This window comes from Pelobates fuscus, chromosome 5 (genome assembly GCF_036172605.1).
Source record: "Pelobates fuscus isolate aPelFus1 chromosome 5, aPelFus1.pri, whole genome shotgun sequence".
In the NCBI taxonomy this organism is placed as follows: Eukaryota; Metazoa; Chordata; class Amphibia; order Anura; family Pelobatidae; genus Pelobates; species Pelobates fuscus.
In genome coordinates this window covers 292652554-292940911 of record NC_086321.1, presented here as the reverse complement: position 1 = coordinate 292940911, position 288358 = coordinate 292652554, and the positions used below count along the sequence as shown (strand labels likewise).

The 288358-nt window shown below is 44.6% G+C and overlaps 1 protein-coding gene across 2 annotated transcripts; it reads right to left on the bottom strand.

The window, feature by feature from the left end:
• Nucleotides 1-123432: 123432 nt before the first annotated feature.
• On the bottom strand, nt 123433-282904 carry LOC134611511 (colorectal mutant cancer protein-like). 2 transcript variants are annotated; one of them, XM_063455447.1, is made up of 13 exons: nt 282844-282904; nt 218579-218757; nt 217669-217824; nt 216355-216477; nt 211092-211219; nt 209568-209708; nt 208536-208636; nt 189563-189695; nt 131577-131844; nt 130358-130534; nt 126737-126828; nt 125659-125781; nt 123433-123880 (listed from the first exon to the last, which is right to left on the bottom strand). In XM_063455447.1, exons 1-13 carry the CDS (start codon nt 282896-282898, stop codon nt 123700-123702), a joined length of 1857 nt encoding a protein of 618 aa, XP_063311517.1. In that variant the 5' UTR covers nt 282899-282904; the 3' UTR covers nt 123433-123699. The 2 variants fall into 2 exon arrangements, with proteins under 2 accessions (XP_063311517.1, XP_063311516.1); XM_063455446.1 differs by lacking the exon at nt 282844-282904 and adding an exon at nt 248113-248223.
• Nucleotides 282905-288358: the final 5454 nt, after the last annotated feature.

Below are 288358 nucleotides of genomic sequence, written 5' to 3'. Positions count from 1 at the left end.
TGGGGAAATGAATCACCCCGACCAGGACGCTATCCTGATAACTCTACTCGGAGGGTATGTGACACTCGAGAGACCCCCCCCTCCACTCTTGCTAGTACGGAACATATGTGCCATAGTTGTATGGTGGGAGGGAGGTACCTTGTACCTAGAGTACGATTTACATTTTGTTGAACGCTACCTGTTAGACCCGCATGCCTACATATTTATATAAAAACCTCACACCACTCCGTATTTAATCATACATAATGTCTAAATGATATGCTTGTATTCATGTATGCCGATGTGATGATAAGTTCAAATGTTGCATACTCGCGAGTGGAGTGAGGCAAAAATAAAGAATTGGAAAAAAAATAATAATATTGCCTGCATTCGCCCTTTTCTATCTCAAGATACAACTAAGGCACTTGTTCATGCACTCATCATTTCCTAACTTGACTATAGGATCCAATTCAAACTGCTAACAGTAACCTTACTAACTCCACTCTTCACTACATTTCCTCTTTACTCAACAAATATACCCCTTGTCATTCCCTTCGCTGTGCTAATAGCTTTCTCCTGACATCTGCTTGTTCCAATGTTGCCAACTCTCATCTGCAAGATGTTTCAAGGACTGCCCCATTCCTTTGGAATTTGCTATCCTGTGCCATCAGACTATCCCCTAACTTCCAGTCCTTTTAGAAGTCACTGAAAACACAACTCTTTAGAAAAGCCTTACACCGTTCTGGGTTATCCCCTCATCAGTTTTCCTCAAATCCATACTATGCAGTGTTAATTTTGGCGGCAGATTTCAATTCAGTTTTAGTCATAGTCGTTTAACTAAAAAGCCATTTTAGTTTTTGTAGAATTGTTTTAGTTTTAGTCTAGTTTTAAGTCGACTAGATATCCAGCAAATTTTAGTCGACTAAATCTCCAGTAGACCTTAGTCGACAAGACTAAAATCGAATGGGTTTAATTAAAGCCCTTATCTGTCTCCTTTGCCCCTTCCCCAGCCCCTCTGTGCCTCTTTGTGTCCTCCCAGCCCTTCTAGGTGTCTCTCTCCCAAGCCCTGGTCTGTGTCTTTTGCCCCGTCCACAGCCCCTCTGTGCAGTGTTAATTTTGGCGGTAAATTTATATTTCGTTTTAGTCATCCATTTTAGTTTTAGTCTTAATTTAGTCATCCAAATTGCTTTAGCTTTAGTTTAGTTTTAGTCAACTAAATCTAGACAATTTTAATTTACTAAAATGTTAGTCGACAAAATGAACACTGCTCCATACCCCAGTTCACTTTCTCTCCTGCCACTGTTAGATTTCTTCTACACACCATTTTACTAGCTTATTTTAACACAGGCATCGTATCCATCAATCTCTGCATAATGTGCTGTTATTCCTCTTGTGTGTCTTTACCACTCCTCATAGATTGTCAGCTTGCTTGAGCAGGGCCTTCTTCGCCTCTTGTCTCTATTATTTTCCGTATGTAAATTACGCATCAAATATCCCTATTTTATAATTGTAAAACGTTGCAGAAAATGTTAACGCTATGTAAATGATATTTATAATAATAATCGAACTGAAGATAAATAGTAACATAATGAATAAAAAGTGGCATGTTACATATCATCATCAGTTACTGCTGATGGTATATGCTAAAAAAATGATTTTGCCCTATTAGCTAGAAAGCATAGCAGTGTGTTCAATGTTTGCTAGGACATCTATTTTACTGAATTAATGCTGATGCATTCAATGTAAAGCAAAGAAGGTATATAGATTTGATAAGCCAATGTTGTATCTCTCCTCTATCGTTCAGTTACAGGGTGCTGGGTGCAAATTAACATTCTGCCTGTTTCATGTGTCACTGTGGGGGACAAACTCTATATCCAAGTGTTTATTTATTAAACTGTGGGTACAAGTATTTGCATGTCAGAATGGCACATACTGCTCTGGACAGCTGGACACGAAGTACAGGACGATCTTTTGGTGAATATTAAGGTCAGAAGATTAGTAGGTCATAAAAATGTTGGATTTTATCCAACATTGCCTGAGAAACCAGAGCAGGGGACTCCACATGTCAGATGTTACATAGTTACATAGTGTAACAGTGGAAAACAGAAAACACATAAATAATGAACCCCTTTTGTTGTCATGCAGTCACAACATACATTTCTTTACAGGTTTCTTTGTCAGCAAAGGGGTTAAGACAAAGATGATAACTTTAAGTGTGTTCAGAACCTCCCAAAACATGCACAAAAACCTCCCTCCCCTCTTCCTCCACCACTTTAACCTCTGCCCTCTCTCATTCACCCCCCTCTATTCCCTCCCTTCTCTGGTATTAACCTGTGACCTCCCTCTCTGTCTGGAAGGCGGGACAGTGAGCAGAAAATGGGGACTTTAGGATTCTGGAAAGATTTGGGTGGCAGTAACATCTGCCATCCTATTACCAGCCTGGGAAAGCTTTTACCCTGAATTAACCCCCAGATGGGAACTTTATTTCTTCACTTCCAAACAATCTAGAACTTAATGAGTTACCTGCCTGTCTAAAGTACACATAACCCAGATATCATTCCTATCTTTTCATCTTAGCCCTCCCTCTACATCCTCACCTTTCACTTTCTCACCCCACCTGCCCTCATTCACATAAACACCATTTTAATTAGCTTAGTCTTCTAACCTCCACATCTTGCCAACATTCTGGTGAGATATAAAAATGCAGTCAGCAGGAGACTGCAGCCTTTAAAACAGGAGGGTGTGCTAAAAAATAAACATCACTTCTTCAGCCTTTATGCTACTAGAGAAAACTTGATTTTAACTACAGAAAAGACGTAGGACCCGCCAATACAAAATGCAGTTTAATCAAAAGGCCTTTATGCAACACTCGTGTTAGAAGTTGTTTTAAGGTATTCCATGCTGCATACCTGCTAGCTCCAAATTCAAGGGACATAGATGCCTCGTTTCCACTGAGCGGATCGGTTCGGGTTGGTACAGTTTGGAAGGTTTAGAATGGACCAGCTTATTCTGGTGAGCGTTTCCACTGCAAGTCAGACCTTCAGGGCCATGCAGGGTTTAGAAAAAATGCTCTTCCTGTCCACCAATCAATGGATTGTATAGTAGCTCTGCCCTAACCGAACCGTTCCATTTTCTATGGCCCTACATCTGAAGCAGGACCCTGAATGGATTGGTACGGTTCGCTTGTATGGACCACATTCATAATGGAAACACCCAAAATAGCGAACCGTACCGAACTGAACCGAACCGATCCGCTCAGTGGAAACGAGGCATTACTGGACTACAAACTAAACCAGAGAATTTCATATTTTGTTCAATATTTCGCGAAATAACAGTCAATCATGAGCAAAGACTTGAATGTGAGATTTTTTTTTTTATCAATTCTGGTTACAACATATCTCCCAGAATTTGTGACTGTCCCACTCCATGAAAGATGTTTCTAAGGTAGACTATCTTGTACCAAAACAACTTTAGCTTAATTAAGCAGTTTTAGAGTATAAATCATGATACTGCAGTGTCACTTTAAATTCTCTGCTACTTAGGGCTTTTTTTTTTTGCAGCCGTAGCCACACCTTCGTGAAGCAAAAAGTAGAAGACAGGTAGTGCCAAATAAGCCAATAATTCAAGTAAAAGTTATATGCTAAAAATAAACAGAAATGGTATAAATACAAGTAAAATGTCATCAATAAAATATAGCTTAAATAACACACACTAAATTTTTTAGTGAAGATGTTTTTTTTTTCAAAGCGTGTTGTGACAGAGCTCCTGTACTCTGACCGCGTACCTCCACCCAGTCTGCTTCTTAGCCTTTTTCTGGGACACTGGAGAGCTTCAAACCCAGTCGCTGAGGATTGACTGGGGTCTCTCTGGAGCTTTTCCACCCTACCAGGCTGCAGCTCTCCTTCCAGGCAGGTATCATCCTCTCTGCCTATTGTTCTGTAGCCCTTCTTCCAGGCAGGTATAAATCCCTCTGCCTATTTCTTTTCAGATTTCCTTCCAGGAAGGTTGCAGTTTAATGCCTGCAATGTGATTTGATTGCTCTTGTCTTTATAAAGACACTTACGGCTCTCAGTTCTAGCTCTCTTTGATTTGTCCCAGGGCTAGATGGATCATGCAGCCAGCCAACAGGTACAACAACTCTGTGACTGGGATCCCTAAAAATCCACACAGGTCACACGGTTCCAAATGAAACTAACATGCAAATCTTTAATTTTACTTGGGACTAGCTCATATGATCCTTACATAAACCTTATGGTGACACACTCAAATAAATACATAAAACCAAATCATAAAGAAACATACAGGCACTCGTAATAACACATTAATAAAGGGGCTGGGAAGACAATAACTAACATGAAATATCTCTCCTGCCTGCAGAAACTATAATATGCAAATCTAACTGAATATGCAAATTAACAAGCTATTCAGGTAGTGCATATTGCTGTTGCTACTAAGAGGTGGTGCTGTACAAACTCCACAGCCAAATCCACCTAGTTGGTAGCAAGCACCAGCAGGACAGGAGAGCACAAAAAAACATCTAACAATAAAACAACAATGCACACCCTGCATCTATAATAGGCACAGGGTAACTTAGACATGGGTCCTTCATAAAACGTCTGTATGAAATTCCAGGTGATGGTGACTACCATAAGGTAGACTTCTTATAGTAGCTCGGATTAATAAGTATACATGAAATAAAAAAAATAAAAAAAGAAGGCAAAAGACAGTCCAATAGTGCAGTGAGTATGGGACATATACAACACTAAAAGTATCAAACTCAAATGGAATAGAGCTACGACCAGCTCTATAACTACTCTATATGTTCAGCTTTGGTGGTATGATCCCCACCTAGGATTAAATTTTGCATTTTTATATTATTTGTATGGTCTTCATGTCCACCATCCTGTAAGTGAGGACGAACAGCATGCAGTGGTATAGAACCCCACTTCTGGATGTACAGTAATATCAGCTGTTGTCCTTACTTACAGGATGGTGGATATGAACAGAGGCGGCTCTCTAATTAGGCGATTTAGGCGGCCGCCTAAGGCCTCGCGCTTATGGGGGCCTCGCGGCCGCCTAAATCGCCTTAGGGCAGTGTGACAGGTCGGGTCCTCGGTCAGAGACCGAGGACCCGACACAGGAGGGTGCCCGGCGGCTTGCCCTTTATGCCGCCGGGTGCGAGGCCCCTCCTATGCCTGCCCGGGAGAGCCAGACTGTCTGCAGCTCCGCCGAGCGCAGAGCTGCAGACTGAGTGGCTCTCGCGATCTCAGCCAATCAGAGCGTTGCCGCGGGTTACCACGGCAACGCTCTGACTGGCTGAGATCGCGAGACTAAACTTACCACGTGGTCTGCAGCTCTGCACCCGGCGGAGCTGCAGACCGTAAAGGGAGCCCACCGGACCACCAGGGAAACAGCCTGGCCGCCCACTGGACCACCAGGGATCCTAAGGTATGCCTCCGCTCCCCACCCTGCCCTCCTACCACCCTCTGTCCCAGCCCCCACACCACCACTGCCCCAGCCACCCCACCACCATTGCCCCAGCCACCCCACCACCATTGCCCCAGCCACCCCACCACCATTGCCCCAGCCACCCCACCACCACTGCCCCAGCCACCCCACCACCATTGCCCCAGCCACCCTCTGCCCCAGCAAGCCCACCACCACTGCCACCCCACCACCACTGCCCCAGCCACCCACTGCCCCAGCAAGCCCACCACCACTGCCACCCCACCACCACTGCCCCAGCCACCCACTGCCCCAGCCACCCCACTACCACTGCCCCAGCCACCCCACCACCAATGACCCAGCCACCCCATCACCACTGCCCCAGCCACCCCACCACCACTGCCCCAGCCACCCTCTGCCCCAGCCACCCCACCAGCAATGACCCAGCCACCCCACCACCACTGCCCCAGCCACCCCACCACCATTGCCCCAGCCACCCTCTGCCCCAGCAAGCCCACCACCACTGCCACCCCACCACCACTGCCCCAGCCACCCACTGCCCCAGCCACCCCACCACCACTGCCCCAGCCACCCTCTGCCCCAGCCACCCCACCACCAATGACCCAGCCACCCCATCACCACTGCCCCAGCCACCCCACCACCACTGCCCCAGCCACCCTCTGCCCCAGCCACCCCACCACCAATGACCCAGCCACCCCATCACCACTACCCCAGCCACCCCACCACCACTGCCCCAGCCAGCCCACCACCGCCACCCCACCACCACTGTCCCAGCCACCCTCTGCCCCAGCCACCCCACCACCACTGCCCCAGCCACCCCGCCACCCTCTGCCCCAGCCACCCCGCCACCCTCTGCCCCAGCCACCTCACCACCCTCTGCCCCAGCCACCCTCAGCCACCCTACCACCACTGCCCCAGCCACCCCACCACTACCCTGTCACTGTCCTCCTACCACCCCCTGCCCTGTCATAGTCCCACCTACCGCCCCAGCCACCCTCTGCCCTCTTACCACCCCAGCCCCAGCCACCCTCTGCCCCAGCCACCCCAGCCACCCACTGCCCCAGCCACCCCAGCCACCCACTGCCCCAGCCACCCCACCACCACTGCCCCAGCCACCCTACCACCACTGCCCCAGCCACCCTCTGCCCTCCTACTACCCTGTCACTGTCCTCCTAGCACCCCCTGCCCTGTCATAGCCCCCCCTACCATCCCAGCCACCCTCTGTCCTCCTACCAACCCCTGGCCCAGCCACCCTCTGCCCTCTTACCACCCCCTGCCCCAGCCACCCTACCACCCTCTGCCCTCCTACCATCCTATGCCCCCTACCATCCCCTGCCCTGTCACAGCCACCCTACCACCTTCTGCTCCCTACCACCCCGTACCCTGTCACTGCCCTCCTGCAACCCCCTGTCACAGCCACCCTACCACCCCGTACCCTGTCACTGCCGTCCTACCACCCTGTGCTTTGTCATAACCCCCCTGCCCCAGGGGAACCCCACCACCACTGCCCCAGCCACCCCACCACCACTGCCCCAGCCACCCCACCACCATTGCCCCAGCCACCCTCTGCCCCAGCAAGCCCACCACCACTGCCACCCCACCACCACTGCCCCAGCCACCCACTGCCCCAGCAAGCCCACCACCACTGCCACCCCACCACCACTGCCACCCCACCACCACTGCCCCAGCCACCCCACTACCACTGCCCCAGCCACCCCACCACCAATGACCCAGCCACCCCATCACCACTGCCCCAGCCACCCCACCACCACTGCCCCAGCCACCCTCTGCCCCAGCCACCCCACCAGCAATGACCCAGCCACCCCACCACCACTGCCCCAGCCACCCCACCACCATTGCCCCAGCCACCCTCTGCCCCAGCAAGCCCACCACCACTGCCACCCCACCACCACTGCCCCAGCCACCCACTGCCCCAGCCACCCCACCACCACTGCCCCAGCCACCCTCTGCCCCAGCCACCCCACCACCAATGACCCAGCCACCCCATCACCACTGCCCCAGCCACCCCACCACCACTGCCCCAGCCACCCTCTGCCCCAGCCACCCCACCACCAATGACCCAGCCACCCCATCACCACTACCCCAGCCACCCCACCACCACTGCCCCAGCCAGCCCACCACCGCCACCCCACCACCACTGTCCCAGCCACCCTCTGCCCCAGCCACCCCACCACCACTGCCCCAGCCACCCCGCCACCCTCTGCCCCAGCCACCCCACCACCCTCTGCCCCAGCCACCCTCAGCCACCCTACCACCACTGCCCCAGCCACCCCACCACTACCCTGTCACTGTCCTCCTACCACCCCCTGCTCTGTCATAGTCCCACCTACCGCCCCAGCCACCCTCTGCCCTCTTACCACCCCAGCCCCAGCCACCCTCTGCCCCAACCACCCCAGCCACCCACTGCCCCAGCCACCCCAGCCACCCACTGCCCCAGCCACCCCAGCCACCCACTGCCCCAGCCACCCCACCACCACTGCCCCAGCCACCCCACCACCACTGCCCCAGCCACCCTACCACCACTGCCCCAGCCACCCTCTGCCCTCCTACTACCCTGTCACTGTCCTCCTAGCACCCCCTGCCCTGTCATAGCCCCCCCTACCATCCCAGCCACCCTCTGTCCTCCTACCAACCCCTGGCCCAGCCACCCTCTGCCCTCTTACCACCCCCTGCCCCAGCCACCCTACCACCCTCTGCCCTCCTACCATCCTATGCCCCCTACCATCCCCTGCCCTGTCACAGCCACCCTTCCACCTTCTGCTCCCTACCACCCCGTACCCTGTCACTGCCCTCCTGCAACCCCCTGTCACAGCCACCCTACCACCCCGTACCCTGTCACTGCCGTCCTACCACCCCGTGCTTTGTCATAACCCCCCTGCCCCAGGGGAACCCTACCACCCTCTGCCCCAGCCACCCTCTGCCCTCCTACTGTCCTCCTACCACCTCACTACCTTGTCACAGCCCCCCTACCACCACCTGCCCCACCACCCCCTGCTCCAGCCCCCCCACTACCCCTTGTCCTGTCAAAGTCTCCTACCCTCTCACAGCTCCTCTACCCTGTCACCCCACACCCACCCAATCACAGCCTTCCCACACACACGCACTGTCACAACTTTCCACCGCACACCTTGTCATTCCCCAACCGGACCCTATCATTACCACACACACTGACATCCCCTTCACACTATCACCATTCCCAAACAGTTCAGACCCCACACACTGCCGCCCCCTACACCCAGCCAAACTTACATAACCCCTCCTAATCCTGTCACTCTCACCCACTGCAACCATACAATACTCCTTGCGTGCCACACCGACCCTATTGCATTAAACCCCCCCATCAACCGTGTCAGACTCACCTTCTCTTGCACTGTCACACTCACCCCCCGACCCTGTCACTCATCCTCTATCAGTCTGTCCCACTCACCCCCTTCACCCTGCCACACTCACCCTATTACATAAACCCTTACAATCCTGTACTCCAACTGTGCAACACTCACCCCAAACCCTGTCACACATAGGTAGACAATGCCAGATACACTCATATATACATATTCCGGCACTTATGTATACACGACTGCAAGGCTATGTAACCATACCCCTCAGTCATGTATAAACGATTGGCATAATTGCTAATTAAATTTGTTTATTGCAAATTAAGTTAGTTTGCATATTATGCCATAACTACAGTCAGAGAGATCATAATGCGGCGGCACAGGGAGCCGCTACACTGCAAGCCTCTGAACGATGAATACAGAGACTAGCTCTCTGTATCCAGCGCTGCAAGCTCGTCCTTAAATACAACAACAGCTCCTTATACACACAATGCAACCCCTATTTTTAACTTTAGGTGTTAGTGGGGGCCTCAAGTTTGAGTTTCGCCTAAGGCCTCACAAAGTCTAGAGCCGCCACTGGATATGAAGACCATACAAATAAAAGAAAAGTGCAAAATTATTCCTAGGTGGGGATCATACCACCAAAGCTGAAAATATAGAGTGGTTGGAACTGCCCTGGAAAGTGTGAGTAAGGCTATTTCATTACCACCTTTCACTTACTTAAATCGAGAACACCATTTAGCGTTTTTCTTTTATTTGTGGGGTCTTCATTTCCACTACCCGGAAAGTGAGGACGACTGCTGATATTCCTGTATATCCAGAAGTAGTTATCTATACTGCTATAGGGACGCACATATCTAACACAAGAAATGGATGTACAAAGGAAAATAATGCATATTTTTTTTTATCTGTTCAAAATGCATAGAAACAACATTGTGATACATCTGTATTCATGTCTATGTCCATTATGTGAACATGGTCCCCTGAATGTATACAATCAGCAAAACATTTTACAGCCTATAGCTCTTTCTATGAACCTGTAACTCAAAAACTTAAATTCAGATCACCATTCTACATTACAGAATAGTCCAATATGTAATGACAGAAGTGTTCAGTTAAAGTCACTGTCACAATAATATGTTGTTTGATTATGCTACTATAAAGCTAAATTATTTAAATGAACACAAAGGGTGCTGTAGTGGTTATGGTGACAGGAGTTTGACTTCTTACTTGGCCCAGTAATCACCAGATAAGCTGGACCTGCACTTCAGGGCTTAGCTCAAAAGAGCTAGTGGAAACTCCCAGTAGAAGCCTCTGGCTCTCACATTTGGACGAGGCATGGAGCAACACTCAGCGAAGCACAGGTAAGGTGTGAAACCTTTGGCAAATCGCTTGATTACTTACATAGGAGGGGTGCCAGGCACTCCTGGCTTTGTAATCATGGAAGTGGGCTGTGATGGTTGTAAAGGTGGGGGTTTGGAGTGTTCCTTTAAGTACAATTACCCACACCTGTTCTATGAATATACCTTGGTTTGAATATGCCCTGATATTCCGCAGTCATAAACTGACCCTGCATTACTTGTAGCCTTCACCTAACATTGTTATGGCAGTCTTCAGGCAAGAAATCAAGCTTTATTAGAAACACAGTGCTGTCAACTATAACACTTTGCAGCTTGAAGACTAGAGAGAAACCTGGTATTGCGTGAGACCACTGTTGTTATCTGAATGTTTTCTGTTAAATAGAAACAGAACATATGCTTGAGTCAGTAACAAGCAGAAAGAGTAATACACATTGGATGGAAACTCTGCTGCCTGAACGTGTCCTGGTAATTTTCAGAAAGTGAATTTAAATTTTTTGTCCAGAATAGCCAAATTGGAAAAATTCTATAGGTCAGCTATGCTTCTATTTTGGTCTAAAGTCTGATATTGATATTGAATTCTCACTTTAGTGAATAACTCTGAAAGTGACATGTTGGGTTAACGGAAAACCCAACATAGTACAAGCATCACGCAATATGTGTTTGTATCACAATATGTTCAAGAATAAGTATTTTGCTGTCTATATCATGATATGATCCCAAAATCTCATGTTAATGCTATGATACAAAATGTCCTCTGGCAATGCACTTGGCAACATAAAGATTGTGGGGTGAACTCCCAGCTGCTTGGATCTCACATCAGCTGGCGCAGCTTCCTCCAGATAAATCTGTGCTGTTGAATAGGCAGTACAAAGAGTCCACGCTAGCTGTCACATGTTACCCAGTGCAGCCAGCTGAGACTCATACCATTCCTGTGACAGGTCTGTGACCTTGGTCAGCTGCTCATTGACCCTAGGGGTTTAACACTTGACCTCAGTGGAGCTACCCCAGCAGACATTGTTTAGAGTGAGGTGAATTAAAGAGAGTATGCATGTCATTAGTCTCAAATCAAAATTTAAAACAGGGAGCAATTTGATGACAGTGGGTTCTATTCTCTGAATCTGCACCAGTGGAGAACTGACAAGGGAATTGCAATCTTTTCTAACACTGTTAATTTACTATCTCGGTCTATATTGGCATAAACATGCAATTTCCTTGCCTTTTCTTTATAATCTTCAAGTTAGCGTTCTCCAACATTTCATGTAGCTATTATCAGTGTTTATACAATGAAAGACAATGATAATATAACCCTACCAGGGATTCAGCAACCTAAAAACATAAATAGGAAAAACCCAACAGCCTAATTTTATCTGTAGTATTTAAAAAATAGTTAGTATACTATTTTCAAGAGTATGATGGTGTCATCTGGATCCTCTGCAGTGCACCGTATGAAATTAGGTGTAAATTCTCAATAGGTGAGCGACGGCTGTATAATTAACCTTTTCAAGGTAATACATGATAGTTAATCATCAGTAGTAGAATATACCAAACCTAATAATAACAGGATAGGCTCAGTGAGCACTTTCTTCTCTATCTCCACACCATAGGAAGCAGGATCTAGTGTTTTTGCAGCATTGATATACAGACTTATAGGTTTGTTCACAACCTTGTCCATAAATAAATGCTGTAAGCTGTTGCTATTAACAATATCCTGTAGTTTTATAGCGACTATCAATCACCACCAGGTTTTCAATCCTGTTGCTAACTTTTTCTGTAGCCTGTATCATTAATAACAGCTGCCACTGCACACAAATTAGCTTGCTGGTGAAGCACAGACAACACACACTTGAGCATGTGTTCTCCCTGTGTGGCAGTGATGGCAGGCAGTAGTGGCTGCGACAGGTTTGAAACAAGACTTTTTCTTTCAATAGGATGTATTTATGCATTTTTTTCATTGGGGTATATCTAAACCCTGCTTGCAAAACCTGCAGATCTCTTGTCTGCTGCCTTTGCAAGCCCTCCCCTTCTAACTCCACCCAGACTTTCTGCAGCTGTCCAATCACAGACTTCCCATTGCAGCGCAATAAGGAGTCTTTATAAGGCAGGTGCTCTGGACAATTGCTGTCTCTTATGTTTAGCATCACTGAGGTTCACAAACCAGGATATAACTTGACCAGTTGTCTGATTGACGACCAGGGTGGTTTAACAAGGTTGATTTATAAAAGTGCCAAATTCTGTTTAAAACTGCACATTTTGTAAAATGACAAAAAAAGATTATACGCACTTCATACATAGAGCATGTCAGCTAGCTAAAGCCTTTAGGAGTCCGTCGTTTTTCTTTAAGCTCTATACACTAGGCTAATGGCTGGTATTGTTACATAGTTACATAGTTACATAGCTGAAAAGAGACTTGCGTCCATCAAGTTCAGCCTTCCTCACATTTGTTGCTGTTGATCCAAAAGAAGGCAAAAAACACAGTTTGAAGCACAATTTTGCAACAAGCTAGGAAAAAAAATTCCTTCTTGACCCCAGAATGGCAGTTAGATTTATCCCTGGATCAAGCAGCTATTACCCTACGGTAAAAGATTATATCCTTGAATATTCTGTTTTTGCAAGTATGCATCTAGTAGCTGTTTGAACATCTGCATGGACTCTCATGAAACCACTTCTTCAGGCAGAGAATTCCACATCCTTATTGTTCTTACAATACAAAAACCTTTCCTTTGCCTTAGACGAAATCTTATTTCTTCCAGTCTAAACGCATGACCTCGTGTCCTATGTAAAGTCTGGTTTGTGAATAGATTTCCACACAATGGTTTGTATTGGCCGCGAATATATTTGTATAATGTTATCATATCCCCTCTCAGGGAATATGTTTAAATTTGTTAACCTTTCTTCATAGCTGATATGTTCCATTCCTTTTATTAATTTTGTAGCCCGCCTCTGCACTTTTTCTACTGCCATAATATTCTTCTTTAGAACAGGTGTCCAAAATTGCACAGCATATTAAATATGTGGTCTTACCAGTGATTTATAAAGAGGCAAAATTATATTCTTGTCCCGAGAATGAATGCCCTTTTTCATGCATGACAATACCTTACTGGCCTTGGCCACTGCTGATTGACATTGCACATTGTTGCATAGTTTGTTGTCTATAACAATTCCCAAGTCCTTTTCGTGTGTTGTTATCCCTAATTCGCTTCCATTAAGGGTATACGTTGCTTGTGTATTCTTTACGCCGAAGTGCATAATTTTGAGTTTTTCAACATTAAATTTCATCTGCCATTTGAGTGCCCAGTCCCCCAGTCTATCTAAATCCCTCTGCAGCAAAGTAATATCTTGCTCACATTGTATTACTTTACAGAGTTTTGTGTCATCTGCAAACACTGAAACATGACTTTCAATGTTGTCTTCAAGATCGTTTATAAAAATGTTAAATAGAAGGGGTCCCAGAACAGATCCCTGAGGGACACCACTTGCCACCTCTGTCCAGCTTGAAAATTTACCATTAATGACAACTTTTTGTACTCTGTTTTTAAGCCAATTTTCTACCCAAGAACAAGCATTTTCATCTAGATCGATTTCCTTGAGTTTGAACACTAATCTATTGTGTGGAACTGTATCAAATGCCTTGGCAAAATCCAAATAGATCACATCCACTGCAACACCCTGATCTATACTTCTACTTACTTCTTCGTAGAACGCAATCAGGTTAGTTTGACATGACCTGTGCTTCATAAAACCGTGCTGATTTTTGCTGATAACCATGTTCTTCTCAAGGAATTCTTGAATATTATCCCTTAATAACCTTTCAAATATTTTCCCAGCCACAGAAGTTAAGCTCACAGGTCTATAATTTCCAGGCAAGGATTTTGAACCCTTTTTGAATATAGGAACCACATCTGCCTTCCTCCAATCCTCCGGAACACTTCCTGAAAGAAAAGAATCTTAGTTCCTTAAGTACTCGTGGATGGATTCCGTCAGGCCCTGGAGCTTTGTTTATATTAACTTTCTTTAGTTGCTGCAGCACCTTGTCTTGAGCTAACCAATTACAATTATTCTGCAAGTTTTTAGTAGCAATCATTTGCACATGGGTTCTTCCTTAATATATACGGAGGAGAAATAGTTATTTAAAATTCCTGCCTTTTCCTGGTCTTCATTAACTAACACCCCTGTTTCAGTTTTTAGTGTACCTACACTTTAATTTTTGTTTTGTTTTTTAGAATTGATGTACTTAAAAAATGCTTTGGGGTTGGTTTTGCTCTCTTTAGCTATCATTTTTTCATTTTGAAGTTTAGCAAATCTAATTGCCTTTTTGCACGAATTATTTGCTTCCTTATATCTTTTAAAAGATGCATCTGCTTTGTCCGATTTAAATGCTTTAAATGCACTTTTCTTATTTTTAATCTCTTGTTTTACTTCTCTACTAAGCCCCATTGGTTTTAATTTGTTTCTTTTATATTTATTTCCCAATGGTACATACTGAGAAATGTACCTTTCTAATATTTTTTGGAAGATGATCCATTTATCCTCAGTGTTCTTTTCACTAAAGAGTTTATGCCAGTCAATATATTGTAAAGCTGCCCTTAACTTATTGAAATTGGCCTTTTTAAAATTATATGTTTTAGTATACCCCATGTGCTTTTGTTTTTTTGAGTTTATTTCAAAGGACACTATATTGTGATCACTATTTCCCAAGTGCTCACCTACTTGAATGTTGGTCAAAAGATTAACGTTGTTTGTTAAAACCAGGTCCAGACAAGCGTCCATTCTATTTGGTGCTTGTACAAGTTGTGACATGAAGGTGTCATTTAACAAGTTTAAAAACCTAGTTCCCTTTGCTGAGCTACTAGTCCCTCTGTCCCAATTTATGTCCTTGTAATTAAAATCTCCAATAATTAAAGTGTTACCCAGATTTGCAGCTTTCTCAATTTGCTCAAACAGTTGTTGTTCCTCGTCAATATTAATATTAGGTGGTTTATAACATATGCCAACCAATAGTTGGTTTCCCTTCCTTTCCCCCAAGCACATATTTACCCATAAAGCTTCCACATTTTCCTCATCGCATTCCACTTGCTTAAGATTTGGCTTTTAATCATGGTTGACATACAAACATACTCCACCACCCTTCTTGTTTTTCCTATCCTTCCTAAATAATATGTACCCATTTAAGTTAACTGCCCAGTCATGTGTCTCATCCCACCATGTTTCAGTTATGCCTATTATGTCATATTGTTTAGTGTATGCTACTGCCTCTAGTTCCCCCATTTTGTTATTTAGGCTCCTTGCATTAGTAAGCATACATTTAATATTATGAGTCACTTGTACTTTTTGTAAATTATCAACATTACATAGCTTCTCTGTTCTGAGCTTGCCCCTCCCCCCCGTCTCCACCCCCCTTATACTGTGCTAAAGCCCATCTCCTTTCTGTCCTATCTCCATTTTGTAGAATGCTATGACTCTCCCCCCTTACTACTAGTTTAAAATCTCCTCCAACCTTCTAGCCATCCTATTCCCCGATTTAAATATGGTTGGAACCAGACGCTAAGCTTTGGTTAGTGGCTCCCATAGAAAATAATAGATGCCTTTAGTGGCAAATTAGCAGCCAGTTACAACAACAAATATGGAACAGCACATTCCCTAGGGGTCAGGGCCAGATTAAGAGTCCAGTGGGCCTGTTCCTGACTATTATGATGGGCCTAATTACAAAATCGTATCTACCAAAAACACTAAAACAGTCCTACCTCCCAAGCGTCCTGTATCAGTTGGAGATGGTGCTGGATGTAGCCAGCTATTCAAAAATACATACCCTATGCTAATCGCATGCTTTCATCTATCAAGTAAATCAATACTCCCTAACAGCAGTGTCCAGTAAAGCAGGAAGTCTATGGATGGGGTAAAAGGGTGGGCCACTGATGCAAATCACATAACCAGAACTGCCGAAAGGGGCGAACATACCCAAAAAGGGGGCATGTTTGTGTCCCCATTGTGGCAAACCTAGCCACTACAGAGGGTTAAAGACAGTATTTGTATGCTTTTTATTCACTCTAAAGGCTGCAGCATTCGTATGCTTATTTCAGGAAACATATTAGATTAATATGATTCGTGAAACAAATGAACTGCCGAACGGGAGACCACACAAGGGAGGTGTGTGTCTACAATTAGCGAACCGGCAACATTGTAACAACAGAACAGTAATGGGTTTTATGGGTGGCCGCCGTTCGTGTAACCGAACACGTGGTGGCGGCCATCTTTGTTCATGAAAGCCCAGCGGTGTTTGGTCCTCGAGTGCCTGGAACTACAATCGGCTCCTCGCCTGTACGAGCACTGCTGGACTTCCAGGTCTTTCGTATAAAATATGTATTCGTTCAAATAGGGCGACGTTCAACAGTTTTATAGCTGTCGAACCCGCCTATTCTAACAGTTCACTTTCTATGGTATAATTGCAATGTGTGTTCGTATGAACCCTTCATTCGAATGGCTTTCCCATTCTAGTGAACAGATCTGAGCAATATTTCGCCAGATTGTGCGCTCACTTCCCAGTCATTCAATAAAGGGCCATTCGCCTAATTCCGAGTAAAAATGTACAAGTTATGGATTTTTGTGTGAAATGGTACATTTTGCTGTACGGAGAGATAATGTAATTAACAGTATATTCTTACGTCATTATCTCTCCAGTACAGCAATGCATGATGGGAAATATGCCTTGCAGGGTAAGTTTTCCACAGAGTCCACCCAAGGAAAACCCCTGCAATGCAAGTATGGAAACCCCTTGCATGGGGACTTGTATAAATATGGTGACTTTAGAATAAAAGCTCAGTTGACTCCCAAACTATGTGTCGTCTAATTCTTGGGAAAAGGGGATTATTACTACGCTACCTGTGTTTTACATGCTGACTCCTGACTACCAGCGGAGATACCGTGGATTAACCTACTACTCCGCTACGACCACGTCTCCCAGTCCCCTAGTGTCTGCGTCCCCATGTCTCCCAGTGTCCCCATGCCACTAGGACACTAGGGGAAATTGAGAGACATTGGGACACTGGGATACATGGGGACACTAAGATACTAGGGAACACTGGGAGACCTGGGGATACGTACTTGAGGTGTCCCCATGTCTCTTAGTGTCCTAATGTCTCAATGTTTCCCCTAGTATCTCAGTGTCCTCAGGTCTCCCAAGTGCCCCCTAGTGTCTCAGTGTCACCAAGTTTCCCTATGTCTCTCCCGGTTTCCCTAGTGTCTGTGTCCCCAGGTCTCCCAGTGCCCCCTAGTGTCTCAGTGTTCCCAAGTATCCCTATGTCTCCCAGCAGTATCCCCGAGTGTCTCAGTGTCCCCATGTCTCACTGTGTCCCCATGTGTCTCAGTGTCCCCTAGTGTCTCCAAGTGTCCCCTAGTGCCCATGTCCCCATGTCTCCCTGCAGCCTTTCCCCCCATCCCACACTTACCTGAGTTGTTCACTGTCTCTGCAGGCTCAGAGCTGCTGTCTGGACTCTCTGTGCAGAGCTGCTCCCCGCGGATCAGTGAGCAGAGCAGGGAGGGAGATGCTGTAACTTCTTATCCCTGCCTCTCTCCACACACACAGCAACCCCTACTGGCCGACGTTGGTATTGCAGAATAATCTCTGTTTATACTGAGACTGACATTTGTATTATCGGTATTACTGCAATGCCGGCACCGGCTAGGCAGCCTCAAAAAGATGAGAAATACTTCTGAGAAATACTTGGCAACCCTAAGAAATACCTGAGAAATACCTGGCAAACATAAAAGTAGGGTGTAAAAAAAAATAAAAATCAATGGGCCTATTCCATGGGTTTGGGCCTGGAGCTGCAGCTCCATCAGCCCCTATGTTAGAGTCAGGTATGATCCAAACATCCATCTAGTAGTAGGATCAATAAATACTTAAAGCAACATGTCAACTGGTAATTGGTCTTTGTCAAGTTTGACAAAGATCAGTTACCGGTTGAAAGTTGCTCTGTATCTGTTGTGCACTTTAATTAAGGGACACTGTGTAATTGAGGACAGTAACTCTCTGTCACCACTTGTGAAATTATACAGTCAGGAAACAATCACTAATAGAAAAAAAAATCCTAATAGTTATAGTATTTGGAGTTTTAGGAGACCGCGCTATCAGTATAATATAGTTATATAGTTTGAGCTAGCTGTATTCTATGTATGTAGGCAAACTTATTATGTCCTTGTCATTTAAACAGAAAGAAAATGACACAATATAAAACGTATAAAAAATCCTCCAGAACGGATTAATTGGTTTTCAATGCATTCCGATGGGAAACCGCGTATCGGTTTACAAATTTTTCGCAAAAGGAAACGTCTCGGAGAACGCATTAAAGGGAAACTCCAGTGCAAGGAAAACAATCAGTTTTCCTGGCACTGCAGGTCCCCTCTCCCTCCCACCTCCCAATCCCCGGTTGCTGAAGGGGTGAAAACCCCTTCAGTCACTTACCAGAAGCAGTGACATGTCCCATGTCGCTGCTTCTTCCTCCGCCGCTCCTCCTCTGCATTACGTCGGCCGGTGGGCGAGACTGATCCTGCCCCGGCTGGTGGGCGAGACTGATCCTGCCCACTAGCCAGGGCGACCCTATGGGGAATTGAGCAATGTTGGAGGTCCTCACACAGCGTGAAGATGTCCAGCAACGCTCTAGCACAGGTTTTCTGTGCTTTGATGCAGGAAGTGCCCTCTAGTGGCTGTCTAGTAGACAGGCACTAGAGGTGGAGTTAACCCTGCAAGGTAATTATTGCATTATTGCAAGGTAATTATTGCTTTATAAAAAACTGCAATAATTACACTTGCAAGGTTAAGGGTAGTGGGAGTGGGCACCCAGACCACTCCAATGGGCAGAAGTGGTCTGGGTGCCTGGAGTGTCCCTGTAAAATTCGTAAACCGAGGTCCCACTGTATAAATATGTATACAGTGGGACCTCGGTTTACAAACGCCTCCGTTAACATAATTTTCGGTTTACAAATGAAAATCCATTAAAAATAATGCCTCGGTTTACAATTTTTTTCGCAATACAAAGCAAGTTTCCCCAGGATGCATTGCACCTGGGAGGTTTATAGCGCCGCCCCCTGCATGCTGGAGCCTGTGGGTAGCATGTGGCGTCGAGTGTGGAGGTGTTGGAGCCAGGGCCGGATTAACATAGGGGCTGATGGAGCTGCAGCTCCAGGCCCAGGCCCATGGAATAGGCCCATTGATTTTTAAAAAAAAACAAAAAAAATAAATTTTTTTTTACATTTTTTTTTTACACACTATGCTTAGGGTTGCCAGGTATTTCTCAGGTATTTGAGGCTGCCTAGCCGGTATTGCAGTAATACCGGCAATACAAATGTCTGTCTCAGTATAAACAGAGATTATTCTGCAGTACCAGCGCCGGCCAGTAGGGGTCGCTGTTTGTGTGAATAGAGGCAGTGATAAGAAGTTACGGCATCTCCCTCCCTGCCTCTCTCTACTCACTGATCCGCGGGGGAGCAGCTCTTCACAGAGAGTCCAGACAGCAGCTCCAAGACATGGGGATGCTGAGACATTGGGACACTGGGGAACATGGAGACCCTGAGACACTAGGGACACAGTGGCCCCATGTCTCGCAGTGGCCACTAGTCTGTGTCCCCATGTCTCCCAGCCACTGTCCCTAGTGTCTCAGTGGCCCCATGTCTCCCAGTGTTACCATGTGTCCCCATGTCTCTAAGTGTCCCCTAGTGTCCTAGTGACATTGGGAGACATGGGGACACAGACTCTAAGGGACACTGGAAGACATGGGGATACAAACATTAGGGGACACTGGGTGACATGGGGACACTGAGACACTAGGGGACAAGGAGAGACATGGAAACACTGGGGGACACAGAGAGACATGGGGACACTGGGCGACTTTGAGACCTAGGAGACATGGGGCACTCCCAGTGTCTCCACATCTCCCAGCCAGTGTCCCTAGTATCTCAGTATCCCCATGTGTCCCTGGTGTCTCTCAGTGTCTGTAGTGTGCCAGTGTCCCTAGTGTTTCCTAGTCTCCCAAAGTCCCCTAGTCCCCCAATGTCCCCATGTCTCCTAGTGTCTCAGTGTCCCCTAGTATAAAAGAAAAAATCTCAGGCACTCACTGTAATAGATTTAGGCAGGTTTATTGGACACCGCAACGTTTCGACCTTTACCCAGGTCTTTATCAAGTCTCCAATGTCCCCTAGGTATCAGTGTCCCCTATGTATCAGAGTGTCTCAGTGCCCCATGTCTCTCAGTGCCCGTAGTGTCTCAGTGTCCCCTAGTATAAAATAAAAAATCTCAGGCACTCACTGTGATAGCTTTAGGCAGGTTTATTGGACACTGCCACATTTTGACCTGTACCCAGGTCTTTATCAAGTCTCCAGTGCCCCCTACATATATCACAGTGTCTCAGTGCCCCATGTCTCCCAGTGTCCCCTCGTGTCTATCACCCTGTGTCCCCATGTCTCCCAGTGTCCCCAAGAGTCTCAGTGTCCCCAGGTCTCCCAGTGTTCCCTAGTATCTGTGTCCCCATGTCTCCCAATGTCTCTCAATGTCCCCTAATGTCCTAGTGACATTGGGACACTGGGAGACATGGGGACACAGACACTAAGGGACTGGGAGACATGGGGACATAGACATGCACCCTTTTTGTGTATGTTCGCCCTTTCGGACGTTCTGGTTATGTGATTTGTGTCAGTGGGCCACCCTTTTACCGCATCCATAGACTTCCTGCTTTACTGGACACTGCTGTTAGGGGGTATGGGTTTACTTGAAAGATGAAAGCGTGAGATTAGCAAAGGGTTTGTGTTTTCTCATAGTTGCATCCTATGAGTTTCCCTCCAGCACCATCTCCATCAGATACATGACGCTTAGGAGGTAGGACTGTTTTAGTGTTTTTGGTCAATAAGATTTTGTAATTAGGCCCATCATAATTATCAGCACCAGGCCCACTGGGCTCTTAATCCGGCCCTGGTTGGAGCGGATTTTGCATCGAGTTTTGGAGCAATTCTGGAATTTGTTTGCAGTTGTTTTGGGACTTTTTGGTGCATTTCTCAAGCTGCTGGCCCAGCAGTAATGGGAGAAAGCGCAGGACTTCTCTTTTTGTATGTGTATCACACAGCCTGGTTACAATGCTGCCGCCCATCCCATGTGTTCCCTATTAAGGGTTAATAAGTATAGGGGTGTATATACAAAATACCCCTTTCTGTCTCATTAGAGATATCTTTGCCAGAAGCTCAAGGAAGCAGGCTGAAGGGTCAGTGTTAGGACCCGCTTAGGGGGGTCTGCCTTGACGTTGGCAGGCGGGCATTCCCTCCAATGGCCATTGGAGCAACTAAATGACCTCCATTTGTCTAAATATACATAGGGATTAAGGAGAGAGCGCAGGTAACATTTTCTTTCCTATGTGAATGATTAGCCTATATTACGGTCTTTCGGCTATTTCCAGCCTGTTCGTATCCCACTTAGGTTTAGCAGGCTTTCAGGAGCATGCGCACATATTCACTTGTTCGGCTTAAACGTACGAACACCAAGTTGTTGTATTTCTCAAACTATTATTTCATACAGTTTTCGTTAATCTCGAAATGTTTGGTTATATATGACAGTTAGCCCACCACAAGGGTCATTCGTATATATATATAACCGAACACCCTATTTTAGTAGTAGGTTTCACACAATTTCATACAAATTGTTTTACATCACTGTTTCAGTTAAAGGAACACTATACTCACCAAAGCAACTTTAGCTTAATGAAGCAATTTTGGTGTATAGATCATCCCTCTGAAGTTTGACTGCTCTGCCGTTTAAGAGTTAAAACACTTTTGTTTCTGTCCATGCAGTCTTAGTTACACCTCCCCAGTGTGTGATTCACACAGTCTGCATGAAAAAATGGTTTCATTTTTAACTACATGTTACTTACTTTAGCTTAATGAAGCTGTTTTGGTGTTTAGATCATCCCTCTGAAGTTTGACTGCTCAATTCTCTGCCGTTTAAGAGTTAAATCACTTTTGTTTCTGTCCATGCAGTGTTAGTTACACCTCTACTGTGTGAGATTCACACAGTCTGCATGAAAAAAAATGGTTTCCCTTTCAACTACATGTTACTTACTTTAAAAGTTTTTATCTCCTGCTATCTAAATTGAACTTTATTCACATGCAGGAGTCTCCTGCAGGGTATAACAAGCTATTAACAAAGCAGGGGATAAGAGATTTTAAATTAAACTACATTTGCAATAAAGGAAGTATACACATTAGCTGACTCTTTACAGGAAGTGTTTAGGAAGGCTGTGTAAGTCACATCCAGGGAGGTGTGACTAGGGTGCATAACCACAGTGCATTAACTCCTAAAATGCATTAACTCCTAAAATGGCAAAAAATTGAGCAGTGAAACTACAGGGACATGATCTATACAGCAAAACTGCTTCATTAAGCTAAAGTTGTTTTGGTGACTATGGTGTCCCTTTAAATACTGTATGTTTTAAATGTCGGCCTCTAGTGGTCAGTTTTGATATTACACAGGAGTTTAATTGAAGTCAGGTAATTACGGCATGTTTAATGTCAACCTTTAGTGGTCAATTTTGATATTGCATGGGCTATATATGAAGTTTGATATTTTAAAGTGATTAGTTCAGGTCAAACAAGCACTTGCTTGTTAATTATTTTCTCACGCCTTATCAGTATATTCTGACGATACGCATGTTTCTCTTTGTAGGGTACTCAATTGTGTTATTCAGGTTACTTGCCAGTTCTTATTGTTTAAACAATATGGAGGTTATCTACCTTCTAACTTAAGTTACATTAAGGCTATTGATCTTTCGGGCATGACTCTAAAGTTTTGCTCACCAGAAGCAATTAAGTGAGTTTATACGTGTTTATATTATATTCATATCATAGCGATCGTATGCAGTATTACAGGTATTTTTTTTTTTTGTAAATTTTTCTTTTATTGAGGCACTTGTGAGGGGTACAGAATAGAAAAAAGGGGGAAATGCATAGGTAATCATGAAAAGTGGATTAGTACAGCAAAAACAGTGTGTATTACATTTCCAGAGTGATATTGCCTCATTTTTATATTTTTATGAATCGGTAAACGGGGACACAATTTAAACAGGTTGACAGTAAATGTTATAAGGCAGGTGTGACCCTATCAACATGAGCGTTTATACAGGAACGTATTTTCGTTAGCCAACAGTTAAAACACTTTAAGAAGGCCTTCAGAGAGGTCCTACATCTAGAGACCGGTGGATAAGCTTAAATTCGGTCAAGTCTAGCTACGAGAGATGTACGCATATTAAAAACATCTAAATATAATCTGGAACATACGCCGTATAGCTGCATACCATAGGCTGGTCACATTTAAGAGTGAAGTTCCGCTGGGTAACCCACGGAAAGGCTGAAGGCCTGTAGCGGTAAAGCATTAGGAACACAGGAATATACAGATGTGATACAAAGAAAATAGCAGGCATACATCATGTATTAACAAAACATAGGCGTATCACCGGCCCTGCAGTTAAAGCTTATGGGAATGGCTAATAGGCATAAAATACCACTGGTTGAGTCCAATTTGGGGTGCTCTGGCGACCCGAATTCTTTTAGTTGTCCGGCCGCTATACGATATGGGATCAGCCTACGCCCGTTTGGGTGAGTCCTGGCAGCCTCGATGAATGTATTGGGGTGCTTCCCCGCTGGATGTTGTCTCCGATTGGTCTTGTGAGATTCTTCTCGCCGAGCCTCTCCGTAAGTAGTGTGCCAGTCGGACCGTCCTGCCAGAGCAGAGTGCGAGCTGTGCATGGGCCAAGGAGGCATGAGGATAGGTCGGTTTGGCCTGCGGGGTATTGCAGGTAAGTTCGTCGCGTGGTGAGATGCTGGGCGGCCGTCGCGGTCGCTTTGTGAGTTCTATGTGTAGGGCTGCCCTTGAGTTGTGGTCGCTGGGTCCCGAGTGGAAGGTAATGTCGAGGCAGACTTTCCCCTCCCAGGTGTGTGTGTGCGCCTCGCGGCCCGGCACGTCTCCCGCCTCGCCGCCATGTCAGGGCTCGGCTGGGTGTCTTTTCTGTGATCCTGTGCTTTGTAGCTGGGGTCGGCTTGTGCCGCGAGTGGACACCCGCCTGGTTCTGGGCAGGTTTATGCTGTGTACGTGCCAGTGGGCGCCAGGGTTGACCCTGAGCACGCCATGTTGAGTGTGCGGTAGCCATTTTGCATTCTCTTCGTGGCCGCTTTAATGGACGGAGTCCGTGGGTAATATCAGCGTGCTGTTGCATGCGCTTTTCCAGTTTCTGCCAAAAAGCTGTGAATATTGCATCCAGCCTTATTGTGTAGTCATCCTGCTCTTTATAACGCTCTGCAGGTTTAGCTGTGTCTGCCCCGTGTTGACCGGGAGCTCTCTCAGCATTGGTCCCAGGAGTACATAAAGTCCGGTGGGTTACAGGCTGTGTTATGGGGGTGATCGTCCCCAGCGAGGACCGGGATGACCCCCACCGGTCCAGAGGGGGGGGTAGCAGAGCTGTGTCAGGCGATTGAGCATGCCCTCTGCCGGGAGATCGGCCGCCTCCTCCAGGTTTCAGGCTCCGCTCTGGTTTAGGCCGCATGGCCGGTTCAGGTAATTTTAGCACGTTTCGGGCCGGGACAGGTATCATTCTGTTCCTCTGTGTTTCCTTAGTCGCTTTCCGGTCACCGTGGGTCAGTATCATCAGTCGTTTGTCTAGGATTAGCGTTTAATAGCCCACCGGTGCTGGAGCTCCTGAAAGACTCGACCGGCCATCTTGGCTGTCAGGCTCCGCCCCCGTATTACAGGTATTATATCTCTTTCAGATCCACAGAGCACTCTGCATTAGAGCTCCATCACTGCTGTTATTCACAATTCACTGTGCGTTTGGTTAGTGCTTACAGTTATTCCGGCCCACATATGGCCCTTATTAGTTTGTCTAGTCCTTAATGTTTATTTTCTACACGTAATCTTACGGAATGTTTATAAATTCTTTGTTTCGGTTAATACTGAGTGTTAAATATCTATATTGGTCGGTATTGATATTGCACATGTTGATATTTTAAGTTAGTCTTATGTTTTGTTGAAGATATTAGTTAATTTAGGTGCTGGCGATACACTGGTTCGCTTAAATAAATGCTATTTGGTTTTCACTAAACTAAGCTTCTAAATGCTCTCCTGGTGCATTCCTATACTCATGTCACTAAGGCTTGATTCCTTAACCTATATCCAACATCAACACTGTATAAGCTGCACCAATGCTACTACCAGGGCTGCCATCAGAAATGTTGGGGCCCCTGACAAAGCACAAGGTCTAGCCCCCCCCCAGGCCCCCCCCCCCGCCCCCTCCCTCCCGGGCCCGCCCACGCCCTACCTAGTCCGCTGACAATGATGCGGGACTGAATGTGGTGTGTATAGTGGAAGTGAATTAGAATGTGTGTAATGGAGGTAGTGTTTGTGTGTATTAGATACTGTTTGTGCAGTGAATGCAGAGTGTGTGTTTGTGTAGCGGATGCAGTGTGTATAGTGAACGCAAAGTGTGTTTGAGTAGTGGATGTAGTGTGTGTACAGTGATGTAGTGTGTGTTTGTGTAGTGGATGTAGTGTTTGTATGTACTAGATGAAATGTGTTTAGTGGATGCAGTGTGTGTATTAGACGCAGTGTCTGTGTATAGTGAATGCAGAGTGTTTCAATTTGTGGTGGATGTAGTGTGTGTACTGTGAATACAGGATGTTTGTGTAGTGGATGCTGTGTGTACAGTTAATGCAGAGTGTGTGTCAGTATAGTGAATCCAGAGTGTGTGCATAGTTTAGTGAATGCAGAGTGTGTGTTAGTGTGTAGTGAATGCAGAGTGTGTCAGTGTAATGCATTTAGTGTGTGTGTGTTAGTGCAGTGAATGCAGAGTGTGTGTAAATGTGTAGTGAATGCAGAGTGTGTGTTAATGTGTAGCGAATGCAGAGAGTGTGTTAGTGTGTAGCGGATGCAGAGTGTGTGTTAGTGTGTAGCGGATGCAGTGTGTTAATGTGTAGTGAATGCAGAGGGTGTGTTTGTGTAGCGGATGCAGTGTGTATAGTGAACGCAAAGTGTGTTTGAGTAGTGGATGTAGTGTGTGTACAGTGATGTAGTGTGTGTACAGTGATGTAGTGTGTGTTTGTATGTACTAGATGAAATGTGTTTAGTGGATGCAGTGTCTGTAGTGGATGCAGTGTGTGTATTAGACGCAGTGTCTGTGTATAGTGAATGCAGAGTGTTTCAATTTGTGGTGGATGTAGTGTGTGTACTGTGAATACAGGATGTTTGTGTAGTGGATGCTGTGTGTACAGTTAATGCAGAGTGTGTGTCAGTATAGTGAATCCAGAGTGTGTGCATAGTTTAGTGAATGCAGAGTGTGTGTTAGTGTGTAATGAATGCAGTGTGTGTTAGTGTGTAGTGAATGCAGAGTGTGTCAGTGTAATGAATGTAGTGTGTGTGTGTTAGTGCAGTGAATGCAGAGTGTGTGTAAATGTGTAGTGAATGCAGAGTGTGTGTTAATGTGTAGTGAATGCAGAGTGTGTGTTAGTGTGTAGCGGATGCAGAGTGTGTGTTAGTGTGTAGCGGATGCAGTGTGTGTGTAAGTGTAGTGAATGCAGAGTGTTAATGTGTAGTGAATGCAGAGAGTGTTTGAGTAGTGGATGTAGTGTGTGTACAGTGATGTAGTGTGTGTTTGTGTAGTGGATGTAGTGTTTGTATGTACTAGATGAAATGTGTTTAGTGGATTCAGTGTGTGTATTAGACGCAGTGTCTGTGTATAGTGAATGCAGAGTGTTTTAATTTGTGGTGGATGTAGTGTGTGTACTGTGAATACAAGATGTTTGTGTAGTGGATGCTGTGTGTACAGTTGATGCAGAGTATATGTTAGTGTAGTGAATGCAGAGTGTGTGCATAGTTTAGTGAATGCAGAGTGTGTGTTAGTGTGTAATAAATGCAGAGTGTGTGTTAGGGTGTAGTGAATGCAGAGTGTGTCAGTGTAATGCATGTAGTGTGTGTGTAAATTTGTAGTGAATGCAGAGAGTGTGTTAATGTGTAGTGAATGCAGAGGGTGTGTTAGTGTAGTGAATGCAGAAAGTGTGTTAGTGTAGTGAATGCAGAGAGTGTGTTAGTGTAGTGAATGCAGAGAGTGTGTTAATGTGTAGTGAATGCAGAGAGTGTGTTAGTGTGTAGCGGATGCAGAGTGTGTGTTAGTGTAGTGAATGCAGAGTGCTAATGTGTAGTGAATGCAGAGAGTGTGTTAGTGTGTAGCGGATGCAGAGTGTGTGCTAGTGTAGTGAATGCAGAGTGTGTTAATATGTAGCGAATGCAGAGTGTGTGTCAGTATAGTGGATGCAGTGAGTGGGTTAGTGTGTAGTGTATGCAGAGTGCATGTTGTATTAGTGAATACAGTGTGTGTATTGTATTAGTGTATTAGTGTATACACTGTGTGTGTTAGTGTATGCAGTGTGTGTGTGTGTTGTGTTAGTGTATGCAGTATGTATGTTGTGTTAGTGTATGCAGTGTGTGTTGTATTAGTGTATGCAGAGTGTGTGTTGTATTAGTGTATGCAGAGTGTGTGTTGTGTTAGTGTATGCAGTGTGTGTTGTGTTAGTGTATGCAGTGTGTGTTGTGTTAGTGTATGCAGAGTGTGTGTTGTGTTAGTGTATGCAGAGTGTGTGTTGTGTCAGTGTATGCAGTGTGTGTGTTGTCAGTGTATGCAGTGTGTGTGTTGTGTCAGTGTATGCAGTGTGTGTGTTGTGTCAGTGTATGCAGTGTGTGTTGTGTCAGTGTATGTAGTGTGTGTGTTGTGTCAGTGTATGTAGTGTGTGTGTGTGTTGTGTCAGTGTATGTAGTGTGTGTGTGTTGTGTCAGTGTATGTAGTGTGTGTGTGTTGTGTCAGTGTATGCAGTGTGTGTGTTGTGTTAGTGTATGTAGTGTGTGTTGTGTCAGTGTATGTAGTGTGTGTTGTGTCAGTGTGTGCAGTGTGTGTGTTGTGTCAGTGTATGTAGTGTGTGTTTTGTCAGTGTATGTAGTGTGTGTTGTGCTAGTGTATGTAGTGTGAGTGTGTGTTGTGTTAGTGTATGTAGTGTGTGTGTGTTGTGTTAGTGTATATAGTGTGTGTGTGTTGTGTTAGTGTATGTAGTGTGTGTGTGTGTGTGTGTTGTGTTAGTGTATATAGTGTGTGTGTGTGTGTTGTGTCAGTGTGTGTGTTGTGTCAGTGTGTGTGTTGTGTCAGTGTATATAGTGTGTGTGTTGTGTCAGTGTATGTAGTGTGTGTGTTGTGTTAGTGTATGTAGTGTGTGTGTGTTGTGTTAGTGTATATAGTGTGTGTTTGTGTGTGTTGTGTCAGTGTATGCAGTGTATGTAGTGTGTGTGTGTTGTGTCAGTGTATGCAGTGTGTGTGTTGTGTCAGTGTATGTAGTGTGTGTGTGTGTTGTGTCCGTGTATGTGTGTAAATTTGCAATCTGGGGTGAGGGGGAGGAGGGGCATTTTAACATAATTAAAAAAAAAATACATTTATTTAAATTGTTTCTCCCCCCTCCCTGCTTACCTGTGTCTAGGGAGGGGGGAGTTTCCATCCCTGGTGGTCCGGTGGCATGATGGGGCCCCCCGGCTTCCCTGTTACCGCAGAGGGGGCCCAGGCAGCACACAGCTTCTCCTCTTCTCTCTCCTTCAATAACTCTCGCGAGACCCGTGGAGCGTTGCCATGGCAAACGGGTCTCGCGAGAGTTATTAGTAGAAACGAGAAGAGAAGAGTCTGTGTGCTGCCTGGGCCCCCTCTGCGGTAACAGGGAGCCGGGGGCCCGCGGCTGCACACATAGATAGCGATATTCGCTATCTATGTGTGCAGGGAGGGAAAGTGGGGCCCAGGACTGCCAGAGCAGTCCGGGCCCCCCAGGGCCGCCGGGCCCGTGACAACCGTCATGGTTGTCACCCCCTGATGGCGGCCCTGGCTACTACTATTCAAATTCTAACATATGACTTCAATTTCATGTATCTGTTTCTATATTCAAGTGAGACCAGGTCTTTGACACTTAACTGGGGATTAGATGTTATCACTAGTTTTGTATAGTAAGTTACATTAGTTAATGCCTTGGTGTATAATTATTTAACTAAGTTTAAGATCCTTATCCTAATTCACCTGTTGTGGTGGCTTCACTGCTTGCCTCAATTCTACTCAAGTGTATAGTATACTCTCTTGACTATATCACCACGTTTATGTCCCTTAACAGCACTACTGTTTTATCTTAAGTCTGTTGTTCTACTCTCGAGGATGTCCCGGGCAAGGCCACGCACATACTTCTCACATAATTCATTATATATTTAGGTTCATTATTAGGACTGCTGCTTTCACTTGTATCTGTTTTTTCTTCCATAAGGGTCGTAGCTTAGAGCAGTGCTCCCCAACCTTTTTATCGCCGCGGACCGGTAACCGTTTGATCATTTTTCCATGGCCCGCTTGTTTTGATTTAATAATTTTAATTTAGTGAAGAAGCTTGTCAGATATGAACACACATGATGTACACAGACACATCACAAAACGCAGTCACAGATATACACACATTAACACAGTTAGATACATTCAAAGACAAAAAAAAACCAGTCACATATATTAAAAAAACACACAGACACATACATAGTCAGAAAATCACAAACACAGTCACATAAAGACATAGACTCAAAATTGTTGGTTCAGGGTCCCACACATACACAGATTGAATGTATATAGCATGTTCATGTGAGAGGTAATAAAAATGGGGTACAGATGAGGGTATGTGACAGACAGGATAGGTAGGTAGTGTTACACCAGCAGACTAATGCTGATGTAACACCACCTATACTCAGCAGCTTCTTTCCCAGTCACAGACTGGGGGAGTTTCTGTGGCTGGGAACTCAAGGCTGTATTTAAGTCTCCTACGTTGTCCCAAGCTGCCTCTGCTTCCATGCAGTGCCCCTTCTCTCTGGTGCCCGATCACAAGTCTCCTCTGTCCCTGGTCTCCAGTGCCGGCCTCTGGTGGGCTGGAGGTGAATAGCAGGGAGTGCTGATCATAACTTCTCCCTCAAGGTTCTGGCGCTGTGTGGAGTCAGAACGCAGGCTGGGAATCTCAGAGGCTGCCTCTGACTCACTAAGTGAGCGCCAGAACCGCGAGGGAAAAGTTATGATGATCTAGCTGCAGCTCCTGCTAGGTGCACTGGACCATCAGGGAGTCATTTTTCATGTAATAGGATGGATTCAGCTTGCGAGCTGTGTCGGCTGCCAGGGCGCCCCTTGTGTTATGGCACCCTGTGCGACCGCACAGCTCGCACACCCAGTGGCGGATCCAGAAGCTAATCTCGGGAGGGGCACTGGCAGATTATTTTAAGAAACAATCCAGGCACAATAACCACTACAGCTCTCTGTAGTGGTTTTGGTGCCAGGAGTTGCTGTGGCGCCCTCGCAGAGTAAGTCGTCAAACCGTTTAAGAAAAACATTTGATAACTTACCCAGGTCTGCCGGGATAGGGGTTGTAGTGTGTATGTGTGTGAGGGGTGCAGTGTGTGTGAGGGTCGCAGTATGTGTATGGAGGGGTAGTGCGTTTGTGAGAGGGATGCAGTGTATGTATGGGGTAGCAATTTGTATATTGGGAGCAATGTGTTTGTGTGTGAGTGGCGCAGTGTGTTTTTGTGTGAGGGGTGCCATGTGTGTGTATGGGGGGCTGTGTGTGTATGGGGGGCTGTGTGTGTATTGGGGCTGTGTGTAAGGGGGGGATGTGTGTGTAAGAGGGGCTGTGTATGTAAGAGGGGGGCTGGGTGTGTAAGAGGGGCTGTGTATGTAAAGGGGGGCTGTGTATGTAAGGGGGGGCTGTGTGTGTAAGAGGGGGGCTGTGTGTGTAAGGGGTGGCTGTGTGTGTAAGGAGGGGGCTGTTTGTGTAAGGGGGGGCTGTGTGTGTAAGGGGGGGCTGTGTGTGTAAGGGGGGCTATGTATGTAAGGGGGGCTGTGTGTGTAAGGGGGCTGTGTGTGTAAGGGGGGCTGTGTGTGTAAGGGGGGGCTGTGTGTGTAAGGGGTGGCTGTGTGTGTAAGGAGGGGGCTGTTTGTGTAAGGGGGGCTGTGTGTGTAAGGGGGGGCTGTGTGTGTAAGGGGGGCTATGTATGTAAGGGGGGCTGTGTGTGTAAGGGGGCTGTGTGTGTAAGGGGGCTGTGTGTGTAAGAGGGGGGCTGAGTGTGTAAGGGGGGGCTGTGTGTGTAAGGGGGGTCTGTGTGTGTAAGGGGTGGCTGTGTGTGTAAGGGGGGCTGTGTGTGTAAGGGGGGGCTGTGTGTGTAAGGGGGGCTGTGTGTGTAAGGGGGGGCTGTGTATGTAAGGGGGGCTGTGTGTGTAAGGGGGGGCTGTGTGTGTAAGGGGGGGCTGTGTGTGTAAGAGGGGAGCTGTGTGTGTGAGGGGTGGCTGTGTGTGTGAGGGGTGGCTGTGTGTGTAAGGGGGCTGTGTGTGTAGGGGGGGCTGTGTGTGTGAGGGGTGGCTGCGTGTGTGTGTAAGGGGGGTTGTGTGTGTGTAAGGGGGGGCTGTATATTTGTGTGTGGTGCAGTGTGTAGGGGGTTAAAGTTTGTGTGAGGGGATAGGGGGGCAGATTAAAGATAATTTTTTTTATTATTATTATTAAATAACTATATAAATATAGCTAATGTCCCCCCTCCCTTCTTACCTGTGCTGAGGGAGGGGGAGACATTGCTTTCTCTTCCAGTCCCTGGTGGTTCTAGTGGGGGACATCCCTCCGGTCCGTGATGGCAATCAGCAGGGCTGGTGCTTGGATAGCACCAGCCCTGCATGGGCCGGCAGGGGAGAGCCTCGGGCAGCACTATTTTCACGGGGGGGTGGGCAATTGCCCCATTGCCCCCCCCCCCTGGATCCGCCAATGCGCACACCCCAAAGGCCGGCCCTGGGCGGCCCGGTACCGTTTGATCCACGGACCGGTACCAGTCCGCGGCCCAGGGGTTGGGGAACACTGGGTTAGAGGATATTGGTATCAAGGGCATTACTGATAACATGGTTATTACAGGTTACAGAGTACTCAGCATTTTAGGGCAACATTACTCATCATACCACTTATGCTACATTCATTAGGTAGGTATTATAGATTATTCGGTTGGATCCACAAGCTGGCCTTACATCTCACTCAAGTAAGTTACATCATCATATCTTTAGGTGCTAGGTATCTACGATTTACTGCACAACCTCCTACTTTTGGCTGAACGTTACATCGCTACATATCCTGTTATGCACAACAGAATATCTTCTTTTACATAACATACCACATTTCCTACTATATCATGTTAACCCTGTATGTCTGCGCCAATCCACCTTCTGTGTCATACCGCATTTCTGACTACTCGTTCTCAGATATGTCAAATTACACATACTCATTCAAAACCTTACCCTGCCTCCCTTAGTTAATTTCCTTACTGGCTGGCAGGGCACATGGAGCCCGATAGCTTATACTTTCTCAGGCTTCTATAACTTACATTGGTGGTCCCGCGAGGCCAACATCCATCCTCATACTTGGAGTTATTACACCCATTGGCCCAACTCATAGTTAGTCGCCTCGTATGGTGGCATAGAGAGGGCCTCACCTGTCACGCCCATTCTATCTTTAAAAAGTTACAGAGAGGCTGACACCCCGCCACAAGTTTGGTGTCCACGTAATTCCCCCTCGCCAGCGCATGGCATCTAGTAGGGCCTCACCTGTTACCAACTTGTTTAATGGTTTCGCCACTTGGTAATAGCTAGTATAGCAGTATGTCATAAGGGTACACACAACTACTTCATGCTGTTTAACACATCTCTGCGACAGGAAGGTGGAGGGTCCTGTCCTTGCCCTACACTCCTACTAGGTCTGATATGTCACACAAGGGACATGGCTAGTCCTACTTCTATTAGATCTTGGTCTATACCTTGCATCACAGCAGGACATTTGAATGGCACATAAGGTACCAGCACAGCTATATAAACCAATTATTAAACCACATACATACATATTTTTCACATATATAGGTACCACTAACCAGGCTTTTAGTGGGGAAACGACGGCTTAGTATTAGAACGGTGTCTAGTATTTGAATCCTACGCTGTTGTATAATTATATTGAGCAGATTGAATTACATCGGATGTAACTATGTGGAGCCTGTAGAATTAAATGTGTGTAAGTTACGTGGCTGGTACTATTATGCCTCGTTTCCACTGAGCGGATCGGTTCGGTTCAGTTCGGTACGGTTCGCTATTTTGGGTGTTTCCATTATGAAAGTGGTCCATACAAGCGAACCGTACCAATCCATTCAGGGTCCTGCTTCAGATGTAGGGCCATAGAAAATGGAACGGTTCGGTTAGGGCGGATCTACTATACAATCCATTGATTGGTGGACAGGTAGAGCATTTTTTCTAAACCCCGCATGGCCCTGAAGGTCTGACTTGCAGTGGAAACGCTCACCAGAATGGGCTGGTCCATTCCAAACCTTCCAAACTGTACCGACCCGAACCGATCCACTCAGTGGAAATGAGGCATTAGGTATTGGTAAGTTCCTTCTGTCCAATTATACTGGATTAGAACATCAGGTGATGAACTATATCAGGTACACACAGTAGTTTTGGTTATCAGTAACCGGTATAGGTTAATATTTGCAAATACCTGTCAGGTAGAGTCCGTTAGCTGGTTAGATACAGTAGGAATATAATTGAATTGCAGGTATTCAACATTACATTTCATTCACGTTCATATCAATTCAAGACGTCACTCCGTTCTCCTTTACGTATTGTACATACATTCAAAATCTGACTTTTACAAAGGGCTGTCTCCTTACACTGGCCCTCGCAGGGTCCTCCATATGCATTCGAGCAAACAATTTCAAATGGCACACTGACCGCAGTCCACTCTTTCAAATACTTGGGTATGATGTTAGACCCCAATCTATCTTTTGGCCTGCACATAGAAAAACTTGCATCTAAACTTTATCCAAAACTAGGTGCCCTGTACAGAAACAAATCCTGCCTAAGCCCTACAGTAAAGGAAAAGATTGTACAGCAAATGCTGATGCCAATCATTGATTATGAGGATGTAGTATATGCATCTGCATCGCAATCCCACATTAATAAACTAAACACATTGTATAACTCGTTCTGCCGATTTGTGCTACAATGTAATTACAGGACCCACCATTGTGACATGCTAAAAGAACTAAACTGGCTGTCGCTGGAATCCAGACGCACCCTTCATCTTTCCAGCCTTGTGTTTAAGAGCTTTTCTGGAAAACTCCCACCCTACCTGAACGCAATGCTTTCCCCAGCTGTTCCCACTTCCTATAACCTCCGATCCAGTACCAACATTTGACTTAGTCTACCTCAATACAAAAAGAAAGCAGCCCGATCCTCCTTCTCCTACAGAGCACCGCAATTGTGGAACGACCTCCCGCACAAAACCCTCTACATACCTCAAAACAGAATGCACCTGTCATGGTTGATTACATATTTCCTACCTGTTCTATGTTAAATTTTGTATATATTGTATATTAATATTGTTTTTGTATTTTATTGTACACTAACTGTAACAATGCAATGATTTGTGGACCCAGGAAAACAAGAGAAATCTCAATGTATCTTTCCTGGTAAAATATTTTATAAATAAATAAATAAATAATATGTTACATAACTCAATATTCAGTGCATATTTCTGTACGTTCAAGATATCCAACAGGATATTGACTATCTGTCTACATTACAAGTAATGTGTATGGTATAGGGCTATTCCAAGCTAGGGAAATAAGAAATATATGGCATAGTGCAATACTGTATATACTATAATTGGACATATGGGCAAGTGACATTGCTCACTCACACTTTAACATCCCAAGAAGTGCCTTCAGAAATATACTTGGTGTATCTTCTTTGCTTCAAATACTTGGTAAATGTGAATCTCAAAGTGCAAAAAAATAGATTGGATGACTGTATGAGTAAAGAGTAAAAAAAAAAGCATGTATTACTTACATCAAAGTAAATAAAAGCAGGTAAATCAGTCCAACGCGTTTCTTCCCTTTTAGGGACTTCCTCAGGGACAATCTTTAACAAAGATGATGAATAAAAATACATACAAACCTAGTTACAAACATCCCCTAATATATACCACCCCCAATCAGTCCCAATGATGGTTCTGCAGATGATTCCATTTCTCTTCAGCTGTTTTCAATTCAAATTTGAGTTACTTCCGGGTTTCGTGTGTCCTGTGCGGTTACGTGACGTGCGTGATGACGTCATGCGTTCCAGCTATGCGTTCCACCTTCGTTTCGGCTGTCACTCATAATGACAGGCTGAGATATTGAAAAAAGTCCAAAAAAGAATAGAAATACAAATGGGGGGAGTGTACAAAAGGGAATGGCGAAGAGGTTAAAGAGATATTGCTAATTTAAAGGTTTTTTGAATAATGTTTATTTATAAAAGACAAAGCAGGTTAAAGAGATATTACTGGTTTAACCCCTTAAGGACCGGACTGTTTTTGTGATGTTGTACATTTGCGACCAGGCATCTTTTTGACACTTTTGTGGTGTTTGTGTTTAGCTGTAGTTTTCCGCTCTCTCATTTACTGTTCCCATACAAATTATGACAAATCTTTTACTCATCCACAAAAGCGAATGAAAAAAACTGCTAAATAGATTCAAAATGTTGTCCTGAGTTTAAAAATACCCAGTGTTTACGTGCTTTTTGCTATTTTTTTGCATGTTATAGGGCTATAAGTACAAGTAGGATATTGCGGTTTCAAAACATACATTTTTAAAATGTATCAATAGTGACATTGTAACACAATACCACCCCACATGTACATATTTTTTTAAAGTAGACAACCCAATGTATTCAATATGGGGTATGTCCAGACTTTTTTAGTAGCCACTTAGTCGCAAACACTGGCCAAAGTTAGCGTTCATATTTGTTTGTGTGTGAAAAAAGTAAAAAACGAAATTGAACGCTAATTTTGGCCAGTGTTTGTGACTAAGTGGCTACTAAAAAAGACTGGACATACACCATTTGCAATACATTGGGTTGTCTTCTTTTGCAAATGGTATGCCATCATGGGGGTAATTCTCATTCCTCGACTACCATAAGCTCTCAAAGGCAACGTAACCAACCTGGCCATTTTCAATGTAAAAATATTTGACCCATATATTTGACCCTGTAACTTTCAAAAACGCTATAAACTCTGTACATGGGGGGTACTGTTATACTCAGGAGACTTTGCTGAACACAAATATTAGTGTTTCAAAACTGGAAAATGTATCACAACAATTATATCATCAGTAAAAGTGCTGTTTGTGTGTGAAAAATGTAAAAAAATGTCACTTTTTTCAATCACTAATATTTGTGTTCAGCGAAGTCTCCCGAGTAAAACAGTACCCCCCATGTACAGGTTTTAGGGTGTCGTAGAACGTTACAGGGTAAAATACAGTGCTAACAAATTAAATTCTCTGGACTTTCGACCTGGGTTGGCAGGCAGGTCCCTTAAATTGCAATCAATAAAATTACTTAATTATGTAAAAATATTACATAAATACACATGTAGAATTTAAATATATATATGCATATTTATATATTTGAAGTCTACGTGTATATTTATATAATTATTTATGTAAGTTTGTATATGGACATATGTATATTTCGTATTCTTTTTATTTATTTATATATACATAGATATATATATACAATTTCATTCTAAGTGTATTTTGATATAAATATATATATATTAATATCAAAATACAGTTAGAATAAAATTTCATATAGAAAAATATATTTTTTTAAATTTTTATTATTATTTTTACATTTTTTAATTTAATTTAAATTACTTATTATTTGTATTTTATAATAATATATATATACAATATATATAGTTATTATATATATTATATATATACACGTGTGTAATTTAATTATAAGTGTATTTTTATATTAATATATGTACATATTAATATAAAAATACACTTAGTATGACATTATATATATGATATATAGACGTATATTATATAGATATATAATATACGTCTATATATCATATATATATATATATATATATATACGCATATATAATTATAATTTTTATTGATTAACTTTTTATTTCTTTTAGGATTTTACACATGCAGGGAGACTGCCTGTCAGCACAGACAGTCCCCCTGGAGGCAGACACATGGACACCCTGTTGGGCGATCACATGGCCACAGGGGTCCTAATCCGCCATGGGGAGACTGTCTGGGCTGCAGGCAGTCACCCCACACCGGGACCAACGCCGATCGCCGCCGGGGGAACGACGGTGATCGGGTAAGTACATTGGACCGTTAGGACGGTTCAGGACCGTCAGCGGTCGGCAAGGCAAAAATGCCGATGACGGTCCTGAACCGTCCTCGGTCCTTAAGGGGTTAAAGATTTTTTGAATAAACTTTATTTATAAAAGACAAAACAAACACACAAGTAACCTGTGTTTCTTACATTGATATATTTATATGTCAGTGTGCATGAATGCCTAACTCCATACTGCATAAGGCAGCATGCACACTGCATAATGTAATATGCACAAGCCAAGATATTCCAAATAATGCCATAAATGCATTAAAAAATAATTCTGCAAAAAATAAATATATATAAAAAATAGGAATAATAAAAGATGTGTAATAATAAAACATGGTAGTTTTTCTACCTTCAACAGAAAATCTGTAATTTTAAAATTAAGGCATATCTAATGCCACTAGAAGACTAAGTATTTATAATTTTGAGAGGAAACGTTCCTCTATATTCGATGGTAGGAAAAAATAGAATAGATTCTTGGCTTGTTCAATACCAAAAAACATATAGAGGGATATATGACAATATACACCACCCATAGAGAGCAAAAGAAATAGAAAAGAGAGCAGAGGAAAAAAGAATTACTCTAAGAAGCACCACAGATCTATATCTGCATTTAGTCCTCCTGGTTGAAGGGTTTTTAATATATTGATCCAATACGTTTCTCGCTGTGCCAATCTTTTAATGAGATTGCCACCCCTCCAATGATTATTAAATGTTTCTAAACCTATATAGTGGAAATGTTTCCAACTAAAATTAGGTAGGGAATTTAACATCAAGACCAACATAAACTGTGATAGTAAAAATATAATATACTTGCTACACTGCCCCTGTGGCAAGCAATACGTGGGACGCACGTGTAGAAAACTTAAAGAACGAATCCTGGAACATAAAAATAATATTGGAAAAAAATATGATAAACACTCAGTTCCCATGCATTGTAACTCATTCCTAATTTAGTATTTGAAGCAAAGAAGACACACCAAGTATATTTCTGAAGGCACTTCTTGGGATGTTAAAGCGGCACTGTCATGCCGAACTTACCTTTCCTCAATCTCTTCCTCTTCTCCCCCTCTCTCGGGATCTGTTATTCTTTTCTTCCTGTCTTCTTTAGTTTTCTTTAAAATCATAAGACAAAGTAGGGACTCTGTCTTATGGAGGATTCCTCCGCTTGACCAGCTCTGACCAGCGGAGGAGCAAAGTGTGCTTCATTTCCGCTGGTCAGACCAATTTTCCCATGATCCCTAGCTTTCCTCCCTGTTCCCACAATGCTTCCTGTCAGTATTGCCGAACGTCCTGTCACTTAGACAAAACGCCGGCAAAACTGCCGAATTGCATCCTAACAGAATGAGCACTGTTTCTCCATTGGTGTTAGGATGCAATTCGGCACTTTGTTCGGATCGGAATTTCATTCGAATGAATGAAACTCCGATCCCATTCATTGCTGTGGCTGCATCTTGCAGCCGCTTAGTAGATAACTCCCTAATTCCCACGGTATCAGGGAGCTATCTACTAAAAGGCTGAAAGACCTAAATTGGTCTTTCAGCCAAATTTACTAACACCAAGTAAAAAATGACTTGGTATTAGTAAATAATATGCCCCTACTCGCTATACAGCGAGTAGGGGCATGTCTAGTAAGCAGTGAGCAGCCTGTGGCAATAAAAAAATATTGCCCCCCACCCCTAAATGACGGGTGGGGGCCGTAAAGTAAAATAAGGGAGGGAGACCTATTGTCCTCCCCCCGGCCCCCACCCCTGGGCGGCGGGTGGGGGCCATAATGGTAATAAAGGGGGGGGGACCTACTGTCCTCCCCCCCGGCCCCCACCCCTGGGCGGTGGGTGGGGGCCATAATGGTAATAAAGGGGGGGGGGACCTACTGTCCTCCCCCACGGCCCCCACCCCTGGGCGGCGGGTGGGGGCCATAACAGTAGTAGGGGGGGGGACCTACTGTCCTCCCCCCCGGCCCCCACCCCTGGCCGGCGGGTGGGGGCCATAATGGTAATAAGAGGGGGGGGGACCTACTGTCCTCCCCCCCGGCCCCCACCCCTGGCCGGCGGGTGGGGGCCATAATAGTAATAAAGGGGGGGGGACCTACTGTCCTCCCCCCCGGCCCCCACCCCTGGGCGGCGGGTGGGGGCCATAATGGTAATAAGAGGGGGGGACCTACTGTCCTCCCCCCCCGGCCCCCACCCCTGGGCGGCGGGTGGGGGCCATAATAGTAGTAGGGGGGGGGGACCTACTGTCCTCCCCCCCGGCCCCCACCCCTGGGCGGCGGGTGGGGGCCATAATGGTAATAAGAGGGGGGGGACCTACTGTCCTCCCCCCCCCGGCCCCCACCCCTGGGCGGGGGCCATAATAGTAGTAGGGGGGGGACCTACTGTCCTCCCCCCCCGGCCCCCACCCCTGGGCGGCGGGTGGGGGCCATCATAGTAATAAGAGGGGGGGGGGACCTACTGTCCTCCCCCCCCGGCCCCCACCCCTGGGCGGCGGGTGGGGGCCATCATAGTAATAAGGGGGGGGGAGACCTACTGCCCCCCCCGGCCCCCACCCCTGGGCGGCGGGTGGGGGCACTAAGTAAATAACCCCCCCCCATCAAGGTGACTAGGGGTGCCCAAGCCCCTAGTCACCCACCCCCAACCCAAATAAAAAATGCCCCTACCTACCCCCCTCACCCTAAAAAATAGTGAGGGGGGAATAAAATTGCTAACCTGTAAAGTAAAATTAAACTTACCATTCGACGTCTTCTTTTTTCTAAAATCTTCATTTTTCAGCCCCAAAAAAGGCCAAATAAAAAACCATCATAGCCGTCGAACTAAAAATAAAATAAAAAACCTGAGCGCAAAAAAAAAAAACGTGACGAAAAAGAAAAAACCCGAGCGCACAAAAAAATAATCCATCTTCACCCATGGAGGGCTCAGCGCAGACTGAGCTCCGCAGGGCGGGGCAAGGCTTATAAAGCCTTGCCCCGCCCTGCAATTAGCCTAAGAACACTCTGATTGGTGGGTTTAAGCCAATCAGAGTGCTCTTTGTCATTTTACAAGCGTGGGAAAGTTCTTTGGAATTTTCCCACGCTTGTAAAATGACACAGAGCACTGTGATTGGATGGCTTGAAATCCATCCAATCACAGTGCTCTGTGTCATTTTACAAGCGTGGGGAAAGTTCTTTGGAATTTTCCCACGCTTGTAAAATGACACAGAGCACTGTGATTGGATGGCTTGAAATCCATCCAATCACAGTGCTCTGTGTCATTTTACAAGCGTGGGAAAATTCCAAAGAACTTTCCCACGCTTGTAAAATGACACAGAGCACTGTGATTGGATGGATTTCAAGCCATCCAATCACAGTGCTCTGTGTCATTTTACAAGCGTGGGAAAGTTCCAAAGAACTTTCCCACGCTTGTAAAATGACACAGAGCACTGTGATTGGATGGATTTCAAGCCATCCAATCACAGTGCTCTGTGTCATTTTACAAGCGTGGGAAAATTCCAAAGAACTTTCCCACGCTTGTAAAATGACACAGAGCACTGTGATTGGATGGATTTCAAGCCATCCAATCACAGTGCTCTGTGTCATTTTACAAGCGTGGGAAAATTCCAAAGAACTTTCCCACGCTTGTAAAATGACAAAGAGCACTCTGATTGGCTTAAACCCACCAATCAGAGTGTTCTTAGGCTAATTGCAGGGCGGGGCAAGGCTTTATAAGCCTTGCCCCGCCCTGCGGAGCTCAGTCTGCGCGGAGCCCTCCATGGGTGAAGATGGATTATTTTTTTGTGCGCTCGGGTTTTTTCTTTTTCGTCACGTTTTTTTTTTTTGCGCTCGGGTTTTTTATTTTATTTTTAGTTCGACGGCTATGATGGTTTTTTATTTGGCCTTTTTTGGGGCTGAAAAATGAAGATTTTAGAAAAAAGAAGACGTCGAATGGTAAGTTTAATTTTACTTTACAGGTTAGCAATTTTATTCCCCCCTCACTATTTTTTAGGGTGAGGGGGGTAGGTAGGGGCATTTTTTATTTGGGTGGGGGGTGGGTGACTAGGGGCTTGGGCACCCCTAGTCACCTTGATGGGGGGGGGGGGAATTTACTTAGTGCCCCCACCCGCCGCCCAGGGGTGGGGGCAGGGGTGGGGACAGTAGGTCCCCCCCATTATCGTTATGGCCCCCACCCGCCGCCCAGGGGTGGGGGATGGGGGGGGGAGGACAGTAGATCCCCCTTATTACTATTATGGCCCCCACCCGCCGCCCAGGGGTGGGGGCCGGGGGGGAGGGCAGTAGGTCCCCCCCCCTTTTTTCCATTAGGGCCCCCACCCGCCGCCCAGGGGTGGGGGCCGGGGGCTGGAGGACAGTAGGTCCACCCCCCCTTATTACTATTATGGCCCCCACCCGCCACCCAGGGGTGGGGGCCGGGGGGGCAGGACAGTAGGTCCCCCCCCTATTACTATTATGGCCCCCACCCGCCGCCCAGGGGTGGGGGCCGGGGGGTGGAGGACAGTAGGTCCCCCCCTTATTACTATTATGGCCCCCACCCGCCGCCCAGGGGTGGGGGCCGGGGGGGGGACAGTAGGTCCCCCCCCCTATTACTATTATGGCCCCCACCCGCCGCCCAGGGGTGGGGGCCGGGGGGTGGAGGACAGTAGGTCCCCCCCCCTTATTACTATTATGGCCCCCACCCGCCGCCCAGGGGTGGGGGCCAGGGGGGGGACAGTAGGTCCCCCCCCCTATTACTATTATGGCCCCCACCCGCCGCCCAGGGGTGGGGGCCGGGGGGTGGAGGACAGTAGGTCCCCCCCCCCTATTACTATTATGGACCCCACCCGCCGTCCAGGGGTGGGGGCCGGCGGGGAGGACAGTAGGTCCCCCGTCCCCCCCTTATTACCCTTTTTTTTTTTTTTTTTTACAGTGAGCAGCCACAGGCTGCTCTCTGTTTAGTGGACATGCCCCTACTCGCGGTATAGCGAGTAGGGGCATTGGGGAGATTTTAATCTCCCTTGTGCTATTATGGGGGTCATATTGACCCCCATAGAGTGAGGAGGGGACCTGGGGGGCTTATGAAGTGGTGGGGAGCACTGCTCCCTGCCGCTTCTGTCTTTACATATTGCAAGGAGGGAGCTGCACGCCGGTAGCTCCCTCCTTGTAATAAACCGAACAAACAAACGAACACTGATACACAGTGTTGGTTTGTTCGTCTGATTTTTTCTATTCATTCATTCGTCTGTCTGATGAATGAATGAATAGGTGAAATTCCCGTTCGCATGTCCAGATGTTTCACTGGGCATGTGCGGGAATCTCACAGTCTGTGTAGTGTGGGCAGATGACGTGTCCCACAGGGACTTCACCTACCCACACAAAGATGGCGGCGCCCTGAATATAGATCGGGGCAGAAAATAAAGAATAAAAAATAGGTAATGTGGGGGGCATAGGGGCATTTGGGGATGACTAGGGGGTCGATTGGATGTAGTTGAGGCGGGAGTGGGGGTTAAAAAAAAAAACGGAATTCTGCATGACAGTGCCGCTTTAAAGTGTGAGTGAGCATTTGTCACTTGCCCATATATCCAATCATAGTATATACAGTATTGCACTATGCCATATATTTCTTATTTCCCTAGCTTGGAATAGCCCTATACCATACACATGTTGAATTGAAGATAGGAGGAAATCTTCGGGCATATCCTATATTGCTAAGGGAAGTTATTTCACTTTTTATCACAATCACTTTTCAAATTGAGATTTATACAGCACTGTATGCGGACACTATCCATGAGTGTGTGAGAAATTCTATATATCTTTTACAATACAAGTAAATTAGGATCCAGATTACATGCATTCCACGCAGATAGATGGGACATATCTTATTATGATAATATTTAGGTTGAACCACTTCCCTCCTCGTACATAGAAGCGGCTATATTCATTCATTTTCTAGTCTACTAGTACAATTCAGCTTCTCATCTAAACATAGCATCACAACATGCCTCCTTTAGCTTAAGGTATTAGGCCCTTACTAAGACTTAGCGTTTTCTATACTGTCATTCACCTTAGCTCCCCTTAATAACAGGTGTCGCTCATAGATAACCACAATATACATCATACGTATCTTCATATGTAAATATATATGTAGGTAGATATTGGTTAGGAGTGTGTTTGTACACAAATATATGTATATACCGTATTTTTCGCTCCATAAGACGCACTTTTTTTCCCCTCAAAAGTGAGGGGAAATGTCTGTGCGTCTTATGGAGCGAATATGAAGCTTTACTTACCTGTCTTGCAGCGTTGGCCGGCAGCACAGGGCGCACCGCGGTAGTGGAACTTGAATTTCATGTTCCGGTTTCTGGCGGGACTGAAAGGAAGTGTGCACAAGCTGAGTGCGCACTTCCTTTCAGTCCCGCCGGAAACCGGAACATGAAATTCAAGTTCCACTACCGCGGTGCGCCCTGTGCTGCCGGCCAACGCTGCAAGACAGGTAAGTAATTATGGGACAAGGGGAGGGGGACAGTATGGGAGAGAAGAATATGGGGAGGGGGATGAAGTCTATGGGGAGGGGAGGGGGGGGATGAAGTCTATGGGGAGGGGGATGGGGAGGGGGAGGGGAGGGGGATGGGGAGGGCGAGGGGTGGGGAGGGGGGATGAAGTCTATGGGGAGGGGGAGGGGGGATGAAGTCTATGGGGAGGGGGGGATGAAGTCTATGGGGAGGGGGGATGAAGTCTATGGGGAGGGGGGGATGAAGTCTATGGGGAGGGGGGGATGAAGTCTATGGGGAGGGGGGATGAAGTCTATGGGGAAGGGGGGAGATGAAGTCTATGGGGAGGGGGGGAGATGAAGTCTATGGGGAGGGGGTGGATGAAGACTATGGGGAGGGGGTGGATGAAGACTATGGGGAGGGGGGAGATGAAGTCTATGTGGCAGGGGTGGATGAAGACTATGGGGAGGGGGTGGATGAAGACTATGGGGAGGGGGTGATGAAGTCTATGGGGAGGGGGTGGATGAAGACTATGGGGAGGGGGTGGATGAAGACTATGGGGAGGGGGGAGATGAAGTCTATGGGGAGGGGGTGGATGAAGACTATGGGGATGGGGGGATGAAGACTATGGGGATGGGGGGATGAAGACTATGGGGAGGGGGTGGATGAAGTCTATGGGGAGGGGGTGAGTGAAGACTATGGGAGGGGGGGACACTATGGGACAGGGGAGAAAAAAATATTCTGTACAAACTGTCCCATAGTAAGAAACACTATGGGACAGTTTGTTCAGAATATTTTTTTTCTGGGTTTCTTCCTCTAAAAACTAGGTGCGTCTTATGGTGAGGTGCGTCTTATGGAGCGAAAAATACGGTACATGTGCTCGCGTGTATTCACTCACGCTCTGGCGGCTCATTATTTGGAACTATTGTACTCACTGTTATGTTAGTATATGCGATTCATACTGTTTTGGGACAACCTCCGATCTTTTTATTATTTTTTGTAGGGCTATAAGAGAGCTCTATCTTTTGAGGGGTGCTGCCTACCTATTCAATACTCTTTTTCTTTGGTGTGGTTAAATAGCGCTGATCCATTTGTCTGTATTTTCTGATTCTATAATTCGGCCCATCATCATTGTCAGCACCAGGCCCAATGGGCTCTTTTAATCTGGCTCTGTGTAGGACAACAGCAATATATAAACTAGAGATAAACAAGAGATAAATAACTCAATATTCATACAATTACTATTCTGCTCTGTTATTATGTTTTCATATTAGTTACAGTATTATACTTTTATACTATTGTGTGTAATTAGTTGGTTGGTTGGTTAATACTACAATTGTGTTTGTTTTGGTCATTTGCTCTGAAACTGTTTTTTCAGTTGTGCTATTTTCACTCTCATTATCTTTGCTTGACTTATTTCCATTATTTCAATTATAGGTCAATCAAATAGTTCTCTTGATACCTATTTATCTGCTGGCAGTTTTTTTAGATGACACAAGGTCAACCTTTGAGAGCTGAGGAGAGGAGATTCTAAAATCACTGCCTTCCGCAGTCATATTATCATATAGAACTGTTTTGTTATTTTTATTCAAGAAACACTGTAGTGTTAGGAATACATATCTTCCTAACGCTATGGCCCTTGATGCCCATTATCAGTTACTCCACCCCCTCACACATTTAAAATAAAATAAACAACAAAAAAAACAAATTTACCTTTTGTGCTGAACCCCCCTTGGCGATACCTCGGCTTCCTCCTCAGGTTTCAAGCATTGGATTGGGTGAGATCATCAAGATTGATAATCTCAGCCATGGAGGAGGGGCCAGCACGCCAAGGGAAAAAAGGTAAGTAAAATAACCTTTTCACTCCACAGAGAAGGTAGCCGGGAACCTACATAGCTACTCCAGCACTATATTGTCAGCATTACATGTTTGTATTCTTGACACTACAGTGTTCCTTGAAGTAGGATCACCCTAGTTGCTTGCGAAAACATAGGTAAGATTTTCTATTTTACATTACTCTTCTCTATCTCTGGTTAAAGGCTGCACTCAGAAATGTTGAAGCCCCTTACACAGCTCAAGACCTGGGGCTCCCGCCCACAAAGAGAAGTAAAGATGATGCAGTCGATGTCAAAAAGCAAGAACAGACATGCAGCTTGGCATTTAGGAGTCAGGATCTAAGTGGATCTAAGTTAAAGGGTTACTCCAACCTGTTATCACAAATTTTGTTTTAACCATATGATGCTCTATTGGACATTTCTACCTAGCTACCTGTCCCCTCTCCCCCCACTTCTTAAATGATGGGAAAATAACGCTTTTTACTTACCTGAAATCAAGCACTGGGCAGTGGCGTCTCTAGGATTCATTTTTAGGGGGGGCACATGGTGGGCCAGGGACAAAAGAAGGGGGGCACATTCAACCCCGCCCTCGCCGCAGTTTGACCCCGCCGCTGCCGCATGTTAAGCCCCACCCCCGACACAATGTGTTGTTTTTTTTTTTTTAAATCCCTGGTGGAGGATTCATTATTTTCCACCAGGGATTATTAAAAAACAAACACATTTCCTTTGATACAGTGCCATAGTTGCCAACATTTGAAAAAAAATTCCAAGGACATTTTGCAGCACAGCTATCAATTACTGTCTGTGTATAATATCCCTGGACAGTCAGTGCTCTCTGTATAATACAGGGTTGTGTGTATAATAAATTGGGACAGTCAGTGCTCCCTGTATAGTGCTGATCTATGTATAATACAGGTCTGTTTGTGTATAATATCCCAAGACAGAGAGCAGCACTATACAGGAACACAGACTATCCCGGGATATTATACACACACAGATCTGTATTATACAGAGAACAGCACTATAGTATTATACAGATAGCTGAGCATATAGCCCATGTCCCAATCTCTAGACTACCAGTACCTGTCAACAGCAGCTCCCAGACGCGTGTAACAGGGCTAAAGTGTACGGCAGCTCACACAGATGATTCAGCGGTAAAGCGCACTCGCTGGCAGAGTCAAACTGAGAATCCAAAGCAGCCCTGGAAAAACGTGTATGCCATTTCTACAAGTCAATATGTATATATTGTACAGTAAGCACACAAGCTCACTGACATGCGCAAATAGGCTTACTGACAGACAAAACTCTCTGACACACACACAAGCTTACTACAGACAAACTCACTTGTATAAACACAAGGCTCACTACAAAGAAGTTCAGGGACACACACAAGCTCACTAAAGACAAGCTTACAGACACACACATGCTCACTAAATAGAAGCTCACTGACACACAAAAGCAGTACCATCTTAACAGCGTTAAGGGCCCCTGGGCAAAGCAGTGCACTGGGGCCCTTCCTACACAACAAATCACAGGAATAAAAATTGTATTTATTGATAGACTGCTGAGTACATACACACAGTTCACTGAATACGAACACCGAGAGACTGCTGAACACATACACACACACACACACGCACAGATTTCTGAATGCACACAGACTCCTGAATGCACACAGGTGTTGCTGAATGCACACAGGCTGATTTATACACGTACACACAGACTGCTGAGTCCATAAACACACACACCGACACACACACAGACTGCTGAGTCCATATACACACACAGACTGCTGAGTCCATATACACACACAGACTGCTGAGTCCATATACACACACAGACTGCTGAGTCCATACACACACACAGGCTGCTGAGTCCATACACACACACACACACACACACACACAGACTGCTGAGTCCATACACAAACGCAGACTGCTGAATCCATACACACACACACACACACACACACACACACACACACACACACACACATACATACTGCTGAGTCCATACACACACACAGACACACACAGACTGCTGAGTCCATATACACACACAGACACACACACACAGACTGCTGAGTCCATACACACACACAGACTGCTGAGTCCATACACACATACACAGACTGCTGAGTCCATACACACACACACACAGACTGCTGAGTCCATGCACACATACAGACTGCTGAGTCCATACACACACACAAACACACACACAGAGACACACTGCTGATTCCATAAACACACACACAGACACACATACTGCTGAGTCCATACACACACATAGACTGCTGGGTCCACACACACATACACACTGCTGAGTCCATACACATACACACAGACACACAGACTGCTGAGTCCATACACACACACATACACATACTGCTGAGTCCATACACCCACAGACAAACAGACTTCTGAGTCCATATACACGCACAGACTGCTGAGTCCATACACCCACAGACACACAGACTGCTGAGTCCATACACATGCAGAGACTGCTGCGTCCATTCACACACGCACACACAGATATTGCTGAGTCCTTACACACATACAGACTGCTGAGTTCATACACACACACACACACACACACACAGACTGCTGAGTCCATACACACACACAGACTGCTGAGTCCAAGATCAAGATCTGGGCCCCCGGGGCCAGCCCCAGTCCGCCCAAAAGGATGAAGTGCGTGTGTGTGTGTGTATAGTGGATGTGGTATGTGTGTCATGGATGCAGTGTGTATAGTGGATGTAGAATGTGTGTAGTGGATGTGGTATGTGTGTCATGGATGCAGTGTGTATAGTGGATGCAGTATGTGTGTCATGGATGCAGTGTGTATAGTGGATGCAGATTGTACGTTTTGTGTAATGTATGTAATGTTTGTATGCATGCATTAGATGCAGAGTGTGTGTGTGTAGTGAATGTAGGTGTGTATAGTGAATGCAGAGTGTGTGTTTTTGTAATGATGTAGTGTGTATAGTGAATGTAGTGTGTATATAGCATGTAGTGTGTTTGTAGTGAGTGCAACGTGTGTTTAGTAAATATAGTGTGTTTGTAGTGAGTGCAACGTGTGTATAGTGAATGCAGTGTGTGTGTTTGTGTGTAGTGCAAAGTGTGTTTAGTGAATGTAGTGTGTGTGTGTAGTGCCAAGCGTGTTTAGTATATGTAGTGTGTAGTGAGTGAAACGTGTGTATAGTGAATGTAGTGTGTGTGTGTGTGTGTGTGTGTAGTGCAAAGTGTGTTTAGTAAATGTAGTGTTTGTAGTGAGTGCAAAGAGTGTATAGTGAATGTAGTGTGAGTATGTGTAGTGCAGAGTGTGTTTAGTGAATGTAGTGTGTGTGTGTAGTGCAGAGTGTGTTTAGTGAATGTAGTGTGTGTGTAGTGCAGAGTGTGTTTAGTGAATGTAGTGTGTGTGTAGTGCAGTGTGTTTAGTGAATGTAGTGTGTGTGTGTGTGTTGAGCAAAGTGTGTTTAGTGAATGTAGTGTGTGTGAAGTGCAAAGTGTGTTTAGTGAATGTAGTGTGTGTGTAGTGCAGAGTGTGCTTAGTGAATGTAGTGTTTGTAGTGAGTGCAGAGAGTGTATAGTGAATGTAGTGTGAGTATGTGTAGTGCAGACTGTGTTTAGTGAATGTAGTGTGTGTGTAGTGCAAAATGTGTATAGTGAATGTAGTGTGTGTGTAGAGCAAAACATGTATAGTGAATGTAGTGTGTGTGTAGAGCAAAGTGTGTTTAGTGAATGTAGTGTGTGTGGGTGTAGTGCAGAGTGTGTTTAGTAAATGTCCATTTATGGAGAAGCACTGTGACTGGATCAGGCCACCACTTCTGATGATGTCAGCAGACAGCTTGTTATTCCAAGGCAAACAGCATGCAGATCTACAGCTTCAGGCTTGAATACAGGTAAGATTTTGCTGTGTTTAGAGAGGCATGAGGGGCCCAGGGGGGCTAGATGGTGGTTTTAACAATATAGGGTCAGGAATACATGTTTGTGTTCCTGACCCTATAGTGTTCCTTTAAATCACTGCAATGTTGTCAGGTTTAGTGTGTGAGACCCTTGTGGATATCTCATTTACCAGCTGGTGGAATGTGAAGGAAACTGAGGAAGCAAGGTAAAAGATGCCCAATGTAAGTATAATCCTGTGAAAGAAAGGATAAAAAAATCTTCTCCCCGTTTTGTATATGGTGTCTAATTATAAATCTCCCAATTGAATAATTGTGCATTAATTGTAAAGCACTCTGGAAAAGACCACTATATAAGAATCGTTAAATAAAACAGTAATAATCACACATGTGCCCTTACAGATTTGAAATCTACTAATTTTTAAGCAATTCTTTTATTACAATGTATAGCTTAATCTCCCTCCATCATTCAGAAAAAAGGTTGTGTGCAATCAGGGTGACTAGACACCTTATGAACAGTGTACTCTTTGGAGGGACACAAAACCAGGGACAGCCTTAGTGTTAGATTCTATGGAGGTTCAGTATTTGGGCTAGGTGCTTGTGGTCTTTATAGACCATCACTGTTATAATTACATCAACATTTCCCATATGGAGGGGTGGAGAAATAACATCTAGGGAAATCTCCCACCTGTGACACATGGAATGGAAGACACATGTTAAATAAGGATTGTGCCACTTTAATGTCAATTGATAAATTCAGAGGTTTCATTCTCACACTTCACAACAATGCTTTGCTGCTTTTATCTGCTGCTCCAAAAGAGTTTATTAGCATGTGTGTTTTATAGACAGGTCTATTAGCAAGGCTTGGACTGTGCAGTCTTTGTGTATGAGGGTTAATTAGCTGAGAGGGATGTGTTTTAATGACCTTTTTGTAAATAATGTGGGTGTAAATTCCTCAGTTGGTTTATGCAATATTTCTCTCTAGTTACTGAATTTAGCAAAGGAATAAATCAGAAATAAATTCACTGGTTTCTCTGGTTGTATGCCTTTTTTTTTTTTTTTTTTACAGGGATACATCTCTTTTTATTCTAAGTGTAAATGAGTTTTCCAAAGGGCATCGCACAGAAAAAGCATCTGTTCATTTTATTTGTCCACTGTTTTATTGTGTCATTAAATTGAGCCCCGGGATCATAGGGACTGTGAACGGACAAACTGTTGACCTTGAAATTCCAGATATGCTAGTATAGTGCTGAAAAATCTTTAACAGGGTTAAGTGGGGGTATCAAAGTAAGAATGAAATCAATGGGCATATTTTAGAGTTTTCACTGTAACAATTATAGAACTAAATCCAGATTTTTTTGCTTAATATGTATATATCCAAAATTACTTATCTGTCTCTCAAGTTATCCAATTTAATCCAAACTCTTTTAGTGATCTGCTTTAAAAATTAAAATATAAATAAATAAATTAAAAAATCATGTAATACTTCTCAAATACTACATTTGAATGGAGATATTCCTCTTATTCTAAAAGAATGAGCATGCAGTGTATAGTAAATAGAGTCAATGGAGTACCGTGTGCTAGTCTTACTCAATCCAAGTCCTGGGGAAGAGGAAACCAGAATCATTTTAGCTGGCTGAGTGGACTTTCTCTTCTCAGACAAGGATGTCTGAGCAAATAAAACTGTACTCACTTTTTTTACTAACAGGATTGCCACACTCAAATCATATTAAGGAAAAAAATGGGGAAATGTTATGCTGCCATGGATCTAACCAGTATAAGAACATTTACGGTATGTATACAATTTTTTTTTTATTCCTGGGTAATCCATTGCAGCCCCATATGCTAGGCAGACATGCCAATTTTTCCCACCCTCGATGCACAGGAAACCTACTACATTCAACTGTTGCACCAGACGATTTTTCCATTCCTGAAGAATAGCCATGCTTTTTTTTCAATTCCAACCTCGCTGCGCTCAGGGAGGAGCATCATACTGGATGGATGTTACTGCTATTAGCCAACAATTGTAAAGCGCTGCGGAATGTGACGGCGTTCTATAAATATAAATATAATAATAACAATAGACTTCACAGGTTCAGGACATTTCTCAGTTGCAACAATGGTTTGGGACTTTGCAAAAGGATAACCAAGAGATGCTTGGTTGATGCAAAAATATTAAGCTCAGAGGAGTAGTTGAAGAGGGAAACACCCACACTTCATTCATCATTTGTTCACATCCCTCCTTCAATAGAAGAAGGCAAAGGGCAATGTCACCTAGATGACATTGGTACACTGCCAAGATCAACTTAAGCAACTACAGCTTCTCCCTGTGCTGATAAGATGGCTATAGTAGCACCAGTCAGGGACAACACCCATATTCAGTTTAAAAACCTTCAACTTACCTTTCTTCAGAATGTATGAAGATCCACCCGGTTGTTGAGACAACCCCTATCCTTGATCACCTAGCTGCTGAGGGACTCAGGAGTCATGTACAGGTGGGGACTGAATCAAACCCTCCTAGCTGACACAAATAGGGCCCAACACAAGCTACTTTAGCCTATGTCAGGGTAAAACAATCTATGGCACGTGTGCTACGCATGGCACTTGGGGTGCCTTTGTACAGCACTCAATGCGATCAGAGCCAAACAGGCTCTGGCCTATGGGAGTCTTAGTGGGACTTCAGATATGTGAAACCAAACAGTGATGGCAGGTGGTGAGGGTCAATCTTCAATTTATGCATTGCAGCACTTAGAAGAAACTTCCTCCCAGTACTTGTGAATGGGAATCTGCACTAGATAGAGCAGCCAACAGCAGCTGTCGCAGCTCCTGCCTTTTGACCTATACCTGGCCAGCCCAGTCACCACTGGACCCAAGGGAAGCAACCCGTCATGAGATTTATGCTTGCAATTAAACACAGGTGGTCAGGTAAGAATTCACCTGGCCTGTGAGTCTGTGCACGAGGGCTGTGCAGGATATTGCTCCAAGTCGCAGTACAGGTAAGGGCACAGGCAGGAGAATCGTCAAGGGTAAGCCAAAGTCAGAGGATGCCAGAAGTCAGGATACATGGTAAGAAAGCCAAGGTCAGAGAAAGCCAGAAGTCAGGATACACGATGTGAATAAGCCAAGGTCAGGAGCAAAATTATCTGGATATACAAAAACAGGAACCAGACAGCAGAACCAGAGTCAATGAACTGACACTGCCCTCAGGGAGAGGGCAGTACCTGGCTGATTAGGCATAAGCTACAGGTGGACCATAATTGACAGAAGCAGTCACAGATAAAATCCAGCCCCCAGTGCTGGATACAAGGCAAGATCAAACTTCAGGCTGATACTTGAGCTGTATAGTGGCTCAGAGGAGAAACAGCATGGCCCCAAGTTCTGGGGCGACCGCGTCTGGCCGTCTGGATGTCACGGTGAGAACCATGACACAACCCACACTGCTAGATATACAAAGAGCTACAGAATAAGCCTCCCCAAAAAGCTACAGAATAAGCCTCATACAAATAATAAAAGCAGCCCTCACACAGTCCCCACGAACACAACACCACTGATAATCCACATACATGCACACAACCCCACAAGCAGCCTCCCATATTTAATACCAGAAGCAGCCCCACAAACACCACCAAAAAAAACAATGTCAACATATCATCCAGACTTTTCCACAAGCAGCCCCCATACAAAGCTCAAATTCACGGTATTATACACAATACGACAAGCTACTCATGAACACATACATTATAGCAGCACACAAATACAACAATACAAAGCAGACCAATCAATAACACAAGCAGAATATGGCAACATACACACCTCAATTTACATAATTAGCACGGCATGCCAAGTGGCTTCAAGATCTTTTTTTGACACAGTACTACTAAAAGGTTGCCTATCCATGGCATATGTGACACCTTGCTTATTGTTCAGTTCATTGTGATGTTAGAATATTTATCTCCTTATGTTCATAAAATGAGGTGCTGTCATTTTCCATACATATGTGAAATCTTTAATATCATTCTAATTTATATTGCTTTGATGACAATGCATGTTGCTCATTGACCTCAATAAAAAATTGGCTAAAAATATAGAAAAAAATAGTATTACTTTTTTTTTCAAAACGTTGTGGCCAAAACTAGAGGATTCTGCAGCACTAAATATCAAGCCCTTCTCCCCTCACTCACCTAACTCATGCTCCATGAGGACGCCGTGTCAGAGCGCGACACCCCAGGCAGCGCGGTTGGTTCAATCGCCCATGCCGACCGCTCACATTAATGGGAACAGCAACTCTGTTTGACGCCACTTACCAGATACAGAAGGAAGAACTCTATGCGTACGAATGCCACCTCTGTTTATGCGAATGCTACTCATCTATACCGCAGACAGAGTTCAGTTCGTAGGGACGCCGGCTCAAGAACAGAGCAAGAACAGAAGTTTGTTCGTGAGAATGCTGCTGCTTCCACGTGTGACCACACAAAAGGAAGAACTTCAGGAGAATAAAAGGGCACACGCACACCATCACAGAGCCTTTTAAAGGTACAGGAGGTGGAGACCAGGATGGAACCTCAATAAACAAGACCACCCACTTTCACTATTCAAGTCGCACACTCCCTTCATTCTTCACTCAGTTGTACTGTGCTCCTGATTGTGTAAAGACCTTCAGAGACTCTCCTGTTGTATCCTGATCCTGATCCTGATATTGACCCTTGCCTGTATCATCACTTCTAAACCTGTGCTGCCTGTCCTGACCTTTGGCTTCTCGACTACTATCTTTGTCTAATCCTTTGGTTCTTTGCCTTCAGAATCTATCTGCATCTTGGGCTCTATCCACATAACTGATTTCAAACGTTATGCCAAACAGAATGAAATTGGACTTATATCAACCAGTTCCGCTTGGGCCTTTCAGACTCACTCAAAGGTTACTTTGCCCACTTTGGCATTCCTGATTCACTGGAAGACTTTATACAACAAGCCATCCAGCTTGACAGACGGCTACGTAAGAGACGTCATGAGAAAACAACCTCTTTCGACCTACCTCCAGTCACTTCTTGCTTCACACATGACTGAAGAACCAATGCAAATGGGACTGACACAAGGTTGTCTACAACTGCTGAATTACAACGTAGAAAGACAGAAAACCTAAGTCTTTACTGTGGACACTCACAACATACCGTGGAGACCTGTCCCAAAAAACCAAGAGTCACAAGGGGTAAGCAACTAATCATTACTCTACTACCATCTACCTTGCATACTACGACTCCTCCCTTATCAGTCATCCTCTCCTTACAGTGGAACACGACCGTGAATGCTGGGCACTAATCGACTCAGGTGCAAGTGGATGCTTCCTTGACTCCTCCTTGGCCACTAACCTATACATACCAGTGATCAATGAAGAGGTTTGTGATGGTAGTCACCATCACTGGGGATGGAAGACAGACACTGTGTGTGGGTCCCCAGATTCATTTTGTGCTTTGGTCACCCTGTGCCCATTATTGGTGCAGGGTATGTTGAAAGTATTGTTTGTCTGTGCCTATCCCCCTCCCCCTTTTTCCTGTCCTATTGTTTCCCCAGCAGGGCGTTGTCCCGCAGACTTTGCCAGACCAGTTTAAACTAGCTGCCCTGTCACTCCTCAATCTCCCATCAGCCCTTGCTATTGTCTGACCCCCACCCTTCCTTATACTATAGTACTCTATGCACTCTATTTTATGTAAATGAGGCTGTTGGGGGCTTAAAATATTTGTGCTATGTCTATTAAAGTGAGTTGTTGTTTTAACTTTCACCAAGTGTCATCTGGTGTTTGGTCCAGGGTGGAAAAGACCCTCAGTGACTGGGTCAAGCCTCGGTGACAGGGTCTGAAGTGCTCCAGGGTCCCTGATAGCTACGAGGAAGCAGACTTGGCGGAGGTACTTATACGGAGTACTAGAGCTCCGTTACAAGGTTCAACTAAAGATAAAAGTTGTAGATGGGTCTCGTGAAATCTGAAAATCTGAAATCTGGTCTCGTGCTGAAACAAATAAAACCCATTCTCATCTCCATAGGGAGACACAAAGAATATATTGTTCAATCTTGTTCCCTCGCCTTTAATACATTAAAAAGAATGTTCACTACTGCTCCTATACTGCATATACCCAAACAGCACATGTCCTTCTTTCTCGAAGTCAACGCATCTGATACAGCCACTGGTGCTACATCCTGTTGCCTTTTACTCTAAGAGGCTGACCCAGGTCGAATCAAACTATGACATTGGTGACAAGGAGCTACTAGCCATAAAACGGGCCCTGGAAGAATGGAGGCATCTCCTAAAGGGTACCACTCACCCTATAACAGTATACACTGACCACAAGAATGTGGAATATCTTCGTTCAGCCAAACACGACAAGCTCGCTGGGCTTTATTTTTCTCCAGGTTCTCTTTTCATGTAACCTACTGGCCAGGATCGAAGAATCAAAAATGTTCAAGAATGTTTGTCTCAGATGAAATACGACATAAGAAAGAAGAAACAATATTAAATCCTCAACATTTTTTAGGTATCATGGCTACTGTTGTGAAAGACATCAAAGCCACTGCCGCCACTACTACTCTACCTCTGTCTCCAGAAGGGTTCCCAATGTCGAATGGAAAAATCTATGTTAATGAACCCTTTCATCTCCGCACATTGCAACACTTCCACGATTCTCCAATATCTGGTCATAGCGGACAACAAAGACCATACTTGCCATCCAATAATATTTCTGGTGGCTTACCCTTAAACAAGACGTAACAGACTACGTGAGTATCTGTACCACCTGTGCCAGAACAAAATCACTAACTATGAAGGCAGCAGGTCTATTACAACCTCTACTGATCCCTTCCAGACCCTGGAGTCACATTAGCGCCAAATTAATCGTTGATCTTTCTGAATCCCATGGATATAACACCATAATGGTTACTGTCGATCACCTGACCAAGATGGCCCATTTAATTCCAGTAAAGGGTCACCCCACTACCAAAAAGACAGCTGCTCTTTTTCATGACCATGTATTCAGGTTGCATGTAATTCCTGACTCCATCCTCTCCGACAGGGGAACCCAATTCACATCCCACTTCTGGAAAGCCTTCTGTCAATCCCTCAATATCTCAGTGGACCTTTGCACTGCCTTCCACCCACATTCTAATAGTGAAACCGAACGATCTTCGTATCTTCAGTGTTACATAACATATCTGCAAACTGATTTGAAAGAACTCCTTACTACTGCAGAATTTCCCTATAATACGCATATTCACAACTCTACACATGCCTCTTCCTTCATTCTCAATTACAGATTCCAACCCACATCCCTACCAGGACTGTCTATTTTTTCCACGATTCCAGATGCCTCCACTCACGTTAACCAGATAAAACGCCTTTATAAATCATATGCAGACCATGACAGAAGAACACCTGCTTCATACCAAGTTGATCAACTCATCTGGTTATCCACCCGATATCTTAAACTACCCTGTCCTTCCAAGAAGTTGGGGCCTAAATACATCGGTTCATTCCGTATTAATAAGATCATCTCTCCTGTCGTAGTTCAATTGGATTTGTTTCCTCACCAGCGTTTCCATCCATCCTTCCATGAATCACACCTTTTAAGGAAAATACCTTTCCAGATCAGGTAATCCCTTCTCCAGCTCAAGAGATTGTCGCTGGGGAACCTGAATATGAAGTACAGGACATCCTTGACTTTCGCATTCGAAGGGGTAATCTTGAATATCTGATACATTGGAGAGGAGAGAGGTCCTGGGAACCTGTAAATAACATCAAAGCTCCTCACCTACTCCGAAGGTTCCATCACCGACATCCTTCTCATCCTGGTCCTGGTAGTCTCCAGAGGTGACTCACTCACCTACCTCGCTCTCCCATGCCACGTCTCTCACTCACTTCACAAGGAGTACGACACACCAGGCAGTGCGGTCGGTTCAATCACCCCCGCCGACCACCCACGTTCATGCGAACAGCACCTCTGTTTGAACGAACGCCACTTACCAGATACAGAAGGAAGAACTTCATGCATATGAATGCCACCTCTGTTCATGTGAATGCTACTCACCTATACTGTAGACAGAACTCCCAGAACTCACGGCTCCCAAACACAGCAAGAACAGAAGTTTGTTCGTGAGAACCCTGCTGCTTCCATGTGTGACCACACAGAAGAAAGAACTTCAGGAGAATCAAAGTGCGTGCGCACGCCAACACAGAGCCTTTTAAAGGTACAGGAGCTGGAGACCAAGTCAGAACCTCAATTAACAAGACCACCCACTTTCCATATTTAAGTCACACACACCCTTCATTCTTCGCTCAGTTGTACTGTGATCCTGATTGTGTAAAGACCTTCAGAGACTCTCCTGTTGTATACTGATCTTGAGGAGAGCAAAAAACAGGGCGCAAGAGAATACTGAGAACGGGCAGCAGCTGTAATAGCCGGCCCTTCGGCAGATCCCCGCTCAGATCTCAAGCTGGTTTCAGCTCATCTTGTGCCATTACAGAGAGAACATCTCTGAAACATATCAGACTGGTCCCACCCATATGGGCAGTCCAGATCCGAAATGCCAGCAAGTTCCCTGTGCACGAGAGACACAGCAACCCCAGACGATTGATTCAGCCTTGTTAGGCATCATCAGTGAGGCATAGCTGATATCTCTCTAGTCACCGTGAGCAAGGGGTCCACGTCTGGATTATCCCTTTAGACTTGTGGAGAGCAAAAAACAGGGCGCAAGAGAATACTGAGATCGGGCAGCAGCTGAAATAGTCTGCCATTTGGTGGGTCCCCGCTCAGATCTCAAACTGGTTTTAGCTCATCTTATGCCATTACAGAGAGAACATCTCTGAAACATATCAGACTGGTCCCACCCATACGGGCAGTCCAGATCCGAAATGCCAGCATGTTCCCTCTGCACGAGACACAGCAACCCCAGACAATCGTTTCAGCCTTGTTAGGCATCATCAGTGAGGCATAGCTGATATCTCTCTAGGCACCGTGAGCACCATGATCCTGATCCTGTTCCTGATTTTGACCATTGCCTGTATCATCGCTTCTGAACCTGTGCCGCCTGTCCTGACCTTTAGCTTCCCTGACTACTCTCTTCGTCTATTCCTTAGGTGCTGCAAACTGGGTTCTTTGCCTTCAGCATCCATCTGCATCTTGGGCTCCGTCCACTAAACTGTGTTCCTGACACTAATATGCAAGGCATAGTGTCAGAACAAAGATATTAGATGAAGCCCATGTAGCTGCTTTGCAAAGGGGACTGCTTTGGAGAGTGCCTTTATAATCCTGTTGATATTTAGACATCTTGAGCTGACTAGGCCTTGTGTATCTTCAATACAATCCACCTGCTTAACGTGGATAAAGAGGCAGCATTGCCCTTACAGAAATTATAAAAAGGCTAACTGAACGTCTCCATTCTCTGGTTCTATGTAAATAATTGGACAGACATCTATGTAGATGCAGTTTATGCCAGATGGTTGGTAACACTTCTTGATTGTAATGAAATGAACTCATGACCTTGAAATGGATTTCTGAGACAGTTTGTAGAGTAATTTATCTAAAAAAATAAAGTAGATCCTACAACCTTTAGTAATAGTAACCAAGAGCAAACACTCAACAAGAAACATATCGGAAACCTCATCCAGAGGTTCAGACTTAAGCTAAATCCCAAATCTAGAATGCAGAAATTTAAGGACCTGGCTAATGTAAGCAAGAGGTAACATACAATTATTTGTTCTTAACCCAATAAGTGATGGCGAGTATTGGAATTTGATTTTCTTCTTGCGTGAAGTAAAGTAACAGTGACTGAGTCTAAAAGTCCTTGGGCAAGTAGCGGCTGTTTCCCAGACTCCAAGCCATCAAAGTTAATTTGTAGGATTGAAGAGCAGGAGAGATTATTGAGGCAAAATATGCATAGATAAAGGGGGTCCCAAGAGCTGGATAAGGCATTTGCGGCCAGGTCTAATGGATGGAACCTGTATGAGAAGAAAAGAGGCACTTGACAGTTCGAAGCCATGATGTCTTCTACTGGAGTTTACTAGCATATGGAAAACTGTTGAACTGAGCTTCCATTTGGAGTTGTCCAGTTGATGGTGACTGAAAAAATCTGCCCTTGAATTGTCTGTACCTGGGACATATATTGCTGATAGACCTTGAATCATTGATTGTCCCATGGCATCAGAGATAGTTCCTTAAGGAGAGTCTCATTTCATGCGCCACATTGTTTGTTTATATAAGAGATGATATTCTGGTTTTCCTTTACCCAAAGATTTTTCAAGTGATACTGCAGAAGATGAAACACGTGAAATAGTTCCTTGACTTCTACAATCCCTCCAATAACCCGAAAACATTAGTGTCTCTTAGATGTCGAAAAATAGAAAGGGAATAGGAGGTGGAAAGAATCCACCACCAATACCCAAAAGGGGGTTACAGGAGGTATAGGGGGCTTAACCCCAGGGACAATAATCAAAAGATAAAAAAGTGGAAAAAAGAGATCCCCTAGCAAATAGCAAGTGGGAACTCAAATCCACTGAGTAATACCTCCTAAGTAAAGTGTTACATAAATTAGGGTAAATAAACCTTTATTAGAAATAGTGAATAACACCAAAGAATAGTGTAGGACAGGTGAAAACTTGCACCTAATAAAAAGCTTGGGCAGAGCCTGTGGTGACATTCTGTCATCAAACTAGCATGGTGACCAGGGGTCATGTGATCAAGTTCATGTAGATCTTTCTTACAGGGGGATAAGCTTTACTTTGATATGGTAATTGATATGGTAATTTACAAGTCAGGAAAAAGAGAGCCACTCCTACCTCTATCCTCATTCCTCTCTGTTCCTTCTTGGCTGTGCTACTAAGCAGATGTGCAGACACCATGTGCTATCTTGGTGAACCATGTTATACTCTATTGCTTCCTTTTCTTCCTTGGTGGATGTGATGTTGGACTTGCAGCAGTGAGCCATTACTAGATGTGAAGGCCTAACCGTGGGTGAGATCAAACGTGTGGGGAAGGGGATTACTATATAGATATATAGATTTAAAAGGGTTGTTGCTCCGTGGGTCTGGGCTGTGTGTTTGTGATATATTTATAGTATTGTGTTGTTGCCTTTTAAATAAATACCTTTTAATGTAGATGAACCTTGTTTAATATTTATATACCTAAAGGTCACCTAAAATTATAATATATATATATATATGTATGTATATATATATATATATATATATATATATATATAGAGGGAGCACAATAAATTAGTGGAGTATATAGTATACAATTAGAGATAATCACTAAATGGCATCCCTAGGAGAGATAATATATAGTATATATTAGTGGCCTAAAATAAGGTCTCAAAAAAAGGGGACAGGATGGAGGGAATAATGGAAGTGTGACAGTGGTGGAGGTACCATAAAAAGATATGGCAATAAATTACAAGGTTAGGGATAGGTAGAGAATGCTCGGTTTAACAGTCAGGACCTTGTACTACAGGACAGACAACATAGAGGCTATCCTGTAGTACAACCAACACCCCAATAGAGAATAATAGGTAATAAGGGAACTGTATCCCTTGCAATTCAAAAGTTAGAACCCAAATTGGAGTGCAGGGAGGTAGCAATGCGTCTAGGAAAGCCAGGACCTAGTTAACCCTAAAACTTGCTATCTAAGAAGAGCCACCACTGACTGCTGCTTCAAGGCAGCCTAGCAAAATCCCTCCAAACTAAAGAGAGAGGACGCATAGATAGCGTCAAGACAGCCCAAGTATTAAATAAAATAATGCACAGAGAAAAGTTTAGTAAAGAATCATAGCGTCGGCTAGAGACTGCTCGACGCGCGTTTCGGCGTGTTAAAAACGCCTTTGTCAAGAGCAAACGGCAAGTGCAAACAAGCCCGCTTAAATGCGGATATTAGGACTGCCCCTTACCGTAACACCGCCATTTAAACCTTTAGGGTTTAGAGTGTTCAATTTGTAGATCCATCTACATACAAATTGAACACTCTAAACCCTAAAGGTTTAAATGAAGGTTTCTCCTTCTCCCCCTACATTTGATCTTTAGACTTTCACCACTATCCTATTGCACCTTTTTGCAATGTCAATAATCTTTGATTTATTTTATTTATTTTCTTATTTTTATTACTTATGTCTACTTGTATATATTTATATATCTACAGTTTGTTCCTGTATTGGTCTCTTTACCGGCTGAATACTTACTTTTGTGATCGTTTTTAGTATTCATTATACGGTTATATACCTTTACTCTATTCTTCTTTACTTATTTTTGGCAAATTCAAACCAGACCCCCATTATTTACTTTAAGTCTCTCTTTTGACTGCCTGGTATGCATTTCTCTTTAAGACCCAGTAGTAACTATTTCTTTGGGTCTCCTCTTCAAATTACACTTTGATTGTGTCTGGACTTTTAATAATATTCTGACTTATTAATGTCATGGAACAGACCACTAAACTATACAAGTGTCCTATTTGATCATTGATACACAGTCAGTATTTTTCTGACTTATCACATTGTTTCACTTTTTTGTTACATGCATATCGAATTGCGCAGTTATTTAGTGTGTCCCTCCTCTGCTTCCGTACCCCGCTCTATGGTAATCTGTGGTACGGACGCAACACTACCCCGCCCACCGCTCACGATTGGTTGAACCTCCGGTTGACGTTTATGTCAATCTCCGGATTGTCGGCAATCTTATTGGCGGTGTTACGGTAAGGGGCGGGCCTAATATCCGCATTTAAGCGGGCTTGTTTGCACTTGCCGTTTGCTCTTGACAAAGGCGTTTTTAACACGCCGAAACGCGTGTCGAGCAGTCTCTAGCCGACGCTATGATTCTTTACTAAACTTTTCTCTGTGCATTATTTTATTTAATACTTGGGCTGTCTTGACGCTATCCATGCGTCCTCTCTCTTTAGTTTGGGGGGATTTTGCTAGGCTGCCTTGAAGCAGCAGTCAGTGGTGGCTCTTCTTAGATAGCAAGTTTTAGGGTTAACTAGGTCCTGGCTTTCCTAGACGCATTGCTACCTCCCTGCACTCCAATTTGGGTTCTAACTTTTGAATTGCAAGGGATACAGTTCCCTTATTACCTATTATTCTCTATTGGGGTGTTGGTTGTACTACAGGATAGCCTCTATGTTGTCTGTTGTGGCTTATCAGGACCTAGCATTCTCTACCTATCCCTAACCTTGTAATTTATTGCCATATCTTTTTATGGTACCTCCACCACTGTCACACTTCCATTATTCCCTCCATCCTGTCCCCTTTTTTGAGACCTTATTTTAGGCCACTAATATATACTATATATTATCTCTCCTAGGGATGCCATTTAGTGATTATCTCTAATTGTATACTATATACTCCACTATTTTTTTGTGCTCCCTCTACATATATATATATATATATATATATATATATATATATATATATATATATATATATATATATATATATATTATAATTTTAGGTGACCTTTAGGCTCTGCCCAAGCTTTTTATTAGGTGCAAGTTTTCATCTGTCCTACACTATTCTCTGGTATTATTCACTATTTCTAATAAAGGTTTATTTACCCTAATTTATGTAACACTTTACTTAGGAGGTATTACTCAGTGGATTTGAGTTCCCACTTGCTATTTGCTAGGGGATCTCTTTTTTCCACTTTCTTATCTTTTGTCTCTTAGATGTGTTCTCCTGTCTTCAGAAAGAAAACCCATCCTATGGTTGTATCGAACCGCGTACTTACGAATTGCACCTATGATATAGGGTTAGAATGCTTCTTCTGGGCTTGGAACCCAACAGGGATGAGTGTCTGAGACGAGATCCACACAAAATGTACTGAGCCATCTCAGAACCTAAGGGGCTCCCAAATCGGTTTAACAGTCAGGACCTATAGACAGGTTTTTAAATGCTGTGTCCGTCTCACAGCACGAGAACTCTGGTTCCAAAATGTTCCCTTCTCCACCGACATCCTCTGAATTTGGAGCATGCCGCACTTGCACAGATAAGTGCAATAAGTGCAGATAAGTGCAATCCATGACAGCCACAATAGTTACTAAAAAGGTACTAGCAGAAGATGTCCTTCCTGCAGATAAAGGTAGTAGCACTTGAAGGCCATGTTCAGGCCTTTGAGACCACTGTGCAACACCTCACTAACCAATGTATTGCACCAGACACTGCAGTGACCCACTAGTAAACCATTCTTTTTACACTACGCCACCAATTAGAACACATTGATAACCGGTGAAGATGGTGTAACATTCGAGTAAGAGAAGTACCCGAATAAAACAGTGGGGAAGATGTAGTAAGCCTGCTATCTGACCTGTTAGAGCTATTTTAGGGGTGAAACCCCTCAGCATATCTGCCAATACCCTTTGCAGAGGTTAATAGTGGTCATATAATGTCCCTTAGCTATACGGTCTAATAATTTGTCTACCCTGGACATAGGGTAGGCGTCGGTGACCGTCTTGTCATTTAACCGCCTGTAGTCCACGCAGAAATGGGTTGTGCTGTCCTGTTTTGGTACTAAGACTACAGGGAAGGCCCAATGGCTCTCAGAGTGTTTGATGACCCCTAAGCAAATCATCTAATTTATTTATTTCCGCATTCCTTCCAGGACTGCATTGGGAATGCGGATTGGTGGTTGTCTTAATGGGGCCTGAACTGGGGTGTCTACCTTATGGGTAGCTAGGGTAGTATATCCTGGCTCTTGGGAGAAGGTTGCCTGTTTGACTTCCAGCAGTTGGATCACTTGGGCCCATTCCTGGGTCCACAGCCATTCCCCTAGCTCTACCAACTCTATGGCTTCTTCCCTAGGGTCCTCTCCTAACAAGTCGGTTAGAGGTAGGGCTTCTGAAGCCTCTGGTGCTGGGGCACACACTGCAGCTACTTCTTCCTCTCTGCCTTTGTACTCTTTGAGCATATTAATGTGTAATTGTTTCCTAGATGTTATCTTGTGTGGCTTCACTGCATTCTAAGTTTAAATAGCAAACAGGTTTATTTTTTTGTTTTGTTTTTTGTTATCTTTTGTCTGTTTTAATCATGGAATTCTGGGTAGGAGCATTGTGTTTACATGATAAAGGTATCAGGGTTAATACAGTGTGGTGGCTATTGTTTAGCCAGGTTAACATTTCTATTTTCAGACTGGAGTATGTTTAAAAGCAAATGAACAGTTTGTATTTGGGGTAATTAATATTATTAAGTAAAATGTTAGATTGTTGTATGGTTGGGAATTATCATTGTGCTGAAGTTACAATCAGGTATTTTCCAGTTCCCATGATTTTCCTTTGTACATTCTATTTATTTGTAAAACCCCACTGCACTTAAACAAAGGCAGAAGGGTGATTTGGTGTTTTGCTATCTGTAGGCATTTGTTGTATTAAGACTGTGAAGTCATTTTTTTTTTTTTTTTTTTTTTTTTTTAAAGACACGAGCTTGTTTGAATAGATTAATTTAATTAAGATGCTCAAGTGGTTCAATCTCTTTGGAACCAGTTTCTATTTTGTTTTTTAATTAGTCCCATTGTTAAAAGCTCTGTTTTTTTACTTAGTCTGCTGGTCTATTTTGGTTCAAGACTCAGTGGTTCAGGGAGTGTCAGGATCGGGACAGGGATCCAACACGCAGAGTACAAAGAGTGGAAAGGTACGTATACCGGGCCTTAGAATGGCCGGACTAACGTACCGAGAGTAATAGAGAATAGTCAGAGACAAGCCGAGGTCGAGGGAACGGGAAGACAGATAAGCGAGAGACAAGCCGGGTCAAGGGAGAACAGAGAAGCAGGGTAGTACAACAAGCCGAGTCAAAACCAAATAGAGTAAACTAGAATACCAGAGCACTGAGTGACTAGACAAGCTAGAACCACGACAGGGCAATGAGCTGAAGAGAGAAGTAAGCTTAAATACCCTGGCTCTGGATGGTAATCACGCCTCTGACAAGTACCGATTGGATATCGGACACTTGAGTGACAGTTCGCTCGTGATAGCGTCTTGACGTCACGTATTGAGCGTCCTGCTAGAAAAGGACGTGGATTCCTCGCGGCCGGTGTTTAAGTGACTGGATGGACCGCGAGGAACGAAGGAAACAGCTCGCCTGGACGGGCAAACCACCAAATCTCTACCTCCCTTAGAGGTAGAGGCCTCAGGTACCCTGACAGTACCCCCCCTCTCAGATACGCCCACCGGGCGGAAGGAACCGGGGCAAGATGGGAAGCGGAGGTGAAATGCTCTGCGAAGGCGAGACGCATGAACGTCCTCCTGAGGTACCCAACTCCTCTCCTCAGGACCATATCCCCTCCAGTTGACCAGATATTGCAATTTTCCCCTTGAAATTCTGGAATCAATGATGGAGCTGACCTCGTACTCCTCCCGACCCTCCACCTGAACAGGACGAGGAGAGGAAACCTTAGAGGAGAATTTGTTGCAAATAAGAGGTTTCAACAAGGAGACATGAAAAGAGTTAGGAATGCGTAAGGCAGGTGGCAGAGCAAGGCGATACGCAACCGGGTTGATACGAGTGAGAATCCTGTAAGGACCTATGTAGCGAGGAGCAAACTTCATAGATGGGACTTTTAGGCGAATATTCTTAGTACTCAACCATACCCTATCCCCAGGAACAAAAACAGGAGCCGCTCTTCTATGCTTGTCAGCGTGTTTCTTGAACAACGAAGAACTATGTAATAGAATTTGCCGAGTCTGATCCCATAATCTCTTCAGGTTGGCGACATGATCATCAACCGACGGTATCCCCTGAGAAGAGGAAACCGAAGGAAAAATCGAAGGATGAAAGCCATAGTTCATGAAGAAAGGGCTAGAGCGAGTTGAATCACAAACAAGGTTATTGTGTGCGAACTCCGCCCAAGGAATCAGACCGACCCAATCGTCCTGGTGTTCGGAAACAAAGCAACGTAGATACTGTTCGATCTTTTGATTAGTACGTTCAGCAGCTCCGTTAGACTGAGGGTGATAGGCAGAGGAGAAGTTCAATTTGATACCCATTTGAGAACAAAAGGATCTCCAGAAACGTGAGACAAATTGAGAACCTCTATCAGAAACAATCTCCGAAGGAATCCCATGTAGGCGAAAAACCTCTCTCGCAAAAATCTCCGCCAATTCAGGAGAAGTCGGAAGTTTAGGTAATGGTACGAAATGAGCCATCTTAGTAAATCTATCCACTACCGTGAGAATAACAGTATGTCTCTTGGAAGCAGGTAAATCAACGATAAAGTCTATGGACAAACAGGACCAAGGTTTCTCAGGAACGTCCAAGGGGTGTAACAGGCCACATGGAGAAGCATGAGGTAGTTTAGTCTTGGCACAAGTCTCACAAGCTGCGACGAACTCCTCAATATCTTTTCGAATTGAAGGCCACCAGAAATCCTTGGATATCAGAGAGTATGTCTTGCGAATACCAGGATGACCAGCTATCTTACTTTCGTGAAAACATTGTAAGAGCTCCAGTTGAAGTTCAGGAGGAACAAAGTTTCTTCCCTCAGGAGTGTTTCCGGGAGCTAGATGTTGTGACTTCAAGATCTGGTCAAGTAGCGGAGAATGAATTTTAAGACTGGTATTAGCAATAATATTGCATTTGGGTACAATGGAGGACACAAGTGGTTCAACTGAAGCAGAAGGCTCAAATTGGCGAGATAGCGCATCGGCTTTAGAATTCTTTGAGCCAGGTCTGTAAGTCAGAACGTAATTGAAATGGGTAAGAAACAATGACCAACGAGCCTGCCTGGAGGACAGACGCTTGGCCTCTCCGATATAAGACAAATTTTTGTGGTCTGTTAGAATGGTAACAGGATGTAAAGTACCTTCCAATAAATGTCTCCACTCTTTCAAAGCTTTGATAACCGCTAGTAATTCTCTGTCACCAATGTCATATCTGCTCTCAGTACCGGACAATTTTTTAGAGAAAAATCCACATGGATGTAATGGTTTATCAACACCCAACCTTTGAGATAGGACAGCACCTAAACCAGTCTCTGATGCGTCTACCTCAAGCAGAAAAGGCAGGGAAGTGTCGGGGTGAACTAAAATTGGAGCGGAAGCGAAAAGCTCCTTGAGAGTTTTGAACGCAAGAAGAGCTTCAGTAGTCCAATTCTTAGTATCAGCCCCCTGTTTGGTCATATTAGTGATAGGTGCGATAATTGAAGAATAGCCCTTAATAAAGCGCCTATAATAATTGGAAAAACCAATAAATCTCTGTACGGCTTTAAGACCTTTGGGTAAAGGCCACTCTAGAATGGACTGGAGTTTATCCGGATCCATCTTAAATCCCTCCCCAGAGATCACATAGCCGAGAAAGGTTACCTGGGTTTGATCAAAGCTACATTTCTCCAACTTGCAGTACAAACCATGCTGAAGAAGCTTGTGCAAAACCCTCCTGACTTGCTTGTGATGAGTCTCAATCTCACTAGAATGTATAAGTATATCATCTAGGTATACAATGACGCACTCTTGCTGAAATTCCCTAAGAACCTCATTAATCAGATCTTGGAATACCGCTGGTGCATTGCATAACCCAAAAGGCATAACCGTATATTCATAGTGACCATAGCGAGTATTGAATGCCGTCATCCACTCATGTCCCTGCTGGATTCTCACCAAGTTATATGCCCCTCTGAGGTCTAACTTGGTGAAAATTGTAGAGCCCTTCAAACGATCGAAGAGTTCGGTGATCAAGGGAATCGGGTAGGCATTTTTAATGGTTATCTTATTCAAGCCTCGATAATCAATACAAGGTCTCAAAGAACCATCTTTCTTTTTAACAAAAAAAAATCCAGCCCCGGCAGGGGAGGAGGACCTCCTGATGAATCCCTTGTCTAAATTCTCGTGAATATACTCCTCTAGAACTGAGTTCTCTTTCGTAGATAATGGGTATACATGACCTCTGGGAGGCATGGTACCAGGGAGTAGGTTAATTTTGCAATCAAAGGACCTGTGTGGGGGTAAGGTATCGGCTTTCTTTTTGTCAAATACTGCCTTTAAATCTAGATACTGAGGCGGAATTTGTGTCTCTGTAGGATTGTCAGAGGTAGTCGATGTGTTAGTTAATCCGAGAGGTAAGACCTTCCGCAAGCATTTTCCTTGACAATTCTTTCCCCACGAAACTATCTCCCCTGACTCCCAATTAATAATAGGGTTGTGTCTCCTCAACCAGGAGTACCCCAGGACTATGGGAATAGACGGAGAAGAAATGAGCATTAAGGATATATCCTCTTTATGTAGGATGCCAACAGTTAAGTTAATCGGTATGGTCTCATGGAAAATAACAGGCTCAAGTAACGGTCTACCATCGATGGCCTCAACAGCCAGTGGTGTCTCTTTTAACTGGGATGGGATAGCATGCTTGGCAACAAAACCCTGATCTATAAAGCTCTCAGCAGCTCCAGAATCGATTAGTGCCATAGTCTTTACTACTCCCTTCTCCCACCTCAAAGAAACGGGTAACAGAAGCCTGAACTCTTTGTAGTTGTGAATAGAGGACAAAGTAGAAACACCCAAGGCCTGTCCTCTAGAGAAACTTAGGTGCGAGCGTTTCCCGAACGATTAGGACAATTTAGGCGTAAATGTCCTCTGACTCCACAATACATACATAAACCCTCCCTTCTTCTGTACTGTCTCTCTCTCTCTGTGAGATGAGTACTGCCTATCTGCATAGGTTCAGAAATACGTAAGTCCTCGAACTCAGAATTTTGAAAGGTAGGTGCTAGTTTAAAGGAGGGTCTACGGGTCCTATCTCGAGTGTTCTGCCTCTCTCTTATGCGTTCATCAATACGAGATATAAAAGAAATTAAATCCTCCAAATTCTCAGGGAGTTCTCTAGTAGCGACCTCGTCAAGAATTACATCTGATAACCCATTCAGAAACACATCTATATAAGCCTGTTCGTTCCACTTAACTTCTGCCGCCAAGGACCTGAACTCTAGTGCATAGTCCACAAGTGTTCGATTGTCCTGTCTAAGGCGCAACAGTAATCTAGCTGCATTGACCTTTCTACCAGGAGGGTCAAAAGTTCTTCTAAACGCAGCTACAAAGGCATTATAATTATAGACTAGTGGATTATCATTCTCCCATAAAGGATTGGCCCATCTCAGAGCTTTCTCAATGAGTAAAGTAATAACAAATCCAACCTTCGCTCTATCTGTAGGATAAGAGCGGGGTTGTAATTCGAAATGGATGCTGATCTGGTTCAGAAAACCACGGCACTTCTCCGGTGACCCGCCATAACGTACTGGTGGGGTAATACGGGAAGAAGCACCTACAGTGGCTACCTCTAGACCTGAGACTGCAGGAGAAATAGAAGGAGTACGTGTCTCCTCAGGTGGGTTACTAGCACGAGACAAAAGTGCCTGTAGTGCTAGAGCCATCTGATCCATCCTATGCTCCATGGCGTCAAACCTGGGATCAGAAGAACCAAGCTGACTGTTTGTACCTGCAGGATCCATTGGCCCTGTCGTAATGTCAGGATCGGGACAGGGATCCAACACGCAGAGTACAAAGAGTGGAAAGGTACGTATACCGGGCCTTAGAATGGCCGGACTAACGTACCGAGAGTAATAGAGAATAGTCAGAGACAAGCCGAGGTCGAGGGAACGGGAAGACAGATAAGCGAGAGACAAGCCGGGTCAAGGGAGAACAGAGAAGCAGGGTAGTACAACAAGCCGAGTCAAAACCAAATAGAGTAAACTAGAATACCAGAGCACTGAGTGACTAGACAAGCTAGAACCACGACAGGGCAATGAGCTGAAGAGAGAAGTAAGCTTAAATACCCTGGCTCTGGATGGTAATCACGCCTCTGACAAGTACCGATTGGATATCGGACACTTGAGTGACAGTTCGCTCGTGATAGCGTCTTGACGTCACGTATTGAGCGTCCTGCTAGAAAAGGACGTGGATTCCTCGCGGCCGGTGTTTAAGTGACTGGATGGACCGCGAGGAACGAAGGAAACAGCTCGCCTGGACGGGCAAACCACCAAATCTCTACCTCCCTTAGAGGTAGAGGCCTCAGGTACCCTGACAGGGAGAGCTCTGTTTTAAAATGTAATTTCTAGGTGTAAAGTATTTTTCTGCAGAAGTACTAGAGTACTTCAAGAAGGACATTGACAAACATGATGGACCTTATGAGCTTCCATAACCAGCAGGCCCTGATTGTGGAAAATATGAAGGTTTCATGGATGTTTTGACGCAGATTGTAACTAACAAAAAGTGCCATATTAAGAAAAGGAAAATCTTGGTGGCACAATCGGTTGTTGCTGCAATAGGGGGTTTGGCAAGCATGGTACTCGAAGTGCAGCAAGAAAGTTTAGTGACCACTAATAAAATGGATGATGCTTTTGATGAAAGAGATTGTTTCGAAATAGAGCAAAAAACGGGTCGCAAGAGTATTCTGAGAACGGACAGCAGCTGAAATAGCCTGCCCTTCGGTGGGTCCCCGTTCAGAACTCAAGCTGGTTTTAGCTCATCTTGTGCCATTACAGAGAGAACATATCTGAAGGATATCAGACTGGTCCCACCCATACGGGCAGTCCAGATCCGAAATGGCAGCAAGCTCTCTGCACGAGAGATACAGCAACCCCAGACGATCGTTTCAGCCTTGTTAGGCATCATCAGTGAGGCATAGCTGATATCTCTCTAGGCACCGTGAGCAAGGGGTCCATGTCTGGATTACCCTTTAAACTTATGGAGAGCCAAAAACGGGTCGCAAGAGTATTCTGAGAATGGACAGCAGCTGAAATAGCCTGCCCTTCGGTGGGTCCCCGCTCAGAACTCAAGCTGGTTTTAGCTCATCTTGTGCCATTACAGAGAGAACATATCTGAAGTATATCAGACTGGGCCCACCCATACGGGCAGTCCAGATCCGAAATGCCAGCAAGTTCTCTCTGCACGAGAGATACAGCAACCCCAGACGATCGTTTCAGCCTTGTTAGGCATCATCAGTGAAGCATAGCTGATATCTCTCTAGGCACCGTGAGCAAGGGGTCCACGTCTGGATTACCCTTTAAACTTATGGAGAGCAAAAAACGGGTCGCAAGAGTATTCTGAGAACGGACAGCAGCTGAAATAGGCTGCCCTTCGGTGGGTCCCTGCTCAGAACTCAGAGGCAGAGGCGTTAACATTGAAACCGGTAAATTAAACATGTTTAGTTAGTTTAATTAAGCAGGTGTGTACCCTGCGTACTTCAAGATACATTGACTAGGTGGGTATAACCTGGTGTGATTTGGGTCTGTGTGGTTGTCCTGTTTTAATTGGTTTGCATAGTTGGTTTGTGTTAGTTGGTTTGTGTAGTTGCCTTGTGTTAACTGGTTTGTGTAGATATTTTTTGTTATCTGGTTTGTGTAGTCACCTCTCGTTAGCTGGTTTGTGTAGGTGCTTTGTGGTAGCTAGCTTGCGGAGTAGCTTTGTGCTAGTTGGTATTTGTAGTAGTCTTGTGTTGGCTAGTTTGTTGTGATTGTGTTTTCTTTTCACCTATGTAGTCATAGCATATACATCACATTTAGTCCTTTTGGTGCATGCGCAGAGGCACTGCATATTGTACATCTGGTATGAAATTGTACCCGGTTAGTCAACGGGTGCGACCATTGCATTAGTATATTGTTTCCTATGTCTAGGTGGTTAATGCCGATATTTGTTCTGGTATTGGCGGTGTCACCTGTTCATATTTGCTTGGGATAGTAAGAGCGTTTTTGTGGCTCGGTCTGTAGCATCTGTCCTGAGTCTTGGTGTGCTAGTAGGTAGTGTATGGAGTTGTGCTTTGATCGAAATTGTAGGTTATGTCATTAGTTGGGGTATGGTTTATGTTTGTGCGTCTGCGTGCATGTGTGTCACCCTCTAGGGGTTGTGGTCATGTGAGGTGTGAGTCTGGTACTTGTGTGGGGCGGAAGAGAGGGAGAGGAAGAGGGGGAGAAGAAGAAAAAAAAAAAAAGGAAGGGAAGGGAGGGGAGGGAGTGGAGGCGGCTTGGGGGCAGGTGGGTATCTTAGTCATCCGGTCACTCTTTGTCTCTCGTCCCTGTTCTGGGGAACTCTACTCCGCCGGTGCCCCAGGTGGTCTCCCCCTACACGCTGCCCGTGTGCTCCTCTCAGCGTTCAGATGCATTCAAGAGCGTCACAAAGTCATCCGAGGCGATGTGTCTTAGCCAGTAGAACCATCTCTTAATATGTTTCTGTCATGGTACCTGCCACTGATACCTCTCTTTCCTCCAGCAATATCGGCATGTTTAACGCTGGCCACGATAACCCCGCCCCCTTTTATGACGCGGCGCAATCCCGCCGACGTCACGCCGTTGATGACGTCACAACCCGCCGGAATATTCAAACCAGGACATTTTGGGGGCGTGGGTACCAATTAAAGAGAGAAGGTATAAAAGGCAGTCACTCCCAGTGACTCATTGCCCTGTCGTGGTTTCAGCTTGCCTGTTCCCTCAGTGCGTTCTTTATGTTTGGTTTTCTGGTTATTGACTTGGCGTGTTCTCTGACTTTGCTTCTCTCTCATTCCCTTGACCCTCGGCTTGGATCTCGCTTACCTGTTTTCTCCTTCCCTCGACCTCAGCTCGCCCCTGACTATTCTCTGTTTATGTGACGTTAGTCCGGCCACTCTAAGGTCCGGTATACGTCTATCTGTTCTAGTACTCTGTGTGTTGGATCCCTGTCTGGATCCTGACATTACCACAGGGCCAATGGATCCTGCAGGTACTAGTTCCCAGGCCTCCTCTCAGGACTCTAGATTCGAAGCTATAGATCATAGAATGGACCAAATGGCTATGGCCTTACAGGCATTATTATCTCGGCCGAACTTGCGGCCTGAGGAGACCCGTACGTCCTTTTCTGCTCCTGGTAACACAGGATTAGAAGTAGCTACGGTAGGGGCTTCCTTTCGTGTGACTTCACCACTACGCTATGATGGTTCACCAGATACTTGTCGAGGTTTTTTGAACCAGATTAGTATTCATGTCGAATTACAACCCCGGGCCTATCCTACTGACAGAGCCAGGGTCGGATTTATCATAATCTTGCTTATAGATAAAGCACTTAGATGGGCCAAATCCGCTATGGGAGAATGATAATCCACTAGTTTACAATTATAACGCCTTTATAGAAGCCTTCAGGAGAACATTCGATCCCCCAGGGAGGAAGACTAACGCCGCTAAGGCATTGCCATTGATCTCTGGCTTCTGAGGTGAAGTGGAATGAACAGGCATTCATAGATGTCTTTCTAAATGGACTATCTGAGGAAATGTTAGATGAGGTAGCTACTAGGGCACTTCCTGAAAATTTAGAAGATTTAATCTCGTTTTTATCCCGCATTGATGAACGTATGAGACAAAGACAAAACACTAGGGATAGAATTCGTAGACCTTCTATTAAATTAGCTCCCTCATTTCAAAATCCTGATTCCATGATACTAGCACTACCTGAACCTATGCAGTTAGGAACTACTCGACTAACTGAACAAGAGAGACAATATAGGAGAAGAGAGGGTCTCTGTTTATATTGTGGACAAAGGGGTCACTTACTCATTTCCTGTCCTACTAGGCCGGGAAACGCTCGCACCTAAGTCCCTCCAGAGGACAGGCCATGGGTGATGCGATCTCGTCCTCTATAAACAGTCAGAAAGACCATAGGCTTCTTATTCCTATCTCTTTGATCTGGGAGAAGGTTTCTGTGAATACCTTTGCGTTAATAGATTCTGGAGCAGCAGAGAGCTTCATGGATCTAGTTTTTGCCAAGAAACAATGTCTTCCTTTTCAATTAAAAGAAACACCCTTGGCCGTGGAGGCCATAGATGGTAGACCACTTTCAGAGCCTGTCATTTCTCATGAAACCTTACCTATCAAAGCTACTATAGGCATGCTTCACGAGGAGACTATATCATTACTTTTAATTTCTTCTCCTTCATTTTCCGTGGTTTTGGGATATCCATGGCTAAAGAAACACAATCCTGTCATTGATTGGGAGTTAGGAGAGATAGTATCGTGGGGTTCGGGGTGTACTGGCAGGTGCTTGCATCGGGTCAAACCTGTTCCCATAGCTGACATACCCTCTTAACATTCCCAGTGCAGTGATTCAGGGATACCTCTTCAATACCAGGACCTTAAATCAGTCTTTGATAAGGGAAGGGCTGACACTTTACCTCCCCATAGGTCTTTTGACTGCTCTATTAAGCTATTACCTGGCACGATGCCTCCCCGTGGTACTGTTTATCCTTTATCCACTAAAGAGAATCTGGTACTAGAAGAATATATAAAAGAAAATCTGGAAAAGGGTTTTATTAGAAGGTCTACATCACCAGCGGGTGCTGGATTCTTCTTTGTTTCAAAGAAGGATGGTACTCTAAGACCATGCATAGATTACCGGGGCCTTAATAAAATAACCATTAAAAGCGCTTACCCTATTCCTCTAATCATGGAGCTATTTGATAGAATTAAAGGTTCCAACATTTTTACCAAGTTGGACTTACGAGGAGCCTATAACTTGGTAAGAATCCAGCAAGGCGATGAGTGGAAAACTGCATTCAATACACATTATGGGCACTATGAGTATACTGTAATGCCCTTCGGGCTATGCAATGCTCCAGCTGTTTTTCAGGATCTCATCAATGAAGTATTGAGAGAATTTCAAGAGGAATGCGTCATAGTATACCTGGACGACATACTAATACATTCCAAAAACAAAGAAATTCATCACAGACAAGTTAGGAGAGTGTTGCATACTCTATTAAAACACGGTTTATACTGCAAATTGGAAAAGTGTCGTTTTGACCAATCCCAGATAAACTTTCTAGGTTATGTTATTTCCAGTGAAGGTTTCAAGATGGAACCAGTGAAACTTCAGTCTATCTTACACTGGCCGTTGCCCTCTGGACTCAAGGCCTTACAAAGATTTATTGGTTTCTCCAATTATTATAGACGCTTCATTAAGGGATTCTCATCTATAATAGCACCCATTACTAACATGACCAAGAAGGGGGCTAATACCAAAGTGTGGACCAAGGAGGCATTGGCTGCCTTCAAGACTCTCAAGGAGACTTTTGCCTCTGCTCCGATTTTGGTTCATCCTGACACCTCTTTGCCTTTTTTACTGGAAGTGGATGCCTCAGAGACGGGTGTAGGGGCAGTCCTCTCACAAAGGCAAGGTTAGGTAAACCGTTACATCCGTGTGGATTTTTTTCTAAAAAATTATCCGACACGGAGAGACGGTATGACATTGGGGACAGAGAACTATTGGCGGTGATCATGGCCTTGAAGGAATGGAGACATCTTTTAGAAGGTACTTTGCAACCAGTTACCATTTTGACTGACCATAAGAATTTATCGTACATTGGGGAAGTCAAAAGATTGTCCGCCAGACAAGCTCGTTGGTCCTTGTTCCTTGCTCATTTTAATTAAGTTCTGACCTGGCACCAAGAATACCAAGGCTGATGCTCTTTCACGTCAATTCGAACCCAATACTTTTCAAGAAGTTCCCATGTCTTCCATAGTTCCCAAGCAGAATATTGTAGCCAATACCAGTTTGAAAGTTCACTCTCCTTTATTACTCAAGATAGAAAAAGAACAACGCTTGGCTCCCGCTAGTACTCCTGTTGGAAAGTACTTTGTTCCATCCTCCCTCCAGACTGAATTACTCTCATGCTTCCACGACAGTAGAATTGCCGGACATCCTGGCATCCACAAGACCTTCTCTCTGATTTCCCAAAAAATTGGGTGGCCTACCTTGCGTGGAGATACTAGAGAGTATGTCAAGGCTTGTACCATTTGTGCTAAATCTAAACAACCTCACACGCTTCCGTGTGGCTTACTACAACCTTTAGCCATACCAAAGAAACCGTGGTCCAGTTTAGCTATGGACTTTATTGTCGAATTACCAGTCTCTCATAACCATACAGTTATTCTCACTGTTGTTGATAGGTTTACTAAAATGGCTCATTTTATTCCCTTACCTAAACTACCTTCTGCTCCCGAATTAGCCGTGATTTTTGCTAGGGAGATTTTTCGCTTGCATGGAATGCCTACAAATATTGTTTCTGATAGGGGCCCCCAGTTTGTATCTCATTTTTAGAGATCCTTCTGTTCCCAGTTGGGTATTCAATTGAATTTCTCATCGGCCTACCATCCCCAATCTAATGGGGCTGCTGAACGTACCAACCAGAAGATCGAGCAATATTTGCGCTGTTTTGTATCCGAACACCAGGATAATTGGATTGATTTGATTCCTTGGGCGGAGTTTGCACACAACAATTTGGTTTGTGAGTCCACTCATACTAGCCCCTTCTTCATGAATTATGGCTTCAACCCCACCATTCTTCCGTCGGTATCCCCCTCACAAGGTTTGCCGATGGTCGATGTCCACGTTGCCAATCTGAGGAAGTTATGGGATCAGATTCACCAGGTTCTTGTTCGCACTTCAGCTCTATTTAAACGACATGCGGATAAACGCAGAAGGCCTGCTCTTACCCTGGGGATAGGGTGTGGTTGAGTACCAGACACTTGCGTTTGAAGGTTCCCTCCATGAAATTCGCTCCTCGTTTCGTTGGTCCTTACACTGTCCTACGGAGGATCAATCCTGTTGCTTACCAACTTGCTCTTCCTCCTGGCCTGCGCATTCCTAATTCATTTCATGTTTCGCTTTTAAAGCAATAGGTTCACCTCGGTCTCGACTCCTCCCTCTTCTGTTCAGATTGAGGGTCAGGAGGAATATGAGGTGAATTTCATCCTTGACTCCCGTATTTCTCGTGGGAAATTACAGTATCTTGTCGACTGGAAGGGCTTTGGCCCGGAAGAGAGATCTTGGGTTCCTCATACGGACGTCCACGCTCCTCGCCTGCTCCGGGCATACCATTCCCGCTTCCCGTCTCGGCCTGGTCCTTTTCGCCCTGTGGGCGTTCCTAAGAGGGGGTGTACTGTCATGGTACCTGCCACTGATACCTCTCTTTCCTCCAGCAATATCGGCATGTTTAACGCTGGCCGCGATAACCCCGCCTCCTTTTATGACGCGGCGCAATCCCGCCGACGTCACGACGTCGACCAATTAAAGAGAGAAGGTATAAAAGGCAATCACTCCCAGTGACTCATTGCCCTGTCGTGGTTTCAGCTTACCTGTTCCCTCAGTGCGTTCTTTATGTTTGGTTTTCTGGTTATTGACTTGGCGTGTTCTCTGACTTTGCTTCTCTCTCATTCCCTTGACCCTCGGCTTGGATCTCGCTTACCTGTCTTCTCCTTCCCTCGACCTCGGCTCGCCCCTGACTATTCTCTGTTTATGTGACGTTAGTCCGGCCACTCTAAGGTCCGGTATACGTCTATCTGTTCTAGTACTCTGTGTGTTGGATCCCTGTCTGGATCCTGACAGTTTCTCTTTAGCATTTGCAGTCAGTGCCTTCAGGTCCTCGAATCTCCGGGTATCTTCCACCTCCTCCACCCAGCGCTATTGGGTTTATAAGAATCCTTGTCAGTCTATCTCAGTTCCCTGAACTTTCTGCGGTAGACATATGGCGTGACTCCATACCGTGCTAAGAGCGCTTCCTTCACTCGCTCTTGGTTTTTAATATCCTGGTCTGGTATGGTTCCTTCAATGTAGTAAGTTGAGCGTACCTGATCTCCATCTGTCGTACTCCTGGTGAGTGCCAAACTTCAGATTGTAGCTCCAGGAAAAGGGACCATCCCACAGCTGTACCAAATGTGGCGGACCACCAATAAATCGCCGCCATGGATTCACTTTCCCCCAATATCGTAGCTCCAACACTTATAAAATATCACTGGTATCGCCTTTCCTTCCACACATTAGTCTGTTTAATGCAGGCAAAGCTTCAGAATGTATACATACAGCATGTATATGCCTAAGAGATAATTGAGTCACAAACTGTACAAACTCAATTATCTCCAGGTACAGAAAATACAAAATAATTTCAACACCCCCAAAAGTACCCCCTCAAGAGTCATATCTCTGGGTAGCCCTGATCTGAGTGACTATGATATCCAAAATGCACTCAGATTGGTTTGGTAGTTTTTAATTGCCATTGAGGGGAAGTTTTTAACCAGCTTGCCACGAGGAAAAAAAAAGGGCTCGCTTTTCCTCTGAGCACTCCAACTGCCCACCCAGCTTGTGACTACAGTTTAACCTTGAATCACAGGTAGGAGGACAAATAGAACTGACTAATCCGCCTGTTACTATGGCTTATCCTCCAGCTCCACTAAACTTGCTTACCACCAAGTGTAGGGGATTGAATATAACCAAGAGTAGATCTTATTTGCTTTGGGATCTGAGACACAAACATATTTCAACTTTCTTTCTCCAGGAAACTCACTTTAAGGAGGGCTCAGCTCCAAAGTTACGAAATAGAACGTAGCCAACAGAAAATGGGGTAGCAATCCTAACAGCGGCGACGTTACAATTTGAGGATCAAATTATGTCCCAAACAGCTGCAATTTATCTACAAAATGTTATCCCAGAAAGTATTCTGGGAGGGGAGGGGACATTAATGTTCCTCTGAATCCCAAATTGTTTTCTTCCACAGGTCACAGCAGTATTCCTCAGCTGGTCATTCGGGTAATTTGGAAAGCGCTTCAGAGGTTGCGGCTGGTGGATTGCTGGAGAGCACTGAAACCGGCTAGTAAAGACAACACTCACTACTTGGCTCTACATGGTCCCTACTCCTTAAAAGACTACATATTCTCACAGCAAGAACACCTCACCCAATTACAGGAGGCGACAATGTCGGCCTCTATCTGGTCAGATCATGGACCGGTCCAGATAGGTGTTCACTCTCCTCTGTATAAACCAGTAGAGTGGTCATGGAGTCTTAATGTGACTTTACATATTGATCCAGTGGTGGGGGAACACATAGCCCAGGTACTCACCTCGTATTACCCAGACAATGATTCTACAAAATGAGAGAGGCTGTGAAGGAGATGTAAGCCTTTACCGGTCGCATCTCAGACTTAGAATCTCGTCATAAGCAATGTCAGGTTGAGACAAATTATCAGGAGCTGCTAGCTTTTAGAAGGGAGTTATCGGCGCTCGTCATGCACAGACACTATGGAATGTTGCAGCTCTCTCAGGGATTTGTTACATTCATGCTAATAAAACTGGCATACTACTTGCAAGAATGTTACAAGGGTAGGGAAAACTCAAGTAAGTACATAGAATTAAGCTAATGACCGGTAAGTCCACTCCATTTCCTGTATAACATTTCCAATGGCCAGACACACTTACCAGCTATAATTCAAGCTCAGCTAATAGAACAATACTTAAATAAATATATCTCTTACTCTTTACAATAGTGGAAGCACTTAAGTCCCCAAAAACTGAGGAAGAAATACCGGTAACCATTAAAACAGTCAAAACAGGTACAACCTCAGACCAGGATGGCTTCACCTTAGGTTACTACAAAAAGTTCAGCCTTATCCTTAATCCTAAACTAACTAAAGCGTTAAACTCGCTGATCAAGGCGGGTAGGTTCCGTCCTGAATCCTTAGCTGCTGTCATTACAATTCTACCGAAGATGGACAAAGATCCTGATATTTGCATGACCTATTGTCCAATATTGCTTCTGAATGTAGATATCAAATTATTTTCTAAAGTGATGGCAGTTGGGATGCAGACCTTTCCTGGTTCACACAGATCAAACAGGCTTTATTCCTGGAAGGGAGACAAGAGATAATACTCTACGTCTCTTCTCAATACAGCATCTGGTTCAGGGGGTCTCACTCTAATGTTTCTTCTGTGCTCCAATGCTGAAAAGGCTTTTGACCAGGTGGAGTGGGCTTTCATAATTGCCGTGCTTCTAAAGATGGGTATTGGGGATAGAATGCTGGGATGGATTGGTGCACTGTAGATCTGCCCAAATGTCCAGATTCAGGTGCATGTGGCTTTGACAGAAGTATTACATATCCATAATGGACTAGGCAAGGCTGTTCACTTTCCCCTTTATTATTGCTCTTATGTTGGAATTCTTCCTAGAGGCAGTGAAACAGAATATAGATAAAAACTTTAAATGGGGAGAAATGGAGCATAGGGGTATCGCTTTTGCTAATGGCATGTTGTTTTTGTCGTAAATCTGTCGTAGACCTCCCTCCCATGCTTAATGAAAGAGTTCACTGAGTAAGGTAACCTCTGTAATGTCAAATTAAACACAACCAAATGTGAGGTCCTGAATGTTACTCCCCCCATTGCAGAAGTTGTGGCCTTTCAGTCAAAGTTCATTTTTCATTTTTCCGTTTGGTGCAGACACCAAATTAAGTATCTGGGGATTTGGGTTACAGAAGATCCGAGTGAGCTTTATCAGAGATTTTTCCTGTTTATTCAGTTGAGTTCATGCAGATCTGAAGCAATGGAATTATCTGCATATTTCCTGGCTATGCCGTATATCAGTCTTAAAGATGTTTATCATATTGGGGGGCGGGGCCTGACTACTGACTGGAGCGGTCGCAGGTTGCAGAGGCTCCTGAGCAATACGACAATCTTGACCATATCTACCTGAACCGAGGCAGATTTAAGGTCCCTGGGGGCCACCTACTGTCAGGGAAACTCGAGACAAACCTGCAGACACCAAGCATGACGGCGTCCCGGACCGCGAGACCCACTAACCTCTTGAGGCCACGAGGCACGGGCGCCATGGGAGAGACGGCCGCTCTCCCGCCGCCACGACCCTGTGTGGACCCTACACGGAGCCCCAGTTCCCCCCCCCCTGGACCGGTGGGGGTTATCCCGGTCCGCTTAAGCATGGCATGCGGGCTATCGGAGGCTGAAGGCGGCACGCATGAAGGCAGCACAAGGCCCAGCAAAATGGCACCTGCAGACCATACTGCCGAGCCTAAACACACGCAGTACACGAGCGCTTGGACAATCTGTTCCGCCGTTTCTGGGAACAGTTGGAGCAGAGGAAAGCCCAACAAATTACCACATACTACAAGGTGGTGGAACCGGCGGAGAGCATGTGGCGGGAAGGGCAGATCCTGGGCAAGGCAGCCTCACACCAGCGGGCTGAGCGCCCTTCCAGGCAGGGGGTCACCAGGAGACTACCTCCAAGACACAAGCCACCTCGCAGGAGGGTTACCTGCCGCTGGCGGCAGAAGACCACCAGGACCCTCCGCAGTGCCCAGAATGGGAAAGACCCGGCTTCGAGAAGGATCCATGTCTGTGGCCACAGGGTGTCGACCCCGCACGAGACCTGGAGCTGGGGAGCAGCCCCCCACCGCACGCAATCCTCCCCCACACCGCAACACCCACAACCGCTGCTCCCGGGGATGCCCAGTGAAGGGGCTCCTGACGCTGAATCCCGGGACATTCCAGCACTGGGTATTGGATGAAGCACCCGACGCCGAGCCTCACGGCAGACATGCCCTGCGTTACGAACTGAGAGCATGTTACAGCTGGAGAGCGGTGAAGTATACGCCTTGGGGGCCTAACACCTTGCCGATACCCTCACTTCTCCACACCCCTGACACTTTTTGCGACCCATAACTTGCTGGAGTTGGTTCCAATGTAAAATTGTGTGACCCAGTGACTCCCTGGACAATTTTTGCGCATACCTGTATTGATAATATTGTTTCAGCGGACTGCCGTTAAGCTGCAAACCCCTACTGAGTGACGGTCCCTATAGTGTTTAGCTTGTTTGACTCACGAGACTGTATGCATGCCTAGCCTAGTATGTCCACCATTAATGTTAATATACTGATACTTCATAGCTTGCTAACTACATGCCATGACACGTTTATTACTTACTATAACCACCTGCAGTCCCAAGCGCTGTCTAAAAAACACGACAGAGCTCTGCTGTGTACTGTAGGCGCTTGCCGTAGCACCTACAACCGCACTGCATAAACCATTGCAAAGGTGAAAGATAAGCTTGTCTATTATAAAATGCTCGGCCTCTCATGTATAACACACACGCACTGAGGAACTCTACTAATTCACGTATAACTCAATTCATCTCTTGTGTATACCCTCTCTGGTAGGGCTTTGCTTTGAGGCCAGTCTTGTTTAATTAGTTTGCTTTTTATCATATGCTACCGTTAATCGATATACAACAAATTAACAACAGGAGGCACTAAATTGTATCTTGTAAAACGCACCGACCTACCAGTTACATGCTAAGCATTATTTAATTGTATAGCTCGTTGGGCCCAGGTGGACCAACAAGGTAACTTATTTTGCATGCCAGGCAATCACTACTAGCACTAAGCTTAGTACTGATGGGCTTTTATTTCGTTCTCACAGATCAGCCTTAGCTCATGTCGCTCAGCCTGTACATTCCTGTATAACAACTTATGTTGGTATGGTCGCACCCGCCATATAGCATCTCAAGTTAGCCTGTTTAAAATGTGTTCCCGTTAACCGACTCACAAAAATATAAAAATGAGGCAATACCATTCTGGAAATGTAATTCACAATGTTTTTGCTGTACTAACCCTACTCTGTGGACTACCCATGCATTTCCCTTCTGCTATTCTGTACCCCTCACATGTGCCTTAATAAAAGAAAGATTTACAAAGATGTTTATCATATTGCATAGATTACTGCATCTCTTCCAAACAGTCTGTTGTATTTATCCAAAGCATTTTCTGCTACCTTGAGGTCTTCAGTGATTACCTATATGTGCAGGGGAAGAGGTCACATGTACGCTATGATTTGTTAAGCCAACCTAGGCATCAAGGAGGCTTAGTGTTGCAGACTTTCATAAATACCTTCAGGCAACGTCACTCCAGAGGATTCTTGAGTGGCACACTGCACCACAACACAATCAGTGCATATGGATGGATGGGGAGGGCCTGGATGTTTCTCTGCCTTTTTGTGGTACACACCTGGTGTCTCCATGGGGAGAGCATTCAAGGACTCTCCGGTAGCCTAGATTTCTCCTACACCAAGTACTCTTTTGCCACTAATGCAGAATCGGAATTTAGCAGGAGCCCTAGCTCATGGTGGGCTGGCCTTTTTTTGAGTGTGGATATTTGTGTTCTTACATGCGACACTGAAGCCATTTTTGAAATATAAGAAATCAATTTTGCAACATTTTTGAAATGCGGCAAACTCACTAGTACCTGCCCTCTAAAAACACACTGAATCCCTGTAATGCTTTAGGAATAAGGAGGAACACAAATACAGATTTGAGTGAGCACAAAATGAAAGAAAAAGTCCAGCAAACAGAATTGTAGATGACTGTAGCTTTAAATATTGAGTGATCACGAAATGAAAGAAAAGTCCAGCAGGCAGAATTACAGCACTTTTGCAAAGTTGAAATTGCTACTAGCAACTTAAAGTCTAGCAAAAGGAGGTAGCAAAAGCAACACAGTTCAGTATTAATTTTCCTGACTGGAACCAAGCAAACTAACTGAAAATAGATGACACTTAACGTTTGAAGTGGATGGTTCTTTAACAAGCCAGGTCAATTAGGGTTGGAGAGATCAGCATAAGCGGTATGCAGTCCGTGGTCGTTTGGAGTAGAGAGAGGCAGAAGCGTTTAACAGTCCGAAATGAGAGGCCAGGAGAAATCAGAATAATCATTCAACTTGTAGAGGTTCAGTACACAATAATTGTAGATTATACTAGCTTTAGTGTAACTATAACCTTAATTTTATTAATGACAGGAGGTGAATATTTGCTTAAGTCTCTCTTTACTAGAACTCCACAGCAGCACATTAACATAGAGAAAAAAACACCAAAGACAAAAACATAAGGCATCTATAAAAGGCTCCTCCCAACCAACCATTTCCTCTTTCATGCTGCGACAAAACATAAGGTACACAAAAAATGCCAATAAACTAATCAAAGGAAGAAAAATATAACACAACGATGAATGCAGGCTGTAAGAAGACTTCGAACAACAGATGGAAACTTGCTCTTCATCCAGCCAAACCGTTGATCCTATGAAATGTAGTCGAACCATACACTGAAACGAGATAAACAGAGTCGAAAACACTGATTAGTGAATGAAATGTACTGACAAAACATAAATCCCCCGGCACAGTACTGATAGAACAAAACCATAAATCCCACTATATAATTACTGACAATACAAAATATAACATACACCTCCCCTAACTTCCCCAGGCATCACCCTAGACTACCATATCTAGCCTAGGCGACTCAACAACCCGTAGAAATCAACCAAACAATTAATCTAAACAAAGAGAGGGAAAGAAAAAAACAGGTGGGAAATATTTGCCTCCTGTCATTAATACAATTAAGATTATAGTTACACTAAAGCTAGTATAATCTACAATTTTATATCATGACAGGAGGCTTCATATTTGCTGTTTTAACGCCCCCGCCAGTGTCAAAACCCATCTAATCCAGCGAGTCGGGACAGGGGCGAAGGGCCGGACATCAGAAACACGACTGAATGAAAACCAAACAAGCGGGCAAACACAACTGAAAGCTGGCGAAGGGAAAAGACATGGAAAATCCGGCCAAATCCCGAAGAAACGCTCAAACCATACTTACCCCCCAGAGGGAAGAGTATTCAGGCGCCGGAGGACGTGCCAGCCTCATCCCACGTAGAATTCTGCAGACCAGCGGGTCCTGACCGATGGGAAAACATCTCCAAGCGGAACATGCGCCGCCGAAATAACCGACTTAGACACTTAAACCGAACAGCACAAGCGTCCCAAATCAAGGAGGAGGGACAAGAAAATTAAGCACGTAGGTCACAGGGCTTGTAAAGGGTTCGGTATCCCGTCCCAAGCACCCCATGAAATCCATGCTGAGAGGTAACATATCCACGTCCTGGGAGCCCAGTAATCCCAGAGAAGGTTCCTGTCCAATAGCGATAACGCCTCGACATTCCAGGTACCCCTGAAAGAGTCCAAGAGGAGTATACGAGAGGACGGTAAGAGAAGAGGATCCTGACAGGAAGGATCCAGAAGCTCCATGAACCAGTCCGACTCGGCCATAGCGGAGTCAACAACACTAAGGACACACGTCGACATCGAACTTGAAGTAATACCCAAGGAATCGTGCGAACGGAGGAAACACCTAAGCTTCTTGTGAAAAAACCATACCTGTAGAAACGCGTCCACCGCCGCGCACGCTGGGTCAGGGAGTCAACTGAAGTACGTCCGAATCTGATGGTCGTCCCGGAGGCGAATAGATCCACCGTGAACGAAACCTTGCGACGCTCGAGTACGAGGAAGATGGGTCGAAAGAGTTTCCAGTCATTGGTATCCTTCCAATGTCTGGAGAACCAATCCACCGTCAGGTTCGAGTCCCACGGCAGGTATTCTGCTTGTAAAGTGATGTTGCGCTGAACGCAGAAGCTGGAAATCCCCGTCGTCACCGTTTTCCATCCGAAGGAGGACGCAGCAGTTCGACAGGTGACTTGCCAGGCTCCGAAACGCCAACGAAACCGCAATCAATTCCGGGCAATTGAAGGGGAGCTCTGATTCCTTGTCCGGCCACGGCCTGCCCGTGGACCTGGCCGCGCATATGGTACCCCAACCCCAAAGGCTTGTATCCGATTCCAGCACGAAATCCGGGGTTGGTCCGGACATTGCCTTGCCGTTCCAGGCGGCCCTGCGTAGAAGCCACCAGCACAGTCCGGCCTCCACGTCCGGGGATAGAGAAATCATCTGGTCCGAAGAGGGTCTCCTACGTGGAAAAAAGAGCCTTCGGCCGCTGCATGGTCCTGCAGTGTAGTGGGCCCGGGTATATTGCCTGTATCGAGGCTGAGCGGAGGACCACCACGCGAGCAAACAGTCGAAGGGGAATCTGGTCTTGCCGTAATATCCTTTTCAGCACCTCCCGGATGGTTGCCATCTTTGCCAAAGTCAGGCGGAGAACGCATTCCGGCGCATCGACCTCAACACCCGAAAACTCCACCATCTGGGAAGGTTCCAAAGCTGATTTCTTCAGATTGACTATAAATCCCAGGTGCTCCAACAAGGAGATCGCCGAGCACATTCGATATCTGAGCCTGGAGGGATCTTCGCAGAGGACCAGCAAGCCGTCCAGAAATAGTAGGAACAGCCGCCCTCTGAGCAGGATCGGGCGACCACAGGCGTCAGAAGCAGGGCCGGTGCAAAGAATTTTGGGTACATAGGCGAAGATGCATTTTTCCGCCCCCCCCAAAAACATCTGCACCTGTGTGCCTCTTAACCTCCCTTTTGTGTTTCTTATCCCGTCTTTAAATATCTGACTCCCTTTAGTGTATTTTATCTCCTATTTTTGCCTTTGTGTGTCTCCTATGTCTCCTCTTTGTATGACTCTTACATCCTCCCACATTTTGTGTGTCTTACTCCTCCCAGACCCTTTGTGTGACTCCTTTTCTCCCAGCCCTTTTGTGTCTTTTACTCTTCCCAGCTCCTTTGTGTGTGTCTCTTTCCTTCTCAAGCCCCGCTGTGTTTCTTTCACATCCAGCCCCTCTCCCCGTCCCTTAATGGTCCCCTCCCTTCTCTGACCATCCCGGTACAGTGAGCTTTTCCTGTCAGTCCTGCCAGGTACAGGAAACAGAAGTTCCTGTACCACGGTAGACTCCGCTTGGCCACGCTACAGTCAGGGGTGTATAAACACTGACAGTCACACACACTCAATGACAAACACACAGACGTCTCTGACAGCCAGACTCACTTATCTGATACACTCATTCATTCACAGACACACATACTCACAGACACACACACTCGCATGCACACACACTCACACACACACACACACACACAAACTCACAGACACAAACACATACTCACATGCGCACACACACTGACAGACACACTCACTCACACACAAACTCATAGACACACATACTCACATGCACACACACACTGACAGACACACTCACTCACACACAAACTCAGACACACTTACACACACACTGACAGACACACATACTCACATGCACACACACACACTGACACTCACTCACACACAAACTCACAGACACATACACTGACAGACACACATACTCACATGCACACACACACACACACTCACACACACACACACTGACAGACACACTCACACACACACACACTCACATGCACACACACATACACACAGTAATTAAGAATCTAAATTACATTTAAATTTCCCACCCAGCCTCCCTCTCTGGAGAGCTGGCGTGGGTCTCTCATTGGTGGTCCAGTGAGGCTGCTGGGAGGCATGCGGCTGAACTGGATTAGGAGGCGGCGAGGGAGCTCTGATCTCTCTGACCGGCTCCCTCGCAGGCTGTTTTCTGATGCCGCGGGAGCCGGAATATGACTCCCGCGGCATCAGCAAAAGGCGCGCGAGGGAGCCGGTCAAAGAGATCAGAGCTCCCTCGCCGCCTCCTATTCCAGTTCAGCCGCACGCCGCGCCACTCCGGGGATCCAGGAGGTGACCAGGCAGGAGGGAGCACTTCCCTCCTGCCGGTCACTGGAATTTTGCGCCCCCAGAGCCGGTGCGCCGGAAGCGCCGGCCCCGGTCAGAAGCTCGGTGAAGCACCAAGGGGCCGAGCTGAGGCCGAACGGGAGGCATGTGAATTGGTGAAGGACACCATTCCAGGTGAAGCGAAGCAACCTGTGACAGCCCTCATCCACCAGGACGGAGAGGTAAGCATCCTTCAGGTCTAGTCTTCATGAACTAGTCTCCCGGCCGGAGAAGGTCCCGAAGGAGTTGAATGTCCTCCAACTTGAAGTGGTTGTAGACAGCGAAGGCGTTCAATTCCTCAAATCGATCACTGGGTGGAACCCCCCCTGACTTCACCTGCACTAGAAAAAATCGAGTTGAGGACAGCGCCTAAGGTGAGCAGAGTCCGAACCTCCGAATCTACCAAGGACCGTTGATCTCTTGCGATGAAGGGGACTCTTGGAGGTCCAACCAGCGTCGGTGGGGAGTGGAAGTCCATGACATAACCCCGCCCGAAGGACCCATGCATCTTAAGACACCTCCAGCCACCTGCCCCTGCAGTGAAACAATCTGCCTGTATGCTATAGAGGGAACTGAGAGTGGCAGGAGTTGTACTCACCCGTAAGGAGTCTTGCCCTTCGTCTGGACCGGTATCCATGATCTCCATCCGCCCTTGGAGTGTAGGGAGTCTGGGCTGGTATGATGGAAAAAGGACAGGCCACGGGATCTGCGCGGGCCCGAAGACCATCCGGGACAATAGTGAGCGAAACACCTTCATTATAGAGGGTTGTGCTTTATCCAGGGAAGCAAATAAATTGACGCGTTTTCCGTAGCTCCTCAATGAAAGGTTCCCCGGACAGTAGGTCTTTTGGCCAGGGGCCCAATTCTATGGACCCTAGTTCCGAGAGCTTGTTGTCCATACGGAACAGAGCCGGTGTCCTGCGTTCAGTGCAGAGAGCCATATTAGCATTGCCAGAAGGCAGATGGGGCGTAGCGCCCAATCCCGCGTGACGGGCGGATCCAGGCACGTACCATCCGTGCAGGTCACGTCCGTCAGGGTCAACATCCTGCCCAAAGGGGCCCAGCCTATCCAGCCGTTTAACTTGCGTTGAGCGAAAGGCTACGCTCGACCCCTTTCTTGGGGTTCCGGCCCGTACGATTTAAGTACGAGGCCACCAGGTAAACCAGGTAAAAATCCGGGGCCCCCGCCACCTTGTCCGGCAGGACGGCCAGGGCATACCGCCCATAGTCTCTTGCGGGCCTCCCTTTCCAGGGGTGTACGGACCCAGTAGCGCACGAATAGTGCTAAGTGGTCGCGCCGCGACCATTTTGAGGACCTGGGGTGCCGGATAGAGAGAGGGTCAGACAGAGATTCACCTGTAGCATCTAGAAAGGTGTCGTCTCCCGGCACCACCGTGGGGCCTCTGTGCCCGGCGCATCTTCATCCTCCTAGCGCCAACCTGGGTAAACACCACGGTCCTCGTCCCAATCATCTCCTTCTACAGAAGGGGATTGGTCAGCCCGCCACTCATCCATTACGGCCATGGTAGGGGGAGCAAGGAGGCCTCCTCCCCTGCACCCGATAGACGGCGGCGCCAGGCCCGCGTGGTTGATAACCTCGAACCATGTCGCTTCGCCGGAGCCTTGCCCTTCCGGGAGCGTGGTCCAGGGTCTTCACCCTTCCAATAGCGCAATTGCGCACTTGCCTGCTCTCTCCCATGAGAGTCTGACTCAGCCGAGTCGTCTGCCAAGCGGGGGTTCCTCTTGCACCCCTGACCGGATGAAATTGAGGGAGGGCCCTTGCCAGGGCTGTCTCCACAGAGGCGGACCCCGCCGTATCCATCAATGCCTGCAAATTCTGCGCCTGTGCAGAGGCCTCCATAATATCCGAGATGATGATACGTGCTACCTAAGGAGATAGAGAACAGGTAACACTAGCAGGCAGTAGGGGCAGCACCCCTATAGTTGGCAGAGGCAAGTAGTAAACGCATGCCGGCTCCACAACAGGGGTCCAGGTAATGGAGCCGCCGGCCCAGTAGCATGCGTAATATGGCACTGACAGCACAGGCCAAATCATGGGGCACAGACAAAGCTGGCCAATCAAGGGGCACTGACAGAGCAGGCCAATTATAGGGGCACGGACGAAGCCGGACAATATATGGGCACGGGTGGCACCGGCCCAGTGGTATATGGAGGCAGGAAATCCTTCTAGGAGGCATGCAGGAATAACTTGGCCACTAGGTCGTGTAGGGTACAGCTGAAACAGGGTCCCCAGATAAGTCCCAGGTCGGTGGGGTGTAGGGTAATCACAATGGTTCCCATGTAGGATGCATGCAAATGCACTGCAGCAAACAATCCTAGAGCAATCCAGGCAGCATGCAGTAGAACAAGTAGAGAGTGGCAAATAAAATTACATGCTGCAGAGAACTGCAGTGAACAGTGATGCGGACCAGAGCCGTACACCCCGGGTCCGACCACGTGGTCGCGGGGAAATGCGCTCGAGAGCAGAAGCTCTCGGGAAAACATGAGGCTCCCTGTACCCGCCCCACGCCGACCGCTGAAGAGCAAAATGCGAGCGCAACGCGGGTGGGACAGGGAGGTAGGAGATGATTCCCGCTCGGCGGCAAAAGCCGGCGGGCGGGAATCCACACGTGGGGCCGCCGGAGTCTTACTCCGTGGCCCCCGCCGGTCGGCACGGGAGGCGGTCGGACGACCGCTTCATGGCGACCAGCCACAAAAGCAAACCAAAGAAGATAAAATAACAAACAGAACATAAAGAAATCAGGAAAACGCTAAAATGTGGAAACAATAAACACAGACACCCAAAGTAAAGGGGGGAAAAAAATGGCAGAAAGAAAGAAACTGCCAAACAGAAAAAACTGCACAAGTAATAGAAAAAATAGAAGAACTGTAAGAAAAGCACAGCAATAAGTAACCCAAATAAATAGGTAATAACCACACAGCCACCCATATATGACAGGAGGCAGTGGTACTCTGACCTGTACTGTCTGCGTAGCAGCAAAGAAAGAGGAAATGGTTGGTTGGGAGGAGCCTTTTTTAGATGCCTTATGTTTTTGTCTTTGGTGTTTTTCTCTCTATGTTAATGTGCTGCTGTGGAGTTCTAGTAAAGAGAGACTTAAGCAAATATGAAGCCTCCTGTCATGATATAAAATTGCTTTCGTAAGAGCTTAGCCGGAACAAGACACACGCGGTACTTTGTGGGTAATAGTTTAAAACATACGGAACAATGTTTCCCATGGATTAATAATGTAGCAAGGACCTCTAGGCCTCTGAAATCCAGATTTGGAGAGCATTGTTTAGCAATTATGCATAATAATAAAAAATTATCTGTTGCACATCAGTTCAGTTTGGCACATAATTGTGATCCTTCCTTTATTTCGGTCATGGGGATTGAGTGGATTCCCCCAAAATGGGATTTAGCTAAAAGTAAAAGATTTTTAATGGGGGTGGACCACCATGCAGAGAATTCGCATGCAACCAAAGCTCCCGTTAAATGGCTGACTTTAAGCCTTCCTTGTCGCAATTCAGTCAAGCTAACCAGGTTCCACACTTACCCTTCCCACAGAGCCTTCGGTGGGACCAGCCTGGGGCATCATGGACTCTCCGAACGCACTAGCCGAGGCAGGTACGACTCACGGCCTAGCAGTTGATGCGGGGCGGAGGATGCAGCCGGTCATCCAGTCCCGAAGTCCTGCAGACGCAGACCGTCGGGGGTCATCACAGTCCACCACTAAGATGGTGGCAGTCCACACCACGACGACTCCTACAATCAACGCTTGCTCACACACCAAAGTAGCAGGCTGCTAACGGGCCTGGACCGGCTCTGTGCAGTGACTGAGTTGCAGAAGCCGAAAAGTTCAGTGGCAACAAACCCACAGCGGCAATCAGAGGAGAATGCCCCATGACATGCGGTGGCGAGAGGCCTTACTCACTCCCTTAAGCACGAAGCGCCAGCACACAGAACGCAGCGGCTGTTACATGACACTGAGGCATCCTGCTCCGGCCCCTTCCTAGCCTCGACCCGGGACTGAACGATCCAGCTACAAGAGATGGCGAGGGCTTGAATGGCATGGACTGACCCTGGGACTAAACCTTCCTGAAGAGCATTATTCGCTCCTTACCCAGTCGCAACCTTTCTGCCACATATCCCCTCTGCTCTCACCACCAGGGGTTACCTGCTGTGTAGCTAATCCTGACCAACGATGCTGTGGTCTCCCATTAAGCTGGCACTCCAGATCTAAACATCTCTCATTAAGCTTGTGTATCACTTGTGTTTATCATAAGGCATACTTACCTACTGTTTTCCTATTCATTTCCCTGATTTAAAAGCCTGGTATACAACTTATTATGCATGATCATCCATATGTCTGGATAGTTAAACAACGACAACTCACTACCCATTTCCAAATATTTTAGACATGTTGGATAAGCCTGTGACTGTGCTACCTAACTACACTAAAAATGTGTGCAGTAATTATATATGCCATGTACCTGTTAAACTATATTCTTTACTATCCTTGTTACTGCTGTTGTGGCATTGCAAGAGTATGTGTAAAATAATTGCACCACAAACATAAAGAATTAAAAAATATATTGGATTCTGAGATTTTATACACTTAAATATACACTTATAGATGTCAGATGTCAGAATAGTCAGGGTAAAAGCCATGAGTAAAAACACAATAGAATCAATAGAATAAACACACTCTCGGATTACCAGTATGGAAACCTAGACAGGGCACTGTACAAATGTCAAAAAGAGTTTAAATAGCCCTAAGAAGACTGTGATTCGACAGTAGTAATCATGTGCCATCGGAACATGTATGCGTGATGACACATGCACAACCGCATCACAATTAGGGTAACACTGTAGTTTTCCTCTAAGACTATTTCCTTAAACATATACTATTGCTGTCTCTGCTACACTGCGTCTCATCGTCCATACCTGGCTTTACACTATATGTGGTTTCTATGTGATATTCATGTTATAGTTGTTTTTGTTCTGTTATTGTTTCTTTTTCATCTAGTCTACTTATATATACTACTTATATATAGGAATGATTTATTTGTAAACTGATTTGGTTGCCATAGTAACCAGCTCATTGCATATGTCTCACTGTTGGTAACCGAACAGTTCTTATTATCACTGTGTCACAGCTATATTATCTGTTTATGACTAATGCTCCATTGCATCTTATTAGGCCGAGTTATTATTGGCATTTGTGGTTTTGTTTATGGTTTAAATGGTTACCCAGCCTGTTTCCTGTGTGTCTCACTGCATGTGTGATGTCATGGATTTCAGTTGAGGCTGGTGTTTGGGTGGAAATCTACATGATACCACAGGGATTTATACATTGTTTTTTTTTTTTTATTCAGTTGTACATGATTAAGGCTTAGTGGCCAAAACATTGAGTATATTTTTTTATTTCTTTGTCCTCATGGTTTAAATAAACCTTTGCCTTCTTTTCACACTACACTGTAATGCCTGTGGAATATTATTTGTTCTAGTTTGTATTTTGGGAACTGTGGATCCCTGCCACGGAGATCCACTGTACTTTTAAGTCTTACGTGCAACATATCCTCCCCTGTATGCTACTTTGATTGGACCACGAAGAGGAAAGTAGATACATCAGATGGGGCATGGAAACCAGTGAGGGGAGTGTCGTCTGGTGATGGATTTCAGCTAAGTAAATGCTTGTTTTTCAGTTTATAAGGGGTGACCAAAGTAAAAATTACTGACAGGGCTACAACTACAGCTTATTGAATTTATTCTGGTGAGTAGAATCATTACCTTCAGGCTTTTTGCTGTAAACACTGTCTTTTCAGAGAAAATGCAGTGTTTACATTACAGCCTAGTGATAACTTCACTGGCCACTCCTCAGATGGCTGTTAGATATCCTGCCTGGGTCATGGCTGCCTAAAATGCATCCAAACATTCAGTATCTCCTCCCTCTGCATGCAGACACTGAACTTTCCTCATAGAGATTCATTGATTCAATGCACCCCTATGAGGAGATGCTGATTGGCCAGGGCTGTGTTTGAATTCTGCTGGCTCTGCCCCTGATCTGCCTCCTTGTCAGTCTCACCCAATCCTATGGGGAAGCATTGTGATTGGATCAGGCCACCACTTCTGATGATGTCAGAGGTCAGAGGAAGTTCACAGGCAGAGGCAGCAGCTTCAGACTTGAATACAAGTAAGATTTTACTATCTTTAGGGAGGCAAAGGGGGCTGCATAGTGGTTTTAACACTTTAAAGGTCAGGAATACATGTTTGTGTTCCTGACCCTATAGTGCTCCTTTAAAATTGTCAGGGTTTCTTTGCTGTTTTAAACAGCAACCCTTCCTGTTTCAGTGACTGTGTTTTCAGCTGTAATTACTATCAGCTCCTTCAGTATGTTGCCACGTTTACTCACCTGAGAGTAGTAATCAACCCTGCTGCTAATCAGTTCAGCCTATTTAAGCAGCAAATCCCAGAACCTCCTTGCCCTTGCATGGTTTCCTGTTCCCCAGAAGTCTCCTTGTTCCTGTGTTTCCTGTTTGTTCTTGGTTCCGGACTCCGGCCTTGTTCCTGACTCCGCTGCTCTCCATGCTCCTGATCCTGGCTTGTCTGACTACCCGCTGTGGTGACTGACCCCTGCTTGATTCCTGGACTTTGCTTTTGGTTATTTATTTGTTATTTATTAATAAAGGTGTTTTTGCATCTAGTTCTGTCTCTGTCTGGTTCCTGGTCCCTGACAAAAATAAAAAAGTTATTTATAAAGGGTTGATCCCTGTTTTACCAATGCTTGAAAGTACCTTCATAGACAATATAAATATTCATCAAAATATATCAGCCAGTTGGCCACTGACACTCAGATGACTTGTAAAGTAACCCATATAATACTGAACTAATAATATATCCTCTTCAATGCCACTTATGTCTGGCAATAATTTTTACATCCAAATGTTAATTATGGCATTATGCTGTTCTTAGGAGTTATTTGGCACACAGGGTGAAACTGCCAGTTGCTCCTCCCCCAGTCGTATTTTTGTTTAGAGTTAGCTGGCGACTTCATTGGTATTTAATGCCTTCTGCCCTCATCAATGTGGTGACTGGCCATAGCAACGTGAACAAGAAAATGCCAAGTTAGAATGGAAGTTGGAGCAGCTCTATGTCACCCTAACAAAAAGTTCATTTTATCCGAGTGGTGAGCTTAAAACAGTACTGTAATGAATGGCAGTGTAATTATGCTTCCCTCGTATAAATGCAATGCCATTATACTAATCCTTAAAATACAGCCTACAATTTAATTCTCTTTATACCAAATTAGGCAGACTGTCTGGTCGTAACAGCGCAGTTTAGGCATTATAACCACTACAGCATGCTCTGTTTCTCTCTATTTATATATGGTTTTTAAAAAATCATACATACAACAGGAGGAGCATCCATGGCTTATCTCTGTAGAGAAATAAGAGAGTACAAGATAGTGCAGTATAATCTGTACAATGTTATATATATATATATATAATATCAATGATATTTCTCACAAACATGGAGCCAAATCCAAACATATGGCTCTCATGTGAAGCGCAGTGGGGCTCTTATAGGATGTCCCCATCCTCCCTTTGTCTGTTCCTTATTAGGTCTAGTAGATGCTGTAGGTAGCAATAGACTTGGAGGCTTCTTTTCAAAGAAGATCCTTTATTTCATATAAGATTAAAATTGTAAGTATAAAATGCAGTAAAATTAATTGTGGATTCGTTGTAAAAGTCCAATGAGTCTATGGCTTATGCCTAAAATGTCCAAAATGCGTTTCCCCAACTTCGTGAAAATTCCCTACCCTTGTCACTTCCAGTGAGGGAAATCAGCTGGATCCTGTGCTGCACATGCCTGCTAGCACTCCTGCTACTCCTCCACAGCAAGGTCCTGGAAGGTAAGTAAAACTAGTTTTACACTTTCATTATAGTTAGTGCATTCACTAAGCTTAGGCACACGGGACATTTAGGGTTAAGTGAGGGTTCAAATAAGAGTTAGGTAAGTTATTTAAACCTCTCTCACACTCTATTCTTACCCTAACCCTTGGGGTAAGGGTTAAAATAAAGTGTGAGAAATCACTATTTAGTGATAATCCCCTAATGTGAAATATCACTAAATATGAACAAGTCCCTAATCCTAACCCTTATTTGAACCCTAACATTAACCCTAAATGTCCCATGGCCTAAGCTTAGTGAATGCACTAACTATAATGAAAGTGTAAAACTAGTTTTACTTACCTTCCAGGACCTTGCTGTGGAGGAGTAGCAGGAGTGCTAGCACGCATGTGCAGCACAGGATCCAGCTGATTCCCCTCACCGGAAATGACGAGGGTAGGGGATTTTCACGGGTAGGGAAATTTGATAGAACACCAGTCCTTTCTGTTTGGAGGGTATCGTGCGTTCCACTTCGTGCAAACTTCCTGGTCACGCCTCATACGTCACTGGAACACATGACGAATGTTGATGCGTTCTCCACAATGATATTGGATAAAGTCTGTATCATACAGCTGTATCCTATAACTGTATATTCTATTATTGTTATTATATACGGTATTATAGTTTACCATTACTCTGTACCAGCAGGACTCTTCACACCATAATCACTACACCACACTAGTGGTTATGGTGCTTAGAATATCCATTTAATAAATTAGTGTTTAGATATGGTAGAACATTTGAAGGGAATAGTGACATATCAATGTTTTACATACAACAATGAGAAGACACTTGCAGTTAGGAATTCCTGAGTGCAACACATCCAAGGTATACTTTCCCTCACAGACACAACAGCAGAAAGGAAACATGCATAAATGTAGTCCAAGGCAAAATTATTGGAGAAGAAAAATCACAATATTTCAGCTTGGTAAAGTGTAAGCAGAAACATAATTTTGTTTTTCCAATAAATATGCCTTGGACTACTATTGCTGACTTTGCTGACTTTTCAGTCATTTCTACTGTTACAATAATGTTTTACATAAGATTTCTCATCTTATACACAATAATCAACCAGTCCAGGGAAAATCGATTACAACTTACATCACTGGCTGTCTGCAAAAAGTGGTTCTTTCACAGGACTGAGTAACAGTAAAAAAACAAAAACATTCCTGCAATTGTAACACAAGGGTTCCCTCCTCTGGATCACATGTGCATAACACATAGCATCTCATAGTAGTTATAAAATGAAATTCACATTATTGCCCCATTTTCTGCTAAATAAAAAATAATTTAAAAAAACAAACATAAATCTCATATGTAAAATGTTAGATTTAGACACATAAAATGGACATATCATGCTTCAACTGGTATTGCCCAAATTTCCACGGTTTTGTCAGACCCTGCATACCACAGAGAACTAAATGTACAAAACTTTGACAAGCCAAGAGGAAGAATGGTGTTTTGAATGGTGCATTTAATGTTTATGCATTTGCTTTTTGTTCAAGTTTATTTGAATTTGTCCTACCAACAAGGAAGGCGTACAAACAGCACTTGTGTAGCAAACAGAAAGGTACAATAATAACAGGGAGTACCTGAAAAAAAAAAAAAGCAGTAGAAGTCTGTAGGGTTCAACAGAAAGTGTATCTTAACATCTTAAGAATAGAGATAAATATGCGACTAAAAGATAACCTAGAATTTGCGCTTTGTGTTTGTTCCACCGTAATTTAAGGATTTCTCTTTAAGGGAGTAGTACTCCACTGTCCAAATTGGCAAAATAGTAGTAATTACTGTTTAACAGATATTCGCCCAACGAATACATGCAAGCCATTTTCATGTATAGGTGATACTCGAAAAATTGGAATATCGCACAAAAGTTAATTTATTTCAGTAATGCAACGTGAAAGGGGAAACTAATATATGAGATAGACGCATTACATGCAAAGCAAGATAGTTCAAGCCGTGATTTGTCATAAGTGTGATGATTATTGCTTACAGCTCATGAAAACCCCAAATCCACAATCTCAGTAAATTAGAATATTACATGCAATCAATAAAACAGGGAGTGTACACTGAACAATATCGGACCTCTGAAAAGTATAAACATGCATATGGACTCAGTACTTTGTTTGGGCCCCTTTTGCAGCAATTACTGCCTCAATGCGGCGTGGCATGGAAGCTATCAGCCTGTGGCACTGCTGAAGTGTTATGGAAGACCAGGATGCTTCAATAGCGGCCTTCAGCTTTTCTGCATTGTTCGGTCTCGTGTCTCTCATCTTTCTCTTGGCAATGCCCTATAGATTCTCTATGGGATTCAGGTCAGGCGAGTTTGCTGGCCAATCAAGCACAGTAATCCCACGGTCATTGAACCAGGCTTTGGTGCCTTTGGCAGTGTGGGCAGGTGCCAAGTCCTGCTGGAAAATGAAGTCAGCATCCCCATAAAGCTTGTCTGCGGAAGGAAGCATGAAGTGCTCTAAAATCTCCTGGTAGACGGCTGCGTTGACCCAGGACTTAATGAAGCACAGTGGACCAACACCAGCGGATGACATGGCTCCCCAAATCAACACAGACTGTGGAAACGTCATAGTGGACTTCAAGCATCTTGCAGTGTGTGCCTCTCCATTCTTCCTCCAGACTCTGGGTCCTTGGTTTCCAAATGAGATGCAAAAGTTGCTCTTATCAGAAAAGAGGACTTTGGACCACTAAGCAACAGACCAGGTCTGTTTTTCTTTAGCCCAGGTAAGACGCTTCTGACATTGTTTGTTGTTCAGGAGCGGCTTGACAAGAGGAATACAACATCTGAAGCCCATGTCCAGGATCCGTCTGTGTGTGGTGGCTCTTGATGCACTGACTCCAGCCTCAGTCTTGTTAAAGTCCCGAACACTTTTGAATGGCCTTTTCCTGACAATCCTCTCCAGGCTGCGGTCATCCCTGCTTCTTGTGCACCTTTTTCTTCCACACTCTTCCCTTCCACATAACTTTCTATGAATGTGCTTTGATACAGCACTTTGGGAACATCCAACTTTCTTCACAATTACCTTTTGAGACTTTCCCTCCTTATGGAGGGTGTCAATGATGGTTTTCTGCCCAACTATCAGGTCAGCAGTCTTCCCCATTATTGTGATTCCTACTGAACCAGACTGAGAGACCATTTAAAGGCTCAGAAACCCTTTGCAGGTGCTAAGGCTTACTTAGCTGATTAGAGTGGGACATTGTGAGCCTAGAATATTGCACCTTTTCACAATATTCTAATTTACTGAGATTGTGGATTTGGGGTTTTCATGAGCTGTAAGCCATAATCATCGCACTTATGACAAATCACGGCTTGAACTATCTTGCTTTGCATGTAATGCATCTATCTCATATATTAGTTTCCCCATTTACGCTGCATTACTGAAATAAATGAACTTTTGCACGATATTCTAATTTTTCGAGTATCACCTGTATATATTCATTGGGGGAATATTTTAAAAGAGCTTGCAAAAGCTGCTGTTCTTATGAGGTGTAGCCTTTCCACGCTCTCCCCTATCAGAGGATTCTCATTAAAGCCTAAAGCTCTCCCTCTGTGCACATCTCAGAAGGAGGTATGCAGGCACACTCAAGTAGAGTATGCTGCCACTTCCGTTATCTCAGGGGAGCTAACAGAAGCAGGAAAAAACCTCACTGGCTGTTTGATTGCCATTCAAATCGGATACTCCTTACCCATAAATGGGTGCTTTATGGGTGTGGAGTGCCTCTATGAAAATGAAAATATGAAATTGTTAAAGGGACACTCTAAGCATCAAAATAACTTTAGTGTAGATTATGCCATGCAGTCTTACTGCTCTGCCATTTAGGAGTTAAATATTTTTTTTATGCAGTCCTAACCACACTTTCCCTGGCTGTGATTCACACAGCTTCTCTACACACTTCTTACAGAATATGTATTTTTAAGGTTCCCCTTATTACACTGTGGGCTTAATTTAGAAGTTCTCACCCCCTAATCTGTCAATTGCCTGCTAGAGCCTACAGCAGCCTCATGAGTGTGATTAACCCTTTAAGGACTGAGCCAAATGTACACGTTGTGATCAAAACAAAACGTAAACAAAAACTTGAATTTGCGCTATATGTCTGTTCAGGCGTAATTCGCCTCTTTCATATTATGTGCACCCACACTTATTATATATCATTCTATTCAGGGGAAACAGGGCTTTCATTAAACATAAAATATTTAGGTATGAAACATAATTTTATATGAATAAAATAGAAAAAAATGAAAAAAAATAAGAATTTTATAAACAAAAATGTGTTCTACGTGACATTTTAACTGTGAGTGTCATAATTCTGTTTGCTTTTACTGCAATAAAATACACATATTTGTATTCAGTGATGTCTCACGTGTAAAACAGTACCCCCTATGTACAGGTTTTATGGTGTTTTGGGAATTTACAGGGTCAAATATAGCATGTTACATTTTTCTGTTTTTTCACATGTTGCCTTTGAGACCGTATGGTAGCTCAGGAATAAGAATTACCCCCATGATGGCATACCATTTGTAAAAGTAGACAACCCAAGGTAGTTTTTTTGCAGTGTATTGACAGATAGGAGATAGGCAAGAGCAGAACTATCCTCTCAAAAGGCTGTTCTCTGGTAACATCCAAAAATGACCTAATGTTTGCATTCTACAATGAAAGAGATAATAGAAACTAAGTATTGTTACATAAATCTGCTCTTTGTTTCATGTCCATATACATATACAACATGTAGTAATAAAACAGCAGATAAACAGTGCAAAATTATAAACTGCACAAAAATTGGGGAAGAGACAATCCACACAACTGAAGAAACTCAAGTTTCGCATCCATAAAAGACACTTTGTCAATAGTTACACTGTTGACAAAGCATATTTTTTGTTTCATGTATTAGAAGCATACGGACATAGGATAAAGGGAAGATTTATGTAACTATACTCCCTTTCTATTATCTTTCTCATGGTGGAGTGCAAAATTTGTTCATTTTTGGATGTTTCGTAATTATGGTTTATCTATATATGCACATCCAAGGGATTTTATATGAATTTGCTTGTTCCCTATATGTTTTGTTGCAGCATTTAGTTATAAGGAAGACGTTGACTATATAAAACAAATCTCTAGTAAGCTTGATATCAATGGAAATATAGGAATGGAGTGAAGTCATTGGGTCTGCATTAATACAGGTAGGGTACCTCCAGGACTCATCAGTTATAGAGATGGGTGACAGGTAGGCGTGAATAAGGGTGTGTTATACTAGTATATGAAATCAAGCCCTGCGCTTAAACTCCCACAACTTCTGGGCAGCAGCAATGACTATAGTCAGGGGCGAACTAAGAGCCTTTGGGGGCCCCGGGCACATTTAGAACCCAGGCCCTTTGAAGGCCAAATATATGTGCATTAAATAAATGTTAACTATAACTCTCATATAATACGACATTCCTTTGGATGTGTATCTTGTGAAGACCTGTGTATCAATGCATGTTTGTATTTGAGTCTGTGTGAATGCACTTGTGCATGTCTGGATGACTACATGTGCTTTTTTTATATAGTGTCAGTGTGAATGCATATGTGTATTGAGCGTTAGTGTGTGTCTGCATGTGCAGCGGTGCGGAATATTAAAAAAATCTACTTGTCCAAGGATGGTGACATGTGACAGAGGGGGTGACAGGTGGAAGAGTGAGGGGGAGACACAGTGAGGGAGGGGATGTCTAGTGACAGAGTGACAGAGTGAGGGAGGAAGGGGGTGACTAGTGACAGAGTGACAGAGTGAGGGAGGAAGGGCGTGACTAGTGACAGAGTGAGGGATGGGGTAACTAGTGGCAGAGTGAGGGAGGGAAAGGGTGACTAGTTGTAGAGTGAGGAAGGGGGTGACTAGGGAGGGGGTGACTAGTGACAAAGTGAAGGAGGCAGGGCCGGACTGGCCCACCGGGATACCGGGAAATTTCCGGTGGCACACTCAGAGGGGACCGGCCGCTTTCCACGCTGGTGCCGCAGGGTCGGGTGGCAGCCTCGCCGGTCCGGCGGCACTTCTAATGCTGGGGACGGAGCGAGGAGGAGGGAGGAGCATGTCTCTGTACCATGCTCCCTCGCGGTTCCTGTGCTGTGAATTGTGGGAACCGCGAGGGAGCATGGTACAGAGACATGCTCCTCCCTCCTCCTCGCTCCGTCCCCAGCATTAGAAGTGCCGCCGGACCGGCGAGGCTGCCACCCGGCCCGGCGGCACCAGCGTGGAAAGCGGCCGGCCCCATCTGACTCACTCCTCTCAGGTAAATGGAGGGGAATTATAGAGACACAAAGGGGGAGGGGGAATTATAGAGACACAAAGGGGGGGAGGGGGAATTATAGAGACACAAAGGGGGGAGGAGGAATTATAGAGACACAAAGGGGGAGGGGGAATTATAGAGACACAAAGGGGGAGGGGGAATTATAGAGACACAAAGGGGGAGGGGGAATTATAGAGACACAAAGGGGGATGGGGTATTATAGAGACACAAGGGGGGAGGGGGAATTATAGAGACACAAAGGGGGGGAGGGGGTATTATAGAGACACAAAGGGGGAGGGGGAATTATAGAGACACAAAGGGGGGAGGGGGTATTATAGAGACACAAAGGGGGAAGGGGGAATTATAGAGACACAAAGGGGGGAGGGGGAATTATAGAGACACAAAGGGGGGAGGGGGTATTATAGAGACACAAAGGGGGAGGGGTATTATAGAGACACAAAGGGGGGGAGGGGTATTATAGAGACACAAAGGGGGGGTAATATAGAGACACAGGGGGGTAATATAGAGACACAAGGGGGTAATATAGAGACACAAGGGGGTGCAATATAGAGACACAAGGGGGGTAATATAGAGACACAAGTGGGAGTAATATAGAGACACAAGGGGAGGGGGGGGAAATAAAACAGAGATAGGGAAGAAAGAGACAGTGGGAGAATAGAGAGAGACAGAGGGGGAGGGAGAGTGAGACACAAGGGGAGAAAGAGGGGGATAGAGAGATGGTAGAGAGGGAGAGAGAGACAGGGAAAAGAGGGAGATACACAAGGGGAGGGGGAGAAAGAGGCAGAGGGGGAAGAGAGTGACTGGGAAGGAGAGGGGTGACATGGACACAGAGGAGCAGAGAGGGGGAGAAAGAAATATATATATATCAGAGATCTCCCTCCCTGTTCTGGAGGCACCATGCAGGCAGCCGGCAGGGGAGGGAGGAAGAGAGGACCCGGGAGCGCAGCCTACAGCTCCTCCGGGTCCTTCTTGTGCGAGTACAGAGCGTTGCCGCGGTTACAGTGGCAATGCTCCAGCTCTCGCTAGAGTGAACTCTAGCGCTGGTGCTACGGGCTAGAGTTCACTCTCACCACTGCGACCTCTAGCCCCATACACACACCCAGACCCCCCATACACACATTGCCCCACCCAAACACACATTGCCCCACACACCCTACACACTGAACCTTTCACACAAACTGCACTCCTCACACATTGCACCACTGCTCCTATACCAGGGGTAGGCAACCTTTTAGCAGCACTGTGCCGATATAGGATTGTGATGTCCCGTAGCGTGCCTGTCCTATTTTTTTTTTTTTTAATTGAGTTGTGTATGCTGCTGTATTCTGCTTGTGTTATTTATACTGTAATTGCTTTGTATCGTTGTATTTGTGCGTATATGAGCTATTATATTGTATATGTTCATGAGTAGATTGTGGTATCGTGTATGATACATATGAATGTGGGCTGTGTATGGGGGCAGCTTGTGGAACTGTGTGTGTGTGTGTGTGTGTGTGTGTGTGTGGATGGATATGTCACAATGTGTGTTTGGTAGTGTGTGTGTGTGTATGTGTGGGGGCTGTTTGGGGTATAGCATGTGAGAGGCTGCATGTGGGGTTGTGTGCATGTATGTGGATTGTTAGTGGTGTTGCGTTTGTGCGGATTGTGTGTATGTTTGTGTGTGGGCTGTCCGTATTATTTGTATGAGGGGAGGTTCTTTCTGCATTTCTGTGTATATATAGCAGTGTGGGTGGCTTCCCTGGGTTCCAGTGGGGACCAGGCTGATCAGGTACAGGTCAAAGACAGGAGCTGCAACAGCAGCTGCGGGCTGCTCTACTCCAGTGTGGATTCACATTCACAAGTGCTGGAATAAAGTGCTCTGAGATCACTTCCTCTACGTACTGCAGTGCATAAATTGAGGATTGTCCTTCACCACCTCTTCGTATTAGCAGATATCTGAAGTTTTACTGGGACTCCTGATAGGCCAGAGCCTGTTTGTCTCTAGCAGCCTTGAGTGCCGTGCAACGGCACCTCGAGTGCCGTGCATGGCACTAGTGCCGTAGGTTGCCTACCCCTGTCCTATACCCTACTACAGGCCCATATCCCAGCAGACCCCAGGTAAGTTGTCAAAGGCACGTCTGCTTAAAATAAATCTGCACTCTTGGTTTTTTTTTAAGCCTATATGTTGTCAAAGGCACGTCTGCTTAAAATAAATCTGCACTCTTGGTTTTTTTTTAAGCCTATATGTGCTTTTTTCACGTTGGAGTAATCATTTTTAATCTTAAATGATCTTTTCTAACGCTGTATTTGCACACTATGCTGGCGCGACGCATTATGGGGCTGGTAAATAATTTTTTCCAGGGCTGCTTTTAATTCCCAGTCCGGCCCTGGAAGGAGGGGTGACCAGTGACAGAGTGAGGGAGGGGGTGATAGTGACAAAGTGAGGGAGGGAAGGGATGACTAGTAAAAAAAAAGTGAGGGAGGTGGTGACTAGTGACAGAGTGAGGGAGGGGGTGAGTGGTGACAGAGTGAGGGAGGGAAGGGGTGACTAGTAAAAGAGTGAGGGGGGGGTGACTAGTGGTAGAGTGAGGGAGGGGGTGACTAGGGAGGGGGTGACTAGTGACAAAGTGAAGGAGGGGTGACTAGTGACAGAGTGAGGGAGGGGGGATGATAGTGAGGGGTGGGGGTGACTAGTGACAGAGTGAGGGAGGGGTTCACTAGTGAGAGTAAGGGAAGGGTGACCAGGGAGGGAGGGGGTGACCAGGAAGGGGGTGGGTGACTAGTGACAGAGTGAGGGAGGAGGTGACACAGTGAGAGTGAGGGGGTGACTAGTGACAGAGTGAGGGAGGGGGTTACACAGTGTGAGGGAGGGGGTGACACAGTGACAGAGGGAAGGGGTGACTAGTGACAGAGTGAGGGAGAGAGTGACTAGTGACAGAGTGAGGTTGTGACTAGTGACAGAGTTAGGGGTTGACTAGTGACAGAGTGAGGGAGGGATGACACAGTGAGGGAGGGGGTGACTAGTGACAGAGTGAGGGAGGGGGTGACGAGTGACTCCCTATCTTCCCCTTATTTCCTACCTCTCTCTATGCTCCCTCTGGTCTCTCCCAGGCTGCTGCTCCTTCCCCTTGCTGGCTGTGAGAGAGCTCTGTGTCAGAGGAGGGAGCAGGAAGTGATTTCACTCGTGGGACAGGAAGAAGGAGACCTGGCAGAGAGCAGGTGAAGCTGCCAGGTCTCATTTGAGGATGAGGGGCTAAGGTGCAGAGCGGTAGGTTGCTGGGGCCCTGTGCTCCATCAGAGCCCCACAACCTATGAAGGGAAGATTTTTTCTTTTTTTGCCATTCTAGTTGGAGAGATCTTTAATCTCTCCAGCTGGAGCATGGCTGTGCGTCCAGGCCCCTGGCTGTCTCGGGCCCTCGGTCCATGACCGATGTGCTCGAGTGGTCAGTGCGCCCCTGATATAGTACACATCAGCCCTAATACATACAATAAAAACCAAAGAAAAAAGTGTCACGGCTCCCGGTGATTCTGTCAGCGTGGTTGCACATAAAGTAAGCAACCACGCAGACAGAAACTAACTTTACTTACCTTGTTTGCAGCAGATCACTGCCCGACCTCCCTCCTGTCCGGTCCCCAGCAGGTGCGACGTTCTTAGGAGCGCCGACCGCTGCTGTTCGGATTTTTATAATAAACTTACCGTCGCCCACACCAAAGATGGCGCCAATGTGCGTGCGACGTCACGTCAGAGACGCGCATGCACGTTTTGGGGTCAGAGGTTGGAGGCACCCAATTACAGCCAAAGGAGGGGTATTTAAACCCAAATTACCTTCATGTCAGTGCCCTGTCGTGGTTTCCCTTTGCTGGTTATCCGAGAGTGCGCTCCTGATCATATTATTCTGGTTTTTTACTTTGGCTTCATTTTGACTGCCCTGATTTCTGGTATCCTTGACTTTTGGCTTTCCCTCATCGTTGACCTCGCCAAGTATTTTGACTATTCTTGGGTACGTTAAGTCCGGCCATTCTAAGGTCCGGTTAGACGTTATCCTTAGTCCTAGGTGTGATACTATTTCTGCGTGCTGGATCAACTAGTAATCCTGACAAAAAAGTAACTTGCGCACTATCCCAAATCACCTCTTAGGTGAGTCCTACACTAACAATTCACCTTGCTGTTGCAAAACAATCTCTAATGAGACACAGAGGTTTTGCCTTGATGTGGCAAGTGACCTTACACTTCAATGGCCATTGGAGTGATATTAAAAAAACATTTAAAAAAACAAGTTTTTCCTTATTTAAATGTGAATAGGGATTCGGGATAGTGTGCAAGTAACTTTTTTTGTATGCTAGTGTAAGACCAACAAACCCAACATCACAAACTGATGTTGTAACATATATGAACCTTTTACTACAGTAAGCTTATTTATTTATTGTCAAGTCTATGGGGAGGTATGATTTAAAAAATATCCATAAACCGTTATTTTTTTATTTACATTGCAGATGCTGTTCCAGCAGTGCACACAAATGTGAGCTCTTCATCTGCCCCAAGAGTCTTGCAGCACATTTAACAAGTAATCGTTTTAATATATTTAGGCCATCAGGTCACAAAAAATTGCTCACGCTTTTGTGCTGAGCAGCCATATGAATGAAATGTATCGGATGTAAAAAATGGAAACGGTCCAATAATGAGGGATACATGTTTGTGTGATAATTCGACCCGAATCAAAGGGCTAAGCATGAAATGAGGTCATGGAATTTCCTGGGAGGAAGATGTGGGTATCATTAAATATTAATTCAATTAATTAAATTTTGCCAAATCATCCAGTGTACTGCAATTCTCAATCACAAATTCAAAACCAGGTAATGTAATCAGTGGTTGTTACATCATAAACAAGAGATCATCGATACAAGACACAACTTATTACTGATTATAATTAGGCTAATAACTCTGTGAATCCAGCAAATGGCTAAACAATGGCTAAACAAGGAGGGTTTGAAAGTTAGTGCAGATAAGGACTAGAGATAAGAGACATCCTTGTTCAGCTGAATTTGTTTTGAATATAGACTCATACGTTGTTTCATTGAAGCAAAAATGTTTTTATTAAAATTTAAGATAAAAGATCACATTATTTAAGTGTATGATTGGAATGTAAGCTGCCCCCATGGGTTCTGTGGATAGTACATGAACCTGGATAAGAGTTAGGGTATAATATAAATGAAAATATAGTAAAACTGTTTAAATTTACAACGTAAAATATAGAAAACATACAGAAAAGTTCCAATTTCCAGTTTAGGAAAAAGATATCCTAAAACGAGTACTATGTTTGTGGATTGGGAATAAAAGAGACTGTATGTGCCAGTACAGTCAGTTCTGTTTGAGCCTCAACAAAGTGTCATCTCGTTATTGGGGGAGTTGGATCGTATGCTGATTGCCAGGAGTGTAAGCTGATTGTATGCTTTTCCTGGTCAGCTGTTTACAGCATTCAAATGCTTGAGAGCATTCATATGCTTCTCTGGTTCGGTGGTTGTGGTGTCTGCTGCAGTGCTTGGAGGCCTCAGGAAGCGCTAGGAGCATCCTTCAACGGAGGTACCCAGTCGGGGTGTCCGCCGATCCGTTACATTGGTGGCAAGCGGTGGGATCAGCTCAGAGACACTGGTAATGTTTGGAGTTACAAATTGAGGGCAACGCTAGCACTTGTGCAGCGCCCCTGGGAGCAGAGGTATCCAGCGACTTGGAGCAGACAGGTATGGAAGGCTTTAGCTCTGAAGATGATTGGCTGGCCGAGGTGAGGCAGCAAGTGGCCCAGTATGGGGATGTACCAATGGAGATACGCCGGGTGATCTGGAACCAGGTCACGGCCGAGCGAAACACAAGGCTGGACCGAGAATTCCGGCTGGCGAAAGAGAGAGAGTATGCTCAGTGGAAGGAGTGTCACAGCAACCGAGTAGAGGCTGCATCCGAGGAGGTTAGCCGTCTTCCCCTGAGGCTGCTGGAGGAACCCAAAGTAGGGGTCCTCATAGACTGGTCCTGTGAGGAACCACAACAGGCAGGTGGAGAAGGGACCGAGGTCTCTCCACCGGGCCCACCGGGATGCTGGGCAGCCGGCCCAGATCCCCATCAGCAGCAGGAGTTGCGAGGTGCGGAAGCAGGTGGTCCTTACTCGCAAATGTTGAGAGACCTCACAGACTGGTCCTGGGAAGACCCACAGATGGCAGGTGGAGATGGGACGGAGGTCTCTCTACCGGCCCTATAGGGATGCTGGGCAGTCGGCCCAGACCCCCAGCGGCAGTGTGAAGTGCAGGGAGTGGAGAGCATCGACTCCCCTCCCCAGCGGCAGTGTACCTTGCCGGGAGAGGAGAGCAGCGTCCTCCCTCCCCAGCAGCAGGGTGAGCTACAGGGATGCTGGGCGGTCGGCTCGGCAGTGTGATTTACAGGGAATAGAGAGCAGTGTCTCCTTTCCCCAGCGGCAGTGTGAAATGCAGGGAGTGGAGAGCAGTGTCTCCCCTCTCCAGTGGCTGAAAGTGTGTAAGGGAGAGGAGCTTGTTACCCCCTCTCCCCAGCGGCAGCTTAGCCCACCAAGGGGACCATGGTCCCCACCGGCACAGATGGGACCATGGTCTCTGCGCCCAAGCTACAGGAAGTATGGACAGTCGGTCCTGCTCCCCAGCGGCAAAGTCATCTACTGAGAGGGGAGAACCTTGTCCCCCCTCCCCAGCGGCAGCCTAGCCTACCAAGGGGAGATGATAAGCCCCACACCGGTGCAGATGGGACCGTGGTCTCTATACCCAAACCACAGGGGGTAGGGACGGTCGGTCCTGTCCCCCTGCAGCAGGGCTGTTTAACCAAAGGGGAGACAGCCTGTCTTTCCCTCCAGCAGCAACACCAGGTCCAGAGGGAGGAGCCTACTAACCCTTCTCCTCAGCTGAGCCCCAACCAGGCTACTCCCGTGGTAGCACTGGCACCAGGGCAGAGTACCGCTGGTCTCTGCCCACGCAGCAACCCACCGATCCGGAGGGCTAGTACTCCCCAGACCCGTGGTGGAGCCCCTGGACATGGACAAGCTACCCACTACCCCAGGTACAGTAACTTTTCATTGTGGGTGGGCTGCACTACTGACTATGTTTTGTGGGTGGGTTGCTGGACTAACCAAGGCACTGACCGACAGGAGGCCAGATACCTTGTTAGTCTTTTTGGGAAAGGGGAGAAATGTGGCGGAACCAACCTCGCCACTGGGCATTGGAGAAGCCTGTTTGCCCACCTCCTGCCTGCTGACTATGGCCCCTGGGAGATTTGACCCTTTAAATACAGGATTTGGGCATGTTGTATTGTATTATGCTGCTACTGGCCCTTTAAGAACCATCTGGGGACATACTGTGGAGTTACCGGGTGGCCACCATTTCATGTATCAGAGGCACATGGTGAGAACAATGGATGAAGCACATGGTGAGAACAATGGATGGCGGCCATTTTAACTCACAGACACTGTTGTGACTTTTCTACACGGTGCCATCTCACCGGTATTTCGTGCACAAAGACATCGTGCAGTAGTTTTAAACTATACAACAGGGGACACATTATACAGTAATTATTAGTATTTTGGATATGTGGTTCACCCAGATCCCCCAGTTCTGAGGATATTCTGAGGATTATTGCATGTTTTGGGGTCCCTGTGATATATTTTATAAAACTGTATTTCTCTGTCTGTGATAATTATATTACCCATTGTGTTCAGTAATCATATCACAGTACGTATTGATTGGTTGTTCTGTAAAACCCTGTGGGCAGTACTATGTTTGTAGATTGGGAATAAAAGAGGCTTTATGTGCCAGTACAGTCAGTTCTGCTTGACCCTCAACAGGAAGTGTCGTCTCGTTATTGGGGGAATTGGATCGTATGCTGATTGCCAGGAGTGTAAACTGATTGTATGCTTTTCCTGTTCAGCTGTTTACAGCATTCAAATGCTTGAGAGCATTCACATTGCTTCTCCGGTTCGGTGGTTGTGGTGTCTGCTGCAGTGCTTGGAGGCCTCAGGAAGCGCTAGGAGCATCCTTCAACAGAGGTACCCAGTTGGGGTGCCCGTCGATCCGTTACAATGCCTAATTATCTTATCTAAGAATCTTATCGACAGAAAACATTAAAACAGTTATACCTCCCAAGCGTCATGTATCTGGTGGGGGTGGTGCTGGAGGGAAACTCACAGGACGCTAATCTCTTGCTTTCATCTTTCACGTAACCCATACTCCTTAGGAGCATTGTCTGGTGAAGCAGGATTTCGGTGGGCAGGGTAAAAGGATGGGCTACTGATGTGAATTACTTAACCAGAACCGCCCAAAGGGACAATCATGCCCAATAAGGGGGCGTGTCTGCACGAAGAATTAGATGGTCAGCTTGGCGTTAATGCACGTCAGGCTGCCTGCCAATCATGCAGGATGACCAACCAAGGGCATACTGTGCAGACAGCACCCTGAGCTCGGCATAAATGCGTCTAATGATGCGCTAGCTCTACGTTTTCTATGGACTGTCCCCTATAACTCGCTTGTCCACTTCTCTCCTTACCTTCTTACTAGCAGGCAGAAGCTCCTGTTTTATAGGCTGGGACAGAGAAAAGATGTATGTAATGAGTGTAGAAGAAAGGGAACATGTCACAGTGTTAGAGAGACTGAAGCACAAGAGTATTTGCATAGTGCGCAGTCAGCTTTACCTAAATAACTAATTTTATTGTCAGCCAGTCCACCCTAGTTTTGTTCCCCTACCCCTACATCCCTCTTAAGTTTCCATAGTTAAGTAACAGCATGTGAAGAGTAGTAAAACATTTTAAAATATTTTTTAAAATCAATGGGCATATTCCATAGCATGGGCCTGGAGCTGCAGCTCCATCAGCCTATATGTTAATGCGGCGCTGACAAGCCCTCTTATTCGAACCCCACCCAGACTTCTTGTGTCTGTCCAATTACAGTCTTCCCAATGCAGTGGAGGGGAAGGCATACCTATAGAAATGAAAAGTGTCCCCTTGTGTTCCAAACCCACATCAATCCAAATAGAAACTTTTGATTGTATCTCCGTTTTGGTACTTTCCACAGAAGTAATAATTGCATCTATGAATTTGTTGCAATTTTCCCATTTCATACATACAGTATGTTACATTTCCTACTTATGACCTTATATAGCTACTTCACAATTCCTCCTAAATGGTTTAAAGGATCAATATAGGCACCCAGACCACTTCAGCTTAATGAAGTGGTCTGGGTGCAAGGTCCATCTAGGGTTAACTCTGCCCGCTGTAAACATAGCAGTTTCAGAGAAACTGCTATGTTTACATATCGGTTAATCCAGCCTCTAGTGGCTGTCTCATTGACAGCCGCTAGAGGCGTTTCCGCGCTTCTCACTGTGATTTTCCCAGTGAGAAGACGACAGCGTCATTGGAAAGCATTCAGCCGATGACGACCGAAGGAGTAGGAGAGTCCCCAGCGCTGAGGGAGCCCGGCGCTGGAGAAAGGTAAGATTTTAACCCCTTTCTCCCCCTGCAGCCTGGCGAGAGGGGGGCCATGAGGGTTGGGGGGACCTATTAATACTATAGTGCCAGGAAAACTAGTTTGTTTTCCTGGCACTATAGTGGTCCTATAAGCTGTGCTAGTCATATTTATACTCTTTTGTATGCTGTGCGTCAGGGCCGGACTGGGGATACAAAGCAGCCCTGAAAAAAAAAAAATCTATGCTAGCCCCATAAGTCATTGCGCCATATATTGTCGCAATATATATATATATATATATATATATATATTGCTTTTTCTAATATAATATATTGGTCCTTTCAGAGTAAAACATTTAATTATACAGTAAGCATACTCACATGCAGACACAGACAATCTCACTGACACACACAAGCTTGATACACAGCCTCATAGACAAACAATTTCACTAATATACATAAGCTCATTGACATAAAAACACAAGCTCACTCACTAGCAGGCACACACACACACAGCTTAATGTAGTGGTTCTGGTGTCTATAGCCTGTCCCTGCAGGCTTTTGAATGTAAACACTGACTTTGCAGAGAAAAGGCAGTGTTTACATTGCTTCCTAGTGACACCTCTAGTGACAGACACTCAGACGGTCACTAGAGGCGCTTCCTGTGTCAGTGCGGATTGGCTGAGATCATCAAGCTTGATGATCTCAGTCATAGAGGCAGAGACCAGCACGACGTTGGAAAAAAAAAGGTGAGTAAAACACTATTTTTAAAAACACACACAGACACCACAACTGACACACACACACACACACACCACGACTGACACACACACACACACCATGACAGACAAAGACACACACACACACCATGACAGACACACACACCATGATACAGACACACCGTGACACAGACGACACAGACAGACACACAGCATGACACATACAGACACACACACACCGCGTAACACAGACAGACACACACATAGCGTAACACAGACAGACACACACACAGCATGACACAGACAGACACACAGCATGACACAGACAGACACACACACAGCATGACACAGACAGACACACGCACACTGCATGACACAGACAGACACACAGCATGACACAGACACACCACATGACACAGACAGACACACACACACAGCATGACACAGACAGACACACACACCATGGCAGACACACACACACACACCATGACAGACACACACCATGATACAGACACAGCATGACACAGACAGACACACAGCATGATACAGACACACACACACAGCATGACACAGACAGATACACAGCATGACACAGACATACACACAGCATGATACAGACACACACACACAGCATGATACAGACACACACACAGCATGACACAGACAGATACACAGCATGACACAGACAGACACACAGCATGATACAGACACACACACACAGCATGACACAGACACACACACACAGCATGACGCAGACAGACAGACACACAGCATGACACAGACAGACAGACACACACACACAGCATGACACAGACACATACACACACCATGACAGACAGACACACACACAGCATGGAACACACACACACACACAGCATGACACACACACACACTCCCACTGACATACATATTTTTTAGTACCTGTGGGTGGGCAGACTGGTAGCTGTGCTGGCGGCCGCAGGGAGAACTTGAAAGGCGGCCGCAGGGGAAGCTCTTCATGAGGCCGGGAGCAGGCTCTTCTGGGGGAGCAGGCTGTTCTGTCTCTGCTCCCCCTCCCTCGCGCGCAGCTTAATGAGACCGGAGCCGGAATATGACGTCATATTCCGGCCCCGGTCTCTTTCTAGCACGCGAGGGAGGGGGAGCAGAGACAGAACAGCCTGCTCCCCCAGAAGAGCCTGCTCCCGGCCTCATGAAGAGCTTCCCCTGCGGCCGCCTTTCAAGTTATCCCTGCGGCCGCAGGTCACCCCGGCCCCAGGTGCCGACGGTCCACCGGGAAATTTCCCGGTATCCCGGTGGGCCAGTCCGGCCCTGCTGTGCGTTCCCATTTTCATTCTAAATATGCACAAAAGGAGGCATGATTATTCTTCTAGGTTTATTTTAATGTTTCTTTTGGATGCAAGACTGAAACACAATAGTTCTCCTTAATGCTAATAATAATTCACATTTCAAAAGAACCCACTATCTAAGAGTTTACATTTAAGCCAGACTTAGAGGTAACAATGTGTAACATTTCACACCCTGCAGAGGAGTTCAGGAGTCTCAGCTTCAAAAGAGGACTTACGGATGTAAATTATCTGAAATCAATCACATTACTATATAATTTAAATTAATCCATTCTGACATCTATCCTCTACAATCAAATTGGCCATACCATCTCTACCAAGTAGCCAAATTAAATAACAAGATTCTATAGTGCAACAATGAATTATGCTCCCTTGACGTGACAGTACTTATGCGAGTTTCATGGGTTAGTGTTGGAAAATGTGTTGTCCACCGTGATTGTGTAGCCATGTAGTTTAGGTTAAGTAGAATAGGAGTGTACAGTGAGCTTATAGAATATAATGAGGTAGTGGGTTGTGTTAGTGGAAGATCCATAGAGTGGTCCCAGTCCTACGAGCCAGGTGCAGTAGAATGGTGCCTAACAAAACTACACACCTGTTAATATACAAAGAAGGGAAGGTCAGGAAGTCTGGTTTTACGTTTTTGGAGTGTTAAAGCTGATATGTTGCATGTATCCATATTGTATGTATAAGTTTAAAAGGGGAACACATCTGGTGAATTGCCATTTGAGTCCCAGAATTTTTCTCACTATCATGTTTTGATGGTGGAGGCTTTCTTGTCTCTTTCTTGTATATATAAATCCAGATAGGTTATGGTGGGGAAACATTGTGATTGAAAACCCCTTCCACCTGAAGTCTGTGGATAGTTAATACGTTAAACAAAAATCTGCACACCAGTCAAGCCATAAAACTTGCTTTTCCCACAGAAATCCCAAAACTGCAGTGATGTTGCAACCGCAAAGGACTCTGGGTGGGCATATGCAAAGTAGTTTAACAAAGAATCTAATTTTTGCCTCATTCCATTTTAAACATGGATTCCTTTTAATCTGTGTTTGCAGTATACAACTGCTTGGAACACAATTTAGGAAAAGATGCAAAACCAGTGAACCACTCATGGACAGCTGTTTCATTGTTAATGCAACTCATCAGCATGAGGTTGGTTACTGGTTTGCTTATTGAGGCTTGGTAGTGCTTGGGAAGCAAAATCCAAATAGATTATGGTGGGGAAAAATTGTGATTGAAAACCCCTTCCACCTGAAGTCTGTGGATAGTTAATACAATGTTAAACAAAAATCTGCACACCAGTCAAGCCATAAGACTTGCTTTTCCCACAGAAATCCCAAGATTCTGGGTGGGCATATGCAAATTAGTTTAACAAAGAATCACAATTTTTCCCCACCATAACCTATTTGGATTTTGCTTCCCAAGCACTACCAAGCCTCAATAAGCAAACCAGTAACCAACCTCATGCTGATGAGTTGCATTAACAACGAAACAGTTGTCCATGAGTGGTTCACTGGTTTTGCATCTTTTCCTAAATTGTGTTCCAAGCAGTTGTATACAGCAAACACAGTTTAAAAGGAATCCATGTTTAAAATGGAATGAGGCAAAAATGTGATTCTTTGTTAAACTAATTTGCATATGCCCACCCAGAATCCTTTGCGGTTGCAACATCACTGCAGTTTTGGGATTTCTGTGGGAAAAGCAAGTCTTATGGCTTGACTGGTGTGCAGATTTTTGTTTAACATTGTATTAACTATATATATATATATATATATATATATATATATATATGGGTTGTGTATCAATTGAGTAAGCTCCACTCCAGGACTCTCTTCCATATTTACCACACCTCTTATCCAATGTAAGGCAAGTATAGAGTATTAGGATATTCAAACCCAGGTTAAATCTAGATTGGGAAAGCTGTGCATTGCTATTTTTGGGCATTTTTGTATAAAGTATAGGTGATAGCAGACCTCCCTGCTTTATCCCTCTCATGATTAGGAGTTCCTTTGAGTCCAGGCCATTCATACAGATTTTTGTGGATTGATGAGAATATAAAGCTCTCCTAAAATTATAAAATTGGTTTCCAAAGAAGAAATACTAAAAAGGTGCAGCCAAGAAACTTGGTCAAAAACTCTTTGTGCGGTTTCAGGACCCCAGTCAAGCCATGGCGACTGTGGGTAGAAGTGCTGCGGTTTGTCCCCTGTTCCAGCAAGGAAGGTCCTTGGCAGAGGTACCCAGCCAGGGGTACAGGGAGCTCTGTTACATTGGTGGCAGTGGCGGGATGGCTTCCTAGCCGTGGGAAATCCAGCACTACTTCAGAAGTATGGAAGGCAAGTACCGTCGGGCAGTATCCTGCATCGACACCCAGCTTCAGCAGCAGTTACAGGAGGTTCTGCGCAGTTCGGATGACCCTATCTCAACGGAAAAAGAGACAGAATGGAGAGGGACACTCCAAACCGAACTCTGGATGGGGTTCCTCTGAGAAATTTTTCCAAATTCCAACCAATTCGAACCATGAATACTGTTCCTGGGAGAGCAGCCCCTAGAGGAGTGGGTAAGAGAATTAGAAAGATTGTTCGAAATTGAGGTATGGTTGGACTTGGATGAATCCTACCGAGCCTGTGAACAGAACCACAGACGTAGCATGCAGCCAACCTCTACCCAGGGCTACTCCCCTACCAGCTCCCCAAGGGAAAGAACTACATTGGGCCTGGGCTGTTGTGGAAGGCTTTTGAGGATCCCCTGGGGTTTGGAAACCTTGACAGTACCCACTACGGGTGCATCTGCGACAAGCGGGAAGACAGCTTGAGATTTACATTGGTGGCAGAATTGCAGCAGGATTTGTCTTACCTGGTTAACCTGGAGTGTGAGCTCGAACAGGACTATGCCCGCTTGCTCCAAAGTGTAACATCGCCTGTCTCCGACATGATGGGGCTTTGAGTTGAGCGTTGAGTTTTGTCCCTCCTCCCCAGCAGCTGTGCCTGTCATCAGGAGACCCGGGCACTGTACTATCTACTTCCCAACCAGCCCCAGAAATAAGAGACCTTATCGACTGGTCCTGGGAAGACCCCCAGTTGGCAGGTGGAGATGGGATCGAGGTCTCTCCACTGGCCCTCCATTGATGCTTGGCAGCCTGCCCAGATCCCCAACCACAGATGGAGATGTCAGGAGTGGGGACAGTCGGTCCCCCTCCCCAATGGCCGAGCGAGTTACAGGGAGAGAAGTGTGTCGTCCTTCCTCCCCAGCGGCAGAGTGCGTTATTGGGAGAAGAGACGGTCGGTCTCTCTCCCCAGCGGCAGTGTATCATGCAGGGAGAGGAGACAAAGGGTCTCTCTCCCCAGCAGCAGTCAGGGTTACAGGGAGAGAAGTATGTCGTCCTTTCTCCCCAGCAGCAGAGTGCGTTATTGGGGAAGGGACAAACGGTCTCTCTCCCCAGCAGCAGACAGAGTTACAGGGAGAGGAGATTACGTGTCCCTCATCCCAGCAGCAGCAAGCATCCCTGGGAGTGTTGATTCCCCTACCCAGCACAAGGCACAAGGCAACGTTACAGGGTGTGGGGACAACCGGACAAGAGGCAACCTGGCCCTCTCCCCAGCGGCAGCCGGAGACACCTTGGGAGGGGACAGTCGGCCCCCCTCCCCAACCACAGGGAAAGATACAGGTAGTGGACACGGTCGGTCCCACTCCCCAGCAGCCGGGCCTGTCATCCGGAGCCAGGGGTACAGGGAGCTCCGTTACACCTCCTATGATTAGTTTGGAGCCTGCAAAGGAAGCAATAAGTTAAGCAATTTCATAAAAAAGAAAATGCTTGTATTGTTTGGGGCCAGGGTGTAGCGAGTATTGTTGGCCAGGGAGTATGGTCAAGGGTAATATATTGAATGATGAACCTCCATTCTGGATCTAAAATTTGTTTATGGTTGGGGCAATACAATTATGGAGCAGGACAGCCACTCCCCTGGAGATTGAGTGATATGGGATCGAAAAACATGCATTTATCCATCTCATCTTAAGGGTAGAGGTGGAGATTTTTTCCAGTGGGTCCTCTTTAGAAATACCACTTGAGGAGTATGTTTACATAACTGGGAAATTATTCGTTTTTGCTTAATAGGGGTGTTCACATTAAAGAATAACATTTTAAGCCCCTGGATTTTAACTGGTGTCGGTTTCTAGGGGTGTAACATTAGATTGGACCGAAGGGGTGAGTTGTGATAGGAGAGAATTTTGCCTACTCCAAGTGTCCCAGGCAACATGGAGGGTGAGAGGGCGACCAGTAGTTACTAGATTCCCATACCATTTAATATTTTGAGCATTGGTAGACAGCATATAAACAAGTAACAGTAATCAAAAACAATAAAACTTGAAGAACTTTGTCTGAAGCCCCAGCAAGCAAGGCATCTTCAGGTAGTTTGTGTGACCCCCAATTTAGCACACTAAACAGGAAGGTCCCCCAAACCCCTCTTCTCCGATTTGTTAAATTGTTTTCTCAGCTGCAAGGAGGTCCTGAAAGATGTCAGGACCCATGGTTTTGTTACGCTTGCAGTGTGGTTATTGCAGTCAAGATCTCATCATCAGTGAGCTCCACACCCAGTAAAGAAATTGTGGAATCTGACAGACTAGGCAAGCTAAGGGAGCAAAAAAAAAAAAAAAAACACTTAGCACTTCCTTATATGGCTGATTCTGAAAGTCATGCCCTGGAGTAGGATGATAGATTGAACTGAGTAATGTTGTAAAAGCTTCCCATATGTGTAAAAATGTTAGTAGTTAGCTCGCCCTTTGCATTCCTAACAGCTGCTATAAGCTACCTCCTGGATTCAGGTCTGAGACGTCTCCTTTTTGGCAGAGCAGTGACCTAGCAACATCATCCATAAGGAGCCTTTTGATTTTAGTTTGTAGTATGCACAAATTATCTACGTTTTGTATTGTGGGATTGGTTTCATGTTTATGTTCCACAACTTTAAGAGCAGCCTGTAAGACTAAGCCTGCGTTTTGCCCTTTTCTCTTGAAAGAGGCTATTCTTTAATGTGCTGGCCCTGCATGACGCTTTATGTGCTGACCAAACTGTGATGACCTTTGGTTTTTTCACTAAAATAAAACTGCAATTGTTCAGAGAACCTATCTATCACCATTTAGTCTTTTAACAAAGATGCATTCAAGTACCATGTCCATTTTAAGGGGAGCGTAAGAATCTTGTTTAGATACAGCAATATCTTCATGGTCAGGCTACGTGATAAGAGTGGGCCATATCTAAAAAATGTTTATGCGAGAGTGCCACAGGCCACGTGAGGCCAAATAAAACATATAGTCAACTGCATTTCTGTAAGGTTTTAGGACATATGTTTTGGAAGATCTGGAAGGTGAACTCATGTGTTCAGGCCATTTTAAGCATAACTTTCTTCATTCCTTTGTTTCATGAAAATTAAATCGAACAATGTCCTCAGGTTGTTCGACCTCTAATCTTCTAGCACGTGTAATCTTTATTTCCCAGTATTTTTTTAGATGTGTCATATGAACAGAGAAACAAGAGAAAATTCAATAGTGCAGTGTGTCTATACAGATGGTAAAGAAACAAGTTAAAGTAGCCACTCACATTCAGAATGATCAGCATATGGTAGTACAATCCTGGCTAAAGATAGTGGTCTTAGGTGGGTCAACATAGAAAATATGGAATAAGAAGACAATATAGTGATATAAAGTAACAAAAGAAACACACTCACAACTGTGGAGTTTCCAACAAGCTCACAACATACTGCATGAAGAGATACAATCCTTGCACAGGAATTAGACATATAATGGTGTGGCTTTAAATAGGTCACACATCTCGTAGACCATATGAAAGATAAGCAGACAAAGAGAGACCCAAATGGTGTAGCACTATATGTACAAGTGATATAAATAGAATGCCAAAAGGAACTCGTAAGTGTAGAGCTTCCCACAAGCTCAGAGTAATTACGTGAAGGGGTATAATCCCAACTCCAAGATGTAATCGCCTCCAAAACGTCAGTGATATAGAAAATGAAATAAAGAATATATAGAGCTCACTGTATATCTGACATGGTATAAAAAGGTGGAAAATGTGCTTACATTTCGTACAGCAATCGATTGGCTTTATGATGCAAGTCAGCTGGGGAGGTACTATCCCCTCCAGGGATATATGGAGCCAAATCCATCTTGTCCAAAATAGCGAGATGATCCAAGGAAAAAAAGTGCAGGACCAAAAACAATTGGAATCCACAAAGGTTTATTACAAGAGCAAAAACTACAATAAAGGTAATATATAAAAAGGAAAGTATGTTGATTTGTAATATACAAAGTTTTCAAACACTCAGTTTAATAATGAAATGGTTGTTTTAGATTGAAAACGGTTTAATTCACAAGTTAGGTCACATTTATCACAGATGCTTATTTGTTCTATGATATAAGCATGTGCTGTTTGATCCTGCTTGTTTCGACCCTTATTATTTACGTTCCCCTATAACTGGTGTGGAGCAGAAAGTCTGTGCTCTACAGGCTGGGGGGTTTGGCTTCATATCCTTACACATGATGTCTAATACATAGGACCAAGGGACCAGAAAGCCTGACCCCTTCATCACTTGCAAAAACAACCTCCAGAGAGGAGTTTCAAAAGGTGTAGAGCTCATGTGTTATACGAACATGAATGTACAAGTTACAATAAATGACTGGTAGTCTTAATGCTGTTTTAGCAGGATTTATTGGTGTTTATTAGTTGGGGGAAATAATGTTATAGTTGTAGTCTCTTAAGGATCACAATCATAACTCCATAAGCATCTAATCCATTCCCCAAAAACCCTTTGCTAGTATGGAAAGCCCCCATGGCAGGGCTGACAAACTTTGGACTGAGAGGACAAGTGCAAAGGTGTTGTTTTTTCTGCACACAAAACTCTCAGATCAGATATGTGGATGCTCCTACTCTCATACTGCTTATATGTTTGCCAGATGGAGGAGACTAGAGTGTGACATTATATATGTGACATCATATATCCCTGCAACCTCCATTAGTATGGTCTGCGTAGTATGTTGGAGCACTTATATAGAGATTCACATTACTCCTCTGCTAGCAGTGTCAAATGGTGTCATGAATACAGCCTCATCTTAACCTATTGTCACTTACAACATTTACATTGAAACCATATATGCTTATCAACTCAACTTTTGTTATTTGTCACTGGTCCATATTCAGGGTTTAAATACCCCTCTTGAAGTGTTTAAACTGTTCCGGCTGTAGCTCGAGTGCGTTGCCGGTTTTGTCACTTCACTGAAGATGGAACAGTGACATAGCACCGAGGAAGGCCCCATCTAGGGCTGAAACGCGTTTGCTACCAACTGGACATATTCTGGGACTTTTTGTTGGCGGTATTTAATTATGTTTGTATCTATTTGTATTTGCACCGCTTCTTTTCTTTGGCCAAACTTGCGGTGTATTACCATTTCCTAAGATACCTGCCATCCTTTTGTCCCTTATTATCTACATATTTTTAATTATATTCAATTATAATACATTTGTACTTCACTGACATATATCGAGAGCATGGACAGGCACCCAAGGGCTGTTTTCATAGAGCCTACGTGGCTCCATCTTTGTGAGTGCATTCCACATATACCTTAATCTCTATATTTTACATGCTATGGAGAGCACTATGTATGTTTTATTTGTTTTTCAGATGGAACTGCATTATTATTACCTGTTATAGGTGGTATTTATTACACCTACTTTGTGTGTGTGAATCAATTTTTATTCTATCATCTATTTGGTTTTTAGGTGATAAGGGATTACACCTTTTTTACACCCATGCACTAAATATTTGAAGCCCCTACACAACAATTTGTATTTTTTGCTTATTGTTTTAGAGACAATCCCAGTAGGGAGTTTAGAATATGTGTGCTCCTGGCACAAGAAGCTATTTTGGTTTTCCAGTTCACAACAGGAAGATTAAAGTCACCCATGATGATAACTTCCCCTTCATTGTCATTTTAGCTATTTCCTCAACTAGGAGATTATCTAACTTTTCTATTTGTCCTGGGGGCCTATAAATCACACCTACACGAGTTACTGTGTGATTACCAAATTCTAACGTAACCAAACAGACTCTATGTTCGCCTCACTAACTTTTATTAGGCTAGATTTGATGCTATATTTCACATACATGGCCACCCTTTCCCCTTTCTTGCTTTCCCTGTCTTTTCTATATAAAGAGTACCCTGGTATTGCTATGACCCAGTCATTTTTCTCATTATACCATGTCTCAGTAACAGCGCCTAATATACATTATCAGTTGCCATTATTGTCACAAGTTCATGGATCTTATTCCCTTAACTGCGAGCATTTGTAAACATGACTCCAAGCTTATCATTTTTTAACACATTTGCTACAGGCACCTTCTGTCCTTGTTTTAGGGGGCAATTGGATTGATGTTTTATCACCCTTTTGCCCTCCCCACTCCCAGTTTAAATACATCCTAGCAAAACCTCTGAACTGCTCGCTGAGAACATTTGTTCCCTTTTGAGAAAGATGCAAACCATCTTTTTTGTACAGTTTATTTCCATTCCAAACAGAGCTACCATGAGAAATGAATCCAAATCCTTGCTCCCGACATCATTCGCCAAGCCACGAGTTAAAGTTCCTGATACACATCTGCCTGTCGTTCTGTGTGTTATGCACAGGCAGAACTTCAGAGAATGACAGTGTGGAAGCAACCTGCTGTATATCATTGGCAAAAACATAAAAAACTTCCTATATCTCTGAAACCTCATTGCAAGCCAAGTAATTTATCCCTAGATGGACAAGTACATCCAATTCACCTTCCTGCTTTGCTCTCTTAACAATATTACAAATACGTCTCCTGTCTCTGTGGGCAGTAGCTCCAGGAAGACATCTCACAAGACCACTTTTGTCCAGCTCCACACCTCTTATGATAGAATCGCCCAACAACAACTGCTTTCTATTAAGCCTCACCATAGTCTCCAAGCCTGTCTCCATAATACCACTTCACTCGGTGCCTGAGCCTGTCTCCACAACACCACTACACTCGGTGCCTGAGCTTGTCTTTATACACCACTACACTCGGTGTCTGAGCCTGTCTCAACAACACCACTGCACTCTGAAAGTGCTGGAAATGAATTATGTAGAGCAACAGACTGTGCAATATGCCTTTTATCCACAACTCTAAGTCTGCCAGATCCTACATTAATCCATCTGCCATTCCTAATACGTCTCTGCGACCGTGGCTTTGCAACACTTCCAGCATGAGTTTGTTTACCAGATAATTTACAAAGCTCAGACTTCAGAAATACAATTACCTGCTGCAATATAGAGCACTGTCTACAGATTAGACAGCATACAAATTTCCAAAAAGTGGAATGTGAAACAAATGCATACACAACTGTTACACTGAACTAAGTCTGCTATTTTAATGAGGTGAGTAATTTAAATCAAACAAATCTTTAAAAAACAATTCTCCTGTATACCTTAGATTACCTCCAGTTTCTCTCCAAGCACACACTTTGAAGAAGCAACCAAGCTACATTCGCAGCAACCAAGGCTTGGGCATAATAAATGTGAGACCCACAAAAAACAATATAATAGAGAGGTTAGACCCAGGGTACTAAGTAGTCCCTACTTTGTCTTATGTTTTAAAAAAAAACTAGATCTGATGGGAAGAAATGGAGAAAAGATCCTGAGAGAGGGAGAGAAGAGGAACGGATTATGTAAAGGTAAGGTTGGCATGCCGCTTTAAGCATTAAGCATAAAAAAGACACTATAACTACTTCAGTAAGATAAAGCAGTTATGGTGCCTACAGTGTCCCTTTAAATCAGAGAGCTGAGTTACTACGGACTGCATAATTTTGGTGTCTTTTATTTTGGATTGCCATCACTGCCCCATCCATACATTAGTGATTTTATTTTCGTAACGAGTTAGTCTGTACGTCTTACAGGGAAGTTTCACTTGTATCTCTTGCTGTTTTCTGAGCTTGAAGGTTCACAATAGCCTTCATAAGGTCCTGTAACTGTTGGCATTGGCGTTGTGACATCAGAACAGCCTGGGATTCCAGTTTGTGCTGCTGCTCTTTATATTTTCTGCAGGCATTTTGGTACGTGATGAAGAGATTCCTGCACCCAGAACAAACATGAGGGCTTTAATACACATAAATAGCTCTTTACAAGTATTAGGATATATGTAATTGATATGTTCCTAACACATAATCATTACAGCCTCTCAAACTCTTTATACTTCACAAATAACTGGTCACCTCACTCACAATTTAGGACAATTTTCAACCTATGGTTTATGAACGTTGGGTATTTCTGAATAGTTTTTGAGGTACCAGTTAGCAGTCAGCAATTTTGAAATTGGGGATTGTTGTTGAATGAAAAGCTGACAAAAGTAGTGTTGGCTATAAATAAATATTTTTTTAATGTTTGGTTAGAAAAAGGTTGAATTTTCCTTGTGATCTTGCCTACACAGAAGAGACCGCAAGGACACTTAAGGAAGTAAATCTAAGTCACATAACTAGATTCTCAAATGTAGCAAATGTGAATCTCTTTAATGTTTTTCTTAACAATTGTATCACGAGTTGCAATTAACAGGGAAGAGAGCCATATAGTTAGTTTTGCCACAAGCTGGTGTGCTTTAGATTGATGAGAATCCATATCTGCCTTTACTACTATATCCTTGGTTTTATTTGTAAACCTGTAAGAGAACATGTTGGCTCTATATGCAAACACACATGCCAGATAATGTGGGGTTATGTACTGATCAGCTACAACATTAAAACCATTGACAGGTAAAGCGAATAGCATTGATTATATTGTAACAATGGCAACTGTGAAGAAGTGGTTCTTGAATTTAATGTGTTCGAAGCAGGAAAAATGGACAAGCAAAAATAGTGACTTAAGAGGGGCCAAATAGTGATAGCTAGATGACTGGGTCAGAGTACCTCCCAAACAGCAAGTCTGGTGTTCCTGGTATGTAGTGGTTAGTAACCTACCAAAAGAGGAGCAAGGAAGGTCACCAGTAAACAGGCATCAGGGTCATGGGCAGAAGAAATTGCTGAAAACCTTAATGCTGGGCATGATAGAAAGATGTCAGAACACACAGTGTATTGTTGTTTGTTGTGTTTGGGGCTCCGTAGCCACAGACCGGTTAGAGTGTCCATTATGACCCCTGTCCACTGCTGAAAGTACCTTCATTGGGGACACGAGATCAGATCTAGCAATGATGAATCATGTTTTCTTTAAGATCAAGTGGATGGCCAAGTGCCTGTGCATTATTTACCTGGGGAAGAGATGGCAGCAGGATGCAGTACTCATCAGCATGAGGTTGGTTACTGGCTTGCTAACGCCAAGGCTCCATAGCAGGCTTCCTCAAACTCCGGCCCTCCAGATGTTGCTGAACTACAACTCCCATGATTCTATGAATTAAATAGATAGGCTGAGAATCATGGGAGTTGTAGTTCAGCAACATCTGGAGGGCCAGAGTTTGGGAAAGCCTGCTCCATAGCAAGCCAGTAACCAACCTCATGCTGATCAGTTGCATTAACAACGAAACAGCTGTCCATAAGTGGTTCACTGGCTTTGCTCCTCTTCCTGAGTTTCGTTTCAAAGCTGTTATATACAGCAGACACATACTCCAATAATTCCATGTATAAAGTGGAAATGAGGCAAAAATGTGGTTCTTTGTTGAGCTCATTTGCACATGTCTAACCAGAATCCCTTGCAGGAGTGAGAGCACTGTTAAAGTGAGATTTCTGTAGGAAAAGAAAGTCTTATGGCTTGACTGGTGTGTGTATTTATGTTTAGCAATGTATTTATTTTTTCAAAACATCTATTAATTTAATTTGAGAAATGGAGTAAGACTTGTGTGCGTTAGTTGTCACCCCTATTCATACCTGTGAGCTTTGAAGAAGTCATTGATAACTTGGGCAGATAGGGCCTTTTGAACACGAACTTTGCAGGACAATTTATCCAGTTCCAATGTAAGGTTCTCAACACGTGTCCTCAGTTCAGTGCTCCTTGAAATATAACACAGTTAATCAATTAATACCATATTATGTATATCACAGAATTTACCAAACAATAGCACCAACAGCACCAATAGTATGTTTACATACAAAAAATAAAAATCAGCCTCAAAAACTGACATCTACCTACCCAAACGCAGTGGCAGAGATCAGTGACAATCTTGCAATACCCTCTGCACTGCTCTAATTTTATTTATTTGTTGTCTGTAGGGCCATTGGCATAATCTATTTAACACTCATATTAGGCTAAAGCTTTTCTGTGCTCCTCCCATACTGCTTTTTTAGTAAACCCTCATTTGCTTGTGCTATTGTTAAAACAAGGGTACCCCAGCTTGTCTAACAGGCTTTTGTGCGATCAGCAAAAAACGGTATCCATACATACAATGCCGAACTCAGCTGCTATGGTGGTTACAATGAGAGAATGTGTGAATGTGTGCTGTCTGCACATGTGCATGCACACGCTGGGTTAATTCGTAGAACTAGTAAGATCAAAGAGGAAGGAACGGGGTTGTGAGAAAGACAGGTAGGTCTCTCCAAGAAACGTTCCTCAGAAGTCATTATTGCTAAGTGCTTAAATTAAAAATCAGGATTTCCTTTACTTAACCAACCAGTATGAAAATAGTTTTTTGTCCCCCTTAAATCTGTAGAAATATGTTATTAAAATAGTCTGCATGTGTCAAAATCATTTTTAGGGTCTTGTGTTCACAAGTCATTATATGAATTCTGTTTCCACAGCCTTCCCATGCTAGAACTAACCCGGCCTTAGATAGACTTGAAGCGCCTATAATGTAGATTTATAGAAAGTCAAGAGTTGAATGTTTCTTAATCTTCACTGATAGGAAAATCACCCATCACCAATTAATTCATAGCTTCTGTCTAAACTTATACTTTATGATAAAGAATGTAGCTTAGTAGAACGGATGTACAGACTCTAAACTTTCCATACCGTACTAATGAGTCCAGCAGATGCTGCATGTCAAGAGGCTGTCCACATTGCTCACCATGACTGCAGGCATTCTTCAGATAAACCGTGTATTTCTGATATTAAACAAAAGTTAAAAAAAGAGCTTAGTGTCTCATGTAATGGAATATATAATATAGCTCAAGCAGATGGACAGCCAGGCCAGAGTCTTTCTACACAGAACTGGCAATTTTACAACATGACAGGAGACTTTGTATTTTGCATAATCTCTCTTTACTAGCTCCACACATAGAAAAAAGAACCAATCACAAGAGACTAGGATGTACATAAGGCATAGCGACCTCATCACTTCCTCTTTCTTTGCTGCTCCATCAAGCAGACAGGTCAAAGTATTACTCTTCACCATTAATTTCTTTTGCCTTTTTGAGACTGTTTTGGGATTGTATTTTAATAGGTTTTGCAATTTGTTTTGCTGTGCTTCTATGCTATGGGCATCTGGGGGTCTTTCTTTATTATTAACTTTTACCTTATTCTGGGTGCTTGGCCCTCTCCCCTCCTCTTCTCTAAGGGTCTCAAGGAGCTTTTGGGCCTTTCTGGGGCTTAATCTCTACCCTCCCGCTGGTTCCGCCGGCTCCCGGGAGTTTGTTCCGCTTCCTTCTGGTTCCCCAGTATATATCGGCATGACTGCGGCCTTTTCTCCATGGCCGCGCCGTACTCTCCAGTTTGGCCCTGGCCGAACTCGTGACCTCTTACGAGCAAGCCGCGATGGCCATCTTTAATCTTGCGCCTCGAAGTTGTATTACTTCAGGTTAACTGCTTTGTATCAGGACTGTGCCGTATGACTACACCTTATATGGAATTACTTCAGTTATGGGATGTTTAAAGGGATACCTCCCATTAACCTCAGACTACTGTTAGAACACGAATTAGTGCTCTCTATCAGGACGGTGACATGCACACTTTAGAGTTTATATCCTGTACTGCTGTACACCTGGGGTTAACCCCTGGCTAGGTCGTTCTACTTTGTCCTACTGTATCGAGGGAGGCTATAGCAACAGGATTCCCAGGTCATATGGCTTAAAGAGATATACCCCCTGGTTCTCCAGTAAATACGACTTAAAGGAATATAAACATCACCTTTGAACAACTGTTTGAACAACTGTTTGCACACAGATTGGTGCACTCTATATGGCCGTGCCCCACACTTGAAGGCTTTATACCCCGTGCACCTTGGGTGAACCCCCGCTATGTGTACACAACTCTATACTACTGAATGGAGACAGGCTATGACAACCTCTGTTAATTACTGGAGAGAATTTTCAACACCACTTCCGGCTTAGCAGGATATCTCCCATGACAGTGCATTCATTATTGGAAGAGCGGAGGAAGACTCTCTATTAGGCTGATGGCCAGCACTTAAGGGTTCATACCATATGCACCCCGGGTGAGGCCCCTACTAGATGTACACTGCACTGCTGATGGGAGGCATGCTGTTACAGACTCTGTTAACTGCTGGACAGAATTTTCAGCACTTCATGCCTGAAGGATCACTATAGGGTCAGGAACACAAACATGTATTCCTGACCCTATAGTGTTAAAACCACCATCTAGCCCCCTCTGGGGCCCTCATGCCTCCATAAATATAGTAAAAATCTTACTGTATTCAAGCCAGAAGCTGTAACTCTGCATGCTGTTAAACTCAGAAAAACAAACAGTCTGCTGACATCATCAGAAGTGGTAGCCTGATCCAATCACAATGCTTCCCCATAGGATTGGCTGAGACTAACAAAGAGGCAGATCAGGGGCAGAGCCAGCATGATTCAAACACAGCCCTGGACAATCAGCATCTCCTCATAGAGATGAATTGAATCAATGAATCTCTACAAGGAAAGTTCAGTGTCTGCATGCAGAGGGAGGAGACACATTACTGCCCTGTGCTCTGCTGACAGCAGATCTGAGTGGATTGAGGAGTTTTATGCCTCAATCAACTCGGAAGTCCCTCTGGTGGCATTCTGAGTGACTGCAACTGGAGGTGTTCCTAGCTTTCAATGTAAACACTGTATTTTCTCAGAAAATACAGTTTTTACATGAGAAAGGCTGCAGGGAGCTATAGTTCTCACCTGAACAACCTCATTAAGCTGAAGTTGTTCAGGTGACTATAGTGTCCCTTTGTCATGCCTTAACTCCCGGTATTTCCTTGTCTCTTCCAGGTTGACAGAGCTTAGCCACACCCCTTTTCTGACGCGGTCATTACCTTTAGCATAGTTGCTGTTCATGAGCAACTAACCTTGTTTGTTTCCCATTTCATTTTGGGTTCCCTTCTTAGTAAGATGTCATCATTTTTTCCCCTTATTTGGGGATTATAGTTGTGTGTGTTTTTATTTTTTTGTTGATGTCTAGTATGTATAAATAAAATTATGTTTTTTTAGCAGCATCAGTTCACACTGAGATATCCTACTCGGGTATCCTGGACATTTTGTCCTAGGGTTCCCTTTTTCTTTTTTGTCAGTTCATATATATAGGGTTATCCCCTACTATAGGATATTCTCAGGACACACTACACTGCTTCTGTTTTACAGGACTTCTTTTTTGTTCTACACTCCATATACGTTAATTATGTTTACACACCTTTACTACAGTACTTTTGTTTTGTTTAAGGGACAAACTAAACACCATAACCACTACATCACACTATAGTGGTTATGGTGACAGAAAGGGTCTAGTACTACTTCCCTGTCTCCATGGCAGCCTACAGGAGAGCCATTACCTCTCTGCCTATGCCAATCTCAGCAGTGCAGAGCCTAACTCTTGTTAAGAGTGATCTGCAGATGCTCTCACCCAATAAACTAGCCCTGTAATGCCTGACTTACCTCAGGAGAGCTAATGGAAGCTTCTAAAAATACAGGAGCTCTTTGCTCTCCTGTTTGCGTGAGCGGTGTCCAGTGGAATACATGTAAGAAGTGAAGCCATTCTAAAATGGTTGACAAGTTACATTTGGGGGGCACCAGAGTGTTCCTGCAAAAGTGCTATTAGTGATAACCATTAAGTGTTTTTAAATGTTTTTTTCTATGAACCATAACAACATTTGCTCAATGGTGTATACAGCACTCCTTTAAAAAACATTAAAGCTCTAAGACTGCTCCCTTTCCTTCTATGCCATTAAAGTTCCATCTCACTTTTCTGTGTACATTTAATACCTCCTCTCTAATATTCTGAAAAGAGCAAGAAGTGACTACATGCACAGTAGGCAGCTCAGGAGCTCACTGTACAAAGCTAGGTTTACAAAACCTCACAGTTATTCTCACCCTATGTAACGAGTGGAATCGCGACAGGAAACTAAACTACATCTCTGACAAATCCCTGCTGGACAGGGGTTCATCTTACAAAAAATAACATAGACCAGAGGGCAAGGCCCCTGATTGGTGAAATCTCCACATAGTCTTTGGGTTTCTGTCACTGCATATTACATGTGCAAGTGCACTAGTTGAGTATTATTTTGATTTATTTCAAGTTCATTTTATACATTTCTAAAGCATTATTATCAATATGATAAATCATTTTCAACATCTTGTGTCCTTTTAGCCATCACATAAGACAAATTTGCTGTGTTGCTGTGCATCATGTTGAGCGTCTACCTATATATACCTCTGCAGTCCTAGAATCCTCTTCCCCTTTCGCCAGTTCACTCAGCTCCATCTGTAACTGGTCTCTGATGAGCATGTATGCCCTTTCTGTCTCCATCTCAGTTGCAATCTGCAGTTCCAAAGCTCTTTTCTCTGTCTGCAGCAGCTGCAGGTTGGCTCTGACTTCTGAAAGACATTCCTGTGCACAACATAAGTTATTTTTATTAACTGTTTATGTGTTTGCCTAAAAAGATTGGGAAATTTCTATATTAGAACACACATAACATGAAGCCTGGAATCATCATCACAAATAATAAGAATGTTTCAGCCATGTGGAACCTTTGAGATGTACGATGCAGCAGAAGAATGGACAGGGATGGCAAGTGTGACAATTCTTCTTCAGCAATAGAAATAAATAAATGTATTTGTTACACCGGAGTGTTCAAGTGTTAAAGGGAAACACCAGTGCCAGGAAAACAATCCGTTTTCCTGGCACTGCAGGTCCCCTCTCCCTCCCACCTCCCACTCCCCGGTTGCTGAAGGGGTGAAAACCCCTTCAGTCACTTACCTGAGGCAGCGACGATGTCCCACGTCGCTGCTTTCTCCTCCCCCACCGCTCCTCCTCTGCATTGCGTTGGCCGGTGGGCGAGACTGATCCCGCCCACCGGCCAGGGAGACCTAATGCGCATGCGCGGCAATTAGCGCTCCCCATAGGAAAGCATTGAAAATGCATTTCAATGCTTTCCTATGGGGAAATGAGCGACGCTGGAGGTCCTCACACAGCGTGAGGATGTCCAGCGATGCTTTAGCACAGGTTTCCTGTGCTATAAACCAGGAAGTGCCCTCTAGTGGCTGTCTAGTAGACAACCACTAGAGGTGGAGTTAACCCTGCAAGGTATTTATTGCAGTTTATAAAAAAACTGCAATAATTACACTTGCAGGGTTAAGGGTAGTGAGAGTTGGCTGCCAGACCACTCCAATGGGCAGAAGTGGTCTGGGTGCCTGGAGTGTCCATTTAAGTAGATCTAGGGCTGCCAACTAAAATAGAAGTTCAGGGGTACATTGTGTTAAGTGACTTAGAGTAGAGGTTGTTTAGGGGGACTATGGTCTAGGAGTTTTTAGCGTTAAGGGTATATTATCTGTATTACTGTCTACAGCATCAGGTATACCCTAACCCTTTGTACTGATTATAATTAAGCACCTCAAACCTATACACCCATAACTGTATATCCCTCGGTTACCTTTGTGTCTGTCAGCTCCTGCACAATCTGAGCTCGAAGAGGTTTCTCTTGGTGTCCTGATGAAACTTCTACTGTGGACTTGACTGCATTGTCCACTTTTGTTTTAATCACGTTAGCTAGATGAGCCACTTCCTGTGAGTGAGATGTTCCATCTTTTCCCATGTGCTGTTGTTCCTGTAGGGTTCTAGATGTCAGATCAAACTTCAGAGATTTGACATAGTCTTGCAAGGTCTGCTCCTCTTCATCACTCAACCATGGAGCGTATAACCTGAAAACAGACAAAATGAGTTTCATGAGCAAGAGACAATGATACATACATACAGGGCCGGCGCGTCCATAAGGCGGCACAGGCGGCCGCCTTAGGGCGCACCGGCTCTGGGGGCGCAAAATTCCAGTGACCGGCAGGAGGGAAGTGCTTCCTCCTGCCAGGTCACCTCCTGGATCCCCGGAGCTGCTGGGAGGCGTGCGGCTGCAGTTGATTAGGAGGCGGCGAGGGAGCTCTCTGATCTCTCTGACCGGCTCCCTCGCGCGCCTTTTGCTGATGTCGCGGGAGCCGGAATATGACGTCATATTCCGGCTCCCGCGGCATCAGAAAACAGCCTGCGAGGGAGCCGGTCAGAGAGATCAGAGAGCTCCCTCGCCGCCTCCTAATCAACTGCAGCCGCACGCCTCCCAGCAGCCCCACTGGACCACCAATGAAAGACCCACGCCAGCACTCCAGGTAGGGAGGCTGGGTGGGAAATTTACATTTAATTTAGATAATTAATTACTGTGTGTGTATGTGTGTGTGCATGTGAGTGTGAGTGTGTGTGTCTGTCAGTGTGTGTGTGTTCGAGTATGTGTCTGTGAGTTTGTGTGTGTGTGTGTGTGTGTGTCTGTCAGTGTGTGTGTGTGTGTCTGTCAGTGTGTGTGTGTGTGTGCCTGTCAGTGAGAGTGTGTGTGTGTGTGTCTGTCAGTGTGTGTGTGTGTGTGTCTGTCAGTGTGTGTGTGTCTGTCAGTGAGTGTGTGTGTGTATGTGTGTCTGTCAGTGTGTGTGTGTTCGAGTATGTGTCTGTGAGTTTGTGTGTGTGTGTGAGTATGTATTTTTCTGTAAGCCTGTCTGTATGTATGTATCTGTATGACGGTATGCCTCTGTATGTATGTATGTGTCTGTATGTCTTGTACGTATGTTTCTGTATGTCTCTGTATGCATGCATGTATGTAACTGGATGTATGTTTGTCTCTGAATGTCTGTATATATGTCTCTGTATGCATGTATGTAACTGTATGCCTTTATGTCTCTGTATGTACGTATGTGTGTGTCTCTGTATGCCTGTATGTCTTTGTATGTATGTATGTGTCTGTATGACGGTATGCCTCTGTATGTGTCTGTATGACGGTATGCCTCTGTATGTATGTATGTGTCTGCATGCCTGTATGTCTCTGTATGTATGTTTCTTTATGCCTGTATGTCTGTATGTATGTGCCTGAATGTCTTTGTATGTATGTTTCTGTATGCCTGTCTGTATGTATGTGTCTGTATGACGGTATGCCTCTGTATGCATGTATATCTCTGCTTGTATGTCTCTGACTGTATGTCTCTGTATGATTATCTCTGTCTTTGTATGACAGTGTACCTGTATGACTTTGACTGTGTGACTGAAAAATGATGCCTGTGTGCCTGTGGCTTGGGAGGAAAGACACACAGGTGAAGATGCATTTTTTTTTTTTTAATGAGGGTTGGGGGCGCCAAAATGCATCTTCGCCTGTGTAACTAAAAATCCTAGCACCGGCCCTGCATACATATAATGCAATTAAATTATAGCACAGCACCACAGAGTTAAAAGGGCAGAGTAAGCACCACAATCACAACAGTCTGCTGCAGTGGGTATGGTGCCAGGATGCCCTAGGCTTCACTTCCTGTTTCTAGACAGTTTGACAAACAACCTGGATGCTTTAGGCGCTGTTGCAGATGCAATCAGCATGTGAATGTTGGCCAAACTCTGGTGCATCAATCACAGCACTTTTCATCTCTTGTGTAACATCACATGACTCTGTGCCTGCCACAATGTAACTGAATTGAAGACAAATAAAAAAATAGCCAAAACAATAACCCAAACCAGTGTCAGGGTCAATTTGCAGATAGTAAATCCCATAATGAACCCAAAATCTAAACTTACAGCCACAATAACCAAATTATCATAAGGAGTAATAACCTACTTAAGAAGCATAAGTGGTTATGGTTTTCGGACTTATTAATGACTTTAAAAGCATATTATTTATTTAAAATTCACTATAGAGCTTAATACATATTGTTCATGTTTTTGTTTGCCTCACTCTTTGAAAAAAAAAATGGGGAGGGTGCATTGTAGTACAAATAATGTCACATATACAAAATAGTGTTTCAACACTCTCTTACAGCATACCATCATGCTCTGAAACTACTACGCCATTCCACCTCCCCAATTGCTATACTATTGTATCACTGTACCAATGAGCTTTGTAGATTGCCATAATGTATCAAACGGTGTACCATATGCAGTTCCTCTTGATACAATAGAAACTATCAGAGTAAACAGTTCAGTGGTCAAGGTCAACAAGAGCATTGGAAAGGTAAGTGAGGGTTTGTAGTTTTTTTTTATTCACTTTCCATTACAATTACTTATTTATAAAAATCATGGTTGCTGGGTAATGTGTAATTTAGGCCTTTTGGATAAGCTTTTAAAATAATCACAATCTGTTAGAAAAACCCTTCAAATGATTTATCTATACAAGTCTGCCGGAATGATTGTATCTAAATAATTTGAAAAGTTATTTTAATATATTGTTATAATTTGAAATGCTTATCCAAAAAACTAATAAATTGAGGCTTTAGTTGTGTATATTCCATGAATTTCTCTGCTACATGTTTTCAACTATGTATTAACCCCTTAAGGACTGGACTGTTTTTGCGATGTTGTACATTTGCGACCAGGCCTCTTTTTACACTTTTGTGGTGTTCGTGTTTAGCTGTAATTTTCCTCCCTCTCATTTACTGTTCCCATACAAATTATATATATTTTTTTCAGGACAAAAATTGCTTTCTTTACATACCATTATTTATATAATCTCATGTAATTTAATTAAAAAAATATATATAATGAAACATTTTTAAAAATACATGCTTTTTTTACTTTTACTTGAAAAATCTTTTACTCATCTACAAAAGCTAATGACAAAAACTGCTAAATAGATTCAAAATTTTATCCTGAGTTTAAAAATACCCAGTGTTTACATGCTTTTTGTAGCGGAGTAGTAGTGTAATCCACGGTATCTCCGCTGGTAGTCAGGATTCAGCATACAAAATACAGGTAGCGTAAATACAATCCCTTTTTCCCAAGAACTAGACGACACATAGTTTGGGAGTCAATTGAGCTTTTATTCCATTGTCACTGTTTATATACAAGACCCCATGCAAGGGGTTTCCATACTGGCATTGCAGGGGTTTTCTCCTGGTGGACTCTGTGGAAAACTTATGCTATTTCCCATCATTCATTGCTGTACTGGAGAGATAATTGCGCAAGAATATACTGTTAATTATATTATCTCTCTGTACAGCAAAATATAACATTTAACGGGGGGCGGGGCCTGGGCTTCATGGCGGCTGGACGTGCATCGTGGGAGCTCCGAGCTCAATTTGCTTATCGAGACAAATTAAAAGCACTCCAGCCAGCCTGAACACACAGAAACACAAGAAGACTGAATCGACTTACCCCAGAAGCCAGCCGAGGTGCCCCGGGTCTGCCGCCCGTGGGTGCACGGAGCGTCCGACGGGAGTGAGGCCTAGTAGTATCGCCGGACGGGTGAGGCGGCCGATCCCCTGCTCTGCGCGACCTAGTGCCCTCCCAAACGTACAACACAGCCCTGCTCCCCCCCCCCCCGGACCGGATCCCGGTCCGCCCCAGCTTGTACCAAAACCGGTGGGGGTTAACCCGGTCCCCACTGAATGGACCTGCCCCTATTGCAAGCGCCAAACGCCCGATCGGCGAACAACGCACCCCACAAGATGGCGGACGAAAATGCCACTAAGGTGCAGGGCCGACAATGGACCCAAGGCAAGCAACCACACCGCATTGAGCAACAGCCTGAAGAAAACTATCGGTGCCCCATAGAGCGATTCCTGCAGAGGCTCGATGAGCACCTCCAGCACTTCTGGGAAGCTCTTGAAAATCACAGAGCCAGATCGCCACCCCAAACAACGGTGGACATACAGAGGGGATGAGAGTCGGGGGAAGAAGGGAGCCCCCTCGGGCCTAGCCAATACCCGCACACCGACACCTCCTACAGGCCTACCCGGGCTGAGGGCCATCAGGGGTGTAACCCCAAGACATCGGCCACACCGACGGAGGGCACCCCGCCGCAGGCGGCGGAACACCATCAGAGCCCCCCGCCACAGGCGGCGGAACACCATCAGAGCCCCCCGCCACTCCCGTTCCAGGGGGGGCCCGGCTCATCAAGGTTCCCGGGTCCGTGAACCGGAGATGTCGGCCCATATGCAGGCCCGGGGCTACAGGGAGCAACCTCACCGCCCCCAATGTGCCACCACCTCTGACTGTTACCGGGCAGAAGAAACCACGGAGCCCAGAGAGAGCATGATGCTACTCGGAACCATGTACAGTAGGCGCAGCGGAACACCCTCTGGAGGACCCAACAGATACTCCCAGGTGGTACCCAGACGGGGGGTAGGGTGAAGAGCCTCAGCAAAAGAAACAGCCTGTATACCTGCCGCCGACCGCCTGCTACCCCAAGGGACTACCAGAAACCAACTGATACCCAAGCCCTAGAGGATGCCACCCAAGACCCACTAGGACTATCTCATGTACTTTCGAGCATATCCTGACTAATGATACATGTTGCATACTACTTGCCTGCTTAATCCTACTCAGTAGTCAGTTGTACACAGTGACTAGGTCATATAGTGACTACCTAACATGTTCCAATATGTTGTCTTGAACGAGTACCTGTGACCAACGTACTGCCAGGACTTGGGCAAATGCAGTTGACCGTTGCATAGTTAAGCTTACTTTATTTACAGTTAATCCTTGGAAATATTGATGAGCCTTTCGCCATTGTTTGTAGTGTACAGTAAATCACCCAGGGACACTCATACACGTTTACCACTCAGCCATCCATCAGTTAATCATACAATAATGTAAAGCCTAGCCAGCTACCAAGCTTAGTCAGCATGCATACTACAGGGTCTAGCGAATATGTCACTGCTGATCTGTACGTCCTGTTAACTCATCTAAACCAAACGAGAACATAAGCTGTCGAAATATCGATCCTATTACTTTAAATATGTAGCTGATAACACTGTTAAACTGGAATGTACCTACATATTTAGATTTAATTAATTCTCATAACTAGTCTAGCAACGACAAGCGTGGATGGTATTTTCCTTTGTTTTACATTTGTTTTCAACTGGTTTAAGTCATTTAACTCTTGATGATACAATCGCTTAGTTAAAACTACCTTGATAACTGTTTCTCTATGCGTGCTATTAACCTATTGAAAAGTTTGCATAATATAAAATATAAAATGAGGCTGTCATTAGAAGGAGATGTACTACTGTGTTAAAGCAGTCCCACTCTGTACAAAGCTGTGCATCCCCTCCTCTTTATTCTGTACCCCATTTAACTCCTGCCTCAATAAAAGAAAGATTGACAAAATATAACATTTAACACAAAAATCTATAACTTATACATTTTTACACGGAATTGTTCAAATGACCCTTCATTGAATGGCTGAGATCTGAGCGCACCATCTGGCGAAATACCACTCAGATCCATTCATTAGAATGTGAAAGCCATTCGAATGAAGGGTTTCATACAAACGCACATAGATAATGTACAATACATGCTGGCCGTTAAGGTGGTTCGTGCAGTTTACTTTGTCGAATGCCGCTAGGTTTAAACAAATGGGGTAATCATACGAACGGTTATGGAAGTCCAGCAGTGTTCGTGAGGTTGAGTGGCTGATTTTAGTTCCAGGCACTCGACGACCAAACACCGCTGGGCGTTCGTAAGCAAAGATGGCTGCCGCCACGTGTTCGGTTAAAACCATAAAACAATTAATGTTCTGCGATTAGAGATGTTGCCAGTTTGTTAATTGGAGACACACAACTCCCTTGTGAGGTCTTCCGTTCGACAGGTCATTCGTTTCACGAACAGAATAATCCAATATTGTTCGTGAAACTAGCGTACGAATGCCACAGTCTTTGGAATATAAACATAACATACAAACACAGTCTTGGTCACAATGAAGTGGCCAGGTTTGCCACACTTTTTTGCTTTTTTTTGCAAGTTATAGGGATATAAGTACAAGTAGGATATTGCGGTTTAAAAACATACATTTTTATCAGTAGTGACATTGTAACACTATTATCTGTCATTTGTATGTAAAAAATGCAAAAAAGGTCACTTTCACTGACAATATCATCGCTGTGATACTGTTTTTAATCACTAATATTTGCCTTCAGCGAAGTCTCACGAGTAAAACAGTACCCCCCATGTACAGGTTTTAGGGTGTCATAGAAAGTTACAGGGTAAAATACAGTGCTAGCAAATTAAATTCTCTGGACTTTCGGCCTGGGTTGTCAGGCAGGTCCTTCAAATTGCAATCAATAAAATTACTTAATTATGTAAAAATATTACATAAATACGCACGTAGAATGTAAAAATATATACATATTTTTATATATTTGAAGTCTACGTGTATATTTATATAATTATTTATGTAATTTGTATATGGACATATGTATATTTCGTATTATTTTTACTTATTTATATATACCGTATATACTCGAGTATAAGCCGACCCGAATATAAGCCGAGGCCCCTATTTTTACCCCAAAAAACTGGGAAAACATATTGTGTAAATGCGGTGTGTGTATGAATGCAGTATGTGTGTATGAATGCAGTGTGTGTGTATGAGTGCAGTGTGTGTGTATGAGTGCAGTGTGTGTATGAGTGCAGTGTGTGTGTATGAGTGCAGTGTGTGTGTGTGATGCAGAGTGTGATGCAGAGCCTTGGTGGGGGGTGGGCATTTTTATTATTATTTTTTAATTATTATTATTTTAATATTATTATTTTTTGTTTTATTAGTAATATTTTTTTTATTATTATTTTTTTAATAATATTTAATTTTATTATTTACATTTTTATGTTATTTATTTTTGTCCCCCCTCCCTGCTTGATACATGGCAGGGAGGGGGGCTCTCATTCCCTGGTGGTCCAGTGGATGGGCTGTGTAGGAGGGGGGCTGGAAGGAAGCGTTTACTTACCTTTCCTGCAGCTCCTGTCAGCTCCCTTCTCCTCCACGCCGGTCCGGTCAGCTCCCCTGTCAAGTCCCAGTGTAAGTCTCGCGGCCGCGCGGAGCGTTGCCACGTTAACCCGTGGGAACGCTCTGACCCCGCGGCTCTCGCGAGACTTACACTGGAGGAGAAGGGAGCTGACCAGACCGGCGCGGAGGAGGAGGGAGCTGACAGGAGCTGCAGGAAAGGTAAGTAAATGCTTCCTAACAGACCCTTGTCTGTATTTTGGCAATGTAAGTTGCCATAATACAGACATTGACTCGAGTATAAGTCGAGTTGGGGTTTTTCAGCACAAAAAATGTGCCGAAAAACTCGACTTATACTTGAGTATATACGGTACATAGATATATATACAATTTCATTCTAAGTGTATTTTGATATAAATATATATATATATATATTAATATCAAAATACAGTTAGAATAAAATTTCATATAGATATATAATTTTTTAAAATTTGTATTATTATTTTTACATTTTTAATTTAATTTAATTTACTTATTATTTGTATTTTATAATAATATATATACATACAATATATAGTTATTATATATATTATATATATATATATATATACACGTGTGTACTTTAATTATAAGTGTATTTTTATATTAATATATGTATATTGTATATATTAATATAAAAATACACTTAGTATGACATTATATATGATCTATAGACATATTATATAGATGTCTATATACCATATATATATATATATATATATATATATATATATATGCACATATATAATTCTATGTTTTTATTAACATTAATCTTTTTTTATTTTACACTTGCAGGGAGACTGCCTGTCAGACACCTATTGTGACCATGTGATCAGTCTCTGTTGAGTACATAATTCCATTGTGACAGTTCAGGACCGTCAGCGGTCGGCAACGCTAGAATGCCGATGACGGTCCTGAACCGTCACCGGTCGTTAAGGGGTTAAAAGTATCAAATATTTAAAAACACAAACCTCAACCTCCTATGATTGTAAGCTTATATTCTCTTTATATCCATTCCATGCCTCTTATTCATATTCTTATATATCGTCCTTGCTCTAATGGAAAATATAGATATTGTTGTCAAACAATTTAAAGTAAACCTGGCTAGTATCAAAGACAGGCGCAGACTCCTGATAAAGTGGCATACCTACCAAGGTTGCAGCTGTCGCAGTTCATCACTCCATGGGGCCAGGTCGCAGGTGCAATCCCTGCGACCACGGGCCAGTCGGGGGTTACAGCCGATTCACTTCCAAGCGGCCCATGCCATCTGAGGGCCCCGTGAGCCTGAGCCCCTTACAAGCACACAGACCCTGTCAGGCAGATCTTTTGATCTTCCTCCCCGGATCTTTGCAGAGTTTGCGCAGCAGCAAGGGCAGGAGGCTCTCTGTTTTCACCTTGTGGCGGAACCAACCTCACCACTGGCCAATGGAGGAGCCTGGTCACCTGCCTCCTGCAACTGGACTATGGCCCCATGTTTAACACTGTTCTTTTTCCCTGCAGAAAGGCTGGTTCAGCCTTTCTGCGGACTGTTAAAGCCATGCTGCCTCAGATAGCTATGCCATGGAGCCTAAAATGGCGATTAAATACAATGGCGATTAAATTGTATGTACGTGATCTGAGCACCATCCGGTAATAATGTGCGCTCAGATCTAAGCTATCTGGAGATAGGTAGAATATGTATGTTCTATGTGATAAATGTAACAGTATGTAATTTTATGTCTTTTATTGTCCTTTGTCTGCCATGTGGCTAATGGAGTTTTGCCTCTGTCCTTGGAGATAATTGGATTACTTCCCAATTACCTCCAGGACAAAGAGGAGGGACTGTGATGCATTGTGGGATTGTAAGCTGTCAATGTCCAATATGTTTCCCAGTTTCCCATCTGGTCCCCTAGGGGAGTGTCCACCAGGTGGGAGACCTGCATAAAAATCGGGTAGGTAGCCCCAGTAAATCAGTTCCGCTTGACCCTCAAACAAAGTGTTATCTCGTTCTTGGGGGGAATTGGATTGTATGCTGTTACAGTGCGACTGCCAGGAGTGTAAGCTGTTTGTATGGCTTTTCCTGTTCGGCTGTTTACAGCATTTGTGTGCTTCCTGTTCGGGAGTTTGGAGCATTCCCCTGGTTCCAGGTCGGGAGATTGGTGAATTCATGTGTTTGCAGTTCGGGAGATTGGTGAATTCATGTGCTTGCAGTTCGGGAGTTTGAGTATTTATGTGTTTGCAATTCGGGAGATTGGTGATTGCTGTAGCTTCCTGTGAATCTGAAAAGGGGAATATCGCCTAAACGGTTTTTAACCTCTTGTGTGCAAAACGGTCCGTTACAATTGGTGGCAAGCGACGGGATCATTCCCACAGCCCAGAAGGACAGCTACAAGGTAACACCATTCCCTGGATTTACAAATTGAGAGTAACGATAGTATCCGTACAGCACCCCTATCTACAAAGGAACTCAGAAAATGGAGGAGAAGTTTCAAGATAGAGTGTACTGTTACATATCCCTGAGGTCTGGAGCAGTGTCAGAGGAGGACATGTTGAGGTACAGAGAGATTGCCAGAGCCGGGTTGTGGGACGAAGCCCTAGAGAAAGTACAGTATTCGCGAGGGGATCGGTGCCGCAGCAGAAGGCAGCGAATCCTTTCTCGAATGGCAGAGCAAATGCCCCTCCTGAGAAAACAGACCGAAGAAGCGTGGGTGACTAGACTCGAGATTCTAGTATATGCAGAACTGGCGCTTGACGACGCATACCAGGCGATACAGTGGTACGCAGCTCAGTGTGTCCCCGAGATGGCAGAGTATGAGTTCCCAGAGGGCGGAGATTACGCTGGCCCTGGCCTATTTTGACATAATATTGACTATGAGGACTTTGGGAAAGCTACCGACTCTCGTTTTTGGGACCTGTGTTACGACCGAGAAGACATGCTGGGTCTCCCTAGCGCTGTTGATCTCGAGGCAGACCTACGGTATCTGGTCGCCAAGGAATGTGACCTGGAGTGGGATTACCTGCGACTCATCAATGAGTCCCGGGAAGAGACAACCGGTCCTCTTCCCCAACAGCAACCAGCGGTACCTGAGGTAGCGGACCTCCTAGACTGGTCCTGCGAGCATCCCCAGCAGCAGTATGTATCCCAGGGAGCTGAAGGTGCCATCCTTCCTCCCCAGCGGCAGTGTGTGTCCTTAGGAGAGGAGACAGTTGGTCCCTCTCCCCAGCGGTCAAGTGAGTCCCAGGGAGCCAAAGGTGCCGTCCTCTCTCTCCAGTGGCAGTATGTATCCCAGGGAGCTGAAGGTGTCATCCTTCCTCCCCAGCGGCAGTGTGTGTTCTTAGGAGACGAGACAGGTGGGCCCTCTGCCCAGCAGTCAAGTGAGTCCCAGGGAGCTGAAGGTGCCATCCTTCCTCCCCAGCGGCAGTGTGAGTCCCAGGGAGCCGAAGGTGCCGTCCTTCCTCCCCAGCAGCAGTGTGTCCGGCAGGGAGCAAAGACAGTCGTTCTCGCTCCCCAGCTGCGGGACAATATATTGAAAGGGGAGATAGTCGGTCCCCCTCTCCACCAGCAGAGAGAGTGTAATGGAGAGGAGCTTGTTACCCCCTCTCCCAAGCGGCAGCGTAGCCCACCAAGGGGAGACACTAAGCTCCCCACTGGCGCAGATGGGACCGTGGTCTCTGCGCCCAAACTACAGGGAGTACGGACAGTTGGTCCTGCTCCCCAGCGGCAGAGTAGTCTACTGGGAGGGGAGAGCCTCGTTCCCCCTCCCCAGCGGCAGCCTAGCCCACCAAGGGGAGATGATAAGCCCACACTGGTGCAGATGGGACCGTGGTCTCTGTGCCCAAACCACAGGGGGTAGGGATGGTCGGTCCTGTCCGCCAGCAGCAGGGCTGTTTATCCAAAGGGGAGACAGCCTGTCTTCCCCTCCAGCAGCAACACCATGTCCAGAGCGAGGAGCCTACTACCCCTTCTCCTCAGTTGGGCTCCAACCAGGTTACTCCCGTGGTAGTGCTGGCACCAGGGCAGAGTACCGCTGGTCTCTGTCCACTCAGCAACCCACCGATCCGGAGGGCTAGTAAACCCCAGAGCCGTGGTGAAGCCCCTGGACATGGACAAGCTACCCACTACCTCAGGTGCAGTAACCAAATTTTGTGGGTGGGCCACTCTGTTGATTATGTGTTGTGGGTGGGTTGCTGGACTAACCAAGGCACTGACCGACAGAAAGTCAGATACCCTGTTAGTCTGATTGGTAAAGGGGAGAAATGTGGCGGAACCAACCTCGCCACTGGCCAATGGAGGAGCCTGGTCACTCGCCTCCTGCAACTGGACTATAGCCCCATGTTTAACACTGTTCTTTTTCCCTGCAGAAAGGCTGCTTCGTGCCTTTCTGCGGACTGTTAAAGCCATGCTACTCCAGATAGCTATGCCATGGAGCCCAGCCGTATACTGAAAGACTGTATGAAAGACTTTGGCTCCATGGCAATTAAACTGTATGTACGTGATCTGAGCACCATCCGGTAATAATGTGCGCTCAGATCTAAGCTATCTGGAGATAGGTAGAATATGTATGTTGTATGTGATAAATGTAACAGTATGTAATGTTATGTCTTTTATTGTCCTTTGTCTGCCATGTGGCTAATGGAGTTTTGCCTCTGTCCTTGGAGATAATTGGATTACTTCCCAATTACCTCCAGGACAAAGAGGAGGGACTGTGATGCATTGTGGGATTGTAAGCTGTCAATGTCCAATATGTTTCCCAGTTTCCCATCTGGTCCCCTAGGGGAGTGTCCACCAGGTGGGAGACCTGCATAAAAGCCGGGTAGGTAGCCCCAGTAAATCAGTTCCACTTGACCCTCAAATTGGTGAATTCATGTGTTTGCAGTTTGGGAGATTGGTGAATTCATTTGTTTGCAATTCGGGAGATTGGTGATTGCAGTAGCTGCCTGTGCATCTGAAAAGGGGAATATCGCCTAAACGGTTTTTAACCTCTTGTGTGCAAAACGGTGCGTTACACACCTCTGCTCTGAGTGTCTTTGCTCTGGTGTTGATAGCGTAAAGTGAGGGACTGGAAGCTGATTTTTAATTATTTTACTGTTTGTATTAATAAAAGTCACAGCCTTTTTTCCAACCCCTTCTCTGGTCTTCATACATTATTTTTCCTGGTGCTGCTAGATTCCTGCTTATCCTTTATATCCTTTGGTGGGATTATACCACTACAAGCTATCAACACCAGAGCAAGTCATTGCTCTGGAAACCGTAAGTAGGATATCTACTTCTTACATTTCCAATTTTGCCTGACATACTGTACCATTGGATTTTTTATTCATTTTTTTTCCTATATATATGGTTGCTGAGTTTGGACATTCCACAGAGCCAATATCCACACATCCTAAGACAGGGATTATACCATCCAGGCGCTATACAGTAGAGCTCTTAGTAGCTCTGCAAATTGTGAGTTAGTCTTTTATCTGGTATTTTATTCACATACGTGTTAACTGCTATTATCCTATTATATTTTTATCTCTTTTGAGTGTCATATCCTGTTGCATTATCAAGATTGCCTATAAATATATCTAAAATATTTATTTATTACATCCACTTTGAGCACTTTTGGCACGGTTCACCACCTTGCTTATCTTCTATATGAAGATCTATGTTAGTAATATTTATTCAATTACTTATATATTATTATTTTTATTATGGAAAATAATAGAATCAATCCCCGCTCGGTACTCAACATTGTCCCTTCCCAAACTTTGCATCTTAGAATGAGATGCTTTTTTCGTAATAAGTTGTCCCTACGGAGATTAAACTTAGGCACTTTTGCCCTAAAGTTTTTTAATTTGTTTAATGAATGGCGGTTCAGATGTGGATCCTTTTCTGTTTTTGTTAGTTTGATGTTTTTTAATGTTTTTGTATATAGGGGCAGAGCTCACAGAGTAAAAATTGATTTAAATGGTTAAAATCTCTGTTTTCACCTCCCCTCTGAGTCCCTTGCTCTGGTGTTGATAGCGTAAAGTGAGGGACTGGAAGCTGATTTTTATTTATTTTACCGTTTCTATTAATAAAAGTCACAGCCTTTTTTCCAACCCCTTCTCTGGTCTTCATACATAATTTTTCCTGGTGCTGCTGGATTCCTGCTTATCCTATATATCCTTTGGTGGGGTTTATACCACCACAAGCTATCAACACCAGAGCAAGTCATTGCTCTGGAAACCGTAAGTAGGATATCTACTTATTACATTTCCAATTTTGCCTGCCATACTGTACCATTGGATTTTTTATTCTGTTTTTTCCCTATATTTATGGTTGCTGAGTTTCGACATTCCACACAGCCAATATCCACACATCCCAAGACGGGGATTATACCGTCCAGGCGCTATACAGTTCGGCTCTTAGTAGCTCTGCAAATTATGAGTTAGTCTTTTATCAGGTATTTTATTCACATACGTGTTAACTGCTTATAACATATTGCACTATTATCCTATTATATTATCCTATTATATTTTTATGTCTTTTGAGTGTCATATCCTGTTGCATTATCAAGAAACCACTGTGGTACTCTGCAGATGTGGCCAAAATAGTAAAAAACAAAAAGTTAGCATTTAGTAATTATAAAAAAAAGAAAACAGAGTGAGGAAGACAGAATGATCTATAAGATTAGGCAGAAAGAGGCTAAGCAGGTTATAAGAGCTTCCAAATCACACACAGAAGAGAAAATAGCACAGTCAGTAAAAAAAAGGGACAAAACTTTTTTTAGATACATAAATGAGAAAAGAAAAGTAAAACAAGGATTAGTTAGATTAAAAACAAAAGAAGGAAGGTATGTAGAAGAGGATAAAGGTCTAGCTGACTGCCTCAATTAATATTTTTGTTCGGTATTTACAGATGAAAATGAAGGAAAGGGACATCAGTTAAGAAAAAGGATAAATGAGTCATTTATTACACGTGAGTTTACAGAGGAAGAGGTTCTATTTCAACTCTCAAAAGTAAAGACAAATAAGTTAATGGGACCTGATGGAATACACCCAAAGCTATTAAAGGAGCTTAGTGGTGTACTAGCAAAAACATTAACAGATTTATTTAACCAATCATTGATAACAGGAGTAGTCCCAGAAGATTGGAAGTTGGTGAATGTTGTGCCCATTCACAAGAAAGGTAATAGGGAGGAGTCGGGCAACTATTGGCCAGTAAGCCTTACTTCAGTAGTGTGGAAAGTGATGGAAACCATGTTAAAGGATAGGATTGTTGAACATCTAAAAACACATAGATTTCAAGATCAGAGACAACATGGATTTACTTCAGGGAGATCATGCCAAACTAATCTTATTGATTTTTTTGATTGGGTAACTAAAATTATAGATCAGGGTGGTGCAGTAGACATTGCTTACCTAGATTTCAGTAAGGCTTTTGACACTGTTGCACATAGAAGGCTTATCAATAAACTGCAATATTTAAGTTTGGATTCCAATATTGTTGAATGAGTAAGGCAGTGGCTGAGTGACAGGCAACAGAGGGTTGTAGTCAATGGAGTATATTCGAAGCTTGGGCTTGTCACCAGTGGGGTAACTCAGGGATCTGTACTTGGATCCATTCTCTTTAATATTTTTATTAGTGATATTGCAGAAGGTCTTGCTGGTAAGGTATGTCTTTTTGCTGATGATACTAAGATATGTAACAGGGTTGATGTTTCAGGAGGGATAAGCCAAATGGCTAATGATTTAGGTAAACTAGAAAAATGGTCCGAGTTGTGGCAACTGACATTTAATGTAGATACGTGCAAGATAATGCATCTTGGATGTAAAAACCCAACGGCAGAGTACAGAATATTTGATAGAGTCCTAACCTCAACATCTGAGGAAAGGGATTTAGGGGTGATTATTTCTGATGACTTAAAGGTAGGCAGACAATGTAATAGAGCAGCAGGAAATGTTAGCAGAATGCTTGGTTGTATAGGGAGAGACATTAGCAGTAGAAAGAGGGAAGTGCTTATGCCATTGTACAGAACACTGGTGAGACCTCACTTGGAGTATTGTACGCAGTACTGGAGACCGTATCTTCAGAAGGATATTGATACCTTAGAGAGAGTTCAGAGAAGGGCTACTAAAATGGTTCATGGATTGCAGGATAAAACTTACCAGGAAAGGTTAAAGGATCTTAACATGTATAGCTTGGAGGAAAGACGAGACAGGGGGGATATGATAGAAACATTTAAATACATATAGGGAATCAACACAGTAAAGGAAGAGACTATATTTAAAAGAAGAAAAACTACCACAACAAGAGGACATAAATTAGAGGGGCAAAGGTTTAAAAATAATATCCGGAAGTTTTACTTTACTGAGAGGGTAGTGGATGCATGGAATAGCCTTCCAGCTGAAGTGGTAGAGGTTAACACAGTAAAGGAGTTTAAGCATGCGTGGGATAGGCATAAGGCTATCCTAACTATAAGATAAGGCCAGGGACTAATGAAAGAATTTTGAAAATTGGGCAGACTAGATGGGCCGAATGGTTCTTATCTGCCGTCACATTCTATGTTTCTATGTTTCTATATGTATGTCTAAAATATTCTTTTATTACATCCATTTTGAGCACTTTTGGCGCGGTTCACCACCTTGCTTATCTTCTATATGGAGATCTATGTTAGTAATATTTATTCAATTACTTATATATTATTATTTTTATTATGGAAAATAATAGAATAAATCTTCGCTCGGTACTCAACATTGTCCCTTCCCACACTTTGCATCTTAGAATGAGATGCTTTTTTCGTAATAAGTTGTCCCTACGGAGATTAAACTTAGGGACTTTTGCCCTAAAGTTTTTTAATTTGTTTAATGAATGGCGGTTCAGACGTGGATCCTTTTCTGTATTTGTTAGTTTGATGTTTTTTAATGGGTTTTTTTCGGGGGCAGAGCTCACAGAGTAAAAATTGATTTAAATGGTTAAAATCTTATTGGTCAATGCACAGGGACTAAATACACCTCACAAAAGGTCTACAGTCTTAACACATTTGACAAATGAACTGGTAGATATAGCTTTCCTACAGGAAACTCATTGGAGGGAATGTGATATGGAAATCCCCAAAATATGCAAAACTAATAACGGCCTCGAAACAAGACCAAAAGACTTGCGGAGTTGCCATCCTCTTCTCAGGAAGATTGCAAGTAGATATACTCTTTCAATATGTGGATGTGGAGGGACGCTATCTGATAGTTGTATGTCTAATCAATGACATTAAATATACCCTGGTAGAGGTTTACCTCCCAAATATTACCCCGACCAGCACATTAACAAAGATCCTAGATAAAATGGAGGAAGTCAAAGAGGGCATTTGTATAATTGCAGGAGATTTTAACTCTATTTTAGACCCTACCCTTGACATAAAAACACCTGAAGGTATCAAAGTGAATAAATTAGTTATTAAGCAAGCTAAATCTTTGAATAACATTCTTAATCAATATAATTTGTTCGATATATGGAGACTAATTCATCTGTTCGAGAGAGATTACACCTATCTTTCCAAAACCCATATATCTCTTAGTAAAGGATCGATATGATCTGGGGAAACGCTCTACTTATAAAGGAAGTTAAAGCAATAGAGATCATAGACAATGCATGGTGAGACCATAGTATAATTAATATGGAAATAAAAAATAAGTTTCCACAACTAAATAGATCTAATTGAAAGCTTAATGATTTTCTCTTGAAATATGTAATATATAAGACAATTATGAATATTTGAAACAGAAAATAGATTTTTTTTCCTAGGTAATAACTCTCAAGACACTTTACCAATTATTAATTGGTGTGCTTTCAAGGCTGTTATGCATGGACATCTCATTAAGTTGCATAGTAGATTTAGAAAAAACATCAAAGTAAAAAATTATCAGCTTTATAACATTCGCTTTATACCTTATCTAAGAGGAGTAAGACCCTTTTTTAAGAAAAACTGAAGTTAAATTATTACTATAAGGGAAACAAAGCAGATCAATTGTTAACCAAGAAATTAAGAAAGAAAGAAACAAGTAACAGAGTATTTAAACGAATTGATGGAACTAATGTGGAGTATGGATCATTATTTAATGTGCAGTTTGCAATATATATGTGTATTATATGGTATGGTGCATATATATATATATAATACAAATGTACATTTAGCTGTATACAATAGGTGTATTTTCATATTGTAGGCCCTTTTGCTTAGATTTGAAAACGTTACACTTTCAATGACATTTCCACAAGGTTAAAATTAAATTAGAACAAACACATGTACTGTCAGTCAAATGTATACAAAACTCGTTGTAAGCTAATTACAGGCAAGAGCCTTCTAGAGAATATTCCAAAAACACATGTGCTGTCAGTTAAATGTATACAAAAACACTTCATAAGCTAATTACAAGCTCGAGCCATTTAGGGAATATCCCAAACTTAGATATGCAATACATTACATCATGTAACAAGTTAGAAAACCTTTTTGGGAAAATCACACAGGTGGGGGCTGCTTTATAGAGGACAAAATGCCTATTTAACTGAAGGAGAAAGGATAGGACGTTGTCATTCTTTAACATTCATTCATTCAAACATTATTCCATTCTCACTTGCACGCAGAGCATCATACACAAGGACATATGCTGTAATACTTTGGTAAGATTAATTATTTACTGACTATTTTTGCATTCTGTTACATTCATCCAATACACTTTTATCTTATATTTATTTGAGTCATTGTTTCATTTATTACAATATTTTTACAGTGCCTTTTCGGGTCTTCAGACACTGAATTATTCTAGTGGTAATTATCATCTAGAATGGTTAAATAAAACAGTATTTATAAGTAATTTGGGAACGGAAGGGTCTACTCCGTATATAGCTATAGATTGCATAAAGACACGCTAAGCTTAGAATGACCCGGAGTGACCTTTTGTCGGTAAAGGTCCACATCATACCTGAAGCGAGCCATAACTATCAAAATTGAAGTATCACCGAAACCGACAACTAATACCTAAATAAATCCCAGAGATATGGGGAATCGCTTTACCTCCTATTATTCTAAATTATCAAGTTTGATCCCTCAAGCAAATGTAGATCAAATTGAAACATATTTGAAGAGATCATCTCTGCCTTCTTTGGGATTCTCTAAATAAACCTATTTCTATAGATTAAATACAGGCAGTAATTACCCAACTAAAAAAAATATAAGACCGGTCCTGATGGATTTACCAATCAATTCTATAAATTATATAGTCACAAAATTATTGTAGCTATGGTTTCAACTTTTAACAGCGCCATACAAACAGGAGAATTTCCAGCTGAAATGACTCAAGTCAATATTATTCCAATTCTAAAACAAGAAAAAAAAACACAGAGGCGGTAAACTACTGATTTATATCATTAATCAACGTCGATGTTAAGATCTTTGCCTCAGTTTTATCTAACAGACTTAAATCCTCGATAGAATATTGAATCCATCAGGAACAGGTTGGCTTTGTTCCGGGCAGAAATTCTGCAACCAATATCCGTAGAGTAGTGGACATTTTTGATTTTGCTAAAAAGAGACATCTTCCCCTCCTGACTCTATCACTAGATGCCGAGAAGGCTTTTGACAGAGTCAGGTGGGATTTTATGAAGGCCTCTCTGACGAAATATGGTATAACAGTTTGTTTGTTTTTTAAGAGCTATCTCTGCCCTATTTAAAACTCTTTCTGCTCGCACTATCGGACCTAATAATACTGCAGATTGGTTCAAACTCTCCAGTGGCACAAGACAGGGGTGTCCCCTTACTCCCCTACTCTTTATCATAACCGTTGAACCTTTAGCAGCTAATATCAGAGACCACTCAGAGATAAAGGGATTAACAGTCAATCATAAGGAAGCCAAAATGAATGTATACGCCGATGATATTCTAGTAACTTTGACAAAACCCCTAAATTCCCAGCAAGCCCTTATGAAAGAGATTATTGAGTTCAGCCAAGTTTCACATTTTAAATTGAATATGTCTAAATACATTATGATGTCAGTAAATGTAAATAAACCCCACATTGAGAAGATTCACTCTCAATATAATTTCTCCTGGGAAAAAAAGGTATTTTAACTATTTGGGCGTTAAAATTGTCAAGGATGTAGATAGAACAATGGACATAAATTTCCTCCATATATTAAAACAAACAAATGCAAAAAATGAGAGAGTGGAGACAAGAGGGTATCTCGTGGATGGGTAGAATGGATACTATTCGTGCATACATTTGACCAAAATGGCAATACCAGTCCAGATGATCCACCTAAAAATACCAAATAGCTGGCTGCTGATGATTCAAAATAGTTTTGACACATTCATATGGAAGAGTAAGAGACCACAAATCAATAGAATGGTGATAACAAACAAAACAAAAAAGGGCGGAATTAATATGCCCATGATTGGCCATATTTACAAAGCCAACATGATAACTCATATCTATAGATCCCAACTGTTGTCCTCTAGAGAGGAACCCTGGTGGCGGATTGAATGCAACCTTGCAGAGGTTACAAACTGGGATGTACTGATTTGGAATCCTAAAAGAAAAAAAAAAGAGATGGGTTGTAATAATAGCTTGGTAGTTGAAATCTAACGTATGAGTGGGAAAGTCTAAAAAGAAATATGAAAATGGATAAAATAATCCTGCCGTATCTTTAGATAGATATATTAGCACAATTTATAGAGGATTTTAGCATTAAAACCTGGAAGGAACGTCTGGGATAGATTATATTGAACAATTGATTCAAAGAAAAAATATCAAAACCTTTCTCCAAATACAAGAGGAATTTTCACCAAGCCAAGCATTATTTGCTTACTTAAGACTCAAAAAATATGTAAATATTTATGTTTTGAGATCCTCTCCTGCTCAGGATTCCCCTCTATTTGGATTGTTTAACTACAAGAGTGTCAAAACGCCCATCTCCAAAGCTATAGAATGTATACAATCAATCTCCTCAATCCCTGTTCCGCTAGCAATACTTAATTGGGAAAAAGAATTAGGTTGTAATAGTGGCAAGGATAATTGATGTAAGGCTTTTCAATATGTCACAAAAAATATATTCATTGTTTAAACTATGTAGAAACATTTTATAAATTGACCAACAGGTGGTATTACGTCCCAGACAGGTTATATAAGATCTATCCAACTTATTCTGAGGTGTGTTGGAGATGCAACTTAAAAGTGGCTACATATGAGCATATCTGGTGGGGATGTAAAGGTATAAACATAATATGGCATTGGATATTTGCTCTATTAGAAGATATGGGTATCAAACTCTTTAAATCTCCAGTCGTAGCTTTGCTACACCTGGATTGCCCCCCTTAGAACAACTAGACCAATGCCTAATTATTCACTGCTTTATAGCGTTTAAGGTGCTGATCGTACGTTCATGTAAAGATTTATCAGTTCCTTCATGGCTACATGTTAAAAATCTAATTATTTTGCAAATCAATATGGAAAACAAATATACATATATAACCTCCCCTCCTGCAATTTTTTTTTTATAAAATAGAAAGATGGTCTCACTATACACGGCCCCTGTGTAGACGACCACAATTAATTGCCAACTATTATTCCCATTGAAAATCAATAACAAGGATATCTAATACTGTATTCTGTGAGCTCTGACCGCCTATATGTTTTGTCTGTAATTGATATACATATAATGCAAATAACATAGAATATTGACTTCTATTCTCATTAGTATAAAATGTGCATTAATGTGGGTGTGTATGCTTTGTCTATGTTTATGTGTATTATGTATATATTTTGTCATTGCAAAATCATTAAAGAGAATATAAAAAAAATCAATAAATAAAATGCTGCAAAACCTCCCCATTTACCCAAGATTCTGACCATTTAACCTGCTGAATCTGCTTATACATACTCACAAAAGGAGATATCTGCCCTTCAGCCATGAGTCGTTGCTCATCATTTAAAATCTTCCAACTCTTGCTAATTCATGATGACACATTGTCCATTCAAAGAATCCCTGCAAATCTGTCTATTCTCCCTGAGAATGACACTTTTGCACGTTATTTATTTACTAAAGGGGGAATTCTAAATTACTGACAAGGGAATTTCAAACTGAACTCTAATTATAACCTTAAAGGATACTTCACAGTTTAGTAAATGAACTATTTGCATATCACCCAGAGCCTTTGCATGATGTAACGCTTGTCTTTTCACCTGATGAATGTGTCAAACCACCTAAGCCAGATTTAGATTGCAGGTTCCTATACAGCCTACCTCCCCAAAGATTCCACTGTTCTGTGTTGGTTGCCATTAACATTATAGGCGACTTAATAAGCATAAGGAATCTTCCAACTTACCATGAATTGTGAAATAAGCATACAAAAGCTCACTACCTAAAGTTTTGTACATGTGCAACTTTTATAGAGTGGTCTCAGCCCCAACCAAAAGAAATACAGAGGTGGGGTAATGTAACCCTAAAGACCTTCTGTTTAAGTGGTACTTAAAAAGACACTATAGTCACCAGAACAACTACGCTTAATGTAGTTGTTCTGGTGAATATAATAGCTCCCTTCAGGCATTTTCATGCAAACACTGTCTTTTCAGAGAAAAGGCAGTGTTTACATTGCCCTTTGGGACGACACCTTCAGATGGCCACTGGAGGGACTTCCTGGCTCTGCCCCCTTGCCGTTTTTAGCCAATTTTACCCATGGGAAAGCATTGGATTGGCAAAAAATCAGCAATTTTGATTATGTCACCAAGGGGGCGCGGCCAGCACCAGCTGACCTGTATAGAACTGAAATCAGGTGAGTTTTAACCCATTCTGAGTGGGCTAAGGGGGGGGGGGGTGCAAGCCACCTAAATGGTGGGTTTAGCACTACAGGGCCAGAAATACATGTTTGTGTTCCTGACCCTATAGTGATCCCTTAATATCAAGTAGAACATTTGAAGAGAAAATGGTTTATTTACCAAATCAGGGAATGTGCTAGAATTTAATCAAATTGCAACAGTTTACAACTCATCTATTTTATAGGGATTTTATTGGGACTTCGCCAATTCGGTTCGGCACTTCCGAAATTCATGCCTTCGGGAGTTCGGCACTTCGAGACTTCAGGTAAGTGTAGGGTTAGGGTTAGGGATAGGGTTGGGTTAGGAGTAAGGTTAGTGGTAGGGTTAGGGTTGAGTTAGGGTTAAGAGTAGGGTTATGGTAGGGTTAGGAGTAGGGTTAGGGTTGGGTTAGGAGTGGGGTTAGGAATAGCATTAGGGTTGGTTTATGAGTAGGGTTAAGGTTAAGAGTAGGGTTAGGGTAGGGTTAGGAGTTGGGTTAGGGTTGGGATAGGAGTAGGGTTAGGGTTAGGATAGGAGTAAGGTTAGGAGTAGAGTTAGAGTAGGGTGAGGGTTAGGGTTTGGTTAGGAGTAGGGATAGGTTTGGGTTAGGATTAGGGGTAGAGTAGGGTTAGGGTTGGGTTAGGAGCACGGTTAGGGTTAGGGCTAGAGTTGGGTTATGAGTAGGGTTAGGGTTGGGTTAGGAGTAGGGTTAGGGTTGGGTTAGGATTAGGGTTGGGTTAGGATTAGGGTTAGGAGTACGGTTAGGGTTGGATTAGGAGTAAGGTTAGGGTTAGAGTTGGGTTAGGAGTAGGGTTAGGAGTATTGTTATGGTTAGGAGTAGGGTTAGGGTTGGGTTAGGAGTAGGGTTAGGGTTGGGTTATGATTAGGGTTAGGAGTAGAGTTAGGCTTGGGTTAGGATTAGGGTTAGGGTTGGGTTAGGAGTAGGGTTAGGGTTAGAGTTGGGTTAGGAATAGGGTTAGAGTTGGTTTAGGAGTATTGTTATGGTTAGGAGTAGGGTTAGGGTTGGGTTAGGAGTAGGGTTAGGGTAAGGTTAGGGTAGGATTCGGAGTAGGGTTAGGATTAGGAGTAGGGTTAGGGCTGGGTTAGGAGTAGGGTTAGGAGTAGAGTTAGGGTTACCATTAGGGTTAGGAGTAGGTTTAGTTGGGATAGGATTGGAATAGGATTGGGTTAGGAGTAGAGTTAGAGATAGAGTAGGGTTAGGGTTGGGTTATGAGTAGGGTTAGGAGTAGGGTTAGGATTAGGGTTAGATTAGGAGTAGGGTTAGGGTTGGGTTAGGAGTATTGTTATGGTTAGGAGCAGGGGCGTATTAGCCGCGAGGCAAACAAGGCATTTGCCTTGGGCGGCATTTTCCAGGGGGCGGCAAAAAAAGCCGCCCCCCAAATGCCCAAGGCAAATGTCTTGTTAGCCTTGCAGCTAACAGACATGCTGGGCTGCTTCTGGGCGGTCGGGCGGCGCTGCTGGGCGGGCGGCGAGGGAGCACTCCCCCTGAGCTGTCTGCTCAGCTCCCTCGCGCGCCGCAGAGTGAGGCTGGGAGCCGGAATATGACGTCATATTCCGGCTCCGCCTCCCAGCCTCACTGTGCGGCGCGCGAGGGAGCTGAGCAGACAGCTCAGGGGGAGTGCTCCCTCGCCGCCCGCCCAGCAGCGCCGCCCGACCGCCCAGCAGCCACTGGACCACCAGGGAGAAAGATGCCCCCCCCCCCTCCAGCATTCCCAAAGGTAAGGAGGCTGGGGGGGTTAAAGTTAAAAAAAAAAAAGGTGTTAATGTGAATGAGTGTGTGTGTGTCTGTTAGTGAGTGTGTGTGTGTCTGTTAGTGTGTGTGTGTGTGTTAGTGTGTGTGTGTGTTAGTATGTGTGTGTGTTAGTATGTGTGTGTCTGTTAGTATGTGTGTGTGTGTGTGTGTGTGTGTCTGTTAGTGTGTGTGTGTGTCTGTCTGTTAGTGTCTGTTAGTGTGGGTGTCTGTGCCTGTGAGTGTGTGTGTGTGTGTGTTTGCCTGTGAGTGTGTGTGTGTGTGTGTGTTTGCCTGTGAGTGTGTGTGTGTGTTTGCCTGTGAGTGTGTGCGTGTGTGTGTTTGCCTGTGAGTGTGTGTGTGTCTGTTAGTGTTTCTGCTAGTGTGTCTGTTAGCGAGTGTGTGTTTCTGTTAGCGAGTGTGTGTTTCTGTTAGTTAGTGTATGCGTATGTGTCAGTGAATGTGTGTGTGTATTTAGAATGCGGGGCGGGGTAAAGGTTGGGTGGGGGTGGCGCGCAGGGGGGGGGGCGCCTGAGTTTTGTGCTGCCTAGGGCAGCACAAAACCAGGATACACCACTGGTTAGGAGTAGGGTTAGGGTTGGGTTAGGAGTAGGGTTAGGATTAGAGTTAGGTTAGGAGTAGGATTAGGGTTGGGTTATGATTAGGGTTCGGAGTAGGGTTAGGATTAGGGTTAGATTAGGAGTAGGGTTAGGGTTGGGTTAGGAGTATTGTTATGGTTAGGAGTAGGGTTAGGGTTGGGTTAGGAGTAGGGTTAGGATTAGAGTTAGGTTAGGAGTAGGGTTAGGGTTGGGTTAGGAGTATTGTTATGGTTAGGAGTAGGGTTAGGCTGGGTTAGGAGTAGGGTTAGGAGTAGAGTTAGGGTTGGGTTAGGGTTGTGTTAGGAGAAGGTTTAGGCTTAGGGTAGGGTAAGGGTTAGGAGTAGGGTTGGATTAGGAGTAGGGTTGGGTTAGGAGTAGGGTTAGGTGTAGGAGTAGGGTTAGGTTAGGGTTAGAGGTACCCTAACCCTACTCTGACACAACCCCTAAACCTAACCCTAAGCCTACTCCTTACCCAACCCTAACCCTACTGCTAACCCAACCCTAACCCTACCCTTACCCCACCCTAACTCTACTCCTTACCTAACCCAAACCCTACCCCTAACCCTACTCCTAACCCTACCCCAATCCTACCCCTTCATGTTTTGCCACTTTTCAGAAGTCCGAAGCACTTCGGCACTTCCGAAATTCAGCACTTCAGCAATTCGGTTCGGTTCGGACTTCCGAAATTCGTCACTTCCATTCGGCCATTCAAAAGCATCAATTCGGACCGAGCCAAATAGCACATGTCTACTATTTTAGCCTAAAATTCCATACTCAGATCTTCACTATTCTCAGTATAGTATTGTTATTTAGAGGAATACTATAGGCATAAAACAACTTTAGCTTGATGAAGCAGTTTTTGTGTTTTGCTGTGCTTGATAACACAAAAACAACCTGCAAAGCCACTACAGCAATACAGGAGTATAAATTGACAAAGAAAAACATTAAGATCAAAGGCATATATAACAGTGTGACGTTATGTGGCTATATTAGCACTTTCTTTGTGTGAAGTAGTACTGTAACAAGCTAGATGTACCGGTATAAAAGCATAAGTCAGATATAATAAACATCCATGTAAGATTCAAGTAGAGATTACTCTAAACCTTCATATAGCTACAACAAAATGGATGTGGGTGGGGGGCTCCACCAGGTATATGCCAAACATGTATAAACAGTAATCATATAGTGGTACAGTTAATGGAAAAATAACATGTGTAGATGGAGATTAGATTTATAGCTGGTTGTTAATAAAGGAATATTGTGTGTAAATAACATGCTGGGTGTTGTATATCATCCATCATTCAGCAAATGTCATATGCACATTCAATGGGGATCTGCTTTATCTCTCTGCTATAAGTTACAGAGTGATTTCACTGCTTCCTAGCTTGTTCAGGGTGCCCCCCCCCCCCCCCCCAGGCCATTGGATTGATGCAGCAATACCCTAACCGCTCCACTCTCCAAGTCGAAGCCGGTGTAAAAGCCAATGCCTTGAGACCACCAAACTCTCCAGCTTTTCCTTATTGTCTTGCGGTCGGGATGCAGCTGGGTATCTCAACAGTTGTGGACAAGGTTGGACATTCACGTCAGGCCTCAATCCGGTTCCAGAAGGCCATGCATATTACCTCAAAGGCTGCGTGGAACTTGGTTTCCCGGTTCTATGTCGAGAGGTCAGTCGACGTAGTGGCCATCTTGGCTACGTCACAAGGTCAAGTAATGTAATGGTAAGTAACTGCTGACTTCCGAAGTTATTGTAGCTTGCCATGGTGGGGACCGGGATATCCTCCACAGGTTCAGAGGGGTGGGGGGAGGGTAACAAGGTAAAACAGCTCCAGGCTGGGAAATCGGCCGTCTCTCCCCTCTGCGGACCACCTCAGGCGCGCAGGCCGCACAGCTGTTCCTGGTCACAGCTTAAGTAAGAAGGCTCTCAGCTTGTTTCAGAAAGCTCCATAGCATACAGGAGTAGGTGAGTGCTCAATGAAATGCTTTTGAGAGTTGTATGCCACCAGAAAGTTACAGTTTTCAGGTGTTTTGTGAGGAGCCTGCATTAAGAACGTCCATCCGTCCTAATGGTCCCCTTGCCTATTAACAATTTTTCAAAGTGTGTACTGTTTTAAAGTTATTATTGTGTAAATGTAGGTAACATTGTGCCATTACTTTTTTATCAGTATCTATGCCTCATGACAATAAAGTCTAAATTGATTTTTCCTGACTGATGGATCTTCTAAAACGTTGTGACAAAAAAGGAGGAGGAGGACATAAGTGATTAAAGCTAATTAAAAATGGTGGAGACTTAATGAAGAACTACCACAAGATAAAATGGTTCCTAACAATAACTTTGAAAGGTTGTGCATGAAAAAAAAAAAAATGAAAATAAAGAAATAAAATAACAAATATATAGTCTTTGATGATATTGTTATGCAAAAATATGACATAGCTTCTTTAAATAGTCTACTACAAATGTACCGCTAAATACTGCTTGTGTAAATATTTAACTACAAGGGTGAAATATAAATGTCCACATCAAAGTGCCCAAGGCATTCAAAAACATGAACCCAGGCACATAAGGTGAATGACCTCGAGGTTGGTGTGAAATTTATAGGTAGAACACCTGACAAATTAGCATGCATGCAGACCATAGAACAAACATATAGTGTAGGAAATGTGTCTCAGTTACTGTGTGCCACTGTGTTACCGTAATAAACATTTACCAGTATCATTCTATTGTTGATCCAACTTGTGTCCTGATATCTGTACATTATTGTATAATAAAATATCATAAATCTAAATCTACCTCCATAATTCATCCTCAAAACTGCCTTAAAATCTAGGGAATGGGGGGGCGTGGCCTGGACGCTGATGAAAATGGCCGCATAGAACGAGTGCTCCGCACCCCAGCGCTCAATAAAGCCCTGTAATCTGCTACAGCCCCGATCTCGGAGCAGTGAACCGTGCCCTGAGCACCCCCTTTACCACGGCCGAATGTCAAGCCGCAGAATTACTACGAAAAAAGGCACCACCGAAGCATTATCCGTGGCGAACATGTTTGCCGCCCAGAGGCCTGCTGCACGTGGCGTGCCCTCGACTGCAAGCCCCGGTGCCACTCTCCTCGAGGACCCCCTCCGGGCCCACGACACCCCATCGGAGGCAGCTTCTAGTGCCATCCTACAGTCCCTAGCGGACGTTAAAGGATACCTGGCCGAGGAAATCCAGCGCACGGCCACAGAGGTAAAAGCAGAGATAGCCGCCATTGGAGGCCGCACAACCCGCATCGAGCTGCAACTCGGCAAGGCGGTACAAGCCCACAATCAGGCGGTTTCCGTCACAAACACCCTCCTTACCAGAGTGACGAACCTGGAACTGGAGCTTGAGGACGTCTCCAATCGCTCCAGGAGAAACAATCTGCGCATACGTGGATTACCGGAATCGGTGGCGGATGCGACCCTTGAGGAGACACTGGTCGCCTGCTTCAAACAGAGCCTCCCCGACATCCCGGCACATCTGTGGATGGTGGACAGGGTACACAGAGCCCTGCGGGCCCGAGGACCAAAGAATAGCCCGCCCCGTGATGTTATCATCAAATGGCACTACTACACGACCAAGGAGGCCATCTTGAGACACAGCAGGACGACGGCCTTTGCCCACGATGAGACCAGCTTCCAAATTTACCAAGACGTGGCGCCGGCCACTCTGCTCCGACGGAAGGAGTGGAAACCGGTCACTGATTTGCTGAGAAACAACGGCCTGCGCTTTGCCTGGGGCTACCCGTTCAAGATATTGGTCTTCAAGGGCCCCAGGCCATCGGTGCTGCTCCCTACAACGGACATACCCACGTTTCTGGCTGATCTGGGCTTGGACTTGCCGGAGGACTTCCAGCCCCCACAGTCGCACACAGGGACTCTCGCCAGGCTAGACTTTGCCGCCGAAACCCAAGATATCCAGCGGGAATGACGCCGGGAGGGAGCGCCCAGAGGGGCTCCATTGCAGAAGGCAGGGGGACCTGCTACAGCCTTTGGACGCTTTGATATCACTTAAGTATACAGAAATGCCCTGGTTTCACTCTGTTTTTGGTTTGTGTTAGATTTAGGCTCCTCTCTTTCCATAAACTCTGATAATGGGGGAATATAACAGTGTGGGGACATGTCATCAGATGTATGCTACTACCCCTGAAACCCTCTGCTACCCTGGGGGGCACACTGGGCTTTAGTACCGAGGGGATTAGCTTTGATGCTCCCATAGTTAGCTGATGCTGCATGATACTTCAGGGGACTGGGATAGCAGCCGCTGCTCCTCATGCAATGTTATAATGTATATTTTATATGCTGGTAGTCTGTGGGCAAGGATAGTGCGCCCTGAAATGCCCTGACACCGGGAGTTTTCATCCCATAATTCTGGTCCCGTTTCAACCTGATGCTAGCGGTGTGAAGGCAGGGTACAGGTTGACACTGTTTAATGGGCTGGGAGGATACCATGATACGGCGTGCTTTGGCACTCCAGCACGGGCCTCTGAGAGGGAGGTGATCGAGAAGTGACTTCTGTTGGGGGGGGGGGGGGGGGGAGGACTTGATTGTGGAGGGGACGCCTTGAGGAGGCAGGTTATTATTAATAGTTTATTTTCGCTAACGACCAGCAGGGGGAAAAATAATTAAAAAAAAAAAATAAAATAATAATATATATGTATAATAAGAAATTACCCAAAAAAAAAAAAAAAAAAAAAAAAAAAACACGCAAGAAAAATAATGGGGGAAAAATCATAAAGACAAAAAAAAAAAAAAGAGAAACCCAAAAAATAAAGAAACAGCACAGAAAATGACAGACAAATGACCGCTTTCCACATAATGAGCAAGATGGCCGAGGGGTATGCTGTAGATGGCGGGAAGCAGGGGGCAAGTACCCTTATACAAACAATAGAGCGGGACGCAGGCCACACTGGCTGATTGGCCGGTGGGTGTGAGCCCGCCTCAAGGCAGAGTCACAGGGAGGGGGTGGGACCCTGACTTAGACGCGCCTGTTGGGCGGCTTCCTCTACATAGCTGGCGCACATGCAGCCTCTCTGGCGAGTGCTCCTGTGGGTGCGCGCAGGGGGGTGGGATGACTCACGGTGCCGCTCGTGCCTCGTGGCGCTGCAGGGATATCCTGGCGCGGCTCCCTGGGTCTTCCCCCCCTCCTCCCTCATTGCTAACAGGGCTCAGGGATCGGGAGCTGGTATACAACGTCCTTAGACGTTTCGCTCTGATTGAGCAATGCCGGGGTGCTCTTCGGCTGAGTTTCCCCCCCGTTTTGAGGTGATTCCCCTGACGCGGAGGTGACCCAACCCCAGAGCTCCTGGCATAGTATAAGTCCCGGAATTGTACAGTACAGTGTATATAAGTGTTTTGTTCTAACGTTGGAAATACCAACGTAAATCTCGCTCTCTCTCTCTTTTTCTCTCCTTCTTTTCTCTCTCTTTCTTTCCTCTATAGCCCCCTTTTTTTTCCCATACCCTCTCTCCCTTTACCTCTCCCCCTCCCCCTCCCCCCCCCCCCGACCCAACCCACCACACCCGGACCTGCTGGGGGAGACGACTAGGTCGCCTGTCTTGGACTAGCGGGGCGTGCGGACAACCGCACACACATAACCAGGCATAGTACATTTCCAAGTAACTACACGAAATGGAACTAAAACTAACGTCACTAAACGTTAACGGGCTCAACAGCCCAAATAAACGACGGCTTCTCTTCCGTGAACTCAGACGGCAGAAGGCCGACATAGCATATATTCAAGAAACCCACCTCTCACGCATCTCAGGGCCACAGCTCACGAACCATGTGTACACCAGAGCATACGCCTCTAGGGCACTTTGTAAGAGGAATGGGGTTGAGATACTGATCCATAAAGATTGCCCACTCGCTGTAACTCACACATATGAGGATAGAGAGGGGCGGTACGTGGTCCTGTCAGGCATGCTTCATTCTAACACATACCACCTGATCAATGTCTATGCGCCCAATGTCCCTGACAGAGCATTCTGGACAGACCTGGAGACACTGATCCTAGGACTTCCTAGGGGAATCCTGCTATTAGGTGGTGATCTCAACGCCACACCATGCCCAGCAGTAGACAGGGGTGGAGGCCCGGGACTACCTAGGTCCCAGAATAAGGGAGGACAAGACAAACTCTTCAACGCATTCCTAGACCACACGGGCCTTCTAGACCCTTGGAGGATACAGCACCCGAGTGTACGTGACTACACTTTTTACTCAGCTGTCCACACCACTTATTCCCGAATAGACATGTTCCTAGTTAACTCGCTTGCCATGTCGTGGTTGAAAACCTCGGACATAAACCTCATCAGCTGGTCCGACCACGCTGACATTGCCATAACCCTTAAAGTGCCGGGCCCCCATACCTCCTGGAGGTGGAGGCTCAACGCCTCCATACTCAGACACCCCCAGACAAAGGAAGCAATTTTAGCAGACATCATATGCTACTTTCAGGACAATGACACCCCGGACGTATCACCCACTACACTGTGGGCGGCTCATAAGCCGGTGATTAGAGGACTGCTTATTAAGACAGCCACACACCTAAAGAAGAAAAAACTTGAGAAGCTGGCGGAGCTACAGAAGCTCTTGCGCAGGGCGGAGACACGAAACCAACAGGGAGCCACCCCACATACCACTAGAGACCTAGCAGACATTAGGCGACAACTCAGAGAGCTCATGCTGGACGAGGTCAGTAGAGACATGGTCCGCTCCAAACGTTTTTACTATGAAAAATCCAACAGAATGGATACGTTGCTAGCGCGAGCCCTGAGACCCAAACGCACAACGTCTAACATCATAGCCATCAAAGACACTCAGGGGCGCGTACTTAACAACCCAAGGGATATCAATGAAGAATTTACTAAATTTTATGCCCAAGTCTATAACCACTCCCCGACACTTACGACTACGAATAACATGCACCTAGACCTTGTTATGGACTTCTTGCGGCAGGCCCATCTGCCGCTACTCCCAGCGCACAAAACTGCGCCCTTGGGAGCACCCATAGGACACGATGAAATAGACAGGGCAATCACAGCCCTCAAGGGGGGGAAGGCCCCGGGCCCAGATGGGTTCGACGGTGCTTACTACAAAACTTTCAGGGAACAGCTGATCCCCCACCTAGCCGCAATGTACATGACTTGGACAGACAACGACTCACCCAACGTGGACCTCTCCACAGCAGACATAGTCCTGATTCCCAAACCTGACCGAGACCTCACTGAGGTGGCCAATTATCGCCCTATTTCCCTCATCAACTTTGATCTTAAAGTATATGCAAAGATCTTGGCCACTAGACTCAACCTCATTCTCCCAGAACTTGTACACCCTGACCAAGTGGGTTTTGTCCCCGACAGACAACTATACGGCAACACGAGACGAGCCGTGGACATAGTGTGGTGGGCAAGCACGAAGCGAACGCCTTCTCTGGTCCTCTCCCTGGACGCAGAGAAGGCCTTCGATAGAATACAATGGCCATATCTGTTTGCCCTCCTAGTGGAAATGCACCTTCCCGAAACATTTATCAGGGCGACTAAGGCTCTGTACACCGCCCCAAGAGCACAAATGCTCATCCCAGGAGCGCAGCCAGTCCCCTTTGACTTGAAAAACGGCACCCGCCAGGGCTGCCCCCTTTCTCCCCTCCTTTTTGTGTTAGCGCTGGAACCCCTATTGCACCTCATCCGAACAGACAATGCGATCAAAGGCGTACAGGTTGCGTCCGATGAGTTTAAAATCTCGGCTTATGCCGATGATCTCTTACTTACCATAACAGACCCTAAAGAAACAATCCCTCATGTCCTTAAGCTTCTTGACATGTACCACCAGGTATCTGGATACAAAATCAATATAGCAAAATCGGTCGGCATGCCGATAGGGCTCTCAGACGCAGACATCCTCTGGCTGCAATGCACTACGGCCCTTAAAATAAGCACACAGCCCATAAAATATTTAGGGATTAAGCTCACACGAGACCACAAGGAACTATACAAGGTAAACCACCAAAGGCTAATCGATACCCTACGCAGAGACTTAGACCGATGGCATGACAAACCCATCTCATGGATGGGACGGCTACACGCCATTAAAATGAACCTCCTTCCGCGCCTCCTCTTCATCTTCCAGGCGCTACCCGTGGCAGTAACTAAAAACGACCTTAAACCCCTACAGACCGCAATAGACAATTTCATATGGGCAGGGAAGAGGCACAGAGTAGCAAGACACACACTGTATACCCCTAAGAGCAGAGGGGGACTGGGGCTCCCGAACCTCCACCTCTACTACTTGGCAGCCCACCTAGCTCAAATTATAGAGTGGCACTCACCGCCTGACACACACAGGTGGGTTGACCTAGAAACACACCTTATGTCCACCGACCTCCCCCAGTACTGGATCTGGGTCCCGAAACCTGACCGCCCAGAGATCCGCACTTCCTGCCCGGCCATCCTAAACTCAATTCGGATATGGAATACTACAGCTCATAAATATGCCCTCACGTACCCTGTCTCGCCTCTGACGCCCTACCTTCGCAATAAAGCCTTCCCTCCTGGCATGACCCCAAGGGACTTCCGAGGCCTTGAGGACACGGGAGCGCAACGTTACTGTCACCTGTTTCAGGATGGTACATTCCACACTTTTGACAATCTGAAAACTAGGGCCCCCCTAACCAATAAAGACTATTTTCGATACCTTCAACTTAGGGACTTTGCCAAGAAACCCACCATAGCAGCAGCGGCCAGGGCAAAGCCCACGTTCTTTGAAGCATTATGCATGTCTGGCGGGCCGCGTACCGGCCTTATCACTCGCTTGTATGAGCAGCTAAGCGCACCCACAAAAGACTCCCAAACGCCCTCGTACATACTGCAGTGGGAAGCTGACCTCCATCAAACCCTGGATAGCGGGGATTGGCAAGACATATGGGAGGCAGCGGCCAAGTCCTCAATCTGTGTTATTCACCAAGAGCAATGTTATAAAACACTGATGAGGTGGTACACCACCCCAGTCAAACTACACAGAATGGGCAAAACATCCTCCGATGTATGTTGGCGAGGCTGTGGGGAAAAAGGTACCTACCTCCACATGTGGTGGACCTGCCCGAAAGTCTCCCTATACTGGGAACAGGTAGCTCAACTCACGACAGACGTTCTCAAACGACCAATCCAGCCCGACCCCTGGACGTGCCTATTGGCCAAACCGATAGATAACCTCTTGAACAGAGAACAAAAACTGGTGAACAAAATCAACTTAGCGGCCCGGCGCGCCCTGGCGCAGACGTGGCTCCAGGTTGACACTCCACACATGGACAGAACCATAGGCAATATCAAAGAGGCCTGCCTTATGGATCAACTCACGGCCCAGGTGCGAGACACATACACACACTTCCGTAGGGTCTGGGAACCCTGGGAGGAATACATAGATCCCTGAGCAAGGGCCCCGCATACTCGCAGGGACATGGAGACTACCTTTCGGGCGGACGCCTGCCTTCTCCCGACATCGGGTCCAACTCACCTCTACTCAGCCCTCCCCTCCCCCCCCCCCCTCTCTCTTTTTCTTCTCTCTCTCGCAACCTCACAAACAGACCGGGGGAAAACAACGCTGTCATATACTCTAAACTCCCTCTTATCATGCTACCGGTCTTCCCTTCTCTTTCCTTCTTTTCTTGAATTTCAGTTTGTTAAAAATGTTAAGTAGGTATAACTGTTTAAAGTGACAGCTCCTCACAGTGCAGAGACCATATGAGTTGCCTCAGTAACAAGCTGCTCACAACGACCTCACTGTAAACCGTGAAATGCGTATGGCACACTGCAAATGGTGGCTTTTGCGTAGGCCCCTACAAGCTACACTAAAAGGGCGTTTTTCCTTCACCAAGGCACCTATAGATGCCTAGTTGATACATTACAAACCAGAAAGGTGCCGGGACAGGTCATAGCATGTAATGTCGATTGCCCGAGTCCACTTCATTGAGCATTTATGGGCTTCTGCGTAAGCCGCACTGTTATGTTAACGGTTGAATTGTCTTACTATACCGCCATGGGCTTCTGCGCAAGCCATCCAACTGTCTTATTAAATTGCATGTTGCTCTATGTCACGACCAAAAATAAAGAATTTAAAAAAAATAAAAAAATCTAGGGAATGATTTTACATGATTTTAGTGATAACTCTGATGGACTGTCTAAGCCAAAATAGTTCATTGAGGAAATATTCTAACCGGCCATTTTACTGTTTCTGCTATTTTGACCTACATTTTCGGGCGAATTGGGGACACTGAGGAGACTAAGAAATATTTTGAATAAAGTTATGTAGGATAATGGGGAATTATTGTTGGATAAAGAGCTGTTTAATAATACAGAGTATGTTGTGCTATTTTGATCTTATTACTGACAAGTTATATATGGGATTAGGGATCTATTCATCAACCAGTGCTTAGAGGTGAATTTACACACAGATTGCAAAAGTTAGATCAGAATAGCAAAAACGGTAAGATGGCAAGTAACAAAATTTAACTACTTAGCAATTTTGGCTTATACAGATATCTAGTAAATTGTCTGTCTGTTCTATATAATTCACTGCTAAGCATATCTATTTCTGCCAAGATAAGTGTATGTAACACACTGTGTAAATGAGCAGTTTTATACCTGCTGCAGTCATGTTTAAGCATAGAAAATTGGTCACAGGGGCCCTAAGCTCTGATTATGGCCCTATAGAGCCTAAACCGCAACCTTGGGTAACACACATGTAACTGTATACACCCCCTGAGATATGCACAGAATAGAGTAAGAAAATAACTACGGTATAGGAAATATTTGTATTAATGACTGAGCGTCTGCACAAGTGTTTTCCTATATCTTTCAATTGCATATCCCTCAGCTCTTGTCCTTGAAGTGGTATTGGCAAATGAATGACAATATGCTGCAGTGATATTATGTGCCAGAATGTAACTGACTGCTCAAGGAAATAGTGTGAAGGTTTGGGCATTGTTGGAGCTCTTTTTTGGTCATGCCCCATTTCATCACTTCATTAATCAGTTCACTGGCAGCGGTAGAATGTCACCACAGGAGGAAAGAGGGCAGACAGCTACAGGGGCCGCATAGCACTAGCAATTACCAAATAAAACAAAATTATAAGAAAAAATAAAAAAGGCATACATGGATGAAAGACAGACTGGTGTTATTGATATATATTACACTATATGGACAAAAGTATTGGGATACACCTCATAATTATTGAATTCAGGTATATCAATCAGACCCATTACCACAGGTGTATAAAATCAGGAAGCTAGCCATGCAGTCTGCTTTTACATACATTTGTGAAAAATATGGGTCATTCTGAAGAGCTCAGTGAATTCAAGCGTGGTACTATTGAATTCTATTATTGGAAAGTGGAAGCATTTAGGCACAGCAGCAACAAGAGAGAAGACCACGTAAAGTCACAGAGCAGGGTCAACAGATGCTGAGGTGCATGGTGCGTAAAAGTCACCAATGCTCTGCTGATTCCATAGTCGAAGAGTTCCAAACTTTCACTGGCAATAATATCAGCACAAAAACTGTGCAGCGGGAGCTTCATGGAATGGGGTTCCATGGCTGAGCTGCTACATCACCAAGTACAATACCAAGCTGTAGATCGAGTGGTAAAGCAAACTACCACTGGACTCTGGAGCAGTGGAAATGTGTTCTGTGGAGTAATGAATCATGCTTCTCTGTTTGGCAGTCTGATGGGCGAGTCTGGGTTTGGTGGATACTGTGAAAATCACAGTAAGAAACGCGGAAGCGCATCTAGCGGCTGTCAATGAGACAGCCACTAGAGGCTGAATTAATTAATTCTCTGAAACTGCTATGTTTACAGCAGAAAGGGTTAATCCTAGATGGACCTGGCACCCAGACCATTTCATTAAGCTGAAGTGGTCTGGGTGCCTATAGTGGTCCTTTAACTTAAATAAAAATTACTTAGATTATATATATATATATATATATATATATATATAGTGACAAACTCCCCTTCCCACGTGAGTTTGTCACAAGCTCCTGGAGGAGCTTGCTTGCCAGCCTCCTGCCCACAGACTATGGGCCCTGCATGGAAACCTGTAAAAGACTACCGAAGTTGACAGACCTGTGCACTGATTTCATGGAACTGTTTTGGGCATAGGACCATGTGCACACTCAGTCAAAATGATGACTTCTAAGGAAATCCCGAACCCCTGAACCAATCTGGTTGATTTTTGGATATGTTGGTCCCCCAGATCGGGGCTATCAGGGGATATGACTGTGGGGTTTCCATGTGTTTTAGGGGTACTTTTGGGGTGTTATTGTATTGCATGTTTTCTCTGTGCTTGGAGATAATTGATTTAGATTAGTACAGTTCCTGATCAAATTATCTCCCATGCACAGAGGAGGGATTATCTAATTGTATATGGGACTGTCATGTATTTAAACACCTTTGTCATTGGTCTGTGACTTTGTGCTGCAGTCCCCCACACGGTCCAGGGGGAAGTGCCCCTTGCATGAGGACCTGCATATAAGGCCAGTTGTGGCTGCCATGAAACAAAGCCCAGCTTGCACTCCAAAACTGTGTGTCGTCCTGTTATTGGAGGGAAGGAAGATGTAACCCCAGTGTCTGATATTCCAGCTTGCAGGTGATTCAATGGGGAAAGTCTTTGTAAGGACTAGAACTCCCAAGACCCAGTGCCTGGGGGTGTCTAGAGCAAATACCCCGTTCGGCTCCAGGAAGGAGCGGTTCCAGGGTCCCAGTCAAGCCATGGTGACTGTGGGCAGATGTGCTGCGGTTTATCCCCTGTTCCAGCTAGGAAGCGGTCCTTGGCGGAGGTACTCAAGGTACAGGGAGCTCCATTACATATATATACATTACATATGTAAACAAAAAAAGGTACCTTTCTCCAAACAAAGTTAATTTATGCCTGGGTGCAATCACACGTTGTATAGAAAAATAAAGCAAGAGATGCACTCGGGTAGACCCGAATGGGTCGAAACATCGGTAATTTTTTTTAATGTATCACTTATTGGAATAAATTCCTCTTTATTCACCTAAAAGTCCTGAGAGTGCATCTCTAGCTTTATTTCTATTTTTTATATATATGTATATATATATATAATTTAAGTACTTTTGTATGCACATAGACATATATACCATTATACCATTATTAAAAGTGTATTTTAATATTAACATTAATAGAACTATATATATATTAATATTAAAATACACATACAATGACAGTAATTATATATACGATATAATGTTTTTAATAAAAGTGTCTGCATTTCTGTAAATATATCGATTTTATAGTCTCATTATAAGCTAAAAAATGATTCAGCTCTATGATTTATCGTCTCAGTTATTGTTACTCAACAAAACAATGACCAACTTAAAGCCAACAAAACAATGAACAACTCACAGTAGATGAGGCGAACATTAGACATTCGTCATGCAGTCACACAAAGACTTAAAAGGAAATGAGGATGGGATGGGATGGAAGAAAGACATTGCTATTACCCATTTAAATGGTAAATAACAATGGGAAAGGAAGTAGATACCATAACTACCAATTAGGGACTAAATAAAGAGCCTTTTAAGAGATGATAAAACAACAGTTTTCTAGGCTTGTTTTTAATACACTTACATATATTGACAAGTGTATAACATGCTGAAACGATCCTGAAGAAAGTGTTCAAATTATATATTTAAGTTGAACTATATCATTTTTTTTATTAATGTAAGACAAAAGCGAAATGCAAAAGGCATGTCTGTATGCTCTGGGTCTGAAGAGCTCACAATCTAGCACTTTGTGATATCAAAGAGTGTAACTACTAAAGCTGTAATACAACAATAACTGACCAGCATAGTTATTCACTAAAAGATTCACTTTTTTAAATTTTAGGCTAAATTGGCTGAAATAGGAAAACTCTCCAAGGCAAACCATCACTTCTCGTGCATCATTGAATAAATCATTAAAAACACTAGACTTGAAGGTTTGTTTCGATACAAACTAATTCATCTGAATTTGGCCCAATCGTGTCAGAATTGACTAATCACAAAAACCTACACGTGCAATGAGCATGTTCGTTTGATTTGAGATTCGGAAGTTCTGCTGATGGGAGAAAAAAAAAAAGATCACTAGGGGACAGCCACTACATAAGGAGAAGCAATAAAAAATATTGGTTACTTTTTCTTACTTGATTTGTGACCCAGATTGTGGGAAAATGCTCCTATCAGTGTACTGCAAAATATACATCATATTTATAGTTACACCCCTGGCACACTCGTCTAATATTAATCCTTTGCAAAAATAATGTGGACAGAGGTAATGATCACCTCCCTTGCAACGGGAAGCTTCAGTGCCCACCCCCATGGGCGTAGGAACCGGGGGGGGCAGGTAATGGGGAAATCCCCCCAGCTCCGCCGGCCCCCCTTTTGCTGCAGCCGCCCGAGCGCTCTGCAGAGAGCCTCAGGCGGCTGCAGCTCTGCCCGGGCTGGTGCGTCCATGAGGGCTCACCGCCCGGGCGCAGCCAGAGGAGAGGGGCTGACAGGAGGGAAGCGCTCAGCGCTCCCTCCTGTCACTCCCTCAATGTAGCGTGGCCGAGCGCGGTATAGTCCGCCGGTACAGGGAGCATCTGTCTCCTGTACCCGGCCAGACTAACAGGAAGTGAACACTGAGTGTGCACTTCCTGTTAGTCCGCCGGATACAGGAAACAAAAGCTCCCTGTACCCGCGGACAGTACACAGCTCGGCCACGCTACAACACAGGTAGGGGAGGGGGGAAGAAAGAAACATAGAGGGAGGGAGGGGGGGGGAGATAAAGAAACAGGGAGGGAGGGGGGGAGATAAAGAAACAGGGAGGGAGGGGGGGGAGATAAAGAAACAGGGAGGGATGGGGGGGAGATAAAGAAACAGGGAGGGATGGGGGGGAGATAAAGAAACAGGGAGGGAGGGGGGGGGATAAAGAAACAGGGAGGGAGGGGGGATAAAGAAACAGGGAGGGAGGGGGGAGATAAAGAAACAGGGAGGGGGGGAGATAAAGAAACAAGGAGGGAGGGGGGAGATAAAGAAACAGGGAGGGAGGGGGGGAGATAAAGAAACAGGGAGGGAGGGGGGGAGATAAAGAAACAGGGAGGGAGGGGGGGATAAAGAAACAGGGAGGGAGGGGGGGAGATAAAGAAACAGGGAGGGGGGGAGATAAAGAAACAGGGAGGGGGGAGATAAAGAAACAGGGAGGGGGGGAGAGGATAAAGAAGCAGGGAGGGGGGGAAGAAAGAAACAGGGAGGGGGGGTAAAGAAACAGGGAGGGGGGGTAAAGAAACAGGGATGGGGGGATAAAGAAACAGGGAGGGAGGGGGGATAAAGAAACTGGGAGGGGGGAGAGGATAAAGAAGCAGGGAGGGGGGGAAGAAAGAAACAGGGAGGGAGGGGGGGTAAAGAAACAGGGAGGGAGGGGGGATAAAGAAACAGGGAGGGAGGGGGGGATAAAAAAACAGGGAGGGAGGGGGGGAAGAAAGAAACAGGGAGGGGGGATAAGTAAACAGGGAGGGAGGGGGGATAAAGAAACAGGGAGGGAGGGGGGATAAAGAAACAGGGAGGGAGGGGGGGATAAAGAAACAGGGAGGGAGGGGGATAAAGAAACAGGGAGGGAGGGGAGATAAAGAAACAGGGAGGGAGGGGGGGATAAAGAAACAGGGAGGGAGGCGGGGGGAAGAAAGAAACAGGGAGAGGGGGGAAAAAGCAACAGGGAGGGGGGGTGATAAAGAAACAGGGAGGGAGGGGGGTGATAAAGAAACAGGGAGGGAGGGGGATAAAGAAACAGGGAGGGAGGGGGGGAAGAAAGAAACAGGGAGGGGGGATAAAGAAACAGGGAGGGAGGAGGGGGATAAAGAAACAGGGAGGGAGGGGGGAAGAAAGAAACAGGGAGGGGGGATAAAGAAACAGGGAGAGGGGGGAAAAGCAACAGGGAGGGGGGTGATAAAGAAACAGGGAGGGAGGGGGGGATAAAGAAACAGGGAGGGAGGGGGGAAGAAAGAAACAGGGAGGGGGGATAAAGAAACAGGGAGGGGGGATAAAGAAACAGGGAGGGGGGATAAAGAAACAGGGAGGGAGGAGGGGGATAAAGAAACGGAGGGAGGGGGGAAGAAAGAAACAGGGAGGAGGGGGGATAAAGAAACAGGGAGGAGGGGGGATAAAGAAACAGGGAGGAGGGGGGATAAAGAAACAGGGAGGGGGGGATAAAGAAACAGGGAGGAGGGGGTAAAGAAACAGGGAGGGAGGAGGGGGTAAAGAAACAGGGAGGGAGGGGGGGTAAAGAAACAGGGAGGGAGGGGGGGTAAAGAAACAGGGAGGGAGGGGGGAAGAAACAGGGAGGGGGTGGGGAAAGAAACAGGGAGGGGGGAAGAAACAGGGAGGGGGGAAAGAAACAGGGAGGGGGGAGAGAGGGGGAGAAAGAGTGACAAGGGAGGGGGAGAAAGAGTGACGAGGGAGGGAGGGAGGGAGGGGGAGAAAGAGAGTGACGAGGGAGAGAGATTGACATCCATCACACACTCACACAATCATGCCACCCTTACACACACAGAAACACATAATTCATCCTTACACACACTCAATGCACCCCGTGCACACACACACACAATCACACAATCATGCAATCCTTACACACACAGAAACACACAATGCATTCCTTACACACACTCAATGCACCCCGTACACACACTCAATGCACCCCTTACAGACGCACACACTGCATCCCGTACATACACAGAATCACACCTTGCAGCCCTTACACATACAAACACAGATTCACACAATGCATTCCTTACACACATATCAGGACATCCCCTACACACTCCACCCCCTGTGAACAAACTCATTGGTGGAACGTGAAGGTGGACCCTGGGACCCAGACCTTGAGCTGTGTAAAGGGCCCCCCAAAAATGGAGCTGCTTCCCGTTCTCACAGAACATTGATTTTTGGGACCAGTTACAAACAGCCTCCAGAGAGCCTGTTCTACACCAGACCAGTGGAGCCAGACGGCAGCTAGAGCCCATCACCATCCTCATCTGGTTGTAAGTAGGCAATCTAGCATATTATTTGTGGCACTAATCTCTAATTTACCTCACATTAAAGAAACACTATAGTCCCCAGAACCACTGCAGCTTAATGTAGTGGTTCTGGTGTCTATAGCCTGTCCCTGCAGGCCTTTTAATGTAAACACGGCGGCACTCCAGCACTGGCGTTAGTTAACATGGCAGAAAAATAATTGGAAAGGGTTAGGGGGGCTACTAATAAGGATAGGGGGAGAGGGGTAGGTAGAAAAATAATTGGAAGGGTTTAGGGGGGCTACTAATATGCAATAACCAATGTGTGAGCGCTAAAATCCCATGCAGATAATATGGCAGCGTTCACAAAAACAATGCACAAGAAATTGTGAAAAGCAAAACAATAATTACCAAAAAGAACGCGCTAAATTAATCTGTAAATATAAAGAAACAAATAATGGTGCAGACCATCTGGTAATAATAATATGGGGAAAAGGAGTTGTATGTAAAAAACTCACATGTCCCAGAGCCCTATCACCCCTGGCTCTGGGTTTGAAATGCTCCTTGGGAGAGGGGATATTCCCACACTGCAGGGTAGTCAGGAGGATATGTCCACTGATGATTCTGTTGTGCTGTATATAAAAGGAAAGAAGGGCAGGACCTCCAATTGAATAGTATCACAATTCGTTTTATTGTATAAAATAGGTTAAAAACCCTTACTTTGGATGTGGTGGGTATAAACTCGCAGAGTCACCCACATAAAAGCATAAAACACATGTACTCGAAAAAAACGCTTCCTGGTTGTAGTCCGGTCACGTGATCGCTTCCGGGTCCGCCCTCCAATGACGTCCGTGTGACGCGTTTCGCCCGCCTCCACAGGCTTCTTCCGACAACGTCATGGGGTTCCAGTCTTCCTTTTAAGTCCATAGTGCCGCCCTTCTCTCGCCTCATTGGCCGGGGGGCGTGGTTTCGCACGATCTTTTTTCTCAATCATTCAATTACACACTAATAGACTTCATAGACTTAACCCCTTCCAGCACCCACACTAAAACGGTTATATTCAGTGCCACATATTAAAAACAGAATCATCCAAGTGATATTAATCACAATTATTTCTAATGCATATATAGACCATATCTAAGTTATTCCACATAATGATTTATCAAAGAGACATCTTCTTACTTCATTAAATTAAGTTTTTAGGTATACACAATGGACATTATACGAGGGTAATTAATAAAAATTGCAAATTCTATAGAAATTATATAAAGAAGATCAATTCTAGACAGCAGGAAAAGCCTTAACTTTTTCCATATCCCTTAAAATAGACAGTGCAAATATATATTTTATACTCATTTCTAAAGTATGCAATTATTATACTAAATACAGACTGGCATTATTACAGAGTGCCTGCTGATTGAAAAAGAAAGGTTGGAAAAAAAACAGACATTATAATTTATTCACAAAAAATGACAGATTTCAAATTCTCCATTTAAACCCCTAGGGAACAGCGATTTCAATTTAAACACCCACCTCATTTCTTGTTTTGACAATTTATTGTCCAGATTTTCACCCCTCCAATTTCTACTAACTCTTTCCATCCCAATAAATTGCAATTTGGTAACATCTCCCTGATGTTTGTGAATAAAATGGGAGGATAGGGGGTGCTCCTTAAAACCTCTTTTTATGTTACGCACATGCTCCTCAATACGAATATGCACTTGCCGGGTAGTTTTACCGACACCAGGGAGGCCCATTATCTCTGGGATAGGTTCGGTGTCAGCCCCCTTGTCGGAGTATATCGACTTATGTCTGCAGCCCCTAGTGAAAGAAACGAAAGCCTATTTAAGGGACACCAGTCAAATTCTCCAAATATTGGAGGAAGTCGAGTGGAGGGATGGTGACATCCTCGTAACGGCGGATGTATCATCACTCTATTCGATTATTCCACATTCCAAGGGTATGGAGGCCGTCCAATTTTTTCTGTCGGCTTCAAATTTATCTTCGGATCAACAGGCATTTATTTTGGAGGGCATCCACCTCATCTTGACTAATAACTATTTTTATTTCCTAGACTCTTTCTATCTACAGATCCTTGGGACGGTGATGGGGACTAGGTTCGCACCCAGCTATGCAAACCTTTTCATGTCATATTGGGAGGAATCCTTTATATATGGTGGTCATGGCTGGGTGCAGAACCTGGTCACCTATCGCCGTTACATCGACGATCTGTTCTGGATCTGGAGGGGCTCTGCAGAAGAGCTTACTGCCTTTTTGACACATTTAAATTCCAATTCATGGGGGATTCAGCTCACTATGGACCACAGTGATAATCAGGTTAATTTTTTGGATTTACGCATTTTTATTTCCAACAATCAAATATATACTGAAACCTTCTTCAAGAAGGTGGACGTTAACAGTTTCATTTTTTATGACAGCTGCCATTATGGCCCGTGGCTGGACAACATCCCCAAAGGGCAGATGTTAAGGTGAAAAAGAAACTGCACGAGTGGAGAAACTTGCGAGAGCCAGATCGACAAGTTAGTAGAACAATTCACAGCTAAAAACTACCCTAGGACTCTACTGGATAAGGCCCATAAGGAAGTGGGGAAAGTAGACAGGAAAAAGCTACTAGACAAATCAAGTAAAAAGATTAAAAATAAAAATAAAAAGAATAGTAACAAGAATGAAGTTTCCCTAATTTTTGACTATTCAGGGAAGAATAAGGATTTAAAAAATATAATTAATAAATATTGGTTTGTCTTAAAGGAGGACCCCCTGCTGGATAAGATAATTTCGAAAAAAACAAGGATCATCTACAGGGGAGTACCGAGTATTAAGAACCATCTGGTAAAGAGTAGCTTTAGACAAGAAAATTCAAATAAGAACTTCCTCAATAAAGATGTGGGTTTTTTCCAATGCGGATACTGCTTGGCGTGCAGAACCACGGGAGCCACTAAGTGTGTCAAAAAAGAACTGATAGGGGGCAATACACAACAAGTATATAGTGTGAAACAATTGATAACTTGTCACACTACTAACTGCATTTATGTTCTCACATGCCCGTGCAATATGCACTATGTCGGTAAAACTACCCGGCAAGTGCATATTCGTATTGAGGAGCATGTGCGTAACATAAAAAGAGGTTTTAAGGAGCACCCCCTATCCTCCCATTTTATTCACAAACATCAGGGAGATGTTACCAAATTGCAATTTATTGGGATGGAAAGAGTTAGTAGAAATTGGAGGGGTGAAAATCTGGACAATAAATTGTCAAAACAAGAAATGAGGTGGGTGTTTAAATTGAAATCGCTGTTCCCTAGGGGTTTAAATGGAGAATTTGAAATCTGTCATTTTTTGTGAATAAATTATAATGTCTGTTTTTTTTCCAACCTTTCTTTTTCAATCAGCAGGCACTCTGTAATAATGCCAGTCTGTATTTAGTATAATAATTGCATACTTTAGAAATGAGTATAAAATATATATTTGCACTGTCTATTTTAAGGGATATGGAAAAAGTTAAGGCTTTTCCTGCTGTCTAGAATTGATCTTCTTTATATAATTTCTATAGAATTTGCAATTTTTATTAATTACCCTCGTATAATGTCCATTGTGTATACCTAAAAACTTAATTTAATGAAGTAAGAAGATGTCTCTTTGATAAATCATTATGTGGAATAACTTAGATATGGTCTATATATGCATTAGAAATAATTGTGATTAATATCACTTGGATGATTCTGTTTTTAATATGTGGCACTGAATATAACCGTTTTAGTGTGGGTGCTGGAAGGGGTTAAGTCTATGAAGTCTATTAGTGTGTAATTGAATGATTGAGAAAAAAGATTGTGCGAAACCACGCCCCCCGGCCAATGAGGCGAGAGAAGGGCGGCACTATGGACTTAAAAGGAAGACTGGAACCCCATGACGTTGTCGGAAGAAGCCTGTGGAGGCGGGCGAAACGCGTCACACGGACGTCATTGGAGGGCGGACCCGGAAGCGATCACGTGACCGGACTACAACCAGGAAGCGTTTTTTTCGAGTACATGTGTTTTATGCTTTTATGTGGGTGACTCTGCGAGTTTATACCCACCACATCCAAAGTAAGGGTTTTTAACCTATTTTATACAATAAAACGAATTGTGATACTATTCAATTGGAGGTCCTGCCCTTCTTTCCTTTTATATACAGCACAACAGAATCATCAGTGGACATATCCTCCTGACTACCCTGCAGTGTGGGAATATCCCCTCTCCCAAGGAGCATTTCAAACCCAGAGCCAGGGGTGATAGGGCTCTGGGACATGTGAGTTTTTTACATACAACTCCTTTTCCCCATATTATTATTACCAGATGGTCTGCACCATTATTTGTTTCTTTATATTTACAGATTAATTTAGCGCGTTCTTTTTGGTAATTATTGTTGGGCTACTAATATGGATGGGAGGAGGGGGGAGGTAGAAAAATTATTGGAAGGGGTTAGGGGAGTACTAATATGAATGGAAGAGGTAGGGTGGGTTCTAATATGCATGGAAGGAGTTAGGGGGTACTAATATGCATGGAAGTGGTTAGGGGGGTACTAATATGCATGGAAGGGGTAGGGGGGTAATATGTGTGGAAGGGGTAGGTGGGGTTCTTTTGTGCATGGAAGGGGTAGGGGTGGTTCTAATATTCATGGGAAGGGTAGGGGTGGTTCTAATCAGGAGGATCCCGGCGCTGTATCTGGGTAAGTAAAACCCCTTCCTTGTAGTGACCCTTTAATGTTATTATTTAATCATTTATATAGCGACTGCAAATTCCGTAGCGCTGTACAATGGGATAAACAACTCCTAGTTTTAGAATATACCCGGCGAGTAAAAATGCTATCCCCCCCAGATTTTTTTGGGTTCCTACGCCCATGCCCACCCCCTTCTCTGTGTTCCCTGGTTCCATCAGCTTTCAGTAGTATCTTTAAAAAAAATTGTTAATAATTAAAGGCCTCCCTACTGTCACGGGCCCAGAGGGCTGTCATGATCTGGTAAAATGGTCCAATCATGAGAGAGGCTGTGAAGTTGTTGAGGGTAAACCAGTATAGGGAGCTTCGATCAGTGATAGAGTCCATGGTTGTTGTTTTTTTCTTTATTTACAGCTATATCCTTCTTAGATCCTGCCCATTAACTTGTGTCCTCTGTACTGGACATTTTGTTTACATGCATCTCCTTTTATGATTTTGAGCTACTCTATCAATCCCTGTTGTATTGTAAAGAGGACATCCTGGATATGTCATGTTATAGGCTGGGGTGCTTGGAACTTCCACTTCCTTTTCTTCACAATTGGAAAGAAATTGGAAGACATTTTTTTTCCTCAGTTCCTAGGAGGATATTAGTAGGTGGTATAGGGCCAGTGAATAATGCCCTAAATACAACGCCCTAAACTAAACGAAATGTAAGCTAAACTAAACATTTAAAAAAACTGCGAGTGTTATAAATGTTTTTAAACAATTATATACCGGTTTAATTTCATTCTAACTGTATTTTGATATTATTATACATATATATTTAAATAAAAATAAATTTAGAATGACGTTATAGATACATATATGTATCTCTCTCTCTATCGGAGCTGAAACGTTGATGTGGTTTTCCTCTGAATAAAGAAGAATATACTTTGAAAAGCCCAGGAGTGCCGGTATTTTTTCGCTTTATATACACCAGCCCCCAGAGCACCGGGTAATTATTGATTTAAAGTTGGAGTGCAGGAGCTCTATATATTTTTATATATATATATATATATATATATATATATATATATACATACATAACTATAAATTAATAAAACTGATAAAAAATATATATATAAATATATATATATATATATATATATAAATATATATATATATATATATATATATATATATATATATATATATATATATACACACACACACACATACATCTGAGTCCAAGGATGGCATTAATCCCATAAGAGCATTGATATTGTTGGCTGTTGGCTAACAGGTAGGTTTTAACAATCTTTACATACCTTCAGGGCCAGATTAAGAGCCCAGTGGGCCTGGTGCTGACAATTATGATGGGGCCTTATTAAAGAATCTTATTGACCAAAAACACTAAAACAGTCATACCTCTCAAGTGTCATGTATCTGATGGAGTTGGTGTTGGAGGGAAACTCAAAGGATGCCGCTATATGAAAACACATACTCTATGCTAATCTCTTTATCTAATTTATGCTTTCATCTTTCAAGTAAATCCATACCCCCTAACAGCAGTGTTCTGTGAAGCAGGAAGTCAATGGGCAGGGTAAAAGGGTGGGCCACTGATGTGAATCACGTGACCAGAACTGCCAAAAGGGGCGAACATGTCTGTTCAAAGAATTGGAAGGCCAGCCTGGCATCAGTGTCCCTATGTATCACAGTGTCAGTGTCCCCATGTCGCCCAGTCCCCTAGTCTCCCAGTGTTCCCATGTCTCAGTGTGTAGGATACTAGGGAACACTGAGAGACATGGGGACACTGGGAGACATGGGGGCACTGAGACACATGGGGACACTGGGAGACATGGGGGCACTTGTGGATACAGACATGGAGACACTGGGAGACATGGGGACACTGAGACATTTGGGTACACTGGGAGAAATGGGGTCACAGACACTAGGGACACAGACACTTGGAGACACTAGGGACACAGAGACATGGAAACACAGACACTAGGAGACTTGGGGACACTGGGAGACATGGGGACACAGACACTTGGGGACACTAGGAAACATGGGGGCACTTGTGGACATAGACATGGGGACACTGGGAGACATGGGGACACTGAGACACACGGAGACACTAGGGACACTGAGACATGGGGACACCGAGACACAAGGGACACTGGCTGGGAGACATAGGGACACTGAGAGACATAGTTACACTGAGACACATGTGGACACTGGGAGACATGGGGACACAGACATTTGGGGACATTAGGAGACATGGGGACACTGGGAGACTAGGGGAGCCATGGGGACACTGAGACACTAGGGACACTGGCTGGGAGACATGGGGACACTGGGAGACATGGAGACACTATGTCCCTAGTGTCTCCGTGTCCCAATGTGTCTCCCTATGTCTCACAGCTCCCCATGTGTTTCAGCGTCCCCATGTCTCAGTGTCCCCTAGTGTCTCCGTGTCCCAATGTGTCTCCCTATGTCTCACAGCTCCCCATGTGTTTCAGCGTCCCCATGTCTCAGTGTCCCCTAGTGTCTCCGTGTCCCAATGTGTCTCCCTATGTCTCACAGCTCCCCATGTGTTTCAGCATCCCCATGTCTCAGTGTCCCCTAGTGTCTCAGTGTCCCCATGTTTTCCAGTGTCCCCACGTCTCCCAGTGTCCCCTAGTGTCTCAGTGTCCCCATGTGTCTCCTAGTGTCTCAGTGTCCCTATGTCTCCCTGCGGCCTTTCCCCCCATCCTTCACATACCTGAGCTGTAGGCTGTCTCTGCAGGCTGGGAGCTGCTGTCTGGACTCCCTGTGCTGTGTAGCTGCTCCCCCATGAATCAGTGAGTAGAGAGAGGCAGGGAGATGCTGTAACTTCCTATCCCTGCCTCTCTCCATACACAGTGACCCCTACTGGCCGGTGCTGGTATTACAGAGTAATCTCCATTTATACTGAGTTCAATATTTGCATTTATATTGCCGGTATTACCGTCACGGCCAGGCAGGCTCAAATATCGGCTGTGCTTTAAAATACCAGTCAGGTGGCAAACCTAAGAGTAGTATATAGAAGAAAAAAAAATTATAGTAAAAAGTATTTTTTTTTTTTTTAATGGGCCTATTCCATGGGCCTGGCGCTGGAGCTGCAGCTCCATCAGCCCCTATGTTAATCCGGCCCTGCATAGCTTTATTATTATTATTTAATCCCACTCTTAATAAGCATAGGAATTATTCATACAGACACTGTTGAAAAGCTTCTGCAGCAAGTACCATGGCTCATTTGCCACAGCTAAATTTCAGCTCACCAGAGTGGAATTTCAACTCACCAATGGCTAGTGGGTGAGTGGACGCTTTGAACCTTGATTATTTTTATTATAGGCCTTGATTTAATATTTTCGGATGAACTTTTCATATGATTTAAAGTGATACTATATTCACCCAGAACACCCTCATCTCAATAAAGTGGTCTTGGTGCATTGGTCATGTCATTTTAACCCTGCAATTGAAAACAATGCAGTTTTTTTTTAATCATCATTGCCATTTATATAGCTTCATCTTATTTGGACAATTACAAAATATTACAGGAACAATAGGTTGATGAGGACCCTGTTCAAAAGAGTTTAAAAATTAGAGAAGGTGGGGTATAAAATAGGGAGGGCAGCCTAGGGGGTAGAAACCAAGCTGCAGGGTGGGGAAGTATCAGAATTGGAATGTGAGAGTGGAGCGTGTGAGAGCAATGGACAGGTATGTAAATTAAAGTTAAGAAGTTCTTAAATAATTGAGGACTAGGGGAGAGTCTGATGGGAATAGGCAGGCTGTTCCAAAGAGATAGAGCCATTCTTGTAAAGTCCTAAAAGTGTGAGTAAGCAGTAAGGGTACAAGCAGCAGACAGGAGAAGGTCAACGGTAGAGCAGAGAGACCGAGGAAGGGCAGACCTATGAATTAGTGAAGTAATGTAACAAGGCAGTGGCGGATCCAGGGGGGGGGCAACGGGGCAATTGCCCCCCCCGAGAGCGGATCCTGCTGGGTGCATTCACGGACCGGAGGGGAGATCAGAGATCTCCCTCTCCAGTCCGCTGGCACATTGCTGGGCGGCCGGCATTGGAGGGAGAGGAGACCCGAGAGCTCTAGCTTGCAGCTCCGCCGGATCTCCTCTCGCGAGAACGGAGCGTTGCCGCGGTTACCATGGCAACGCTCCGTTCTCGCGAGAGTGAACTCTAGCCCACAAGGTGCAGGCTAGAGTTCACTCCCCACTAGAACCGCCAGGGATTATCCACGAGGACCACCAGGGCTACACAGAATGGATATCCCCCCTCCCTGGGCAAAGGTAAGAAGGGAGGGGGGATAATATTTATAATAGTAATTCCAAATATTTGTTTTGTTTTTAAATACATAAAAATATGCTTTATATCCTCCCTTCCCTGGGCAAAGGTAAGAAGGGAGGGGAGATATAAAGCATATTTTGTAATTTAAAAAAAAACCAACACTTATCTGTTTTAATTAGCCGCCCCCCCCCAACTACACACACACTGCCCCACCACACACTTACCCCCACTGCCCCCCCATACACACACTGCCCCCCCATACACACACTGCCCCACTGCACCCCCATACACACACTTACCCCATATACACTCTGCCCCCACTGCACCCCCACACACACTGCACCCCCATACACCCACTGCACCCACTGCAACTCCTATACACACACTGCCCCCACTGCACCCCCATACACACTCTACCCCCACTGCAGCCCATACACACACTTACCCCCAGTGCACCCCCATACACACTCTACCCCCACTGCAGCCCATACACACACTTACCCCCACTGCACCCCCATACACACTTACCCCCACTGCACCTCCATGCACACACTTACCCCCACTGCACCCCCACACACTACCCCCACTGCACCCCCATACACACTACCCCCACTGCACCCCCCCATACACACACTGCCCCCACTAAACTCCCATACACACACTGCCCCCACTACAACCCATACACAGTGTTCCCACTGCACCCCATATATACACTGCGCTCCCATGCACACACTACACCACTCACACAAACACACAATGCCCATCCTACACACAGTGCTCCCACTGTGCACACACACACACAGTCACACACCTACCTACCTAGAGGCCCTATCCCCATACTACAGCCCCTATCCTGGCAGACCCCAGGTAAATTGTCAAACTGTTCTTAAACGGTTTGACTATTTACTCTGGGAGGGCACCACGGCATCCTGGCACCATAACCACTACAGAGAGCTGTAGTGGTTATTGTGCCTGGATTGTTTCTTTAAATTATATATGAGTGCCCCTCCCGAGACAAGGCTCTGGATCCGCCAGTGTAACAAGGTTGTTAAGATTTTTATGGGTAAAGGTTAGTACTCTGAATTGACTCCTATAGGGTACAGGAAACAAATGTAAGGGCTGATGAGGGGTGAGGTGTGAGAGTAGAGAATGGAGTGAAAATTCCACCTGGCAGCAGCATTCATTACAGACTGTAGTGAGTCAGTATGATTTTGCAGGGTTAAAGCGGCACTGTCATGCCGAACTTACCTTTCCTCAATCTCTTCCTCTTCTCCCCCTCTCTCAGGATCTGTTCTTCTTTTCTTCCTGTCGTCTTTAGTTTTCTTTAAAACCATAAGACAAAGTAGGGACTCTTTGTCTTATGGGAGTCCTCCGCTTGACCAGCTCTGACCAGCGGAGGAGCAAAGTGTGATTCATTTCCGCTGGTCAGAGCAATTTTCCCATGATCCCTAGCTTTCCTCCCTGTTCCCACAATGCTTCCTGTCAGTATTGCCGAACGTCCTGTCACTTAGACAGAACGCCGGCAAAACTGCCGAATTGCATCCTAACAGAATGAGCACTGTTTCTCCATTGGTGTTAGGATGCAATTCGGTACTTTGTTTGTACCTGCGCGGTGGGTGGGGGCCTTATTGTTTTATTAGGGCCCCCACCCACCGCTCAGGGGTGGGGGCCGGGGGGGAGGACAGTAGGTCCCCCCCCCCTTATTGTTTTTATTAGGGCCCCCACCCACCGCTCAGGGGTGGGGGCCAGGGGGGGAGGACAGTAGGTCCCCCCCCCTTATTGTTTTATTAGGGCCCCCACCCACCGCGCAGGGGTGGAGGCCGGGGGGAGGACAATAGGTCCCCCCCCCTTATTGTTTTTATTAGGGCCCCCACCCACCGCGCAGGGGTGGTGGCCGGGGGGGAGGACAATAGGTCCCCCCCCCTTATTGTTTTATTAGGGCCCCCACCCACCGCTCAGGGGTGGGGGCCGGGGGGGAGGACAGTAGGTCCCCCCCCCCTTATTGTTTTTATTAGGGCCCCCACCCACCGCGCAGGGGTGGGGGCCAGGGGGGGAGGACAGTAGGTCCCCCCCCTTATTGTTTTATTAGGGCCCCCACCCACCGCTCAGGGGTGGGGGCCAGGGGGGGAGGACAGTAGGTTCCCCCCCCCCCTTATTGTTTTATTAGGGCCCCCACCCACCGCGCAGGGGTGGGGGCCGGGGGGGAGGACAATAGGTCCCCCCCCCTTATTGTTTTATTAGGGCCCCCACCCACCGCGCAGGGGTGGGGGCCGGGGGGGGGGGACCTACTTATTACCATTTTATTTTATTTTTACAGTGAGCAGCCACAGGCTGCTCACTGTTTAGGGGACATGCCCCTACTCGCGGTATAGCGAGTAGCGGTATTGGGGAGATTTTAATCTCCCTTGTGCTATTATGGGGGTCATATTGACCCCCATAGAGTGAGGGGGGGACATGGGGGGCTTATGAAGTGGTGGGGAGCTCTGCTCCCTGCCGCTTCTATAGTTACATATTACAAGGAGGGAGCTGCACGCCGGTAGCTCCCTCCTTGTAATAAACTGAACGAACAAACTAACACTGATACACAGTGTTAGTTTGTTCATCTGATTTTTTCTATTCATTCATTCGTCTGTCTGATGAATGAATGAATAGGTGAAATTCCCGTTCGCATGTCCAGGTGTTTCACTGGGCATGTGCGGGAATCTCACAGTCTGTGTAGTGTGGGTAGATGACGTGTCCACAGGGACTTCACCTACCCACACAAAGATGGCGGCGCCCTGAATAAAGATCGGGGCAGAAGATAAAGAATTAAAAAGAGGTAATGTGGGGGGCTTAGGGGCATTTGGGGGTGACTAGGGGGTCGATTGGATGTAGTGGAGGCGGGAGGGGGGTTAAAAAAAAAACGGGATTCGGCATGACAGTGCCGCTTTAAGTCTACCTGTAGTGGCTGTCAGCATGACTCAATATTTTCCCATGGAACGTTTTGCATTAGAAGCCTAATTCTAATGCCTAATGTAATGTCTCAGGAGGAGCAGTGGTGTGGTGAGGAAAAAGGTAAGTAAAGTTTTAAAGTTGAAGTTTCAAGAATATACCTACCATAATAGTCTCACTGTATTCTTTTGCAAATGTCAATATCACAAGTTTGCAGGTTTTAATATCTTCTTACATATATGGCAATAGGTTATTAACATTTTTTTTAGACTATGAGAGGTGAAGAGAATTTATGGATTTTGTGGATTTAAAGGAACACTATAGTGTCAGGAATATAAACATGTATTCCTGACATTATGGAAATGGCATGGAAAAGGTGAGTTTGCTTACCTTTTGATCTTAGCCAATCCAATGCTTTCCCATTAGAGAGCATTAAGAGGCTAATGCGCATGCGCGGCAAAACACAGCACTGCGCCAATCAGCATCTCCATGCAGACTGTCACTGGAGGTGTTCCAAGGCAGGAATGTAAACACTGTCTTTTACTCTGAAAAGGCAGTGTTTACATTGCTCAGCCTGCAGGGACAGGCTATAGACACCAGAACCACTACATGGTGTGTCCCTTTAAATAACAAAAAAATGAAATATGTACTTATCAAATAACCCTATAACATCAATAATAGCAGGTAAATGTAGTTATAAAAATACAATGTTCTTGAAAAGAAGCAAGAGGAAAGAATGTTAGAATTGTCATCTCCATGGGAAAATATGGAGTGTTGGATTGTTTGCAGAGCAATACATAGAGCACAGTATGCTTGAGTCATTTCATCTTTGTTCGCAATTGAAATAATTAATCGTCTGCCACTAAAAGCAAACTATCAAGCACTATACTGCTGTCTAGATACCACAGTCAAGTGATACAGCTTCTTAGAAAAAGGCTGTACAGTTAACATTCCACTGCTGCTTCTACATCTACGCATAAATAAATATTGTTCTAATAACAGGTACTAAAGAAATGTACAGATCCTTTATTTTGCGTCAAAGATTGTCTTTTATTAAGATGAAGCCCTTTTAAGAAACATTTTTCTGAAAAATCACTTTAACATTAGGACAGGGAACATGACTTTGTCAGTTCCACGTAATTTTCTAGAGGGCGGCAGTGTGTGTGTAAAGGGTGCGGTGTGTGAGGGTGGCAGTGTGTGGTTGAGGGGGGCTGTGAGTGTGAGGGGTGCAGTGTGTGAGGGTGGCAGTGTGTGGGTGAGGGGGGCTGTGTGTGTGTGAGGGGTGCGGTGTGTAAGGGAAAAGAGTGTGGGAGGGAAGCAGTGTGTGCGTGTGAAGGGTGCAGTGTGTGTGTGTGTGTGTGTGTGTGTGTCTGAGGGTAGCAGTGTGTGAGGGTAGCAGTGTGTGTGAGAGAGGTGCAGTGTATGTGAAGGGGCAGTGTGTGTGAGGGATAAAGTGTGTGTGTGTGTGCGGGGGGCAGTCCTTGTGTGTGTGTAAGGGGTGCAGTATGTCTGTGTGTGTGTGTGTGTGTGTGTGTGTATGTAACGGGTGCATAGGGTCTATGCAGTGTGTAGGTGAGTGATATGTGAAAATCTATCTTAATGTCTCTACCAGGGAGGGGGGACATAATGCTGCAAGCCCTGGTGGTCCAGTCGTGGCATGTTCACTTTAGCGTCAACATGTCCTCCTGCGAGTGAAGCACTGTATCTTTACCATGGTAACGCACGGGCACACTCTAAACAGCCTGCTCGTGGGAGGAACACAGAGCCTCCCAGGCCCTTCCCTCTATGCTGGAACTAAGTGCCAGTGGACTGAAATATCTCCTCACCAGCCTGAAAGAGCAGGGCTGACTCAGCTGTCAGGGGAGATGAAAGGGTCTTCCTTGCCAGCCTTGGTCCACGGCCATCGAGGCATGCCAGGTGTAATCTGCAGAACCCACCACCGCCCACCTGAAATCCCAAACTGCCGGTAGGGACCAGGGACTACCCATGGGGGTGGGTAATTTTTATGAAATTATAATTTGACATTGGATGAGGCTAAGGTGGACAATTGGTCCACCCCCCACTTTATTATTTATCGTCCACACCTGCTGCCAATAGGTGGGGGCTAGAGGCGGACAATAGGTTTAATCCCTACTTAGGGCCCCACCCACCACCAATGGGTGGGTGTTGGGGGGACAATGGGCCACCCCCTTTTTATTAAGGGCCATCACTTATTATACAGCTATACTGTGTTACTAGAGATTTGTGTACATGTTTTGCTGTATATACACCTTTCTACATCTATAGCTTCTTTTTTATACATATCTTATCTGCGAACACTCCCTAGATCACAGTCTAGTTATATGTCAAACCTATCAGGCTAATCATACATCCAGCAAAGGTTTTTTACAGCTGGATTTCCTCAAATAAAAAGGTAATTAATTATTCAGGTTATCTTGGATCTTCACCTTTACCTGTTTTAGTATTGAGGTTTTGAGGAGTATGCCGAAATGGACTTCTGTGTGATCGGACCAGACAGGCTAGCCCTTGCTCCTAAAGTGCATTAATGAGCCTTGAGATCCCTTGACACTAACGCCATTTCACTGGTTGTCCTTCCTTGCACAACTTTTAGGTACTAACACCAGCAGACTGGGAACATCCCAAAAGACTTGCCATTACAGATGCTCTGACCCAGTCGTCTGGTCATGCATTTATCATACATCCAACACATGAAATTCACTTGCTGCCTGATATATCCCACCCCTTGACATGTACCATTGTAACTATATTATCAACGATATTCACTTCTCCTGTCAGTGGTTTTAATGTTGTAGCTGATTGTAACAGATCCCCCTGTTTTGCATTGGATCTGCAATCTATGTTGTATCAGCCAACGTCCATGTTACCTGGGAACCTCTACCCTTTGTTTTATTCTATGATGTCCCATCATCCACCTTGCCTTGCACTTAAAGACAAAAACAGTTTCTGGCCCTTTAATTGTGTTGTGCAAAGAATGGGTACGTTTGATATGGCACTTCGGATACAGCTGAAGTGCCGAAGTAGTCGAAGTGGCCGCCATTAGACAATCAAACATGTGGCGGCGGCCATTTTAATGTACCTTCCCCTACCCTTCGACACCGCGGCTGGAGACTAAGTCCCGTTCGAAGATTCGAACACCCGTACGAACGGGACTTTGTCATCTTTTCATGGGAAATAGACTGCCACTCGACTAACGACCACCGCAGAAGTTTAACCCCGTTCTACTTCGACGCTTCGACAGAAGTCGAAGGGTGTTCGACTATTCGAACGCCACCTTCGCATGGGACTTTGTCAATTTTCAAGGCAGAAATAGACCGACCACACAGCCTGAATCTGTGGAACTGTTTTGGGCATGCAAACAGGCGTGCGGTCGGTCCAAAGAGACTTTTTCAATATCTCTAAGTTGTGTGGTTCATAAAATTATAAGTTTTATTCATGTGTGATACAAAATCATAAAGTTATAAAAATTTATAAAAATGTATAAGTTTTAGCTTGGAGATAATTGAGTAGATACAGTAAGAAACTCAATTATCTCCCAAGCAGAGGGGAGGGAATCTGTGGGATGTAACCATTATCTAATTGGTTAATGCCTAATTGTCTGTGGGCGTCTCCCTTGCAGGGAAGCACTGCATAAAAGCAGAGTACCTGCCATTAAACATCAGTTCTACTTCACCCTCAATCTAGAGTCCTGTCTCTTATTGGGGGTAACCGCTATACAGCTATTCAAACAAGCTCTTGTAAGAGCTTCTTCACTTGGAATACGACTGGATGCTGAGAATCCTCCTCACTGATCGGGAAAAGGACACCCTCCACCGGTTGAAACCCCTCTGCTACACGGGGTAACCGCTACACTGATCATTATATACTGAACAATAAAATATTGCTATGTATTGCCAGGGGCATTGCTACATTACAGAAATACTTGGGAATTCAGCCTAATAGAAAATGTAATGACCCTCACACTTACAGGTGAGGATATGTTATTACCCCATCTCATTATCCATGAAGTAAAAGCCAGGGCCAGTGCTAGGATTTTTGGCTACATAGGTGAAGATGCATTTTGCCACTCCCCTCCAAAATGTGTCTTCGCCTCTGTGTCTCTCAACCTCCTTTTTGAATGTCTTACCCCCTTTAGTGTATCTTCTCTGGCTTTTTGGTCTTACACCCCTTTAGTGTATTTATCCCCCTTTTGCCTCTTGGTGTGTCTTTTACAACCCACTATTGTGTGGCTCTAACTACCCCCTTTGTCTCTTACAACCCTATTGTGTCTTATTTTCCCCAGCCCTTCTGTGGGTCTATTACTTCCTCTTCCAGTCCCTTTGTGTGTATCCTTCTCCTCCCTAATCACTTTGTGTGTCACTTTTTCATCCCCAGTCCCTTTATGTATCACTTTCCCCCCCCCCCCCCCCCCCAATCCTATAGGGAGTCCCTTTCTTCACCTAGGCTCTTTGTGTGTCACTTCCCTCCCTGCACAAGGTGACTGGCAGTACAGATACCTAATAATTGCTGGGCTTCCTGTATCTTTCTTCTTCACTTCTGAATTTGGTCCCTCTCTGCAAAATGTCTTTTTCACTTCCATCAAGAACAGTTTGGTCTTAATTTCTAAATCCTTGGGCAGCAAACTCCAACCTGTGTAGAAATAAAAATAGAGAGGTTATAAAGCAATAATATTGATTAGATATTTTAGTTCAGTGAAAAAAAATCTTTACATGTTTTTTAGTTTTCTATATGCTAATGTTTTTTATGCTAATGTTACTTTGATGTGATACATCCAATCTGGCTGTATCACAATAAACTAATGTATATTAATTTGGTGAAATAAAATACACTTTTCTTGTTCTTTTTTTTCTTGTGTGATGGAGCCCAGCCTGTGATGTTACCCTCAACCATCTTTGTCTGCAGCTTGAAATTTGGATGGAGGCATTGTAGTGGACCCCGGGTAACCCGACCGGTTACCTCCGCTAATCTCTTCCTTCAGTCACTCAGGAACCCCTTAGAATAGCAAGAGACCCATTTCCCCCCAGTAACTGGATGAGACACAGCTCAGGGAATACAACACTGGCTCAACTGATCTGTTTAATGAAACATGGTACAGCCAAGTTACAGTACAAATTTCTCAGTCCCAGGCTGGAGGGGGATGGTTTACAGATAATCATCTCCCGTTCTGGGAGATACCAACAGCACAATATTTACAGACAATAGGTAACAATTCATACATGGGGGAAACTTAGGGGGCTCTGTGCATCGGGAAGGAAAAGGGGTTCACATAAAATATACATTCCTGGATAGCCCCGGGTCCCAACTCGGATCCCTGTAAATAACGGGGCTATCGGATGTACAGAGCTCGAGAAATCATTGTATAAAGTCTAGGCTTGAGGCTCTGTACATCCCCGCAATTAGTTTCACAGAGTTGCTTGGTTTAGTCCGGCGAATTCAAACTTCGCACCTAAACCAAGCAACAGCCAATCCGGAGAAAGGGCGCAAACCAATATGCACCAATTGGTGCTCAGGGAGGGGAACTGTTCCGCCCGCCAATCGGGAAAGGGCGCAAACCAAATTGCACCAATCGGTACTCAGGGAGAGCAGGTGTTTCGCCAGCCAATCGGGAGAAAGGGCACAAACCAATTTGAATGGTAGCTCTTCTCCTATTGGCAGGCACTGATTTCCAAGCAGCCAGCAGGACTCTGCGGCTGGGAGGATGACTTACAATTCCAGGGATTCTCTCCTTGGCTCCTTTGGGCAGCCACCAGCCTAGATAGTGATTATGCTCCTTTAGCGATCCCCCGCCCAAACAACCAGTACCCCAGAGGTGTCCCCACCAACCTCAGGAACCCCTTTAATGGAGTTCCGATGCGAATACCCCCACAAGGGAAGAGTCTCCTTTCAGGATACGAATGCCCCCCCGGTTGGCGTTTCTCTATACGAAATGGCGGCCCCCAGGGGAGCACTCATTAATTACTTCCCTTGAGATTTTGCAGGTATGTTATAGGTGCGAACGTTCTAATTGATTGGTGTGAACATTCTAATGGGGTACCGGGGTGGTCACCATTCGGGAGACGAATGGGTTCCATTCATATGAACGCTCCCGAATGGGAAACAAAGCACAGTACACAAAACACATGGGGAAACACACAGGGAAACACACGAACAGACAGCGGGTACATGGCAATCAGTGATGACGTTCCGTCACAGGTATGTTGGGCAATCTCTGGGGCTTTGCTGTCTACTGACACATGTAGATGTTTAGGTACTGAGGTCAGAGAGAAAAGGCAGGAGCTAGGGCAGAACTTGGATCAATGAATGAACTCAATGGCTGGCCATAAAAGGCTCTGGACTGGCAGAAAAAAAACTGGTAAAATGGTGCTGAACCTCAATATAAAGGCTATGTTTTGAGTGAGATCTGATTTCACTGCCCAACCCTAATGCGTGTCTCAACACCAGCAATACGGTTTCAGCTGCTCCACCAATGCTTATTGGCCACCTCACCCTTCTTTATAAGGATTAAACCATCCAAATTGCCACACTAAGACATCAGGCATGCCATCAGACACCAACCAAAATGTCCAACCACATGACACAATGACTTTTGCTATTGTATAAAAAGTCAGATGAAAACACATTGAGCCTCAGAACATAAGCTTTGGTTACCCCCGTAGGAATCATGGAAGATAAAAACAAACAAGCCAGAGTTGTGAACCAACACGTTGTAAGAAGTCATTTGCAATCTCCAAATACTATTTTAACTGTCGTCATGGTTTGTATAATAATATTAATATTAATAGGGTAATGATATAATTATATAAAAGGAATAATATGTTTTGATGAGTACATACATATAACTAGTTGTGAATAGATCTGGTTACACAATGTAAGGCAATGTACATACTTTAAAGAGTTCTCACTATCAAACAAGTTCCAAGGGGTAAACAGCACCTTGGAAGAGGACAATATGGGATATTGTATACAATATTGTAGAGCCTCCAGACTTTATGACTCTGCACAGGGGGTTGGGAAAAGGGGTCAGTTTAATCTGATAACACCAGGCCCTTTGTAAGTGCTACTACAGAGTTTAGTTTGCCTAAACCATCTTTAAGGTAGGTCATACTTACTTGGAATAGGTCTCTTTCCATTTTCACCTTATTATGGAGTCAAATGTGTAACAGGAAAAGGTAGGAGGACAAAGGGAACAACCGAGCCATACATAAGTATAACTAATGACATTCTAAACAATGTTGTACATGAAGTCTGTGGCTTAATACACTGTTTATATGGGGGGATTTTATGACAAATTTGTAACAGTAGTCTAATTTAACCCAAAACAGCCCTTCTTTTGTGATGGCTACACTACAAATCTATCAGTTTTATTGGTACCCATGTAATCCTGGGAGCAGATTTAAATGACACTTTTTTTTACCTTTGTTGACTGATGAGCTCAATAAAGCATCTGATATCATACATATCTCCTTAAATCCAACAGATCACAGGCACTATTCTGTAGCTTTGAGGAGCCCTCCTGGGGCTCAAATATACCTTATTACTTATAATAATATACCTTATTACATAGAAAAGCATGGGTAGGCTAATGTGCTTGCACGGCAAAACACGCTGCACAAATCAGATTGTGACTATTATTGAAATAATGACAACCACTAGAGGCTGGTCAACTCTGCAATAAAACATTGCCATTGCCATTCAAAACAGGGCAGAAGGGAATGGCACCAAGACCACTTCATTGAGATAAAATGGTCTGGGTGCCTATAGCGTCCCTTTAATATAATTTTCTATTATATTTCTCCTTATTTCATTAACCGGTAATGTAGATATATGTAGATATATCTAATTTTAAATACACTGTATTGTATTCTAAATACTAAAAGCAGGTGTGTCTTATCTTTATTATATTGATGGATGCACCACATTAGGTTGGCCACTGACAGTGAATCCAGTGGTTAGAGATAATGCAAATCACTTGGTATCATTGATGTGTTTCATTTGTATAGGTTAACCAGTATTATTTGTATTATGCTGCCACCTTCTGTTCACAGCTGGCACTGTATAAGTTTGTTTTCAACAAATAATTCATGGGCAATTATTTAGGTTCAGGTTCAAGTCACAACTGGTACAAGCATCAACTAGAAAGGATGCTTGTCTGGATCTGATTATAACAAACAAAGCTGTTCTTTTGACCAATATTCAAGTAAGGAAGCACTTGGGAAATAGTGATCACAATATACTGTTTGTTTTAAGAAAGCTGAAATAAGCAAATGCACATGGGGTATACTAAAACATATAATTTCAATAAGATAAGGGCAGCTTTATAATACATTGACTGGTATAAACTCTTAATGGAAAAAAGCACCAAGGATAAATGGAATATATTTAAACAAATATTAGAAAGGTACATTTCTTAGTATATATTAAATACAAAAGAAACAAACTGAAATGTGGCTTAGTGGGATTAGCAAACAAAGAGATTAAAAATAAGAAAAGGGCATTTAAAGCATTTAAATCTGACAAATCAGAGGCATTCACAACAAAAAAGTGTCACATATACACATTGATGCACAGTTTATGTGTGTATGTGCCTGAGAGTGTGTCTGACAGAGAGTATCCTTGTGTGTGAATGTATGTCTCTGTGAGCCTGTTTGCGTTTTTGTCTGAGAACCTGTGTGTATGGGGTAGCTGCTTGAAGTATGTTGTGTGTAGGGGGTGGTGGTGAGAGGGGGTGATGGTGTGGGGGGTGATATGAGAGGGGTGATGGTAATGTGAGAGTGAGGGGGGGGTGATGTGAGAAGGAGGGGGGTAATGTGAGAAGGAGGGGGGTAATGTGAGAAGGGGGGTGATGGTGAGGGAGGGCGGTTGATTGCGGGGGTGGTGAGGCTGAGGGTTGTGGGGGTGAGGCTGAGGGTGGTGGGGGTGGTGAGACTGAGGATGGTGGTGGGGGCTGAGGCTGAGGGTGGTGGTGGTGGGTGAGGCTGAGGGTGGTGGTGGGGGGTGGTGGGGGGTGAGGCTGAGGGTGATGTGGGGGTGGTGAGGCTGAGAGTGGTCGGGGGTGGTGGGAGGTGGTGAGGCTGAAGGTGGTGGAAGGGTGGTGGGGGGGTGGTGAGGCTGAGGGGGTGAGAGAGAGCATACCTTTACTCCGTGGTGATCCAGTAGGCTCCCTGGTGGTCCGGTGGCCATTACTTCCGGTCTGCAGCTCCGCAGAGCTGCAGACCGTGTAATGTCCTGAGACCATCACAGTGTTGCCGTGGTAACCTGCGGCAAGGCTCTGATTGGCCAGTTCTCGCGAGACACATGGTCTGCAGCTCTGCTCACTGCGGAGCTGCAGCCCGGTGTCTGCGGTGGCTGGCCAGGCAGCCAGGAGGGGCCTCGCGCCTGGTGGCATACCGGGCAAGCTGCCGGGCCCCCTATTGGTGTGAGGTCCTCGGTCACTGACCGAGGACCTGACACAGTCTGTCCACAAGCGGTTTAGGCGGCCGCGAGGCCCCAGCCAGCGCAAGGCATTAGGCGGCCGCCTAAAGCGCCTAATTAGAGAGCCGCCTCTGATTCACAAGATATAAGGAACCAATAATGCATGCAAAAAGGCATTTAGAGTGGCTAAAATAGAAAATGAGAGATCAATAGCCAAAGAGAGCAAAACTAACCCCAAGTGTAAAAACAAAACAAAAAAAAACAACATGTTTCTTAAATGCATGGGTATCAAACAGGTTCTCCCACACTGGAGAGGGGGTGATTGTGTTAAAAAAATTATCCCAACAGGAAACTTATTGGATCTACAGGATGCAAACTCTGGAACCGGGTGGGTTAAATTCTGACATAGACTTAGTGTGTTTTATATGAACAGAAATTTTTCTTCTCCATGTCTGTCTGTATTCATTTATGCACCTCTTTTTATATTAGATGTTTTTATGTTTGATATATATATATTTTTTTCTATCGTATTGATTTACATTTATTTATTCTTATTTGTATTTATACTTTCATTTACATTTTTATTTCTATTTTATTATTATCATTTTATTATTTATTTTCATTTTTTTATCTATTTATTTATTATTATTATAATTATATATATTATTTTTTCCATTTTTATATATGGAATGTAGATTTATGTGTTTTTATTGTTATACTATTTCAAATTAGAATTAAACTTGTATATATGTGGTATTATCGAATAAAATATTCTAGTTCTCTAAAAAGTATATGTGTACTTTATATTTAATACACTTTAGATAACTCATTAGCACTTTATATATGAATAATATGTCAATAAACAACGTTAATTGAAGTAAGATATATTTGAAATTAAATGTTGATTCGATGTATAACCAATTTTTTTTTCTTTATTTTTGAGTGCATGAATGAAACAAGACAGCTTACCTCGCCACAATAGCGTTCGTAAGCATAAACAGATCACGTTGATATTATAATTATGGCATTTAAACAGTGCACATTTTTTATGCATAGATGCATAAACAGATCTTGGATTAATATTGGTTATGGTTACTCATTGCAATGATACTCACTGGCTTAATCTGCGCTTTTTTGTGAAGGGTGTGCATGCTGAATTAGTACAGTGCTTGCAAGTGAACTGTGTGTAACAAGATGTGTGAGCGCTGCTAAGTGTGCAAGGTTATGATATAGGCCACTTAAGTCTATTTCGCTGTGGCACCCAGCTAGGTCGGCTGTACAGATAAGCATAGCGCGAATGAAGTGCTCAATACAAGTTAAAGCCGTTTTAAATGGGTGACCTAGTGCAACATGAGAGGCTAAGGCATGCGGTCACTAGACAGGCTAATCCACACAATAAAAACATATAATAACATTGCTAACAAGTGCAATCAGAACGAGTGTTACATTGACAAAACGATTGACCAGTGTAATAGACATTTGTGAAATCATGCTTATCTAAGTGTGTTAAGTTTCGCCTATCTCAGAGATGCATTGCTTGAAAGTATTGCAGGACAAAGTCCTCCATGGCTGCATGGACGTGGTGGGGTGGCAGCAGTCCGGGCCGCCGTGCAGGTGTGAGAGTCAGTGGAAATCGGCCTATTCCTGTAATTGGCACTAGCAGGGCACATACCAGATAATCCCGTGGGGCCTCTGCGTCACAGAGGTAACCATTTCTTTTTAAATGTGAACATCTATGAGCGCATGACAGGTGGAATATAATGGACATGCAAGGTTCACTCGTAGTGGAAAGCTTACGTGTTTGACGTCGCCGTGCATAAGGGATTACGTCATGAACCCGGAACCAAAAACAGCTGTTAAAGATCCTGTAGCGGCGAATCAAGAACTGAATTTAAGAAACGCCCACGGGATCATCAATACAATGTCAGATAGTATGCCTATATAAGTTGCATTTTGGGGGGAGGAATTTCAGGCGGTTATCATTGTTACACTGCATTCTGTAAGCTTGTGATTTTATTTTATTTTTACGAAGTCCCTGAGGAAGTTCCAATATTGGAACGAAACGCGTATGACTAGTATTTGTTTAACACTTTTAACCTTTGTCAATAAATGAGATTTTTATTATCAATTGCCTGATTCCTGCTTTGTCCAAACTCCTAAATATCCAGAAGGGGAAGAAGAGTGCCAATGCCATCGGGGGAGGCACTCTATAGGCGACTATCATTGCGATATTCTGTGAGTGCATTATATTGGCGTGTCATATATTGTTGAAAAGGATACTACACTATGGGCAAAACATGTACAAGCAACTTACACCCTAAATGGTAGGGAATTAGGGATAACAACACAGGAGAAGGATTTGAGAATTGTTATAGACAACAAACTAGGCAACAATATGCAATGTCAATCGTCAGTTGCTAAGGCCTGTAAGGTATTGTCATGTATAAATAGGTGTATTAATTTTTGGGATGAGAATATAATTTTGCCTCTTTATAAATCACTGGTAAGACCACACCTTGAATATGCTGTTCTAAAGAAGCTTATTATGGCACTAGAAAAAGTGCAGAGGCAGGCTACAAAACTGATAAAGGAATGGAGCATTTTAGTTATGAAGAAAGGTTAACAAATTAAAATCTCTTTAGTTAAAAACGGCACCTCAGAGGTGATATGATATTATTATACAAATATATTCAAGGCCTTTACAAACCATTGTCTGGAGATCTGTTCATAAACAGGACTATACTTAGGACAAGAGATCACACATTTAGACTAGAAGAAAATAGATTTTGTGTAAGGCAGAGGAAAGGTTTTATTTAAAGTAAGAACAATAAGGATGTGGAATTCTCTGCCTGAATAGGTGGTTTTATCAGTATCGGTATCTATACAAATATTTAAACAGCAATTGGATAAATGATTACAAAAAACCTAATATACAGGCATATAGTTTTTAATTAGTTGGATAATAGCTTCTTGATCCAAGGAGATATCTGACTGCCATTCTGAAGTCAAGAAGGATTTTTTTCCTAGTTAGTGATTATTATCATTATTATTATTATTTATATTGCGCCAACAAATTCCACAGCGCTTTACAGTGGGTGGACTAACAAACATGTAATTGTAACCAGACAAGTTGGACGCACAGGAACAGAGGGGCTGCGCTTACATGCTAGAGGGAGTGGGGTAAAGTGACACAAAAGGTAAGGATAGTATTAGAGAAGTAATGACAGTTGCAGGAGAGGAATCAGTGGGGTGCTATTAACAGTTTAATTGATAAGCTTTTGTAAAGAAGTGAGTTTATAATGATTTTTTGAAGGAGTGGAGACTGGGTAAGCGTCCAGTGGAAAATTGAAGGAAGTTCCACAGGAATGGTGCAGCCCTTGAGAAGTCTTGAAGGCGAGCATCAGAGGTGGGAGTATGAACAGAACATACTTCGGCAGAGTGTAGGGGCCTAGACGGGACATACTAGTGTATTAGGGAGGATAGATAGGTGGGAGCAGCATTATGTATAGATTTAAAAGCAAGAACCAGAATTTTAAATTGAGCCCTATATCTTACGGGAAGCCACTGCAGGGGCTGAAAGAGGGTGAGGCGTGGGAGGTGCCCAAATAAGTACAAAAACGAGTGTATAAAAATATATTATACACACAGGGTCTGAATAGACTGGGGTCCTAAAAGTGAAGGTATATAGTATAAAAAATATCTAGACAAAGTAGACCGTGTAACTGGATAGAAGTCTAGATAAATATAGAGGAAAGGGCTCATAATTGTAGATTATGCTAGCTTTAGTGTACCTATAATCTTAATTTTATTAATGACAGGAGGCGAGTATTTGCTTAAGTCTCTCTTTACTAGAACTCCACAGCATCACAGAAAACAACCAATCAGAAAAAAGTTAGGTACTATAAAACTCCCCTCCCCATGCATCATTTCCTCTTTCAAGCTGCGACAAAACAGAATAAAAGGCAGAGAACATCATGGGGAAGAAACGAAGTCCTAGATACGATGAATATAACGATGTCCACCATCCAAGTGTAACCGTCAAACTAGATAGTGTAGATGGACTGTAAACTGAAACGAGAGAAAAACAGAATCGAACAGGTTGATTATCCAATGAAATGTACTCTGAATAAACATGTAGGTACCCAATGTAGCAACCAAATTAACCTAATATGTAAATATCCCAACCCTACTTATGGAAAAAAACACAGACATAAGGAACAAGCGACAGGTAGCAGAGACAACAAACAGAGTTGCATACTTACCTGATAATCTAAACTATAACATTAAACAAGGGAGGGACAAGAATGGGTGGGAAATACTCGCCTCCTGTCATTAATAAAATTAAGATTATAGGTACACTAAAGCTAGCATAATCTACAATTTTATAACATGACAGGAGGCTTCGTATTTGCTGTTTCAACGCTCAGTTCACCAATCCAATGCTGTTTGTGTCGCTGGTATTTATTACAGGAAATATCAGAGTAATCCTAATTGGACATTCCAAATACGATAAATGACAGCCGACGGGTCAAAGAAGATGCCAACCGACGAAGTATCTCAAATACGGAAAAAAGCACCCTCCGTCGGTAAATCCATTGTACGTGGTGTAGCAACCTGTTTCCTAGAAGTCGGTCCATGAGCTGGTAAGCTGACCTATTAGCCACATTCCTGTAGTTGTATAACTTCGAAATCCGATCTAGGACTTAGGGTCGCGAGAAGAAAACTGACACCAAGTCTCAACTCATGACCCGTAAGGCGGCTCCTCCGATCGTGCCAGGGCCATTCGGCGATGCGGCCTTGCAGGGAGATCTCCAATCTCAAGGAATGCACCGAAGACCACCACCAAAATCGCAATAGAAACCGAGGAGGATCTTTCGTACCTTCCTGTCCTACCCGGTGGGATGTCTCATCCGAGCATAAATTCATAATGCAGGCGAGAGTGTGGCCAAACCAGCCGTATACTAAGTGATTCCAATATTCCAAACGGACTGTGTAAACTTCGGACGCCGTAGAGAAAAGGCTCCAAAGGACGTCCATTCAGGGTTCCGAACTGAACTTGAGTGGAGGAACAGTGGTCGACTATTCTGGGAATAGGGAATCCCAGAAATCTTCAAAGGAATGGGAAGTGCAAACAGGAACGCAGATTTCCATCCAGAAATGCCCCCGTCCAAGAGTGAAAGATGTCTGTGTAGGAGTTGGGGTATACCAGGTACCACCATAAGGTCTCGTAGGTCTCCTCGACGATAGTTGAAAAGTAGGGTAGCGCGAATCCAACAAAACCGGCTCCCGTGAGGAATAACTAGAGTATAGACCAGGGGTAGGCAACCTTCGGCTCTACAGATGTTTTGGACTACATCTCCCATAATGCTTTTACAGCCATATTGCTGGCAAAGCATCAAGGGAGATGTAGTCCACAACATCTGTAGAGCCGAAGGTTGCCTACCCCTGGTATAGACGGAGGGTCCTCCATCTCCGAACCCTGATCACCAGGTATGCGTTTCGAGGAGACGGGGCAGTCCTGCCATCTTAACCCAAGATCTGATGACCAGGGAGGTCAAGACAAACCGGGGTTTCCGGTCTTACCATGTGAACCATACGTACGGTTTTTACCTTCAGAGCGGGTAATAGGCCCTCCTTAATCCTGTTACCCGAGCAAGGCAGAGCCCGTTTGCTCCATGAAGGTCCCCGTATCTCCTGCCACCTAAATATGGGAGAAACTGTCTGAGCAGTTGTTCACAATGGTCTGGATATCCAAAAACAGAAAGCAATCCTCTGCTTTTTATGGTGCAGAATATACCCAAACCTGCACTCACATAATACCTGAGTTCCATCCGATAGCCGTACCATCTCCAGGAATGTGTATAAATAAGTGGGAGTCACCCCTCATTATACCTCTGTGAGAATATCCCTCCATTACAGGAGATAGACTAGAGGGATCCAGTCTAAATATGGATATCTTGCATGACCAGGCAGTCCTCTATATCGAAATCAGTAGCACGGACGTCAGATCTACTTGAATGCAGGAGGGACGCCCCTCCATGTAGTCATCGATGTCTTGCACAGGTACAAGTCTGTGTGATGAACAAATGTATGGCACCGTAGAGCGTCGAGTGTATGAGAGAGCCGCGCTCTCTACTAATGTGATCAAATATCGTGCTAACGTCCGGCTGATAGCCTGAGCGGGCCGCACCCGTAAATAACCAAACAGTAGAGTCTGCATCCGTGACCGTTCCTCTCTATGAGAATGTTTCCTCCAAACATGACCCCTGTATCCAGCTCAGTCTCTGGCTGAGGTTGAGGGAGGGCTGCGCCCTCTAATAACAAATCAGTGTCCGGTTCCGTATCTGAGAGGGGTTCGCTCTCTGTTCCAGAAGATAAAATATTCTCGGATCGAAGTGATCCAAGCTAGAGTCCCTAGAGACTCAGGGTGACCAACTATAGGGTACACCAAATACGAGTATCAGCATAAGGCTGAGGGTAATCTACGGGAAAACGATGGAAAAACTATCAACTGACCGTCCGGATCCCGTGCGCGCGCGCGGGGTCCAGGCGGACCGTTGGAAGTCTGAGGAAAGCTGGAGACGTTCTCCGCAATCCACGAGCACCCGGGAGGTCGGAGGAGGTCAAGTCAGGCCTCTCGACGACCCGAGCGAAAGGAAAAGGAAGTCACGAAAACGAAAAAGACAACAATAACGTAGATACGAGTAAAAACGCAAATTCTATCTCAGCTAGAAGGCAAATAGCAGGCCGGAAGGCAAGACAAGTAAGCCCCACTGAACAGGGCCAGGAGCTAACCTTACGCAGGAATAACTACCGATAGCTATATCGATACCGGGAGGCAGATACGGAGTTAGTTGATAAAGACAAGGAAAACACCGCGTTCTCCTGTAGGTGTCTGAGTACCGGTCCTTGCCTGTGCAAAGTTCTCCTTGGAGATGTGCCGTCGCCGGTCTGGCGCAAACCGCGGATGTGTGTCCGGGGTCTTCATAAGAAAACTTGCCCTTCAGGTCTGAGGTTTAGGGCCTTCACCCTACCTACCATATCCAGATGGCCGTATATTGGTGTCCTCTTGGATAGTATGGCAATGGTGCTTGTCCGGACACCTGCCTATTTCCATGTCACTGGTGGGCACTGGCTTCTCCTCAGTGATATTCCCCCAGGCCTGCGGCCAAAAGGGGTTCGGCACCAATAGAGCAGGCCCAGCAGGCCAAACTAATGGACACAGAATAGTTGGCCAAGCAAATAGGCACCGACATAGTAGGCCATACAAATAGGCACCGACATAGGAGGCCAATAAATGGGGCACCGACATAGCAGGCCGTTCTTATGAGCACAGACATAGCAGGCCGTTCTTATGGGCACAGACATAGCAGGCCGTTCTTATGGGCACAGACATAGCAGGCCGTTCTTATGGGCACAGACATAGCAGGCCGTTCTTATGGGCACAGACATAGCAGGCCGTTCTTATGGGCACAGACATAGCAGGCCAATCCTGGGTTGCATATCATTATTATATGAATATATGTTATTTATATATAGCGCCATCCAATTCCGCAGCGCTTTACCATGGGTCTTGAATGAGTAATGGGGACCTCTGAGCTTGGGCAGAGTTCCCCCAAAAATTGTAGATCCACAGAGCACCCTGTGACCTAGGGTCCCCAGACATCAACCCTTTTAGACAGCGTAATGCCGTGTGAATAACCTGCACCGGGACTGGCAGTCCCCAAATGCCCAGCAGGCAAATAGTGGTATTCCAGTTGTATTGGACATAAGCCGAAGTTGTTCCAGTGGTAATAGTGTCCATAAAATCAAGATATACTGACCGACATCCTCCTTAAACTGTGCAAAGGTATGCACATGTACATACAGATCTGTGAGAATTTTCCTCATAATTAAAGATCATCAGACCACCTGAGGGGTATTGTACCCATGGTCTATCTCTGGAGTAGGGCTAAACCATAGCCAATACAATGAGTCTCCCTACATAACCTGATAGAATATCAGTGTTGACTGGTCTCCCATACCAGTTGAACCAGGGCCAGGTATGTTGGCTTAAAATATCTGTCATGGACAGTGAAATCATACCAGAGGAGACTCACCTGGGACTCCATAGCTGGGCCAGACGAAATCTATACTGTGAAACACATACACCTTAGAGCCAACTAGCAGTCTAGCTCTGAACAGAGCCTGCGCACTGAGATTCGTATATACATGAAACACCCAGATTGAGATATATACTGCCAGTAAACTCCCAGGAATCCGTGATATATACTGCCATAAAGCACACAGAATCAGTGACACATAGTGCCATAAAGCACACAGAATCTTATATATAGTGCCATAAGCACACAGAATCAGTGACACATAGTGCCATAAAGCACACAGAATCTTATATATAGTGCCATAAGCACACAGAATCAGTGACACATAGTGCCATAAAGCACACAGAATCATATATATAGTGCCATAAGCACACAGAAACAGTGATACATAGGGCAATAATGCACACAGAATCTTATATATAGTGCCATAAGCACACAGAACCAGTGATACATAGGGCAATAATGCACACAGAATCTTATATATAGTGCCATAAGCACACAGAACCAGTGATACATAGGGCAATAATGCACACAGAATCTGTGAGATATATCCTGTCATTAAAAGATCTGCACTGTCCTACCAACTACAGAAAACTGTGATAAGGGTCATATCTGTAGATAAAACTACAGAAACACGTTGAGATCCGCCGGGGAATCCCAGCAGGGCAACAAACGCCGAGATCCGACCGTGGAAGGAGGAGGGGCCGCAAGCAGGCGCCCTTTCTCCAGCCGGTCGGATCCACGTGGCTGAAAGAAACCCGGCCGCGGTGAGACGGCCACGTGTGTGAGCAGACCCGGTCGCGGGGTGCTCGCGTCAGACCGCGAGAAACCCCGGGCGCCGGCAGGTTCACACCAGAGCTCGGTGAGTCAGAGGAGGCAGCCAGGTGGCTAGGCCCCTGACACCCCGAGCGGAGCGCCCGCAGCCCCACAGGGGGGGACTAATAGAACGGCGCCAGGGAGTGGGGTGGGAGGGAGGGGGGGGGACAAACCGTCCCCAGGGACCCTCAAATAGCGCTACCAGACGCAAACATCCCAAGAACAGGGGAAGCAGGAGTGAAAAACGGGTAGAATCCCGAGATAAAAAACCAAAATACAATACACAACTAATAAATAAACAATATGAAGGAAAATCTAATGGATGAACAAATACCATAGACATAAAATATAGATGGGAAATATAAAAATGATATCAAATAATGTAAATATAATAAATACAACGTATAATAATATAATAAGCAAGGTGTTAAATAAATAGTCTGAAGTAAACTACAATAGACAGAACTAAAAACCAGAAACATAAAATACAATAATAAATATAATATATAAACAAAAAATATAATTCTAAATAAGTCAAACTAAATCCCAAAGCCCCCAAATAATATTAGCAGGAGGCAGTGGTACTCTGACCTGTACTGATGCGGAGCAGCAAAGAAAGAGGAAATGATGCATGGGGAGGGGAGTTTTATAGTACCTAACTTTTTTCTGATTGGTTGTTTTCTGTGCTGCTGTGGAGTTCTAGTAAAGAGAGACTTAAGCAAATACGAAGCCTCCTGTCATGTTATAAAATTATATAGAACACGTGTTCAAAGGTGAAACAAGATACCTTCCTCAGAGAACTAGGACCAGAGAACATTCACAGGGACCCCAGATATAAAGGGAAAAACAGCCCAACAGAAGTGGATTAACCTCCTATTACGGGTTACAAAGTAATCTATGAAGTAAATAAAGATATAGGAGATATAGGTATCCAAAGTAAATAATTGTAGAAATCCCCTATCAAGGATCCAAACTACCTAAAGGATACTGCTCATGCAGAATGTGTATTAGATTTAATAAGGGGAAGTAATCCAAAAATATACCTAAATGGCAGTATCCAAATGCTAAATAGCTTAGTATATCAAATTAACAGATACTATGTTGCAACCTGCTATGAGATACACTCTAATTGTAAAGAGAAAAGATAGGCAAAGTTACTAAACCTTGAATAGCTATCTAGCTAGTGTTTGGTCTAAACGGAGAGACTGGGCTGTACAATCCCTGAAAAAATCATCAAGCTGGCTGATAAGGTAAATGAATGAGAGATACGAATAAGCTGCAAAGTAGACTACTAGACTGAGACAAATCTCCTACCTAAATATGTCCGGTGTGGTAACCAAGCAGCACTAGCCCTCCATGCAGTTACTAATAGTGATTCAGCTCAGCAGATAACAAAGAGACCCATAGTGGTATAAAAACCCTAAAGGCAGCGTCTGACTCAGTGGTATAAAAACCCTAGAAGCAATTAAGCTGACTAATAAAGTAAATGAATGAGAGATAAAGATAAACTGCAAAATAGACTGCTAGACCGAGACAAATCTCCTGCCTAAATACGTCCGGTATGGTAACCAGGCAGCACTAACCCAAAATTCAGTTACTAATAGTTATTCAGCTCAGCAAATAAATAAGAGACCCATAGTGGTATAGAAACCCCAAAGGGCAGCGTCTAACTCAGTGGTATGAAGACCCTAGAGGCAGCGTCTAGCTCGACGCGCGTTTCAGGGCTATGTGGCACCTTTATCAAGAGCATTGAAAGGAGTGGAGACTGGGTAAGCATCTAGTGGAAAAGGGAAGGAAGTTCCACAGGAATGGTGCAGCCCTTGCGAAGTCTTGAAGGCGATCATCAGAGGTGGGAGCATGAACAGAACATACTTCGGCAGAGTATAGGGGCCTAGACGGGACATACTGGTGTATTAGGGAGGATAGATAGGTGGGAGCAGCATTATGTAGAGATTTAAAAGCAAGAACCAGAATTTTAAATTGAGCCCTATATCTTATGGGAAGCCACTGCAGGGGCTGAAAGAGGGTGAGGCGTGGGAGGGAGGTGCAGGCGAACAGGAAGATGAGCCTCTGCATATTTACTTTAGTGCCTAACAAAAATTTAATTAGGGATCTCTCAGACCTAACATGGCTACACCTGATAACCTGACTAAGAAATGGCTCTTAGCAAGTATTTGGCAATGTTATATCCGTGATCAGATCTTGGTGGCATAAGACCAATAAACACAACATGGATTTCATATCATGTGTTGGAAGCAGGACAAATGGGCAAGCGAAAAGATGAGTGATTTTGCCAAGGGCCACTTAGTGATGGCTAGATGACTGGGTCAGGGTCAGGACAACTGGTGAACTGGCATCAGAGCCATGAGTGCCCAATGCTCATTGACGCACTTTGAGAGTGAAGGCTAGCCAGGCCTGTCTGGTCCAATGACTGAAAAACTTAACGCTGACCATGAATGAAAGATGTCAGAAAACACAGTGCATCACGGTTTGTTGCATGTGAATATGCGTAGCTGCAGACTGATCAGAGTGCTCATAATTATCCCTGTCCATTGCAGAAAGTGCCTTCAATAAATATCAGCATCAAAACTGGACCATGGAGTAATGGAAGAAGGTTGCCAGGTGTAAAGAGTCACATTTTCTTTTAGATAAGGTGGATGGCTGTGTGTGGGGAAGAGATTGCAGTAGGATGCACCTACCTACTTAATGCATGACCCAGTCATATGTGAAAATACTGGATACCTACAAGTGTTGTTCTCTTCAATTCTGCTCAAAGAAGCAAATGGTGAATTTGCACATGGTTATTGCAGATGACAAATAAGCCTCTGTTCCATTATGGTCCTGGGGTTCAAGGGAGCCTATAGCCCTAAACAAATAAGTGTTTGCCCACATTACCTACCAGCAGACAGACAAGCGGCACATAAAATGAGCCTATTTATCTAAGACTATGAGTCATAGAGTTTCACTAGGTTAAATATGAGGTCTGGATTCCATACTTGGAAGTGTGGCCTGGGGTAGTGACATTTATATTCAGCAACACTGGATTAAAGGACTGTGGGAATATGGTCACTACTCCACATGATGCCTTTGTGAAGACCATGTACTTCATAAGGCTCTTAATCCTGTAATGGTGTGATTTTCTTTCAGGAAACTCCTATAGAATGGGCCACTACAACCAGCTGTGCTGCAATCTACTTTCCAATGGAATTAAACATTGTCAAAAAGTAATTTTCTACATTATCTGACATGACAGAGATCCAGTCTGACAGGTGGAACAATTGACAGCCTGTTCTACCTCCCCAAGGCAATGCTTTCTTAATTCACAGATGGTGCTCAAAAGATATATATTTAATTTATCAATAGGTATTAAAAGACCATGAAATTCTACTTGATTACTAATTATCCTCTGTCGTTTCCTTATCCCTGAGCTCTTCCTAGTTAGAATTATAAACCCTTGTCTCCTCTAAGAGGATACGTCTTATCTGTTACTAAATAGGATACTGACTTTGTGTTGTCCCAGAAGTGGGTCTATTGCACCCACTGTATTTAAACTCAGAGATGAATTCTAACCATTCATGCCTAGTAGGGCACATATTTACACAGATTTACAGGTATATGTTGTTGCAGCAGTGAATGGACTGGCTTTGATAAAATCTGAATATTCAGAACATTAATAATTAATTATTAATAACAAGTAAACTACAGAGAGTTCACATTAAGACACAGAGTTACATATGAGGTCTTACCGAATGGCCAATTAATTTATTTATTGACATATAATATTCCTATCCAATCAAGTGCTATGATGACTTTCCTAGAGTTTTGTTCATATTACTCATAGAAACCTAAGTGTTTTATATTATATGATCTAAGCAGTATCCAGATACTGCTGAGATAATTTAATATAGACATTTGCAATTAGTTTCGGTCCGAAGTAAAATTCATACGAATTCCCGAATTTCGGAAGTGCCGAAGTGCTTCGGATTTCTGATAAGTGGCAAAACAGGAGAGGGAGATAAAATTAAGGGAATGATGACAGGAATCGAACCCTTACCATTATCCTAGCCCGAACCCTACCCCAACCATACCCCTAACCCTACCGTCCTCTAACCCAACCCCTAACGCTACCCCTAATCCTAGGGTTAGGGTTAGGGTTATGGAATTGCCAAAGTCTCGATTTCCCAAAGTGCCGAAGTACCGAATTGCCGAATTCCTGAATTTTGGAAGTGCCGAACCGAACCAAAGTGCCGAATTTTCAAATTGCCAAAGTCCCGAATTTCAGAAGTTCCGAACCGAAGTGCCAAAGTGCCAAATTGCCGAAGTCCCGAATTTCAGAAGTGCCGAACCAAACTGAATTTTTTGCCTATACACATCCCTAATGTAATAAAAACCACAATTAAATCACCAATCTATTAGAGTCACATAATATTATGTCATAGCTGGAGAATAAACAATTTTGAGAAGGGCCTCAAGTGTATTTATTTAAACAAGAAGGGGAACTCAAAGGATTCATGCGCATGTTTTTAAAGGAAAACTCCACACACATAAAGCACTTCAGTGTTGTGAAGTGCTCCATATGTGAAGGTACACTCAATTTTACTAACAGTTTCTAAAAATACTCATTTCAATTTGAAATAAACATTTTCATAAATAATTGTAGAAATGTTGCAAAAGTTTATCTTCTTGCAATTAGCTCAACAGAGCTAACAAAAGTAGCTGGAGCACTCTGCTTGAGCATGCATGCCTTCTCCCCCAAGTCACAGTGAGCATACACTTGCGCCCATGCACATGCTTCACAGGGCTCAGTTTTCAAGTGCATGCAGCTCAAAGTCAAAGGTTTCTCAATGAGAAAACGCTATTGGTCAGGGAGAGGCTTGCAGAGGCTACAGTCAAGAGATCTGCAGCTTTTGCAAGCTGTTTTTAGATATACCCCCAATTAAAAAAAATTTCATAATTAAGCGCATCCATATTTTCATTTGAGGGTATATATACTACATAGTGAATTTTCTTTTCTTTTTTTTTTTCTTGTATTTGGTTAGTAGAGTGTCTCTTTAAAACAGAATGCAGAACTCAAAGTTTGCACTTATGAGGGGGTAAACAGTTTGCCCTCTTATCCATAAATCCATAAGCATGTTTCTACCTGCACTTAGAAATTCTCCAGCTGCTACTTGTCCTAGCAGGATCTCCTCCTTTGCCTCTGCAAGAGCAAGTAGAACACTGTAGGTTCTCAGGCACTTCTCACTGGAAGAAAAATGATAAAATAAGTCTCGTTCATTATTTCTGACACATATTTTTAATAATATTCAAAAAAGGAGAGGGGCTACTAGTAAAATGAATGCCCAAACTCGAGAGAAACTCCTGTTATATCAGGTGTCAGACCTTGGTAGCATAGGATCAATAAACACAACATGGATTTCATATCATGTGTTGGAAGCAGAACAAATGGGCAGCGATAAGATGAGTGACTTTGCCAAGAGCCAAATAGTGATGGCTAGATGACTGAGTCAGAGCATCTCCAAAACAGCAAGTCTTGTGGGTTGTTCCTGGCATGCAGTGGTGAGTACCTACCAAAAGTGGTGCAAAGGACAACCGGTGAACCGGCCTCAGGGTCATGGCCCCCTCAGTCAATCACCCCCACTCCCCCATGTGGTGCAGAAGAGGTTAATAACCTGGGTCCAAAGCAGATGTCCCTCGGTGCTGGCTCGGCTCTGCCCACGCTCCTCCCTCACCAACGTCAGCCGGCGGGGGAGAACTACTGCGCATGCGAGGCAATGCTTTCCTATGGGGATTCCAGTGACACTCCAGGAAGTCCCTCTAGTGGCTGTCTACCAGAGGAGTTAACCCTAGCAGGTAATTATTGAAGTTTATAAAAATTGCAATAATTACATGCTCAGGGTTAAGGGTGATGGGACATTGCAGCCAGACCACTTTAACCCAAATGTGGCAGCAGATGATTTTGAGAATTTTACTTATTTAACCCTTATATATATACTAAGAGCTATACTTTTACTACTGTCATCTTGAAATGCCATTTAATTAAAAACAGTATTAGAATGTCCCTTACATCATGTGTTGTGATTTGTGATGGTCCCTCCCTAGGCCTTACTGTGCTTGTAAACAGAGCTGGTAGACAGTAGAATGTTGTGTGAATTTAGTACTTCTCCAAATTTACCTGGATTGCAGTGCCAGGCGCAGTGCAGTGCAAGTAGACTCCAGTATCCCAAGATACATGCTCAGTTTCTCTGAGTCAGTCTTACATTCCTTCAAAGTGACAGAGAGTTGGTCGTTCATCCTCTTCATCCACTCATGGCGTCTGAAAATACAGCAATTTAACACACACATCTGTTGCATTCTCAACATGATCGGGAGCAAATAGAAAGAAAGAACTTGTAGCACTGTAGTGTTTTCAGGATTCAAACACTAGAGAATATCTACTAGAGGAAGCATGTGAAATTACGTATTTTAACCAGAAAGGAGCAACAAGATAATGTTGAAACATATAGCATATGTTGAAACATATAGCATAGTTTATAGAGCATAACTCTACATCCTGGCATTTAAAGTGTTACAAAAAGCAACTACCAACCTGTTCTCCAAGCATTAGAACACAGGAACTAGCCTACAAAATATTGACACAGTGGTACTATACACCCATCTCACCTAGTGTGTGATTCCCCTCTCTTGAATCCCACTGGAGACTTGGAGAGGGCAGGCATTTCTACTAGTTGGCATTCCTACCATGCGCTGACCTCACAGATTATGAACAACTGGATAAGAAGTTAGGAGCAAATTCAGATCTGACTCAAGGTGGTGACTAATGATGGGAAGATGGCTTGGTCCTTGTCTGTGGGGTGACTTTAATTCTTACTCTCTTCTCCTGCTCCTCACGTCTCCTCTCTTGCTTCCACTCATTTACCTCCTTGTTTTTTTTTTCTCCATTTTTTCTTACACCTCCTTCTGTCTCCTCCTTCTGTATACTTTCCAACTCACCCAGAGTTTTTTTCTTCTCGACTCAGTTCGCTCTGCCTTTCTGGATTTCCTCAGGGGCTCTGCTGGAATACATTCTCAGGAAGATTCCAGTCTGGAAACTTTCTATGAATTGATGACTGTGCTAAAACTGTATTAGTTTCTTTGTACAACATCTGCCTGCATTTGTGTGAAAAGTGCTTTGGGCAGTGGTCCGACATTTTTCAGAAGTTGGGCTACTTAACTTCGTTTACAGGATTGGCCAGGAAGATGTTGCCAAATGTTAGCTGGGAACTCATGCTCTTATGTAAGATGTCATGGAACTGTCGAATGGTGTTTTATATTTCTCTGTGGTCTTGTGTCATTAAACATTTATTGAGCTAAAGTGTCTCATTCTAAAATTTATTTTAGAGAGCCGATGTATGATGCAGTATGATGACCAATCAACATGCCTTACCATTATCCCATATAAACAACGGAATGTTTCTAGCATATAAGCAATATAATCGGAATCAGGGATTGGGTGAGATTATAGCCACTTAATGGTTGCTGCACATATCACTGGAGCATCAGAGCTTAAACAGAGGAAGGGGTACTTTACTGGGAGGGCAAAAAAACTCCTACATGCATTACATACATGTGGATTCCTGTGAGACATGGTTGAATACATTTTTGGTAAAAAGGACATGTGCACAGTATTTGAAATGTCTTAGTATTTGTCTCATCATACCCTTTAAGCCATTCCATCTCAACCTGCAAACTGTTGGGTTGGACCTCAGGTGTCCCAGGTTGTGCGTGCTTTATTCCAGGGAGGCTCTGAAGATAATGGATCAGACTTTTTAATGTGGATAATGATGCCTGTTAAAAATGAAAATGGGACACAAAATAATAAATAAAGCACAAGTTGATAATTTGGCATCTGCAGCAAATGTTTTATTTTTAGAAAATATACAAACAAAATATACAAACATCTTTTTATTAGATGTGAAAGTAGCATTAAAATGCCGTATATGAAAAATAACCACAAGAAGATGTCTGAGCCATGGCAAGGTAGCTGATTCACATGAGCCATCACAATAGAAAAGTAATTATATATATAATAAAGGGAGTGGTGGGTGGACTGAACCAGGCAGTCTAAGCCCAGGGAGGTCTGTGTATTTATAGGCCGGTTACCCTCTCCCACAACTACAGGCTTCACCTAATGGCTCAGCCTTCTCATTTGTGGTCGTATACAATAAGCCGAGTTATAGTAATGGTGGTGTAAGTCGGTTGTGGTGTGCCGGAACCGGTGTTTGGGTAGGCCTGTAAAAGAGGGCAAAAGAGGTAATAGTTAAACACTGAATACGTGTTGACATTACATAACCAATACTTGAATGCATGTCTCACTTCCCACTCAGGTTGAGGGATATATATGGCATATGCAGATGACTCTACATCCATTAGATAATATGCACTGGGATATTACTAGAGGTAGTAGGAGTCGTGCATATTCTTTTAGAATGACCTGAAAATGTTAATGGTTGTATTCGGGTAACTTTAAGTGTTGTGAGGTAGTTAAAGCTTGAGGTGGCAAAAAATATGTGAACGCTGCCATGGAATAGAATGAGTATGGCTTGATGATTTGATATGCGGAAGTGGATTTATTGAAAATGGCTAAAGCCCAGCGCATGAACAGGTGGCATTGGCAGAGAGTGTTGCGTGTGCCAGCAATTAAACCCTGGAATGTAGGGGTTTGTTGGCCGTTGTGGGGAGAGTTCAGAAGTATACAAAAATGTGTGATCGAGTCACCTCATCAGTTGCTATGTTGTGACATCCTGGTATGGGTATGTGAACAAAGTAGAGTTTCTGTGATGCTGCCAGCCAGATCTCTTCCTAATCAACCTAATTATTGCTAGTGAGGGGGACTGACCGGTAATAATTCCCATGCTGCTGATTTACTAAAAGAGGGTAGGTTTCGCTATGGGAAATGTGTCATGGACCCAGTTAACTATGAAATTGTCTGTAATCCAGTGTCGGCAGCTGTATTAGTCCAGAAATGAGGGAGAATGGTGGAGTGAACATGGTTTCCCTGTTCTGGTGGGATAGAAAGTATAGCAACATGAACAGGACTGCGCAATCATGTTTCGAATGTAACAGTGCTATTGTCGACAGGTAACCCAGGAAGCATGTTGAGAAGATGGAAAATGAATGAGCTCCCTTGTGTAAGGTGCATGGTAACTTTCAGAGGACCATGGAGAGACTGCAGATCCATATGGGAAACAGGCATCATTGCCCAGAATGGATTTTCCCTTTCCCTGATATGCTGTACTTATTGTGCGTCGAGGCTGAACTGCAATGAAATCAAGTCTATTGTATTTCCAGAAATTAAAATTGATGTAGGGACCAAAGGTTGATCGAGACAGCGGAGTTCCAAAGGATGTACCAGATACAAAAGACACATCTGCTTTAGGGTATGGCAATCGGTTCCATAATCGTTACACTCATGTAGGTAATGTATTACTGAGGGACAGTACTGACGTACAAGAAGAGTCTACAAAGAGATTATGCAACTATATTGAACAGTTTGGGCATCTCTCTGCTCCAAACGTAAGGCGGGTGGCAAAGTAGAATGTTCACTTCACTAAATATCATGCAAATGCCACTGGTACCGATTCACTGGGAGCAACTTGAAAATGAGGAATATGGCATTTTCCTAGTCAGGCTGCTTCTGTGGCCCTTAAGATAGGCCAAATACCATGGCCTAATGCTGGGAACTTTCAAGAACGAGTAGCCGATAATAAAATTGAGCAGATATTATTGGGATTCCCATTGATTAGGCTAATATGTCAGAAGGGCCCCAGCAAGAAACCAATACTTAATTCTGCCACTAATAGTAATTACGTTGAATGAGTCTTAACTAAAGGTTAGGACAAACCCCAATACCTGATCGAAGTATAATGACGCTTGTGCAGAAACCTACGGTGAAACCTGTCATTAGAAGCTCAACTAGAGGAGGGCAAGTGTGAGTATTGAGCGAGACACCTCTTAGTGACAAAAGGCGAGCACGAATACGGAACAGTCAGATTTTACAGTCTGTGTTCCCTAGCTCTGAACTACTGACAAGTCTCGTAGTTATGTCCTTCCAAAGGACAGGGGAGCTTACTGTACATGTAATAACATTAGACGAGAAAACGTGCAGGATAGCAACCGGCGGTGTAACACTGAGGGGATGGAAGTAAGGAGCATGACGTAGGGTACTGCATGCGAGGGTAAGACGTCCAAAGTCAGGAGATTCTAAACGTCACTAGTGTCAAAAGTTGTTTATAAGGATGGAAGCCATCATGGCCTACATCCAGGGCCGTCTTTAACAAGGGGCAAAAGGGGCAGCTGCCCAGGGCCCAGTTATTCCTGGGGGGCCCAAAGCAGCTTCCCCTTGAGCCTGCAACAATTTAATCAGGGACCTGTGGCCCTTTAAAATTCCCCCGGACAGGGCCCCTTTCATTTTGTTCTACCGGCCTGCTGGGTGGAAGTGAGTTCAGGACAGGTCACTTCCTCCCAACTAAAAAAGTGCTGTGTGGGTAGGAGGAGAAGCCAGCACATGCAGAGCAGGAGAGGAGCTGAGGAAGCCTGGAGCCTCAGACTCCCATCAGCCTAGGTCAGCCAGCTCCCACTGGACTCCAGTGAAGCCACCTTTCTGCAACAAAAGTAAGTAAACAGTGGCTAAAATATGTAAATTGTAATTTGCTTATGTATGTACCTGTTTATATGAGTTTGTACATATATGTGTGTGTGTGTGTCTATGTTTGTGTAGCTGTATGTCTGTGTACTTTTGTATCAATGTTTACTTGTGTGTCTGTGTATCTGTATGAATGTGTACTTGTGTATCAGAGTGTATGTGTGCCTGTGTGTCAGAGTGTATGTGTACCTGTATGTCAGAGTGTATGTGTATATGTACCTGTGTGTCTGTGTACTTGTGTGTTAACATGTACATGTGTGTCTGTGTAAGTGCACCTGTTTGTGTATGTCTGCCTGTGTGTCTGTGTACATGTGTGTCTGTGTGTATGTTTACCTGTGTCAATGTGTGCCTGTTTGTGTATGTTTACCTGTGTGTCTGTGTATGTTTACCTGTGTGTCTGTGTATGGGTACCTGTGTGTCTGTGTATGTGTACCTGTGTGTGAAAGTGTATGTGAACCTGTGTGTCAGAGTGTATGTGTACCTGTTGTCTGTGTACTTGTGTTAGTGTGTATGTGTACCTGTGCATATGTGTATCTGTGTGTTTGTGTGCATGTTTCTGAGTGTGCATAACTGTGTGTGTGGCAGTGCATACACCCGTGCATTCCAATGCCAACACTGCACTTGCATTCCAACATTAACACTACACACAAATACACCCCTGTCACCCACCCACACACACACAGTCACTACCCCCACACACTGTCAGCCCCTACACACTGTCGCCCCAAAACACATACTGTCCCCCTCCCTCACACACTGTCACCTCCTTCACTCTGCTAAACTCACATTAACTCCTCCAATCCTGTCTCACTCACTCATGCCACACTCACCTCCTATCGCTCTGCCAAACTCACCCTATCACATTTACCCATCTATTTGTGTCATATTCATCCCCCCAACCATGCCACACTCACTCTGTCACATAAAGCTCCCCTAATTGTATCAAGCTCACCTTCCCTCACCCTGTCACACTCCCTCCTCCAACCATACCACGTTCAGAGGTTGAAGGGGTGGGGGGTCAGCCTGTTAGTGCTCTGACCATATTCCGTACACTGCATCGAATTGGTCTGTATGGCTGTTGTCCCAGAAGGAAGCCTCTTCTAAAGATGATGCCCAAGAAAGCCCGTAAACAGTTTGCTGAAGACAAGCAGACTAAGGACATGGATTACTGGAACCATGTCCTGTGGTCCGATGAGACCAAGATAAACTTATTTGGTTCAGATGGTGTCAAGCATGTGTGGTGGCAACCAGGTGAGGAGTACAAAGACAAGTATGTCTTGCCTACAGTCAAGCATGGTGGTGAAGGTGTCATGGTTTAGGCATGCATGAGCACTGCCGGCACTAGGGAGTTACAGTTCATTGAGGGAACCATGAATGCCAACATGTACTGTGACATACTGAAGCAGAGCATGATCCCCTTCCTTTGGAGACTGGGCTGCAGGGCAGTATTCCAACATGATAACGACCACAAACACACCTCCAAGACCACTTCCTTGCTAAAGAAGCTGAAGGTAAAGGTGATGGACTGGCCAAGCATGTCTCCAGACCTAAACCCTATTGAGCATTTGTGGAGTATCCTCAAACGGAAGGTTGGGAAGCGCAAGGTCTCTAACATCCCCCAGCTCCATGATGTTGTCATGCAGCAGTGGAAGAGGACTCCAGTGGCAACCTGTGAAGCTCTGGTGAACTCCATGCCCATGAGGGTTAGGGCAGTGCTGGAAAATAATGGTGGCCACACAAAATATTGACAATTTGGGCCCAATTTGGACATTTCCACTTAGAGGTGTACTCACTTTTTTGTTGCCAATGGTTTAGAGATTAATGGCTGTGTGTTGAGTTATTTTGAGGGGACAGCAAATTTACACTGTTATACAAGCTGTACCTTACTACTTTACATTGTAGGAGTGTCATTTCTTCAGTGTTGTCACCTGAAAAGTTATAATAAAATATTTACAAAAATGTGAGGGGTGCGCTTACTTTTGTGAGATACTGTATATATATATATATATATCCAGACTGTAGTGGTAGTTCACACTGTGGCCCTTAGTAACACTAACACAGTTTTGATCATACGTAGCCAAGTGGAATGTAGCTCTAACTCCTAAGGGACAGTAAACTAAGTGTGCTCCAGATACCAGACCTGGATGGAAAAGATGATACCAACAATCCAATCCAGCATTTTATATGCTATGTGGGAACTGCTCTTGGTCAATATTTGTATAAATCAGAACACATAAATCTCTTCTACAACCTGATTCAGCATTTGCATCTTCCTTACTTTATCAGATGGTTGTGGGTCACTTAACGATGAGTACTGATCACACAAAGCATCGCCCCCAGGAATGGTTGGTGATTGAAGGGAATTTTCATTGTCTTCCAAAATGTCCTGTAAGGAATTTACCTTGTGCAAAATATAGATGAGATTCAGTAGTATTTATATTGGCAGGATTACGACAGAAATACAGAAGGCAGAATATCAAATCCAGATATATTCTGATGAAACGGTTTCTTTTTATTTTTAGAAGTTTATTTTATTGTTTTAAGCAAACCAGGTAGATACAAGGGTGTCAGGGTTACAATCATCCCAGACTGTATTAACTCCTTTCAAACTAAGACGTTCAATGCCATCCTGTAGGACGGCATGGAATGCCCTGCAGATTTGGTGTGAGCAGAGTTAAATCCCTACTCACAACAGGATACCTGGGTCTCCCCTCTGTCTGCTAGGGCCATTTTTAGTGGCCACAGACTTCTAATGAGCTACATGTAGCATTGCAAGTCAGTCGCTATAACAACTCTTTAAACAAACATTTACATGCCTATATAGTGATCGTGGTGTGAGCAGTGTTAAATCTTCACTCAGCTGGGGTCATTTTTAGTGGACCCAGGGCAGACAAGTGGGCTCTAAGCAGTGCTGGATTTTGAGTTGACAAAGGTGACAAAGGTTGACAAAGGTTGTCATAATTCTCCTGGATGAGAAATATTTGTGTGGATTGAGTTTGTAGTTCCAACTGTCCAATCAGAATCTTCATGGGTACTCTGTCTCTATTCCAGTTCATTCAAGTCATTAGATAAGATAATAGTGAGTATATCAGAAATAGGATACTGTATTTCATCTAATTTTCATTAAATTTGGGCCATAGAGATGGTTTAGAAAGTTTAAATCCCAATGTGCATGGGGGAGGGAGAGTGAGAGTGACAGCTGAAGATTTTCACAAAGGCGTAGAAGTAGGAATGTTCACATTATGAATTTTGAGTGATGGCTTAAGGTTACATTTATGTGATTTAAATTATAAATGTGGAAGCTTTGGTTTAACTGCTGACCGACTTGTTAACTGTTTACTAACATGATCGAGAGCCTTCCATAAAAAGACAGATGGATTTTAACAGCCACTAGAGCTTTGCAGGATAAACATAAACCAACAATCTTCCTCATATCTGAATACTATGCTTCTATTCACACGTCGGATTAGGAGATTCTTTATCAAGTGTCAAAGTAATTGAACTTGCCGAATACTAAAATGATGGAAATCCTATGTTATTTACAAAAAATCTTCTACAACTACAAGAACATATCTAACAAATATAGTTTTACCTTTCTTTGCAGGTTTTTCTTTTCATCAATGAAGTCACGGAGAGTGACTTTTGACCTGTCCAGCTCAACATCTGTAACCATGAGTTTGAACCTCAGGGCAGTGTTTTGCTCCCGAAGCCGAGAAATCTCAGACTGAATTGATTTCTGGTCCCATTCCTGCAATAAAAGAGGAGTTTCATAAAAAAAAACAAAAAAAAAACAGAACCATATTTGTCTCTTCCCCATTGAGATGTTCTCCAATCTGTCTAATTCAAGAGCATTTAAGCTGAAGACAAATATTTTTTTTTTAAGGAACGTTAGGGGTAATACACTGAGGGAAGTCAATAATGTATCAGACACATATGAATCTATGTAAATAAGATGGCCAGTATTTTCCTATTGATACCGGAGAAACTGACGGAAGCCAAACACAGAGAGATGGACACAGGTTTCTTCAGGAAGGAAGAGATTCTTTATTTGATTCACCGAACGGGACTCAGAGGGACTAATGTCACCAAAATACAACATCCGGTATTCTCGCACATGCTCCGTTCACTACTGATTGTATCTTTGCCACGTGCAACCAACTGACCGATACACCAGTATATGCACGTACACATGCCACGTGGTAATCTCGGCCTACTAAATTTATTTTTACCGAGATTCCACCACACTATAACTCACAACAGAGCAGACTAGATCAGTGTTAGTCAACCTTCGGCACTTCAGATATTATGGACTACGTTCCCCTTTTTACTCTTACAGCCATAATGTTGGCAAAGCATCAGCAAAGATGAAGTCCACAACACCTGGGGTGCCAAAGGTTGCCTACCCCTAGACTAGATGAGCAGGATACGATATGTATGGAAACTCCTAGTAAGTGAAAATCACGTAAAGTAATTAAAAATTTTACCACAATTTTAGCAATTACCTGTTTCAGTTCCGGCATGACAGAAGTGGGTAAGATGGTACTGCAGACTGTTGAGTGCAGCATTGGTGGTATATGGTCTTCCATAGGTCCAACTGCAGAAGTACTCCTCCTGGAAAATGTCCACATTTCCAGAGAAGAGATCACCTCCATGAGTTGTAGGAATAATTCACTCTGACACCCTAGGAAAGAATTACATTAATGAACAAAAAGCAAATGCATGCAGGCTGGATGAGAGTGTAGTGTTAAATTCATGTTAAAATGGATTTTCACCTAGCAACAGGTAATGGTTTAAGTTGGGTTGGGTGCAAGCCTCCTTAGAATTTGCTGAATGTCTTAAATTTTAAATGTTTCTGTTGGTGATCAATTGCAAGGACGTTTTTTTTTATTCTACTAAATGTACTCGTTACGTAATTAAAAAAAAAATCAACTCATTTTAATGAAGCATGTCATCTATTCTTTTTCTGTATGTTAACTATGTATATCCCATTAAATTTCACAAAAAAGCTTATTATCTGTGCTGAAAAAATTAAGGATGAAACGTTTGGATTTGTAAAGTTAAAGGGAAAGCAATTAATATTATGAAGTAAGATAGAGCTGTTGTAAAGTTAAGCCGTATGAATCAAACTACTACAGACCTATGTTGGCGGGGGTGCGGTCTCAAGGGCACATATGTTCACATGTGGTGGGAATGCCCAATAGCACAAGTCTTTTGGCGGCGAATTGCGCAGTTATTGCGAGACATATTCGAGAGAGAGGTTAAGCTAGACCCATGGGTGTTCTTGCTAGCTACATCTATGGAAAACTGGACAAAAGCGGAACAGACCCTATTGCATAAGGTGAACCTAGCCGCTAGGAGAGCTTTGGCACAGGTGTGGCTGCGGAGCGAGGCTCCGGAAATTGCTGTGGTAATCCGGAAGATTAAAGATAATTATCTCATGGATGACCTCACGTCCCGGGTTAGAGGCACGACGAAAAAATTAGAAAAAGTTTGGGGCCCTTGGATGGCCAGCGCAGCAAGTGCTTGATGCACACAAAAAAGAGACCTCCCAGGATGGGATTTAATCACTAGGATACGGGCTGCCCTGACTTCCCCCGCACCTCCCTCCTCCACCCCTTTCCTAATTCTCTCACTTACTGAATCCCTTCTTACCCCTCTTACTTCTCTTTTACTATCTTTCTTTTTTTACCGTGAGAAATACTCACAATTGTTGCAACAAAACCATACAATATGTCACTAACTTGCATTTCGAAAGGATATGGACCTGTGCTCACAGGAACAAACGGATAGCGATTTATAAGTGATTAAGAAACAGATTTATAGGATCCGCACATTAATGCATGGGAAAAGATGGGGCATGTCCTATCGACCAAATAAATGCCTGTATGGTATTCTGTAGCTTCTTCATGTTTTATCTGATTTTCCTTTTATGTTATAAGTTAAAAAATACCAGGGAGAACAGGGAATCAGCGTTGTACTGTATGTTATACACATTCCAGGATACATTGATGCAGTAAAAATGTGCTAGATGTGTCAATCTAATGCTCTTAAAGGTTTACTGGGGATATATTATGTTTTCAATGTAATGTTCTACCTTGGAATAAATAAAGAATAAAAAAAAAGATAGAGCTGTTGTGATATTGAAGATGTGCTAGGTTGAGACCCCCAAATGTATTACATAGATTTATATTTAAAGGACCACTCGTTTTCCTGGCTCTATAGGGTCTTTGGGTCCCCCTGCCCTTAGGGTCCCATTCCCGCCGGGCTGAAGGGGGAGGAAGGGGTAAATCACTTACCTTTCTCCAGCGCTGGGGACTCTCCTCCCTTTTCCGACGTCATCCGCAGAGCGCGCGCATTCAATCAGTACATAGGAAAGCATTTCTCAATGCTTTTCTATGGGCGTTGGCGTCTTCTCACCAGTGGTGTATTCTGGTTTTGTGCTGCCCTAGGCAGGACAAAATTCAGGCGCCCCCCTCCCGCGCCACCCCACCCAACCCAACCCTTCCCCCCGCCCCGCATTCTAAATACACACACATTCACTGACAGATACGCATACACTAGCTAACAGAAACACACACACTAACAGACACACTCACACTTAGTAACAGACAAACACACTCACTCACTAGCAGACACACACACTCACTAACATACACACACACTCACAGGCAAACACACACACAGTCAGATACACACAGTCAGACACACACACAGACTAACAGACACTCTCACTGACACAGACACTCTCACAGACACAGACACTCTCACAGACACAGACACTCTCACAGACACAGACACTCTCACAGACACAGACACTCTCACAGACACAGACGCCATCACAGACACAGACGCCATCACAGACACAGACACTCTCACAGACACTCACACTCTCGCAGACTCACTCTCACAGACACACTCTCGCAGACTCACTCTCACAGACACAGACACTCACTCTCACAGACACTCACTCTCACAGACTCACTCTCACTCTCACAGACTCACTCTCACTTTCACAGACTCACTCTCACTCTCACAGAATTACTCACAGACTCACTCTCACAGAATTACTCTCACAGACTCACTCTCACTTTCACAGACTCACTCTCACTAACACAGACTCACTCTCACAGACACACTCTCACAGACACACACACTCACCCACATTAACATTTTTTATTTATTTATTTAAACACCCCCCCCCAGCCTCCTTACCTTTGGGAATGCTGGGGGGGTCCTCTGCAGAGGTGTGTTTCCCTGGTGGTCCAGTGGCTGCTGGGCGGCGCGGACGGCGAGGGAGCACTTCCTCTGAGCTCTCTGCTCAGCTCCCTCGCGCGCCGCCTGCAGAGTGAGGCTGGAAGGCGGAGCCGGAATATGACGTCATATTCCGGCTCCCAGCCTCACTCTGCGGGCGGCGCGCGAGGGAGCTGAGCAGAGAGCTCAGAGGAAGTGCTCCCTCGCCGTCCGCGCCGCCCAGCAGCCACTGGACCACCAGGGAAACACACCTCTGGAAGTGCTCCCTCGCCGGCCGCGCCGCCCGACCGCCCAGCATGCCGGTTAGCCGCGAGGCTAACAAGGCATTTGCCCTGGGCATTTGGGGGCGGCGTTTTTTGCCGCCCCCTGGAAAATGCCGCCCAAGGCAAATGCCTTGTTTGCCTCGCGGCTAATACGCCCCTGCTTCTCACTGTGAAAATCACAGTGAGAAGCACGGAAGCGCCTCTAGCGGCTGTCAATGAGACAGCCACAAGAGGCCGGATTAACCTGAATGTAAACATAGCAGTTTCTCTGAAATTGCTATGTTTACAGCTGCAGGATTAACCCTAGATGGACCTGGCACCCAGACCACTTCATTGAGCTGAAGTGGTCTGGGTGCTTATAGTGGTCTTTTAAACAGGGTCAGATTTACATCACAGGAGCCTGTAGGCACAAAATTCTAAGGTGCCCCTGCTCCCCAACTTCAAGATAAGGCAGATAAAGTGTAATGAATGTATTAACTGTACAGGGCAGGCCTAAATAACATCTAACAAATATTCATATTTGACAAATGCAACATGTATAAATGTATGTGCATATTTCTGGTATGCTTGTAATATATTGTATTTGAATTTCAGTATAGTGAGTGTATGCAGCTGTGTAAATGCATGCCGGGTAAAATAAATGTAGAAGTGGTTATCGTAGGAGTTTAAGGTTTGAAAGGGGTTAATGAAGGGGTCACATCCTGGGGTAAAAAGTGTGGGAACTCACCCAAGATCCACCCCCACCCAAAGGCATTTTCACCTGTGCACATCTTAACCCGCCTTTTGTTTCTTATCCCTTTTTTTTTAAATGTCTTACCCCCTTTAGTGTATCTTATCCCCTATTTTCTCCAGTGTGTCTTACACCCAGGGCCGGATTAACATAGGGGCTAATGGAGCTGCAGCTCCAGGCCCAGGCCCATGGAATAGGCCCACACACTACTCTTAGGGATTCCACCTGGCTTTTATTTTATTGGCACAGCAAGTATTTGAGGCTGCCTGGCTGGTTCCAATATTGCAGTGATATTGGCAATACAAATGCTGGTATTTTTCTCAGTATAAATAAGAGATTATTATGCAATACCAGCACTGGCCAGTAGGGGTCGATATGTGTGGAGACAGGCAGGGATAGGAAGTTCCAGCATATCCCTCCCTGCCTATCTATACTCACTGATCTGCATGGGTGCAGCTACAGAGAGTCCAGACAGCAACTCCCACCCTGCAGAGACAGCCTACAGCTCAGGGAAGTAAGGGATGGGGGAAAGGCTGCAAGGAGACATACACTGAGACACTGGGAGACATTATGGCAGACACTGAGACACTAAGGGACATTAGGAGACATTATGACACAGACACATGGGGACACAGTGTCCCCATGTCTCCCGGCCAGTGTCCCTGGTGTCTCAGTGCCCCCTAGTCTCCCAGTGACCCCTAGTCTCCCAGTGTCTCAATGTCCCCATGTCTCCAAGCTAGTGTCCCTAGTGACTGTGGCCCTGGTGTCTCAGTGTCCCCATGTCTCCCAGTGCCCCCATGTCTCAATGTCCCCATGTCCCCCAGCCAGTGTCTATAGTGTCTGTGTCCCCATGTCTTCAAGTGTCCCCTATTTTCCCAGTGTCCCCATGTGTCCCAGCCAGTGTCCCCTAGTCTCCCAGTGTCACTGGTGTCTCTGTGTCCCTAGGTCTCCCCGTGCCCCCAGGTCTCCCCATCTTCCTAGTGTCCTAGTGACACATACATGGGAACATAGACACATGGGAATACTGGAGGACACAGGGAGACATGGGGCATTGAGACACTGTGATACATAGGGACACTGTGATACATAGGGTTACTGGGAGACCTGGGGACACGACACTAGGGGACACTGGGAGACATGGGGCACTGAGACACTGATACATAGGAACACTGAGACCTGGAGTAATCGACACATGGGGGCACTGGAAGACATGGGGGTACTGGGAGGAATCCATCTATACAGCAGAATCAACATAAGTAGTTTTCTGGTGATTTTACAACATTTTCTCTTATGTCACTCCTTGTGATTTACATCATGTGATGTCACCCATACATATTTAATTATGCAAATTAGTAAGGCCGGTATGTTTTTCCAAGAAAGGTGGCAACCCTAACTACTTTTCACATACTCTTACTTAAGTATGGAAACTTAAGAGGGATGTATGGGAACACAACTTGTGTGGACTGGCTGACAATGAATAAAGTTAAAGGGACACTATAGTCACAAGAATAACTACAGCTTATTGAATTTGTTCTGGTTAGGCTTTTTGCTGTAAACACTGTATTTCCAGAGAAAATTCAGTCTTTACAGGCTTTTTGCTGTAATCACTGTATTTCCAGAGAAAATTCAGTCTTTACATTACAGCCTAGTGATAACTTCACTGGCCACTCCTTAGATGGCTGTTAGAGATCCTTCCTGGGTCATGGCTGCCAAAAATGCATCCAAACATTTAGTGTCTCCTCCCTCTGCATGCAAACACTGAACTTTCCTCATAGAGATTAATTTAGTCAATTTATCTCTATGAGGAGATGCTGATTGGCCAGGGCTGTGTTTGAATCATGCTGGCTCTGCCCCTGATCTGCCTTTTCTTGTCAGTCTCAGGCCACCACTTCTAATGATGTCAGCAGACTGCTTGTTTTTCTGAGTCTAACACAATGCAGAGTTACAGCTTCAGGCTTGAATACAGTAAGATTTCTAGTATATTTATAGAGGCATGAGGGGCCCAGGGGGGTTAGGTAGTTGTGCTAACACTATAGGGTCAGGAATTCATGTTTGTGTTCCTGACCCTATAGTGATCCTTTAAGGTAATGCTGACTTTGGCCTCTCTAACACTGTGGCATGTTCCCTTTCTTCTACACTCACTACATACAGCTTTTCTCTGACCCAGACTATATACCAGGAGCGTCTGCCTGCTAGTAAGAAGGTAAGGAGACAAGTGGACCAGCGAGTGCTAGGGGACAGTCCTTAGAAAGCGTTGAGCAAGCGCATCATTAGATGCATTTATGCCAAGCTCAGGGTGCTGTCTGCATAGTATGTCCTTAGTTGGCCAGCTGCATGATTGGCAGGCAGGCTGACATGCATTCATGCCAGGCTGGCCTAATTCTTTGGGCAGACATGTCCTCTTTTTGGCAATGTTCGCCCCCTTTTGGCAGGTTACGTGATTTGTGTCAGTGGCACACCCTTTTATCGTGCCTTGACTTCCTGCTTGACTGGACACTGCTGTTAGGGGTTATGGATTTACTTGAAAGATAAAAACATACATTAGAGGGAGATTAGCATAGGGTATGTGTTTTCTTATAGCTGCTGTTTTCTTTCTCTCCAGCAGTATCTCCATCAGATACATGACGCTTGGGAGTGTTTTAGTGTTTTTGGTCGATATGATTCTGTAATTAGGCCCGTCATAATTGTCAGCACCAGGCCCACTGGGCTGTTAATCTGGCCCTGCTTACACCTCCCTTATGTATCTCTTACAACCCCACTTTGTGTGTCTTACTCCACCCAGCCCCTTTGTGTGTCTCCTTCTCTCCCAGACCCTTTGTGTCTTTTACTCTTACCAGCTCCTTTGTGTGTTTCTCTTTCACCACCAGCCCGTCTATCTCCCCCCAGCCCCTCTGTGTCTCTTTTTCCTCTTCTCCAGTACCTCAGTGTCTCTTTCACCCCCAGCCCCTTTGTATTTCCACCCCAGGCCCTATGTGTCGCTTTCTTTCCCAGCCCCTCTGTGAACTTTCTCACCCCAGGCCCATTTGTGTGTCTTTCTCCCTCCTCATGTCCCTCTATGTATCTTTCTCCCCACTCAGGCCCCCCTGTGTGCCCCTCTCCCCTCCATGTCCCTTAGTGTTCCTCTCTCCTACCCCGTATTCACCTTAATGTTCCTCAACCTTCTCTTTTAGTGGTCCCCCCTACCCCAGTGTTCTTTTTCCCTTTTCTCCCATGTACCTTAGTGCCCCCCTTAACGTTCCTCTCCCCTCCCTGTTTTTTAGTGTTCTTCACCCCCTCCTCTGTCCCATAGTGTTCTTTCCCGTTCCCCCCTCTCCCCTGTCTCATAGTGTTCTTCTCCCCATCTCCCCTCCCCTGTCCCATAGTGTTCTTTCCCTCCCCTGTCCCACAGTGTTCTCCCCCCCACTGTCCTATAGTATTCTCCCCCCCCTCCCCTGTCCCATAGTGTTCTCCCCGCTCCCCTTCTCATTGTGTTCCTTACCACCCCATAGTGTTCTTCCACCCCCCGTGTCATTGTGTTTCATACCAGTCCCCCTCCCCATCCCATAGTGTTCTTTACCACCCTCCCTCCTCTGTCCCATAGTGTTCCTTACCACACCCCCCGTCCCATAGTGTTCTCCCCCCCCTCCCCTGTCCCATAGTGTTCTTCCACCCCTCCATCCCAAAGTGTTCTCCTTACCACCCGCCCTCCCCCTGTCCCATAGTGTTCTTCCTTACCACCCCCCTCCCCCTATCCCATAGGGTGCTTCCATCCCCCCGTCCCATAGTGTTCTCCTTACCACCCACCTCCCACTGTCCAATAGTGTTCTCCTTACCAACCCCACTCCCCCGTCCCATAGTGTTCTTCCTAACCATCCACCCTCCCCCTGTCCCAAAGTGTTCTTCCTTACCACCCCCAACCCCATCCCTTAGTGCCCCTCTCCTCCCCTCCCCCTCCAACCCCCCCCGGTCCCTACCTCTCTTTGTAGCGTGGTCGAGCGGAACAAGAGATTACTTTTCCTGTACCCGGCCAGACTGACATAAAGTGCTTTCTCAGTGAGTTCCTGGACCCCAGTGCGCACTGCTCTGCTCTGCCATGCTACACAGAGTGACTGGCAGGAGGGAGCGCTGTGTGCCCACCTCCTGACGGTCACTCTGATCTAGGGCCCCCTGGGCCGGTTGTGCCGCCTTATGGTCATGCCGGCCCTACCTGCAGGACTACTAACTGGAACGGCGTTCCTGCTGTGGAAAAAGTGCAGGGACACTGTTCCCATGCGTTCCTGCAGGACTCGAGCCCTAGGTTAATGTCAGAGATAGATAACATAGGGTGTTTAGTGTTAAAAAGATTGACAGCTTGAGAGGGGTTATAGTTGTAGTATAAAGGCTGTTTAGGATTATTGAGTTTTGGATTAGAGTTGGTTTAAAGCAGCACTGTCAACCCGCTGAAAAATTAGTGTTTTATAAAGATAAAATCTTTATGAAACACACATTTTTACTGTTTTAGAATTTCACTGAAATTCCAATCCAGTCAAGAGATATACAAAGACAAATTAGGGGCTACTTTGCCTCTGTATATTTCCTATGTCTGACACTTGTAGACTCTGGGCGGAGCTACCACCGTTTAGTAGTGCTAATCCCCACATCCATCACCAGTGACGGTTGCAGGGAATTTGATCTGTCTATAGAAGAGCGCGCAGTCTCAATGATTTACTCTTGCACTATGTCATATTTACTAATTGACTCTTTGATTTGTATTGCACTTTCTATTACCATTTACTCTTTTAAACCTTAATATTTTAGGAAATACAAAATAAACTTTCACTATAAAAATCTTTCACTAAAAAAAACTTTTAAATCTGCAATAAAATTTCAATTCTCCACCTGAACCCACTTCTGAGTGTAATCATTTCTAAACCTAGCTTTTTTTTTTAATTTGTGTTTTCTCTTCTGTAGTGAAAGTTTATATCTTTTTCATAAAATATTAATGACCAGGGCCGGCCTTAGACCTTTAGGCACTCTGTGCAAAAAATCTTTACAGTGCCCTCCTTTGCCACATCCAATACCTCCCACCATTTAAATTCTCTTACTATTATTAACCTCAAAACAGGGAGATTAGAAGTGATGAAAAAACTGTTTTACTCACGAGTATTAAACTTATAAGTACAATATAAGTATCTATATTAAATAAAATGTAAGCCTTTTATCGTTTCTGATTGATTAAATACCCACCACTAAAGGCTTATTGGGAGACGGTAAATATCAGATTGAAGGTTTCCCATTGCCCATAGAATAACACAGGATCCGCTGGCCTGCCTTCTTCCCACAGTACCTTCTTCCCACAATCTGCCATCTTTTCACCAGGTAAATGGCACACACTACCCGGCCATCCACACGATTAAAAAGAAAACGTGATTCATTGGACCAGGTAACCTTCTTCCATTGCACCATGTTACAGCTCTGATGTTCATGTCCCCATTGAAGGCGCTTTCGGCAGTGGACATGGGTCATCATAGGCTCTCTGACTGATTTGCAGCTCATCAAAATGTGATGCACTGTTGCTGCTACAGTAGTTCTTCTGTGTGATCAGAACAGATGGGATAGATAGCCTTCACTCAATGAGCCTTGATCGCCCATGAACCTAATGTTGGTTCACTGGTTGTTCTTCCTTGCACCACTTTTGGTAGGTACCAACCACTGCATAACAGAAACACCCCACAAGACTTGCCGTTTTGGAGATGCTCTTACCCAGTTGCCTAGCCATCACTATTTGACCCTTGTCTAAATCACTCAGATCTTTCGCTTGCCCATTTCCCCTGCTTCCAAGACATCAACCAGCAGGTGGAATCTCTAATCAAAATAAAGTGGGGGGAATTTTAATAAAATTAATGGTTGAGTTACTAGAACCAGTTATTATAGTGTTACTAACCAGTACACAGAATTACTAAGTCTCCTAATTTATCAATCTCCCAAAATCTTAAAAGTAATTAGTGCCTAAACCATCACTTGCAAAATCTGGGTCTACAAACAGCCCGCAACCTTGATCAGCACCAATGGTGACTAGTGAAGTTTTTAGATGGTGGGGTGCTGTCAAGGTCACCAGCGTGTTCCTTTTGTGTTGTTCCTGGGTTCATGCTGTCTGAATCTCTAGTTCTGGACATTTGCACCTGTTCCTGGTTCCCTGATGATTGGCTGAGAGTCCCTATTTAAACCCCGCAAGGCTGGTTCTCGTTGTCAAATCGTGTTTGCTGTTCGGTTTCACTGCTATTCAGCTGACTCCTGGTTTTGATCCCCTGCTTGTCTACCGTTGATATTTTTACTGTTTTTTATATACTGTTAATAAAAGATTTTGGTCATTTTTACGTTGGAACCATCATCTTTTACTATTACCTGGCTTTTATATATATTTTATACTGTATACTTCTTTTATTATTTTTACTCCTTGGATAACATACTCCAAAGAATCCTAGGTGGGGATTATACCACCTACGCTGTTACATAGAGCAGTTAGTCTGCCCTATATATTGTGAGTATATTTTATTATTTTATCTTATCACTTAAGATTTTATTGAGAGCACTATCGCTGTTTTATCTTCTCTCCGAGCTACTGATATTCGTGTCAAGATCACTCATCCCATATCCTACAAGCGGGGATTATACCGCTGCACGCCTAACAAACTAGAGCTAGCTGAAGCTCTATCGAATGTGAGTGTATCTATTATATTTTATATCTTTTATCGCATGTGTGGTACATACTGCACCATTATTGTTTCCATTTTTATTTCCAACTTGGTTACCTGTTACCACATAGAAGAGGACACTTGCCGTATATCCTGTAAGCGTGGATAATACCGCTGCAAGCCATTCACTCCAGAGCTGGATTAAGCTCTGTCAACTGTAAGTAAGAACTCTTCTATTTGTACAAAATTGGATTATCCTCTATGCCACTGACATCTTCTGGATATCGTATAAAGTAGAACTTTGGACACAACGATATAGATCGTATTGGACTTAATATCATTATCTGTTGTACACAGTGGCGCAGACCCATCCCCCATTCTTTTACTTTGTCTATCTATCTCCAGGGACATTAGAGGGAGTCCTTGTTTGGGACTGCTGCCTTCCTGATTAGCGCTGACTCTACTCCTTGTTTTTGTCGTCTACCGTTTTCGCCTGATTGCCGCCTGTCCTGACTTCTGATTCTGTTTCTGACTACTCTTCTGGATATCCCTTGTCTGCACTGCATTCCAGGAAGCACTGGTTATTTCAGCCCCAGTGCACTGTGTCACAGCCTGTGTCGAATTGCAAATGGTGCTTTAACATTGCGTGCCGGACTCCCACTCCAGGTAAGATCCTTGACAGGTGCAAGGCTCCACCCATGTAAATTGATCCTGCTCTATCTCCATAAACCTTACCCCTAATCTCTTGGAATTTGCCTACTATGGGGACACGGTCAGCCAACGTATGTTAATGAAGCAGTTTTGGTGTTTAGATCACGCCCCTACAGTCTCATTGCTGAATACACTGCCATTTAGGGGTTAAGTCATTTGTATTTCTGTTTTTTTCCTCCCTATCCTCCTCCCCATGCAGTTTCCGAGTGCACGCATGTACTCTGAGCTTGTTAAATCCTCCGATCACAGGATATAGAGAAGACTTTGGTTGGATGTCTGTATGGCCCCTTTGATGTCAGATGGGGGTGTGCCAGAGCTGGATTAAGGTGAGTATAAACCTAATTTTATTAAAGGACACAGAGGCTCATTAGGCTTATCACTTTCTTTTATTCCTCAGCAGTAAAAAAAGGATATTAAGATACTTATAGAAAAGAAAAACAAAACAAATACCCTCAGAGGGTTAACCATCACATCATAACATCTTGGCCAATGAGAGCAGTCCACATTGCATATACTCCCATGTGACCCTAATCCACCCTCGTTCTTTGCTGCTGCCTCACTTAAGTAACACTGATTTTTTTGCTTTGTCATACTGTTTCTGTCTTTGTATTGTTTGGTTGTTTTATTAATGGTATTTCAGTTCTATCTGTGTGTTTTGGTTTTCTTCTACTTGAAACAGGCCTATTTTCTTTTTTTTTTTCAATTTGAAGAAGTTTTTATTATTACTTTGCCATATCAATCAATTTGTCGGCGCCTGCTCGCCAGGCTACAGAAAGAAAAAGGGGGAGAATGCAGGTACAGTGTTTACATATTAGGGTGTTGCACACGCTTAACCCCTTCAGGACCGGCCTGTTTTTGCGATGTTTGTACGTTAAGGACCAGAGCAGTTTTAACACTTTTGTGGTGTTTGTGTTTAGCTGTAATTTTCCGCTCTCTCATTTACGGTTCCCATACAAGTTATATATTGTTTTTTTCAGGACAAAAGGGGCTTTCTTTACATACCATTATTTGTATTATGTCCAATATTGTATTTAAAAATAATAATAAAATATGGTGAAAAATTAAAAAAAAAAACATGTTTTTGGACTTTTACTTGAAAAATCTTTTACTTATCTACAAAAGCTAATGAAAAAAACTGCTAAATAGATTCAAAATTTTGTCCCGAGTTTAAAAACACCCAGTGTTTACATGCTTTATTGCTTTTTTTTGCAAGTTATAGGCCTATAAATACAAGTAGGAAATTGCTGTTTCAATATATATATATTTTAAATGTATCAATAGTGACCTTGTAACACCGTTATCTGTCATAAATCCCTGAAACACACCTAACATGTACATATTTTTTTTAAAGTAGACAACCCAGGGTATTCAAAATTGGGTATGTCCAGTTTTTTTTAGTAGCCACTTAGTCACAAACACTGGCCAAAGTTAGCATTTATATTTGTTTGTGTGTTAAAAATGCAAGAAACGCTAACTTTGGCCGGTGTTTGTGACTAAGTGGCTACTAAAAAAGGCTGAACATACCCCATTTGCAATACCTTGGGTTGTCTTCTTTTGCAAATGGTATGCCATCATGGGGCTAATTCTCATTCCTTGGCTACCATACGCTCTCAAAGGCAACCTAACCAATCCGACAAATTTCAATAAAAAAAAAAGTAAAATCAAGCCTTATATTTGACCCTGTAACTTTCACAAACACTATAAAACCTCTACATGTGGGGTACTGTTATACTCAGGAGACTTCGCTGAACACAAATATTAGTGTATCAGAACAGTAAAATGTATCACAGCAATAATATCCTCAGTGAAAGTGCTGTTTGTGTGTGAAAAATGCAAAAAACTTCACTTTCACTGACAATATCATCGCTGTGATATGTTTTACTGTTTTGAAACACTAATATTTGTGTTCAGCGAAGTCTCCCGAGTAAAACAGTACCCCCATGTACAGGTTTTAGGGTGTCATAGAAAGTTACAGGGTTAAACACAGTGCTAGCAAATTAAATTATCTGGACTTTCGGCCTGGGTTGGCAGGCAGGTCCCTCAAATTGCAATCATTAAAATTACTTAATTAGGTAAAAATATTACATAAATACACATGTAGAATTTTAATATATATACATATTTATATATTTGACGTCTACGTGTATATTTATGAAATTATTTATGTAATTATGTATATGGACATATGTATATTTCGTATTGTTTTTATTTATTTATTTATACATAGATATATATATCATTACATTCTAAGTATATTTTGATATAAATATATATTTATATATATATATCAAAATACTGTTAGAATAAAATTGCATATATAAATATTTTTTTATAATTATTAAAAATTATTTTTATTTTTTGTTATTTATTTTTATTAACATATTATTTGTATTTTATAATAATATATATATACCATATATATAGCAATTATATATATTGTATATATTCGTGTGTAATTTAAATATAAGTGTATTTTTATATTAATATACGTATATATAAATATAAAAATACACTTAATATGACATTATATATATGATACATATACATATATTATATATAGATATAATACATGTATATATATCATATATATATATACACATATTATTATTATTTTTTTACACTGATTTTACACTGTTTTTTTTTAACTTTATTTTTTTGATTTTTCACTTGCAGGGAGACTGCCTGTCAGCACAGACAGTCCCCCTGCAGGCAGATACACAGACACCTATTGCGGTCATGTGATCGAGTGATCACATGGCCGCAGGGTCCTGATCTGCCGAGGGGGGACTGCCCGGGCAGACAGGCAACCCCCCTGGACCGGGTGGAGCACTGATCGCCGCCGTGGGACCGACGGCGATCAGGTAAGTAGCCCCAGACCGTTATGACGGTTCAGGACCGTCAGCGGTCCAAACGCATGTTTTACCGCTGACGGTCCTGAACCGTCAGCGGTCCTGAAAGGGTTAACATCCATAAATCATTGTACAGTTCACCATAAGCATAACCTTCATATACATAACTACATCTACAACCTAACCTTCTCCCATCGTTGTCTGGTAGGGAGCTCGTGCGACCCCCATGTTTGGTTAGCCTGACCTTTCCTCCTTTTGTTACTTATTTCCTTTGGCTGTGGTGTTTCTGACTCCTAGTTGTTATTGTGACCCGCCTATTTGTGCCCTATCTGCGCTGTTAGTTGTTCGTTATATGTTCTTTAGATCCTCGTTACGTCCTCCCGCTTCTCCACCCCCTGTGTCACCACCTGCCTCTCGTTCTCTAAATTTCTCCCACCTCTCCCCGGCTAGGCTCGTGTGTTTTCTCTGAGTGAGATGTTTGTCGGCCATGAATTCATATTTCCAATTCAGGGCGATCTGCATATGCAGATTTCCCATTGTGGGTATCGACATGGATTTCCAGGCTCTGGCTATAAGTATCACTGACGAGATTAGCAGGTGGAACAGCATCTGCTCCTCAATTCTGCTTAGGGATGAGGGGAACATGAAAAGGATACCCTGCTCCACCTGTATGGTCCATGCCCTACCGAACAGCCTTTGTACCATGGCTTGGGCCCCTTCCCAGAATGGTCTTAGGGCGCCGCATGACCACCATATGTGGGTCATCGACCCCCCTTGTTTACCACATCTCCAGCATACATTGGGTGTGCCCGGGAACACTCGTGCTAACCGCTCCGGGACAAGGTACCACCTGTATTGGAGTTTTCGGATGATTTCCAGGTGTGTGGAGCACAGTGTGTTGCCCTTGTGTATGCTGTAGGCCCTAGACCATTGTTCCCTTGTGAACGCACGCCCCAGTTCCTTGTGCCATGCCTCTTGGTGTGTCTCACTCCCTTTTGCTTCGTTGTTATGTAGTGCGTTGTATATGCGTGAGAGTATTCTCGTGGGGGGTTTGGGAGTCATGCATATGTATTCTATTTCTCGGTCCTGGGGGTTTGCTGCAGGTTGCGTGTGAGTTCCCGTGAGGAAGGATTTTAGTTGCAAATATTGAAATATGGCTCTGGGTGGTAATTGGTATTCAGCCTGAAGAGCCGGAAAGGGCATTAACTCCCCTGCTTGGAACAGGTGGTCAATTGTGGTACAACCTCCCTCCGTCCATGGTGTAGAGTCAAAGGTCGGTATGCCAGCCGCTAGGATAGAAATCGAGGCGTTCCTGGGGATTGCCTCTGGGGTCCCTCCCTTTCCTCTGACCTCGTCCCATATTTTCAGTGTTAGGGTCGTGGTGGGGAGGGGGTCTATGTGTGGTGGGCGTAGGTGTTTGGGGAGCCAAAACAGATTGCGTAAGTTTTGTTTTCCCGCCCAATGTGCTTCCAGACGGGTCCATTGCGGAGCGTCCCCATCAGCTGCGGCTACTTTGACTGCCATTAGTTGTGCCGCTTTGTAGTACGCGTGTAAGTTGGGTACCCCTAGGCACCCGGTACGAACGGGCTGTTGAAGGAGTGCCATTGCTACCCTGGGTCTCTTTTTTTCCCAGATGTATTTTGCCAATAAGCTTTGCATGGACCTGAGGAAGGATGTTGGCAAGGGTATCGGTAGGGTGCGCAGGAGGTATTGGAATTTAGGGAGTAGCATCATTTTTAGGGCTGCTATTCTGCCTATCCAGGAGAGACATTTACCCTCCCATCCCTCTATAGTTAGCATGAGTTGTCTTTGGAGTGCAACATAGTTGATCGTGAACTGTTTGGCTAGGTGGACCGGGATTTTGATTCCCAGGAACGTGATATGATCGGTTCTCCAGTCGAAGGGAAAGGCTGAGGTGAGTCTGGCTAGGCTATCTTTGGGGATCCCAATTCCCATGGCTTGGGTCTTGGTTACATTAAGCTTGTAATAGGAATGCTTCCCATATTCCGTTATGGTGTCTACTAAATTAGGAAGTGAGATGTGGGGTTGGGTTAAAGTCAACATGATGTCGTCAGCGAACAGGTTCGCTTTATATTCTCTGCCTCCCACTCGCACTCCATGGATCGAGGGGTGCTGTCTTATGGCTGCCGCCAAGGGCTCCAAGGCCATGACGTATAGTAGTGGAGATAATGGGCATCCTTGGCGGGAGCCATTGGAGATGCTGAAGGTGTCTGATACGAACCCTGCATTGAGGACCTGGGCTGAGGGATTATGGTATAAGGCTCTGACCGCCGAGATGAAGCCCTCTGGAGTCCCGAACTTAGTGAGGACCGCTTCCAGGAACTCCCATCCCAGCCGGTCAAAGGCTTTTTCGGCGTCCAGCGCTACCGCCACGGCTTCCTTTCCTATGCGCTGTGCACTGTAGATAACATCTAGCACTTTCCTGGTGTTGTCCCCCCCTTGGCGACCTTTTATGAAGCCCACCTGATCCGTGTGGATCACTTGTGGTAATATATTTATTATGTATATATGTGGGCGTATATTTTGGCATAGAGTTTAGCATCTGTGTTCAGTAGGGAGATGGGCCGGAAATTTTGAGGGCATGTGGGGGTTTTCCCTGGTTTCGGGAGTGTGATGATGTGTGCTAACAGTGTTTCTGTGGGCAGTTGTTGTCGTTTTGTGGCCTCATTGAATGCCCTTGTGAGGTACGGTGTGAGTGTGGACTTAAAGATCCTGTAGTAGCAGTTGGCGAAGCCGTCCGGGCCTGGGGCCTTGCCTGTCGGCAGTTGCTGGATCGCCTCCGCCACCTCCTCGTCAGTAATGTCTTTGGAGAGCGTTTGTTGTTGGCTGGATGTGAATGTGGGTAGGTGGATCCCGTGTAGATATTATTGCATAGCTAGTGTCTCTGGTTGGTGTGTACGGGCATCTTCTGCTAGGTTGTATAACGATGTATAGTACCTCGCAAAAACATTGCTTATGTCTTTCGGGGCCGTGACTTTGTGGCCTGCCTCATTATGGAGGAATGCTATCTTTTGCTTGTTTTGGAGTGTCTTGAGGCGTTGGGCTACCAGTTTCCCCACTTTGTTTCCCTGAGTGTAATGAGTTGCTTTGAGTTTATGGAGGTATTGGCCAGTTTTTTCCAATGCCTGTTTGTGTATGTCCTGCGTGATTTGCATGATACAGCGTTTAGTTTCTTGGGACGGGGCTGTTTGGTTTAGGGCCGTGAGGTCCAGCAGTTCTTTTTGCCAGTTTCGTAGTTGGGTTTCTGCTCTTCGTTTCAGATATGCTGCTCTTTGGATCAGCAACCCTCTGGCCACTGCCTTATGGGCTTGCCAGACTGTATTGTGTGACATGTTATCTATGGAATTGGTCGTGAAGTCGTTTTGGAGTTCTAGTTTTATCGTGTTGCAGAACTGGGGGTTCGTGAGTAGGGAGTCGTTGAGCCTTCATGGGCTCCTGTGGGTCGACTCATAGAGGTCGGTTTATTATTATTTATTTATTTATTAAAAATTCTTAAGAAACGCAGTCTTGTTACCCATAGGGTCTCGATGCGCATACCAGCAATAAAAACAGATAAAACAATATCCAGCAAACAACAGCATTAAAATCAAGTGCATTTAAACCAGGGTTAAAATTTTCATGTAATCCCGTACGCCTGAGCAAATAAGACTGTTTTTAAGCTCCGGCGGAACTTCAGTAGATCATTCTCAAGTCTTAATGTCAGGGGCAGGGAGTTCCAAAGTTGCGCTCCCTGAACATCACTCGTCCTCCCTCCGCACTTTTTCTTTTTGAAATTTGGAATCTTCAATAAGTCCAAATCAGCCGATCTCAAGGATCGACTGGGAGCATAGCGTGTGAATTTATCCTTCAGATAGTCTGATCCCATGCCATGGATAGCCTTGTATACCAAACAACCAGTTTTAAACAGAACCCGTTCACCAACGGGCAGCCAGTCGGTTAAGGTCACCACCACTGGGGCGTGGTCAGACCAAGTGATCTGTTCTATAGTGCAGCTCCGAACCTGGGTCAGTTGTTGCCCTTTCATCAGTATCCCGTCGATCCTAGAATATGTATTGTGTACTGTGGAGAAAAACGTGTATCCTCTTTCCCCTATGTGTGTAGCCCTCCATACATCATAATAGTGATGGTTAAGTATCAGTTTCTGGAGTGCCCTGCTTTGTCTTTTTTTTTTTTTAAATTTGCATTTTATTTGCTTTTGCACATAAATCTTACAACGTGACCAATATATGGGTAGAGTAAAGTATAATAAAATATAAACATTTGCAATGCTGGGTATGGGTCCTTGTCACATATAGTCAAACAACAATTACATGTTAAGGATATATGATACTAGGTTAAATTATGTTAAATTATGCTAGTTTAACTTGTAATGTCTAGGGTTAGAGTAAAGTGTCTCTAGATTTGAGTTGTGTCCTCGGTCTCTCGTCTTTGATAGTAGGCTTGTTTTGCCGTCCTCGTAGTGTAAGTTTGCGCTGGAACTCTTCAGGTAGTGTTCCCCGAGCCCCATAATTTTTGCAGTGGAAGGGTCTTTACTACCGCAGATTCCAGTCTCCACCGTGGTGCGGTGTGGCCCTGAGCCATTGGGGTCAGTTTGTCGTGCCCCTTGGGGTCAGCTCGTTTCTTTGGTGTAGGCTCCGGTAGCATTTGTTGTCGTCTGTCTGTTAGTGCATTAAGGCTGCGGAGGAAAGGTTCTGGTTCCTCGGAGGAAGTGAGGGTGACCTGTCCTGTTCCCGACATTGCCAAGAGTGACCCGTCCGCTCCCCATCTGTACTTCACGGAATTGTCTCTTAGTCTCTTTGCTATGGGTGCCAGTTTCCTCTTTTCTACCAATACTGCAAAAGGGAGATCACTGTATATCGCCAGTGTAGTGTTTTCGTAGTGTATGGTTTGTAATTCCCTGGATCTGGCTATGATCGCGGCTCGTACCGCTATGTCTCTTGTGAGAGCGATTGTGTCTCTCGGGGCGTCGCTAGGTGCTGCAGCGGACTTTTTCACCCTGAATGCTGCTTTTATGGCGGGTGAGGTTGCTTCGCTTTTGATTCCTAAAGCTGCTATCGAGTTCCTGGCGAACTCCAATAAGTGCTCCCCCTCGACAGACTCTGGGATACCCCTAATGCAGATGTTCCTTTGTCTGTGTCTGGTTTCGAGCAGTGTCATTGCCCGCTGCATCTGGCGTACCTGAGCGGTGAGTTCCGCTATTTGGCTGCTGTTGCTTTGTATGTGGCTGTCTCTGGCGGTTTCTCTCTCCTCCACCTCTTTCACTTTTTGGTGTATAATCCCCATTTCATTTTGTGCCTCTGCCAGATCTGCCTTCCAGATCTTTCTCAGGTCCGTTAGCAGGTTCTTAATGTCCCCTTTAGTGGATGGGGATGAGTCTTCTTCCGACTCCGAGGTGTGGGGGGTCTCCCCCTGTACGGATGAGGGAATCGATTCCTCTCCCTCCTGAGAGTCTTCCGAGGCTTCTGGGTCTGTGTGGGCTTCGGGCGCCATCTTGGGCTGCAGCCGCGGTTCAGGCCTGCTGAAGGAGAGCCTGATATCAGGCATACGCGGGGGTTCGGGTCGTGCTCTTTGTCGATTCTTGCGCCCCATTTCGTTCTCTGGGGGTTCGTGGGTCTCGTGCTGTGAGTAAAATTTGTTTTTTTACGGCTTTTCTTTCTTTTTCTGTGGATTCCTGTCGGAGCTCCACAGATAGACGTCTGGTTCAGTGCTCTGCCGGCCACGCCCCCCTGCTTTGTCTTTTGAGAACCCGCAACCTGGGTGCCTTGGGAGAGATCGTGGAATCTATCAGGGGATCCATAACTAAATTAAAGTCCCCGCATATTACAGTGGTCCCTTCTTGTATTTGCGTGATCTTTGCAATGATTTTATGTAGGAAATTTCTTTGTCCTGAGTTAGGGGCGTATACATTAACAATCGTGTAAGTTACATCGTTGAGTATGCCCACCACCACCACATATCTTCCCTCCCTGTCTACTTCCAAGTGTTTGAGAGTGAAGGCTACATTTCTGCTACATTTGTTGTGGGGCATTCGCTGCCACTGCGAGGTGGATCCGCTCCGCTCTGTCTGCTGTGGCTTGTTGCGTGGGGGTGGTATGCCCCATTCTCGGAGGGCCTTCATACCTGCCTCCGGTGTCGTGATGACTGTCAGTTTACCCTCCCTTGGTATCAGGAGCTTGACCGGGAAGCCCCAGCGGTATGGTTGCTTGTGCTGCCTGAGATGTTCCGTGATGGCTGAGAAGGATTTTCTCTTCCGCAGTGTGGCGGCCGATATGTCCGCGTATATCGCTGTGTCGCTGTGGGGTGCAGGGAGGACGGGGCGCTGTCTACTGGCCCGCATAATCACCTCCTTCACATGAAAGTAGTGCATTCGCACTAGGACGTCTCTCGGTGCTTCATTAGTCAGGAATCTCGGTTTTGGGACCCTGTGGTAGCGGTCCAATAATAGCATGTCTTGGTGGAGGTCGGGTGCCAGTATTTTGAGTAGGCCTTGGAGGTGGGCGTGCAGGTCCGCCGGCCCGACAGATTCAGCTATCCCCCGAATCCGGAGGTTATTGCGCCGGGATCGGTCCTCCAGGTCAGCTAGTTTGTTTTCAAAGGCCTCCATAGTGTCCCTCATTTCCTCCATCGTGGTCCTCATGTCGCTCTGTGTCTCTGCCTGCTCCGCCATGTTTCCCTTCAGCTCGGAGGTTCGTGTCTCCAGTGCCCGGAGGTCCGTCGTGAGTTCTTTCAGGGTTGTCTGCATGGTATGGTGTAGCTTATCGTGCATGTTATCAAACATACGTTGCAGCATACCCTGGGTGACCGGTGCTTCTGGGTTGGCGGTTTCCCGCTCCCCGCTTTGCGCGCTGTCGGCGCCATCTTGCTGCGTTCCGTCTGACAGGGCCGTTGCTTTGTTTTGTGTGCTGCGGGCACCGAAAAAAATTGCTTTTTTCTGATTTTTCCGTTTGCCTCCTGCTTTTCTGCTGTGACATCTTTTCGTGGAGGTGATTACCGTGTGTGGGTGTTCGTTTCGCTTAGTTGGTAGGCCTGGGTAGCACGGAGCTACTCGAACATGCGACTGCTTCCCTTGAGCTCCAGGCCACGCCCCCGAAACAGGCCTATTTTCTTTGACCCTCCATTTTTTATTCTTCTTCAGGGTTCCCCACCCCCTGTGGCTACCACTCTTCCTGCCTAGATTTCAGGTAGTTTATTACCCATGGTGGTCACGGCCTCGGTGCCCCCGTTGTCCAGGGTCTCCCTCTGGCATCAGGGCAGGTTGTGGTGAATGCCCTCCGGTCAGGTCTATACTGCGACTGGCGCCGCTTGCACACGTGCAGTTCGCGTCTGCGCATGGCAGCGGCCATCTTGTGTGTGCCGCGCTTTTTCCCCGGCTCACGCTGCTTGTTTTGGGGCGGGCACGAGCTGATTGGCTGCCTGTGTTGCTTGGCAGCTTGCCAGTTCTCCCCTGGGGCTATTCCTGAGGGAGCACTCGGTAAGCTGCCAGTAAATTTGCTGTGATTGTGCTGTGCTTTGTCCTAGTGTGCCTATTACCAGTTTCAGACAGTCCTCCCTTCTGGGCAACGCAGGTTCCTCCATTCTGTGTAACAGAGGATACCTGTCACTTAGTTTTTTCTCCAGTGCAAGTGTGCTGCCCCATATTTGGTCATTATGCAGGCCCATAAGGAGTTGGGAATTAATGCCCCTACCACTACTGAGAATGCCACTAGGCAAGGAATGACCCCTGTCCCTAGACCCCCAACCCAACTGGGGGAGGACATAGCTTCCATGGAGCAGATGAACTCGGAGAAGTTCCACTCGCTCCTGGACGCTACAATGACCAAATCGGTCACCCAGGCCATTTTTACTGCAATGGGGGTGATGTCGGTCAACGTGTTCCACTCTATTTCTACTGCTATTCTGGCATCTAGTCGTGCCTCTGGCTCGACATGCCCTAAGGCTTCTATTGATAAGCTGGTGGTCCCTAGTGGCCGTAGAAGACCCACTACAAGGGTGAGCATGCCTCCAAAACTAGATTGATGGACATGTTGCATCCTGTTAATATTAAGGAAGTGGTAAATGAGCCGCGTAAATGAGCCACCCGCCAGAAAAAAGCGGTGTGGACATGGAAGAGGGCAAAAGCCCTGACAGATTCTTCCGACTCTGGTTCGGATTCTGAGGAGGTCACGGATGAGCCTGATGGGATCGGCTCTATTGATTCGGGGAACTCATCTCTGGAATGTAGTTTGGCTACAAAAATGGCCACCAGCACTAAGAAGGTGGCGGACGCTTCCGCTATCCTCGGCTCACAGGGAGAACCCATGTTTGACTCCGATGCCCTGCAAAACCCTCAGTCGCTGAATGGTACCCGACCAATCACGTGGCCCAGTATATCGCAACTAGGATTAGGAAGCCTCTAGACAAGACCACGAGGAATAAGCTTCGGGCAGAGTGCCCACGCCTTGCGGTCCCCGATATGGCCTGTGCCACACCAGACGTAGACCCTAAAGTCGGAAATAATCAGAAATGGATCAGCGCTAACAAATCTCAAATAATGGTAGCTCACCTTTTAAAATAGGGTTCCCTCCTAGACCCCATAGAACAAATATAGATAGCAGGATAGGAAAAAGGTAGCGTCTATAATTAAAAATACTAAAATAATAAATAGTCCAAATAAAAACACTCCAAGATGGAAATGTAAACTGGTAGAGGAAACAGGAACCAGTTGATAGCAGATCCTAGGCCAAACGTAACTTTCAATCCAGAGAATAACTCCAATGGTACAGTATGTATGTAGAAACTCGAAAGGTTTATATGAATGAGGTAGATAGTACTCACATTTTTCAGAGCTCAATCCGGCTCTGGTTAATAGGGCGTAGAGTGGTACAATCCCCACTTCTAGGATTTATATGGAATATTCAAAGACCTCCGATAGTGTAGTGATGAGAGGGATGCCAGTTGAAAAATAAAAAATGCAACAAAATATAGTGCTTACTGTAGCTTTAAAACAAATATTGTCGGGGCGGAGCCTGACCGCCAAGCCCACTGGACGTGTGGGAAACAGGCTCCGGCACGGTCAGCTACAAACAGGGAGATCCACCCGGGTACTCAGCTTGAACACAATTACTTATGCCCCTTTCACGCGGGGAGAGACCTGCTAAACGAACGACATCAATCCCGACCCAATCCGTGTCAGAGAGCTCGCATCGGAAATCTGCAGCAAACCACAGACGAAGCTCAGAGGAGACGGGCGATCCCCTGACTCCACAACCTACCTTGTGTCAGCCATGCTCCACCCCCCCCCCCCCCCCCCCCCAAACCGGTGGGGGTGATCCCGGTCCCCGGTGACCTGCTACCTGGAAGCGGCAAGGCAAGGAGGAAATCACAAGCCTCTCCAGCGAAGATCCTGACTCATAAATGGCGGACGCGACCAAGCTTTAACCCATAAACATACAGTGGCAACAGACCGACCGCTGCACAGCGACATCACTGGAGGCTATATTTGATAAGTCTTGGGCCAAACTGAGGGAACGCATGGTTGCTCCCGTCCAACTACCTACTCACCCGCAGCGCCTGGAAAACGGAGACAGAAAAAGAAAGCGTGAAAGCCCCCCTCCGGGCACCAGCTTCGAGCACACTTCTGTACCACGCAGAGAATGCCCTCCTGGATCAAGGGACTACCCCGGATGCACCATCCACGTAAGCGGAGGACCGAACCGGTGTCATAACATCAGGACCTCCTGCAGCCCCAAGTGTGGGAAGGACTTGGACTCACAGAGCACCCGAGTCCATGGCTTAGTGGTGCTGGCCCCTACAATGATCCAGGGCTGGAGGGAAGTCAGCCCCAAACACTACCTGGCTACTCTCACACAAGTGCCACCCACCATGGAGAAGGACTCTCCCCCACAGCCTCTATGTGGAGTGGGCTGAAAGCTCCTAAACGACACCCTAGCAGACAGGCACCACAGAGTTAGATTATTCCATGCCTGCATTCACTCCCTACCTACCTAAAGCAGTACCCAGCGGCACTTATAAGCTGTCTAGCACACTCTCTAATTGTTGTCTTACCTAGCACGTAGACAGTTAATCAGTAAACCTGGCATGTACACTACCATACATACAATGTGTTACTCAGGTGCGCTGGGGGCTATCTGGGGTGACATACTCTACAGTATCCCTCGCCAAACCTGTCCCCACTTGGTACCGAGCAATTACCAAAGATACGAGCGCCTAGCCGGGTTTACTTCCTAGTTTAAAACCAAAAATGTGCAGGATTATAATGTGCACTGTTCAGAACCATTATCATGTGTTCCTTACTTACCTACTTATTCAATGTTGTTACTTGCCTAGCCTGTGTCTTGTTACTTACCCTAACTATAAAATGGTGCAAGCACTATGTCGCGGTTGCCGGCCCGCCGCGTGGCACGGCTGTGCCCAACCGGCACAGCCTCGCCGACAGCACGAGCTTACCTGCTCGCCGGCGAGCCGACAACCGCTTCCCTGCATCCTCCGGCCGTCGTGCCCAGATCCAAAATGGCGCTGACCGCGTGGTCGCGCCTAAACATAGCTCCGTCCTCGTAGTTTATACTGACGTGCGCGTGACATCACAACGTCAACGCGCACACACGTTTTGGGGTCAGAGGTCGCCCTATATATTTAAATCCCTAGCTCACCCCAGCCCTGTCGTGGTTTCCTGTTCCTGGTTTCCTGAGAGTGCTTTATCTTTGTGAATCTGATTTCCTGGTATCCTGATCTTGGCTTTTCCCTGGTTATTCTGAATTCTGGTTTCCCTGACTTGGCTTGTGTAAACGGTATTGTGTATTTTCTGGCTTCCTTGACCTTGGCTTTCCCTTTGACCATTCTCTGTCTCTAGCGTATTAGTCCGTCCATTGTAAGGTCCGGTTTATGCTCTGTCCTTTTATTTTCCTTTTCTTGTCTATGTATATGTTTACATAGTTTCTGCGTGCTGGACTACACTAGTAGTCGTGACACACTAACGTATACCTCAATGTTAATGATGTCTGAAAAAAGCATGAGGATTGCGGGGTACCCCATGTGCATGTGTTAAGTTTATATGCACTGCAAAAAAAAATAACAAAAAAAATTACAAAAAAATATTGTCTCAGACGTCTTTGGTTCTCATAGCCCCATTCTGGACTGCACAACCTTGGTTCCCTTCACTCATGTAGATGTCTATCGATCTTCCCAGATTACTGCCCGATTCAATGCAACTCTTACTGGATCCCGATTGGAACCCACATCCCCTTTTGATTCAAGGACACCTCAGAATCTTAGCATGGCTCCTATCTGGGGACCCTGGGTTGTGCAAGATGTTCCACAATCAACTCTTGACTTACTGGTGGGAGCCTGGGCCCCTGGAACAAGACGATCCTACGATCATGCCTGGAACACATGGAGTTGTTGGTGCATGGAACAACAGGTTGATCCTGTATGTGCTCCTGTGAGTTACCTGTTACATTTCCTTATGGATCTGTATGACCTGTATAGGTTTGGCATATTGCACTATTAATTTCTATAGATTGACAATCTCTTCTAGCCATCGTGGACTAGATGTGGCTCCGGATGGTAAACAGCTATTGGTGTGTTGACTCCTACGGGGCATTACATTTGCACGACCACCTTAACCTCGATACATGTCATTATGGGATGTGAATCTGGTTCTCAACCTGTTGGAAAACTGGCGACCAAATGCAGAACTCATGCTTAAACAGCTGTCCGCAAAATTGGCCATGCTCCTCTGTCTGATATCATGCAAACAGGTTTCAGATGTCCGAGCGCTGGACAGGGCCAGACTGGCCCACCAGGATACCGGGAAATTTCCCGGTGGGCCGCGGCACCTGGGGCTGGGCTGACAGCCCCATTCCGAACTGAACAGGCTCCTGTGATCCCGGCCGGCCATGTGCGAGCTGTGCGGCCGCACAGGACCCCATGGGAGCAGGGGGAGCCAGGCGGCCGCCACAGCTCACACATGGCCGCCGGGATCATTACAAAAATAAAATGAAATTTGCGGCAGGGGCGGAGCGTAGCGTGCGGCTGGGGAGGAGCCTAACGTGCGGCGGGAGTGGAGCTAAGCATGCGGCGGGGGCCTGGCTAACTGCAGCATGGGAAGCAGGAAGGAGTCCCTGCTTCCCCAACAACCAGCCTCCAGGAGCTCCAAGGGATGTGGAGGTAAGAAGCAGGTCAGTGTGTGTGTGTATGTGACTGCCTGTGTGTGTGTGACTGCCTGTGTGTGTGTGTGTGTGTGTGTGTGTGTGTGTGTGTGTGTGTGTGGCTTTTGGTATGTGTGTGTGACTGTCTGCCTGTGTGTGTGTGTGTGTGTGTATGTATGACTGTCTGCCTGTGTGTGTGTGACACTGTCTGTGTGTATGTATAGCTGTCTGCCTGTGTGTGTGTGTGTGTGTGTGTGAGTGTGTGGCTATCTGCCTGTGTGTGTATGACTGTCTGCCTGTGTGTGTGTGTGTGTGTGTGTGTGTGTGGCGTTTGGTGTGTGGATGTCTGCCTCTGTGTATGTGTGTGTGTGGGTGCCTGCCTCTGTGTGTGTGGATGTCTTTGTGTGTGTGCATCTGCTAGTGAGTGAGTGAGCTTCTGTGTGTGTGTGTGCGCATCTGCTAGTGAGTGAGCTTCTGTGTGTGTCTGCATGTGAGTATGCCTTACTGTATAATTTATTTAACCCTAAACGGACTAATATTTTGAATTGAAAAATAAATATTCCAATAATATATATATATATGTGTGTATTTATATAACACACACTACATAGCACAATAACTTATGGGGCTGCCATAGATTTTTTTCCAGGGCTGCTTCGTGTCCCCAGTCTGGCCCTGGCACTGGGTGTTGACGCACGCTCCTTTACCCCTACAGGAGTTTCCTTCAACATTTCCAGACGTACCAAGTCATCGATTACTACGGTTTCCTATCCATTGTTTCACAATGTTGACCTCTGCCCAGTGGATTGTCTATGGGAATATGAAGCACAGACTTAGGTGTTCAGGAATCCTGCATATAACAAGTTGTTCTTGGCTATTAAAATGCCTCATCACCCCGTATCTACAGTGACGCTAGCCCGCTGGGTGAAATGGATAATGGCTTCGGCCCACATAGATACATCATATATGGCGCACACTCAACTAGAGGGGCCATGGCTTCAAAGACTTTCAACTTGGGCTGTAAACTAGAAGATCTTCTTCGAATGGCAGATTGGTCTTGTGGATCTACATTTAAAGAATATTACTTGCCCTACAGAACATGTCTCATCTATGGTCATTTCTCAGCTTTGAACTAGCTTAAAATGAGCCTCCGTGTCCTTTAATAATTTAATAAATTACCAGATTTTACTTATTACATGATGTAAAGTCATGATTTTATTCAGGACACGGAGGCAAATATTAGCCCACCCAATACAGGTACGTTTTAAGTTCTTTTTTTGTCCCACCGTAGGTACGCAATGGGTATTGATTTTAAATGTCTGGATTGTTTTCGCTGTTAGTTATTATTATTATTATTCCAGGATGTAGTTACCTGCAATATGCTTAAGTTAAACATAACTAATTTTATTTTTCCGTTTCAGTCACTAATGTGGTAACATGAATGATAGTCTGTAGTAGTAATAGTTTCAATGCATCCGTTCCCTCAGAAAAAGTTGCCTCCTGGACACCGGCTGTTCGTCTGTCTGGTTGTGTTGCTTCAGTTAGTTTGTTTCGATTTGTTTAATTGACTATTGGCTTCGGCATCACCAAGAAAGAAGGTGGATTTGGGTCACATGAGAGTATATGCAATGTGGACTGCTCTCATTGGCCAAGATGTTATGATGTGATGGTTAACCCTCTGAGGGTATTGGTTTTGTTTTTCTTTTCTATGAGTATCTTGATATCATTTCTTTGCTGCTGAGGAATAAAAGAAAGAGATAAGCCTAATATTCGCCTCCATGTCCTTAATAAAATCATGACTTTACGTCATGTAATTAGTAGAATCTGGTAATTTTAAATGCTCTTTCAGTGTTTAGTTTGGGGGAACCTACAGAATAATGGCATTAGGTTCGTATTCTGATAAAACGTAAAAAGGGTTTGAGAAACCCTTAAAGGTTATTACTTATAGTGTCACCTACTATTCAGTTTGTTTCATTTTATATTTTATAAAAAAACATATTTTTATGCTTTATGATCCTAAAGCCTTAAAAAATAATACTCCAGTTCAAGAACATTATATTTCTCAAGATACTTAACCAGCTGAATGTCTGGTTAAGACTCATGGAAAATGCAGTCTGACAACAACTGCAGTGCTAAAGGTAAGGCATTACTATTTGAGGTCATTACTACACAGTTTAGTTCAATGTCTATATGCAGAGTATCAGACAAAGTCCTGTCTGGCTGGGGAACAGTGCTTTCAATGTCTGCCTGGATGAAACTGCAGTGGAGAGCTGGGGGGACAGTGAGGGAGGGAGGAATTCAAAGAATGGAGCTAGAGAAGACTTATCAGAAACTGCAGGGGAGAACATGCATGGATGTATTCAAAGCATTGAGCTGCGGGAGAGCTGCTAGATACTGTCTCTTCACTTTTCACACTGTGCAGTAGGAGCATCAGGCTTTAACAATGTAGCAGGCATGAAATCAAATTCTGTCAACTCCATCCGCTGGTGCTAGCAGCCTGTGACAAACTAGTAAGACTGATGATCTCAGCCATGGAGGCAGAGCCAACCATGGCAAGTCCATAGTACTAAAATAGTGCTGAAATATGTATTCCAGCACTATAGTGTTAGGAATACATGTTTGTATTTCCTGCACTATAGTGTTCCTTTCATTTTACATAACCTCACAAACTCACCCATCATGCACTACTTTGAATTTTACTGCCATGGACTAAAGAGATACACATAGATGAGATGGCTAGGTGACAGACCCAGAGAGAAGTAAGATGGGAAAAAGCATACACATAGAGTCAGAGATAAATTGATAAAAGGCAGATGCAGAAGGAGATAATGGTTAGTTAGAGCAGCTATGTCATTTGAATCCTTTTTTTTTGTTCCTCTGTTTTTCCTAATTTTTAAGAAAAAACTACTACTTTTCTTATGGGGTGTCTGTTCTCTGGCAACATTTGGCAATGGGCAGAGATTAATCAAAGTTCAGGTTCCGTTGTTAAACTGACACTATAGTCACCAGAACAACTACAGCTTATTTTATTTATTCTGGTGTCTATAGCCTGTCCCTTCAAAATGTTTATGTAAACACTGCCTTTTCAGAGAAAGCACTGGATTGGCTGAGATTGTCAATTTTGATGATCTCAGCTAAGGAGACAAAGCGAGGGTGGAGTCAGCCGTAGCGGACTAGTGCAGTGCTGAAAAAAAAAATTACGTTTTAACCCTCTTTATCAAGGGCAGAGGGAGCTGCCCATTTGCAATGTGTTTTTAACACTGTAGAGTACGGAATACACGTTCGTATTCCTGACACTATAGTGTTGCTTTAAGCTAATTTTCCCATGGTCCATCAGTCAAACGATTTGTGCTTTCATGTAAAACAACCCCTCTATAACAAATTAATTTGATATTCCTGGCTTAGATGGTACCTCCACCGCAAAGATCTAGTGATGACAACTTCTCAGAGTCCTGAGCTGATTCTGCAGCTTGTTCCATATCTTTGCTTTCCAAAGAGATTTTGCATACACCATCTCCTCACTTAGTCCTGGAAAAAAAAATGGCAATCTGTTTTGGCACGGTCACCTAGTGCACATTGTACCTGATTGCAAATGTATTTTATTTTGTCCTTATGATTTTTTTGCCCATACTCCGCAGCGGTGATCCTAACTACTTCATCAAACAATTTTAATTGGCCTTTCTTTACCAGTAACAACAGGAAAGATTGTGCAGAATGTTTTAAGAAAGGTAAAAACATTGTTGAGACACATGGAGGAGCTGCAGGGGGGGAGGGAGGGGATGAGACATATGGAGTGGCTGGGGGAAGGGAATGAGACACATGGAAAGACTGGTGCGAGGGAATAAGACACATGGAGGGGCTGAGGGGGGAATGAGACACATGGATGGGCTGAGGGGGTAATGAGACTGGGTTTGAATGAGACACATGGAGGAGCTGGGTTTGAATGAGACACATGAAGGGGCCGGGGAGGAATGAGACACATGAAGGGGCCGGGTAGGAATTAGACACATGGAGGGGCCGGGGAGGAATGAGACACATGGATGGGCTCTTGGGATGTATGAGACACTCAGATAGGTGGAGGGGGTCCCAAGAGCAATATTTGCACTGTACCCGGGGCTTTCTAGTTAAGCCTTTGTTTGGATGTGTGTATGAAACCAAGTGTCTATAGGTTTAAACAAACACATTTAAATACTCAATACATCTAAAGGAGACTATGGAATTCTAGACGTACATTTAAACATAGTATCATAGCCACGCCTTATTACACCTATTTCTCATAACCGTATAGTTATAAGGTATTTACAAAAGAGATATTTTCTTGGGTGCAGAAATAAAATAGGAGGGTGCATAAAAAATTATACTGAGCTTGATTTAGTTTTATATTTTTAATATGTTTACATGTTTAGGCCACTGTCTGTGTGCATTTTATTAGGCTACTTAAAATCACCTATCTCAGCAAACAAATGTGGGGATTAAGTTCCACCATATTGTGTTAAGTCAACCACTATTCCACAGTATCCCAATATCGGTGGGTCACTAATTCCAATATGGAGACAGATTAAATAGTGCTAAATGAGTTAAAGTGTATTTAAACAATGTTGTAAGAGCATTGTGAATATATATTATTATTATTATTATTATTATATTATTTATATAGCGCCAACAAATTCCACAGCGCTTTACAGTGGTTGGACGAGCAAACATGTAGTTGTAACCAGACAGGTTGGACACACAGGATCAGAGGGGTTGAGGGCCCTGTTCAATGAGCTTACATGCTAGAGGGAGTGGGGTAAAGTGACACAAAAGGTAAGGATTGTATTAGATTAATGACAGTTGCAAGAGAGGAATCAGTCGGAAAAGCTGTTTACAGTTTAATTGATACGCTTTTATGAAGAAGTGGGTTTTTAATGATTTTTTGAAGGAGTGGAGACTGGGTGAGCATCTAACAGAGGAGGGAAGTGAGTTCCACAGGAACGGTGCAGCTGTCGAGAAGACTTGAAGGCAAGCATCAGAGGTGGGACGTAAGTCTTCAGCAGAGTGTAAGGGCCTAGACGGGACATACTTTAGGGAGGATAGATAGGTGGGAGCAGCATTATGTATAGATTTGAAAGCAAGAACCAGAAGGGTAAATTAAGCCCTATATCTTACAGGAAGCCAATGTAGGGACTGACAGAAGGGTGAGGCGTGGGTGGTGCGGTCGGACAGGAAGATGAGCCTCGCCCCTGCATTGATTATGGACTGTAACGGTGCAAGTTGGGAGCATGTAAGACCACTGAGAAGCGGATTACAGTAGTCAAGGCGAGAAAGGACAGTGGAATGGACCAGCACCTTAGTCGCATCTGGCGTTATGTAGGGTCGATGCGCGCAATGTTTTTGAGATGGAAGTGGAAGGATTTGGCAATAGACTGAACATGAGGCGTGAAGGAGAGGTCGCAGTCAAAGAGAACACCTAGACAGTGAGCCTGCGTGGTGGAGCTGATGTAAGCACCGTTGACTTGGAGGGAGACAGACACAGGGGTAGCAACACTTGAGGGAGGAAAGACAAGAATTTCAGTTTTGGTCAAGTTGAGTTTAAGGAAGTGGGCAGCCATCCAGTTAGAAATAGCAGAGAGGCAGTCCGAGACATGAGTCAAGAGGGACAGGAAAAACACAATTCAAAAACAATTAAAGTGATAGTGCTTTGATGTATATACTCACAATGCATAGCATATATCTGCTTTACAGCAAATGAAAATTATTATTAATGTGACATTAGTATCCAAAACCTTCAGAAATGTATACTTTCCTGTGAAAGTATATGAGATTTTGCATGTAATAAGGAGTATCCTTGATATGCTTCAATTAGCTGCCTTAAACAATTAAATTCAACTTTTGCATTTCTCCTCCATAGAAAAGATCTTCTAGACAAAGATTTATACGCTTCATGAAAACTGATACACAACTTTGGACAATTTTATAATACTGATGTAGAGAGATTTATAGCAAGGTCATTGACTGTCGTATGTTGCTTCATTAGGGCTGGGCGCCACGTGTAGCAGCAGAACTGCCGCCCGTGCAGCTGCACCGAAGCCTGCACGCTCATGGGGCCCATTGGGTGGCCCATGCACTTAGGACCACCCAATGGGCCTTATATCTTCAGGGCCCCGGTCAGCGCTGTGGCGTGTAATAGTGCGACTGGGTCCCTTTAAAAAAAATTTCAGCCGCACCACAAGTGCTGCTGGGAGGAAGTGACGGGCGGTAACTTCCTCCCAGCTCACTCCGCATGAGAGGAGAGACAGCGTGGAGGCCTTGAAGAGGGCCCAGCCCCAGCCACCCTCCTGCAAGGAAAAGGTAAGAAACAGGGGGGGGGGGCTGAAAAATGAGCTGTGTGTATGTCAGTCTGCATGTATGTCTGTATGTATGTATGTCTGTATGTATGTCTGTCAGCATGCATGTATGTCTGTATGTCAATATGCATGTATATCAGTATGTATGTATGCCTGTATGTATGTATTTATGTATGTATGTCTGTATGTATGTCAGTATGTATGTCAGTATTTCTGTATGTATGTATATATGTCAGCATTTATGTATGTCAGTATGCATCTATGTCTGTATGTATGTGTCAGGATTTTAGTTGATCCAGCACGTAGAACTTTATCACACCTAGGACTAAAAGGTAACGTCTTACCGGGCCTTAGAATGGCCGGACTTAACGTACCAGAGAATAGTCAGAATACTTGCCGACGTCAGGGACACAGAATGAGACACAACGATGGGGAAAGCCAAAAGTCAAGGATACCAGAAATCAGGGAAGTCAAAATAAAGCCTCAGTCAAATACCAGAAAAACACTATCAACAGGGGAGGGCTGGCAGCCTTAGGCCTGGGGGGCAAAACCAGTCAAGTGGCCCATTGCGCCACCAAATCAGTTCACCATCCATGCCCACCTTTTTCTGGTTTTATAACGGATATTGATGTTATGCTAATCAGTAGCTCTTTGCCATACCCGCTCTTTCACGGCTCTGACTTTCAATGTTGTCAGAGCACAGGGTGAGAATCTATGAGCCTGTGCTCTGACTCACAAACTGAGCGCCGGAACCACGAGGGAGAGGGTATAATCTGACTGCACCTACTGCTGGTGCGCACCAGTGGACCACCAGCGAATCGTTTAAATTGAATATGCTGGTGTCCCCAACTTGTGAGCTGTGTTGGCCGCCGGGTGCCTCTGTTGTCATGGCACCCTGCGTGACCGCACAGCTTGCCCACCCCAACGGCTGGCCCTGCTGACACACACTGACGTTACTACTTAGACATCCCTCAATATTAATACAGACATCAGAGTAGACACCAATAAACTGTGGAAACAGAGCTGATCCCCCCAAATTTATAAAGGTTTGCTTAGAGGATTTATTCAAGATTAAATCATGCCTCCTCCTCTCTCTCCCCCATGCGCTGCTCTGTAGGCTGGGAGGAAGTGAAGAGTAATCACAGTCTCCCAGCACAACGCCACCTGTGGCTGCATGGGGAACAGCTGTTTAATGTAATGCTTGCAGGACGGCCAGCTGCCGCAGAACCTCTTTGTTTCCGTCTCTGCAAAGGGCTCCAGGCACTGCTTGTTGTGAGTGTGAGCCACTGTAAATTAGGGGCAGAGGGCACTTGCACTGCGGTCAAGACAGGTCTGGGCAGGAGGAGAGTGCAGTGCAATCAGTGCACTCCCCTCCTGTGGGTCACCAGGATCAGAGCCGGTGCAAGGATTTTTGCCGCCCTAGACAAAATATAAATTTGCCGCCCCCCCCATGTGACATCACAATGCCCCACCCATATGATCTGCCATATGAACTAACGCCAGTGCTGCACACAGTGTGTGTTTACATTAAAAAGCCTGCAGGGACCAGCTATAGACACCAGAACCACTTCATTAAGCTATAGTGTCCCTTTAATGTGAGGTAAATTATAGATTAGTGTCACTAATAATATACTAGATTGCCTACTTACAATTAGATGAGGATGATGATGGGCTGCAGTTTGGCTCCACTGGTCTGGTGTAGGCAGGGGCGGGCTGGGCCGGGGGGCAGGGAGGCAATTGCCCCCCAGGCCGCCCGAAATTCTTTTAGGACCGGCCGCGGCGGGCCGGCCCTTTAAATGCTGCAGCCGCCGAGCGCTCTGTAAAGAGTGCTCTGTAAAGAGCGCTCAGATGGCTGCAGCTGCTTCTCCCCTCCCTCCCCTCCCTCCCCTCCCCCGTAGGTGGCCGAGCTGCACTCCGGTCCGCGGTCCCGGCCGGAGTGATGGGAAGGTGCACACTAAGTGTGCACTTCCTGTCAGTCCGGCCGGGTACAGGAAACAGAAACTCCTGTTCCGCGCGGAACAGGAGTTTCTGTTTCCTGTACCCGGCCGGACTGACAGGAAGGTGCACACTGAGCACCTTCCTATCACTCCGGCCAGGACCGCGGACTGGAGTGCAGCTCGGCCACCTACAGGGGAGGGGGTAAGAAGAAGGGGGGGGGGGAGTAAAAAGAGGGGAGGGGGGAAGAGTAAGAAGAGGGGAGGGGGGAGAGTAAGCGGGAGGGGGGAGAGTAAGAAGAGGGGAGGGGGGAGAGTAAAAAGAGGGGAGGGGGGGAGAGTAAAAAGAGGGGAGGGGGGAGAGTAAAAAGAGGGGAGGGGGGAGAGTAAGAAGAGGGGAGGGGGAGAGTAAGAAGAGGGGAGGGGGGAGAGTAAGAAGAGGGGGGAGAGTAAGAAGAGGGGAAGGGGGAGAGTAAGAAGAGGGGGGAGAGTAAGAAGAGGGGAGGGGGGAGAGTAAGAAGTGGGAGGGGGGAGAGTAAGAAGAGGGGAGGGGGGAGAGTAAGAAGAGGGGAGGGGGGGAGAGTAAGAAGAGGGGAGGGGGGAGAGTAAGAAGAGGGGAGGGGGGAGAGTAAGAAGAGGGGAGGGGGGAGTAAGAAGAGGGGGAGTAAGAGGGGAGGGGGAGTAAGAAGAGGGTAGAGAGGGAGTAAGAAGAGGGGAGGGGGGATAATAAGAGGGGGGAGTAAGAAGAAGGGGAAGTAAGAAGGAGGGGAGATAAGAACAAGAGGGGGGTAAGAAGAAGAAGGGGGGAGTAAGAACAAGAGCGGGGAGTAATTAGAAGAAGGGGGTAAGAAGAAGAGGGGGTAAGAAGAAGAAGAGGGGGTAAGAAGAAGAAGGGGGAGTAAGAAGAAGAGGGGGGAGTAAGAAGAAGAGAGGGGAGTAAGAAGAAGAAGGGGGTAAGAAGAAGGGGGTAAGAAGAAGAAGGGGGTAAGAAGAAGGGGGTAAGAAGAAGAAGGGGGTAAGAAGAAGGAAGGGGTAAGAAGAAGAAGGAAGGGGTAAGAAGAAGAAGAGGGGGTAAGAAGAAGAAGAAGGGGGTAAGCAGAAGGGGGGAGTAATAAGAAGAAGGGGGTAAGAAGAACAAGGGGGGAGTAAGAAGAACACAGGGAGGAGGGGGGTAAGAAGAACACAGGGAGGAGGGGGGTAAGAAGAACACAGGGGGGGTGAGAACACACAGAGGGAGGAGTGAGAAGAACACAGGGAGGGTGGAGGGGGGATGAGAAGAGCACAGGGAGGGTGGGTAAGGGTGAGAAGAGACCGCTAGGGGAGGGTGGGGGAGAGGAGAGACCACTAAGGGGCAGGGGAGAGCTCTAAGGGAGAGAAGGGACAGCTCTATAGGACAGGGGGCAAGACAGGGAGCTCTTTAACACTACGCGCACACACACACACACACACACACAATACATCCCTATACATACACAGAAACACACAATGCACCCCTATACATACACAGAAACACACAATGCATCCCTATACATACACAGAAACACACAATGCATCCCTATACATACACAGAAACAGAACATGCTTCCCTTACACACAGAGAAACACACAATGCATCCATTACACACACACACAATGCAACCCTTACACACAAAGACAATGCATCATTTGCACACATACACAGAAACATACAATGCAAACCCTTACACACACATGCAAACACACACACTGTTTTTCTTACATACACACAGAAACACAATGCATCTCTTACACTCAGTGCACACACATACAGACACACACCTTGCATCCCTTATGCATACAAACACAGATTCACACAATGCATCCCTCACACACAACCAGAAACACATAATACATCCCTCATACACAAATACACACTGCTTCCACTACACACAAACACAATGCATCACCTGCACAAACTGGTATCCCTATACACTACATACCATAAGCACACATATTAGATAACACATAACACATCCCCTACACACTCCACTCCCTGTGAGCGAGCTCATGGGTGGGTGGAACATATAAGTGGACTTATGAGTGGGCCTTATGGGCATACTCACCGTCAGGCACTGGGGCCCAGACCTTGAGCTGTGTAAGAGGCCCCCCAAAAATGGAGCTGCTTCCAATTCTCCCAGAACGTTGAATTTTGTGACCACAGTTGCAAACAGCCTCCAGAGGTCCTGTTCTACACCAGACCAGTGGAGCCAAACTGCAGCCCATCATCATCCTCATCTAATTGTAAGTAGGCAATCTAGTATATTATTAGTGACACTAATCTATAATTTACCTCACATTAAAGGGACACTATAGCTTAATGAAGTGGTTCTGGTGTCTATAGCTGGTCCCTGCAGGCTTTTTAATGTAAACACACACTGTGTGCAGCACTGGCGTTAGTTCATATGGCAGATCATATGGGTGGGGCATTGTGATGTCACATGGGGGGGGCAAATTTATATTTTGTCTAGGGCGGCAAAAATCCTTGCACCGGCTCTGATCCTGGGCAGGTGCACCAGTCTACTGGTGACCCACAGGAGGGGAGTGCACTGATTGCACTGCACTCTCCTCCTGCCAAGACCCGTCTTGACCGCAGTGCAAGTGCCCTCTGCCCCTAATTTACAGTGGCTCAAACTCACAACAAGTAGTGCCTGGAGCCCTTTGCAGAGACGGAAACAAAGAGGTTCTGCGGCAGCTGGCTGTCCTGCAAGCATTACATTAAACAGCTGTTTCCCATGCAGCCACAGGTGGCGTTGTGCTGGGAAACTGTGATTACTCTTTACTTCCTCCCAGCCTACAGAGCAGCGCATGGGGGAGAGAGGAGGAGGCATGATTTAATCTTGAATAAATCCTCTAAGCAAACCTTTATAAATTTGGGGGGATCAGCTCTGTTTCCACAGTTTATTGGTGTTTACTCTCATCTCTGTATTAATATTGAGGGATGTCTAAGTAGTAACATCAGTGTGTGTCAGCAGGGCCAGCCGTTGGGGTGGGCAAGCTGTGCGGTCACGCAGGGTGCCATGACAACAGAGGCACCCGGTGGCCAACACAGCTCACAAGTTGGGTACACCAGCATATTTAATTTAAACGATTCGCTGGTGGTCCACTGGTGCGCACCAGCAGTAGGTGCAGTCAGATCATATCCTCTCCCTCGTGGTTCCGGCGCTCAGTTAGTGAGTCAGAGCACAGGCTCAGAGATTCTCAGACTGTGCTCTGACAACATTGAAAGTCAGAGCCGTGAAGGAGGGGGTATGGCAAAGAGCTACTGATTAGCATAACATCAATATCCGTTATAAAACCAGAAAAAGGTGGGCATGGATGGTGAACTGATTTGGTGGCGCAATGGGCCACTTGACTGGTTTTGCCCCCCAGGCCTAAGGCTGCCAGCCCTCCCCTGGGTGTAGAACAGGACCTCTGGAGGCTGTTTGCAACTGTGGTCACAAAATTCAACGTTCTGGGAGAATTGGAAGCAGCTCCATTTTTTGGGGGCCTCCTACACAGCTCAAAGTCTGGGCCCCAGTGCCTGACGGTGAGTATGCCCATAAGGCCCAATCATAAGTACACTTATATGTTCCACCCACCCATGAGTTCGCTCACAGGGAGTGGAGTGTGTAGGGGATGTGTTATGTGTTATTGTAGAGGATCTAATATGTGTGCTTATGGTATGTAGTGTATAGGGATACCAGTTTGTGCAGGTGATGCAGTGTGTTTGTGTGTAGTGGAAGCAGGGCCGGACTGGGAATTAAAAGCAGCCCTGGAAAAAAATATTTACCAGCCCCATAATGCGTTGCGCCAGCATAGTGTGCAGATACAGAGTTAGAAAAGAGAACTTAAAATTAAAAACTATTACTCCAACGTAAAGAAAAGCACTCATAGGCTTCAAAATAAACAAAAGTGCTGATTTATTTTAAGCAGACGTGCATGTAATCAATGTTTCAGTCCAACTACCTGGACATATTAAGGAAAGCTTGGTAATGGGACTGAAATAGTGAATGTATGTAGGGCACAACTGTAAAAAATTTACGTTATCTTATTTATATTGAAGTCCTGTGGGTGCGCTCTTCCCTTTAAATATGTTATTGTAAATATAAAAGGCATAATTTTATATATATATATATATATATATATATATATATGTGTGTGTATATATATATATATATGTGTGTGTGTGTGTATATGTATATATGTATGTGTGTGTGTGTGTATATATGTATGTGTGTGTATGTATGTATGTATATATATATATATATGTATATAACTAATACACACATTAATATACATGTCATATACCATTGGAGGATCCAGAGCCTGATCCCGGGAGGGGAAAAAATCCATGTACAATAACCAGTACTGCTCTGTGTAGTGGTTATGGTGCAAGGAGTGCCGGGACCCCTTCACAGAGTAAGAAGTCAAACCGTTTAAAACCCCTTAAGGACACATGACATGTGTGACATGTCATGATTCCATTTTATTCCAGAAGTTTGGTCCTTAAGGGGTTAAGACAACTTACCTGGGGTCTGCTGGGATATGGGGCTGTAGTAGGGTATAGGAGCAGTGGTGCAATGTGTGAGGGGTGCAGTGTGTGTGTGAAAGGTTCAGTGTATGTGTGTGTGTGGGGGGGTGTAGTGTGTGAATACGTAGGGTGTGTGGGGAAATGTGTGTATGGGGGGCTGTGAATGTGTGTGTGGGGGGCTGTGAATGTGTGTGGGGGGCAATGTGTGCATGTGTATGGTGTGTGTGGGGGTAGTGTGTCTATGGGGCTAGAGTTCACTTTCAACACTGCGACCACCAGGGGAGAGCCTCGTGGGGGGGGGGGGAGGGGGGGAGAGGAGTCTCCCCTCTCCTTCCCAGTCTCTCTCTTCCCCCTCTGCCTTTCTCCCCCTCCCCTTGTGTGTGTCTCTCCTTTCTCCCTCTGTTTCTCTCTTCCCCCTCCCCTTGTGTGTCTCTCTCCTTTCTCCCTGTCTCTCTCTTCCCCTCTGTCTCTGTCTCCCCCCCTTTCCCTGTGTCTCTCTCTCCTCCGCATCTCTCTTCCCCTCTGTCTCTTTCTCCTCCCTTTCCCTGTGTCTCTCTCTCCCCCACATCTCTCTTCCCCTCTGTCTCTTCCCCCCCCTTTCCCTCTCTCTCCCCCACATATCTCTTCCCCTCTGTCTCTCTCCCCCCTTTCCATGTGTCTCTCTCTCCCCCACACATCTCTTCCCATCTGTCTCTCTCACCCACATATCTCTTCCCCTGTCTCTCTCCCCCCTTTCCATGTCTCTCTCTCTCTCTCCCCCACATATCTATTCCCCTGTCTCTCTATTCTTCCCCCTCTGCCTCTTTCTCCCTCCTTTCCCTGTGGCACTCTCCCTCCCCCTCTGTCTCTCTATTCTCCCCCCTCTGTCTCTCTATTCTCCCTCCCCTTTTCCTGTGGCACTCTCCCCCCCTCTGTCTCTTTCTTGCACTCCCCCCTGTCTCTTTCTTGCACCCCCCTGTCTCTTTCTTGCGCACCCCCATTCTCCCTCCCCCCTCTGTCTCTTTCTTGCACCCCCCCATTCTCCCTCCCCTTCTGTCTCTTTCTTGCACCCCCCCATTCTCCCTCCCCTTCTGTCTCTTTCTTGCAACCCCCCATTCTCCCTCCCCTTCTGTCTCTTTCTTGCACCCCCCCCATTCTCCCTCCCCTTCTGTCTCTTTCTTGCAACCCCCCATTCTCCCTCCCCTTCTGTCTCTTTCTTGCACCCCCCCCATTCTCCCTCCCCTTCTGTCTCTTTCTTGCAACCCCCCATTCTCCCTCCCCTTCTGTCTCTTTCTTGCAACCCCCCATTCTCCCTCCCCTTCTGTCTCTTTCTTGCACCCCCCCCATTCTCCCTCCCCCTGTCTCTTTCTTGCACCCCCCATCTCTTTCTTGCACCCCCCCATTCTCCCTCCCCCTCTGTCTCTTTCTTGCACCCCCCCATTCTCCCTCCCCTTCTGTCTCTTTCTTGCGCACCCCCCCATTCTCCCTCCCCTTCTGTCTCTTTCTTGCAACCCCCCATTCTCCCTCCCCTTCTGTCTCTTTCTTGCCCCCCCATTCTCCCTCCCCTTCTGTCTCTTTCTTGCCCCCCCCATTCTCCCTCCCCTTCTGTCTCTTTCTTGCCCCCCCCCATTCTCCCTCCCCTTCTGTCTCTTTCTTGCCCCCCCCATTCTCCCTCCCCTTCTGTCGCTTTCTTGCCCCCCCCCATTCTCCCTCCCCTTCTGTCTCTTTCTTGCAACCCCCCATTCTCCCTCCCCTTCTGTCTCTTTCTTGCCCCCCCATTCTCCCTCCCCTTCTGTCTCTTTCTTGCCCCCCCCATTCTCCCTCCCCTTCTGTCTCTTTCTTGCCCCCCCATTCTCCCTCCCCTTCTGTCTCTTTCTTGCCCCCCCATTCTCCCTCCCCTTCTGTCGCTTTCTTGCCCCCCCATTCTCCCTCCCCTTCTGTCGCTTTCTTGCCCCCCCATTCTCCCTCCCCCTCTGTCTCTTTCTTGCCCCCCATTCTCCCTCCCCTTCTGTCTCTTTCTTGCACCCCCCCATTCTCCCTCCCCTTCTGTCTCTTTCTTGCACCCCCCCATTCTCCCTCCCCCTCTTTCTCTTTCTTGCCCCCCCCCATTCTCCCTCCCCTTCTTTCTCTTTCTTGCCCCCCCCCATTCTCCCTCCCCTTCTGTCTCTTTCTTGCACCCCCCCATTCTCCCTCCCCCTCTTTCTTGCCCCCCCACCCCCATTCTCCCTCCCCTCTGTCTCTTTCTTGCCCCCCCACCCCCCTACCTGAGAGGAGTCAGGGGGGGCAGCGCGTTCCACGCTACAGCCTCGCCGGTCCGGCGGCATTTCTAATGCTGGGGGCTGAGCCTGAAGGAGGAGGGAGGAGCATGTCTCTGTACCATGCTCCCTCGCGGTTCCTGTGCTGGGAATTGTGGGAACCACGAGGGAGCATGGTACAGAGACATGCTCCTCCCTCCTCCTTCAGGCTCAGCCCCCAGCATTAGAAATGCCGCCGGACCGGCGAGGCTGCCACCCGGTCCGGCGGCTCCAGCGTGGAATGCGGCCACCGGCCGGCCGGCCCCCTCAGAGTATGTGCCACCGGACCGGCCACCCGGTGGCACATACATTAACAGAGCAGCCCCCAGGTGCCGCGGCCCACCGGGAAATTTCCCGGTATCCCGGTGGGCCAGTCCGGCCCTGAGTGGAAGCAGTGTGTATTTGTGTATAAGGGATGTATTATGTGTTTCTGGTTGTGTGTAAGGGATGCATTGTGTGAATCTGTGTTTGTATGCATAAGGGATGCAAGGTGTGTGTCTGTATGTGTGTGCATTGAGTGTAAGAGATGCATTGTGTTTCTGTGTGTATGTAAGAAAAACAGTGTGTGTGTTTGCATGTGTATGTAAGGGTTTGCATTGTATGTGTGCAAATGATGCATTGTCTTTGTGTGTAAGGGTTGCATTGTGTGTGTGTGTAATGGATGCATTGTGTGTTTCTCTGTGTGTAAGGGAAGCATGTTGTGTTTCTGCGTATGTATAGGGATGCATTGTGTGTTTCTGTGTATGTATAGGGATGCATTGTGTGTTTCTGTGTATGTATAGGGATGCATTGTGTGTGTGTGTGTGTGTGCGCTGTGACAAAAGTACTCCTTTCCCTTGGTACCTTGTCCTGGGATTGGGGTGTTACACACAGTCTTTTCAGGCTTTAGAGACACTTCACACGCTGGATGAGGTTAAAGGACTTGCTCTTTTATTGTGGCTCCAAAATAAATGCACAGTAAGGTATAAAGGTAACAAAAATATACAAAACAAAAGCCTTGCTCTTCTGAGCACTAACTAAACAAAATAATCAACTAACTGGGTTGGATGGCTTGTCCATTTCCCAACATAAACATAAACATAAACAACCTTACTGTTTCAGGTTTTCAGCTCTCTGTTTCCACTCACAGAAACCAAACACAATCTCTCTCCTTCCTTGGCAGGGGAGTACTTAATAGCACTGGTAATTGACAATCCTTTTCAGGTGAGTTAAATTAGGATTCAAACTCTGGAACTGGACTTCTCACCTGTAGGTTACAAGCAACTTCCAAAATGTGGAGTGGAGCACTGGCCCACCCTACTCTCCAAGTACTCCACCCCAGGGCCCAAATATACACATATTTAAAGTGCAACATTCATTATAACATAACACATTTCCCTGGGGCTAATTACACAAAGTAGGATCCGTGCAAAATCTGGGGAGGTATATAGATTCCCTCCAGCACAATTCCTTGCTTTCGGTCACAGCGCGTAGTGTCTTGCCCTCTGTCCTATAGAGCTGTCCCTTCTGTCCCTGAGAGCTCTCCACTGACCCTTAGTAGTCTCTCCTCTCCCCCACCCTCCCCTAGCGGTCTCTTCTCACACTCACCCACCCTCCCTGTGCTCTTCTCATCCCCCCTCCACCCTCCCTGTGTTCTTCTCACTCCTCCCTCTGTGTGTTCTCCTCACCCCCCCTGTGTTCTTCTTCCCCCCTCCTCCCTGTGTTCTTCTTACTTCCCCCCTTGTTCTTCTTACCCCCTTGTTCTTCTTACTCCCCCCTTCTTCTTACCCCCCTTCTTCTTATTATTAACCCTCCTACTTCTTCTTACTCCCCCTTCTTCTTCTTACCCCCTCTTCTTCTTTTTACCCCCACTTCTTCTTCTTACCCCCACTTCTTCTTCTTACCCCATTCTTCTTCTTACCCCATTCTTCTTCTTACTCTCCCCTCTTCTTCTTACTCCCCCCTCTTCTTCTTACTTCCCCCTCTTCTTCTTACCCCCTCTTCTTCTTTCCCCCTTCTTCTAATTACTCCCCACTCTTGTTCTTCTTACTCCCCACTCTTTTTCTTACTCCCCCCTTCTTCTTCTTACTCCCCACTCTTTTTCTTACTCCCCCCTTCTTCTTCTTACCCCCTGTTTTTCTTATCTCCCCTCCTTCTTACTCCCCCCTCTTCTTACTCCCCCCCTCTTCTTACTCCCCCCTCTTCTTCTTACCCCTTCTTCGTCTTACTCTCCACTCTTCTTCTTCTTACTCCCCCCTCTTTTTCTTACTCCCTCATCTTCTTCTTCTTACTCCCCCTCTTTTTCTTATCTCCCCTCCTTTTTACTCCCCCTCTTCTTACTCCCCTCTCCCTCTTCTCCCCCCTCTTTTTCTTTTCTCCCCTCCTTCTTACACTCCCCCCCTCTTCTTACTCCCCCCTCTTCTTATCCCCCCTCCCCTCTTCTTACTCCCTCCCTTCCCTCTTCTTACTCCCCCCTCTTCTTCTTACCCCTTCTTCGTCTTACTCTCCACTCTTCTTCTTCTTACTCCCCCCTCTTTTTCTTACTTCCTCATCTTCTTCTTCTTACTCCCCCCTCTTTTTCTTACTCCCCCCTTCTTCTTCTTACCCCCCTCTTTTTCTTATCTCCCCTCCTTCTTACTGCCCCCTCCCCCTCTTCTTACTCCCCTCCCCCTCTTCTTCCCCCCTCTTTTTCTTTTATCCCCTCCTTCTTACACTCCCCCCTCCCCTCTTCTTACTCCCCCCCTCTTCTTATCCCCCTCCCCTCTTCTTACTCCCTCCCTTCCCTCTTCTTACTCCCCCTCCCCTCTTACTCCCCCTCCCCTCTTCTTACTCCCCCTCCCCTCTTCTTACTCCCCCCTCCCCTCTTCTTACTCCCCCCTTCTTACTCCCCCCACCCCTCTTCTTACTCCCCCCTTCTTACTCCCCCCTCCCCTCTTCTTACTCCCCCTTCTTCTTACTCTCCCCCTCCCCTCTTCTTACTCCCCTCCCCTCTTCTTACTCCCCCCTCCCCTCTTCTTACTCCCCCTTCTTACTCCCCCCTCCCCTCTTCTTACTCCCCCCTTCTTACTCCCCCCTCCCCTCTTCTTACTCCCCCTTCTTCTTACTCTCCCCCTCCCCTCTTCTTACTCCCCCTCCCCTCTTCTTACCCCCCTCCCTTTTTCCTACTCCCCCCTCCCCTCTTCTTATTCTCCCCCCTCCCCTCTTCTTACTCTCCCCCCTCCCTCCCCTCTTCTTACTCTCCCCCTCCCTCCCCTCTTCTTACTCTCCCCCCCTCCCCTCTTCTTACTCTCCCCCCTCCCTCCCCTCTTCTTACTCTCCCCCTCCCTCCCCTCTTCTTACTCTCCCCCCTCCCTCCCCTCTTCTTACTCTCCCCCCTCCCTCCCCTCTTCTTACTCTCCCCCCTCCCTTCCCTCTTCTTACTCTCCCCCTCCCTTCCCTCCTCTTACTCTTCCCCCTTCCCCTCTTCTTACTCTCCCCCTCCCTCCCCTCCTCTTACTCTTCCCCCCTCCCCTCTTCTTACTCTCCCCCTCCCTCCCCTCCTCTTACTCTTCCCCCCTCCCTTCTTCTTACTCTCCCCCCTCCCCTTCTTCTTACTCTCCCCCCTCCCCTTATTCTTACTCTCCCCCCTCCCTCCCCTCCTCTTACTCTTCCCCCCCTCCCCTCTTCTTACTCTCCCCCTCCCTCCCCTCCTCTTACTCTTCACCCCCTCCCCTCTTCTTACTCTCCCCCTCCCTCCCCTCTTCTTACTCTCCCCCTCCCTCCCCTCCTCTTACTCTTCCCCCCCTCCCCTCCTCTTACTCTTCCCCCCCTCTCCCCTCCTCTTACTCTTCCCCCATCCCCTCTTCTTACTCTCCCCCTCCCTCCCCTTCTTCTTACCCCCACCCCTGTAGCGTGGCCGAGCTGCTCTCCGGTCCGCGGTGCCGGCCGGAGTGATAGGAAGGTGCACGCTCAGTGTGCACTTCCTGTCAGTCCGGCCGGTTACAGGAAACAGAAACTCCGCGCGGAACAGGAGTTTCTGTTTCCTGTAACCGGCCGGACTGAAAGGAAGTGCACACTCAGTGTGCACCTTCCTATCACTCCAGCCGGCACCGCGGACTGGAGAGCAGCTCGGCCACGCTACAGGGGAGGGGAGGGAGGGAAAAGCAGCTGCAGCCGTCTGAGCGTTCTTTACAGAGCGCTCAGCCGCTGCAGCATTTAAAGGGCCGGCCCGCCGCGGCCGGTCCTAAAACAATTTCGGGCGGCCTGGGGGGCAATTGCCTCCCTGCCCCCCGGCCCAGCCTTCCCCTGACTATCAGGAACACACTCTCGGATAACCAGCTAATGGAAACCACGACAGGGCACTGACCAAAAGGTAATTTGGGTTTAAATAACCCTCTTGAGGCTCTAATTGGCTGTCTCTGGCCTCTGACCCCAAAATGTGCATGCGAGTCTTTGAAGTGATGTTGCATCTTTGATGTGGGCGAAGTTAAGTTTCCTATCAAAACTGGAACCGAAGCGTCCGGTGTCTCTAGGAACGTCGTACTTGCTGGGGACCAGAACGGAAGTAGAATGGTCAGCGGTTTGCCGGACCAAGGTACGTATACACCATCTCTTTCGGTGTGGCTGCAATCTGTATGTGCGGCCACACCGGCAGGAGAGCAGGGAGACGTGACAGTATGTATGTATGTCAGTATGTCTGTATGTACATTTGTCCTTATCCAGTTCAAATGCAAGTTTGCTGGCTATCTTTGTCTTTTCTGTTGCTAATATCTAAAAGAAAAACGCTTAAAGGGACACTATAGTCACCAGAATCACTACAGCGTAATGTAGTTGTGCTGGTGTCTACTGCCTGTCCCTGCAGGCTTTTTAGTGTAAACATTCCCTTTTCAGAGAACACCTCTAGTGGCAGTCAATCAGACGGCAACTAGAGGTGCTTCATGGGTATGTGCTGCACAATGTACAGCACTGACATTCAGCATCTTCACACTGCATGGAGGTGCTGAATCCTCCTCATAGGGATGCATTGATTTAATGCATGTCTATGAGGAGATGCTAATTGGCGGAGCATTTAATTTTCTGAGATCAGCAAAGGGGCAGAGCTGGGGGAGCAGTAGCAGTGGACCCATGCGGGACCCGTAAAGCACTGGAATAAAGGGGAGTAAAATCACATTGCTTACAGGGGGGACCAGAAACCTAATTTTTTTTCAGAGCTATAGTGACAGGAATACAATTGTTTGAAGATTGTATTTCTTACGTTAAAGTTTACTCCTGACATTTTATATTCCTATTATTTGAAAAGGGCAAGAGATCAGCAATCTGTTGAAGGCATGGAATTATATTAGGGGGAAAGGGGAGGGAGGGGTGTCCATAAATAAAGGACTTGCCCCCAGGGCACTTAATGACCTTGCTACATTCTCTGCAGTTCATTTAAAGAGAAGAGCTCCAGAAGGACAGTGGGATGAAGACAGTAATTCATGTTAAAATGGCTGAGCCATCACACATAGATGGCATTATTTCTGGCCCAGGGGAATCAGCTCAGTCCAAATGTCCATGTAATGAGATGTAAAATTATATAACCATGTATCCAATTCAATGTTTGTAGGGGATTCTAAAGAAGCAGGCAACTTGTATATTCACTAAAGTGAGAATTAAAAGTGAAATCAAGGGGGCGGGGCCTGACCAGCATGGCGGACGGACGCAGCCTGCAGGAGCTCCGCAGCAAAATTCATAATAAAGCGTCGTATCGGGACTCCTACCGCTCACAACTCGACCCACAAAGGGACTTAATCATCATAGACGACAGCTGGAGCGTCCCGGTCCAGAAAACCGGGATGCCGACTGCCCACAAGCGTGCAGAGCGGTTGCGGCCTAGAAAGGACCCTGGGCAGGAGAGGCGGCCGATCTCCTATCCCCTGAGTCTCACCCCAGCAGGATCACAAAGGATCCCGTCCCCCCCCCTCTGGACCGGGGGGGATATCCCGGTCCACACTCCACTGCCCACGGAGTGGATGGGCCCCGGCACACCACACAGCAAAACTGCGAAAAGGAACTCGACACACAAGATGGCGGACAAGCTCCCCTGCCAGGGCCAAACTCAGCGACTAAGCACACACTGCGGACCGGAGGCCCAGGAAAGCCTAGAGGCAAGGCTTGACGCTATTCTGGGGGCTTTCTGGATGAAGCTGGCAGCAAGGGCGGCAAATACCAAATGGGACCCCAAAGCGAAAGGCCAGATGCGAGAGGCACAAACTGGCTGCAGAGCGCAAGACGGCACCCAACAGCGCCCAACACCCGCCACAAATGGCAACCGCCCCCTGGGGCAGGGAGTCACTAACAGACCGGCTCCCCGGCGGCGACCACGCAAGCGGAGCAAACTAACCGCAAGGCGACGTGTTACCTCGACAAGACCCTGCTCTCCTTCAGTAGGGGAGAACACGGCCTATACTGGGCCCCATTTCAGCAGCACGGAGAGGCCTTTGGCACAGGCCTGGGATAGGGGAAATTCCTCGCCTTTCAATCATTCAGCAGCAAGACCTGGAGCCCTCAGAGGCACGATCCACCGCACGCATGTAACAGCCAACTCGGACAGAGACTGCATGAAGTGGCCCACTAGGGGCATCGGCTGACTCTCTGCCCCTCATAGACGGGCGATACTGAACTGTTGCCTAGAAACCCATCACCCGTATCACGGACAGAATCAAACCATTTACGTAGCCAACCACCCACCACACTAATCACGCTCATCACACCTAAAACTGTGCCATGCTACCTATACTACCACACATCCTGACCACGAGCGGGGCCAACCAAACGCTGGAGTCGGCTGAAACTCCAATCGGAGAATCACAGAGACAGGCTCCTACGACCACTGCATAACTAGTATTGCTTTACTGCATGATATTACTGTTGCTCTATTTTTTTTTGTCTGTCTTTTTCACACATAGTTTAGGGGTACAAATTGTATCTGGGTGCAGCCACGGGGGTGAGACTCGTTGCTAATAATGTTATAACCCTAAGTAGCAACGCTCTAAACTGTAGAATTAATCTCCTGTTCCTGCATGTTATCCCACGTTTGTATATATCACTTGCTCAGTAAACAAAAATATGCTGCTGGTTTAATGCCCAGCCTAAAAGCAACCGCAACAACATTCTCAATAGGCACTATTTACACGGATCTAGTTGCTACTGCACATGTTGGAATCATAGCATGCCTAACGTATGAAGCTGGATGACCCAACACATTAGACAGGCAATGCTAGCCAGCACTCAGTTTATGAATCTTGATATGTTACTAGTCTGTTTTTATTACCAAAAATGTGCGATTAAGTTATGCCATGACTGTGTATGCCAATGAAAAACCTGTAAACGCTGTCGTGGCGCTACAGATATCTCTGTTATATATTCTGTGCCCCTGCAAACCATGCAGCAAAATACTGCAGGATTCCACCGCACAGTCTGTCCCATATAAGTGCATATAGCATAATACTCATATAGCAATGTAATTCGTATTGGCAACTAGGCCCGGTATGGTTCTTGACATAATGTTTGGCATAACGTAGTAACTAATGAAACACTCTGTACAAAATTGCCTAGCACAGTATAAACTACTAAATTGTTACCTTAATAGATAAATACTAGCACTGTTGAGCGCAGACCAACCTATTTTTTATCTTAGCCATAGCACTTGGCCGCACAGGGAATTTGCAACTTGCGGTTCATGATAATTTTGCTAGCATACTGTCATGGCCTGCAATATAGTAACCTGAAACCCCAGATTAACTGAGCTAGAGCGCCACATATGTGAAAGAACCGAGTTGTTTAAGCGTGTGTACCACCTATCTACTTCACCTCTCATGCACTGTTAAAAGCATATTGCTAGTTATCTCAATGTTTTCTATGTTCATTTATAACACATGTAATTTAAGTGTAAACCTTAATGCATGCTAAAGTCACTGACGACCAGGAAAGCCTGTACTCTATAAGCCTGACAACCTACGACTGACTAACCATAACCTTTAGCGCAAATCATATGTTGGTGTATGGTATCCTATCCTGGCTAGTTGTGTACCCTGAAAAGCGATATCAACATATATATACTGTACATAAATGGGCAATATCTTCTAATGCCTAACTAAGGAGACACCATGCTAGAATAACTACAAATAAATATTAATCGTATGATACTGTTACTAATCGACAAAGTAATTTAAATTATTAGGACAGATGTAGTTACCCAGCTTGTACTTAGCATGTTTTATTAAGCACTCTCTCTCATGACATAAACCTGATAACACACCAATATTCAAGCATGTAACCACCTGTTTTTATTTTTAATTTTGTTCAACTTGTTGATGACACGATGTTCAGTACGCTCATAACAAAAAATGTGTGCAGTTTCCTTGCAGACCACGTACTTGTTCTTTTTATTTGAAACTCGCGCTTGTGAGAGCTGTTGTGGCTGTACAAGCAATGTTGTAAACCTTCATGCACACCAAAAATAAAGAATTAAAAAAAAAAAAAAAAAAAAAAAAGTGAAATCAAAGTGAATTTAAAATTTAAGGTGAAAATAGTCAAACTGGAAAAATTATCGAAGTCAAAATTATTTAGGTTCGGCTACTCTGGCTTTAAATTTGAAATTCACTTTTAATTCTCACTTTAGTGAATAACCCTCTTAATTAGTCCATTGATAAACTGGCCCATTTCATTTACGGGTTGTAAGACCTTACACAATTGTCAATATGAGGCCTACAGCCTTGAATGTGTTCTTTCACTTCTTTGCAAAGTAAAGGCCACCAAAATTGCCTGGATTTAATTGATATATTATGTTGATTTCAGAGAAGTCTTGCTGTATTATTGGCATTTAAAAAGAAAGGAGTTATTCACATCTAATATAACTGCCATTTTTCTGCAGGGGCCTTTTTTTGTATGTACGTAACCAAGACGTCTGAAGGTAATACATTTCCTTGCTGAGCAAAGCCTGCCTAATAAAAGGCTCGGTTGTGCCAAAGCTCTTATAACCTTTGCAAATGCTACACATAATACTATCTGTTAAGGATGAAAGACTGAATTCCCTAATTGCTTCCTTTCTATGGCCCTGAAAAAACACTAGGATTAAGCATTCCTAATATTTATGACATGAACTTTGCAGACATTTATTGCCATGCTCTAGGCTGGGTTTCAGTCAAGCATTGTTTATACCACATTGGAACTGGACCAGGATATGTATCCCAACACACAACATTCTCAGCTCTTACATACCTCATACTCATATACAATTCGAGTTTGGAAACCAGTCATGCTAAAACTGAATGTCAATTGGCAATACTCATTCAACATACCTTTTCTAAACAATCCTGATTTTCAAAACAGAGAATTTTCTCTCCCGATGATGGCTTGGTCGAAGGTAGGATCACAATCCCCAGGGTTGGGGATTGCGTAGATATTTCCACAAAAATATGCTCACACATAGTCTGTTAAAGAACAATTCCCTTACGGTGAAAACTCCCCTTTTTAGCATCTTCTATACATGATATAGATTAGAACATTGACACTTGAACTTCCCCCAGATGATCTCTTTCCTACTGAAAAAGTTTACTTGGAGTTTGGACATACACTTTTTTTTCCTAGGACAAAATGGACAAGCCACTTTCCAAACCTAGAAATATTTTCGACATGCAAACATGTTTCCTTAAATGGACTCTATAGGTACCCATACCACTTCATCTTAATGAAGTTGTGTTGTTGCCCTGTCCTTCACATTTTACTCCTGCAGCTGAATACATAGTCGTTCTGCAGGAATGGGAATGTTTTAATTGCTGTGTTAATCTGTCTCTAGTAGCTGCCACTAGAGGCACTTATACAAAATAGTGGAGTAAAATCCACTAGGGAAAGCATTGGATTGACTGAGATCATTGATGAAAGAGGCGGAGCACCACATCGGGGACAAGTGCTATAAGTGAGAAAAGTAAAACTCACCTTTTTAACCCTGGCAGCATGGGCCAGCTAACTAAATGCTGGCTCAGGTACTATTGCATTAGGAAGACACATTGTTTGCATTACACTATAGTGTTCATTTAAGCTTTATAACCTTATACAATACCTACATACCAAGAGATGCACGTCAGATTTTTCATTATGCATATTACTCACTAAAAAAAAAAAAAAACACAGACTAGGACACAGAAATTCACTGATTGTCTGAAATGCAGGAAGGAGAAGTTGGATCTACACCATTGTTTTTTGTCATGCTGAGCCAGTTCTGGGGAGATGTTACCACTAACTTGAACTCAATCACATCGCTAACAATGATTTTGTATCCAAAAATGGCAACTTTAGACATTTTCCCCTCTTCTTTCGCACCTCCCTCCAAATTCATACATATGATCCTAAATACTGCTAGGAAATCATTTTTGTATAATTGGATTGGATTGACAGTTAACACTTTTAATGTCTTTAGAATGGACTGGATTGTATCACAAGGATGACAAGGTGAGTGTTTTTTCCAGATCTGGCAAACCTATATCAATTCAGGTCATATGACCTCAAGGGAAACTTTGAAGCAACTATTTGCTAGCACTAACTGGTATTGCAAGACTGTTCTAGAGTGCAAACCACCTATTATGTAACGACACACATTTCTTATCCCATATGAGCAAGCTCGGGGGAGTGGTGGGCAGGAGTTTAGGGGATGCTCAATTAAAGCAAACTGAGGCATTGTTACCTATTTTAAACATTATCTAAAAAAAAGTATTGACACATATCATGCTATGATCTCTTTGCTGAATTATGCTGCTTCAATAAAAATTGTTTACATGTAAAAAAAACATTAAAAAAAAACGTATTATTGAAAGGATGAGACCAGTGGGGCGGGGCCTGGCAGCCAAGATGGCTGCCCTTGCATGCTAACAGCTCCAATGCTTTTGAACATAAACTCAGCCTGTTTTTAGCTCCCTTTTTATCAGTTTTTTTATTACCACTAGAACTCAATTCTTGGGATTCCTCATGCTTGGATACTTTCTCTCTATTTATCTATTAATTATTGGTCATGAAGTATTTTAGCCCTCTCGAATATATATTATTGGATACTGTTTTATCTTGTTTGCGTTCTATTTTTATTTGAACATTCCCATTAGAAATTGTTTTATCCTATTTTGTACATTATTTTTTATCAATTTAGCCCTCTAGCACTTTAATAACTAATGATTGACTCACGTTACTTGTGGCTTACATTTATGCATTCAATGTATGTACATCCTTTGCATGTTTCACTTATTTCCTATCACTGTTTCTTGTTATATATAACATACTTTTATAACATGGATATCTGGAACACATGACGCGTTTTAACATATAAAAAAACGATATCTGTGGTACTGCGCAAGAGCGAAATTAGAACTCACTACTAACACGTCACACGTCTAGGTGACGCCAACTAGATTTGCACGGAAGAAACTCGGAAGTGGAAGATGGAATGCACGATGCGTTCCAAGTACCGAACACCGGACCGGAAGGACGGATCGCCGAGAGACTAGACACCAACTGAGGAAGCCCTGTGAAGAGGACGAAACGTGTTTCAGAATTACTAGGTATTTTCCAGGACTTTGAATATTGACTTTCATGGACTTTCAATACATCTTTAGTATACTTTAGTCCTATTTTATTTTACTCTCAATAAAGTAATTTTGTGGATATAATTCCAGCTAACAACCATTATTGGCATTATAAAGCAACAGGACCGAAGAACCTTTGGAAGAACCAGGATTGAAGGACCATTGGTAAGAACTCTAAGCATTTCCTACAAGGAAGTGTCCAAAAGGGAAGAAGGATGGGGGCATCCTGGTAATGGTCCTACTGTACTACGCATGCGACATACCTTGCTACAAGGCCAGATGTCTGTGGGAGGCTGCCGCTCTCCTGTCAGGATCGGGACAGGGATCCAACACGCAGAGTACAAAGAGTAGCAGATACGTATACCAGACCTTAGAATGGCCGGACTAAACGTAATACTACGTATAGAATGGTCAGGGACAAGCCGAGGTCGAGGGAACGAGAAGACAGGTAAGCGAGAGACAAGCTGGGTCAAGGATAACAGAGAAGACAGGTAAGTAATAACAAAGCCGGGTCAGAACCAAAAGACAAGAGAATACAAGAGCACTGTGTGACTAGGCTGGCTAGAACCACGACAGGGCAATGAGCAAATGCTGAGAGCTCCCTTAAATACCCTGGTTCTAGAGACTAATCACGCCTCCGCCGAGACCTGATTCGTGTCCGGGATTTGACTGACAGGTCGGGCTAGAATAGCGTCATGACGTCGACTATTGAGCGTCACGTTACAAAAAGGCATAGTTCTCTCGCGGCCGGCGTTTACATGCGCGAGGGGACCGCGAGGAACGGGAGAATCATGCCGTCTGGATGGAAAAACGTCTAAGTCTCTACCCGTCTCAGGGGTAAAGACTACAGGTACCCTGACAGTACCCCCCCTCTCAGAAACGCCCACCGGGCGGAAGGAACCGGGAAGAGATGGAAAGCGGGAATGAAAAGCCCTGCGAAGACGAGGAGCATGGACATCCTCCTGTGGTACCCAGGTCCTCTCTTCTGGACCATATCCCTTCCAGTCAACCAGGTATTGAATTTTCCCCCGGGAGATTCGAGAATCGATGATGGAGTTGATTTCGTACTCCTCCTGGCCCTCAACCTGAACAGAGTGAGGAGAGGAGACCTTGGAGGAGAATCTGTTACAGATCAGGGGTTTTAGCAAGGAAACATGAAAGGAATTAGGAATACGTAAGGCAGAGGGGAGCGCTAGGCGATACGCAACAGGATTAATTCGATTCAGGATCCTATAGGGTCCAATGTAGCGAGGAGCGAATTTCATAGACGGTACTTTCAAACGAATGTTTCTAGTACTCAACCATACCCTATCACCAGGGACAAAACTAGGAGCCGGCCTTCTGCGTTTGTCAGCGTGTTTTTTATACAGTATAGAATTATGTAGGAGAATTTGTCGAGTCTGATCCCACAACTTCTTCAGATTGGCAACATGAGTATCAACCGACGGTACCCCCTGGGAAGAAGGAACCGACGGAAGAATGGAAGGATGAAAACCATAATTCATGAAAAAGGGGCTAGAGCAAGTTGAATCGCAAACAAGATTATTGTGTGCGAACTCTGCCCAAGGAATCAGACCGACCCAATCGTCCTGGTGTTCAGAAACAAAACAACGCAGATATTGTTCAATCTTTTGATTGGTACGTTCAGCGGCTCCGTTAGACTGAGGGTGATAAGCAGAAGAAAAATTCAATTTAATGCCTAGTTGAGAACAGAATGATCTCCAGAAACGTGAAACAAACTGGGAACCTCTATCAGAAGTAATCTCGGAAGGTATCCCATGTAAGCGAAAGATCTCTTTAGCAAAAATCTCTGCTAATTCAGGTGAAGTCGGAAGTTTAGGTAAAGGCACGAAAAGAGCCATCTTGGTAAACCTATCCACCACTGTGAGAATAACAGTGTGCTTTTTCGAAACAGGCAAATCCACAATAAAATCCATCGCCAAACAGGACCAAGGTTTTTCTGGAACTTCCAGGGGGTGTAAGAGACCACAAGGAAGCGAATGAGGTAGTTTAGTCTTAGTACAGACCTCACAGGCTCCGATAAAATCCTTAATATCCCTCCGTAAAGAAGGCCACCAGAAATCCTTAGAGATCAAGGAATATGTTTTGCGATCGCCCGGATGACCAGCCACCTTACTCTCGTGAAGACACTGTAAGAGCTCCAGTTGGAGTTCAGGAGGAACGAAGTGTCTAGATGCAGGAGTCAGTCTAGGTGCCAGATGCTGCAAGCTCCTGATCTGATCCAGAAGCGGAGAATGGATTTTGAGAGTTGTGTTAGCGATGATATTACACTTAGGTACTATAGAGGATAAAACCGGCTCAGATATGGCAGACGGTTCATGTTGGCGAGACAAGGCATCAGCTTTAGAATTCTTAGAACCAGGCCTATATGTGAGTATGTAATTGAAGTGAGTGAGGAATATAGACCAACGGGCCTGTCTTGATGATAATCGTTTAGCCTCCCCAATATAGGATAAGTTTTTATGATCCGTCAAAATGGTAACAGGATGCAAAGTCCCCTCCAATAGATGTCTCCACTCCTTTAAAGCCATGATAACCGCTAGGAGTTCCCTGTCACCAATGTCATATCTGCTCTCAGTACCCGATAATTTTTTGGAAAAATACCCACATGGATGTAATGGTTTATCCACACCCAACCTTTGGGACAGGATGGCACCTATACCCGTCTCAGAAGCGTCAACTTCGAGTAGGAAAGGTAGAGTAGTATCAGGGTGAACTAAAATTGGTGCGGAAGCAAACAGCTCCTTGAGAGTCTTAAAAGCCAGAAGTGCTTCAGTAGACCAATTCTTAGTGTCTGCCCCTTGTCTGGTCATATTGGTGATAGGAGCAATAATAGAGGAGTAACCCTTAATGAAACGTCTGTAATAATTAGAGAAACCAATAAATCTCTGAATGGCCTTGAGACCCTTAGGTAAAGGCCAATCTAAAATGGATTGGAGTTTCTCCGGTTCCATTTCAAACCCCTCTCCAGAAATCACGTAACCAAGAAAGGTAGTCTGGGATTGGTCAAAGCTACATTTCTCTAATTTGCAGTACAAGCCATGTTGAAGAAGTTTGTGCAAAACCCTTCTGACCTGTCCGTGGTGAGTCTCAATATCCCTGGAATGTATAAGTATATCATCGAGGTATACAATAACACAGTCATGCTGAAACTCCCTAAGAACTTCATTAATAAGATCCTGAAATACCGCCGGGGCATTACAGAGACCAAAAGGCATTACAGTATACTCATAGTGCCCATAACGAGTATTGAACGCAGTCTTCCACTCGTGTCCCTGCTGAATTCTCACCAAGTTATAAGCACCTCTGAGGTCTAACTTAGTGAAAATCTCATTCGTAGACAAAGGGTATACATGGCCCCTGGGAGGCATAGTACCAGGAAGTAAATTCATTTTGCAATCAAAAGGCCTGTTTGGTGGTAAGGTATCAGCCTTTCCTTTGTCAAATACCGCCTTTAAATCTAGATACAAGGACGGTATCTGTACTTTAGTAGAGTCGGTAGAGTTATTAAGTGTGTTAACAATACAAAGGGGTGACACTCTCTTTAAACATCTCTCTTGACAACCCTGACCCCACGAAACTATTTCCCCTGATTTCCAATCTATAATGGGGTTATGTCTCTTCAGCCAGGAGTATCCCAGGACTATGGGAACAGAAGGAGATGAAATGAGTAGTAGAGATATCTCCTCCTTGTGTAGAATACCAGTAGTTAAGTTAAGAGGTGTGGTCTCCCGGAAAATCACAGGCTCATCTAAAGGTCTACCATCTATGGCCTCAACAGCCAAAGGTGTCTTCCTTAACTGGGATGGGATAGCGTGTTTGGTGAGAAAAACTTGGTCGATAAAGCTCTCAGCAGCTCCGGAGTCTATCAATGCCACAGTCTCTAAAGTTCCCCTCTCCCAAGTTAAAGAGACGGGTAATAGAAGCCTGTGTTCTTTGTAGTTATGAGTAGAGGACAAAATAGAAACACCCAAGGCCTGTCCTCTAGAGAAACTTAGGTGCGAGCGTTTCCCGGGCGATTGGGACAATTCAAACGTAAGTGTCCTGTGACTCCACAATACATACACAGTCCCTTCCTTCTCCTGTACTGTCTCTCCTCTTCTGAGAGGCGAGTAAGGCCTATCTGCATAGGTTCTGGAAACTGTGGAGTTTTGGTCTCAGGACTTTGAAATGAAGGAGCTAGTCTAAAGGAAGGTCTACCGGTTCTATCTCGAGTGTTCTGCCTCTCTCTTAGACGTTCGTCAATGCGAGAGATAAAGGAAATTAAGTCCTCCAAATTCTCGGGAAGCTCTCTCGTCGCTACCTCCTCAAGTATTACATCGGATAATCCGTTTAAAAATACGTCTATATAAGCCTGTTCATTCCACTTAACCTCTGCCGCCAAAGACCTGAACTCTAGTGCGTAATCCACAAGTGTTCGGTTCTCTTGTCTAAGGCGCAACAGTAATCTAGCTGCATTGACCTTTCTGCCAGGGGGGTCAAAAGTTCTTCTAAAAGCAGCTACAAAGGCATTATAGTTATAGACTAATGGATTATCATTCTCCCACAAGGGATTAGCCCATCTCAGAGCCTTCTCAATGAGTAAGGTGATAATAAATCCCACCTTTGCCCTATCAGTAGGGTAGGAACGGGGTTGTAGCTCGAAATGGATACTGATCTGGTTCAAAAAGCCACGACACCTTTCAGGAGAACCAGCATAACGTACAGGTGGGGTAACTCGGGAAGAAGCACCTACAGTGGCTACCTCTAGCCCTGAACTCACAGGAGGAATAGAAGTATTACACATCTCCTCAGGTGGATTATTAGGACGTGATAGTAACGCCTGTAGTGCCAGTGCCATCTGATCCATTCTATGATCCATGGCGTCAAACCTAGGATCAGGAGAACCAAGCTGACAGTTTGTACCTGCAGGATCCATTGGCCCTGTCGTAATGTCAGGATCGGGACAGGGATCCAACACGCAGAGTACAAAGAGTAGCAGATACGTATACCGGACCTTAGAATGGCCGGACTAAACGTAATACTACATATAGAATGGTCAGGGACAAGCCGAGGTTGAGGGAACGAGAAGACAGGTAAGTGAGAGACAAGCCGGGTCAAGGATAACAGAGAAGACAGGTAAGTAATAACAAAGCCGGGTCAGAACCAAAAGACAAGAGAATACAAGAGCACTGTGTGACTAGGCTGGCTAGAACCATGACAGGGCAATGAGCAAATGCTGAGAGCTCCCTTAAATACCCTGGTTCTAGAGACTAATCACGCCTCCACCGAGACCTGATTCGTGTCCGGGATTTGACTGACAGGTCGGGCTAGAATAGCGTCATGACGTCGACTATTGAGTGTCACGTTACAAAAAGCATAGTTCTCTCGCGGCCGGCGTTTACATGCGCGAGGGGACCGCGAGGAACGGGAGAATCATGCCGTCTGGATGGAAAAACGTCTAAGTCTCTACCCGTCTCAGGGGTAGAGACTACAGGTACCCTGACATCTCCCAAGCAGGGACACACTCAGTACAGAGCTTCTACTGAGGCTCCACAGCCCCCCCTTGGGGCCGGTGGGGGTTATCAGAGTCCCCATGGGTGTCACTTACCACATTCCCCCCCAGGAACCCCCTGCGGCAATAGGGCATCTTTAAGATGGGCGGCGCAAACAACACACCGCAACTCCATGAGAGCACTGTGGGTCCCGCGGGCCTGCACCAGTGGCCAATCTGACCTCACTGCTAAGTTGGACACCCACTTTTAACAAACTTCTGGCGAAAGCTGGAACAGCACCTGCAGAAGCCAGTAAACCAGGAGCAAAGCAACAACTCACCCAAAAATTACCAGAAGATTCACAATATGGCTGCCACACCATGTACCCAGGGCAGTACAAGCCAACCTCATGGTCATATCCTACCTGCACCACCCCAGTCCAACGTTGAAGCTGATGTTGCCCTTTCTTCTTCTGGCCAGGGGCCCATCTGGATTCCTATCCAACCCAACATCCATATACCCGGAAATAAACTCAAAAAAGCAAAAGCACGTGGGGTATATTAAAACGTATAATTTTTAAAAAGCCAATTTTAATAAGATTAGGACAGCTCTACAACATATCGACTGGCATAAACTCCTTAGTGATAAAAACACTGAGGAAAATGGAAACTATTCAAACAAATATTAGAAAGGTACATTTCATAATATATACCATTGGGTAATAAATATAAAAGAAACACATTAAATCCAATGTGGCTTAGTAGAGAAGTAAAACAAGAGATTAAAAATAAGAAAAGGGAATTTAAATCGGACAAATCAGAGGCATCCTATATAAGATATAAGGAAGCCAATAATACTTGCAAAAAGGCAATTAAAGTGGCTAAACTAGAAAATTAGAAATTGATAGCCAAAGAATGCAAAACCAACCCCCAACATTTTTTCAAGTACATCAATTCTAAAAAAACAAAAAAATAAAGTGTAGGTACACTGAAAACAGAGATGGGTCTGTTAGTTAATGAAGACCAGGAAAAGGCAGAAATGTTAAATAACTATTTTTCTTCAGTATATATTAATGAGGATCCTATGGCAAGAGATAAGCAAATTATTGCTGCAACAAACTTGCAGATAACTTGTGATTGGATAACTCGAGACAAGGTGCTTCAGCTATTAAAGAAAATTAATGTAAATAAAGCTCCGAGGCCTGACGGTATCCACCCACGAGTACATAAGGAGCTAAGTGGGGAAATAAGTGAACCTCTGTATTTATTATTCGAGATTCGTTTCAGGTAATGTACCGGAGGATTGGAGGAAGGCAGATGTTGTTCCTATATTTAAAAAGGGTTCAAAATCCTTGCCTGGAAATTATAGACCTGTGAGCATAACTTCTGTGACTGGGAAATTATTTGAACTGCTATTAAGGGATAATATTCAGGAATTCATTGGAAAGAACTGTGTTATTAGCAATAATCAGCATGGTTTTATGAAACATAGGTCATGTCAAACTACCTAATTGCATTCTACGAAGAAGTAAGTAGAAGTATAGATCAGGGTGTTGCAGTGGATGTGATCGACTTGGATCTGTTTTAGGACCGCTTTTTTTACAAATGGGCATTGAAAGCCATGTGTCAGTGTTAGCAGATGGCACAAAACTTTGTAAAGTAATAAAATGTGAGCAGGATATTGCCTTGCTGCAGAGGGGTTTGGATAGATTGGGGGACTGGGCACTAAAATGGCAGATGAAATTTAACGTAGAGAAATGCAAAGTTATGCACTTCGGTGTTAAGAATGCACAAGCAGTTTACACCCTAATTGATAGTGAACTAGGGATAATCACACACGAGAAGGATTTGGGAATTGTTATAGACAACAAATCAGGCAGCAATATGCAATGCCAATCTGCCGTTACTATGGCCAGTAAGGTTTTGTCATGTATAAATAGGGGCATAAATTCTCGAGATGAAAATATAATTTTGCCTCTAAATAAATCGCTGGTAAGACCACACCTTGAATATGCCGTGCAATTTTGGGCACCTGTTCTAAAAAAAGATATCATGGCACTAGAAAAAGTACAGAGACGAGCTACAAAACTGATAAAAGGAATGGAGCATTTTAGTAATGAAGAAAGATTAAAAAATTTAAATCTCTTTAGTTTGGAAAAACGGTGCCTGAGAGGGGATATGATAACATTATACCAGGGCCGTCTTTACCGCGGGGCAAACGGAGCAGCTGCCCCGGGCCCAGTTACTCCTGGGGGCCCGAAGCAGCTGCACCGTGGGCCCTGCGTGCCTCAAGCATTTCTCCCACCCCCGCCAGTGCAGCCACACACTAAGGAGGCCCACTGGGTGGCCCATGCACTACGGGTGCGCTCTGGTGCTTTAAGAGCGCGAACGGGCCCTCTTGCTTTTCGGCAGCCGGCTGGGAGGAAGTGACGGCTGCGCGTCACTTCCTCCCATAAAGAGAGGAGCCGCGCGGGAGGAGGAAGAGGCAGAGCAGAGGGGGTCTGGGCCGAGCTAGCCAGACTCCAACTCCCAGCAGCTTCAGCCACTCTCTAAGGTAGAAAACTGGGGGGTGGGTTTTATAGTGTAAATTGTGTGTGTGTGTGTGTGTCAGTATGTCTGCCAGTGTGTGTGTCAGTATGCCTGCCAGTGTGTCTGTCAGTGTATGTGTCAGTGTATGTGTCAGTATGTGTGTCAGTATGTCTGTCAGTGTATGTGTCAGTATGTCTGTCAGTGTGTGTCAGTATGTCTGTCAGTGTGTGTGTCAGTATGCCTGTCAGTGTGTGTGTCAGTGTGTCTGTCAGTGTATGTGTCAGTGTATGTGTCAGTATGTGTGTCAGTATGTCTGTCAGTGTATGTGTCAGTATGTCTGTCAGTGTGTCTGTCAGTGTATGTGTCAGTGTATGTGTCAGTATGTCTGTCAGTGTGTGTCAGTATGTCTGTCAGTGTATGTGTCAGTATGTCTGTCAGTATGTGTGTCAGTGTATGTGTCAATATGTGTGTCAGTATGTCTGTCAGTGTGTGTGTCAGTATGTGTGTCAGTATGCCTGTCAATGTGTATGTCAGTATGTCTGTCAGTGTGTGTCAGTATGCCTGTCAGTGTATGTGTCAGTATGTCTGTCAGTGTGTGTGTCAGTATGTCTGTCAGTGTATGTGACAGTGTGTGTGTGTGTCAGTATTCCTGTCAGTGTATGTGTCAGTATGTGTGTCAGTATGCCTGTCAGTGTGTGTGTCAATATGTCTGTCAGTGTATGTGTCAGTATGTCTGTTAGTATGCCTGTCAGTGTATGTGTCAGTATGCCTGTCAGTGTATGTGTCAGTATGTGTGTCAGTATGCCTGTCAGATTGTGTGTCAGTATGTCTGTCAGTGTGTGTGTCAGTATGTGGGTCAGTATGCCTGTCAGTGTATGTGTCAGTATGTCTGTCAGTTTATGTGTCTGTGTAAGTATGTCTGTCTCTATATATCTGTGTGTGTATCTATATGTTGTCATTGTGTGTGTATCTGTATGAAGTCTGTGTGTGTATCTGTGTATCTGCCAGTGTGTCAGGTGTGTATATGTGTGTCTGTGTAACTGCATGTGTGTCAGTGTTTGAATCTTTGTGTATGTCAGGATGTGTATCGGTGTGTCTGTATGTGTGTCAGTGTGTATCTGTATGTTGTCTTTGTGTGTTTCGCTGTATCTGTATGTTATGTTATTAGTATGTGTGTCTGTGTATCTGAATTTGTGTCAGGTTGTGTATCTATGTGTCAGTGTGTGTATATCTACTTGTGTGTTTGTGTGTGTATATGTGCATACATCTCAACATTCACACGCTAACACTCCACACAAATACACCCCTGCATTCAAGCTTCAGCACTACATACAAATACACGTCTGTGTTAAACACCAACATTATATGTATACACACCCCTGCATTAAAAAAACAACACTAGACATAAATACATGCTTACATTCAAACGCCAACACCACATACAAACATATTCCATACAAAAACCTGTTTACATTGAAACATACAAAAACTGCTTAGTGTTAAATACAAACCTGCAAACATGGGTAAATGGTAGAGCCCCAGCTGTCAAGGCATTGCTGGAGTTGTACGACAGATGGGGATCTACCTTTTAAACATCCTTGCAATAGGGAGGCCCAAAAAAATATTCTTGCACCTCTCTACTTTAGGTTGCCACTGTATTAAGGGTGATAACGTGATTGCACGCCTGGGGAGGGTGTACAGGGTCCAGGGGGCCCAAGCAAATGCTTTGCCCAGGGTCCAATCAATATTAAAGACGGCCCTGCATTATACAAATATATTCGGGTCCAGTACAAACCATTATCTGGATATCTATTCATAAACAGGGCTATACATAGGACACAAGGTCACACATTTAGGCTGGAAGAAAGGAGATTTCATCTAAGGCAAAGAAAAGTTTTTTTTACAGTAAGAGCAATAAAGATATGGAATTCTTTGCCTGAAGAGGTGGTTTTGTTAGAGTCACTACAGATGTTTAAACTGCAATTGGATAAATACTTACAAAAACATAACATACAGGGATATCATTTCTAATTAGTGGGGTAATAGCTGCTTGATCCAAGGAGACATCTGACTGCTATTTTGGGATCAAGAAGGATTTTTTTCCTAGTTTGTTGCAAAATTGGAAGTGCTTCTGACTGGGTTTTTTGCCTTCTTCGGGATCAACAGCAAAAACATGTGAGGAAGGCTGAACTTGATGAACGCAAGTCTCTTTTCAGCTATGTAACTATGTAACATCTGAGAACCAGAGTTCCTGAGGGACCATGGTCCTACCACACGTAACACAGTGACTCATGGATACAGGGGAGGGGCTCCCATTCAAGCCCGGGCTCGAAGGCCTAAGCGGTTGAAGCTTTACAGCCTTGGTCCCACTCATCACCTGGTGAACCAGCATTCCTCACTGAGTCCTGAGAGGGTAGAGGGATGCTTGATATATGGAGTGACCAGCCGTATATTTCTTTATCTAGTTTACCTAGTATGTTACTCCAGTATTCAGAGCAATCTTCTCTTAGCTACAAGCCTAATGTGCTTTAATAGAATACTAGCATATATAGCAGGTTATTGTACTACTCGTCGGCCCTAAGCCTCCACATACTCCATGTTTGACCAACCTTCATTTTCTATACAATGCATAATTCCATGACTGGTTAGACGTTCCTGCCTTATAATAATGTTTATCCTGCAGTTTAGACATGCACATTTAGCTTTGCATATATTAATTTTCTCTTCTATAAAAATGACACAGTCAATTCAGGAGTATACACAACAAATGTATTATTGACATGATCCTTGCTCTAACTCCTTTTCATTTCTGTATGATTTGATAAACTGTATCAATAAAATAAAAACTGATAACAACAAAAAAGACCAGGTGACACTATAACCACTTAAATTAGATGAAGCAGTTAAAGTGCCTACAGTATCGCTTTAAAATAAAGGAGATCATAGTGGAATTAAAATTTAAAATGTAATGGAGAGAAGTTTGACTGTTGGATAAATAACAGAAAAGAGACTAGAGTTACAGAAAGGTGTGGACAGAAGCAGCCCTGAATTAAACTGGGTAGTAAAATTTAATGTCTGTATGTAGTAGTGGAAAGCATTACATGCAGATTCACATGGCACATTTATATAGGATATTGGAGAATCATCTGGTGTTTATTCACTAAACATCAAATTGAAATGAACAATGAGCAGGAATTTCCAGTTTAAAACAACCAACTATGTAACTAAGGCTGGGTTGGAGAATATTTACAAATCAGCAATTTTAACTGATGTTTTTTCAAGTTGTTTTTCTATTTACTAAAGTTCTGTGTTTATAGAATAGATGTATTATCTCTGTGTGCCTTTATATGATTAAGGTCCACATGTGCCTGTAACTAACACCAAGTGACTGTAACTAATACCAAGTGTAACTAATACCTGTAACTAATACCAAGTGTAGAGCAAAGTATGTTTAAATTATGTTTATATCTTTCTATATACAATCTTACTTACCATTTTTGCCCGACTCGCCTGTAGAATGCAAAGGAAAAGGAGAAACTGAACTCATGAAGAAAATTTGGGAGGAAACATCTAACAGGACGTGGTCTGTGACGGCACTATTGATTTCAGAGGAAGGAGCTTCCTGTAGAGGGACAGCAGGGAACATGTATCAAACACACATAGATGTCATATGAGTGTCACCAATTATGGCCTCAATGTGATATAGTTGGATAAGCTTTCCAAATGATTTCATATTTCTGGAGAAAATATTTAAATTATTAATAAATTAAAAATGTCTTTGTTTGCGTGCGGGGCCTGACTGCCATGGTGGAGAGACGTGCTCTGCCAGAGCTTCTCTCCTACACAGCTATTAACAGTGATTTTTATCCCCATCAAGCTTGTTTTCAATCAAATATACCAACGTACCTGTTCTGCACCCTGGTTGTCGTGCACTGAAGAGGTCTGAGAAGCACCAGGCACTCATCTGCTACTCGAATGGAATCTTGTGCCCTGGAATGCACCGGACGGTAGAGGCGGTCGATCTCCCAAACCGAGGCAGTAAACAGTATCATACAGGCGCCCTGCTACCCCTCCTCCCTCCCCCCTTTGGTCCGGCAGGGGTGAAGCCACAAGAGCTGTCAAGAACCCAACATGGCAGACACCGCGTGGCTCCCTGGCACTACTGATGTGAAACACGACATCCTGACCAAGCTGGACGAGTTCTTCGATAACTTCTGGAAGTAGCTGGAAAGTAAAATGGGTCACAACTCACCTGGTGGGCTGATGCATGGTCCGCGGCAGAGGTCCGGGGCTTTGGCGGAGTCAGGGGCAGAGGCGCCCCGACGGCGGCGAGATCGGAGGTGCCGGTCGCTCCGGCGGAAGGCAGCACAAAGGCGAGTACAGTCGAAACCTAACGCTGGGACTCTTACCTTTTCTCAAGTATCCCATATTGGGAACCCCAATCACAACATCGCACTTAGTCCACTGCTCTTCCTCGTGGCTCAAAGATCTGCAGACTTCTCTCCTGTTGCTGGACTAAGTCAAACCCCCGGACGGCATAGGGTGACCTGAGCTCCTGTGAAGCTATCAATATTGCTGAAGAGTAAAAACCTGCATACCTGTTTTATATTCCAGCATTTGGTTTTATGTTTTTCCTTAGATTATAATTTTTCAAGTTAAACCTCTACCTAGCTGGGTGCCTCCTAGGGGAACTCTCCTGCTCCACTATACTAGCCTGTTTCATAATCTTATTGTAACCGCTGGCGGTTCCCTTATTTACCTCTATAATGTCTTAAAGCATAGAACTTAGCAGGGCTAACCATACAGATATCTTAGCCATAATGTTATATAGTTAGTAAGGGATCCTCTATTTAACATATGTAAATAATTGAGAATACAATATAAAATAAGGATTGTCTTGGAAGCAATAGATTTTGTCTTTTAGATATTTATTATATAAAAAATATAAATGTAGACATATCAAATCCATTATAGCAGAGTTTATAAGATGAAATTAAATGCTTGCAAATATCATTAATAGGTTAACATACCCTTCTGAACATGTCATCATGTCAGCCTCTCAGTCATTTTAAGATGGAGCAGCGTCTGTCTCCAAGTCTCTCCTCTGTGTCTTAACATTTAAAAGTACACCTATTTATACCTTAGGTGTCTTCATTTTAAGGTCACCATAGTTCATATATGAAAAAGTCCATAACTAAAAGCAAGTGCACATGTCATGGAAAACTCCCGGACCTGGGGAACTTCCATCAACTTGGGACAAGATGGCTTCCCAAAGTCTGAATAGCTTATCTGTTGTTTATACTAAGACGTAAGTGCACAGTCGTGGGAGATTCCCGGATTTGGGGAAGTTCCATTAACTTGGGGTTACCACAGTATATTGTGTACTGAAAGAGTCGTAGCATAGCCTTGAAGCTTGTTTATGCATTATTGTTATTGTAATTCGTCTGGGACAAAATGGCATGAACATAATATGCACTGAGGCTATTGCTTAAAGAAACATCTATGAAAAAACAATATGTTCCATTTCTAACACCTTGTCAATTTGCAATATCTCTTAAAGACAAAGAACACAGTTTAAGAAATACAACATTTCATTCTAAAACTTGTAATATTTGCATTTGCCCATAACACCCTCTCCATTAAACTGTGGTCATTGTAGACAATTTCTTCCTTAAATTAGTGAACCAAAGTTCTCCAACAGTCTAGGTTTTTTTTGTGCTCCCAGCATCTTTGATCATTGTTGTAACAGTAAAACATCCGTAGTGTGATCTTTGCCTGTAAAGGTGGTTGATTAAAATGAGCAAAGCTTTTGTCTAGGAAAGAATTGAAAAGAACACCAAGTTCCAGAGTAAGATATTCTTGGATGGATCCAGATACGAATTGTAATCCAAAGTTAAAAGTAGTAATTGTATTTGTAATCCAAAGTCTTTAAAGGCCTGTAGAAGTTTACATTCCTTAGATACATTGCTGGAGGTTGTGTTTGTAGTATTTGTTGTAGAGTATAGATTGTAGAGTCCAGCTTTCCAAATATTTGGCTAGAATTGGTTGCAGATATTGAATCAGCATTATCTGTTATCACCGTGGTAATGGTGTTGGTATTTGTCTTTGTCTTTTGTCTTGTTTGCTTTTTGTTTTGTTTTTTTCCGTGAAACATTTTTACACCGTTTTATGATGTGTATATATTGGATAATCTCCGATATTCTTTTACGGAATAAATTAATTGACAGCATTTCCAAGACATTGTCTTAAGTGATATGGATCCCATTATAGTAAATGTTATGTTGATACAGCAATCGAAGTGGATTCTCAAGAACACCTCTTTTTGCTGTATTGGAATCTTTGTAACATCTCAGTGATAGACATGTCAATGATATTAGGTGCTGTTGTGCTAAAAATGTTAACAGGTAAAATCTGTGGACAAATCTTTACATTTGTTATAGTTTGTATAATAATGATAGATGAAATAGTAACATAGTTAATCTTTCTAGTGTTTTGTTTTAAAGATAAAAACCCTTGTATATGATTTAGAGATATAAGGATAATTCGAAGCAGCAAAGTATTTACCGCCTTTGTTCACAATGGTATGTAAAATTACATTCTCTTTAAATGATAAATATACTCTTTTATTCAAAATGTCTCAATATATTTAGAATAGATGCTAATTGGAAATATGACATTATTCATCTTTCTTGGTCCTGTTAGGTAGAAGACAACTTATTCCCTAAGTTATGGTTAGATAATATAATAACTACAGTTATTAGTGGCTTAAAATACCAGAAACACCCAAATATTGAATTTTATTTTTACCAAGATCTGACAGCCATTGTGGAAAGTTACGTTCGTGAGATTGGATGCTTAACAATGTGAATCTTAATTGTTCAAGTATATTTTTCAGTGGCTGTTGGGTGTGGCTTAAGATGATTTGAATGTTTTATTATTTCTAAAAGTGAGTTAAGAAAGCACTCAGATACAATATTGAAGGTATTTATATTATAACTCTACCTTTGTATAGGTGGTTTTATGTACCTTTAACCATCACAAACCAAATAACATTTCCTTGGTATTTGAAAAAACGATAAAATATTTGATTACGTGTATTTTAATATATGTACATAGAGTGGTATGGATGTTGAATTTATATTTTTGACATCTTTTCACCAGTTTGCAATAGGTGACCTAAATGATCAATTTCCAAAATAATCATGTATATCACCTGGACGGGTTAATCCATAATACTCTTTGATTTCCATTGGCTGGCCTTGGCTCTGGCAGACTGAATATTTTTATCATTATAAATAAACTTTATGATAGTTGAAGTAAAGTTTCTGCCTGTCTTTCAGTTAAGTTTTAACTGTTGAAGTACTTCACTTATATTAATTATACCACTCTGCAAACTTATACGGATATCGAGTAGTTTCTGATTTAATAAGAACAGTTCACATTTTCTTCTAAAGTTTAAACGTTATTGCAGTTGTTATTGTAATCATATGATCTTTAACTATCATGATTCAATTCTTTATCTGGGTAATTAGCTGTTATGCTCTTATACTTTATCTAATATATTTGTTTGTAGGCCATACTGCAGCTGCATATGGCATTTTAGCAATAATCTTCAATTGCGTTTCAGATATTCACAAAGTCTATCCACCTTTGTAATTAACACATTATGTGTTTATTTTATACCATTAATTATAGTATCTGTATTATATTACACGTTGTCACTGACACATTTCTGATACAGGGAAACAAATAGCATGATTGCTTTAGTAATTATAATTTTTCTGTCCATGCACCACATTCCTGGAAGTCCAGAATATAGCAAAAATCCTTTGTCGTTTGATTCTATGGAGCCATTTAACGTTTTGATTGGTATAGTTATACCAAAAGAGCAAGGAGTACATCGGTAGATCACATCTGCAACAGAACCATGACAGATTCCTTGTTGTAGCAATGTCTCTGTGTTTATGTTTACAGGAGTTCTTTGCTTTGCAAGTATGTAAATAATATGTAGAGTTTAAGAAAAGCTGCAAATCGTGCTTTAGTACAAGTGTTCCATGATGTCAGGTTTCTGAAAGATTTTGCTGGCCTTTTATATTCCATTCTCTTGGCAGGGCATCTGCTCTTAGTAGGCCTGTGTTGTTATTATTTATTAATTGCATCAAGGTTTCTTTCGTTAATTGATATGTTTCTTCCGAATTCAAATTCATATGCCACCAAATGTCATTGTAAAGTTCATTGTTGCAGAATATTGTTCCAGCATGGTTTTCACTCCAGTAGGAAATCTATATTCCTCTTCTTCTGCTCCTTCCTATTAACCACGTTTTCTGAGTTGTAGGCAACAATATGTGTCTTGTACTGTGAGGTGCTTTGATAGTCAATCAGGTTTCCTCAGTACCATGTTCCATCTTGAGAAACAGCTGGGTGTTGACAGTTATCAGCCTTTATTTATTTTTCCGGTCATCTTCTGTCTGGATAATAGCAATGTCCAGAATTAACATAGCACTTCTTTTCAGCATAAGAAGGCTATTTGCGGTAGTCATTCAATGATAAACTATATTGCATAGTCTTTTCTTACATCACCTTCATAGGTGCATCCAAAGTCTTTCACAAGCATCTGTCTCATCTTTTTCTGTTTTCAGCATGCTTTGCCATCATCGTTGAGTCCATTATTAGGATTTGTAATAGTCCAATCACATCTCTCTTATGTATAATCGTTTTTTTGAATGATCTCAATAGTTTCCTTGTGAAATACCAGTGTATTCATTTCACTGTGAGCTGTGTCTCTCCTTTTGAGATAGTTCTTGGAGGCAGTCCTCACGATCACAGAACTTGTATAGTGTGCAGTCCAATTCAGTTCAGGCGCTTCCTGCTTGTTAACATAATCCCAATGCAGTTTTAAAACGACAGCTAGGGTTGATGTTATGATAATGCTGCAGATTGTAAGAAGGAGACACCATAACCAATTTTCTAGCATCCTTTTGCTTACATCTTTGCATTTCTTTCTTAC

Excerpts from the sequence above, each read along its gene's own strand:
- LOC134611511 (XM_063455446.1), bottom strand. The coding sequence starts at position 248,179 with ATGGAACAAGCTGCAGAATCAGCTCAGGACTCTGAGAAGTTGTCATCA. Across the intron at positions 126,829-130,357 it reads AGGATTCTAGGACTGCAGAG|AAATACACGGTTTATCTGAA; the intron begins GTATATATAGGT and ends GTTTAATATCAG. Across the intron at positions 123,881-125,658 it reads GACTTCTTCAAAGCTCACAG|GAATCTCTTCATCACGTACC; the intron begins GTATGAATAGGG and ends TTCTGGGTGCAG.